This window comes from Coloeus monedula (assembly GCF_965178545.1).
Source record: "Coloeus monedula genome assembly, chromosome: 1".
Classification (NCBI taxonomy): domain Eukaryota; kingdom Metazoa; phylum Chordata; class Aves; order Passeriformes; family Corvidae; genus Coloeus; species Coloeus monedula.
In genome coordinates this window covers 125,735,886-126,011,905 of record NC_138781.1, presented here as the reverse complement: position 1 = coordinate 126,011,905, position 276,020 = coordinate 125,735,886, and the positions used below count along the sequence as shown (strand labels likewise).

At 39.7% G+C, this 276,020-nt stretch overlaps 2 protein-coding genes across 5 annotated transcripts; both read left to right on the top strand.

Moving 5' to 3' along the window:
* The first annotated feature begins 42,429 nt into the window (after positions 1-42,429).
* NCOA2 (nuclear receptor coactivator 2) lies at positions 42,430-232,568 on the top strand. Of its 4 annotated transcripts, none has more exons than XM_082292713.1 (25): positions 42,430-42,560; positions 52,136-52,215; positions 111,468-111,712; positions 140,572-140,665; positions 155,861-155,962; positions 156,860-157,032; positions 179,717-179,820; positions 184,623-184,800; positions 186,188-186,373; positions 187,226-187,327; positions 187,424-187,564; positions 190,886-191,033; positions 193,173-194,442; positions 202,958-203,168; positions 206,285-206,494; positions 208,260-208,475; positions 209,107-209,236; positions 212,195-212,360; positions 214,227-214,505; positions 215,271-215,348; positions 215,863-216,097; positions 216,943-217,120; positions 219,378-219,576; positions 225,374-225,466; positions 228,459-232,568. In XM_082292713.1, exons 5-25 carry the CDS (start codon positions 155,880-155,882, stop codon positions 228,468-228,470), a joined length of 4,392 nt encoding a protein of 1,463 aa, XP_082148839.1. In that variant the 5' UTR covers positions 42,430-42,560; positions 52,136-52,215; positions 111,468-111,712; positions 140,572-140,665; positions 155,861-155,879; the 3' UTR covers positions 228,471-232,568. The 4 variants fall into 4 exon arrangements, with proteins under 4 accessions (XP_082148839.1, XP_082148836.1, XP_082148837.1 ...); XM_082292710.1 differs by having other exon boundaries at positions 140,568-140,665; XM_082292712.1 differs by having other exon boundaries at positions 42,442-42,519; positions 140,568-140,665.
* Positions 232,569-239,539: 6,971 nt separating this feature from the next.
* On the top strand, positions 239,540-246,509 carry PRDM14 (PR/SET domain 14; the record flags this gene model as incomplete). Its single annotated transcript, XM_082285799.1, has 6 exons — positions 239,540-240,080; positions 240,385-240,668; positions 240,842-241,112; positions 242,674-242,876; positions 244,122-244,223; positions 246,282-246,509. The coding sequence occupies 6 exons, from the start codon at positions 239,540-239,542 to the stop codon at positions 246,507-246,509; spliced, it is 1,629 nt and encodes a 542-aa protein (XP_082141925.1).
* Positions 246,510-276,020: the final 29,511 nt, after the last annotated feature.

Here is a 276,020-nt window from a genome sequence, read left to right as displayed (position 1 = left end):
GTACCTTAAGCCAAAGGGGGTAAATTTTAAGTGTCTAGCCTGGTACTTGGACTCTAAATCAGTTTGCTTGTGATATCTGGTTGTACTGGGGCTGTCAGAATCATATAGAGTGGAGGAACAAATTATGAAGGGAGCATTTAAGGTACTTCTTGAGATCTTCAAGACTGATAGGAGTCTGAGGGCTGTAATACTTGTTTCCCTAAGGCAAACTATTTCTTGTAAACCTCATTCTTTAGCAAAGTCGTCTTGCAATGTAAACTTCAGGTTAATTTCCAAAAACTTCAAAAGAATATATTCTTGACTGTTAATACTGACATTGCATTTTGTCTCCTTTTGGCCTTATGGATGGACATTCTCAGCCTTCGGACATTTACAAAAGCACTTTTGTTTCCACAATGGCTTAATATTCATCATTGCCTTATAGGAGTTGTTGGGATCTGCCAAATAATAGAAAGTAACAACAGTTGTTCTAGAATTTGGAAAGAGTATTGGAAGCCAGTATTTTCTGTCTCATGTGTCACAACTAAAAATACATACTTATCATGTTTGATGAGGCAAAAGCAGTAATTCTAAATTCTCTACCTTGGGATGGAAACATTCATAAACTTAGAAGATACTGAGACTTCTATTTTTAGTTTGGTATTATTTATTTTAGCATAAGAGTATCGTTTGGCTGGGTAACTTCTTTTGAATTGCTTAAAATTGATTTTCAAATGTTATTGCATTTTTGGCTCTTTGCTTGTAATCTGGGATTCAGTAAGATGGAAGAAGATTAGTTGTCTAATCATGTTTTCTTAATTATGGAATCAAGAAAATTAGAAATGGAAATGACTGAGGAGTTCATTATTATATCCTACACCAAATAAAATAGGTAGTAGTTAATTTATCCTCATCAATTACCAGGTCCCACAAAGAGAAAGCTTTGTCCATTCAGATGGATTTGAATTGAGTAATTACACAGAGAGTAGATAGGGTTTGTTGGGTTTGGTTTTTTTCTTAAACTTCCTTCTCTTTGCCCCGTCTTGTCAAAACTTTTCAAGATTTAACAACAGATGATTTCAAGCCTTTTTTGGCCACAAAATGTGTGTTTATGTGCCAGAATATTCTCTCAAAACCAGTATTTTACTTTTAAAGTGATTAATTTCAAATTACAAACAAGGAATGCAGAGCAGCTGAAATTAATTTTCAGAGTTTTAGTTTTTATCTGGACACTTTCTCCTTGACTGGTTGCAAAAACTGATTTCTCCTGTGTGAATCATTCATGAATGTGGAAATACTCTTTGGAAATACTGCTTTTCTGGTGATCCCATGCCCAAATTCAGGAATGATGAAGGAATTTGCTAAGCAGAGAAAGTGCATAGGCTATTTCTGCTAACTTCAGGTTATGCTGAAGGTAAATGATATATGTTGGGATAATGCATTTAGAAAATCAGTTACTTGTAAGCATTTGGTATTTTTTCTAAATACTCTTTTTCTTTGAAAATTTTAGTTGTGTTGATGGAGTTATATTACCCAGAATTGTAATAAGCAGTGTGGTCCTCTGATTTAAGTAATTGGGCTTCTGTAAAAAGAGTAAATACACCTCTACAGTCCTTTGTTCTTTCAAGATTTCTGACTGACTGCACTTGAGTTGATTTTGTTGGGCGACAAAACTTGATAAGAAAGGGAAGGGAGGATTTCCATAGCCATGCTAGCCTGAAAGTAATGTAGGTTGCTGCCAAAATTGAGGTTCTGTCCCTTGCTTTAGCTAGCAGAAGACTTTCTGGTTGCATGGTGAGCTGGACCAGAGAGCTGGTGCACCTGAAAACAAGCATGTTTGGGTTTTTGCCATTGGGTTAGTTGCCTGATAGTAACCCCAGAGTTTCACAAGTAATTATGTATAAGCAAGAAGAAAAGTTGCATGGTGAACTGATGGATCAGGTTCTAAGGCAGCTGCCCCTTTCAACAGCATGTTGCTTAAAAATTATGCTAGATTACAGTAGGGGAGATCTTTAAGGCTTCCAGTCATCGGTACCAGAAGGGACCTAGTCTCTCTGGTAGCTCCTACATGCCAAATCCATTAAGTGTTAATGGATTTTTTCAAATCTGATGGGGAAGGGGAAATACTCATTGTGGTTTACTGTATTGAGATACCTTTTATCTGTCATCAGGCTTTCCAAGCAGTGCAAGAGGATACTGGCAGTGTAGAAGTAGGGATTTTGAAAATGTAGATCGTCCTAGACCAAACAAACAATATTACTCCCTTCACAGCCAGGAAACTATGGGGTTTTTTTGCTTTTTTGGTGTGAGATTTTTTTTTTTTTTCTCCACCTAAACCCTTTATATATTGAAGTAGGTCTTCCAGAGAGCTTTGCAAGAACTGCACTGTATGCATGTCTTGGTACATGGAGGGGAGGATTGTTTGTTTTCTCTTACTTTGTTTTCCTGTTTTCAGGAAGTTCACCAGCTGATTCCTAGGTCATACTTGGGTTTGGTTCCATTTCTGACTCAGCCCTTTGGGCTTGTGTTATAAATGTTGGAGACTGGCACTTTCAATAGGCTCCCTATGCAGTGGTGGTCATTGCTGTCCTAATTGTTCTCTCTGGAAAATGTCAGTATTGAAGGGACTGGAACACAAAGTAGAGACAGTGGTGATGTTTGTAACATTTACAGGCTGGTGAGAGCCTGCATACAGAGATGGCATCCGGAGAGGGGGCTGTGGTTTAATGCCTGCATCTTGTTATGCAAATATTTCGGTTATTTCTGGTGCAGGGTATAAGAATGTCCTACAAAATGAAGGCTTGGGGAATATTTAGAAGATCCTTTAAAAAGAAAAATACTTCAAAGGACTGACGTCAGTTATCATCTGTTCATCATATTTGAATCTCTTACATTGTGAGCTGTGGATTAGAGCACTGGATTAGCCCAGTGGTTTGTTGGTGGGGTTGTTTTATGTACTGTGGGTTGTCGTGGATGTCTGGTGAGTATCCCCTCTTCACACTGCTCCCCAAACTACTCAGTTTTGGATCTGATAACCCTAAATCTATACACATTAAGGAATTTTGTGTGCTCTTCAGAACTAAAATAGGATCAGTGCTGGAGTGTTTCTGGATCAGACGTGCATGAAATAAGCACATCAATAAATTGAGTGTCATCAGAACCACCTTAATGGGAACTGAAACTCTTAAGGATGGATAAATTGCAATACAGCTTGGATATAGCTCCCATCCACATTGTGGGTGAAATGGGACTGCTGTTGGCATCTGCCACTGTCCATTCCCTTTGGTGAGTGATGGGTGAGGAGTGCTGGGCTGCAGAAGCATAGGCTGGCTGCTTTCTGCCTTTTGGAGAAGTTCTTTTGATGTTGCCAATTCAAAAGGCAACAACTCTTATTTCTGGTTTAAAAAAAAATCATACGGCCTAGTTTTGAATCCAATACACTTGATCTCTTCCTATGTGTCCTGTCACTTTTATTTTAGGTTTCTGCAAATACTTTAGTTTTATCCAGCTCAAGGATGGCAAGTCTGTGATGTGAGTGCCAGAAATGACAACTCCTTTTCCTTCTTTTTGTATTTGAAACTTTTTTCAGAATCAGAGTAGCTAAAGTGTAGCTTTATAATTGAATAGTGTTTCAGTATTCATTCTTTGTCTGTATTTATCATGGTTAACATTAAGGGTCAGGCATTGTCGTTCAGCACAACACAGTTGTTACTTCTTCATGCCACACACAAGAGTGTTAGGCAATTTGATATACTGACTTGAAAAAAAAAAACGGTTAGTTAGTCTGGTTCAGCAGAAATTTATATTCCTGGGTGGTTTTGCTTTGCATGTTGCAGTTCACTTTCACTGCCTTTCTCATTTAGGAAACTGGGCACCCAAGATCTCTGAATCTCTAGACTGTAGTTTTGCTGTATACCACTTGAAAAATTATGGTCTAGAGCTTTGTGTCTCCTTATATTGGTTTTATATGTTGAAGACTATATCTTGCATTGTAATCAACAGATAAAAATTCAGCCCATGGTAATAAGAATATTGTAACAGGGTAAGAATTTCAACTCTTGAACTCCAGACTAGAAAGCAAGCCAAAACTTAACTCATGTTCTCACGCAGGTGATTCCTCCTCTTTGTTTCTTGATTAATCATTATCTTTGTTTTGTTTATGTAGACTGTAAGTTCTTGTGGCAAGGGTTGTCTTTCGTGCGTGTGTGTGCGTGCGCGTGTGTGTACCCAGGACAATAAGGTCTGGAGCCCCAGTCTGTGGAAGCTGTAATAAGCAATCACCTTGTTATTGTTTTCCTGGATATCATAATAAAGAGTATCGAATTAAAACTGTGCTTGAATAGTCTGTTACAAAAATGGAGGCATTTAAATTGCTTCTGGCCTTGCTTACAGTCCAGCAGCATCAGGGAGATACTGCTCAGAGGCAAATACAGTGTTTTGTTTGGGGATATTCACGTGAACCAGGGAACACAGAGACAGGAAATCTGCTTAGGCTGAAGAGCAGTGGCTTGTAACTCGGGCTGGAGCTGGAACTTGCATGAAATTATCAGGAGCTCAGGACTGAGTTTCTCACCTTCTGTCAGCTTGAGAAACTGCATTGGCCCTCCCTCTTGGGAAGGTGGGGCTTGTTTACTGTAATGTTTGTGCAGCATTTCGTATCCTTTGAGTAGCACTTTCCAGTTTGAGAGAGTAACCACGAACTTTGAGAACACCAAGAGCTGTGCTGAGCAGTACCTGATGTGGCCTGGGAACTTGCTGTTCCAGTGTCTCCTCTCTCTTCAGCTGAACAACTTTTAAAGCCTTTGTAGACTTCAGCTTCCCTGATACAGAAGAGCAAAATTTCATCCAATCTGAATCAAAGCCTGCACACTGCTCTGTTGGTGATCTAGGAAATGTTGTGGGATCCAAGAACTGTACCCGACTTAGAGAAAGCTAGACTGCGTTTAGGAAACTTTTACTGTGAATGTTACTTCCCATTAGGTTTCATTTGATGCATTGTAGGGGGCATGTCTACAGATCCCATGAGCTCTGTATTCAGTTCAAGATACATCAGATTGCTGCTTTTGAAGAACTGTTGAACTACTTAAATAATTCTTAAAAACTTGCACTTGTAGCTTTTAAATCCTCAAACTAATTGAAAGACAATGTTAAGTGAAGATTAGTCTTTCATGAAGACACATCTTGTTCTTGACTTCATTGTTAGACATCATAGCTTAAACTGTGGTTTAAAAAGAAATTGTGTTAGAAAATCTATGGAAAACACGTAATTTCAAGAACCAGAGCTACTTTGCCACTGTCTGTACCTGTCAGGTGACAGGAAATCTACTGTAGGTGGTGAGGACGGGTAGATATTGATGGGTACATGTCATCTAAGATGATTGTAACAACTCCTACCTTCTCTTTCCCCCACTGCACCTCTCAATATCATCATCTCACTCTGGAGCCAGTTTTAGAGTGATCCAGCAAGGACGGATGGGAAGTGGAGCAGATGCAGTCTTAGGAGTCAAATCATGTGATGAGTTTGGGATGTGGACAAAACAGCCACTAGAGGCCACCAAAGTCTGTGACAGCTGCTTTTGACTCTGGGTGACTGGTAGCCAGCAAGAACATCTCCAAAGGTCCACTTTTTTGCTACATTTTCAGCAACAATTACTTTTTGTCTTTTAAGAAGCATTTCTGCTGTAACTCAGAGCATCGAATTAAATTAGACCAATCTCCTTGTAGTTTTTACATAGTAGTAAAACCCATGTTTTATTCTGCAGGGCTTGGAAGGTCTCCTTATTTGGCAAGAATCTACTTCCTCACTTCTGGTTGAGAGAACAGCATGTAGATGTCCAGTATTAAAGCTTTTCTCTTAGCCCAAAAGTGCAACACCTTCGATCAAAAGCAGCGTTGAGAGTGCAAAGCAAGCCTCAGACTGCATCTGCTGTCTGAGATCAGTTTTGTAGGCAAGTACACTGTGCTGTGGCAGATGCTGCTTGCTTTGCTTAAGCCTTGGGGAGGGAAAAAATACAGAAAACCTGCTCTCTCTATTTCCACCAATTTTTCGTGCTCTCAGAATGAAGTTATTTGTTAGAAAGGCCTATGAAATTGTTTCCTGCACTGAAATTTCAGCTTTTATCTGCCAGTAGGAGAACCTTGTTTGGTGGGAGCATTGCTTTAGGATATCTCCCTTTAGATGCTACAGGAGTTGTATGAAAACTCAGCCTACAGTAGTTAAAACAACTTCTCAGAAAATACAAGTTATAAGTTGCAGCCTACAGATTTTTTTTTTTTTTTTACAATAATAAGGAATTGTTTTCTTCTATTAGCACATTCCCCCTTTTATATAGAAAAAAGGTGTTTTGGTGTGACATTGAAAAACAGTGTAGTCCACTAATTTTTGTAGTTTTGTAGTTTAGGGTAATTTTACCCTAGTCTGCCCAGAAAATAAAAACCATCCTGCATTGGCTCTAGCTGCTCTGGGTCCTGGTAGGATTGCTTTTGCTGCCAGAAAGCAATGCAGGGAAATCTATCTCTGGAAAAAAAATAATAAGGAATATGGCTGTCCTTCAGGAATGTCCTGGGACTTTGGTGGAGTCTGGACAAAATATTTCTGAACATGTGGATTTGGGTAGTCCTGGTAAGAGACGGCAAACTATCTGAATCATGTTATGAACTGTGAATGTGCTTTGTTTTGTAATTCATTAAACTGCTGGTGATGGGTTGAGTGCCTGACTGGCCTAATCACTGGCTTGGCATTGCCACGCTGCCCTCTGAGATGGACAGTGTGTGATGCATCAATTCGTGTGGCCCTACATCTATGGAAATGCAGTTGAAAACAGGCCCAAAGATCTGCAATGCTTACACCAAGAAGGTAAAACATCAAGCACTCTCCTCCTGCTCTGGCTCTGGCTATGGAGATGAATGGCTGCACTAAGACCTGCAGGAATGCAGCAGGAGCCAGGAGCTGAGATTGCGCTGGAAGCAGTTGATTCCCTCAGGACTTGAATACATACCCCCAGTTCCCCACCACCAAGCCTGTCCTGCTTCAAGAGCTTCAGAGATTTGAATGGAAACCTTTTAATTTATAGTGATAAACACAGCTCAGCAGCATGGGGGACATTAGGAACCTTTGAGTAGAGAATAGAGTATGCCCCACCCTGGAGAGAACGATGTAAATCATACTAATTCTTGGCACTGGTATTTAGATTTTGTTCATAGCATACCATAAAAAAAACGTTCAGATGTTGTAAACTGTCTGTGTTGTCAAGAAAACTCTCGGAAGCTTTCTGTTAGAAAAGTATTTAGAAGGTGGAGGAAATGGTGTATTTTCTAGAGGCAACAGGAATAGTGCCATAGTTCTCTTGACACTGCTTCTGCTCTCTCACTCTCCCCTCTTCCCCTTCTCTGCCCCACAAGTCAATGAAGTCATGAGAATGAGCTGCAGTGAAGGCCAGAGAAATTATGATTAACCCTGGAGGTTCCTCTTACAGGGAAGCCCAGCAGACTTCTCGTCTCCACAGTTGTAAGGCTTCTCTGCAAAGAGCTGCTTCCCTGGACAAACCCGGAAGACCACGTGCTGCAGTGTCTGGCACTCATGGCCCTTTAGGGAAGGGATGCAAAACTGTGAGAAGTGTCCTCCTGTTTCATCTCCCCAGTTCTGACAGTTATTACTTTACAGGCTTCTGAAGCATCTGGTGCATCAAAACTGTAGGGGTTGTTTTCTTTAAATTTTTTATAGCCAGCAATAGAAGTATTCTACATGCATTTGTATAATCCCTCTTGAACCCATTTAAATACTTGGCATCCACAACACTCAATAAGTTACACAATTTAACTATGCCTTGTTTGGAAAAAATATTTCCTGTGGCTTGTGCTTTAAACCTGATGATTTCCTTGTGTGAGTCTCAAGTAGTGAATAATCATTCCCTCTTCATCTCTCTCATTTTATGCTTGATTTTATAGACCTCTCTTTTTCAAGCCAGAGGGTTCCATGTCTATTTAGTATTTTCTTGGGCAGAAATTGTTCTGTACATGTGATTATCTGTGCTATCTTTTATGTACCTTTTCTAGTTCACCTAAATGCTTAATTTTTTACCTTATATGTTATGTTTATTGAGTAGTAGATCCTAACACTTCATTCACTTCTAGATTTGAATTTTTTCTAACTTGAACCACTCTTTTCCAACACAATTTCACATCATGGAATGGTTTGGGCTGGAAGAGACCTTAAAGATCCAACCCCCATGCCATGGGCAGGGACACTCTCTACTAGACCAGGCTGCTCAGAGCCCCATCTAGCCTGCTCTTGAACACCTCCAGAGATGGGGCATCCACAGCTTCTCTGGGCAGCCTGTTCCAGTGCCTCACCACTCTCACAGTAAAGAATTCCTTTCTAATCTAAACCTACTCTCTTTCAGTTTGAATCCATCCCCCCTTGTCCTGTCACTACATGCTCTTGTTAAAGGTCCCTCTCCAGCTTTCTTACAGGCTTCCTTCAGGTACTGGAAGGCCCCAGTTATGTCACCCCTAAGCTATCTGTTTTCCAGGCTGAACAAGCCCAGTTGTCTCACCCTTTCTTCATCAGAGGTTCCCTGTAATCACCTTGGTGGCCTCCTCTGGACTAACTACAACAGATTTATGTCCTGTCTGTGCTGAGGACCTCAGAGCTGGATGTGGCACTGCAGCTGGGGTCTTGCCAGAGCAGAGCAGAGGAGCAGAATCCCCTCCCTTTCCCTGCTGGCCACACTGCTTTGGATGCAGCCCAGGACATTTTTGTTTTTCTGGGCTGCAAGTGCACATTGCTGGGTCACGTTCAGCCTCTCATCCATGAGTGCCTCCAAGCCCTTGTCAGCAGGAGTCCTCTTGATGTGTATTGAGACCATCTGTTGCCCCGACCCAGGTGCAGCACTTTGCACTGGGTCTTGTTAAACCTCATGAGACTCCCATGGGCTCACTTCTCCAGCTTGTCCAGGTCCCTCTGGATGGCATCCAATCTTAGCTTCAGGTGTTTACATGTCAGTTGAGTTCCATAACTATATTCCTAGAATGCTGGGATATTAATTGATTGGTGATACAATAGTTCCTCACAAGGAAAATAAGCAGTAACTCACCAACACAGAACTGAAAGACCTTATTTTGAATGCCACCTGGTCTTCCTCAGCCATGCTTACTCTCTAGTGGTCTGTTGGTTTTGTTTGTAGTGTAGTTCCTGTGCAGTGGTTGTTCTGTGTTATTGCTCTTGCTGTTGCTATCAAAACATTTTTCAGATGATTTGGGAAAATACTCTTTGACGGTACCATTTATATGCAAGCAAAACTGGCTGTAATACCTAAGTTCTACAATACTTCAATAGCAAGCACTAGATGTTTCAAAGGTCTGGGAACATGAGGTCTTGAAAGAAGGCAGCATAACCAATTAACCCCTTTTGGCAGGAGCACTGCTGGCACACCTTCATTGCTGGGAGTAGCTTTGGATATCAGCTAGTTCTTAAAGGGTCATAACTAATCTACAATACATAATTTTTAGAAACAAAAATCTTCAAGGCAGAGCTACCTTATTATGCTGGGTTGTTTTGTCCTTTTCCCATTTTGCTACTCGCTCATCTTTGTCCATGGCAATTTCATCAAATCCAAAGTTGTTTTCTTCTAGTGAGGAACTATTTTGGGGGGCCCAAGCTGTATGGTTTGATCACCGAAATGTCAGCTGGCTAATACTTCCAAGAGCAGATTTAGATCTGAGAGCAACGATCTCAGTCTTTTCATGAGCCTTGGAATAGTGATTTTAAACTTACTACCTGCTTCTCCTTAAATAGTGGATCATATTTAGCTCACATAGATACTAGGAGACTGACTTAAGGATCTGTGACCTACAAATGTACTTTATCTGCTGTGCCTTGCAGTGGCTGCTCGATAGGCAAATGGCCTTTGGTTCTGTATGGCCAGATTCATGGGGAAGGTTGTCAAAAAATCACCAATAATTTCAAAAGCAGATTTTCCTACTCAAGACATACTGTGATGAAAACAAGATGTTGTGCTGTAATGCTTTAGATTTTCCATATTTTCAAGTGGGAGTCCTTTGACCTGGATATCTGAATGACACTGTGAGTTAAAATAGCACATCTGCTCTAGAATAGCTAGTGGCCCCAGGACTTGCATCTAAATGTGATAAAAGATGATCTGCGTATCAGACAGGGCAAACTGGAGAATAAGTATGTTCTAATCTTACAGCAGGAGAACCAGAGCTGATGGTCCAAAGGCTCTTGTGACTCCATGGAGTGTGAATTACAGTTCAACCACTGGATGTGTGCATTGGAAATGTTGCCTTAATGTGTTGTTAAAATTCATCTGAGCCTAGAAGATATGTTGGGGTTTTTTGGTTCTGTTTTTTTTTAAAAGATGAACTAAAAAGAAGAACTGAAGAAGGCTGAAATTTGAGAGGCATTCTAGTAACCAAGACCTAGAGACTATGTGGTGCCAGTGTTCAGATGAAATTGCAAGTGCCTACAACAAAAAGAACTGTATTCTGGAAGTCACATGCCTTCGAGGGAGCTGCTAACTCCAACACTCAGGCTCTGAGGTACAGTATAGCCATTTATTCTACTCCAAAAATGTCCCCAGAGGACTAAAAACTTTTTCAAGGCTTTTTCCCCCTGTTCTGGCACATGGTCCCTTTTCTGTGCCTGCAGCTATGAGCAGCACTTGTATCTGGGCCTGTAATTTGGTGCAGTTTGGGACTTCCAAATTCTCCAGTGCCCCTACAGTTCTTGGCAGCAGCAGAGTTGCTAAGCAGCCAGAACTTTTGATCTCCATTCAGCCTGCAAATGAACATTTCATCCAACACCTCGATACCTGTGTTCCCCAGAACAATCAGCCTCTTGATTGCCTCCTCCCTCCTCCCTCCCTCCCAAACCAGAGCACAGTGGAGTAGCTCCACAATGGATGACTGTACTTCCAGCAGTGTCTGGAGGACTATAAATAGCCTTAAATAAATGCGCGTAAGGATCCAGCGTATTGTCTGAATGATCTAAAATTAGATTGCTCTAATGTTTGTGCATCAGTCTTCCTATGCTGCAGGAAAATGAATTTCTTTCCAAAGTATTTAAGCTTGAATTATGGTTCCTTAAGGATGGGGGAGGGTGGGGAGGCTGCTTGAGGGGAAACTCCACTAGAGATCGGTCTAATTTTCCTGTAAGAGACTGGCCACAGTCACTACAGAGAGGAAAAATAGCAGCTGCAATTCCTGGAAAGCACAGACATATGTAGATGCAGTTTGTTCCCAAAATATCACCTTTATGCTCCCTTTATTTTTTGCTTTCAAGGACATTCACACCTTGAATGCAGCAAACATTTTGAAAGAGAAGTGGAGTGGAAAAGTCCCAGAGAGCATATTTCTTTTTTTTGCCTGGGATTAAATGACATTGTGTGTCCTATGTTCAAGGTATTTTAATTCTTGATCTCCAGCCATTTTTTGCAACACATAACAGTAGCTATGTATTTTAGATAAATTTGAACGTTTCCTGATATCAGCTGGAAATACCTGAGTTAGCTGTTACTCCTTTGAATAAGCATATTTGCTCATACTGTATAATGGAATAATGTTTTCTTATTCAAATATCTTCCTATTGAGTTAAGAGAACACAAATTTCAACAATTTCAGTCTTCTATTCCCATCTTCGCTCTCCAATGGTTTTGGATAGGAATTTATTGCACAATGATATTTCATATACACCTTATATTATACTTGGCTTTTTAAATTAATTGTGATTTGCTAGCAATGAAAGCATAGAAAATAACTCATTGTTCTCTTGATTAAATTGCAGCTTGACTGGAAGTAGTCCTGGGGTTTTTTGGTTTTTTTTTTTTTTCTGTAGGGACCTGTTTTTGCAAGGTTATTGTGCTAAGCTGCATAAGAAGGGTCCACTGCATTGAGACTAAATGAGAGGCATACTCTGTTGTGCTATCAAGCTAGAAACCAGGGCAAGGGAGGGGGCTCCGAGGCATTAGGGTGCCTTGGTACAGCTCTGTTGAGCAGCATTAACAACACATCTCTTGTCTACTTACATGCAGTAAGGGACTCTGTCATTACACTGTAGGTTGGACTCAAATGCCATTCAGGTGTGAATTAACAAGTAAATTTATGAGGTCTGTGGACTCTCTGAATGCTATATAGGATTCTGCACAGCCTGAGAAGATATTTAAGGGTGTGTATTAGTCCTGTGAAAGGATCCAGTAGTTTCACATCTTCAATTTTCAAGCTACTCTGTGGGTTTAACTATTCGTTATCTAGATGGCAACAATTCAGTCAGTGTTTGCATATGAAAAACTCGATTCCTTACAGCCTCTTTTGTAAGGAGCTGTAGATTTCTCCGTATCAGATCCCGGCTTTCTTTGCTGTTTTTATCAGCTTTTTGAGGGAGATGATTTTATTTTTAGCCTTTTAACACAGATACAAGGTGAAATTGTCTGTTCAGAGTGAACTCTGGGCAAGGTGTATTATTGTACTCATACTTTTGCATGCGTGAACGCGTATGTGACTGTGCATTGAGATGCAAATCCAGGCAAATAATCCTTTCTTCCCTGAATTTTCATGCAAAGATCTGCAGTGCCGCTAAATTAGCAATAGTAAGTTTTAACCACACGAGGGAGTGATGCTTATCTGCACTGGGAACGCTGCAGTCCCCAGCAAGGCTTAGCACCTATTTACAAGATTAAAAGTCTGTATTTTCCGTTCTTAGCACTGTTCTTTTGGTTTTTCTATGTCTCTTGGTGAAGTGTGTGATAAAACGATTGTAAGGATAAAGGAAAGGATAAAGCAGAACCCATTTGATTATGAACCTCCAGCTACTTTCACCTGAAAATGGCAGAGTGGTTTTGAGCAGAGTGAATCCACCGAACCGTGGGTACATAATGCCGAGCCTACAGCCTGCCTGAGACTGCGCTTCTGCCAGAGGATTTTTCTAGCAGAACTGAAAACTGCAGCCACATCTCCTGATTCTCCAGAGCTATGCTTTCCTCTCTGATTCCATTCTGCTCCCTTGGAGGCAGCAATTGGGAATATAATTTTATTTCATTTTAGTTCGTAATTTACCCAACAGCAAATGAGTTCAGAAAGCAAATTACTGTCTTGCTCCTGCAGGCTGCTGGTGCATTTTTTCCTTCATTTTTTTGGGGGGGTTCCCCCTTCCCTGCCCCCACCAAAATATTTCAGGTAATTTATTTAAGAGTTTATCCTGGACACCAGCCACTTTATTAGGTGATTCCTGAGCTGGATTACAAGCACTTGCAGAGGGGAAGCCAACAGGGCTAGGAAGGAGGTCTGGCTACCTCCACCAGCTACAGGCTAACGAACCTGATTGCACCTGATTGTGCAAGAGCAGCCATAAAACAAGGCAAAATGAGAGCAGCAGATTGGAAGTGGCTGGTTGTTCTGGGAGCCTGTTGGAGACAAACAGCTTGAAAGCGAAAAAGTGAGAGCAGTGTGGAAAGGAGAGGTGAGGAGCAAGGAGGATTGACAGCTGGTCAGGGAGGTGCTATGGATGAGATGTCTTCTGCTGTTCAGCTTGAGGTGCCGGGGTGAGAACGTGGTAGGGAGGGCTGATGTCCTGTTCTCCTGCAGGCGAGGGAGTGGCTCTCTGGAGGAGAAGAGTTCTAAGGTTTAAGGGTGTAAGTCAGCCTGAGACTGGGAAGCAGCCTCAAGTCACTGCTACAAATTCTCAGATTTGTAGGTATTTGCTGGCTGCTGTGTGCATGCACACTGTGGATACAGATCTGGGTTAGAAGACTGTCTGCCGCCTCCTTACCTAGCCACTTAGTTAAAAAAATCTCAGTGATCTGTCATTAGTTAGTGACATGGCTTAACAGAAGACTCTTACCATCAATATACACTCATCCCAGCTCCACCTGGAGTCCATGAGAGCTTTCTTGATTTACCAAAAATTATAAGGCTAAAATAAAGTTTAAAGGTGGGTTATAAATGAAAGGCACTGCCATTCTTCTGTTTTACTTTTCTTTATATGCCATTTTGCATTTTGTTTCCATGCAATAGACCTCGCTTGGTGGGTTTTTTTATGTATATTCCTTTTCATGGAAGACTGGAGAGCTGGTCTGTAATGCAGAGACATCACACTCCTAATGGCAGCCTTGTCACTGTTCATGGGTTCTCTTCTCTGGCAAAAATGAGAAATGACATGCATTTTGCGGTAGCATAGCTGCAGCAGCCCCTGCTAGCCTGGTGCAGCCTCTGGACACCCAGAAGTGCCCTTTTCTTCTGGAGAATTTTATGGCTTTTTTTGGAGGGGGCAAAGGGAAGGGCCACAGTCAACTTGGTCTGGGGGAGTTATTTTCTAGGTTCTTAAAAGTGCATGTAGTAGTGCTCCACACTCTTTCCAAGCTTTCACAGGGGTTGTCAAACAAAACCATGAGGGTCTGTTAGTTTAAAACCCATTTTTCAGACAATATCAACATATCCAAATTTGTTTTTTCTGAGCTTGTTGCGTTAAGGCAGTTTTTTCCTGCTATGAGATGAACACAACTGAACTTTACATTGTGTCCATGCCTAGAATATGAAATGATGAGGAACAAATGCACCTCTGGCAATGTTCTCAGGGTAAATGAGGCTGTAGATGGTCGATTAGGCTGGGGGATTCAGTAGAAGTTTAAGTATTTGCATATGATGGAATTGGCGGTTGTTAAAGGGTTTTATTACAGGGTTTGATCTAAGCTATTATAAGAGTCTGAGCCTGGAAACAGAAAATCATCCTTCCCACCAACAAAGCTCCATGCATTTTTGACAGCCAACATGACCAAAAATGCTGGAACTTCCCTATGGGTGTATCCCAAAGAAGAAATTTTTGTAATACAACCAGAAATGTGCTTTAGATCAGAAAGACTGGGTAGTTTTGATCTGCTTTTCTTTACATAGAAAAACTTGGCCTTAGTCAGGAAACCCTTTGTATAAAAGCTAGTTTTTTATCTATTTCTAGCTGTTTGGATGATTAATTGTTTTTCTCTGTCTCATTTTTCAAGGATGCTTGGATACTTAAGAGATAGATGGCTAATTCAATAACAGATACATAGAAACATTTAGGTTGAGAAAAACTTTTAAGATTGAGTCCAACATTAACCCAACACGGCCAAGGCCACCACTAAAGCATGTCTCTAACTGCCTCATCTATACCCCCAGGGATGGTGCCTCAACCACTTCCCTGGCAGCCTGTTCCACTGCTTGACAAACCTCCAGGCAAAGAAATTTTTCGTGATATCCAATCTAAACCTCCCTTGGCACAACTTTGAGGCATGCTTAGTTCATTGCCATTCTCCCGTCTACAACTTATTTGTAGCAAACTAAATTACCATGGTAGTTTGTGTGCCTCAAAGATCTTTCTGAAAACACAGATTCCTTCCAGCACCACTTGACCTCGGGCACTTTGATATTGTTGCAGGTGCGATAGTGTGGCTTTCATTCTTGTAGCAAAGGCAGTGGTGAGGAGAAAAAGAGAATAGGGGCACATCTGCTGTTACAGTCGTCTTGGCTGTATGAATATGCTAGTTCTAAGAAAGTTAGAGGCAAGCTAGATCTTTCCTGGTTTTTTTTTCCTCTATAAAATACCAGTTTTGATTCACAAACACACTGCTAGAACGCTCTTGACAGCATCACTTGGAGAACATGGAAAGGAGTAATGCTTAGAAATGTTTTAGCAAATCAAGAAATGTTATGTAGGGGAAATACTTTCTAGTGGAATAATCAGGAAGACAGCCAGAAGAAATCAGTGCTGAGATACAAGTGCTGGTGAATTTGGTGTGGAAAACAAAACATTTTAGGTTCAAAGTTTTGATCTTCCTGGAAAGCAAACACAAAAGAAAAAAATCACACAAACAAAAACCCAGCCAAACAAAAATATACCAACAAAACCAAACCAACCAAAATTTTAAAAAATAAAACAAAACAAAAACCACACCCCAAAACAAAAAAACAGTGGCTGATGGGCAAGAGAGAGTTAGTTTGAGTGCTCAAATGACATCCTGGTTCACTTCTGGGGATGCTGAAGAAATGTTAGCATGATGAGAACAGTGCTTCCATGGGGGAAGGAGGGACCTTTCAAGTTTGGCTTTGCCACTCTCATGAATTTAAGTGCTTCTGTTGTGCTTGGACATCCTGTTTCCTCTTGCTTTACAGAGATGACACGATGAAGGAATAAAGCCATTTTTCAAAATATTTCTCATGCTCCTAAAACGTAGCTGTGAAGTGCACAACCTTATTCCTGTTTGCAGTGCAAGATTTCCGGTATCACGTGGTCAGTCATTACTAATGAAAGATCACAAAAGTGAAGACAGTAACAAACCAATATTCACCAAAAAGCTTAGCAAAACAAAGTCGTTGCATTTATAATTACGCTTTTCATTCCGGAGCTGCTCTGGGAGTTTTAGTATCAGGAGGGTTATTTCACTGATGACTGAATCACAGCATTTCTGCTTGAGAGAGCAGTATCAGTTTGACAACTCAGAGCTTTATTGCTCAACAGCTTTGAGCAGGAAGAGGAGCCGATAGTCATCTCGGAGGAGTCTGAGGACAGCTTCCAAAGCTGGAGCCTGGCCAGGAGTCTGGGCTAGGCTGTCTTGCTGAGGAGGCTGTGCCAAAGTCTTTCCCTTCACCCACAGTCATCCAGCACTTCACATTTTGGTCTTGTTCTGTAAATTCTGTCTGTTTTTTAAAAAACACTCTTCTTGAAAACCTTATTTTAAAATACCAGTGATCTAAAAATAGGACTTGTAATGCAAAAGCGGAGAATTTTTTTCCTCAGCCACTAGGTACTTCTGGATAGGCTCATTTTAGACATGTTGTTCAAGTGTCAGCTGGATGCTTTAATGCTGTGACTATCCTATCTCATCTCCAGTTGCTGTTCAAAAACAGGATGAACAGAGTTGCTCTCTGTTGCTCTCTAGTCCCAGGCAAGCAAAAGCTTATAGAAATTGTATGAATGCTAGACAGTTTTGTTTGTTTTCTTCTTGTTCCAATCTTCCATGTTCCCACTTTGTACATTTACACCAATGGAAGAGCCATCATTAAACTTCATAATGCCCCCATTGGCTTGGAGATTACACCTCTACCGTCCTTGAGGAACCTATAGTACCTCAAAATACAGCTAGCCCAGAGCAGATCTGGGAATTTAACGAAGACCTATGTTTTATCACTGCATCAAACTTACTTCTTTCCCTTGGTTTTCTTTTTACTTTTCTTCATTTCCCTACTGGGTCCCTGTTTGGAAGATCTTAGATTTGATGGGTTGTATTACCTAGGATTCCAAGTGAATCAGCACAGCTCTACTGCTTCAGATGATTTGGGTTTGTGTTTTGTTGCTTGGGGTTTTTTTTCTGTTTCCCAGTTTTCTGAGGTTTCCCAGGTGTTTAGTGCTTTAAATGCTGAAGAGTTTATTCTCTACAGGGTAGAAAAGCTACAAAAATGTAGCAGCTAAGAAAAAGGTCTTCAAATTCCTATACCTGTCCTTATGTTGCTGTATTCTTTCTGAGAACCAAATCTGGCTTTTTAAATTTCCACCTCTTTGCTGCATCCTTCATCTCTGAAGAGACACCCTACTTAAGTAACTTTCCACTTATAGCAAAACAGCCCAGTTTCCTGTGCAGTGCATCAGCCTCACTGAAGAGGTGATGTTAATATAACAGTGTTACAATGGTAAAGCATTATTCTCCATCTCTCTCTCTTTTCAGAATCGTTTTAGTTTGTGTTTATATTGTGCTTATGTTCCAGATTATGTTAAGAACATTCATAAAAGTAGACTTATATGACCTTTCAAACTCTAGTAAACTGAAAAAAACCCCATTCACTTTTATTGCATCAAGGAAAATCCGTGTTAAGGGGGGTTTTCGATTTTGGTAGTGAGAAAGATGAGTGCTTTGCATCTGTTGAGTATCTAAGTGTCAGCAAGGTAATGGAAAGGCAGCTCTCCACTGCACTGTAACTGACTCAAAGAATGACCCAGGGATAAAATTATTTAACTCCAGGTTTTCACACCTGGCAAAGCAGTGGTTGGTATCAATGATGCGTATTGCTCCCAGCTGCAGACGGATGCTCTCTGATGCAGAACAATGATATGTTATGTCTTAAAGATACAGGAAACAGGACTCACAGGCCACAGATTTCTGAAACTCACAGAGGACTTTTGAATGCCTTGATTTTTGTCACTCTTCTTGATGCCAGCTGCTTTTGAGATGCCTGTTTGTTGCACTCACCATCAGGCCATCTTCTTAAATGTTCCTTTTAGGATTTCAGCTTGGCTTCACAGAAAAATACACTCAAAAACATTAATGATTTTTTGAAATGTCTGAATCTTTGAAAAGCATTTGGAGCTTATTAGCTGAAAAGCATTACAAGCAACTCTGAAAATATTAGGAAGCAGTACTGTGCAACACACAGGGCAATTGGCTAGGACAGGCTCTGGATGTGCCATTCACTTGGTATATGCTGTCAATCACTTTTCTTTGTGAAGAATATTTTTCCACCTTCAAAGTATATGAATTGTATTTGAGACCAGTATCAGAACCACCTAAAGGAATTTAGAGACTTTGGACTTGCAAATTCTTGTCCACAGTCCAGGCACATGCATTATGAGCGGATCAGGTTGTCTTTATTGTGCTGAAGATGAAGGTGTCAGATTTGTTGCACACAGATAGATCCATTTAGTGATATGATTCTCTTACCTGAATGCAGTTCTATCCCCAGAAAATCAACTTGCCCTAACAGAAAAGCTCTGTCCCTTGTGCTTTTTCTGTGCCATGGTGAGGTTTTTTTGGTCACATACTATGAAGTCACATAGTAGTTACTGTGTCTGACAGCTGTATTGCAAATAATGGGGGCTCTCCAAATCAGTACTCAGGCTCTGTAATTCAAGCCCTTGCCTTAAGATGACACCACTTAGCTGAAGAGGCCCCATGGCCACGTGAGGGCTGATTTTCACAACAGGAATCCTTACCTTAGGTTACTGAGAAGAGCCCTAGTTCTTTACAGTCTTTTGCCATGCTCCCTTTGCAAAATGGAAATTTTTGAGTTATATCTTATATATATATATATAAAATTTCAAATTTTATGTATTTATAAATATATAAATGTAAAAACCAGTCAAATAGCAAAGAAAAAGCAAAATGAAACATCAAAATATAGGACAAAAGCCTGTGAAAGGATCTGCATGCAGCACAAATATGTGTGTATAAATGTATATACACATGCACACACAGCTTTCTGGTTACATCCCAGTCACAGCTACGATGTATCCAGGGTGTTTAGGCTATTGGTTTCTCTATGGTGCTTTTTGCATCATATACAAATAATACTATTTGAAATAGATAGCTTTTTTAAATCAGGAAAGAACTTGTTCAGAATGGCACAGAGAATTTATTGGAAATCTGCCTCACTTAATTGTTTGTGAAGCAGGTTTTTTTTGTTTCTTTCTGAAAACCACCTGTCAGCATAAGAGCAGCATTTTTATGTCTGTGATTGTTTTATGTCAGTGTTTGTGTACTATAGACTTACTGTCTTCTAGTAGAAGTTTTCTCATAAACAACAATTACATATATCTATATTTATATAAAATGCATTTCAATTTTATTTTCCTTTTAACAAAATATTCTGTATTTCATGAGGTTAGGGATTGTTTTTGCCAAGAGACTGGTTTTTGCCACTTGTAAAAGTCATTACCCTACTGGCTTCAGTCAAGATGGCCAAGTGCAACACACAGAATTGCTGTTCTGTGGAAATGTGTTTATTTTTCCAAGAGGTGATTGTGGCTCCCAAAATAGCTTCTGTATGACTGTGTAGTAAATTTTAGATTTGCCAGTCTTGGCACTGTCCTTTCAAACAATTTATTTCCTCCTCCATATTCTTTCAATGGTATCTTTAATGAGTATATGTCTCAAGCAGTCACAAGGGCAATTTGTGACCATCTCATTTCCTGGTAAACATGCAGCCTTCAGTGAAATAAGCTCTTCTGCATTTTAAGTTGCGTGCAAACTTTCACTTGCATTTATTAACACTTCCTCAGATCAGCCAGTGGATATTATAGCAGAAAGTAAAAAAGAAGAGTTTTATTCAATTCTTGGGTGAGAAGAGTAAGAGGAAATAAAACCATAATGTTTATTTTTACTTCTCTTTTAGTATTAATGTTGCTAAAGTGGGTAGTGCAAATCAATCTTGATTGCTTTTATTCTAATAAGACCCTTGAATATTTGTCATGGTTTAACCCCAGCTGGCAACTAAGTCCCACACAGACGTTCACTCCCTCCCCTCGGTGGGACCAGGGAAAGAACCAGAAGGGTAAAAGTGAGAAAACTCAGGGGTTGAGACAAAGAAATTTAGTGCGTAAAGCAAAAGCAACACACACAAGCAAAGTAAAACAAAGACTTGATTCACCATTTCCCACAGGCAGGCAGGTGTTCAGGCATCCCTAGGAAAGCAGGGCTCCATCACCCATAATGGTGACTTGGGAAGACAAACACCATTACTCTGAATGTCCCCACCTTACTCCTTCTTCCTCCCACTTTGTATACTGAACATGATGCCATATGGTCTGGAATATCCCTTTGGTCAGTTGTGGTCAGCTGTGCCAGCTCTGTCTCCTCCCAACTCCTTGGCACCCCCAGCTGCTCGCTGGTGGGGTGGGGTAAGGAGCAGAAAAGGCCTTGACTCTGTACAGCCCTGATAAGCAACAGCTAAAACATCTCTGTGTTATCAACAATTTCCAGCACAAATCCGAAACACAGCCCTATACCAGCTACTATGAGGAAAATGGATTCTATCGCAGCCAAAACCAGCACGATCTTTTCAGCCAAAAAGACACTGACAGGTATAGAAAATTGGTAGAAGTTTTATCTGAAAACCAGGGAGAAATTTCAAAGCATCCATCAGTGATTGGGAGAAAAAACATATTACAGGGATGTTACAACATGAAGAAAGAATCAGAAATTCAAAAAAGGCAGAAGAAAGGAAAAGAAACACAGGAAGGTCTATCTGAGGAGACCAGCAATTAGAGGGCTGCTCCTCCTTGCAATTTGATTAGCAAATCTTGTCAACGACAATGATTAAGGCTGTGACTCCTGACAAACTTATTAAAAATGCATTGTATGGTATTTTCACTTCCTGCAGAACAGTCTCATTAAGCATTTCTCTCCATGGGACCCTTGTGTGGGCTCTGTTGCTAAACTTCCACAAGTTACAACATCCTTCATGCTTCATGGGACAGCAGCCAAGGTGCCTTCTGAAGAGGATGTATCCCTTTTCCTGCCAAGGGATGGAAAGGGACAATGAAAAATAGATTAAAAGAAGCAGTGACTGTCTTTGGGAAGGGTGGCCGGTGGTCTGGGACCACATTGCTGAGAGGAATGGGAGGTCACAGCTGTTTGGAGAGGGGATGGTCCTCAGCAGAGTCCCCTCCACAGCTCTATTTATCAAGGCTTTACCAAGGACAAATGTTTGGGGCTGGAGAGCAAAGGGCTGTGGGGCAGGGGGAACTTTCTGCTCGTGAGCTCTCAGCACTTTTCAGCTCTGTAGGGAAGATCTGAACTGCTTGGATATAACTGCTTGGGATGGGGCAAGTGTGGTGCTGTCTTCTGCAAGGTCTGATTTTAGAAACAAGCTTTATCTCACACTCATCTTTGTCAGAAATAGACTAACAGGCCTGTTCTTATTCTCAAAAAATTACTTCTGGTCCCAAATGATTATTTTCTTCATTTTGGGAAAGAGATTTACAACTGAAATACCACAAAAATTGAGTTGTTGCTTTACTGATAAGGTGATGTTTACATTTACTTCTGGACTGCCTCTGTAACACCAGCTAAAGACAGATAGCAAATCTTACAGTCTACCTAAACCCAAATACTTTCCACCTTTCTTTCTTTTCGGCTTTAATGCTGTGTTGTCCTATATACTGAGTTACGATAATCAGGAATAGAAAAATCCTTTAAAAAAATACTGAAGGCCTGACTTATTTTTATATCAATAAAGCTTCTGTAATTTCTCAGCTGTCTTGTAGCTTCAGAGAAAACTCAGAGTATCAGCAGAGTAAATGTAGTGTGGGAGGGGTTCAGCTGAAGCATAAATTAACTGTATTTCATTTCTCCTTAATAAAGAATTTCAGTTTTTCCACAGCTAACTGTATAATCAATTTGATCCCCTGCTGGCTTGCTAACTTGCTGTTGGCTTTGCTTCAATAATATCAAGCCTGTAATGAGGGAAATGGGAGGCTCTAATCACACAGAGGAGAAATAAGCAGCTGCAATTGAACGTGTAGTTTTACTGTGCAGAATTTTGTTGAGGCTTTTATCGCTGAAGAGCTCCAATACATTTCCCCCCATGTCTGCCTTGCTGTGGAGACTAAAAAGCAGTGTACTCCTCCAGACTCATTAATCATATTTCACTGATTGGGTGACACTAAATACTTAAATCCTATTCAGTTTTCGGCAGCCTTGAGCTTACTCCTTCATCTCTGTAAAGTTTTAGCTGAAAGCTGTACTTGTGTAGCCAGGGTGCATTGCAGCTCTGCTTTGCTGTATTAGTAATGTCACATAATTCGTTCCATTCTGCTGTGAAATTGTTAGTCAAAGTATGCTTTAATTGTAACATTATTGTGCCACAAGTCTGGGAGTGCTTATAAAGAAAAAAAAAAGGATAAATACGGTATAATAACTGTGGAGTTTGTTTTTCCTGCCTTCACCATGCCTAGAAATTATACCCTGTGTTATGGGTTTGTTCAGTTACTCACTTGCAATTCCACATTTTTTTTCCAACACTTTGGGTATACAAGGCACAAGTTAAACATACAAGATAAACAAAGATTATCTTTAGTCACAGTATCGCCAGACAAAAGACTCTTCTGAGCTAGCAGTCTCCACGCCTACATTTCTATTTCTGCTCTTCATTCTAAATGCTCTACTTCTCGTTGCAGATAATCTGCCTGGCAGAACTCTGCAAAAAGGAAAGTCTTTGTGTCAAATTAAACATTTTTGCTGTTTGTCTGGGGGGTTATTTGTCTTTTTTTGGTTTTTTTTTTTTCTTTTTTGTTTGGATTGGTTTTTGTTTGTGGGGGAATGACTTCTGCTTCATATTTGAATTTTTTTTTTCCTGTCAGTGCATGGGGGGAATAACTAGTGAGAAGAAGTGGGGGTTAAAGTTCAATTTTAGTTTTCTGCGTCATTTGATCTCATTTTGACTTGTGGCCATGTGATCAGGCAGAATTCAGTGCAAGGAGAGGCAGAGTGGGGGAGGCTGAGCCAGTGTCAGAAAAGCTTAGAACAGAAGTAAAGATTGTTAACTAGTATTTGGTTTTGCTTACTTTTTGCCTTCCTCCCCCCCCCCATCATTAATATAAAATTCAACTTCATAAACAATTTCTTGTTACTTCATGTCCTGTTTTGGAACCCCCTATATGCAGAGCCCTGATGAAAAAAGCCTTTTTTGATTGGACAAGCATCACAAGTCAATATTGCTGCAAAGTTATCTGCCTGTTTTCTGTGTCATTAGAAAGTCCTTGATGTCGTTCCAGAATATGTGCACCGTTTATGATGAAAATTTAAAAACCAAAGTGATGTAAATGTAATTAGGAAAACAATCTTGGTTTGATTTATAAACAGGATGATGCTTACCATTGATTCTGCCAACACAGGGCATATAACAGTTCATGAAATGGCCCTCTTTCTGAGAGAAAAGAGATCAGAAGCCATCTGTCACCTTTTTTCCAGCTTTGAATGGCTGTCACACTGTGTGTACATGCAGGCAGGTATGTGAACACGTGGGTGCCTGCTCAGGTATCAGGAAGCTGACAGGAGCTGCGATGGCTCGTTGCCTTTGCACTCTTTCAGTCTCAGAGGAGCACGCTGTTGCCCACAGTTCCAGAGCTCTGTTTTTTCTACTCCTGTGCTTGGGCTGAACTCATTATATACAGCCCAAAACCAGAGCACAGAAGAAATCCTGTGGGTCACAGCCTGGCAGGGTGGAGTCCTGAAGATGCTGTTTGGGGCCGAGCAGCAGCTGGAGGTGCCATGCAGGAGGCAGTCTGGCTGCAAATCAGGGATGAGCCACGTTCATGTGCTTATTTCAAACATCATGGAAGACCACCAGAGGAAGAGGCTTTGAGGAGTGAGGGATCCTAGATAGGTGATGTGAGCATTCTCTGATACTGTTTTGTATGCTGGCTGGACTGAGCAGTTCCCCTTTTATGTTGTTTTCTAGTAGGATCCCAAGATTTATGCAGCAGAGGAGGCTTTCCATCTTGGCTCAAAAGACAGCGTTACATTGCCTTTTAATTCTGGTGAGTCACCATTTTCAAATCTGAGTGCATAAAATTAAGGATGAGAAGCATGTTGTTTTGGTTTTAGCCCTTCAGAAAGGAAAAAAAAATATTAATGAAGTTTTACGGTTCTCCCTCTGCATAAGGAAGAGTGGTTGTTATTACAACATGACCACTCCAAAGTTTCAGAGAATAAAAGCAGCACTAAGGAAGAAGTGCACACAAACCCTACTGGGGCTGTAGTAGCTGCTGTTGTATTTATTAGAAACTAGGCCAGAAATTGCCCATCCTCAAAACATTTGCCAGTAGCAGCCATTACCTGAATCACTGACGGAGAGAGAGCAGCTGAAAAGTCTTGAAACAGAGTCAGGGACAACACAGGATGAGGGAGTACCAAAGTCTAATGGTGGTGGTGCTCTTTGCTAAACAGCAAAGTTTACTTTACACTTTGAATGATTTAATGATTGGAGTGTCAGTTTTCAGAATGACACGTTATTAAAGTGTTGGTCAGAATTCTTGTGAAAAATGCAGATAATGAGCCCCTGGTCCTCATGATGAATATTGTTCATGAAATAATTTAAGAATTATTGAGAGCACATACATCTGAAAAGAAGCTGCTTGTCTTCTCCTTTCAGATCTTGACTCTTTTGTTGTGACTGATGGAGATGTAATTTGGCAGAAGGCCTTTGCAAAATGAAGCCTTTCTCCGTGGGACTAGCAGAGAGAATGACAACCCATTTCTAATTTGCCACCATTCTTCTGCAAGAGACTTTGAATGGTTTCTGGCTGGAATGAATTGACTCAATCAAAAAATATACCCATTGCCAACCCCCTCCTTCATTTCCCTCCATCATGTTTTATCCAATGTTTCCAAACTTCACCTCTTGCAACATTTGTGAAGGGGAAATTTCAAAACCTCTTAAGAGTTTAATGTTCTCCTTGCAACCTTAAAGACCTTTTCTCTCTTTCTACCCTTCATTTCAGTTCGTTTCAATCTATGCCAGCGTGCTGCATGTCTTCTGGGAGCGGAAACTGAGCCAGATTTAGCTAGCAGGAGTGTCTTTCTCTGCTCTATTAGATGAGAAATGCCACAGTAGCAGCCTGAATTTTGCATCCTCTTTGTGCTACTGCATCACGTTGTGGAACTGCCTCCAAATCGCCGTCTAGTGTCACCTGCAGGGCTGCCTGGGCACACCCGCTTCCGCCGCTCCGCCTTCCCTTCATTGGCTTTGCCTGTGCTCTCCCTATAATAATTTTCAAAGCTTGTTATTGTATTTTCTTGCACTGTTTTCATTGCTCTGGTTTTTGTTTTGTTTTGGTTTTTTATACTATCTCCATTCTCATTAATGCCATCAGACCCTCTCATTTCAGCATTATGTGATGTGATTAGCATGTTGTTTACAGCATGCTCTGCCATTGTATTAATGAAGCTGCTAAATGAGATGAAACCAATTTATAAACCTCTTTAAGCTCATAGAAAGCTAAATAAACTCACATTCTCACTGCTTACCTTTCTGGTTTTTAAAGATGTCTTTAAATGGCTTTCAAGCCACATAAGTCAGCTTGAAGTCACTCTTTATGGAAGATTAACAAGACACATCACCAACCGTCACACAAACCCGTGAAACAGGCCCTGCTGTTATTTCATGAGGACAACCAGGTTGGGGATTACAGGTGTTACTTCCATTTTCAAAGTATTTTAAATAAAATTGTATCGTCAATATTTTTAAGCAATTGATATTTCTTTCAGGCGTATTCAGATCCTTGCTGCACCTTGCTTGGAACAATCATTTTCTCTTCTGATCTGCTGCCTTGCAATAAAAATCAAAGCATTTGAGCATTTCCTTTATGAGGTTACTCATTACATGTCTGGAAAAGGTATGTAGAGAGATAAATGTTCTCCAGAATACTCTCTAGTAATTTCTGACTTTTAATTTAGAGAATAGGCACCCATATGGCTACAGGTCCAGACGATGGGCTGTAAAAGACACTTGATGCAAGGAAAAGGGAAAATGAAGATTTTGAGTAAACCCAAATATAGAGCCTTCTATACTTTCTTTCTGGTCTTAGCTTCCTCCAGAACATACTCAAATACCTTTGAACAGTTGTATCTTACTTTTTCCGGACAACAGTCTTGATTGTCGTGGATATCCTATACACAGGTATGTAAAAAATTTTACCTGCAGCTTTCTGGCTGAAAAATAAAGAGCATGGTAAGAGTAGTAATAAAAATACAACATGTAGCACTTTATAGTTTTATAATGCTCTACAGAAATTAAAGCACCACTGCATCCTCTGTTATTAGTATTAACTGCACCAGCTTATGGTAATATGGACAGAGAGGAATTCGTCAGCATCACAGCACTGTGGCTAGGTTGTCACACTGAAAGGTATTGCCCATTCCTGGCTTTTAGCTTGGTACTTTCCCAAAACATTCAATACATCTGATATGGGTTTGCTTGTTAGTGATGCACTGGGAGGTTGTTTCTTCATCTCATAAATAAGCTGGAATTTTTTTCTTCACAGTTTTCTCAGATAGCATGCTGCATTTTAGTTTTTCTTTTGAGGAGGTGTGACTTACATGTTCATATTCATTGCTGGACATTCCACTGTATTATGCCTCTGTCCAATATTTTCACAGGAGTCAGTCAAAATATTCATCAAACTTTGTGCAGTTATCTATTTCCTGTAGGTTTTTTCAGGCCACAGCTTTAACAAATTGCTAGTTATTCTGTGTGCCCCAGTTTCTGAGAAAACATCAGAGGGGACCTGATTTTCAGAAAGCATTGAGGACAGGAGAATGGACCACATTAAAGTTTCAATGACCCTGAAATTACCAACTGTTAACTCTTGACCATCATTGCATTCATTTCCCCAGATTGTACCCTATATTTTGCATATCATCTAGTAGTAGAACTAACAAGTGTTTCCTCCTGCTGTATATTTGCTGAAAAAATGTATCTAATTGAAGAAATTTCAATGAATGTATCATTTCTGTGCTATGCTGGATTTATAATAATTATTTTGATTGTGTTAAAGCTATGTAAATACCAAAGTTAAATCCCTCTCTCAATTGATTTTATCTTGTCTATTTATGGTATAATTTAGTATTTTTCACTTTCTTTTTATAGGTTGCTTGGAGCTGGAGTTATGATGGTCCCACTATGTTTCCCCTTACTTTTACTTATTCATACCACTTTTCAATATTTTTTTCTCAGGATATCAAACTACTTTCAGGAATTTCATAAAAATACCTTTCTCTCCTATACTATATTCTCCTTGCTGCAGAGTGACAGAGGTTTTTTTCCTTTTGAAATTTAATGCAGCTATAATTCTTTCTTTGACTTTCATCCTCATCTTCTAATGAAATTAAACATTCATGTAACACAACTTGTGCTCAGTAAAAATCAAAGATCTGTTTTGTGTCTCAAGTTATAGTATTTCAGTGAAAGGCTTGGAGAACTGTTCTTCATTTCTTAATGGAACTCTAAGCGAAACCATGTTAAACAAGGATTTTCTTTTTTTACTCACCATTATTTTGTTCATTTTGAAAGATGATATCTCAGTTTTTCCATGTGAAGTTTCTAAGTTCATTCTCCAGCTAACCTAAGAAAAATATGTTGTTTACTTTAAAGGATTTTAAAGTCTGGACAAGCTAAGATAGGGAGACTCAAATCCATTTGCATGACAATATTATACTATGGGTTGTATATTCTTTTCTTCTACAGAAATGGGATTATGGCACGAACATACAGGATTTCTTATCCATATAATTTGATGGCAGGAAATATTAAAATAAACTATAAACTCAATTTGCAGCTTGTCTTAGGGAGGAAATTGGGATATTACTTGGTAAAATACAGATTGCAGACTAGCAACTAAAAAACATGGATTTGCAGAAATAGAACGATTACATAATGTTCTCTGTCGTTTTCTTTCAGTAACATTGAATATAATTACCTTACCATTTATCTCAGTAAATGTTAGGTTCCCAAACAAAGCTACATAAACAGAAATTTGTGTATCCCTTAAAAAAAAACCCTGAAGAGACTTCAACTAACTATATTGATGAAGTTTCTACATCCTAATTGATGCAAGCAAATTAACTAAGGAATTAAGTCCAAAGAAAATGGTTATTACCTTGTGGGAAATTCACTTCTACAAACAGAATTAGTATACTTTATTTAATTTTTTACAACAATGAGGGCCTAAGTTTTAAAGGTGTCGAAAATCTAATTAGTTCGTAAGTGAATTAATTGCGTACGGAAGGTGTTCTGTGGAGATACAAGGAAATTGCAAGGTAAGCTTTGCTGCTGCGAGCTCCATCTCTGTGCATCAGGCCCGTTGGCATCAGACATGTTTTCCTTATGCTCATTTTAGGCCTGTTCATGTATGAGAAACCAAAATGGGTGCCTGTTGATACTGACTCCTGAGGCTGCTCATCTCTGGCGTGCTGCTCTCTGGTACCCAATGCCGTGTGGCTTCTGATGAAATGCATTGCCTACAGCAGGCAAGCGGGGTTGTCCTTTGTTACCATTGGATAGGGACTTTTTTTTTTCCCCAACCTCCCCTCAGCCATCAAACTGGTGTCCAGGTTTCAAGAAAAGAAGTTTAACAAAAAAAAAGAAGAGCAACATTTTCTTTTTTTTAAAAAAGCAAGAAAAAAGTAAGCCTCAGAATGTTTATTATTTTTGTGTTGTTTCTTCACATAACTATTGCTTTGAATTGACAGGAGTGCAATTTTTTTCTTCCTGGTGCCTGTGAGGAACTGCTGAGGTTGAGCACTGGCATTGGAGAGCTGGGGAATCACATTACACTTGCCAGCACCTACTGAGGCAGGTGCCCCAAGCTCCAGCCACCCCTGGGATCATGTCCTTCTCCCCTCGTGGCCTCCCCTATGGCTATGCTTGGTCAGGATGGAAAAGAAAGCAGGTTCTCTGTTGAAAAGGGATGTGCAGATTTTTTTAACAGTCTTAGTGAAAGGGGAAATAAAGACCAAGAGAAGATATGATAGAGGTAAGGATCTATTTAAAGGAGTGCAGCTGGGACAAGAGTACCCCACTAGAAACTGTCCAGGTGACAATCCAAGAGGTGTATATTCATGCCTCAGTCCTGGCTTGGACTAAAAAGGGCCCCTTGGCCCAAATGTTAAATAATATCTCATTATTTTGGCTAAGAAGTGCAAAGTAGTTGTTTCGTTTTCCAAAAGTTGAATGCTTGTTGCTTTTTTCACAAATAAAACCATGCTGGGATTGCTAGTTTTTGTCAGCTTTGAGAGTTTGGCTTCCATAGTAGTTTGTTCAGAAGTTTCACAAGGACCTGAAGTAATTACAAGTACCTTCAGTGCCTAAAGTCTTGCCTGACGTACAATACCTGAACACCTATTGCATCTGGAACCCCAAACACACAGGGGTTTGGATGTGACAGTAGGGCTTGGTTACTGGTGTATAAAACACAGCAACTGACTGTTAAATAATACAGCTGATCCGTGCTTTTTAATAGAGTGAAAAATCTAGTATATTTAGGGAATTTTAAGCCTTCAGTTTGGAGCTGATACACTGCAAGCTGTTTGGCTTCCACTGCCTCGCTCGTTGGAGCATTCCCTCCTTAAAACAGGCAGCATGGAGCAGTATCAATCGGAAGGGCTTGCAATACAGTGAGATGACTGCTGCTGGCTGGAAAAAAGCACAGGGTATAGCCAAAGGGAGGCGGTCTGTGGTCTGCTTCTAGCGCTGTACGACTCAGTTTGCTCTGTGTAAGCGACGTCAGCGCTGCAGATCCGCCCCATTTCACGGGGCAGGGAAAGGGTAACTCACGGCATTCGTAGGAAAAAGAGCTGACGCAGGGGTTTGATGCAGATTTCTACCTACCTGTGTGTGAACCAGTTATACAAGAACTACAAAGTGTTCTTGTCCTCTTTTTATTTTTTTCCAGTAAGTGGCAGTTGCAGACACTATGATTTGAGTTAGGGTGAGGTTCCTTTCTGCTTGCATTTAGAATAATACTTGCATTTACAAAACACAGTATAGGGTTGAACCTTCCCATTGTGCCTTTTGGCAGCTTTTTTTCAAGAAAATCAAGCTATGTTTCAGTGTAGATTCTATCTTTATTGCAATCTGTACAGGATTTTCTCATGTGTTTCTATCTGGATTATAGGTTGGTAGGTAAGTCTTAGAGAAACATAAGAAGTTTGAGATTGCTGCAGGTAGAAAGAGGCATTTCCATACCTTGACTATTTAGGTACTTTTTTTTTTTTTTTAAATAAACGTTTCTACTTGCTCTGAAGTAGCAATTTATTCATGATTTGGTTATAGATTATGGGATATCTAAAATGCATGCACATTTCCTTGTTTAAGAAACAACTTGATTTTCTGTTTCACTTTAATTTGCATTTCATTTCCAGAATTTCTTACTCCCTTCATCAAACTGGCATGGTGCACAAAAATAAGAGAAATTGTCTCTTGAAAGTGGTCTTGTTTATTAGAATTTTATCCTCTCAGAAATTCATGTTTTTATATTCTTTTATTACTTAATCTTTTTGCTTTGACTTCAGCATGTTTACTTACAATAGCTATGAATAATTACAGCTGGTGATTTTATAGATGTCATTTTACGTATATAATGTGTATATAGGTAAATTTCTAAATATAATGCATTATATTAGAAGTGATACATAGAGGTTTTAAAAGGAACATATTTGAATGGTGGTGTTCAGATGAAATTCCAGATGTTTAAGTACTCTGCTTCTACAAAATAAACAGCATTAATTAGAAATTACTCTTCTTCATTCCATTGTTTGGGGTTTGCCAGCTCACTTGATTTTCTTGTTTTGAGTTGTGTGAATTAGGAAGGCTTACTAAACATAGGCAAGCCTACTACTCCCTGCTTATGCTCTCCCTTATCTCCATGATTATAATTTATGTTTTCTAATTTTTGATGTAAGAGTGAGAAAATATTAGGAAAATAAGCTCACGCAATGAGTAAATTGCAATTTATTCCTACATAGCTGGAGAGGCCATCTGATGTTTAAACAGAAATATAATACCTGGCTTCTCTAACCAACGTATTTTCTTACTCCTCTTAAATTTGCAAGTATTCACAAACAATGTGTCAGTGGAGGGGATGCTAAGTAAGACACTGTGGAACTGAACACATTTTAAAGTAATCAGTCAAATAGAATTCCTGAATAATATCACAAGCAATTCATCCATAGAAAGGACACATAATCAATTTAATAGGAAGGTGTAGTATTTTACTCAGTTTTTATGGGTAGATTACAAACTAAAAATTGTGTGTAAGAAAGCCAGTATGGAAAACCAAACCATGTGTATGAAAAGATTTTATATTTAGGAATATCAACACATTCAAAATTATACACAAGTTATATACAATTATACATTGTTTTGCTTGAATAGAGCTTGTTGTACATGTCACAGTCCAGGGTTCCTCCTCTATGATTGTTGTTCAAAGAAAATGAAAGATTTCATCAAAGTAGTAGGGGATGAGATTTAAGTAATTTCAAAAAAAAGCCTTTTTTTTGCTTGCAGACATGCTTTGCCTCAAAATTATAATTATTTAATGAATAGTAAATTCTTGGATTTTTTCAAATTTGTATAATTTTAACAGAAAAAAAAGAAATACATGGATCTACAATAATGAGTATGAAAAACAGTATTAAAAAAATATGTCAGTAGCAAATAAATTCAACTAAATGCATGCTTGGAAGGCATATTGTATTGTGCATGATTTTGTCTTGCAAGAACCAGCTAAAACTAGGCCCACCAGCTTCAAACAAACACATTTCAGTTTCTGACTCCAAATAGCTTAAATAGCCTCCTGATTAGCAAGGTGCTCAGGCACGTAAGTAGTCTCTGTGAGTATCCCCAGCAAAGCTAAATATATTTGCCAAATCACTTACCTAAGGGTGTCTCCTGAATTTTTTGAATCGTTGAATTGTTTACCCTGCTCTAGTTTCTACCAAGTGACTCAACAACAGTTTAGCAGCTGCTGGAGTAAGACACCTCTCTATCATACCAAACCCTGTACTTGGCCAGTTTTTCATTGTTCCCTTTAACTCCAGTCTCTAGGTGGAGGGTGAGGATGGGACTTGTAGGTTGGGTTTTTCTTTTTTTGTTGGTTTTTGGGGTTTTTTTCCCCAGTCCACCCATTCCTTATCTGGTATTTAGCTTGCAATGTTTGGCCAGGGAAAATCTTTTTTCAATAAACTTGTGCAGTCCTTAGCAAAATGGGATCGTGTCCAAGAGGTAATCGCTGCTATAGCAGAAGTGTAGTGCCCTGTGTTTAAACCTATAGTTATGTGACCCGTTTAGAAAAGAACATAGCTATGAACAGAATACCTAAGCAAATGTGACCATCTCAGTTTCATAGACATAAGCAGCATCTTTCTCCATCCTGAAAGGGTTTTTTTCTATGTATCAGAATGTTTGTCTTAAGACTATAATGAGGTGTTACTGAGCCTTTTCTGTAGTTCTCTGATGGTTCTCTTAAATTCCAAATCCTGATTTGTAGAAATACAGACAGCACTGAAAATAATGCATATGCCATTGTGTTTGAAAAATTCAGGCAGATCTGCTCACAAGCACTAGCAGTGCTGTTTGTTTATTATGCTTTGATTTAGAGTCTTGATTTTGCCAAAACGTACGAATATTTGTGCTCTAAATAGCTATGTTAGATTTCTTTCTTTGATTTTTGTTTAAGTAATGGCTGGACAAGGTCTTCATCTGAAGTGGTGTGTGTCTTTACATCAATGCAATGTATATAACAATGTATTAAACTGCATTTTAAAATTTGGGGAATCCTAAAGTTAGGATGGTAGATCTGATCTCTGAACAATAGTGAGCAATGCCATATTGTTGGAGGGGTGGGGGAGGTGTAAAATAATTATTGGGATGTTGGAAGTGACGTACAGCTTTCATGGCAAGTCATAGCAATGGCAAAGTCATGCTTCCAACATCAGTAAGGTCTCAAACCAAGCAGTATGCTCAGTATCAAAAATGCATTCCTTTGTCTGTACCAACAGGAGAAAGCCCACAGCGGCTTGAGTGAGCAGGGACCGGCAAAATGAGCCCTGGAAGGAGAGCGGGAAGGAACTGGATTCGCTCAGGATAGCAACAGACTGAAAAGAAACATTGCTACAGCTCTGCTTATAGGTGAGAATAGCAAAAAGAGAGGAGAACAGAATATCTCCATATCCATGGTAGATTTGAGGAGAAGACAAAGGGCTAAACTGAAGCAAAAGAAACCATGTTTAAGCACTAGAAAAATTTACGGTAAGAAGTTTAAAGCAATGCAGTTGCCTGGGAGGCTGAGATGTCTTCATTACAAGTCATTAAGAACAGGTTAGACCGATCCATTAGGAGTGAGACAGGTGTTGATCATGCTGTCTTAAAGGAGGGGGATGGACACAGATGGCCTCTTGACCTCTTTCAGCCTCATGATCTTGTTGTTACATTTTTTTTTTTCTGGATTCAGGGTACATATTTAACCAATCCAGCTGTATTTAAAGTAAGAGGGAATGTGATAGTTTTCTATAAAGAAATTAAATTCCTCTTAATACTTTGGTACTCTCTGATGGACACCTTTCTCTCAGCTCGGTCTGCCCTTCATAGGACTTTTTTTTCTGTTTGGTAAGCATATGGCTGCGACTCAGCAGAGGAGAACACAAAGGACAATTTGTTTTGGAAGCCTGCATCTCTCAGCAAGCACAGTATTTAAAAGATTCTCATGTGTGTGTACTTGAATTTTCTAACGCAGGATCTTTCTTAAGTGTAAGCATCAAAACGAGAAGGGGAAAGCTTAGCCTGTAACTTGCCTTCTGAGAGGGACAGTGCAGAAAGGACTGCAAGGGTGGGGGAGGAGGAATAGCTTTACATCGCTTCTCTTCGAAACCTTAGGGCTACAGTGCCTCTTGCAAAACCACTTGTTGATTTAAAGAGTGCAAGCAGAGCTATTGACAGAGCCCATTACCTTCTCTGTCAGGCTGGACTCACCAGACAATGGTAAGGCTGAGTTGGTTAAGTTGTCTGTAAGTACACACATGATTACAAATTGTACTTTTCCAAACCATTCGGTACATTTGCATCATCTTTCAAGCACCTAGTCAAGCGTGTTTTGTCTTACTGCAAATATGAGCGCTAAGTTAGTGTATCCATTTCTGAGTCCCTTTCCTCTTCAATTTTTTTTATGAAATAGCTTTACTGTCTTAAATTTTTACACATTGCCATAATTATTACAAATGTATTTGAGAACTTTAAAGTGGAATGGCTTGCAGTGGGACAGCACAAGAAAAACATAAAAATTTAATACAATTGTAGCCTCTGTCCTCTCAAAAGCCTTGGCTTTTGCTAACTTTACTACTTCCTGATGAACCATATTTAATGGATAACAGGCATGTGTAGTAAACCCAAAACTTCTGTCTACAAGAAATGAGATGTGAGAATGTACTAATGTATGACTATAACTTCAGAAATGTAAACTACCTTTTGCTGATACAGAGCTGTCTCCTTTAGTATGCAAGGAGGCTGGAGCAGAGACTCATTCCAGTGAGGTGACAGTTTTGATGACCAGTGATCATTTAAAGTTCAGCGCTGTTTTTACCTTTTCTTCCTGATACAAGAAAGGAGAAAGAAACCCACAGAATTTCTTTTGTATTGTGAGCAATGTGTCATCTCGGCCTACATATGGAGGTTTGCGTGGCAAGAGTATCTCCTCCTAAAGCAGGGAAGGCATTTTAAGGAGACCACCAGAGTCTGCAAATCCAAGGAGCTGTTTGGGGAAAGAGGACAGATGTCCAAAACTGATTAGGGAAATCTTCAACTGCTCTGGTCATTCTTCACTCTCTGGTTCAGTCTTCAAGAATGACTGTTCCCCATTCCTGATGCCTCTGGTGAGTCAGAGGAAACTGATGTCAAGGAGCTCTCAGAGGCCATGCCATTTAGGGTGTAATGGAGGTAGTCTCAGTGAATGGAAAACCTCTGCCCTACTACACAGTATAAAAAGCGCAGGGATTAGATTTTTTTTTTCCTAATACTTGTTAGATTAAAATAATTCCATACAAAAATTTGTTATTTTAGGGTTTAGGGTTGGAAGTCAAACAAAAAACATGAGCTTGGGAAGCTCTAATAAAAATGCAATTGTTTTAATGATAAAAATTAATTTAAAAAAATAATAAGAAAATAGAGCAAAAAGCTGATTGCCTGAATTTACAGAAGTATAATTTAAAACTCTTAACTCTATCTTAAAATGAAGCCAGACTCCTTAAATTTACTTGATACTTTCTGGACTTTATTTACTTCAGTTAAAAGTTTCTAAGATCAAGGTTCTGTGCTATCTGTAAATCAAAAAGCTACCTGTGGCCTCCAGTTTGGAAAGTCATTTAACTGGTTCTGTGACTAAATCACTGTCATCCTTCCATCTTTATTTCATTTCTTTCATAATGGCATTAGGAACTGCAACAGAGGGAGGCAGATTTTAACTCTGCTGCATGAAATGTGTTGCTTGTACAGACATGCTTAGATTTTGCCATTTAAAAACATGCTTCACTACCACTCTTGATTTTTTTTTTTTCCTATCTTCTGGACTCTAATTACATGAGCTGGTAAATTTACATGTGTACATAACTCTAGATTTACATAGTAAGTGGCCAATGGTGAGCAGAAGTTGGTCAGACTCAGGGTGTAATCGGCTTAATAGTAAATTTAGAAAGTACTTTCAACATAGAAGATGTAGAGTCACTTAGGGTTGCACGCTCATGATTTAGGAGGAAAGTTTTCCAATGTATATGGTCAACAATGAGAAGTAATTGTTAAATATGAATTAGTAAGTCTGTCTTAGACTCAATTTTCAGAGCACATCCCAAAGAGAGCAGCACAAAGGGGACTTGATAATGTGTACATCTCCACTTGATAATGGTGGGATGGCTTTTAATAATGCCCTTCCTCAGCAATGCTCTTCAATATGAAAATCTTGTGAAGGTACAAAAATTCATGTATTCAAGTGCAGGAAATCAAGGGAAGAAGACAGTGTTGCACAATTCTAAACAAAAGGTAAGTTAACATATTCAACAGTGTAATTACAAGGGGAAGGCAACACTGCTCTTTAAACAGCAAAACCATATGAAGCTCTTCCAGCTCTATTTCTTGTAAGTAGCTCAATTCTGCCCCTTAATGTGTATGCTTGAGGGTTGTTTACCTCTTTGGTTAAAGGCAGAGTACAGGAGTGAGCTGGACTTTTTTAATCCTCATAGGAGGGATGGCAATGTCTTTTTTAATAGACTGCATGAATATGCTGAATATGTCACAGCATAACTATTGTTGAACACAGGCTGCAGGATGAGAATATGGGAGAGACTGGGAATAAAAGACTAGCAAAAACAAAGATAAAAGAGAAAATAAGGGCATAAGGGGAAAAAAAAAGGTGGTTAAGGGGAAAACAATTGGAGAAGTTGGGAGAGCAGTGAGAAATAAAGTAGAATAGCATTAAGAATTTTTTTCCACAAAATATCACAGAGCTACAGGATTCCTGAGACTGGAAAGGAGATCACCCAGTCCTGCTCAAGCAGGCTCATTTCCAGCAGGCTGTCCAGGAGTACCCAGCAGGCACTTCCCCTTCTCTCAGGGTTGGAATTTGGTGTCCCCTGCTCAGCAGTCCCTTCACAGTGTTCAAGAAGAGCTTTAGAGGCAGGTTTTGCTTGTCTGATCCAGCACTTCATGTGGTCACAGTTATTATACTTAGCTGAAGGAAAGTGACAGAAGCGAGTGGGCTGGGTAAACCGAGGTGCACGTCCAGCAAGGTAAAAATGCAAGGGTTTGGTATGACATTACAGTATGAGACAAATAAATACACTTCTGGTACCATCATAGCAATTGTCCTTTAGCTCTACAGGTGTATTTCCCTCAGCTGAACATTATTTTGTCTTAGCATGAACTGTTCACCAAAGTAGCATGAGTAAAATGAGTCTTTTATTCTAGTATAAAAATATTTGAACAAATACTGATTAAAATTCTAATTCTTATACATTTAGAACATTCTTCAAAACAAGTAAAATTTATCTTGACTGGTTTTTTTTTGTATTAGAAATGGATTGACCTTTTCAAGATTATTCAATTAAAAAAATATAGCAGATTATTGAATTAATAACCCATACGCATACAACAAGGTGTTTGATTAACCACTTTTTTTAGTTAGGATTTTGTTACTTGAGGTGCAAAAAAGACCATATTAATGTCTGAAGCTTTTATTGGAAAAAAATCTTATTTTCTAACCACATAAGCACTATATGCCTGGGATATGCTCTCCACTGCAAACTCTTGATGAGGCTGCTGCAGCACTCTATCAAATCATGATAAAGCCAAAGTGTCCTCGAAGAACCTGAGCCAGATCCTAGATGCTTTAAAGGAAGCCATGTAAGTCAATGTGTTATTTTGAAAGGGCAGATGGTGGTAAAGGGCTAATGGAAGGGGGATAATCTGCAATAGTTTGGAGATGTGAAGGGAGGGCAGAGGGTCACCGTTGTTGGAGGAATTGTAGAGTCTATGTGTCATGGCGGGGGGGGGGGGAGGGGGAGGTTCTGGTGGTGTAGTGAGCAAAGGTGGTGGTGACTGGGGAAAGGTGGAAAAAGGCAATTGTCATGTCCATCTTCAAGGAGGGAGATCCAAGGAACTACAGGCCAGCCAGCCTGACCTCAGTCTGTGGGAAGATTAAGTAGTAAATCCTCCTGAACACCATCTCCAGGTGTTTGAAAGACAAGAAGGTGCCTGGGGGCAGGTAGCAAGGGTTTACAGAGGGCAAATTCTGCCTGACCAATGTGACTGGTTTTTATAATGAGATAAGTGCATCTGTGGAGAAGTGGAGAGCAGCTGATGTTGTTTTCCTTGACTTTAACAAAGCTTTAGACACAATCAACCACAGATCTCCTTTAACCACACTGGAGAGGTATGAACTAGGTTAAGGAGAAGATAAGGTGGAACATTGACTAGACCATTGGGCTCAAGGACTGTGATCAGCAGCAGCAGGTCCAGCTTGTGGCCAGTGCACTTCAAGGGTGGATGCTGCCACTGTTACTGTGTAACACGGTCAGTCAGTGACTTCAGTGATGAGATGAAACACAGATCACAGCTACATGGGAAATAGCAGTCAGTGCCCTGGATGACCTCAGCACACTGGAGAAATGGGCTGGCAGGAACCTCATGAGTGGTGGCACAGCATCCTGCATCTGGTACAGAATAACCATTGCTTTATGAGCTGGAGGCTAAAAGGATAGGAAAGGATTTTCAAAAAGAAATTTGGGAGCAACAAGTAAGTCAGCAGTGACCTTGCAACAAAGAAAGCCAACAGCATCCTGGGCTAAAGTAGCAAAAGAATAGCCAGCAGGTTGAGAAAAGTGGTTATTCCCATCCATGGAGTACTTGTGTGATCCCATCTGGAAAACTGAGTGCAGTTCTGAGCTACCCAGTGTGTGAAAGACACAGATATAAAAAAGAAAATCCAGAGGAGGGCCACCACAATCGTGAAGGTGCTGGAGCACAGTGTATGAGACCGAGAAGGTCAGGCCATTAGTCTGAAGAAGAGAATGCTGGTGTAAATTTTAATGTTCTCTTCAGCTTCTTAATGGACAGATACAGAGAAATGGAGCCTTCTAGCAAGTCCACGGTAAAATTTTCATTGTGAGAGGCAACAGGCATTAGCTGGAACAGACCAATTAGACATCATGGGAAAAGAAAAACTCACAAATGTGTTCAAACTGTGGAATGGGTTGTTCAAAGAGGCTGTGGAGACAGTAAAAATAATCTAATAATGACCTCGGAAAACCTGGCATAACTTTAAAATTGGCCCTAATTGGAGCTGAGACTTCAACCAGAAGACATCAACAGGTCACCTGAATCCTGAAGAAGGTTAAGATAGTGCAGTAGTTTTACATGGTTTTAAATTTCATTTTGGTGTTTTTGTGGGTTTGAGTTAGGTATATACTGTGTCAACAAAAATCTTACTGGTTTCATAAAGACAATATTTAAATCCAGTTGGGAAGGTTAATGAATAGGCAGGGATTCAATTCCCCATAAAGGTGGGCAAAGTGATTCTACAGAGTAAATGCAGCTGCTCATGAAAAAGGCTTTGTGGACCAACAGCTGCATTACATGTAGCCCTGATGTCAGCAGGTGCACATAAACCTTTTGCATATAAGCTGCAGGTAGAGCTTTATGAGACAGCAGCCATTCCTGAATGGCCTACCAAGTAAATAATCTACCAACAATTTGTTCATAACCTTTCACCTTTTGGAAAAATAACTTCATTTATTTGAAAACCAGTTAGAAACACACCTGCAAATGCTAGTTTTACTCACCCTGTGTACCAATTTTTTAAGAAATATGTTACATAGAAAAAGTAAGTAAGAAAAGAATATTGACAATATATGACTGTACTGACAAGGAAAATATGGCTGCATTCAGATTTTGAATTTTTTCCTGTTAATTTAGGGAAGAAAAAAAAGTTATGAGAGGAAATTCAACCAAACTTCACTGAAAACTCAAAATAATAAAATAGTTCTCTTGATGCTAAATTTCTCATCAGGAAATGTTTGTAGATCAGAGTGAATAATCAAATGAATGCATAAAGTGATGTTATGAACGAAATAGCAAGCAGAAGAATGAAGGGGAGGAAGGTTAATACAGGAGGATGACAGGAAGCTTGTATTACTCTTGTTTAGAATGGATGAAGCTTTTGCTGAAAAACTAAGCCCAGCTCTAGTCAGCACAATGCAGCAATGGTGACACTGGAGAAGGTTCAGAGGTGAGCTGTAATGCTGAACAAAATCTTCACTAAAGTGTGTTTATCAAATCTATTTCCCATCTGGAAGATGGTCCCTTCCCTTTAAAGAATAGCAGTTAGGAATAACGTAATTACTGGTCTTTGCATACAACGATACTTGTAGCCAGGGCTTTGGGTTTTGGCCTTAGATGACAAAATGTATTTGCTTATGAGTTAGAAGCTTGTAACAGATTTCAATGGATCTGAGCATATGTGTGTAGTTAAATCTCCTCTCCCACACAGTTTGACTAGGAAACTTGGCCACATAGGAGCCAGGGCTTTTTGTCAATGTTGAGACCATAAACTCTGTGTTATATGGGCTGTCTCTTATACTCTTACTGCAGCAAGTTAAAAGATCTTCCTTGCTTTTCCCAGTGGATTAAGGTATTAGTTTAACAAAGATCTTTGGTTATGTTAAAGAAGGTGTGACATTAGAAAACAAAAAATCAAGCTTTCATAAATAAGAAATGCTGGAATTAAAATTATCTGTCCAATTCTAAATTGGACTGTCTATGGTCATAAAATTAAAGACATACTTTCACCCCCCCCCCCCCCCCCGCCCAGTGAACACCCATTTCACTTTGCATGGGAGAACGATTGAATCACAACCATGAGGTAAATGAGATTATTGCCTATCTGTTAGTTTATTTGCCACAGAGATTTGCACAGATATGACAAATGAGGTCAGAGGAAAAGCTCTATCTCTCCAGGACTCTTTACCCTATTTTTTTTTTTTTTTTTTGCTGGGTGGTTTCTTTTTCATTTTTTTCCCCTCCAAATACAAGCTACTCTTACTTGTTATGTTATTTCAAGGTAATAATCTGTTCTGTCTGTTCTACAGACAGAATTAACCCTCAATCATTTTTTTGCCTGCCTGTGTATGGGCAGGGTGGAAGAACTTCCTGAAGACTAAGTAATTTCTCTGCCAAATACAACTGATGGGGAGGGACATTCAGAAAGGTTGTCCTCTCCAGCTTCTGCAACCCAGTGCTGGAGCCTTGTCTTCTGAAGATGATGTCAAAAGTACTCCAGCTAAAACAGTGGCATTTAATGTGTATTGGATCTCTGGTTACTTTCACATCAAAGCTCTAACTGAGCATATAAAAATGACAATCCCTCTATCCCCATCTCTAATGGGACTAAATTCAAATAGATTTCTGATGGCCATCCCTCCCATTTCTGAGTTCTCTCACAAGCAGAAGAAAATGTTGCAAGTCTTCAGCTACTTGATTGCAAAGACTCTTTCTTTACCATGGGGGAGCAGAGTGGGAAAGATATTTCCTTTAATTTGTTTGGAGAAACAATTGAACTATTTTTGCTCAATGCAAGAAAACAGCTTAAAAAAAATTAATCCAGACAAGTACGGGAAATTGTATGCAGCACAGTGGGGCAAAATGTAACCATCTGAAAAACAAGGATTATGATCAAAAAAATATTGGGCGAGCCTAATTGCAAGCAGAGTTAGCTATACCACCAGGAACGATATATAATCTGCAGATAGCTATAGAAAAACTTGAGGCTGCACATCCAGGTTAGAAAATGTCAAAAATAACGACTGTTGCAGTGTGGAAAGTATAATTCACCATTATCAATATGTGTGAAAATGTAAATCTTTTCTTGTAAGATAGGATTTCTGCGTCATGGATTGCTTCTTGAACTAAAGGGCAATGTTTAACAATCGCCCTTCAGTTCTTAACAAATTTTAACTCATGTATCCACTCCTCCAATCTAGAGAAAGCCTGCATCTCAATCCTCTTGCTCCCATGAGTGAGATACAGCTGACACGATTTTCAGCATGTGTGTCTTTTCTTTTTCTATTTTTTTTTCCGGAGGCAAAGAAAGGAAATAAGACTGTATCCCCCCGCCTCGCTTCCCTGTTTTCGTGAATATGGGCCACTGAAAGCCGTAAAAGGGCTGACTGCTCCGGTCCCGCCTGGGAGCGGGGTTCCTCCGAGGACGGATAGCAAAGGGCCACAGCCAAAGTCTCTCCCTCCGAGGGCGAAGGACTTTGTTTTACCCTTCCCCTTTCTCCCCGGTTCGGGTGCCGAGAAGGAGGCTCCCGGGAGCGCTGCGCAGGGCTGCGAGCGGGGCGGCTGCCATTGTCCCTGCGGGCGGGGCGCGGAGCAGCCCCGCGCTCCGCCGAGCGGCAGCGGCGAGGGGCGGTGGCGGCCCCCGGACCGCGCCGCGCTGCCGCCCGCCCGGCCCGGCCTCCCCCCGCCCGCGGCCCGGCCGCTGCCGCCGTGCCCGGGGGCAGGGGGGAGTGACTTGTGCCTCCCCCTGCCTCCTCCCCGTCCAGCCCTCCTCTGGGTAGAAGGGGAGGAGGAGGAGGAGGAGGAGGGCGAGCGGTGGGAGGGTCTCCATTGAAATAAACAAGCAGGCAGTTATTAAAAAGGAACATGGCGGCCGCAGCCCCAGCTTCAGCTTCATCTTACAAAGCGAAGGTCAGCGCCGGCGGCGGCGGCGGGAGACGGCACTGACCCCGGTAACGGCTCCCGCACGGCCCCGGCGCGGCGAGGGGTGTGCCCGAGCCCCCGCGCCAGCCCGGCCGCTCCGTGTAGCGCCGGGGGGACGCCCGGGGCCGCGCCGGTGCGCGGAGGGGCGGCGTTGGCGGGCGGCACCGCGGCCGCGGCCAGGCGGCTTCCCCCGCGCCGGCGGCGGGGGGAGCGAGGCGGGGGCTGCGGCCCCTCCGTGGGGAGCCGAGGGACCGCGGGGCCGCCCCTTGCCGGGGCATCGTGCTCGCACCCCCGCGCCCGGCGGTGGGGGGTGGGCGCGCGGGGTTACTTCTCCGGGACGTCCCCCTGTTTCGGCGAGGGAGGGGGGGGATAGGGCACCCCACCCTGCCGGGCCGAGGGGGGGCCGGTTTCCTGCTCCCAGGCCAGGCGGAGGTCGGGTGCCGCCTCTCCGCGCCCCTGGCTGGGGGGAAAGTGCGAGGAACCGGGAAGGCGAGGGCTGATCTGGGGGTCAGGGACTGCCCTGGCCGGGCCGGGGAGGATGGGGCAGCAGGGTGTGATTTTGGAGGGATTGTTCAGGACGTTCCCCCTCACCCCTACCACGCAGCAATAGCGAAACTTGAGGGAGGGTCTCTCCCCGATGACAAAAGGGGTGATTTGGGGAGCAGAGCGGCGCACGCCGCCACCTCTTCCCCGGCTGACAACGGCTCGGTGCGCAGCGGCGCGGGCCGCTCCGCGCTCCGTCCGCGGGGCCGAGCCGGCCGCCCCCCTTTCTGCGCCGGGCAGGGACCGCGGCGCCCGGCGCCCTCTCCCCTTCCCCCTGCGCAGGGCGCCTCGCCGCCGCTCCGCGCCCTCAGGGGACGCGAGGGGAAGGAGGGGGCGAAGCGGGCAACTTCTCTAACTTTCTGCGCGGGGGCTGTGCCTGCCCGTGCGCGCCGCGCAGCGCCGGGCCGGGCCGAGCCGAGCCGCGGGGGCGGGCGGCGGGGCGTCGCAGCTGCGTGCGAGCGCAGCCCGGGGCGCCCGGCCGCCGCCTCCCCGCGGCCCGGGGAGGGGTGGGGGCCCGGCCGCCGCAGTGCCGTGTGTCTGCGTGTGTGCGCGGGGCGGGGAGCGGCGGCAGGAGGAGGGGAGAGAGGAGAGCAGCCGGCCGGGCGCGGGGGCCGGGGTCCCTGGGCGGGTGCCGCTCCGCTCCCTCCCGCTTCCCCGCAGCGGGCGGCGGCTGCAGGCGGGGCGCTTCGCGGCGAGCGGAGCCCCACGCGTGAGGCGCGGGGGAGGGGTGCGGAGGTGCCCGCCGCCTCCGCGGAGGGCGGGTGCGCGGCCCCTCCCCGCCTCCGCGGGGGGCGGTGTGTGCGCCGCCGCGGGCACCGCGCGGCTCGGAGGCTGCGGGGTGAGGTGTAACCGGAGCCGTGTCCCTCGCCTCCCTCTCTGCCCCTCGCTCCTTTGCAGCCGCTTGGGCCTGAGCGTTTCCCCCAGCTCGGGGACCGCACGCTGCTCTTGCCGGAGAGGGGCATTCAGGCCGTATAGTTTGCGGGAGACCTGCCCGAGAGCCTGGCAGAAAAAGGTGGGGGGGGAGGGAAATTAAAAAAAAAGGCAAGGAGGTTGCCGGTAGTCACCGGGAAGTCGTGATATCTCTATATCATGATTTATAATTAGTTTGAGTAAACCTGTATACTTCAGTCTGAAGTGTGTGTATGTGGGACACTATATAAATACACTAGTAATTTAGTAGGGAGAGTCTCCTTGTGAAAGGAGAACAGCCTGCTTGTTCAATAATAATCAATTGTGTTTATATTTCTTTCTTTTTCTCAAGAGTAGTAAGAAGCAGGAGAATAGGCTTTAGAACTCAACCCATGATGTTTAAGTATAATTTGAGCTAAGCATATAGTGCCTGGCTATGGCAGTTACAGTAGAGCTCTATTGCCACTGTAAATAAGTAAGCATTTAAGACTGCCAGTCTTTGTACTTAAAGCATTTTTTCCGTTGTTGTTCTGCCATTGTGGCTGAAGGCAGTCATTTGGATTTTATCCCTTTGGGTTTTTTATGTACTGAACTATAAAAACAGCTCTAGTCAGTTAATTTCCTGGCTTCTTATAACCCAGTGGCAGTGTTGGGCCACCTGGTGGGCTCATCTCATGGGGGAATCCTCTGGCAGTGCCCAGAGGGAGGGAGCTGCTGGTCCCCTGTGTTGGATGCTCTCTGAGAAATTACCATGTTGTACATAATTTTTAATGTCATACTGAAACTGTTACTCCCCAAAGCAGGGATCTTGTTTGCTTGCACACGGCTTAGTGTGAATGGAAACTGGTTGTTTTATTGCACTTGGTGTAGGTACTGTGCCTCTGACGTTTTTCCAGAACATTTGTTTGTTTACATTAGCAGTGGTGTCACAAATAGGATATAGCAGGCTTGCACATATTTGCGTGTACAGATACGTATGCAAGCGCTTATGGACACTCATGCATTTGTATCCCTTATTTTGGCATTTGTGGTAACAGCTCTTTGGGGACCGGACATAGAAATTGGCTCTGTTGTGCCATGCAAGATAAGGAAAGTTGTAAATTGCCCCCAAATGGTTAATCCCTAAGTTTGAGAAGTGCTGTGAGAAGCTTGATGTTCATAGGAAGTCTTCGTTATCTACAGACTTGAAGAAAATACTTTGTCATGGACTCAACCTTCAAAAATATTGATAACAACTTTAAGAAGAAAGGTTAATCTTTCTAATATCATGCAATATTTTGAAGAATCACATTATTTTTAATATGCTTTTATCTCAGTGGGTGTTATGCAATAAATGCATGTGAAACGTGCTGCAACCACCTCATCTTTTTAGCCACTGTACTCTTTTATTTCACATAAAACCTGAAGATTTCTCAACTTTGTATTTTCTCAGGCTTGTGGTCTTTACTAGGGGGAGGATCTGTGTATGATGTGGTTCTTCAGTGTCTCTACAATGTCTGAAGGCACTTCTTTACTAAGTGTGTAAATTCCTCTTTGTGTGTCCTGGTGGTGTCAGTGCTAAATTTGAAACTCAAGACATTTGGGGAAGGAATACATTATTGCCATCAAGAATGGTACTTTTGGAATCAGTTTACATTCTTAAACTGGAATTGTGTTATTTGAGAGAGAAAATAAAGGTTATTTCTGGTGGAAACATTAGAAAATACAAGGGTTTTATTCACATAAAGTGTAGTGTATTGCATTTAACTGAGACTGAAGTAAAAAGTAATTACTTAAGAATAATGTTTATGTTTTTATAATCATTTAGGGTGTAGCTTGCTCATTAGAAGGCTGAAAGGCTCTGTTGAAAGAGCCATGTAAACCGTCTGTGTTGGCATTCTCAACTTTTCCCTCCGTCCTCCAAAAAACCAGTAAGAGCTAGCCCATCTGCAGGGAGCCCAGATTTGCAGCAGGAAGAACAAAGTCAGTGAGCGAGCCAGCTGCTGCTACAATGCCCACTGTCTTCTGCTCCTTGCCTTTGTTGCTGATGTCACTGTCTCATTGGCAAAATCTGGGCTTCTGCGCTCAGCTGGAGTTTCTCTAGCACCTGACACCAGAATTGCAGAGGCTTAAGAGGTCTAAGCCTTGAGGATGCTGTCAGTTCATTTGGAAGAAAAAGACGAACCAGAGACTGCTACCAAATTTAAATAGAAACGTAACTGTCTTTGTCTGCCGAGCACTAATAGATTGTGCATTGGAGAAAGGGAACACTGAATTAAAACTGTTCTTGCCATGTTCAGTTCTTTGTACATTTGCTGTGGCTGGCCTCCCTAAATAATGCAGTTTGCATGCAAGTAGGTATATGTAACAAATTCCACACATTTCTTCGGTATTCTTATAGGCATTAAAATGCTCAATATTCATTTATATCCGTGTTTGGCTTTAGAGGTCAGAGGTTAAATGTGTTGTTACAGTATATACCCTGCTGTGTGACACAGCATTTTAAACTAAGAACAGAGTAACATTGATAATTACTTTGTAGAAGGCATATAACAGCATCCATTCATCCACCCATTTGCTGCTGTTAGTTAACTTAGTTACAGACGGCTACTCTGGCAGGATCCCCTATTTTTATTTTTAAATGAGGTGAAGTTCACTGCACTACTTTATTTTTGTTAGTTGTTAAAACATTCTTATACTTCTGGCAGCAGATAATGACAAATTCTTCAGTGTAGTGCTGGGAGCAAGGGAGGCGGAGAGGGAGAAACAGGGAGGGAGAGGAGGGGAAAAAACCCTCCTGAGCATATGGAGACATCCAGAAAAAGATGTGCATCGTCAGCTGTGATTCCATTGTGTGCTTGCAGACAGGATCTGAGCTCTTCTTCTCTTGGGAATTTAAACCTTACAGAAGTATTCTTTGGCTTTTACCCGCCAGGATAATGGAGCTTAGATAACATACATTTCATGTATTTATTATAGATAATATTTTGATAATATTTTATGATTTCAGGGAATAAAATACAGCTGCCAGGAGTCCTGCTCTGTGTTGGAATAGCATTTTAAACAGTAATATGTATTGGTGAAGTGGTAACTTTGAGTAGTAAGAATAATTTGTACTATTACATCAGTGGTTATGTATTACGAAGGCATCTTACCAGTTCTACAGTTAGTAGTTTGTCAGCAGTATTTACATTATGCAAACGCTCCCTATTTTAATGATTCAGTAGCTTAGCCTTTTCAAAACATACCAAGTAGAAATCTGACATGAAAAATGACAGGTTGTATGGTTTAATCAATTTAGGATACAGAATTAGAAAAAAAAAAAAAGACAAAAAATGCAGGGAATTTTTAAACAGTTTTAAGACAAAGCCATTTTGTCAGTGTTATGAGTCTTCAGAAACAGCATTTATATGATGGAAAAATGAGTGGAAGAAATTAATTTTCTTTCATTCAGTCCTGCATTTACCTATTACCTAGAACAGCCTTTCCTCTCCTGAGCATCTGGAATACTTTTGCTGATTTTATACAATTATTTTGAGTTGATGAATAGTTTGAAAAATAGATCTTGAATGTGGTAGATTTGCTGCACTGCATTTTGTAACTGTTTATGATTTTTCAATCTTTTTCTGTGGAAATTGCACGTTATTCAAATTAAGGACTAATGGAAATTTTCTTTAAGAGTTTTATGGATATATAATGGAAACAATTCCTATGGAAAATGTATCGTCATTGGAGTGCTTGACATCTTGAAGTTTGAAATTAGTTCATTAATTTAAATGTCTGAAGCTATACCGCAACATATTAACAATATGCACTTTTTTTTTCCCTCTGCAGCTGCATCATTATGCTATTCCAAGTCTTGCATTTCCTTAAATGGCTTCCATAACAATCTTCCATTAATACAGTTACTGACAGATATTATTTTTCGTTTGCTCTCATTTTAGCCATTACAACTGATAGTAAATCTCACTTTTTCTGTGAGTGTGTGTTCCCATTACTTAGATATTCAGAAGCTTCTTTGGAATGTGCATTTGCTTTTTGCAGCTAAGATGCAATGCCCTCAGTAAATCCTATTTACATTTTTCTCTTTGTTTTTAAACTTCAAGAAGTTATTTGCTGTTTGAAAAGGAAAACTTGTATTTTGCTGGAATAGTCCACTACTAATGGATTAATGAAAAGGCAGAGAGTATAGGAGACAAATTAATTAAAATATCTACTGAATGTGTTGATTTATGCATAAATCTTAGACAGTATGGGTCACGTGAGCTTCTATGAGGGGACATAGTGAGAACATATATCTGCTGCAGTGTTGACTGAGAGTTGCTATTTTGATGCTTTTTTAGTGAGCTATGTAAGACATATTGTTGCTCCTGGGTGGGATTTATAGTGGGCATATCACAATTGGCTGCTTTATTGGCTGCCTCAGTGGAGAAGCCTGGGATTGAAGAATGGGCATGGAAAGTGAAAGAACATTTTGCTTGTTAGGTCAGAATTATTATGGAATTTTACTCTTACTCTGCCTATGCTGTAATTCATCTGTGTGTGAACAGATTTAGTTTTTCATTGCTGTCGGTATTGATCTCTAATGAGCCTGGCTCATGGATTTTGAAGAAAATCACTCCAATTAAAAGCAATGCAGTTTGTCACCTATTTGTACCCCATGGATTATGTAGGAGATACTAAACTGCATTTAAAAAGAAAACTTCTTGAGAATAGAGGAAAGTCTGCCCATGAATAAATTTGATAGTATATACTGACACTTCTATTACACATATTTTTATGTACTTAAAAATTCATCATATGCCTGTGTGATGGAATTAGAAATTAATAAACAAAAACCCCAAAAACCCAAAGCAACCTGAACCCCAAGAAAACCCAAGGTCATAGGTTTTATTACTTGTTTCTCTGAGAGTTCAGGTATCTATCGTCTGAGCTACAATGGAGATTGCTGTTCCTCATTCTGCTTACACCATGCTTTGAGTTCACAAAGTAGCTTTTCAGTCCTTACTCTTTACTCTTCCAAAATTATTGTCAGGACTTGCTGACCAACTACTTACATATTCTGAGAAATACGTGTGATTACTGTTAACTAATTCCACTTGCTGTCCTCACTAAGATTTATACCTTGGTCTCCAGATACATGAGCAATGTCCTTGTCCTGTTTGATCCATTTTATGAAGTAGATTTTGTGGAGGAAGATCGAGTGTATACAAATAAATAAATTATTTATTTTAACAGTTTTCAATTATATTCTCTAGGAGAAAAGCTTTGTATTTTTCCAAAATTAAAATTTACAGCTAAAAATGCATTATTTTCTTTAAATGTGTCCAGAAGAGTTGTTGCCGTTATCTTGGGTGCAAAAAAAAATCAACTTGTTGATACTTTACAGGCTATAAAATGTAGCTCTAACAGCATAAAGGTTTTTTATTTTAATTGCTTGCCAATTTTTGTTGGCATTTGCAGTGCAAACATACTTCTGCTTGTTTTGCTGGATTTTTTAAAGCGTTACTTTGAAACAAAGATACTGAATTTTTCATGAGGCCTCAAAATATTTTCTTGCTACAGTTTTGTGTGAAGCTAGTGATAACTGCACAATGGTGAGATCATTGGTGGCTCCTTTTCTTCTTAGTTTAAGAATGATGGAACCTGAAGACTGGATGTAGATGAGAAAAGCCTCACTAAGCTCACCAAGTTCATGCTCACTAAGCTCGCATGCTGTGGATGATCTCTTCCAAGTATGTCTGAAAGTGGCAGTTTTCACTCCCTTTTAGCTTAACTGTAGTTTGTAGTGTTGATGTTGTGTGTTTTGTTCACAACAAAGTTTTTATGGACCAAGGAGGTAAACACATCTTAGGTACCTGGAATAGAGACCAGAAAAGGAAGAAGTGACTGTGTACGAATGGAAAATAAAGATGTAAAGTGCTCTATAGTCAGAGGACAGACAGTGTATTATTCTGTTCCATGTCAATTGCTTTTAGTTGGGTTTTTTTGACCTTTAAAACAGTTTTCTTTTACTCTTTGTGGCATGGAGGATTGGATGGTGGTGTTGGAAAATGGCAGGTGTGGCTGTGGTGTATTCCATTTTTATATCATAGCTAATGTTGATAATTTGCGTATTGTTCGAGGCAGAGACCTGCTCTTCATGTGGGCCTTTGCGCACCACTGTTAACAGAGTTAGGCCACTGTGAGACCTGGCTTCATGCAGGATTAGTTTCCCTTGAGTTCTGAGGGTCATCCCAGGAAGCTCCTGAGTCTTGTGGGATTGGGTGTAAATTTGCATAGGCATGGATAGTAGTTGGCTTGCTTTTACTTCAGCCTCCAGAATGGGCTTGAGAAGGGAAGGCAGAGGACTAACAGATAATTTCGTTGTCCATAACTTCGTGTTAATCACTTTTTTTCTCCACTGACAGCCTAGTTTAGTTAGAGAAATACATCTGAAATATACTAGATAATACTTATCTATTCAGGTACATGAGCCTGTCACTAGCTGCTGTATAATTGAAGAGTTTTATTTTGGAAGAAAGATCTTGTTAGTCATGTTTTTGTGTTGAAGGTAGTGCTTCTACTGTGAAGCTATAATGCATTGTCTTTATTTTCAGACAGTGTTATTGTTAAACATTTTATGAATAGAACAAATGAAAATCAGCAAAGCTTGTCCTTTCTGGTGGGGCCCTGTGGACGGTACTGTAATGGTCAGGAGCCACATTACTTGTGTAGAGACTCCTTGAGCTGCCGTATTGGAGTCCACAGAGACCAGGAGGTGGGATGCAAAAGTAGGGAAAAACAGCAGGAAAATAAAAGTAAGCAGCCACATTAGTTGTCAAGAAACAAAATGGTAGTAGAGTACTCATTCACCGGTGCACAGCAGGTAAAAGACAGGAGCTGAGTGGGAAATGCTTCTGTTTGCACAGGCAGTGTCATGTTTACTGCTCCTCAGTGGAAAAGGTCTTCCCACTGTGGGCTGGGGCTGCAGCCCCCATCTGCTGGTGAGACAGTGACTTCTCTTTGGTGTCTCCCTGAACTGCCAAAAGATCTAGTAGCTTACTTAAAATTTTATTCCAAGACAAGATAATTTTTTCTGTCATCGAGGATCCACTCAAAGCCCTGAGTCTGTGATCCACAGATCTTGTGTGCTGTTTGGACATTCCTGAGGAAATAATGTAGTCTTATCTTCTGTGTATATATTTTATATAAGAATACTTCTTTGTTACTAGTGCCCTTGAATAGTCTATTACTGCAGTGGTATCCTGTCTGTGACTGAAAGAACTTAGGCAGAGTTTGTTTGAAGAAGGTTTCTGTAGGATGGCAGAAATGACAAGGAATGAAGTTGATTCTAAATTCCGTTTCTCTTGACGCATAATTAGTGTGTGCTTTTTTTTTTTTTTGCTGATGACTATTGTAGTGTATCTTCCGTTTTATTTGTGTTCTCGTTTGCTTTATGTTCTGACTTTTTGTTTGTCAGAATAAGAAAGCAGAAAACTCTTCTTTGGTAATTTGCTTGGATACATTTGACATAAAGTGCTATTTGACCTTCAAACAGAAATGCAGGTATAATATTTATGTGGGCAGTGGCATGCTCCTCCTGCCTTGAAGAAATTATTTTGCTGTACAATGTATGGCCTCTGTTCTATGGGACCCTTCACTGCTTTATGGGACTTAATACTAGTGAAAGGCTTTCTGTTCACTGATGCTTGTCACTTGGGTCAGGAGTATTGTAAATGGGGGCTGAGAGAAGAAACATGCTTCTGTACATGCAACTTATAATAATGGTAGAAAGAACACCAGTTTCTCCTTTTTAGAGATTTGAAACTAGTGTGCTATCAAATCAAGCAGTCAACCAAAAAAGGAACCGACCGCTTTCAGAGTTCTCGCAGATTCTTTAGTGAAAATAGAGGCTGCATACTGTGTAACTTAATGTAAACATTTTAGTTGCTATCACTGTGAATTTGCAGTAGGCAGCAGGTAGAAAGGAAGTTGTGTGCCTGGAGTGATTGTGCAACTGGAAGGGGGTTGTAGTTATGTCTGGAAAAGCAGATAATGCTCTGCAAAGTTTCTGTTTCCCTCCTTGTGTTATGCTTAAAACAGCAATGTGCTAAATGTCATATTTTTGTTTTTCTATGCCCATCTCCAAAAAAAAAAAAGACTAATATTTTTCTCTCAAATTTGTTCCTAGCATGCTTGAGATGTATCTGAGTAGTGAGGCCCCCTGCACACACAGCCCCTAGAAATCATTGTCTGCATCGCTGAGTCTTGGTGAGTTGTCTATATCCTATTGCATTTAATTGGATTGTGTTACAGTTTTATCTTCACTGGGGATTTTGATGTGAGATGTCTTAAATTGATTGTGTGGATACAGCAGAACAAGCCTTGGTTTTAAGTGCTGAGTGGAAATACTAACATTTTAGAAACTTTGAAAAGTAATGCCGAGACTGCTTATGGAAGCAGAGGGTCCTTGCTTTGGTGCCAGGACCAAGAATGGGACTTAGTGCTGAGAAAGAATGTCACATGTTGATCCCTTCAGCCTTTCTCATTAGGTTTGTTTGATATTTTATACTGTAACTAAGGAATTGACATTTTTCAGATGTGCTGATTATGGTCTGTCTTATGGTGAAGGTTGAATATGAAATAATACAAGCTTTTCCATCCAACTCTGTGCACTAATAAATTACTTAAATAGAGGGTTGAAATTGGTATAATGACACTGATGACTTAAACTGCTTGTTGCTCAAGAATTAGTGTCTGATGACTCCATCAGGCAGTGCTGTGCCTGTTTAACTCTGCTCTCAAGAAGGGATAATACCACTGAGAATTAGAGAAAGAGACCCCTGCGGATTGTTTAAATGCAGACTAATAATAGTTTGGTAGTGCAGTGAAAGAAATAAATGCTGTAGAATACAAATGCTGTGGTTTTATTTTAGGTATGCTTGATATATCAGTATATTCACTTGGTATAAATCTTTTACAACAAATACGCATTTGAGATTTTATGTGAGAACCTTTTCAGTGTACTCACGAATAAATGTTGTCTTTTAACATTTAGAGTGACTTATTAAGGTCAGAAATATGTATTTTTGAGGCTTGTACGCTAAATATAGAGGTGGGAAATGAGCCTGCTGAAAGGGTTTTTAGTTGTTCGAGGGATGACTGTTTATAAAATGCCAACCAAATATGGGTAAAATTATGTATGTCCACATCAAGTATCATTTCCTCTTTTGATAATTATGTTCAGTAGTTTTTGCAAACTAACATTTTTCTTTAAACTTTCCTAATTTTCTAGTATCAGGGAATGAAAGCAGGTTAAGCAGTTTTCCAGTGCTTTTCTGTCTTTTCCCTTTTCAGCTCAGATAAAACACTTTGTAGTTCATTCTAGTCAATGAAGTTTATAATACTGGTTAATCATTTGTTTTGTTTTATATTAACTTGAAAATGCTTAGCTACGGAGATGTTATTACTATTTTACACTTATTACTTACACCATATTAATTATTATTTATTTACACTACTTATCTGGACTGCATAATCATAATGTGCTTGTGCAGGTCTTCTCAATAATGATCTGCTCTTGTAATCATTTAAGCAAATTGTTAAAAAAAAATGCAAAGACTCTAAAATATTGTTTTCGTAGTGAATAGCACTCAGAATGAGTTAGGTGTGTGTAATAAAGAGAAAAATGTCACTGCTGGGATTCTCTATAGAGAACATGAAATTTTATTGTCAAGTTGATCATATGTTTGTTTTCAGTTGTCTCAGTTCTAATTTTTGATTAAAAAACTAACATATTAGAGAAATATTAAAATAAAATAAATTTGCATATAATTTCTTGTGTTTTTTTCCTAATTAATTTATGTGGAGAAAAAAACCCCAACATGTCTTTTCCTTAGTGTTGCTACATTCTGCACCAAAACTATAGATTTGGTTGATACGGTGATAGAAAATAATCTGGTAACTTTACAGATGCTGACCAAAACACAGTTGCTGTCTTTAGGAAGTTCAAAACCTTTAATAAGAGCAAGTATGATATGAATATTTGTATATGAAGTCTATGGTGATGAGAGTGAGGAATAAACCACTGTAAAAAATGGGTGTCATGAAAGAATTTATAGGGCAGGGATGAAGTAGAGAAGTAGTTTTCACTCAAAATATCCTTTTGCTTTAAAGTGTGTGGTTATCTCTGTGTTCCTGTTATAGACAGTTCAGCAAAAGTAGGTTCCATAAGCAAAGGAATAGTTTAAAGTTTTGGTTTCATTGAATTCCTATTGATTTTTGAATGTCCAGGGTTTCGGTCCTATGGTTTGACATACTTGCATGTTCACCTTCTCTGTTGCAAGATGAAAGAGCTGTAGCTGTTTCTTTTAACCAGTATACCCATCTGAAATTATACTAGTGTTGGAAGGATGTATCAGTTGGAGATTCATTTAAGAAGTACTGGCCTTGGCTTCTGACTAGTGTTGCTTGTGGAATTACAGATGTTGGGTTTGACCGTATGTTGTGAGACTGTATCACCACTGTGACTGAAATTGTGCACATTCAGCTTGTCTACCACTGTATCAAGTCTTTTGGAAAGTGAAACTACTGCTTAAAACTTATCTGGTCTATTTTTCATACTAGTTGAGGTAGTGGGAAGCAGCTGCTGTGTGCTAACAAAAAAAGGGATGCAGTTAAAATGGTGATAAGTTTAGACTTACAAAAACTCAAACAACTAAAATATCTACTTTAATTCCTAGTCTAAAGTTACCAGTCAGAAAAAAATTTTTTTAAAAATCTCCCTCTTCTTTTTTCTTGAAGTGATCTGCTTCGTAAGGCATATTTCTCAGCAAAAAGAACATAGAGAAATCTCAGTTTTCTGTCACTCTTGATCTGGAGAGTCTGTTTCCATCTAACTGTAGTGATTTCACTGGCGTTTGTGTTGTAGTTAGTGTCAAGTGCGATAGAAAATATCTGTGTGTCTATTCATTCTGACTTATAGTGCTCGTTGTTTACAGCTGTAGTAGGTATCGAAAATTTTGACAAATGTCTCATTTTTGACTGTGTTCTCCTAATAAATGTGCGTGTAAAGGGAATGCTGTCAGAAAATAAAGTGCAATACTGAAAATAAAACTGCCTTATATCGAAACAAGTTTTAAGAGCCTTGGGTATTAATTTAAGGATGCAAACGAGGAACTTACAGTAGATTCCAAGTATCAGAAATGAATAAGGCAGAGCTCACTTCTATGAGCTTGCAAAGCAGGGCTGGAATGGTGCTTACCTAGAACACTGGCGTCAGTTCAGAGCACCCTCATTCCCACAGAAGCTGTGTTTCTGAAATAGGTGAAATAAAATACAGGTATGTGTAATCCTTAATGAATCTGGTCTTCTCTGTGAGGGATACTGAATCTGCATTGAATTGGTTTGTGATAAATAAAGGGAGTGTGTTTCCATTGCTGGACCTCAAAATTGGAGAGTTGTGTTTTGCATGAAGTGTGGTAAGATTATTCTGTGTTCAGTCACTGCTGTTCAGCAGCGACATAAGTTAACATGAATTGCCTATGAAGATGCTTGTAAAAGTGGATGCTTGATTATAGTGAATTTAATGTAATCAGCGTTAAAATGATACTCCTAATCTGAGAGTGAAGTTCTGTGTGGGTGGTACAATGAGAACTGAAGTATTAGGAAATGAGCATCTATTGAGATTTATACAATTGCACCCTAAAGGCTTTTTTCTCCTAAAATTGGAACTGGGAGCTTATGAAAAACATTATTTTGTGGAAAAGTTGAAATTTACACAAATGTAATATATTGCATTTCTTTCCTTTAAAATTTATGAAAATTTAGAGTACTGTAGAGAAATCTTATGCTTGCAACTAGGAGAACTAGATTTGTTAGTAATGAAAGTACTTTTAAAGTACTTTTGTAGTTTTGAGGCCACAGCGTTCAAATTCATTGTAAAGCTGGATTAAACTATTCACATATATGTAAAACTCATTAACTACTGTAAATGGATTTAAATGGAGTGCTCTGTCAGTGAACTTTTTACTGCATTGATGGAACCAAACTTAATATATATCCAGGACTGTTGAAAATGCTCATTCAATTGATTGAAGCTTGCCTTTTGTATGTAGTTATATCCTGGAAGATTATTTTGAACAGTGCAGTTTCAGTGAGATAAATAAAAAATATTTAGGAAATGGGATCGCTAATTTGATTTTATTCACTTCTTAAATATTGGTTTTGACTTTGTAATGGACTTTGCTAAGATTTTTCATTTCTTACCTTGATAGGAACGTTTTTATATGGACAAAGTTATACTGTATTAGCATTAGCAGAAGAAATAGCTGTCATTATCATCTGTGGAAAATCAATGTATATTTTATATATAGATTGATGACATTGTATCACCAGTATTGGAGCCTAGGAATTCTAGAGAGGTCAAGAACAGGACAACTGAGCACTTGCATCATCAGAGAAGATGAGATACATTTACTTGGGCAGATTTTCCTCTGGGCCTGCCTTTAGTCTCTGAATTGGGAAGAGTGAAATATTTACACGGCTTGGCTCTTGACAGTAAATAGCATTAATTAAATACAGGGCTTGAAAATGACACTGGTATTTCAGATGAAGGCCAGTAGATTTTGCCTTGGCTTCCTGGAAATTGAATTCCAGTTGTCTGTTTATTTGACAGCATTATAGTACAATACTTTGAGGTTCATGGATAGTTCTGTACATTAAAGTGGGTGAATTTTTCTAATACCACCATGTGGGGATGTTAGGCTCAGAAGACTTATGTGCTATCATGGTAAGCAAATTTGTAGATGATTATAATATAAAGTGTTGTACAATGTGTTTCTCTCTGATTAATTTGCTTTAATATTAACTGAACTGGCAAGAAATTACAGGTTTTCTTTTTAAAACAAACTTTGGATGTTGAAGAGCTCAGATGCAAGGTCCTAGATAAGTCACAGAAGTTCAGTATTATGAAAATGATTTAGAAATATTGGTGAGTATTACAGTATCATTGTGCAGGGTTCTAACTATTCAAGTATGTTACAGAAACCTCCTTTAGTCATCTCACCACAGCCAGAAAAGGGTACTGACACTCCTATGTACACAATATTTGCCAGTGTGTAAATGCATTGCTAAAACTCTGTTTGCAACTGTGGCCATGATACATGAAGAATATACTCTGTTCTCCTATTCCAACATCTGTTTTTATGGTCCACATTCTTCCCTTTTTTTTCATTTTCAGTACTTTCCTTCCTTCAGTAATCCCAAATCAATAAACTACAGTGTTCTCTATACACCAAACTCTGTATCTTTCAAAATGACAGCAATAGGCAAACTAGGAATATTTAAAATTAGAACTGAGAAAAGAATTAGTTTTATAGTAGATATTGCAATTTGGCTCTTCCTTGAGGGAAGCTGTAGTAGTGTCAGGAGGAATTAAAACATTTCCATTCACGTTTTTTTAGCATGTTTTTCTTCACTTATATTTGAATGTTCTCACTTAAACTTTAAAACATTATCCTTGCAAGTAACACATAGAATTGAAGATCCCTTTTTGCCTTGGATTCCTTTGTCCTTCAATCTCTAGGTACCTATTTTACTGCTTTAAGAGATGAGATATCCCTTACATTTCTTTCTTCAGGTTATGAGCTTGAAACTAGTGTGTGGTGACACAGTTTAATAGTATTTTAAAATGGGATAAAACCATCAACATTTCTCTAGAAGTAGGTGGCCAACACATATGAAATTTCACTTGGGTTAATTTTTATGGCCTTTTAGTTTTCAGTTGTGGTTTTTTGCTTGGCTTCTCTTCACAGATCCTGGTTAACTGTGTTTTTATTGCTTAGTCCTGCTGAACAGACTTATGTAAAACTTTTTCTGTCTGGAGCTACACTACGTAACTTCCAGAAGATATCCTGTGGTGGAATTGGGTTTATGTGCTGATGGTACATGAAGCTTGATGCATGACTACTAGTATTTGAAATTTTCTTTGTCCCTGACTGTGATTTTAGTCTTTCCTTCCTCGTGAGCTTACTCTTTTGTCAATATCCAAGTTCTAGGCTCTTGATCAGCTGTATTGGGTTTGCCTGGCCAAGCTTTGGTAGCGGGTGGATTCTTTGAGAAGCTGTCAGAAGCTTCCTCCTTGTCCAGCAGAGCCAACCCCGGCATCTCCACAGATGTGCCACTGGTCAAGGCTGGGCCAATTAGAAACAGTGGTAACAGCTCTGAGACAACATATTGAAGAAGAAGAAAAAAGTTCCTGCACAGCTGTAACTGCAGCCAGAGAAGAGTGGGGCGGGAATATGTGAGAGGAATGAGTGTGCAGACACCAAGGTCAGTGCAGAAGGAGGGGGAGGAGGTGCTCCAGGCACCAGAGCTGACATTCCTCTGCAGCCTGTGGTGCAGACCATGGTGAGGCAGCTGTGTCCCTGCAGCCCATGGAGAGCCATGGGGATGCAGAGATCCACCTGCAGCCTGTGGAGGAGCCCCACACCAGAGCAGGTGGGTGCCTGAGAGGAGGCTGTGACCCCGTGGGAGGCCCATGCTGGAGCAGGGTCCTGGTAGGACTTGTGACCCTGTGGAGGACCCACAGCGGAAGAGGCTGTCTTTGAAGGACTGTACCCCATGGAAGAGTGACCCACACTGCAGCAGTTTTGGGAGAGCTGTTGCCCATGGGATGGACTCAGACTACAGCAGTTTGTACAGAACTATTGCTCCTGAGATGGACTCACTTTGGACAAGTCCGTGGAGAACTGTTTCCCATGTGAGGGACCCCATGCTGGAGCAGGGAAAGGACTCCTCTCCCCCAGTAGTGCAGAGACATCTAGTGATGAACTGACCATAACCCCCATTCTCTCTCTTCCTGCACTGATGGGGGAGAAGGTAGAGCTGGGAAAGAAAGAAGGGCGGGGGGAAGGTGTTTTTGAGGTTTTCTTTTACTTCTCATTATCCTTCTCTGATTTTGTTAGCAATAAATTCAGTTAATATCTCTGATTCTAACCTGTTTTGCCCATGATGGTGTTTGGTGAGTCAACCTTCCCAGTCCTTACCTCAACTCATGAACATGTTGTTACACATTCTTTCCCCTGTCCATCTGCAGAGAGGAGTAAGAGAGAGGTCTTTGGTGGGTGTCTGGCATCCAACCACGGTCAACCCTCTACATCAACATTGAAATATTTGAGGAACAAATACTGGCGAGTCAAACTGTATAACACTATTGTTGCCACACTTAAAACATACTCAGTATAAATCTACAGAAGGCAAAAAAACCCCAAACCCAAACTACCCCAAACTAAGCCATCTTATATGAGATATCACCTACTATTCCACCACTGTCACACCCCAACCACACCACTATCACTACTGTACACCACAGGCTATATGCCACAACCTAAATGGTTAAATAGATTTGTTATATTAATTTTCAACTTTAGGAGCTTAGTGCCAAATGTGCTGTGTATATAGCACATATGTTTCACAATAGTATGTATTTATTTTTGAATATAGGCATGGAACCATGCATATGGTGCTCTGGTCCTGTTTTAGGTACTGTGGGCACTTAAAGGGGAAAAAAAACCCCTAACAGCCTGCTGCTGCTGAACTTGATTCCAGTAACAGTAGTTATCAAAGTTGCCTCCCACTTACTCGTCCTCTTATTTGCTTCATCACTCAGTTTCTGAGCTATTTCCTTCCGCCCCCAGCTTCCAGGAGAGTTGTTTTGTGGTCTTCTGATACAATCTCATAAAGCTTTGGGATAGTCCCATATTTTGGGTCAAGACAGCTTGATCCGTGGTTGTGAGACTCTTACTAGAGAGTTAGACTTACCTGTGTGTGTGTATTTTGAGGGGAAATTGCTTACTGAAAATTTATTTTTGGCTAGCTTAAAGCTGTTAATGAGTTGGCTTGAATTTCATAAGTAGCTTCATTGAGGAAGGGGGGAAAAGTCCCTGCTAATCAGAAATGCTTTAATGGCTCTCAGGAAATTCTGAAATGAAAAGTTTTGGATTTCAAGGCTAGAGTCACAGCAAGACTGAACAGTCAGTAAGCCACAGGGAGCCACCTGTGTGGCTGTCGGTATAGCTCTGAGCAGGAGCTACTGCGGGGTGCAAGGAGAGGGCTCTTGCAGGGCCATCATCTCAGTGGCACAGCCTGTGCCCCGGGTAGAGGGACAGCTGACAGGTCAGATGGCTTCCTGGCCTCTGGTCTCACTCCCTGGCTGCTGCTGGGCCCAGGGTGGCCCTGCCTCTCCCCATTGTGCCAAGCTGGGGACAGGCAGGTTGCCAGTGTTTTACAGCTGTGGCTGAGTGTGTCACCCACTTCACCCAGGATGACTGCAGGATATATGCCTGAAAATGCACCAGCAGACCTGGACATCAGGGATACACCCATCTTTGCCAAGCAGGGAGAGGCTGGAGGGTGGGATAGCTGCATGCCTCTGCCTTCTGAACACTGGGATGTGGGTGCACAAGATGGAGGAGGGAATCGCACTGCTCCTGATTCAGAGCAGGGGTTTGCTTTTGGGTCTCCTGCCTCTTAGGAGATGGCTGCTGTCTCTGGGCTGCTCAGTGTTTCTGGGCAGAGCATTGCTGCTTGTGGAATAGCTCTGCTTTTTTATTGTTGTGTAAATACTTTGTCAGAGAACTGATTTTCCTACACTGGAGGCAAGCATCCTATCTGTTTCATGTGTCCTACAGTAAAGGACAGTAGTTTCTTCTCTTGCCTACTTTTATAGATGTAATTTATTTATCTGCTACTCCTAAGATTGTCTTCTCAAACAAGGTACTGCAAAGGAAGCTAAAGTATACATTCACAGATATATTTAGCAATTATATCCCCTTGTGGATGTTCTTAATGCTTTGAATAGCTTACCCTACTTCGACATGAAGTAAGCTATCTGAAACAAGGGCATTTTTTTCCTGGTGAATTGACTATTTGTGCAACTTGTAATAGCTTTAAAATATGTGTTTTTCCTGTTCAGTGGCTGAAATGAAAAATTCATTATAGGCACAGCTCTGCTCCTCGTATCAGATGTATCATTGTCCATAATTAAATGGATCCATTTGACTACAAAGATGTAATACAAATTAAAGTTTCACATGGTTGCCACTGCTTGTGCCATCATTTTTTCCCAAGTCTATTGCTAAGGTCAGTGTGAGGTATTTTATCATGTAAAACTGATGAATTTTTTAAAACCTGAAAAGATCAAAATGAGACCTATTTAGATATCTCAGAGCAATTGAGAAGTAAAAATGTGAACTATATAGAAAGTGTCTGGCAATGGTAGAATTGAACTCTTAAAAATTTAAACCCTTTAGGGAATACTTTGTGTTATGGTGGGAAGGGCCATATGCTGTAACTTTCTTGCTGATGACATGATTTGAAGGCTGTTGTTACTGTTCTGATTTTGTAGAAATACTGCTGTTTAAGCATAGTGGTAACTTCTTCATAAATGAGTTGTACTCCATTCTGTTACACTCACGTAAATAATTTGTGCTCAAGTTGTATTGGGGAAGCTGAGAAAGGACGACTCTGAACCTGCCCTTAGAATTTCCTCGGGGGTGTAGGGACTTTTTAAGAGACAAGATTCTGAGAAGGGAAATAAGGTTTCGTGCAGAAAGTTTGAGCTAACTGGCAGTACAGGAAAGATGAAAATGTAAAATCCAATATTGGGTCAAACCTGCTTCTGCTAATATTTCACTTGCATTAGCTGAATGTAAGGACAACATTGTGTTTTATTGGTTTTCAACTGATTTTGCTTACTACTCGCAGGGAAGGAAGTCAGTAAAAGGGAATTGGTATTTTCTTACACAGACAATGTCTTGAGGAGCAGAATAGATTCATGTAACATGGTTTGCTGTGAGGGTGTGTATCTGAAACAACATGAGAATTTTTATTTCTTATTTTAATAATTAAAAATGTGTGAGTTTTTTTGTGTGTGTTTTTTGTGTTGTAATTTGTATTGGTAGTATTATCAGTTTTTAGTTCTGTCTCATTGATTTGTTTAGGATACCAAGTGACATCAACCGCACTTATGCCATGCCAGTGATGGGTTTTGTGGCTTTTGCTGTGCTAAGCTTCTGCTGTTGTGTTGAACAAGCAGTTAAAAATATTTATTTAGGCTGGCTTACGGTCAGCTACAAAAATTGAACATGCTGTTGCCCTAGACAACTTATTTTTTTGTTTTTTTTATCAACAAATAATTTACCTAAGGTGTCAGGTATGTTTTGTAGAATTTGGGGACTTGCAATTTTTGCCTTGCATGCGATTGAAATTTCCCTGTAATTGTACCCATGGGAATGAACTTACATGGGTAACAACTGGGATGGAGCTAGACCTTGTGCTAGAGAGCCAGGGGCTTATTCTTCAGTGCCAGGTTTGCCAGAAGTGTACTAAACAAGTCACTTGAGCTTAAGTTCCTCATTTTCTTAGCTGTAAAATGGGGTCAACCTGTGTTATTTTCGCCATATGCAAAATTCAGATTCATTGGCGTTTGTGGATTGTGTTGAGCAAATTAATATATTTATGTATTTAATTTCATAAAATGTAAATCAAATACCTGCTTCTCTCTACTGGTGTGAATTAATACTGAAATTGTAAAAAAATGCTAGAGAGAACTTGCCTATTAAAACATTGCAGCAGTGGCCTTTTGCTATTTTATTAAACAAGAATCAACCTAGATTGTTTTGAGTTAGCAGTATTTTTGTCTGCTTTTGTTATGAGATAAAACATCAAGTATTGACTTAACTTCACATTTCACGGGAGAAGAATTAAAAATTATCCCTGTGAAGGGTGACTATGGAGTTACTCTTTGAAATTCTAATTTAACACTTCAGTAATGGGTCAAGCCTGCTCTGAATTCGCTGTGGGATTATTTGATTTGCTGTCTGGTTAACCTCAAGGAAAATGGGATGTCTTTAAATTACTAGAGGTGCTAGCTATCACCTTATAATGGAACCAAAAGGTAAAATTTGTTGTTTTAAGTTAGGATTGTGACCTGATAACTAAGGCGTTGTATGAATGGGGCTTATTTTTAAGCTCTAACTTAGGCTGAAATTGTAGGGTGGTGATTTGGGGGATTTTTGTTGTTTGTTTTTGTTGTTTTGTGGTTTGGTTTTTTGTTTTTTGGGTTTTTTTTGTTTTTTTTTTTTTGTTTTGGTTTGGTGTTTTTTTTTTTTTTTTTTTTTTACTTGCCATCAGCTTTCTAATTGGAGATTAATATAATTGAGGGATAAGGGGGAAATGTCTTCTTTAACAGGGGGGAGTTGGGATTAGGGTTTTACTATTTGTTCTGTTTTCAGCATTATTTACACATGGCGAAGTTTTTATTTTTTGTTTCTTCTATTTGTATAAATGTTTTGTGCCCCAATAGGAAGAATCTGTATTTTTTTCATAATAAAATTGATTATGAAATTAAATTCATGTGACTGGAACTGAAGGGAGTTCTGCTTTTTATAAGTAGATAAAGAAGCAGCTTGTATGTTTTGCAAGTTTATGCATGTAAAGTTTATCCTGCCAAAACATTTAAAATTAATTTGCAGATTACTGAAATATAAGTACTCAACTGTTTTATGCTGTGTCATACATGAAGGGAGTATTTGGCAGTTATTTAGTAACTTGTACTTGGGGGAGTAAAAGAAGGGGCATTTCAGTTAAAAATGAATTCACTCTAACATTTTGTTTTTCACAATTTTATATTGGAAATTTGGTGTGTATTGCTGTTACATTTTTTTCAGCCACACTTCACCTTTAAAAGTCATATAACAAAACTACTCATATCTCAGCAGATTACTTATTTCTCTGTCTTACAAGCTAAATTGAATTTTTAAAAAACATTTATAGTTTGTGATGTCATGGGATATAAATTAAGACAATGAAAAGCTTAGCATAATGCATCATTTTTAATGATGAGGAGTATTGAATGGAGACAAGCTGTGCAGTGTACATTGCATATACTGAGAAAATTCACAAGACTTTTTGACATCAGTTTTGACATGAGTTGTGGGCTCAGCTCCAGCACTGCTCTGAGTGTTGCCTGTCCTACAGAACTTTCCATTGCCAATCTACCACACACCACGTGCCTGTATTTCACTTAAGATTTCTGATTTGAGTAACTGGGTCTATACATAGTTTGAATTGCATATTTAACAATTTACTTACTGTTGCTTCTGAGAATTTTTTGTTCCTTTTTTTATTAATTCAGCTATATTTATTATAGTGTAGTTTGATATATATCAGTTTGAAATAAATTTTAAATTGCATTTCAATGTCTTGTATCATGTTTCTGAAGTTGGTAATTGATATGGAGATTCAAGTCTTGACCAAGTCTGAGGATTTGCAATTTTGGCAGGAAACACTAGGTAGAAGAGCATGGTCATCAGTTTTGTACACGTGTAGGGGAAGGGAATTTTTTAGGATATGAAAGTTACATATGTAACTAACATAGTGCAATAAGGATTCTGAAGAGAGAGAAAGGCACACATTTATTTTACAGTATTTCGATCAAAGGTTTGTTTACAAAAGCAAAAAAAAAGAGCTGTCTACTGCATTAAAATGGATGTAATGAAGTGCTAGTTGCAGCAGAAGCAAGCAGGGCTGGGCTTGCAAGCCTCTATCTGAAGAATTGCTAGCATGCACAAGCTGGGCTGCTTTTCCGCTTCAAGCTGGATAGCTTTCTGGTGATAGGAGAGGTCCTACAGCCACCCATTTGCTGGTTACTAAAAATATCGGTGCTGGAGCAAGAAGAGTCCAGCAGCACAGCATCAGAAAACCTCTGCAACCCTCCAAACACTAAGATTTAACAAGTAAATGGTTAAAACACAACACACCATCTCTCTGAGGTAGGCAGAGTTGCAGGCCAGCTCATCTCGTGAGTCTGGCTTGGGCAGCATTCCTCAGAGGTCACTCATTTGAGCTTTTGGGGAAGAGGGTGGCTTTGAGAAGCAGAGGCAAAAAAGCTTTTGTTAGGGAGTGTTTGATTTGCTTCTCTTGTTTTTCCTAGGGGGGGGAAATATTAACCAAAGTGTCTTGGGGGAGTATTCGCAGTCAGTCAATGGCCAGACAGAAACTTCAAACACGAAGTATTGCTGTGAAACAGAAATCCATAGATTGGGGCTGCTATGAAGAGTGAAGAAGAGTGATTTTATTATTGACAGATGAAGTCCATCTTGATTTGCCTTTCCCTTAACTGTGAAGTGACCCTTCGGAAGGTGAAAGGGAGCTCAAACTCTGATTAGCTGAGATTTGGAGATTTCCTGAATATAAGGTTACATGTTTTGCCAAATGATATGGCCACAAATCATCAGGCTTTCTCTAAAATTCCAGCTTGGCTTAAAGAAGAAAAAAAGAACACCATGTAATAACATAATTTACACAGGCTGTTTCATGTGACAATGTTTTGTTTTTTCTAGCTACTGTTTTCTCTCCATTTTATTTTTTAATAGTAGATCTGTAGTTGAGGCTGTATTTCAGATGTCTCTTCTTCAGTATTTATGTACAAAACACTATTAAGAATAAAAGAAATGCAGATTTTTTTTTCAAGCTTGCGTATAGCATGCACAGAGAAATGATAAATATGTTCAAAATTCAAATGGAAAACTTTTTCAGTATTGTAGGTATCATTTGTCATGAAAGAACTAGTCACTCAGCAAACCATTTGTGTAGGTAATTCATAAGACATTTTCTCTTCGTGATCACAGCATTTTCTGCAGTGGCAACAACTGCTTTCACGTGAAAACAGTAGTAAGAACATGTATTGATATATTTTAAATTTTGTTTAATGTAATTGAACACCTGGAAGTAGACAGGACCATAATCATGTGAGCAGCCAGGTTTCCACAGAATCTCAATTTGCAAATGGCTACTACAATTATTTAGTGTCTAATCTTTGTTCATGATCCTCAACTTAGTGGCCTGTGCACATTCTTAGGGTTGGTTTGACATCTGGCCAATATTCCTAACTGCTTACTATTAAGTACTTAGCATGCTTGCTCTGTGTGAAATTAATATATGTTAAGATTCACAATGGTCTTGTGAGGTAGGGGTTGTACAGGAAAGTCAATGGCAGAAATTAGGATAAGAGACTAAACTGTGTGTTTTCTAGATATTAATGAGAAAATCAGTAGGGTGATGGCTAGCAGCAAATAAGATAGTTTAATTTGTAAGCATTGATAACAGCTCAGTCAACTGGGTTTCATTTGTAGAAGCACGCTATCACAGAGCGAGAAGTTGGTAGCTGAGTAGTATCTGTGCAAACAAGCTCCATCCTAGTGAACTTTTTGCCTTCCAGATCTGTGCTGTGTTTGTATTAGCCGGGTCTTTAAATACAGAATAAATGAACAAGAAAAATAACCCTCTGGCAAAAACTAAGATGAACACTTCATAAGGTGTTTAAGAAAAACAATCTTGATTTCCCTCTCTCCCCTCTGCCTTCTCTGGCTTCACAGTCTCTGCTTTCTGCTCATGTCCAGCTAAGATAATATAGTAAATGTCTGAGCTCTCGCAAGTAAGGCTGTCACATTGATGTTTAACTGACTTTGAAACACTGCAGCTGTAAAGGGGAAATGAATTCTGTTCTCTGTCAAAGCCTGTAAAAGAGTGTTTGTTTTAGCAGCTACTGAAGATGGAAGTGTTTATTCCAGGACTGCATTGGTTGTCAAAGCTGGACATATTTTCCTGTATTAATAATATTTGGAATTTTTCATTAGTTATCATTTCCTGTTTGTTCTTGAAAGGAGTTTTGAGATGCTGATCACCGTCCCAATCTTTTCAGCTCTTTGGAATCTTTTCAGCATTTGAATGGAAATCACGGAATTCCGTTAGGATGGGGATGTATTTGTGCACAGGCATGTGTGATTATGTATTATATAAAACTTTTAAAGCCTTTGCAAATGACTGATACTTTTTGATCCCAAAAGGCAATAGCTTTTTGTACAATAGACAGAGGGGCAACTCTTCTAGTTTGTCAGGTGATGGAAGACTGTACCTGATATGCATGAAACGCAACTTATTACTCATCTTGTTGTTTTTTCAGATGACTTCTGTCACAGGCTTTTGCTCCTGATACATAGCGTTCTCTTGATATGAAAAGACTGACCAGAATCTGGATACTTACTGAAACATGTTATGCTGTGTAATTTATTTCAAAAGTAGCTTTTCACATGCACTTACCAAATCCTAGTCATTCAACACAAACTAACTCCTTCTGAAGTGTTTCTGATGCATTGTTGCTATAGCGAGGGGGGAAGAAGATGAGGTAATGGAGTTGGAGTATTTCTGGTTTGTTTGGCTGTTTAAGATAGATCATCTAGAGCTGATACTTAATTAAGTATAAGGGTTTGAAACTGGAAACAATAACCATGTTAAGTAAGCCTGTCACGATCTTGGCATCATTAGGAGAGAGAGCAAGCAGTGAGGGAAGCTGGATTTGTGCTGGTGTTGCTTCCAATGGTATGTAACTTACTAATTACCTTTGCTGTGAAACGGTTGGTAAAAAGCCAAAATACTGCTTCCCTAGTTCCCTAGGATCCTTGTTTTGAGAGGATTATACTTCCTGGTGTTTTTACAAGAATTACATGGATGCCAGAATGTTTCCCAAGCTTCTGTTTGATGATTGGTACAATGTAACAGGGAAGGCTTACCAAAAATTACTGAGGAAGTGAGTAGGAGAGAGATAAAAAGGTGTGAGAATAAATGAATCCGATAGTTGTGTGTTTATGCATCTTCCCTACATTTGTCATTTTTAGTCTGGTTTCTGAAGGAAGTGAAACTCATGTGATCATGACTGAGATAAAACATGTTTATGTGTGTTTGTTGGATAATGTGTGTGTGTTTGCCCTTTTCTTCCACTGCCCCAAAGGAACTGTATATACTGTATATATACTTCTACAGGGTATAAGAAATTACGTCGTTGGGTATATGACTGTCATCCTGTTAGTGAAAGAAGGACCTTACCTGTTGACAGCCCTCATGTGGCATCAGAAAATCATTATGGGAGAGCAAAATTATGGATGGCTGAGGGCCACAAAGTCAGTCAAGTGCATGTTTGTCAAACTGAATTTCCATGCTCCTTACTCTCTGCTTGTCAGCTGGGGATTGAAACACCTTTTCATGCAGCAGAGGGATTATGAGGTTTAAGACTTTTTATATTAAAAATTAGAAGATAAGTTATATGAAGACACTGTCTTTTGTGCTTCAAAATCTGTTGGAAAAAACATGTGCAATATTAATATAGTCTTCTGAAATGTATATGGGTATTTAAAATTTACAACTCTCTTTCTTTTTAGAAAAGTGTGAAAAACTCCATACACGGAGAAATCCAGTTAAAATATGCAAATTATAGATACTTTCATTGTACAAAACTAAAGCTACTACTGATAGTTGTAGTCTTATTTTTCATCTATGAATTAGCCATAATGTCATGTCTCAACATACTTTTTTTTTTCTTTCTCCTTCTTAATTCTCTTGATTTTCAAGATAGAGGCAGAAAGAAAATGTACAGTGTTCTCTGGCAGTGGATCAGTACAGGCCCTCATTTGTCTTTTTTCACATCTAAAATAATGATTTTGACTGTCAGTGCTGCAAGTTGTTTGTTTCAGCCTCAGATAATCAATCTGATTAAATATCTTGGTGGTATTTGATATTATACAGAAAGCATTTGAAGTGGCAGTAATATTTCACTGAGCTGCTGCTCATGTGGAAAGCTTCATTTTCATAGTCTTGGTGATAAAAAAAACTTACTGAAAAGAGTTAGGTGTATGTATATATCTTTTGGCACAAGTGATTGTAGACTTACACTACTATGAGAACTTTTCTTACGTGCTTAATTGCTATCTGGAGGAGTGAAAGCAGTGAGATTTATTCAGTTAGTCTATACTAGGTGTTACTCAGTAAAATGATTGAGAGAAAATGTTATTTGAATGGTAACATTGTATAGGCAAGTGTCACAAACTCAAGCTGTTACTGGCCAGTTTTATATTGTCAGATTTCTGTGTGGTAGAAGATGCCCTTGGTCAGGTCTGATACCCCTGTTGAGGCCATCTGTACTTCAACCAGTTTTAGCCTAGGAGTCATTATTTCTGAATTTCAGTGGCTGGAAGACTTTGCTTCAATTTACCTTGTAAAATGACACCTAATAAAATTTTCTTACTGGCATTTTCCTTAGAAAAGCCCATCACTTGGCAGCTTCCACCGGGACTCGCCAAGTCCAGTGCCTGCTGCAGTGTCTTTGAAAGCCAAGAGTCGTAGTTTTATCCCTTAAGTCTCACCGGTCTTCCTTTCTGACTTGAAAGTAAGTTTCAGAAAGACTAAAACTTTTCTACTTCATAACATCAAGGTAGAAATTAACTTTAAAAAATAAAAAAATCCCAACAACTAAACTAAATAAACTTAGTTTCTAGTGAAAACTTTCTTCATACACCTTCCTTAGCATTTAAATAAAATGTCACCATGTGCCTGGTATGTTAATAAATGCAGACCTGATTTAGCTTCCTGACTGCAGCAGAAAAAAATTCAGGCATACTTTCGAAGGAATGGTTATTTAAAAGTAACATGTTTTTGTTGCAACATGATTATATATTTAACAGGAAGCTAGGTTGGAGTCTTTGTGACTAACTCTTATTACTACTGTCCCTTTGGTTTCCAGGAGATGATGACTATAATGCTATATAAAATCTTCAGACAGGTAGCATCATCTTGGACAACTTTCTTTTTTGTCCCGTGGTATTACTCTCAATCATTATTTTATAAAGAAACAAATTAAGATCAAAACCTATATCAATATAATATTTTCATTTTCCTTCCAACTTCTTGTTAGTCAGTATGGACTACAAGAAGATGGTAATAGGACCACATCCTGAGGTTTTAGTGCTTCATGTGCTCAAGTACAAAGTGTAACTGGAACTTGTGTTTGATGTAGAGGAAAAGCATTGGCTTTTTGAATCAGCAAGATATACCAAAATAATTAACTCTTTGGGATGAAATCAAGCAGGGAATTAGTGGGAGGAATTTTTTTTCCCTCTCGCATATGTTTTTAAAATACTTTTCTTATTGACAAAGGTAAGTATATATTGAATAGCAAGCATTCCTTGACCCCATGTCATTTGCTGCTTAGGAACAGTATTTACCTTCAATAACTATAAAGGCTTGCATGAGTAATAACTCATGCAATAATTCAGAACTCCAGATAACTCTTGCAAAAAGCCGTGTGTGGAAAAGAAATAATTTGAGAAGAGTTTCATTTGAGATTCAGAAGCATTAAGCATGAATATTTTTCTGTGGACCACCAGCCCTGTTCAATTACTTTGGTAGCAATGCAGATGCAAGTATTTTATGATTGTTCCTTGAAATACTGGGAATGCTGCTGTCAGTGTGCTTTTTACCATCGTATATTACCATGATTTGACAGCTGACAAAACAAGCATGTGAAGGCTGACATTTGTGCCAGATGTCTTTCATTATATATTTTTATAGGCTTAATTTTTCATGTGTGCACTTTATATTGGCAACTTCAATATATTTTGCAGATGAAGCTTAATTGTTTTTCTTTTGTGCACATTTATATTTTAGTAGATTAAAATTTTACCACAAAATGTCCTTGTAATTTAAATTGCTGTGCAGAAAGTAAAAGCTAACTGAAAATATGACCGAAAAAGGTTCAACCATTCTTTAGACTTTAGAAAAAAGAACAGAAAGTACCTTATTCTGGTAGAGAAGCTTTTGACCACCTGAAGAGCTTAACACTCTATTTTTCTTTTTATCGCCTTTTAGTGGCCCTTGAGAAACTCATGTGATACTGCTTTAAGGAGCAGAGTCCTGTTATCCATAATTGAGTGTGTAATTTAAATTTTTTCAGTGACTTAGCTAGATTCTGTTAATATATGTTATTTTATGGCAGTTTATGAATCCTTGACAAACAGGTAAAGTACCTTCTGACACCTCATTTCCTAATGTGTCTGGGAAGTGCCTCCTTAGAAGGAACTAAATGGAATGGAGTCCTTTGATGGTCCCATAGCTCATGCTATACACTCACAGCAGCTCTCAGCCCCTTTTCACAAGAATATCTTAGGAAATGGCAGTGGAGGGTAAGAAACATGATTTAATGCTTTAACAAGTGTTAGAAGTTAAGTAGGGTAAAGTCTGATTTTTATTTTCCTTTTCTCAAAAATGGCAAGACATCTGATAAATGCTTGTTATGTATGAGGATAAGATTATGGTGTTGGGAAGTTTTTCACAGACTATGTCGATGAAAGGGAGATTCTGAAATAAAGAATAGTCCCTACTGTGGCATTTTCCTGTGGTGACAGGAACTCAAGTTGTAAAATTGCCAACTTGCCCAAACCAGATTAGAGTTTTAAATACCTGTAGTAAGCACCAGGGCTGTTCAGTGGGCTGTCTCAAGGTGATCCTCAGTCTCACTCAAAGGTTCATCCTGAATCTCATTCTAACAGGACTCTCTTGAGAATGTTTTTGCAAAGGAAATGGTTTTGGTAAGTTAGTTCTTTGATGACCTCTGCCTGTTAGAAAATGAATGCTGCTAACCTGAAGTTGAGCCGTCTGTAGTTGCAGTATTGACCCCTTTTTCTCACTACCTTGTGGTGGCAAGATAAGTGGAAGGGAACAGAAAATGGATGCCATTGCTTTTGCCCTAATGCATTTATGATCCTCTTCCAAATGAGATTTGATTCTGGAGATAACAACATGGTGGGAAAGAGACGTGGTTACAGCAATAAGATGGTGAGGTTATCCACTAAAGTCGGCTGAAGATGATGGAACAAAATTTCATGGGTATTTTTAAAACAATACATGTAATTGTTGACTGATTTATTTATTTCCTTTTACATAATGTCCCACCCACACTTGTTTTACTCCACTGTACTTTACAAGACTGTGGTTGCATCTAATGTTGCTGTAATCCTGTCCTTGCTTCTCTCAACTTCGCCCTTAAGAGCTTTCAAATAATGGCTTGAAATGTTAACACTTCTCTTTTTGAAAAATATTCTTCCTCAGCTTTCCAAATGAGCACTGCTTTGAATTGTACTTATGATACTTTTCATTTTTCTGCATTTAAGAAACCAAAATGGAGTGCTGTCATCTTTGTTTCCCTTTGGTAACAGAAACTGTAAAAATGAATAGGACCTAATTTGTGCCAGCAAAACTGGTAATGTTATCTGCATACATTTGAACACCATTCAGAGTTCTGGTTTTATAAAAATCTCCTCTCATCTCCCTTTCCTAAATGCAGAATTTTTGTGCATTTTAATCTAACACAGTCATGGAGATAAATGCGAATTTTGAACTGCAGAAAGGCTTTAAAAACTTAAGATACTTGTTTATTCTACCCAAGTGACAAATGTTTTTGGCAAAGAGACTGTTATGGCATGTTAGTTCCATTGTAAATATATTAATTTGTATATTTGACTACAGATACTATGATGGATATTTTTATAACCATACTTTAAGGACATGTATTATTCTAAGATATTACAATCTCAAAGTACATAAATTTCTAGTGCACTGTTTATATCAGTAATAACAAGGAAATTCTAAATTAAGACTGACACTTATTTTTCATGTGCAAGTGTATTCTAAGGTTTCTGTTTCCGAATCTCCTAAACAGAGAGCTGAAGCTGTGATATCAATACTCATGAATTTCTGTGTTTGTTTTAGTATGGCATTGTTTCAACATAATTATGTGAATTAAGTGTTTATATCCTCTCCGTATATCTCAGGATTTAGTCAATAGAAGAAGTTAAAAGTCCAGCCTCTTGTGATTCCAATAATCAAGTAAATAAATAAATTGTCATAAACTCTGGCAGAAGTGGAGAGATTGGGCTATTGCATCTAGTGCTGTTCTACAAATTAAATGAGTGTTTAGTGGTCTCCCAAGTGTAATACACAAATGGATGTTACTGAAATATGCACTGTTATTATCAGACCAGAGATTTAAGAGAAAAAACCCTTAGAGTAACAATTCTACTTTTCACATAAATGCCTTTTATTTCTCTCCTCTACATGCTGTTTTCCTGTCCTTTTTCTATCTACTGGTGTTACATCACTTGCACACTTGGTTTTTAAAGGCTCTTGTGAAAGTATCACTCTATTACTTCCAGCTGAGTAAGTACTCAGTTGCACCTCATAAGCTTTCCAAGTCACGTCTTACAACAGTGACAACCCTGTTAGGAAAACAAAAAAAAAACTGAGTTTTTAAAGCCCCGTTCTTGTTCTCATGCACCATGCTAGCGATGCTCAGAGCTGATTGCGGGCCTATCGATGAATGATGGTGCAGTAATTTCAATTATTCTATCCAGCGGTGATGTAGATGTTGATCGGTTTTCAGATACTAATCCTGTTCCTTAATATAGCAGTTGGCCACATGTGCGAGCTCGTCCTGTTAAGGAATGGCCTTCGGGGAAAATGAGTCCTGAAACATTTGGGCATGGAGTTCATGCATTTCCTAGGAACTGTAAAGTTGAAGAAGAAATGGCGGACAATTTCAAAGGCTGTGACAAAGTACCACTGGCCTATGTCACTGAAAAGCAAATAAAACAGCCTTTGTAAGAAAGAGTGTAAGACTTATTTCCTCAATTGCACTTGATGAAATCAGTCTTACACTTTTAAACAAAATTCTTGGGCTATTGAAGTGCTGTCAGTAGTGGAAAAAAAAGTTGAAAGCGATATGCGAGACGGTTTTTCTTCTAGCGCAAATTTGACTGTTCAACCTTAATGTCAACAACTTTTGTCACCAGGAATGTAATATAACCAATAGCAGAGTAAAATCTCAGCCTAGCTGCTTAGGGATGATTCCTTTCCTGTTGTAAATTAGTGGGAATTCTTGTGAAGGAGGCCTTCCACATCAGGAGTGCTTTGAAGAGTATGAACGCAGGCATCAGCTGCCTTTCATTTGCCTGTCTTAACTGCACATTATGGCCATCTTTGCTCTGAAAAGTAGTGCGTAAATAATTACTTGTCATCCCACAAAAAGCCCAACAGAGTTGTGATAGGAAAGCCATCTTTGGATGGCCTATACACAAAAGGACAAGTAGTCTTTCTGTGAATTTAGTTGTATTTTAAATTACTTTTTGCTGGGCTTTTTCTTCGAGCTGTTACTCTTCAGCTCTGTAATTTCAGCAGACTGCCATACATAAAGTTCAAATCCTCATGGTAAACTACTAGTAGTCTTAAGTCCATTTTTAAACATGTTTTCTGCTGAATTATGGGTGCTTGGTTTAGTTACCTATCTTTAGCCAAACTTTTTTGTCTGATAGGGTCAATTTCATGATCTGTGGGGAAAGTATGTTTAATTTAAGATCCAAGGGTGCTTGTGAAGGACATGTATGTGTGTGTGTGTTCAAATATAGCGTTAAGAATAAATCATCTGGGTTTTTTTTCCTTTGACCTTTTAAAACTACAAAGATGTGTTTCAGTGGGTTTCCTCAACACTGTAATGTGTGGAAGCTTTGTACTTTTTTGTTCTGCCTTGTTCTTAGCTTGCTTTTCATTGCATCTTTCATTTACTTTGGATCCTATGAAATATGAGAGTCAGATTTCTAATGTACAGCATGTTGGAACAGGTTTTACTGCATCTCTGTTCTTTCCATTTTTGTGTTTGGGTACACACAGGTTTGAGAATTATCTACCTTTGCTTGCTCATTAGAACATTTAATTTCTTTGCAGGGTTGAAAAGAAGATTTACTTCTGTAGATCAATACAAATTTACCTGTCTTGAGCTTAACTTGTAGTTGTTACATGTTTTTGTACTTTTGGTAGATATGACCAGCTTATTTTAAATAATCTGTTGGTCAGAAATCAACAATACTGAGAGGGAAAGACCTCAGCCAAAACAGGTATATATTCCAGCTGTTGGGGTGGCTAACATTTTCTGCTTACTGTCAGAAGCACTTCAGAACTATATTATCTTGTTTTCACATAAAAACTGGATTCATGTCTTGCTCTTGCTTAAAATTCCTTTCCTCCCTCCCCTCCCCCCCCCCTTTTTTTTTTAATTACTATTATTTTTGTATGTGCTTGTAGAAAACCTTAATGAGACTTCTAGATTTGAGAGCCCAGGGTACTATTCAACTTGGCTGTAGAACTGTGGATTTTAAGTTTTATGTGATAATAGGAGTTTTCTTTAAATATAAATTCTTGATATGATAGTGTTTGTTTCTGATGGCATTTTGAGCACATCTGCTATCATGAGGATATGCTTGAGCTTTTTTTGAAGCATAGTTGAAAGAATGAATTGTGATGGCACCTCTGATATACATGCAAGGTCTTTCTAGGCCCAATTATAGTAATTTGTGATTTTTGCGTTCTGAGGGACTGCAAGGAGAAATGTTCTTAAAATTTGTTTGTATAGCTATTCTCTCATGATATTTGTACATGGTGTTTCATAAAATCTCTCATTAGCTATTTTAAGATAAGCCAGAAGAAAAAAAATCTGATAGTAGTCTGTATTTAAAGTTTGCTTTGTGGAGTTAGTTGTTTGGAGTACTCTTATATGTTTTATATTGTTGTTTTACAGAAGCAAACCAAAATCATGCCATCTTTTTAATAAGACTGCTAATTTTGACAGTTGGAGCAGTTGCTGAGGTTGTTGAGGTTTCTAATACCTCTATCATGCTATCTGGCTTTATGTGACCATTTAGTTATTTTGGCTTAGTCTTTTATGTATTTTTATTTTTTTTACTGCCAAGGTTCCTAAAAATTGAGGCAGTAATAGTTTGTTCCTTGGTACACTTTTGTGCTTTACTGGGACATAGAGAACTCCTCAGGGAATTTTACAAAACTTCTGTAATTGTAATTGTGCATCAATTTGTTCATTTAAGAAACCAGGAAGATACATGTTTGTTTCTGCAGCAGCGTAAACTGAAGGGTTGCAGCAGCCAGTCCCATGCTTAGTGCTCCAGGTTGTGCTGCTTGTGCAAAGGTATTGATCTTTAGTGTGTTTAGCAATCTTTGCTGGTTGCCCCTTTGTACATTTCAGGATTTGTCAGACATGGGATATGTTGCCCTGGAAGAGGGCTCATTTGACAGGAGGCTTCATGTTCTCCCATTTGGGGCTTTTCCAAATATTATGAAGGACAATTTAAGTTTTGCAGGAATGTTCAGGCAGTAATCTTAGTCTTAAGTTTTAACATCTGTTGTATTAGTTGTTTGACATGTAAGAGGAACCTGAATGTTTCAAGCTGTTTATTTGAAATCCTAGTTCACAAGGACACTTGTTTCAAGAACTGAAATTTGTTTCATTTGTGTGAAAAGGAATAAAAATTAACATGCTACCATAAATACTTGTTTACTAATACCATAAATTAATGGAAGCACAGTGTATATTTAGAATAATACTACTTGGAATAACACCTAGGGGAAAAAGAAAATCTGTATCTTTTTTTACAAAAAGTTATGAGTTCTAAAACTGAGGGAGTGCTGACACGCCTTTTCACTGTATCATAGAGTAGGGAAACCTTGTTCTGTTTTTTTATTGAATTCTGTACAAATCCTGTGATTACTTGACTTACTGGATTATCTTTTAAACCTTTCTGGCTGCATGGAAGAGATGCACTGATGTGGCACTTGCTGTGATCGTAGGAAACCTAGAGATGATGCTTTGAGTGGTCAAGTGGAACCTGCTGTGTGTTCTGTAGATAACAAAATTTGAAAGCACAGACCTTTAACTCCCCACTTATATCTGGTGTTTGTATGGTGCGTGTGTTACCTAGGGAAGTTGAGCTGGCAGAGGCAGAGTACACAGAGCAGCATTCCACAGAACTTGTGACTTTGTACCCAGAAAGTGTTTAGCAACCTGTAGAGGTTGTAACAGCAAACATTTTAACTAACTTTGAAAAAGTTGCTATTACAGGAAGAAAATAATAATTTAACCTTAAATAAACACTTTCTGAAACTTAAGGGGAAAAAAAGTTTTATTCTTTGTGGTTTTGTTTCTGGGTGGACTGTGAACATGTGCAAAGGTTTTGCCTCTTCTTTAGTGTGAGTTCATCATAATGGATGATTGGTAGGATGATTTTATACATTATAAACAGCAAAAAAAGTTAGCTTAATATGTAGCTGAGTTAGGATGAAAAATCAGATTTTGACAGTACAATATAAATCTGACTAATCAGTAAAAAATACAGTCTGAAGCACATACATATTTACTGCATGTCTAAGGTGTGTGTCTTGGCAAAGTGCATTGGCTTTTTATCATGTGGACAAACTAAAAGGTAAACACAGCAGGTATCAGGAAGACTAAAAGCTCTGTTCTGGAGCAATATATTATTGCCAGGATGTAGTAGTTATGAGGCCATAGGAACTTTAATGGCAATAATGATAGTGAAATTGTTAGCAATTTGAAATGCCTTACGTCCATCTGGAGGTGGGCGAGACTGTTGGAGCACCTTCCTTCTCTCCCCTGATGGCTCTGTGAGTATCTTTGCAATCAGGTTGTCTTTAACCACTGGTAGGTTTTGAATGTTGAACACCAGTAGAACGTGTTGTATTTTGGGTATTTTTGTTGCACTGTTTCTGAAGATGAACAGACCCTTTAACATGGGTTTATTTGTCAGCCATGCATAAAATTATGGTCCACTACATGCTTCAGAGTATACATAGAGCCATGGACATTGAAATGAGCATTGTGTCTACCTGAAAGGCTGGTAGGCCAGCTTAGCACAAAGATATGTGTTACCATACCTATTTAGGTGGGCAGAAATTGCTCCTGTGCTCAGGCTCAAGCTAAGGGCTGGCTCAAGCTAAGGAATAACTTCCTGCTTGCTTCCTGTGCTCGTGTGTCATGTGAGGGTAAGTGAAAGATAGTCCAGTTCTGACAAATCTCTAACTTGTTGGCGTGGAGTTTTAGGGCTATTTAAGGAATAAAGTAATGTTTCTGATTTGTTTGCCAAGGATAGTAAATTCTGCTGTAGAATTTCAGTGAGTTGTTTAAACTATGAATTTAAATATTGAATAGAATTGTGTTTCCTAAGCGGCTAGTTAAACAAAATGTTGTCTGAGTGATGTTCAAAAAAACTCTTTTAATTCGCTTAGAAAGCTAATTAATGAGAGGGCCTTCAGGTCTTGAAAAACTCGCGAGAGCTTATATTTGCTTTTCAGATTTAAAAGGGGTTATATAATTGATTAGTATGAGCAGCCTATGCCTTTCAGACTATAAATAAGGAACATAGGTCCAAAGACACCAATTTGCCAAAATAGCTTGGATATATTTAAAAACATTATTAAATAATAACTAGTTTTTACTTAGGTACTGTTTCTATAGAACCTCTAATAGTTACTGAATATGTATGAAAGAAAAGGTTAACTATTTGACTTCTTAAACATAATTTTTTTCTTTTTTTTTAAACTCAAACAGAGCCAGGATATTCCAGAATTTTCTAGCAGTGGAACAGCTCTCCTCCTTCAATATATTCAAGACCACCATGCATTTCTAATGAAGACTTACAGGGAAAATGCCCTAAATAGAACCATGTGCCAACCATGGCCTTTTGGACCACTGTTTAGAAACTGCTGCTTTTGAATATTTATTTCTAAGCCTATAGTATAATTCTTTTGGCCACTGCATGAACATGCATTTTAGTAGTGTTAGTACTGTAAAAATTTTAACACTGACTCTCATTATTTTCTTCTTAGATAAATCTCCTACTATTACAACATTTTTCCAACTTTTTAGTGTTTGGTCTGCTGTACTGGAAGATGTGTAAGTTTTTACACTTGAGTAACTGTACATGTGGAATCACTTAAAAATGAGAATAAATACATTTCCACATATGGACTTTTCATGAGCCTTGATTTTCAAAGCAGCAATTAAATACCTTTTTTTTTTTTTTTTTTAAAGAAAACATTTACCTAACATACAAGAGAGTAACATGTACCTTATTAAATAGGGTTATCTCCTGAGCTGGAAATTAGGTGTGCTAATTTTTTTTTTCCTCGATTCAGCGCTTATGACATGTGAGCCAGCTCAGCTTTTGTAACTGATTACTATGGATGTATCAACTTGAAGATTATCAAAGTACAATTGCAGAACTGCAGACACTAACTTGAAAAGGTTAATATGGTTAAATTTATTCTTGGGTTCAGGCTGAAAAGGTGTAGAATGAAGTCTGCGTTGCTTGTGTACTGAAAGCTTTCAGGTTTTGGTTCATAGTTTCTTACATGTGATTCACTGAGAAGATTAGAAATACTTGAAAATAGCAGCATTTTTTCAGTCAAACTGTAGTGCTATTTCTGTGACATTAGCAAACTTCTCGAATCTAGTGGCTTTTGGTTTTGATTTTTAAAGGCAATGTCTTGTTATGTAATTATTTCATTGTGTTCATGTTTGAGTTGAAACCTGGTATGCTGGGTATGTGCCCAGATTGCCCATGGTAGCTGTTCATGCAGGATACCAGATGTGCACAGCTGCCCAGGGCTGGTGCATGTGCTTTGCCCTCCAACAAAGGTACAGCAGCATCAGCTGTGCCCTTGTCACATATAACTGTACTCTCCTCCTTACCTGAAGCTTTTAATGGGAAGTTCTAGTTAAGCTCTTTGTATTTTACCATGATGTAAGTCATTAATTGTTTGCTTTGATTTTTGTTTCTTGATAACAAGGTCTGTGTAAGATAGCCGTTAGTAGGTGCTTAGCATGAGAATGTCCATATGTAAATATTGCTCTACAGACTCCCCTTTTCTAGGCACCCATCTTGTGATCTGCCTCGGCTCTATGTCTTTCCTGTGCCAAGCAAGTGCTAGGCAGCTGAAGTGCTTGAGGTTGAGTGTGTGCTGGAGGGTCCTATCTGTGACTGCACCTGAGTTTTTTATTTCATTATCAGCAAAGCAGGCAGGTCCTGTCTTGTTGGTGGCCTAGGGGCAGCCCTAAAGAAGCAGGGTAGTTAAAACCAAAGTATTTGGTCTTCGAAATGCCTCTTATATCACAGTTATTCAGAGGGCCTGTTTTCTAGCATTCCACCCCTCCTCATTTCTAAACTCTCAATGGAGACTTTGTGGGAAGTCTGTGAGGCTTTCTGAGAAGTCTGAAATACCTCTCTAAAATGATTCTTAGTGGAAAAGTTCATGAAATGCTGGTGTGACTCTGAGGTGCTGTCTCAGTACCAGAGTCCTGCTTTAAATTTGCTTCTGTCACATGTTGCGGCTGCCAGAGCCAGCTCCAGGAGACAGGTGACCTGTTGACTAAAAGAAACTTCATGCCATGAAGAACTACTCTGACCCACTTCATCCATCTGTCTAGGCTAGTGGTTATTCTTCTCTCTGAAGCAAGAAAGGCCGAAGAGGCCCAGGTGTGGCCCAGCATTATTTGCTGTCACAGAACTGGCTAGACAAGGGGATAAGAGAATTCATGAGGGTTTCTCTAAGCAGGCACACCTCCTGTGTCAAAATTACATCAGTTCTGTGAGGTTGTTAAAGATTACATACCTGGAGGATTACATACCTTGGAGTCAGGTCTTCATCCTTCATCTTTGAGTGAGTCAAAGTATGACTGTTTCTGTGATGTTAATGTTGATATGCTGGTACTTCTTGGTAAAGATGTTTTCTTCTTCTAAGAATGCTTGGTGTCTGATACAGGTCTGAAATCTTCCACCAGTGTAGTTTACCCTCCATGTCTGTGTAGTCTGTAGTATTTAAAAAGTGCTACTTTTTCCCCCTTATTGGATTTCTCCTTTACTTTGGTATCTCTTCAAGAAATTTCCTTGTTAAAGATTATTTACTCTGGGAAGTCTTTCTTTAAAAACTGTAAACATTTCTTTGAACACTTTAATCACACCACACAGAACCACTGAGCTCTAGCCTGTAGATCATGTGAATATAGAGTTGGGAAGTTTTTCTTGGAGAGTCTGGTGACTGTGTTCAGCAAAGCATGTTTCTTTTCAGGTGTCTTTGAGGCACATACAATCCCAAAGTTGGATGAATCTTTCATAGTTCAAACTGTAGCAGGGCATGAATGGCCAAATAGCGTTTGATGGGCTCATCATAAATGAAAAACTTAGACTTTGGTTGTTGCATTGTGGAGTCTTCATGCTTGGAGATACTCAAGGCCCATTTGGACCATGTCCTGTGCAGCCTGCTGTAGCTGACCCTGCTCTGAACACTGGGTTGGACTAGATGATCTCCAGAGGTCCCTTCTAAACTCAGCCATTCTGTGTTTCATTGTCACTGTGTCTCCGGTGTAATTTCTCCAATTTGGGGAGGGGGGTGGGATGGCAGGGATAACTGCAACTCCGTGCAAGTTGAAGCAACGAGAAGAACATTTCAGACAGTACTGGCCTCTCTTTGAGATTATCTCTCTGATTGTGTAACACCTGCAGCCCTGAACCTTCCTGAAATAGGATCAGTTGAAACCTGCAGCTGTGGATGAGGGCTGCGTCCGATTCCCACAGTATACCTCTCTTACTTCATTCAGTGTGAACAGCTCTGTGTCTGTCCTATGAACAGAAAAGATAGGACAGAAGTTGATAGACATGGGGAAATTAAAAGCACAACAATTGTCAACTGATTTGTTTTTTATCCCCCCAGTCCCAGAACTAGGGGCATTAAATAAAATTTGCAATGGTCCTTAAAATGTGGTGAAGCTATGTATGTGCTTCCATTTGAGGCAGAGGCATGTAGTGTGCATCCTGCTCTGGTGGTACCCTCATTTGTGAACTCTCTTGCAGCATAAACCTTTGTTCTGGGCTTCTTCTCTGTTCTGAAGCAGGAAGGGAGGGGGAGAAAAAAGGGATTCAGAGTTCAAGGTTCCCTAGACCAAAGCTTTCATACTGAAAAGAAGTACTTGGCATCTTGAGGAAGAAAAACATTTTGCCAGAAGAAATTTTCCTATGGCAATGAATTTAGAATATGTGAATGAACGTAACTTAGTCATCTGGAAGTTGGTATTCAGTGGGAGGGAGGGTCCTGCTCTACTTATATTTGGTTGCTGTACTCATTTGCCTTTCTCAGCATGTTGTTTTTCTTAACAGTAAAGAAGATAAAGTTAATGAAGGAATGATATTACATAGGTAAAAAACTTAATCATAATGCATTTGCATGACATAGTAGAATATCCAAAGCAGATGACTGATGACGGTCAAGCTACCATTTCCCATCTTTTAAAGTCTTGAGTGTGTAACCTAATTTACCTTCTCAATAATATGTGCAGGAGCGTTCTGGAGTTTAATAAGTAGGAAGCAATAAGGTTTTAAGTTTCAGTTGTAGCACTGATGTCTTAAAGTTTTCAACTGAACGACAAAATTGTCTTCAGCTGATCTACAAAATTGTCTGCCGTCAGTCTTTGGTATGCTGGATGGTTCACTTTGGGTTTTAAGTGTTTGGATGGGCAAGAAAAATCCTGGTCATGACTGATCATGCTGTGTTTTCCCTCATCCAAGACTTAGGAAAATTGCTCTCTTTGTTACCACCTTGTAGAGTATCAGCTGCTATAGCTGTGTACTAATTCTGGCTTTTTTAGAACCACTCTGTCATGGTTGGAGGTAAGGGATCTTCTGACCTGCATGGTGTCTTTTGGAGGGTAAATTGAGAGGATGCAGGAGGAAAGAGTTTTCTGCTGACCATTTAAAATTATTCTGACATTTCCATTGCTGCTTTGGTGGTGAAATGAGCCCAGCTTTATAACAGCTGGTTACGACTATAGTATGCTGCCAAAAATTTGCAGGAATGCAAGAGAGGAGAAAAATTTGGACTTTAACAGCATATACATCATCCAAAAGTGAACAGAATTTCATGGGACAAAATGAAAACAGTTATGTAGCCCATGGGGATTTCCTCTGCTGAATATCAAAGGTATACTGTAAACCACTGAGGTGTAGGTACTTCTGCTTGAAAAGCTTTCAAGATCCTTTATGATGAAAGTAGTTAGGCAGTTGAGCTGTAAGGGTTGCTAACAAGTCTCATTAGAAAGTACATAGCAGTGTTATTTGAAATGTCCCATTGACCTCAATAGGTCTTTGTTTTATTTCTTTTTTTTCATTGTTGCTGTTTGACATTGAGACTGTGTTGAAAAGACACTGTGATTTGATGTTTTTGGGTATGCCTGGCATTTTCATCTCAGTGGCCTGGCTCACACTGGGCCAAATTCAACTTCAACAAACAAATGTCCTAAACTAGAAACTGCATTCTTTTAAAAGCAAATATTGAAATTACAGTTTTTGCCTATCATGGTTTCTGAATCTTTTAGGCATAATAAACTTTCTGGTTGCTAGATGTTTTCATTTTAGTATGTGTGTATTATGTACTTAACTGTTGGACAAAGAATTATTATCATCTGTACTAGAAGATTATAGTTTTTTCCAAATCTACAGAAATCACTACCATGCAAACAGCAGTCTTGAGAATAATAGGAAACCCTTGCAGAGTGTCATCAACTTCTCTAGTAAACCTTTTAAGACAGAGGCTTTAATTCTGAATAGGGTCCTAAAGAAAGACCAAAAAACTCGCTTAAAAAAGGAAAAAGAGGGAGTTTAAGAATATCTTGAGTTACCTGCTCCTGATTTTCATTAAACTTCACAGCTATCTGGAATATTCCTCTCTCTTTTTCAATATTTATGGGCACGTCAGTCCAAAAACTGCAGCTGGCAGGCATGTTGGAATTTGAAATGTGTTGCTTCCCTAGCATGCTGAAAATCGAAAGTTTTATTCAAATTGTAAAAGGCAAATATATTTGATAACTTTCATTACAAAGTTAATTTGTTTGGTGCGTGTGGATTTAATCAGGATGCAACTGGAACTCTCAGTCTCATCTAGCAAGTCCCTTTAGACTAATTGTAGCTTGACTTTTGGAGTGGCTGTTTAGAGATCTAAGAATCAAACAGTTAATGAAAAGCAAGTTGAAGACGAGTGCTGCTGAAATCTGAGGAGCTCTACAGTTTTCATTTAGAAATATATTAAAAACTTAAAATTAATCAGGATTCCAAAAATTATACTTCAGTTGTCCTTCAGATATTTTTTCCTTTATATTTCTCTGACATTAAATAGCAGATACACAAATGATTGTAATTTATCTCAGCAACTAAAAAAGAAGCTTTTCAGAACAAAAGGCAACTGAAGGTTGCAGATTTTACTGATATAATCGTTCATGTAATGCCACTGGTACACAAAATATGGAAGGAGTTGCAGATAAAGGAAAACAGAGTTCTTTGCCAGGAATACCACCTTCATTGCTCTTTTTTAGCTGAACTGCACACAGGGCTCCCCAGTCATGCTGTAGAACAGCAAGTGGTTTTATTCCACCAGCCTGGCCAATACAATCAACATTTATGTGAACAAATTACAGATAACTGCAACAAGATTATCTCTACTACTTAACCTGTGAACTCTAGAAGCTCAGTGCACACATGTAGTCAAGAAATCAATGGCAGTGGTACAGCCAGCCTGGGTATATAAGGAGAGGTGTTAGTTGTCTGAACGAAGTTGGAAACAGAGGTTTGTTCCAGGGAAGATGATTTGTGGGGTTGCTGGAAGACATTTCTTGAATACCCCAGCTTATGTACTCTGGTCAGGTGAAGCAGGAATGATATTCTTCAGCAGCTGCGTGTGGGTTCTCACTCTGCTCCACCAACCTCCACAGTTTTTTTCAAAAATACTGGTTTTTCTGTGTTTTACATGAGAAGCCTAAGGGACTTCTTTTTGTTTGTATTGATATGTTCCCCATCTGTGCATATTGTTCTCATTATGTACTTTATGAAAAAAGCAATTATAGGGATAAGCTAAAGTAAAAATATATGCAGTAGTATTGTTTTAGTAAAACATACTAAGATAGAAAAAGATGTAACAATAAGAGGCATAGTCACAGGGTCAGTATAGCGAGGTCTTGGCTCCCATTGCAGCTGGGGCATAGCAAAATTACATACAAGAATTTAAGGAATTAAAAGTCATAAGATTACTAGGAATTATAAGACTCAACTGTGTCTGAGTATAGTAGAATATTTTAGTGCTTTATTAAAATCAACAGTTAAACACAACTTGCTGAAAAAGATAAGAACCAGAAAAGCCATAACTCCAACCTAATAGTACAGGTTTTTTTGAGCAGCAGCATGTTAGTAAAATAACTCTTGAATCTCTGCTCTTAATAAGAATCCATTGCTGGAGTTGTGTAGCAAAGAGAACCTCCTTTGAGACTTTTATTTAGCAGCTAAATCTTATGAAATTATGCATTACTTGATAGATGAATCAAATCAAAACAAAAGGAAGTAGAGAATTAGAATAAGCAGACTAAACTGAAATCATGAATTGGAATAAGCAGACTAAACCGAACATTTAATACTTGTGTTGAGTTGAGCACAGGTGCTGTATGTGTAGGACTGTGTGCTTACTAGTTCAGCTGTCTTGTTGAAGCTAAGGTTAATAGCTTAAAAGTTGATTAACTTGCCATACTAGTCTCACCATACTTTTGTTTTTCCCAAACTAGATGAAAGGTTTCTTTAAGTGTGGTTACTGTAGTACCGCATTCCTGATGGTGCTGGTAGCTAGTGACACTCTTTGTTGTAGAAGTCAGGAAATGTGGGTTGAGTCTCTGGGTTCTGTGTGGCTGGAGTATGAAAATAAGGTCTTGCTGGAACAACTTGGTATGTATCATTGCTAATACAGACTATGTGTCTGTAGGTTTTGCTTTTCAGATGAATTCACTTCTTGCTGTAATGCTAATTCACTTAATAATGCTAAAACTAAAACTGTTTTTTTGCAGTGAGACATCTCCATATTTCTTAGTGTGGTTGGTATGGGCATCTTGCTTTTTTTTTCCCCCCAAACCCAAACATAGGGTCTAGTTGTTTAAATGGGCTGACATTTAACAAAAATGAATTTCTTTGCACTAATTAAAACAACCCTTGTGTCATGCAGCCCTGTATTTCCATTTGAATTTTTAATTTAAATATAAAGAAATTATTCATAAATGTTTACATAATAGAATGTTTGCATAAAGTGCATTTAATGTACACCAAGCTCAAATGTGTGAGACTTTCTTGCCTGTTTGGCTTGTTTATCTAAGTTCTCCATGGAGTGTGGGTGGGGCAGAATTGGCACTGGAGACTCGAAAAAGATTTTATGAATTTGCAATTAATGTAACTGAAATATTAGAACCCTTGTGAGAAATTTCATTTTGACTTGTGTTTATTGAAAAGCGAGATAACTTTACTGAAGTCATGTTGACACAGCTTCCTAAATCAAATACATCTGTAGTATGCTGGATGTTAGTGAAAGGTCCTAAGGTTACTCGTTTCATGTCTGAAGGAAAAATTTGCTGTGGAAATACAGCCCCTAGTATCTCTTGAAGCTGCTGCTTGGGTTGAGAGCATCATTTAGTCTCCTTCCTAACCTCTAGTCTCTTTGCTAAGTATTGCAACCCTTGAAATCTTTATTATGTACTGACATGTTATATCTAGCTACATTAAGGACCAGCTCCTCAAATATGATCATAAGGGGTATAGTTCATTTCTGTGGAGACAAGTTTAATCTGGTGTAGAACAACATAGTTGTTTGCATGAGAGATGTTGTAGTTTAATTCCTGGCTCCCCATGTTCACTCTTAAGTAATTGTTATACACTTCAATGTTCTTAGCCATGTCCTTTGGTGCAGAAATATAAATAGAAAGATCAAACCCTATAGGTCTTCAAGATTTTGTGAAGAGATTGGTGTCATTAAGGTGTGTGTACAGACTGTTCTGTGGTGTATCTCTTGTGTGTTCCTCATTACTTCACAAGAAAGTCATCTAGTTTTAGCATGCTGAACATATTGAGAAAGCATGGTGATTTTAGTTTCCTCGAAGACTGAAATATAAAGAGAATGTGCCAAAGAGTTAAGCAGTGACATGCCTTTGTAATGTGCTTATTCCTTCTGGCTCTCCTGGATGGAGATAAGGAATTGTCCTACAAAGAAGTGAGAAGAGACCAGAAATGAGTATTTTGTTGTCCACTTTTGGGATAGGTGGCAAAACTTTGTTTTCTGCAGGTTTACTAGGCAACTGTGAAGTCTGAGGAATTACACAGTGGTTCTAAAATGACTTTTCAAATAAACTTTTAATATGAAAAAGATCTGGAATTTCTTTAGTATTGCCCATACTCCCTGCCTTCCGCACCCCCTGCCCCAATTCTGCAGAATGATGAAAAAACCCCTAGGTTTTATAGTTCTCCCTGTTACATTATCTGCAGAGGGAGTGAAACTCCCAGTACACTCACTCAAATTTTTTCTTCTATGAAATACAGAACATTTTGCATATAACAGTAGTATTTTAAAGAGTTAAGTACAGTTATGTACTGTTATTATTTGGCAAGAATGCTACAAATGTTGAAAGAGTGAATTCATCACAGATAAGAACTGAAAAAAAGAGGATGAGTTAGAATAGGAGTTGGGTTTTTGGAAGTAGATTGGAAAATTAATATTCCAATAATTGTCCTCTAAAATGGCAAGATACCTATCCTTCTAGCCTGTATTTGTTTATTGAGGTTTTAAGACTTCTAGTTATGTTTCATAGGATCATTAGAGAGTGCTCTCTAACATAACTGAGATTCAGTAGAGTAATGCTTTCTTCATTTCACTGCCTTAGAAACAATTTCTTGCCTCTATTTTTGAGTACTGTTTTGATTTCCCATCTGCTTGAAACAGTTGACTTGCAAAGGCTGCAAGCAGAGATTGGCCATAAAGATACAGCAAAATTAAAAATACAGCAGAATGCTTCCCTTGTTTTCAGTTGACTTAAAGCATTTTTTAGCTACAACCACAGTAACTGTATGTTGAAGAGCAGGAGGCTGTGAGGATGGACTATTTCATCTGCAGTCAGGGATGGAAAAGAAATACTGTTTCAGGATCTTGACTTTGTTTTTTGGAGGCTGGTGGTGGTGTATTTGTTTGTTTTTAACTTTGTAGTCCAGTATATTAAAAACCAAACCAAAATACCAGTGCCGCCTTTGTCCCAACCCCAAAACTCTGCTAGGCTTCAGATTATAACTTGGAGTTAGAAATAGGTGCCTTCTGCTAGATGAAGAGCTGCATATATAATATCTCTTAAGTTTTCTAGAATGACATTAACTTGGTGAAGGAATGCTGAATATTGTACCTTTTAAAGGTTTTATTTTACACTTTTTTGCATTACTTTTTAATTTTGTTTTATTGTTTTGCTTCATGAATAAGAATCATGATGTTACAGCCAATGTTAGGAAATTTGTCTGTTTTCTAATACTATCAAATCTGGGCATTCATCAGGTTAGAGCCAAGGTTTCATGATTTGGCAAGGCAAGAAAGATTCAGTAGTAAGAAAAACTGAGTACATTGTCTTTGGGAAAGCATTCAGGTCTCTGATAAGACTGGAATTCTGCTGTTGGTTACATCATTCATGGGAAGCCACATGCATACAATTGGTATCTGGCCTTAACTTGCATAAGAGAAGGCCAGTCTGTAGAAATAGTTTTTGTTTTGTTTTGTTACAGTACTGCTGTGTCTTTAAGGTTTATTTTTTGTGCCACGTTGAAGTAAATTTACAGGAGAATTTTTATATATAATGATTTTTCTAAAATGTAGTTAAGAACTGTCAGGACATTGCTTTCTATAGTCCGTTGAAAATTCTCCTCCTATTAATCCATAATCTATTTGGACTGCTTGTTGGATGATGAAAAAACCCAGAAAACTATAAAAGTATGCATTTGTTAAACTTTGTGTAGTGTGGTCATTGCATTTAGTTCTGGATTTAAACTCTGAAAGGCGGTAGTGTGGGTTGAGGGAGACTGAAATCTACATTATTTTGCAAGAGTTAAGGGGAAATAATTGAATAATTGTTCTGTAATTTCATTAGGATTTTAGCATGACATTTTAAATATATTATCAGTGCTTTGGATCATTTCACACTTGGAAAACTTTGCCCTTATAAAGGAGATGGATAGAAGATGAGTTTAAAATAGGAGGCTTGGCACATGCTTAACATCTTTAGAGGGCTTTGAATGTGAGGATTGTTTCCAATAAGATAGTTCTAGAAAAACCACAGCATTTTAATCTGTTCGAAGTTTCAGGCAGCAAGATTTCCCACTTGTGTGATAACCTCAAATAAAACTGCACAACTGCAAAAAGCTGGAGAAATTGTGCAGAAAATAATCTGGAATTATTCTGTTGCTGCCTGTTCAGAGCTTCCCCGCCCAAAGACACGTGCTCCTGCCCATGTGCTCCGAGCTCCTTTGTTCCAAGCGCGGGCAAAGCCGAATGTAACTCAGACTCTTCAGCAGTGTCTGATTGGCCGCTCACCCCGGGTCCGCCCCCAGTCCGCCCCTTTCCCCTTCTCCGAATAAAAGATGGTCGAGGGGAGGCTACGCCCTCTCTCTTAGCTCAGCGACTTTCCTGTGAACGTCTCTGGTTGTGTGTCTCATTTGAAAGCTTCTAACTGCAGGGAATTGAGCGAGCAGGGAGCTATATTTCTCCCTCTTTGCTTCTTCTGATGGTATTTGCTCTGCAGCTGATTCAGGTACCGATTTTAGAGCTACTAAAGTGCTAGATTGCCCTTGCTACCTCTCAAGGCTGCTCGAGGCTTTCTAAGGCATTGAAATACAAGCGCTAGCCGGTACAAAGCTGAAAAGATACTGTCCACATTATTCTACATAGCTTTTTTTTTAAAAAATAGAAATACTAAATGGGTAACTCCTCCTTGCATTCATCTCTGAAGTAGTCTGTACACTGTGGGTGCTCTTGTATCCTGTGGTTCTGGGAGTTTTGCACCTGAAGCTGTAGTAAGAGGAGAATACAGGTTTCTGCTTACGTGGCACCCACTGTGCCTCTGCCCATAGCCATTTATCCGCATGTTGCTGAAATGTCCAAGGAATAATGAGCTGCCTTTTCTTCTCAGTTAGAATTAAAGTCCTGCTTAGTCTGGAGCAAGGGAACTCATGGTGGTGCAGTGTGAGAAGGTTGTTGTTTGTCACTTAAACCTCTGTTTTCTGTGCATAATCTTACCCTTTTACATGGATTGCCTCTTGCCATTATCTGTGGTAGCTGCACAGCATAGATGATCCCTCATAAAAAATTAGGCCGTGTTATAATGTATGCAGCGTGCTGTGGGTGCAGTACCGTTCACCAGCACTGCATTTGTGCTGGCTCCACTACAGAATTGTCATCATCAGTTTAGAACCAAAGCCAGTTACATTACCTTATGCTAAAGGTTTCATCGTAGAGATGATATCATAATGTCATAGAAATAATAAAGCTAGACCTTTATAGTTTAATTGATTCTGGAAGATGGTAGCCTGTGTCCAGTTAAAGGCAAAGCTCATATTGGGTTTAACTGGCGTGTATTCACTTAGCCCAATGTGTCACCACTGGTTTTTGTTACAATAAACCTTTAATCTGTTTATATTATTGCACCTTATAGGCATTAATGCTTACAAGCCTACTGGGATATTTGCTAGGTGGTTATGCTAATAAACATGCTAATAAATTTATCCACTCAATTGATATTAGTGTTCAGTCTTGTCTAGTCCAGTCTTTAAAGGTGTGTTCCTGATGGATTTACCTAACTCAGTCTAATTAACATTGCTGGTTGATGGAGTTAAAGCCTAGGGGAAGCTTAAGCATTAACTTGTGAGGTTTAGCACTTTCTGAAGAACAGTTGCTTTGTTTTCAAGTTTTAGCAAGGGGTTAGGTCAAAACCAGTAGGAGATTAAATATCACTCTTAATTTCCAGGCAAAGTAGTGCCTTAGCTGCGTGCTTCCAGAATTTCAGGCTTTCTGTGATTCAGTGCAGCTTCTCTTCTATGTGTAGTACAACACAAGAAAGAAAAGGTGCTATTCTTTCCCTATATATCAGAGGTTGGAAAAGACCTTTGAGATCATAGAGCCCAACCCCTGACTGACCACCATCTTGTCCTTCAGTGCCACACTAATTTGTTTCTTGAGCACCTTCATGGATGGTGACCCCACCACCAATGTTTAACAACCCTTTCCATGAAGAAATTCTTCTTGATGTCCAACCTACCAAGATATCCTTCTCTTTGAAAGGATTGAGTAATTATTGAAACCTTAGAAGTTCAATGTTTAAGCTTGTTTTTGCATTAAAAGCAATTATTATGATTATGGTGTCTGCCTGTCTCAGGGTTTCATCTCTTGTTAGTTTTGATTTATTAGCCCTTTTCAGTAAATATTGACAAATATCTCAGAGGGAGGAGGAATAAATATCTTAAAGACATTTATAACAGCAGAAATTTAAGTCAAGAGGAGAGACATTAGTGGCTGAACTGAGGAAGAAAAGTTGTGAGACCCAAAGGAGTTGGCAAAGGTTAGGGTGATTTCATCCATGTCTCAGGCATGGGAAGAGCTTTACAAAGCCAACCAACCACATGGCACAAATCTGTAGGAAAGTAAGCTTTGTTAGTTATAGCACATGTTGAATGACTCTTAAGCAGTAATATTTTACCAATAGCTTTTTCTTAGGTAATCTGTGTTAAACAAGGTGGCCATGGAAGTCAGCAATTCATTGTGTGCATGTTAAATTAACTAATAATTTTAGTTTAGATTTCAAAGGTGCATTCAAGATACATTGCATTGTCATAAGTAAAATCAAAGCTTAGTCTTGAGATGATGGACTAGAGCTGATTAGGAAGAAGAGTTAATTCAGAACAAGCTTGGAAATTTGTTTATTTGCTAATGTTACTTTGTGGATTCCTAAAAGCTATTCTGTAGGATGCTTGAAACATCTCTTATTTGGGTGTAGCGCTTTATATAAGTAGTTTAAATTTTTTTGCTAATAAAACTTTTCAAGTAACTTATGTCAGATCAGAGAGGTTTTCTTTCTGGATACAGTAGTGGAAAAAATTCTTAGATGCAATTGCAGAAAAAAGATGCTTCAGCTCTCTAGGAAACCTCGGTCTGGCATCACAGTTACAGATGGTATATGAAGCTAAATCTTTTATATCTGTTGTTTTACAGAGAGACTTGATGTCATTATTTTCTTTTTTTGGGAACACATGGAAGAGGTTTCTTTGAGTCTTTATACCAATTAGGTAATTGATTATATCTTATCACGCTTTGCAGTATATGAAAATCAACTTTTATATGTGCATAAGGGTTGCATAATAGCATCAGCAGGCTTGTCACTTTTCTGATGGATGTAAAAGTGCTTAGCAAAGGGCATTTTTTAATGAGGAGATTGTTTGCTTTTTCCCATAAGACTTCTGTTTCATATTTGTAATGTTATCTATTTGTTTAGATAATTGAGAAGTGGAATTTTCTTTGCTTGCAATTGTGTTGTTTTTCCTATTAAATCAGAAACTCATTTATTGTGTGATGGGATGAAACCTTTTTTGGCAAATCTCAGAACTGTCTGGTACCTGTTTCTGACATTGTCACTACCTTGGAAAGGTTTTAATTTAAAGCATTTCTTAATGTCAGTCAGAAATGCAAACATGATAAACCAATGTTTACTGCTTTTAGTTACAATTTTTTGGTGGGGTCACAACAACCCCATGCAGCCCCACAGTCTTGGTGCAGAGTGGCTGGAAAGCTACCTGATGGAAAAGAACCTGCGGGTGCTGATTGACAGCAGCTGAACATGATCCAGGTGCACCCAGGTAGCCAAGAAGGCCAGTGGCATCCTAGCTTCTATCAGCAATAGTGTGGCCAGCAGGACCAGGACAGTGATCGTCCTACTGTACTTGGCACTGGTGAGGCCACACCTCAAATCCTGTGTTCAGTTTTGGGCCCCTCACTACAAGAAAGACACTGAGGTGCTGGAGCAAGTCCGGAGAAGGGCAATGGAGCTGGTGAAGGGTCTGGAGCACAAATGTTATGACAAGTGACTGAGGGAGCTGGAGTTGTTCAGCCTGGAGAAAAGAAGGCTCAAGGGAGCCTCCTACACTCTCTACAACTACCAGAAAGGAGAGTGTAGTGAGATGGGGGTAGGTCTTTTTTCCCAGGTAACAAGGGACAGGACAAGAGGAAATGGCCTCAAGCTGTGCCAGGGGAGGTTTAGATTGGATATTAAGAAAATTTTCTTCACTGAAAGGGTCGTCAGGCATTCCAACAGGCCACCCAGGGAAGTAAGTGGGGGAATCACCATCCCTGGAAATGTGCAAAAAACATGTGGCTGTGGTGCTTGGGGACATTGTTTAGTGGTGAATACAGCAGTGTTAGGTTAACAGCTGGACTGGATGATCTTCACGGTCTTTTCCAACTGTAATGATTCTATGATTCTGTAATTTTATGATTTTGTTAAAGTTTTAATAGCATTTTTAAATATAGAAAACATCTTAGAACTACTATAATAAAATATCTTAAAATGGGTCTTTTACTGCTTTGAGATCATAGCTTCATTTTTCGTTATTTCTTATTAACTAATGAAAGGGATCCATATGGCAGCTGTTGTTTATATATTCAGGACTCAGATTATTGCATTGTCTTGCCTTGCTGCTTCTTTCACTTTATTAGTAAGGAAAATAAAGTTGATATTTTGAGGGTTTTTTTTAATGTTATGTGGGTCAGAGACAGATTATGATACTAATTTAATAAGGCTCTTTTAATGAATGGCAGATCTTTGTGCACCTGAGAAATAATGATGGAAAAGACTTAGGTGGGTAAAATAAACTGGAGTCCGTAAGCAGAGATGCAGGGTGCCAGCCATCCTAATACAAAGCACCTTCCTTCCTAAGTGATGTCATAGCAAACTAAGCCAGCCACTTTTTAAATGGAATTGTGATCGTGTTCTGCAGTGAGTGTTGACATAATTTAGGGATTTAATGTGTCTTTGAAAACAAAATAATTTAGGAGAACTTCAGTGTTGTTGGCCTTTAATTTGGGTGAAGTGATGAGGTTGTCGTGTCATGCGTGCTGGTATGCAGATGGTAATTCTGTAGCTGTGCTAATTTGAGTACAGCTGTGATTAACTTCTGCTGCAAAACACTTGTAGTCCCCAGTTTTTTGCCACTTTCTGCTTCTCATTTGAAGTAGATTTCTTTTTCTTTGTGGTTGGAATCTTCCCATTTCCATTCAGTTCACTTTCCATTCCAATGAAATGAAGATGGTGGTGAGGGAAGTAAACCTACTTCCCCAGAAGGGAACTAGATGAAAATTAGCCAAGACAAGTTAAGGAGTCTCTTGGGAAATCATTGTGGACATTTTAGACTGCTGTTTCCAGTATATTGACATCTGATCAAGGTTATAAATATATACCAAAGAAAAAAGTATGTATACATTGATTAGGTTTTTTAGAAAAGCATTCACTTTGTTAGGAAAGTGAACAATATATATTTCCCACTTCACATGCAGATTTATGGTAGGAAAACTGAATCAGACCTAAGCCTATTGAGGTCATCTGACTTTGTTAGAAATGGTGTCATTAATTAGCTGTGATTTTTCAGACAATCCTGTGGGAAATAATTCTAAATGTTTATGACGGAGTGCAAGATGAAGATCTGCTCAAGTCACACTGTAGATGAGAGTGGTTGACCCTCCCAAGAGATGAAGAAGGGAGAACAGGAGAATACCATGGGACATTACAAGCTCAGGAATACATACTAAGTTTCCCTCTGATAGTACCATTACTTTGGGCATTCTAAATATGGAGATGGCAACGTCCTTATGGAAGATGTTGTGCACCATACTTTGAAAAAAAAGGCACTGCATCGCACTGTTTGAAATAAAAAGGATGATTGAACACACAACCAAAAAAAAATATGCTGCAAGTTTCAAGGCATGATCAAGTCTGAACTAGTTAGGGGTGGACAAAAAATACCTCCCTAAAGCTAGGTACACATAAATTTGTGTATATTGGTGTATTTTACACTACGGAAAGTGTGGAATACACAAATGATAAGCCACATGATTTGAAAAAGAATTGCTTAAAAAAACTTCTCAATAAGAAACCAACACTGCAGATAAAAACTGATTGAAAACTATGAATATTATGAAGACAACGAAGGCACTTGGGAATGATGTGAAACAAATCAAAGCAAGGCAGGGCTAGGGGAGAAGCCGGATCTAAATCAGAAGCTTGTGATAGTAGAAAGTAACAAAAGAAAAAGCAAAGCAACCCAAGGGGAAAACTGTAGCTTTGCAATTAACAACACAGAAAATGAAAAGTGTATTTCTCTTGTCTTTTTGTTTTTTTAAAAAAATTAACACTCACTATGTTTTGAACTCTTGAGCTGATGATGAAACACTTGCCTTTCCTGTTCTGGCTCAGCAGGATATGAAACAGCAAAGTAGTTGAACATACTGGGTTAGTTGGTCAGCTTCTGTCCGTAACTTCATGGGTTTATCTGCAGAGTTATCTGTACTGATAATGTAGATTTTTCTTTTTTATGGAGCAACCCCACACTCACACCTAAACTTGTCACATGTGGAAAATTTAGATATACTGAGAATAAGTTTAATATTGTTTGAGGCAGGATGTTGCTTATTCTAATCTTAACAGACTGACTCCAGCCTTAGATAAAGTCTTGTAAAGGCTGACCGAAATCTTGATTAACCGGGAATTAAAACACAGCAATATAATTAAAACTAACCAATATAGTTTATTTGACAAGATCATATCTGATTTTTGGGGGGGAGGAACAATTAGTAGTTTTCATGTTATATGCTAAGATACAATATGTTCCAGAAACAGAGCTCAGATATACTTTATGTGACAAAGTGGAGGTTGCTGTCTCGTCTCTCCTCCCCAGCAGTAGCTGTGCAAGGGCAGTACAATGTTCCCTTATGAATTTTAAAATATACTCTTTGTTTGTTATTTTGATCCAGAGCCACTAAAAAAACCCCCAGAAAACTGAAATAGAAACAGACCTGGGACCAAGGAATAGGAATCAGGACTTTATTCTCCTCAAACAAGCTCCCTAACTCTAGTTAAAAACCAAAAATTCACTATCACTTTTTGCCCATGTTTCTTCCAATCATTCTGCTCAGTGAAATACATACACAGAGAGAGCAATAGATCACAATAAATCTTCTGGTTTGCTAGTTGTTCACTGTAATGGGATCAGGTGTTTGATTGCTACACACATAAATAGTGTGAGTGTGCTTCAAAGGGAACTCAAAATGAAAAGTGTAAAATGTTATCATGTGAAACCCTGAGTTCTCCTGCATGATAAATGTTTAGCTTTTTGAATTAGTTTATTTTTTTTTAGTTCACAGACGTCTTGAATTGGGGCTGTGTAATTTAAACATTGCATTTGTATTCAAACTTGTGCTAGTAGTTCATGAATGAGCAGTTCAGTAACAAATATGATGCCAAAAAAGCAGAGTTGCATTAGCAGTATGTTTTTAATGTATTTCACATTTAGTTGAGAAATTTTTCATCAAATGACCTTTTTTCCTCCAAAATGAGTACTTCATTCTTTCACACTTATTTTGCTTAAATTATAGAATTGGCTCCCCTATCCCCCCATCCCAAAATCTGATTGATTAATATTTCAATAACATTTTGGCTGTAGTCTTTTATAGATATATAAAACATAGAAACCTATTTTTATATAAGATACATAAATATGTAAAAACATGCATATATATACAAAAAATAAAATTTAATGCATAAAAAGCTGTGGCCTGTAAAGCTGACAACCCACATAAAAAGGGCAAAAAGTTGGAGAAGGTAATATTTAATACCAAACTGTTAGTATAATATATGCTGACAGATCTCAAGATGAATATGAAATCTGATTTTCTGTTGCTTCCATCTTCACCAAGTTTTCGTGGTAGGTGTCTGCCTAAAGCTGAAGTAGGCAAGGATTGCAGTCAAAAAATAGTTTCCTGACCGAGGCAACTGTAAAGAACTGAATTCTGCGCTGGGCTCTGCCACCAGCTTCCCATGTGATGCTTGCATGTCATTCAGCTTTTTTTGGAGGTTGGCACCAAGTATTCATCTTGATTGCATGTGCTTAGCTTTGGTCTGATTTGCAAAAATGCTGAGTGCTCAGTCTTCTCAAGGAGAAACTGTACTTTGAGTCAGGAGATTACGTGGTTTGAATATTTAAATGAATGTATTTCCTAAGTACTGTGGAAAATAAAGGCCTAAGTTTCCATAATAATCACCTCCATTTAGATACTGCCTGTTGCTCATGTTGAAAGCATAATGCTGATCCTGAACACAAATGATACTGTAAGTGAAGCAGGTCAGCTTACTTGTGAACTTCATAGAAAGTCCCTTTATGAAAATAATACTCGATACTGGACATTTCTGAATACTGCACCAAGTGGTGCGTGCAGTCATGCAATGGGCAATGAAAGTAAGACAAAACATTGAATACAGTGAATACTGCGGTGAAGTGGGCAGCACAGTTGGAATTTGTGTGGTTAGATGCATTATAATTCATCCATGTGAGGAAACTGATTTCCTCAGGCAAGCTCAGTTAGGTCCTAACTCAAGAACTTGATTTTCTATTCCTGTGCTGTAGTTGTTTGGGGGTTTTTGGGGTACACTAACATGGAAAGGAAAGTGAGCGAGATCAGAGCCCTTACTGTCCTGTGAAACCTGGTTTTTAAGGGGAGAAGTGATTTTGTGAGTGTTTTTTTTGTGCTTTTTCCTCTTTCAGTTTTACAACTTAACTCTGTTGAACTCTGAAAAGGTTTACATGGATGGAAAGGCAGCAGTAGTGCCTCTTCAAGACACAAAGGTAATAGCAGAAAGAAGTAGCCCAAGGATCACTTACTTCCACTTGGTGTCTGCAGATGGTTTTATGGCTTTAGTCTCCTGCAAATACTCAGCTGCACTCATGCCAAATAAACTATTATCTTGTAACTGGTTATAAATGCCAAGGAATAAAATCTGAAGAAAGCTAATTTATGGTTGGAACTCCAGATCTTCCCTTGTAAATATTACATGTCTCATTTCATTCCCCTTTCAGTTCATTGCCTTCAGCCTTTCATCAACTCTTTGAGGTGAGGGAACCCAAAATGCATTGCCTTAGATCATAGGAGCCATTTGGGTTGGGAAAGACCTCAAAAAGGATGGAGTCCAACCATTAACCTAAACACTGGCTAGAATGAAGGGTTCTGGAATGTGATTAGGACCTGTAGGTATATTGCAAATACAAGTAAGTGCACAACTTGCTGATACTCAAATGTGTATGTAATAGAGATGTTTATTCTGTCTCTGTGGATGATTAGTGGTACATGTGGTATGAGTGCTCATGCTCTTTCTGGGGGTTTTTCTTTTTTCGTTTTTTAATATTTTTTTTTAAAGTTGTGTACTTTGAAAGAAAGCCTAGAAGCTCATAAAAGAAATTCCTGCTTTGTAATGAAATGAACATTTGAAAATGGCCACTGTAGGAAAGATTCATACAGCATCACAGACCTTTTGGTTTAAAGCCGATGTAGCTCTTCCTTCCCTCTCTAATAAACAACCACAAACTTCATTAGCTGCAGTAATTGTGCAAAACCAGAAGTAAGTTATCAGATCATCTCAAGTTTGTGGGGTGTATGTAGCAGAAAGGAAACCAGTCTGGAGCAAATAGTGCAGAATTTTTTTAGAGCTTTGCCATGTGAAGAGAAGCTTTGTTCTTCCAGAAATGCAGAGATACACATAGTAAATGAAAATGTATTGAATATCCAAATATTAAAATGAGTATAGCATAAGTATTAACCAGTATCACTTGGGGTTGGGTATTTGTGGTGTTTTTCTTCTGTTGGTGGGTTTAGGGGACAGGGAGTTGGCTGAAGGGGGGTTTTTGTGGGAGTTTATTACTTGAGAAACAGCTTAGCTGTCTGTGTTTTCCACTCTGATATGTGGGGTGAGTGTACTTTCCTTGAAATAAAAAAAATCAGTTTCTTCTAATGATATAAAAGTCCAAACTTAGAAAACTAAGGGAATATGAGAGAGTAATCAATTAAGTAACCTTGAAAGACATGCCAGGAAAAGGTCCCATTCTTTCAATGGCTATTAATTACTGTCATATATGGAGATAAGGTAATATAATTTTAATATTTAAATTGTACTGTTCCATTGTCAAATTCTGCTATTTCATTGTCATAACATTTTGTTTGACAAATAATTTTGCTGAGGACTTCAGCAATGGATAATTAACCACAGCTGTGGCAGAACTATGCAAATTTTTGCATGCATTATTGTTAGTGACAGGTAAAAGTATTCCAGGTAAACAGAAGGGGACAGTTGATTTGAGGTTGATTGATAAGTAGATACTTCTCTCTGTGTACTGAAAGCATGTTTGCAAGCAGTTGTTTACTTTGTAATTTTAGGTATTGTTACGGGATTTGATTCTAAATATATTAACGGGTCCTGCTGGAAAATACTGTTGTTACATTTCAGCAGTCAAACAGTATCAATATTTCCAAAATATGCTATTAGATGTAATTGTTTTCTCTCTGGGTCTCAGCCTTTCCCTTGATAATGCTTATTGCTTGTGACTATGAACATCCCACTACATCTTTGGAGATGATTTATATAGATCTAGGTGTGTTTATGTCCATATTTTAAAACAGAAGTAGATAAAGACTTTCAAGTGTCTTTTTGGCATTAGTGCATATGCTTCTTGGGAAAACTCTGTGTCAAACCACCTGACCTAATGTGTCAATATGGGTGTTGTTAACTGAGCTCTGTACAGCCACATTCTCCTGTTGTGCACCTACTTCTATTGCCTTTCCTACTTCAGCTCTTCTAGTTCTGAGTGATTTTAGCACATCTCTGAGTAAGAACTCAAACCCAAATTGCCACTTTTCTAAGTGAAAGATTCTGAGCAAGTTTGGGGTTTTTTTCCCCTCTTATGATATGTTTTAAAGACTGGTTTTAGAAAATCCACGCTGCTTCAACTCAGTCAGAATATAACCTTTTTTTGGTCCAGGTCCATTGCCAACTTTAAAATTAAAATGAAAGTGAACATTTCTAGTAAGCTTAAATATTTTGTGGTTTTTTTAATGTTATATTTAAATACATATGTAATGACTGTTTAGTTTTGCCTCCCCTTTTTTCCTGTTCCAAGGAAGCTCATATGGTCAGGTATTTAAAAATAACTCTCTGAAAAAAACTCCTAGAGTCATGTTTACTCACATAAAGCCCCAGCTGAGATGGGCCTGATGTTAAGCCATGGAAAGTGTTGAGTTCTGCTGCTTCTGCCTCTCCAAGGCCAGGCCTGCAGTGCTGTGTTGGTGATGCTCCATGCTCATGCCCATCCTCTGGCTCATCACAAGTTTTCCTGTGACAGACACAATTACTTGACTTTCTTATCTTGTTTGTGACGCTGTAGCTTTGAAATAACTTCTCTTTCCAGCTGGTCGATAGCTCTGCAGCGACTGCCTTCCCTGTACCATCACCCATAGCCTTTGCTGCCAGATCCCTGACTGCTCCTTTCCTGAAGAAAAGTTTTTTCTTAAGACTTCTAGCACACATGGACTATATTACTGACACATTTGATACTTAGTATACCTAAGTCAGGGCTTTAGTGATGATATCAGTGTACTTTCTCATCTTCAAGGCAGCGACTAGTACAGTTGCTGCTAATTGTTGTGAAGCTGAGGTGAGTGGAAGCCCTTGCAGGGAACTTTGTAGGGCAATATTTGGAGGTACTTAAGCAGGATTCTCTTTTGGGTTTAGTTATGTGGTGGACTTGTATTTTCATACAGATTTCCTTTGTTTTCCATGAATCTCTTCTGACTAATCCTTTGGCCTGTATTTCATTAAAAGTGTTGACTGCAGAATGATGGTTTTGGTAATAGATGAAACAAAACTTTTCCTTTTTTCCTTTGCATGTGCATGTACAAAATAAGAAGTACAGGATGACCTTTTTTATTTGGTAATTGAGAAAGTGCTTGACTTTGTTAGGAAAGCCATAGTATTAAGAATACCAGTCACTAGTCTTTTTAAAATTACTGCCAGTATGGTGTACCAGTTCTTGCTCCCATTTATCCTCTTATTCGCTCCACTTCCCATCCCCCACTACTCCCTCCCTATTTTTAGAGGCAACACAAGGCTGTTTTGCTTCAAGTTAGGAACAAAGATTAGGATAGAGTTTTAATGTTTTGCAGCAGATTTCTAAAATGTTAAATGAGCCATGTTTGAGCATCGTACTCCTAAAACAGTTCTAAATTGTTTCTATGTTGTATTCATGAATGCTGCATTTGTTTACTTCTAAAATTTTTACTCCTTACCCCAAAACCATCAGCAAATTATGGCTGAAGTTTGAATTGTGGCAAACCTGTGTGTGAGGAGCACAGATTCCCTTCTCTGTATGAGAAATGGTGCTTTGTAACATTCCCTGTGCTCTTGTGAAAATGAAACTTAAGTTCAGAGTCTCTGTGCTCCTGTGATCTGCAGACTGCATACTGAAGAGAGGAGTATTAAAGAAGGCTGTTTATGTGGTGGTGATAAAAATCACACATACTTTCCGGTGACCTAAAGACCCTGCAGATTTTATTAAACTTGGAAGAAAATCACATGCATGTGTGCATGTTTATCTGTCGTGATAAATACATGTAGCTTGCATGGAAAGGTGTTGTTAAGACTACTAATGTTCACATACGTGTCAGATGCAAGATTACAAACTGAGTATGGAATGAGGACATTAGACTTCTAGCATATGTGAAGCATATTGCAGGTTTCACAAGAATTTCTTGGTTTAATGGTAAAATGATTATTTACAGTACTTAATAATGTGGGAAACATTTGTGATAGTTTGCAGTTCTTTTTACCTTAAAGAATGCAATAGATAAAAATGCATTGCCAAAAAAATGGGACAATTCGAGCAAATGCTGTCAGTATAGACAGATACAGAGGAATCTTAGCATAGCCAAGAATATTTCTGTTGAATAAAATAATGAATTAGTTATTTTAGTTTCACAGTCTGAGATGAAAAAGTTTTACGAGTGCTTCTATTCATAAACTTCTGCTATAAAAAATGTAAGAATGTGATGTTGGGTGTGTTCACTGAAAATTGAAGTTTAATATTTTTCCCTGGATATGATACAGTGTGCACCTGAATTGATGTGAGAAGTAGTTTTTAACCGGGCAGCACATTTTATTCAGTTCATCAAAGCTATCTAGCCATTCTTGTAGTTAAAAGCAAGTCAATCATTCCACCCTCCTAGTTTTCTTCTATCTTGAAAACCCCATCCTCCTAAAAAAAAAGTTTGTTTTACTATCTCCATTTGCCATCAGACTGTTCAGCTTAAGGCCTTGCCCTGTCTGTCCCCATGACAAATTCTGGATACTCTGCAATCTCTAGTGAGGTGTTGAAACTGTCACTTAATCATAGGTGCATGCAGTGGGGCATGGAGCAATGAGCTAGTAAAATTTACATATTTATGCAGTTTGCTTATCCACCGTTGTAGGAGACCTCATTTTATATCTTTATGCAAAGCTCATCTGGAAAAAAAAAAAAAAAAAAAAAAAGAAATCTAAAAAGAATTTAATTTGGCACTGCCATTAGGGTTTTTTTTTTTTTCTTTCTGTGTTGAACTGTCAGTTCAGGTTTTTGCTTCCTTTTATAAAGGGTTGCACTAACACTTGCTGGAAGACACCAAAGTTTCATCTTTTGTGAAGCTGATACTGAGAACGGGTCATAAAGAATTATGGAATCTACACATGGCTGAATGGATCTGGGCTTTTATAAAGCAGGTTTGACACCCAGCCAGTTTTGGTCTCCACAGACCTAATAAATGAAAGAGATTTTTCCACTGCCCTGTCACAGAAAACAAAAACGCAGCTTATTGAATTGGCTGTTCACTGCCAGTTTAGGAAAAAAATTGTCATTTTCTTGCCCTGTATAATAAAAGCAGTACTAATTAGTAGAAAGCACCTAACCAATCTTACATGCTTTTCATCTAGTATTGGAAGCTTTTAAAAATTCTCTTTTTTATATGTACGATTGTGATAAGAATTTCTGAGAATTTCAAATGTTAAATTTCAGCAATCAAATTGCATATTTTCAGCCACCTCTTAAGCAGACAGGAGCTGTTACAAGAGTCTCTTTCAGAGTTGCACTGTTGGTTTGCAAACTTTTTGACATCTATAAAAGAAAACAGTCCTTTTCTTCTTTTTAAATTCAGAATAAACCTCTAATTGGTTTATAGGGCCTCGGACTCAAGCTGATGGTACTTCTGTCTGTCTGGGATGCAGAAGGAAGACATGAGGGAAAGAGGGTGCTCCTTGCATCTGGTTAGCAGGCCCAGCTCTGTAATTGCCTGGAGATGAAAGAACCATTTGATGGTGGCCGTTAACACCTTCCAGCATAATATCCCCAACTCCTTCTCTGCCCATCCTCCTAGTGGAGCTCAAAAAGTTGGCACTCTGAAAGACCTAGCTCATGAACAGGAGGAATATAGATGGGAATGAGGATTTGGGGTGTATGGGAAGTGGGGTGAAAGAGGAAGTGGAAGGAATGTGAGGCAGGAAGCCCTGGTGTTACCAAAGAATGGTTTACAAAACCTTTTGCAGTCTGTCGATAGAAATGGGAATCTGACTGTCCTGCTGTCATGCAAGAGGAGAAATAGAGTTAGGCATGCCGTCTGGGCACTTTTTAAAGGAAAAAAATAGTTTGCATCTAAAGGTGGTTGGTTTGCATGCTCAGATGGCCTGTGCATGTGCAGTGGCTCCAGCCACCAATGTGGTGCAAGAGCTGGGAGTCTGCAGGGCCGTGGACAGGCGTGTGCACCAGTGTTTCCACATGTTCCCTGCTGAAATGGCTACTCAGAAAACTGGAAAATTCAGTTGTCTCATTTGCAGTCATTAAGATAGCAGTAAAACTGGCCTGCCTGGTTACAAACCAGTCAGGTAGCAATCATAGTAATGGCCCTTAGCTTCCCAAACAGGGGCTGAAGGGAGGAGTAGTGCTCATGTGATTCAAGCAGTGGATGAGGTGGGTCAATAGTCTGTGAAACAGGGGAGGAAGGAACGTGGCATGGGGGTGTTCAGGGTGCTCTGAATAGGTGCAGTGAGCGTGACCAATCATCGTAGCAAAGCGTGAAGCTCTCTTTACCTCCTTTAATTTAAGTGTAGTCAGAATTTGTTTGCACCCTACCTTGCATGAGAACATTACTTTGACTTGGTGAAAGCTGGGGACTGCAGTTGCACTGAGCTGTAGGTATAGCAGCTTTTCCACTTGATCCTATTTGCACTTAATGAACACCTGGAACAATTAAAATATGCTCTCTCTTTTGAGAGATGCAACTTATTGCATTTGTATTCAGCAGGAACAAAAGCAGTTTCCTTATTTCAGGGGATATCTGCAAAAAAATCCTGTAACAAAAGAAGAAAATGACTCACCAAATTTCGTCGTAGCAGTGGAACTGGTTTGATTTTTAAAAGAATTGAGTAGCATTTTTGGGGCAGTATTTTTAGAAATTAGAAATGATATATATGTGTTATGTATGTTTTATATTTTTATATATAATGTGTGTATATCTACATAAATGCATATGCACAGTATAATTTTTAGTAAATTGAGTAGATTTCTCTCATTTGAAATTTGTATTTAAATGCTGTACATTTTTCTGTGACTCAGAAATTCATAGGAGTAATATATAATAACTTTCTGTTTCCATGTTGTAACTGTCACTGGAGGGAAGTATTAAAACCATTTCACATTTGGGGAGATTGCGATAGAGAAGCTGTTCCTTTCCGTGGGTTTCATAGTGAGTTAATGGTGACTTGGCTTAAAGAGGCAAAAAAACCCCATGCTTGGCAAGAAATTTAAAAAGAAGTCAAGTCAGGCAGCACAGTTTGAACCAAAATACTTAAGTTGTGTTGATTTTTCTTCCCTCTTTGCTGAAAAAGTTACAAAAACTTCTGTAACTGCTGCACTGTTCAGTCGAAGTGTGGTAAGTGTGAGGTGTCCCTGGTATCCAGCCACACTGGCTGAAGGTGAGAGAAGTGCCACTGAAACCATTGATTAGGAGTGGGGCAGATTAATGCACTGAGAGCTTTCTTCAGTTCTTGTGCAAGGACCCGGGACAGACAAACTTTACTGGAAAGTGCTTCCCTAATTTTTTGAGGATGTTTTCCCATTACTAAATGTTCTCACTGGCTACTGCTATAACTTTGTGAAATTTAGGCATTTATAATTCTGGTGTATGATACAGTTTTGCCAGATCAGCTATAGAACAGTTATTGAAGCTATCAACCATGCATTACAGGTTGGAAACTGCTGTTTGGAGTATTCAGAGATTCTTCAACCTCAGTAGGGAAGAGACAGGAGATGGCAATAGTCATCAGGTTTCAGAGGGCTGGTCTAGCTTAATCAAACTCACCTGGCAGTGAACATGCCTGATTCCTAGTGTTTGGGCTAGCAAGAGTTAATCTATGCACAGGGGAGAAGCATCAACAAGTGACTGAGAAAGTTTGGCATGGCAGGATAAACTGAGCAGCATAGGATGAATGCAAGGAAAGGGACAGGAGCAAGGAACTTTTTAATAGTTAGCTGTTAGGTTGGCTCAGTGCTCTGGTGTGACAGCACACTCTGAGCATTTCTTTTGAGAATAATGTGATGGTGGTTGGGGTGTTTTCCATGAGAGGAACGATTTGTGGGTTCAAATAAGAGATCTCAAAAAGGAGATTATTAAGTTTTACAAATGTAGCCCAGGCAGTAGAGGAGAAATCAGCATATTAAATCAGAGCTGTCAAGCACTGAGGCACCAAACTCACATTTCCTTACACAGTATCTGTTAGAAAATATTCTCTGCTCCTTCTCATCATGGATTTGAGGCTCAAAACCTACAATTTCTGTAGCTAAGCACACTGTTGGAATAGCAAGGTATTGTAAAAAAGGACATTTTATTCAAAGAATTTAATAAATTAGGTGCAAACAGTATAATAGAGTTTAACAGAGTTTAACGTTCATTATTTTGTTAAGGAGCCTATGCATAACATGGATTTTTATATGTTTAGGAGCAATAATATTTCTCAGTTCTCCTATTTTTTATTCTCTGTTCTGTGGAGAACTTCCTTCTGTCTCTGGAAAATGTATGAATTATATAATGTAGTTTTGAATTTCTGAAAATTACCTTGGTGAAAACTAAACCGTAGTTTTATAATAGTCATAAAGCCCTGTAGCAAAAATGGGGTTTTGCTCACAAAAATAAATGGTCACAGTCTATTTCTGCTCCAAGCCACAGTAATAAGAGAGAGTAACTTTAAAAGGTATGCTTTGGTACAGTACCAAATCCAAATGTGTGCCAGGAGTCATCTTCACTGAGATATATCCTAAGAGCCACCTCAGTGGCCAGAGAATACTACAGGTGTATGTGCATTTATTCTAAGGACTTTTTGTTAGCTTTCTATGCAAGATATCCTTGTATCTGTTCTGTTACTCAGTTTTGCTTTTGTAACTCTGATTTACTTTAAAAATAAGTTAAATGACACATTAGTATATAACTTCTGATATTCACAAATCTGAGACTCAGGTGTATTGTTTTGAAAACAACAGACTGTAAGTAGATTTATTTTAGTAGATAGCATATGAATTACATACTACTATATACTTCTTTATATTTGCTTTGTAGCTATTTTGGCGCTGTTGTTCATAGACTAAGGAGAACAAATTCTCTTGTAGAGTATGTGAAGTGAGGTAAGCTTAAATGTTGGTCTCAAAGAAGTGCCTATGACATAACCAAGCTTTAGTCAGTCAGAATAGTGCTTGAGGTGCTGGAAATTGCTGCAGATCCCAAGAAAAAGTCTGTGGGGGCATGAGCTGATGTCCACAAAGCTATGACACATTGACTCTCTTGGCATCTGATGTTTCCCTCAATAATGGTTAAAGAATGGAAAAGTCATTTGACCTTAAGAGTATTTGACTGAAACTGAAATACCTTGAACTCGCAGTAGTGCTAGGGCTGGGGTTAACAGTAGAGGGTTGGTGTTGTGGGTGCTTATTGTGCTTGACTTGGTTTCCAAGTGTGCCAGTTTAAAACCCAGTGGGAAAATTAAAGCTACTCAAGCTGCCCCCTTTTCCCTGCTCCATTCTGATAGTGGAGGAGACACTAGGAGAGACTGTAAGATGGAATCACAGTTTACTGAAAAATTGCAATAACCACAGCAATGTTAATAAAATAATGTAATAAAGTGAGTCTTTTACCCACAGAAGGGTATTTACCACTGGACAAACCAAAACACTTCCTGAAGACAGTGCCCAGTGTGGTTTCCCAGACAAAGGCAGGATGGCGACTGGCCCCACGCTGAGCCATGTGGTGTATGGGAAAACAAAGGCAGTGTGTCAGGGATGCTCCCGGCCTAACTTCCCCCCCCCAGCTGGAAAACAGTGGAAAAACAAGACAAAACCTGGTGGGATGTGATAGGGCCTTGAAACAGGTTAGGGGAGGCTTCCTCTTGGCCTGACTGTGGGAGTGGGACTGGAGCGCTCGGTGGTTGTGGCCACATCTGGGGCTCCAGCTGGAGCTCCAGCAGCTGCTGTGCTCACCATGACTTTGGCTTGGGGTCCACACGGCTCCAGTGGGCTCCATTTTCTTTTTTCTTGGAGCAGCGTCTTGGGCTTGCTGGCACTGTCTTTCAGCACCAAACCAGAAATGCTGTGGTTCAGAGGAAAGGGGAAGGGACAAGTGGCAGAAAGGGACAAGGTCCACCAAGCTGGCCCCGAAAGCTGCACACACCCTCCCTGGAGCCTGGCAAAAGATGGCTTCTGCTTCCAGCCTCAGCTTCCTCATACTGGAACCATGCCCCTGCCATGACATGGGTGGTGGTATGGAATTAAACAGTGTTAGAAACTCCAGCCCTTTTTTCTCTAACCATGGCACCAAGGCAAGGGCTTTGTTTCATATGACAGTTGCACACAAAACTAGGGGATGCAGTGCCACAGTAGTTGGAAGCTATAGGTGCTGATGTCAGTATCAGTAACTCACTTTTTTTTTTTTAATAATATGCCCCAAGTCAATAAAATCAATGGAATACAGGTAGAAGTTTATTATTCCGTTTTAATCTACTTTTCAGTGTGAAGGCAAGCTGTGAGCAGCTGTGTGCAATGTAACAGCGGAGCAGTAACCTTAATGTTGGGAGTCTGTTAATTTGCATAAGAACCATAATGTTTTATACTGAAGTTATTGTGTCATGTTATTTGAACAGATTGAAATGAAAGAGTAAACTACACTATACATGTTGATCAATGCATGAAGTAGTTTCTGTGTTGGTGCTAGTATATAGGATTTTATAGTTATATAGGAGTATGGAATTCTTTGAGATATTTCTTGAAATTAAAAAGGAGTCATGATTTGGGGATTTTTGATGATTGAAAGTTCTAGTATGGTAGGAAATTATGTTCCTTATGATGAATTAAAGAACAGCTTCCCTAACAGACTTAATAGCAGAATTTGTTTTATTCATATAGAGAAGAATCCCTCACCAAAAGATGCCAGTGTTGTTGATCATAGCAAACACACTGTTTGCATTGTAATGTGGCTTTTGTGATAATGGTATTATCAATAAAAAGCTGTTGAAGGTTTTCAGGGAATATTGTATTTCAAAAATGCTGGAAACTACTTAAAAAATAGAAAAAATGGAAACAATGAATTTATGGTCTTGGATGAGTCTTTGCTATTAGGGAAGGTATTTGATACACTTCAGCCAGCTGTCTTTAGTCCTTATAGGAATACACTGTTTTAGAAGCTTAGTCTTCAGATGTTTAGTTCACTGCACTGAGCCTCACCTTTTTCTTGACGTATATAACCAAGTGTTTATATATTCACAAATCTTATATAAATACATGCAATCCTAGAGCCTTTTCAAGCATATCCATTATCAGTGTTTTATGATTTGTTTTACATTAAAGCTCTCCTACTTAAAGTAGTGTTTTAGCCCGTAAGTATTGATTTTGATGACAAAATAATTAGGTTAGCTTATGTTAAACAAACACATAGCTTTTTTGGAGGTCTGCTGGATTTCAGATGAGTTTTTAGGAACACAGTATAGTGGTCCATAGGAACAAAATCCATTGCAGTTGCTTACAGTTGAGAGACAACTACCAGTGGCTGATACTTCTAATCACTTGGGCAATGCTGTATGAATTGAGATACTTTCCTTTTTCTTCACTGAAAAAAGTCCTTTGCTGACAGCAAATATGTTACACTCTGCCAAATGAAATAGTGCATGAAATTCTGCTCTCATTTTTTAAGCAAGAAGTTTTGTTTAGTTTCCATGATTGTACATTGAAGTACTGAAGTTTCATTCAACCTAATTATATTTTTCATCTGAATTGTAACTAGTGGTCAGATAATTATTCAGTCTTTAAAAAAAATACATATAGCTAATATAGATGCTTGATAGCCCGTTTCATTGCTAAACTGAATTCAAAATATAATAAAATTATTTATTAGAAATTTTGGAAAATGGAAGTGAACTTTTAATGCTCATTTTGTTTTACACACTGATGTTGAAGCTTCTCAGTTTATTTTCATAAAAATTAACATAATTGTTCTAGGAGTGTGCATGTAGGTGCCATACTTCTTTTGCCATAGTTGTTAAGAGTTAGGTGCATCAAATGTCTCTAGACTAAATATGATCTCATAGGAATGGCTAGTCATTCCTCAGAAATAATTATTTCTTATTGAAAAATAAATGTCATAATGCATTTAATCTATGTCATAATTAGCATCTGTCTGTGAGCATGTGAATGTTTTTATCTTTTCCTGGTCTCCTCTTCTGGACCTTATTTGTACAGAATATTTACAAGAGCCATCGGGAAATTGTTGCCCTGTTTGCTCTTAAGAGCTCAGTATAAAAATCTGTAAATTGGACTTTGCTCTAAAAGAATGTTATCTGTTTTGAGAGGTTTTCCTTTCTCTTTTATATATATTCTTTCCTTTGTATGTTACTTGACAGCATGCTGCATTTGTTTATCATACTGAGATAAATAACTAAGTAGCTAAATAGAGAAAAGGAAAGAAGAAGTTTCCTGGAATTTCATTTAAGAAGACTATTCCCACTCCAGGCAGTGGCATTTAGCAATAGTATTGTGTGAAGTTATCCTTCCCCTTTGTAACTGATACAGGGCTGCTCCTAATTTACTGCAAATGTAAAGTAAAATGGATTTGCTTAAATTATCTCTATTAGCTGTGTGTGACCTTCATCAGGAATGAAGCTAACCCATTTTACTTCAGGTCTTCATGGCCTAGAAGTATTTTTTGAGCAGTTTAGCTTTTCAGGCAGTCATTGGTACCTCTAGGATGAAAGCATCCAAAGAAATGCCGGCTGGACTATGTGCCGTCTGATGATGCTGTTTGTACATTGCTTGTAGGCATGCAACAGAAGTGGTCAAGGCTTTCATGGCATGGGGTTCACTCCAGCATTGTCCACCCACAGCTTCTCCTCTTCAGTTTGACCACTGAGGTGTTAAGATTTGCACAGTTCTTGTTTCAGTGAGCTGAATGAGTTAAGCTGTTAAGGGCTGAAAGTGCCAGGAGCTGCAGTAAGGAAGGCTGCCTGGTGCTTCCCAGTATAGGATGCTCCTTGGAGTTTTTTATAACTTTACAAAATGTTACCCTTTGGGGCTGAGCAGTTGCCTCCAGCTTAATTTCTTTTTGCTGCCAAAATAATTTAGCTATCTGTGAGCATGTGTGGAAAAAGCTGTTTCTCATTGTAGATTTTAAAAAAACCCCACAAACAAACCACACAAAGAAACCTAATCTTTTTTTGGAAATGCTCTGTGTCACTCCCTTTGAAACAGAGACTAGGAGTTAGAGTGTGGGAAGCACTAGTGATGGGCACTGGGGAAGAAGAGCAGATTTCGAGTCATGGCTTTGTCAGCACTGCAAAATTCTCAGATTGAAACAAACTGTAACTTTTTTAAGAAATGACAGATCTTGCATGGTGTCTTGGACATGTGAGAGCTGTGTGGCCTGGAACAGGAGGGAGAGGCTGGATTTGTAGCCCGGTGCCTGAGAGCCAGAAGCAAACCCATGGGACAATGAGATGTGTGGGACCCTAGTGTGGTCCTGGCCCCAAAATGCCCTAGACTGTGAACAGGGGAGGTAGACCCGGCAGGAGAATGAGAGTTAATATCAGGGAATGAAGGAAGAAGGGGGAGTCAAGGGGACAATGTGGCACTGCTAGCCAAGCCTGGAAGTGACTGAGCTGGGAGAGATGAAAACCCTTGGGGAGCAGAGTAAGGAGACACTTGGCAGGGGTGCTGAAGGGAGGAATGAAGAAGGACCAGGGCTTGAATCAACATGGGCCAGAGGATATGGCTTGAGGAAAACAGCCAGAGAAGTTTGTCCTGGAAGGTCCAGAGATCTTGAATATTAAGTAAACAGTCTTTGATTTCAGTAGAAGCTCCTTGAGAATGTTTTCAATCATCACCTATGGCTAATTTCCATGCAGAGAATCATTTCACATTTGCAACCAATTTACTATTACTTTCCCACAAAAGCTGCATGATACATCTAAAGATTTCAACCCAGCTGCTGTTTTTTGTAGGTGTCAGCTTGGCAATGTCTGATGTCTGAATTTCTTATTTCTAGAAGTGGTGAATGCAAACATTTTTCTTGTGTGGCAGTGTCCAAGTCAAGGATTGCCAAAACTGAGCTTATCTTTGCAAATCTCTTTTGTTAGGCCCCTTGTGAGGAAGCTCCTCAATTTAATTGTATTAAATCACATGCTGATGTGCTGGTTTTTTTCCCCACAGGACCCCTGCTCCGTTCTACGCACAGGATGGACTTGCTCTGGGAATGAATCTGGTTGATGCATTGGAGAAGACTGTTCTCTGGAGTACCCCTGCCTCACTTCCAGGAGAAGTCAGGACGTACGTGGTGGACGAGGCAGGGGATTGCAGAAGGCAGGAGCCATTCTGGTGCTCTGTGCAGCTGCATGCTGCCCTGTCGAGCGGGACTCCCTTCCTGGCTGTGCTGCAGACTTCCTAGGTGATGCTAGGTAAGTTGCTCAATCCTAGCTTTTCTCATGTCTTTGCTAACTTTGTGTCTTGCTTTCTTATGGATGACTTGAGATCTTTGGATCTTACTTGGAAAAGTAGTGACCACTGGTAACTGGGGGTGAGGCAGCGGGGACTGAGGTTTGAAAGTGCTATATAAAGCACAATGTAATGCTAAGTGCTGTGAAAAAATTAGGTCTGAGTTATGCCAAACTGGAGACAAAGTTGTCTTCAGAACTGGAGAATCATTTTGACCTTAAAGCTGTCACGGCTTTAGTTAGGAAGCTAGGAATAACACAGTTATTCTAAGTTAGGAGTAACAGAGTAAGGGTAGGACTAACCATTATGTTGATGGAGCACTCAGCTGCACCATTGAATTCACAAAGAAATCACTTGTTCTGTCTTCCAAAAAAAGTTTGAGTAGCGTGCAGTAAATCAGGTATTGGACCATGCTCCAAATGCCAAGAGTTAAACAGATTATTGTTTTGATTAGTGGTAATTTTGTAATTTTTTGAACGGTGCAGAGGTGCTGTGGAAATGGTATGACATAACTGCGACGTATACCATGCCACAAAAGCAAACAACGGCAACATTTAGGTTTTCTGAAACTTAGCTTCTGGTATTTCCTCCTTTGAGTGCTTGCATCTAGAGATTAGTTTTAGTGTAGACATTTTATCATGCAGGTGATTTGGGGTGCAAGAAGCACAGCATTTTTTGGTGATGTCAGCTCGGATAATATATGTGCATAAAATCAAAATTACATGTAAATTCATCATTCATTGCAGGCACATGACTCTTGTGCCTGGTTATTGTATCAGATACTAAGTAGACGGTGTTTGTAATGCTCACTATCAGAATGGCTTGGAGTCAGAATTTCATCTGCATTTCCTCAGGCATGGGATTTGTATTTTCCCAGTGTGATGTCCATAGCTAGCTACAATGCTGCTGTAATCAGTAGATAACAGAGAATTTTGGCCAAGGCATGGTTAAGCGAAATATTGTTTCAACTTAGCTAACCTAAATGCAAAATATCTAACATTAGATCAGATTTTATGAATTAACCAAGTCTTCAGTGCCTAGAAACATAGTGAGTGTGTTTGCCAGATAAGCTGTTACTCCCTATTGCAGGGAAGAGAGCGAGAGAGAGAGTAAAAAACTATGAAGCTTTTATAATGGCTTAATATTATATTAAATACACAGAGTAAGAATGTACATTCCCCTTCCAGCCTGCTCACAGGGGATCTACTACATACAGCTCTGTGAAAGGCTGCACTAATGCTTTAGGTGTTGAGCAATATTTTTAAGTGCTGCTTTCTAAGAAAACATGAGGTATTTTTGTTTGACTACTGCTATGCAGTGTGCAAGTCTTTCTTTAAATCTTTGAAAATAAACAAAAAAAGGTGGTGGGGGCAGCAGGGAAGCAGTCTGCATTTTATGAGCAGAAGTTAAAAATGAAATTATTTGCTTTACCTAGAGCATTGAGAATTATGTTGCAATTAGACTGATGCAATAGCACACATTATGAAAGGATCGCACCATTCGCAGAGCCCACTGGAGGAAAGCACGGGACTGGAACAGCAGGGGTGTTGTGGGCCTGCAGGGCAGGCACTGGCACAGCTACACGGGGAGATTATCAGCTAATGTGAGAGAGGAACGCCAAGGAAAATAAAAACTCTGCCGTTCCTGCGTATCCCATAAAACAGGGGCGGGAGGGGAGAGGAGGAGGCTGACTTGTTTTCATCAATGCGCCTACTTTTATTTCAGTGTCACAGCTAATCCGGTGTGGAAAATGTTATCTGTTATGTCAAAGAAAGAGGGAATGGAAATGGCAGCTAATTATGAGCTAATATACTTCGATTGCTGCTAATAAGAGTGGAATTTTACTCAGCTCACTCTATTTCTACAATAGAAAAGTAAAATTTCCCTGAGTCAGCTGAAACATCTGTTGAACAAATTGGTTCAATTTCATGAGTCTGTTGCTAATTCTGAAAAGTAGATGGTGTTTTATAAGATCAGTAGAGTCAGGGTTAGAGCCCATATTCTTTACTTTTTTTACTATTATTAAAGTAGGTCATGTTGAAATGTTTTGTTTTTATGAATACAGTAATACCGTGGTTCATGTTTCTAGTATTTCAAGATTTGCCTTTGGTTTAATGAGTTTTCTTCACTGTTTTTAATCAATATTACTAATAGTCTTTAAAGTTGTGGGTTTCCAGCTTTGTATCAAGTTCTCGGTGGTGAAGTAGTTGAGCAGTTTTTAGAAAAAATCCTCTTCCAGTGCATTTCTATTTCTATTTCTTTATTTCTGCATTTTTTTCTAGTCTGTTTTACTTATGAAGTTTAAATATTAATAGTATTTTAGTTGCTCCTATTGCTGTTTTCTCATTTGGACTAATTCTTTGTAGCTTTGCAGTTGTGGGAAAAGTATCGTAGGTGACAAAGCAGTTTATGACTTCTATATGGTAGATGCCTAAGAATGTCATAGAGTCAACAAGCTGATGTAATATGAATAATAAGAGAAGAAAAAAGGGGAAAATTAAATACAGTTTTTCCAAGATTTTGCTCCCATGAGTCAGAAATGTTTTAATTTAATCTCATACACATACATGCGTCTTAAAGCAGTTTAAATTCTCATGTACATCTCCTAACACTACCATCACTGAAAGGAAATCACATATGTAATGCAGATCATGTTAATTTCTGTGTGCTTTACTGTTAAATGTTATAAAATCAATGCAAGTTCTTCCTATGTACTACCTATAAATGGCTGTAAGACTTTGACATATTTGAAGGGGAAAGCTGGACTTTGAATTTAGACAGTGAATATATACTTTCTTTGTGGTACATGTATTACATGGAAAATACAAGACTGGCATTAACCATGTGCATTCAATGTGATTGTAAGCTATGACATTTTCAACTTCGTGGTCAGCGTGTCTATTCAGAGTAGCTTAGTGTATGAGGGATGTGAATGGAAGTTGATAATACCTTCTAATGTTACCTAAAAAGTAAAGGAAATGATCTGTTTATTACAGCTGGTTTTTAAGTTTTAATATTTGTGAAGTATGTAGTGATTTGTTTGTCTTCTTTAAAGTAGAAGATAATGGTGGTATAAATAGGAGGGACAGCAGCATGGGATGTCATTGCTTTTGAGGGATTGCTGGGCTGAGGAGGAGTGGAGATGTATAGTCAAGTTTTCTGAGTGTGCGTGTGAGGACTGGCAGCGCAAAAAGCTGCCCCACTGCTGCTAAGACGTTGCAAACTCCCCATGTGTCGGTTTTGTCCTTGGTGCAGCTCACTGAAGCTGCAGTTGATGTTCATGAAATGAAGTGAGGGGAAAGTTTTGTGGCTGAAATCCTGTGCCAAGTCTTTTTGAAGTTGTATGCAGCAGCTGTGCTGTAGCTAAAGAAAGGCTTTCTTTGCCTCCGTCGTAACATCTGCATGGTCTTTAACAGCAGAATTGTTCCATTATGATGTGTCATTTAGCTAATCTGGGTTGCCTTCATTAAGTCCTTTTTTTCTTTTCCTTATTAGAAATGCTCACATTACTTTGGGAAATAAGTTTGAAAAGATCTGGACTTGAGCACTTCTATGTAGAAACAGTAGGCTTCAGTCAAAAAAAAAGTCAGAAGATGAGTGGAGACTCTGTAGTTCAGTGAGTCTTTTTAATCTGGGCAGCTCTAGATGGATACCATGAATTGGATTTTTGTGTCCTCTCTTGTTTGGAGGTTAGGGGCTGAACGTGGGGCCAGTGTTTGTGGAGATGCCACAAATGTGGCATCATGGCAGCTAGTGTTGGTGTAAGGGCTTCCAGAAGTGTGGCTTGCACCCTCTGTGCTGAGGTGTCACCCCCTCTCCCTTGTGCCAGCGCCGCTGCAGCCACAGCTCTGGGCTGAGCTGGCTCAGGGAGCCAAACCAGAGGTCAGCTCGCTGCATTTTTGGTTGAGTCACTTGGCTGGCTCTTGACCTCTTCCAACTTCCGTTGGACAAATGTCTCTGCTGAAGATGGCCTGGAAGAGACGAATGGCAGGACCAGCCTCTTGTAGTTGTAAGTTGCTTTCAAAACCATGCCTTGAATGAGAAGGCAACCAAGGGAAGTGTTTTCAAGAAATGCCTGATCTTGACTGTGTACTGTCTTTACTTTTAAAGTTAAGTAGAGAGAAATCAATCAATCAATCAGGTGTAATTGAATTTGAAATTTTAGCTTTAGTGTTTCCTCTAGTTGAAGGTTTTTGCACTAGGACTTTTAAACTGAATTTTTATTTAATCTTCTTACAGTGTGAGTCTAAGAGGTCTGTAATTGTTCACTCTGTTAGCCCTGTGAAGCTGGTGAGTTCTTAAAGCTAAAGGGTGGGGTCTAATTGTCTGAAATAAGAGACTGTGGTCTTGGAGAGCAAAACAAAGGTGGTGGAAATGCTGCCCTTTCTCTTTGTTAAGGATTTTGGCTATCTTGGCTGTAAATATCTTGGATTTATAGGGATACCTGACTCTCAAGCAGTATGTCCTGAACTAAATCGGAAGGAATACACTGTAAATTAAGTGGGGTGTGTGTGGGTTTTTCGTAAGAATTATCACATTTTATCATCAGGAATTACTGGATATCCATTTGCTTTCCAGTTGAACAGTAGGATCAGTCTTCCTTCTGTAATCTTGTAGGAAAATGACTGTACTGGAAAAGCAAGAGTGCTGATTTATGTAATTGTACTCATTGCAGAAGTTTGGTTTGTGAGTTCCAATTAACATAAATAAGAAAAATGAGAGAAAAAGGAGAGGAGACATGCTCCTGTCTATTAGGGCTGTTAAATAATATTTTCAAAATTATCTTCTCCTCAAATTGTGATTTTCTTCAATTTATGCCAGTAAGGCCGTGGTTACTCCCCACACTCAGTGTGTCTATAAAATTAAACACATACTTGCCACAATGAAGAGTGCACACTACACTGTGTAAAATAATAATGCTGCTATTACAAATTACTTGAAATACTGCATATTGAATGGAAGAAGTTAGGTCTCCCTGCATGTGTAGTTCAGAATGCAGCCTGCCTGCCAGGGGAGTGTGACGCACCTGCCTCCTCATCTGAGAGTGACCATGACCACTCACCAGGGACTGAGCACAATGTGGTGATAGCTGGGCATTTCAGTCTCACACATGAAAAACATGTGTTTCCTAATGCCTAAAGAGTATAGCTAGGTTCTAGGAATAGATATGCTTGTCAGCAGTAGTCCAAAATATGCATTTTATCTACACATTTAAAGATAATTAGCAAAATGAGATCATAAAGTCAGTAAAGCTGAGCACATTTAATACATTCTGGTTCCAGTGACGTTACTGTGAGGTAAGGGCAAGCAGACCATGGCTTGTTTCAAAAACAGGAAGTGCCTACATTTATATAAAATTGCATAGTTTCAGCTGTCATAAATGTGGTTTCAATGCAGTTACAGGAGTAAAGCCCAAAGTAGTTATAACCAGCTTACTTCCTCTTCCAGTCAAAGTGCAAATAGCCATATAATTAACAATCTGTGGCTCATTTCTCTAGCTGGGTTAAGTATTCTGTTTCGCCTGTTCAGTCACTGTATAAACACAGAGGGAGCTTGACTTGGTTAAGAACATTTTGAAACACAAATATCCCCAGTCATAACCAGATCTGCAGATTCACAGAAGAGGGTCTTCAGTTGCCCCTTGAGCTTGGCAGCAGCAATGAGACCTGTGAGTGTGGCTGGCACCCTGCCAGGCTCCTTGGAGAAGAGTGAGTCTTGCCAAGTTGGCGTCTTGCCATGGTAAACTGCATGGGGCAGCAAAACCTGCTGCAGAGCTGGTAGACAGTTCTTCTCTTTAGGGACTTCCCTTCTTACATTCCATTACAAATTGGCTTTATTCAAAGTCTTTTATCATTAATTTTTTGAGGACTGATTGCTCAGCTTTTTTGGACAGCTTTTTTCTGAGTTAATTCACCCGTCCTGCCTTTGACTCTACTCATGCACTTAGTGTGACAGAAAAGCATGAGCACAAAAGGATAAGAAAGAGTTCCTCTTCTGTTTCTGTACACTCTTGGGTCGGTTTAAATATGCTTTAGGTTGCCTGGGGAGCCTTTGAGGAGAGCCCTAACTTTTCATCCAGACAAGGCTTGTCACACTCTGTCTCTGCTGATATCATGCACTTGAACAGAAAATACCTACTGAATATTCCCTATGTACTCTGCTTGCTGGAAAGGGCCATTGAGGAGCCTTTCCAGGGAAAGTTTGCTCACCCAGGAGGTTTTCTATAGGGAAGCACTGCAGAAAATGGAGCTGCAATACTGGCTGCATATGGTGATTGAGAGTGAACCTTCTCTTCATGTGGTAGGTGGCACTGCATTTTGCAAAGCCCTGTGAGAAAACTTTAGGCAAAGCTCAACAAAGATTTCTCTGTCCTAAACATAATATAGAACATTTCCCTTCCCTTTCCTAGTTTTCTTCTTCAACTATCAGATGAATAGTGGAATATCATAAATTCATAGTGACCACCTTTTGTCTTTTTTCCTTTAAAGGACTATTTCATCCTGTCCCAAGGTTTTCATTTCATCAGGAATAGCTGGCAAACTCATTTTGTTGTCACTGGGACAACCAGAAAAGCTACATCAATGACCAGAACCTTGACTCATGCTTGAATGGAGTTTTGAAAAGCAGTCTTAACAGCCTCTGTGTAACAAACAAGATACGTACACCAGTGATTCCAAAGGGAACAGAAATCAGGACAGAGTTCTGCTTTGAGCTCCCTAATGTTTTAGCTATGATGTAGCTGGACAGACAAGGGAAGACCAAAGAAAGTGAGAAATCCTTTGAATTTTGTAGAAAATCCATGGTTGTTACATATATTGAAGTGTTTCTTTCATTCTAAGTAAAATTTGGAACCTTTGAGGAAACAACAGGTTCATAACATTTTTAATTGTATAAAGGATTTATTTTCTATTCTTATCTTCCAATCGTGTTAAGAACATACAGCTGCCACTCTGAAGAGGATGGTTGCACAGCTTCTGCTGCTGTGTCTGCTTGCTCTGTGTCTGTAGGTAATAATTTATCATAACATCAATATAACATTACCTTCAGTCATTCAGAAAAGCCTTATCTTAGGTGCTTGCCAGAGTTACTCATGTGTTTCTTTGCTTAGCGTGACATGGCTGTATTTTCCTTCATGGCTTAGTTCCTACCCAGGCACAGGCGATGAAATTGCGCTGTGTTTTATCACTGGCTGAAGGGATTGGACCGAGCTGTGTTGTAAAAGAGGACAGTAGGGCCAGTCAGTTTGTTGCAATGAATGGATTGCTCTTATTCGTGGAGGAGTATCGTCCAAACAGTGGTCTCTGGGCCAAGACCAGCCTACAGGAAATTTCCATCTGCTCTGCTTTTTACCAAAGGAGATGGAGAGCAGCTTTGCTGCAGCAAATGCTGCCCAGCAACTGGACTGCGTTGGAGGCTTGCCACAATCCAGTTTAGAGGGCTGGCTCTGAGGGACTGGAGAAGTCTCCCTTCTCCTGTGGTTTGGCTTTCTTTCCATGATAACATCTTGATACTATTTCTAGGATGGCTACTTGTGGCATGTGCAGGCTGGCCAGGTTGGTGACTACCCCAGGGACTAGGAAGTGAAGTCTCTGAGAATTAAATGGTGGGAGGTTCTGCATCCAGCCTCTGAAACAGAATTGCCAACTCCTTGTGATAAGTGACCTCTTTTAATAGAAAACCACATCCTTTAAAACACTTCATTAAAAATGCCCTTATCAATTACAAGCTCCTATACCATATAAAAAGCACCTTATTTGCATATGAAGTAATTCAAATTCAAACTTCTAATTGCCATTTGAGAAGTCAAATACTAATTTTTGAGTGGATTTTGATATTACTGTTTTATATTGCCTTCTAGGAGAACTGCAAGATTATTTTGAGACTGTAACTATTAAACTGGAAAAGAATATGGGAAGATGGAAAGCTCTGTATATATATAAAACAATAATAATATTAATAAAATGTATAAAGTTGTATGTGTACTCTTCATTGTCATGCAGGGGTCGTCTATCAAATTTTTATTATTCTGAGATAATAAGCATATCCATTACATGAGAGCATGGAATACCTTTTTAATCTGTGCAGATCACCTAAAGCAAGTGCTTCTAACAATTTTCTCCACACTTGGTTGTGTGCTTTTATCATCATAATGGTTAAATACTAAATGAAGATTTGGATTTTTATATGATTTATAATTTTTTAAACTTTTGTATTTTTTCAGATTCATTGTTTTAAGAATTTTCACACGTAGGAAATCATTAGGCTCTTGTACTAATGAAAATGGTTCAGGTGAAAATGAAAAAGTAGAAAAATCATGTGCAAATTGGGTGGTATCTTTAAGATCTCAATTTACTATAATTCACTCAGCTGATGGTAGAAGAAACTTGTTGCTTTTGTGTATGTGTATTTATACAAATAATCTGGATCGCTTAATTCCAATACAGTCAAGCGGAAATATATGCATTGTTGTAAGGAGTTACTGCAATTGGCCTGGTCGCTAATTGTATAGCAGAATTGTTGTTCTTAAATAAAACTGAAAGAAAAAATTCTGCACCACAGATCCCTCATGATACTGCTCTGTGGACCTACATAAAATCCTGGTACTTGTAAATTCCCCTGAGACTCATCAGGTTCCTGTAAAGTTTCTGGCTCCAGCATGAAAGATCTCTTTGCTGGGAGCAGATTGTTTCTCCTTAGCAGGAATGGGGCCCACATGATTCAACTAACCTCATTACCAAGATTGGTGTTGAACTCTCCAAATTACCCCAGTAATATAAAGAGTAATATAAATTCATGCTCAGTTGCAAACTTTCTAAAATCACTTTTTGCATTGTAGGAAAATTAGAAAACATGTACAAACTTACATAAAAACACTTGAGTGGCTTTCTAGCACTTCCATGCTACTGGATCACATTGGGGTTTGAGTCAGGTTTCCCAAATTCTCAACTTCACTTCAGTCTTTTTATCTCTTGATGAGTTGTTGCTCCAGTTGTTTGAGCTCTGCTCTAGATCAGACTTTTCTGCCAAGGTGAAAAATTTCCCTGTGTTGAGACATGTTGTAGATACGTTTGGGTACCTTCAGCCTTCCCCTTTGTGTTCTTAAGAGTCAGTTCTGTTGCCTTTGTTTCTTCTTTTATACTGGGCTTTTTCCACTGTTCATTTTGCTGCTGATAGCTGAGTGGAGTAGGTTTCCTGTAACAGCATCCATCTTGCTTTCCCCTGGGCGAAAGACTATTCACTTGTTCCTGGCCTGGATCATAGGTGTTATCAGTCCTGTTAACAGATGTCTGAATGCTGTGTATATATGTGCACACAGTTTATTTATTTTTTGGTATTTATGTATCGAATATATATAATAAACATCTCGTTGTATAGAATTTTGTCTAATATCTAATAGCTAATGTCTGGCATATGCCAGTATGTTTCCAAGTTAGATAAACCTCTTTCATTCTTTTAAAATATTGATTCCTGTTTTACTTTGGTTTTTATTTATTTCTCTATGAGAAATGAAATGTTATCTGTAACTTTTTCTGTTTTCCAAACATCTCGTTGACTTAAACTGATCAGTTTATGGAAGTAATATAAGACTTCATGTATAGCATTCTAAAGAGATGTGCTTGCACATCTAAGGTATTTATCTTTGCTGTAAGAGCTGCTAAGTCCTATGGTCTTTGCTGTACCAAAGAGCTGAGATGGCAGACTGGTGTTGCCTTAAAATCTACATCTTGATTTATTTATTTGGGGTAATTTTTATTCTGTCTCTTAGTAAATGATTTGACTTCATAACTATTAGCATTTTGTATGTGAACATATTTTATTACCTGCTTGGAAGTGGCTTAATGATGTTATTTGATTGACTATTCTCTGGTTTGTATTACTTCACTGATCGCAGTGGCAAGGGCTGGTTTATGTTCTCTTGTTACATTTACAAAAGGTTTAGCAACTAAGAGTCAAATGTGAAATGGAGCAATGTAACTATTCATGCAAGTGCTGACTTGTGTTTATATTCTTGAAGACTGAACACACTTTTATAAATGCTAGATTAAAAATAATTTATAACATCACAAATCTATCACAATTCATAGATTACAGTAAAATACATATCTGTGGAAAAGTATCTATTTGTGTCTCCTATTACAAGTTAAATGGGCCTTTGTGTCTGTTTTTCTTTAAAAGCTGTCTAGCAAAATGTACAAGATGGATTTAACTATTGCGGTATTACTTTTAAGTGATCCGTTAGTATAGCCAGCTGTTTAGCTGGGTCCTTCTAAGTAAGCTTTCTGTGAAATAGTAAGAAAGTCAAATAGTCTCCTTTATTTTTAGCCTCTTTTCCTATAGAAACAAGACTTATGAGGTCACACTGTGCACATGTGTAGATGCACACACATCCCTTCAACACCCCTCATTATCTTTTGAACCTATTGCTGATTTTGATCACGTTTTTGGCACAGTGTTGATCTCGAAATTCAGATCCCACAAGTTTTGTGAAAATAAGTAGCTGAGTATAGGTGGAACCACCTAAAGGTGCCCTGACAGAGGGAAAGGTAGCAGCATGAAATAATCTTATTAGTTGTCTGGGAATCCTAGTGATGGGAAAAGAGAGGCTTTAAACAAATGTCCCAGCTGTGGGAAAAGCTTCCTTCAAAGCTTTCACCTTTCTAGACACCAAAGTCAACCAGCCAGGAGGTATAAATCTGTGGGAGATGAGGCTTAATTAATTCTGTTGTTCATGGATCTACTTGTTCCCTTGATATTTAATAATATATAATAATATCAGTAGCATAAATGTTTCCATGCAGTATATTTTTGCATATTTAATCTTTAAGGTAAATATATAGGGATATTCTTTTGACAGTCCTATTTTTCAGAAACATTTTTCAATTTCACTGTGGACATTAATTTAAATGTTTACAGAGCTCCTTCTCTCTGTATTAGTGCAAATCGAGCAGTTCTTTCCCCTTACTTTTAAAATGACAGATATTGTGAATGCTTTCCAGCTCTGTTTTGCATGTGGTTCTGGATTGCAACTAGCCAGAAATGCTGGAGAATTCATGGCTCTATGATTGTACTCCAAGGGAGTTAACTGGGAAGAACGAGGTCGGTACAGTACGCTTACTGAATATGGAAATAATAATAATTATAAAGCTAACCAACAAGAAGTGTATTCTTAATAAAATGTGTGGGTTTTTTCAGTGTAATCATATGACTCTATAATACAAAAATTGCTTTGAGAGTAGGTCAAAGATTACACATCGCAGAGACTTGTGTGATTGGTTATGAGCAAGCGAAAATAGGGTAAACTTTTGACCCAGCAGCAGCAAATGGAACTGTGTAAAGCACCTACAGATGGCAGGATTTAACGTATAGTCGGTCTCTCGCTCTTTCACAGCAATTATGATCATATTACAGCAGGCACTGAGGGGAAGGCGCTCTGCAACTCTAATACAGCGTGTCTTTGAAACTTTTGAATATGCAGTTGCGTTTTGTTTTTGTAGAGCCATCAATTAGCTTAGCAAGAAGAATTCCACTTTTGTTGCTCGTGTTTGAGTCGACGAGTTCCTGACCAGCGTGCCAAGTCCATTTGGAACAAAAAAATCATTTGAACAGTCTGAATAATTTCAATAATTCAGACTGCAGTAGATTTATTGCTAAGCTTGAAAGACTCAGTGAAAGTTTTTATGCTGTTGTGCTGCTGATGTGGGCTTGAAGGGATGAGGAGAATGTGGTTCCAGGGAGAGGTCTGGGAAACAACACTTCCAACCAGCTCCTTGGATCCTTGTGTAGATTCATGCATCTTCCTGGTTGAGTTTTAAGTTTGCAAAATTTAAACTTCAAAAAGACCAATCAATATTATTTGACAGTACTGTGGCATTTAGATAATTCAGTGGCTTTAGGTTTTGTTATGCCTATGAAATACGTGGCAAATTAGAAGTGAAAGTGTTGTGAATTAGAAACCAATGATTGCCCATTTCCTGTAAATTTTGTCAGTTACAAAATCAGAAGCCCAGTTGCACTTCTGGCACAGAGTGATAGTTCTGAAGTCATCTGAGCATATTTTGTGTAATTCACTGCCTTTCAGATGTTTGTGTGTTTTGTGTATGTACGTGTGCAGACTTCTCCCACAATTGTTTTTTTTATCACGCTTGCCGTATCGGCATTTGGGAAAAGAGCGACTTATAGAAGGCATGCTTCCTTCTAGTTACGATCCAGCCACTATCTCCCTTTCCGTCTCTCTGCGGTGCCTTCTGGCCTGTAATCTGATGCGAGTGCCAGATGTGGGGAGGTGGAGCAGAAGCAATCCAAGCTTTTTAGACCATTTCACGGAGGGGGTTATTTTATTATATTTGTGGTTCACAAAAATTTTCCTTTGGTTTTTTAGAATGACTTCTACGGAGAGGAGAAATTGCAAGCATATGGTAGTAAGCTAAATAAGATGCTGGAAAATGCTCTTTGGAGGAAGGGAGAATTTTCAAATACTGATAAAGCGTGGTTGGTTGGGTTTGCTTTTTTTCTTTTAAATCATGCTGAAGCTTGTACTGTACATAGACTGCTGGGTGTAATTCCATTTCTTTTTGGAGATGAATTGTGTTCATTTTAGCCATGCCTGTACCTGCAGCAAAGAGCTGCTGCTGCAAGCTTTAAGGCACTTAAACGGCTCGATGACTGCTACTACATGAGTTTGATCTGGTCACACAAGATTTCGAAACTTTTCTGGTTGTTAAAATACAGTGAAATGAAAACTACTCTCCTCAAATGTCAAACAGCACACACTGTCGTAGATTAATTCCTTCAACAGTTTTATAACCCCCCTCACACACAAAAAAACCCACCACAAAAACAAACTTTAAGTCAGTTAAAAATCCCACTTTTATAGATGAGCAGCTTTCAGATCACCTGGTTTGAGTTGCACTCAAAATTTGCCTGGACCTGTTATGTCCCAGCTCTTCAGAGGGGGCTCATGGCCACAGTGCTGCCCTGTGCTTCCTGTGGAGCTTGGGCTGGGGATGTTACAGTGGCCTCTGCCAGAGATAGTGGGTTGGCAGGGTTACCCCACAGACCTCATTAAAATGTAATTGAGTAACCTTAATCTAAAGGTAGTAGCATAATTTTTCATTGGAGGTGGTTGTCTGTTGTGTTCATGACTTTAATGAATTGGGGCTTCTTTGCATGACAGCTGTTCCACCTGAAAATAGGGGCAGTTATTGTCAGCTCTCTGCCTCATAAGTACCAACTTCATAGAGGTATTCTGAATTTGTTGTACTTGTGAAATGCAAAAACCAAAACCAACTCTATAGAAAAAGATTATTCTTAATATATGAAGTAGAAAGGGAAATTAATTAAAGAGGTGAGTTTCATACTTGGGAAAGAAAGTGATTTTCAGAATATTCTGAATTTTTTCTAGTTATATTCTTGCTCTTTTTGAAGTATAAAAAGGTATTGAAACATTATTACTGAAATGTTATTATTGAAACATTACTGGAATATTACGGGATTATTCCCACAGTTTCACTGATTAAAATAGAAATCTAATTGAAGGATGTGCAATTTTCACAGCTATTATGTAAATAACTAGTTTTGTATTCCAGTACCTGAAATATCCTCAACAATTATAGTTACCTGATGAATACCCTGTGTGCTGCTTTAAAATGTAAAACATACTAACACATCAACCAAACTGGGGGGTATATTAAACCTGTAACACTGTGACCTGTGCTTTATAATGCCTGCATATTCTTCTTTTAATTCTGATCATTATTTCTTGCCACAGTGTAAGACAGCTGCTCATATTTCCTAATCATTTCTGGAAATAAAATAATTACCTAATTACTCTTCTAGTATTGCTCAAAGCTGAGTACGAAGGTTTCCATTATGAGTGGCACAAAAAGTTCCTATCTACCCTTTGGTAAGTAGGTGAAATGCCTGTGTGCAATAAGGGTAAGCTTAGTTTCCTTTTAGTGTTATCTAAATAACTAATTTAGTTTTCCTTTGTATGTGCTCTGAAAGAGTAACTGACAAAAGCTGTCATTTCTTAGACCGCACCTTGCATACAGATTCGAGTAAAGTGGTGGGCTTTTTCTGCCTCCAGAAGACAACTTTCCACACCTGGTGGAATCTTTCCTTGTTGTCCTATATTGAGGTACTGCTCACCTGTGTCAGTACTTAGCTGGTTTAACCCGGGCTTGAAGTTAGTGTGGCAGGAGGGCATCATCACAGCTGTACCAGTAATATTTAGGTTTCTGCAAGTGAGCTATTGTCACAAGAGTATTTTGGATATTGAGATATATTATTTTTAAGTTGTCAATAAACCATTGTATAATCATTACAAATAAAGTAATACATAGAATATAGTTATAGTATGTAGTATAACAGCTATTTTCATGCTGCTCACCAAGCTAAGTGCTGGCTGTGTAATTGTAGGATGAAAGCAATAATTTGCCCATACTGATCTAGCTAAAAGAACATTTTTTCTTGATACATTTAAGTTGCTAGTGGAAGTGTAGACAAGGTTCAGGTTTAGATTTTTTCCCAGGAAAATTATTAAAATCAAGGTGAAATATTTTTTACAAGAAAGTGTTGAATTTGATTCTCTTCGTTTGTAAATGAGTGAGGAACTCCGCAGATCTCCATTCCCGAGGTGTGTGATCTCCTGAGAGAAATTTTCTCTTTCCTCACCTAAGCTGTGAGGATCACTGGCTTTGCACAATGTCTGTGACATAACAAATACCTTCAAAATCAAAGAAGTAACTAGACACATTCATTTTCCATAAGACATGGGAGTGAGGTCGATACATGCCTTCAGCAGAAGACACGGAGACAGGAACATGACATTTGTGCCTCTGTTGGCTCAGGGAATGACTTTGACCTCCTGACAGTCAATCCTGAGGAGCAGTGGGATCACTGGTAGGGTGCAGATTAGTGAAAGCTGATTGGCACCAAGCACCAACCCTTCCCATGTTTGTAGACGTGACCACTTACAGCTAATAAGCTTATAATAATTTCTGCTTAAGCACAGGTGGTGAAAGTAGCAGTGAAAAAAAGGTAAGGAGCTTAAATATGGAGAAGGTATGGGGCAAACTGTGATGAAACACGTGCAGTGTGTGGTAATTGTCCCTCACCTTTTGCGTGGAGGCTTGTGTTTATCCCAGTCCTCAATGCTGATACTCCTGTTTACAGTAGGGTAAGGGAATCAGAGAATCATTACTTATCTCTCCGTTACATCAAATATTTTTGCAGTTGGGCATGAACATCAAGACTTCTGAGGGTTTTTTGTAAATCTTGTGCAGGAAATTATTCATGAGGTGCACATTTTGTTGTCTGTTTGAAGGACTCCATGTGCACAGAGGAATTGAAGATTGTATTTTGTTTGGTCTTCTGAATGGTTTTGTATTTTGAAAGCTTAAAAAATTCTCTTCTCTAGACCAGATTGCTTTTCTGATTGGAAAATAGCACGTGCCTTCCTGCCTACTTTGCATTTGTTACCTAAATGGAGTAAATTCAGCTTGGAGAGGCTTGGGAAGAAGAGAAGGATTTAAAATGATTCCCCTTTAATTAATCCCAGGAAAATTCTGGCAAATCTGTCTTTTCTTAGTGCTTGCTGTATGTCTTTAAACTCCATTTCATTCTGATTGCATAGACAAATCAGGATGGGGTTTTTTGTCCCCACGATGATAGTTAGATTTGCCAGTAACTAAGTTTTGGGGTTACCTCATTTTAGTACATACAGAATAAGGAGTGTGGGTTTTTTTGTGATTTCTTTTTTCTTCTTAAAACCTAATTTTCTGTAAAGGAAACATTTCAGTGGTGGTGTTAGTTAAATCTGGCTTTGAAGTGCTGACCTTTTATGAAATAATGTTTTGCTACCAATTGTTATAAGCCAGTGGTGATAACAGTGGTGATAATTTTTTCCCCCTGTAAAATATAAATCTTTGGTTTGTTTAAACATAATGTTATTAGAACAGAGTAAGCTCCCTCTGTGGCAGGTTATAGTACCTTCTTTCTTTTGGGAAAAAGAAACAAACACAAGCAAAACAAAGAAACAACCCAAGGCTTATTTCTTTGTTATCTTTCTTGGCTAACACATAGGGACCTTGGGTCCTACTACTACTGCTACGCTTCAGAGGGCAGCTGAACAGATAATTTATGTATGTTATATGCTTCTAAGTTATGCATGTTATATGCTTCTAAGTTCTCTGCAGTCTGCGACAACATAAGGACTCCATCGTGAAAAGTAAAAAACATTCCGAGCTTACTTCAAGAAAGCATTTGCACACAATCTTTACAGTTAAGGCCATGAATGGAGCCATGTACTTAATGTTAGGTAAGGCAGTTCAGAGAATTACAAGACTTAAGTATTTAATCCAAAGCATTACTGCTGTGGTGTTAACTAACAAACTGTCTTCCCAGTGCTACATTCTCACAAATGTTCTCATGTTTATGTATCAGTTTGGAGTTGTTTTCTGTACAAAGCTTTTTGCATATTTATTTTTTATTTAAAATATTTTTCAGACGTTAAAGTTAATTATTAACATAAAGGGAAACACCATTTTTTTAGCAGATGAAAATAAAAAAAGAGTATTTCCTAGAATAGTTAATATGGTTAGTTCTGGTTTACATACCTTAAATCCTGGTAGTGTATCTCCTGGGAAAGTTGCTGGAAATAGAATCAGTGTTTTCTAAAATGTATTATTTTCTACTGTTCATGTCTCTATACAATTTTTGTAGCAGTATACTAGAACTGCTACTGCTTTCTTCAGGTTCATTCTGATATCTGATATGGTGTCCAAGACAATCTCATTGTGGAAGAAGACAACTTTTATTTCATCCCTCTTTAGCAGATCCTGACAGCTGTGGCTGTGAATCCAGTGCCCTTTCCAGACTGCTTGCATAAGATTATTCTGGAGAATTCCTGTGCTGTCCTGCTACCACATACCTAGAGTTAGTAATTTTTTCTCCTTTCTCACCCAGGAATATGTTTAGATTTTCTGTATTTTTACAGAGATAGCATCCATCATGCTTTCTCACAGGTTTAATTGAAGTTTAAGGCAGTATCTGACCGTTCTCGTAGTGTCACTGTAAATTGCAACCTGAAACAAAAAGGCAGAATGCCTGGTACTACCCACTTAAATACACCTGGCTTACTAGATGACCTTGAATAGGTAATTTTATGTCTCTGTTCATCCTGAGATCTATAAACTTCCGATAATAAAACATATATCCACCTTTGCAAAAGCTCTTTGAAATCAATGAGTAAAAGGTATCCCATAAGGTCAAAATATGAATTATTTATTGCTACATGACATGCACAGCATGCAGACTGTAAGGTTATAGATATCTTGTCTGTTCCTTTTTCCCCTGAGAATAAAAGTCATAACTTCAGAGCTCTACCAGAAAAAGAAGTATTCACTGTATGAAATCTAATTTTATGTGTATGACTGTGTGATAACATTGAAACTTTGGCTTCCCCAAGGAATTGGTTTCAGTGTTAATCTTCCTCTGAGAGGTGCAAATGTAGTTTTCAAAATAATAAACATTTTTAAAATAAGGAATGAATATGAGAAGACTAGAAAGAATAGTCAGGGGTGAGGCAAAGATTGGGCTTTGAAGTAAGCAAATTAGAGTTTCATGGCATCAAAATTGTGGTAAAGTTACTGCAGGGTAAGAGACTGCTTGACTTCCAAGCGATTGCTAGTGCTTGTAGCCATTTGTTTTCTAATTGACATCCCAGCAGTGAGCTTTAAAAGAAACTGATTTTTCTTTTAGTATGTTTCCTAGGATTTGTTTTAGGTCCTACTTGTCATCAAAAGAGTTGTCTGCTTACAGTTTACATTATTTATTTTATTAATTTAGGTATGTGTTATATGTGTGTGTATACATAGCTTATCTTGAATATATGTATAGGTAGAGATATATAAAGCCCACAGAAAGCAAGAATAGGCTTGTTGCAAGAACAGGCCTTTACACTTCAATGTGATCATTCTTAACTGTACTTGGAAATCAGTAGGCAGCTAGCACAGGTTTTGTAGAACTGCTGCGCATGTTCTTGGTGACATATGCTACTTTAATAATTTGGTTTCTCTGTAACAGTTTTGGCCTCTGAAAGAGCGTAAGGAATGGTCTTCAGAGGAGCACACTTTAATTACCTAGAAATGAGATCCGTGACACTAGCGTAAATCTCAAGTGCTTGGCCTTTAATTCAAGTCCAAATATTAGGTCAAATTTGTATCCAGCTAAATCCAAAAGAGCTTTTAACTATTTGGGATAGGCACAGACTTTCTAGTGCTGACAATAGAGGCGAGAGGGTTCTTGCACAGGTTTTAAGACTCCTCTTGGGGATAACAGACTCCTGGATACGTTGGTTCTCTACTGCACTTTTGGATGAAGGGCAGTTTTACAGCTGAAGTCATGTCCGGTTGGAAGGATTGGGCAAATGTTACTAGAAATCAGATTGTGATGGTGAAGGGAAGCAGTGCTATTTCCAAGTAGGAGCTATTTCAGAAAATTGTTCAAAGAAAAATTGCTTCTACGTATCAATACATTTCATTTAGAAGACTGTACTTTTAGACGTTAGTAAAGTGTCTGGTTAAAAGGAGCCATCTGCTTGGAAGTATTTCCCTTTATGTTGCCTTCCATATTGGTTCTCTTCCATTACACTTCAGGCATTGTTTTGCATGTTCTTTGTGTTTATCTGATACTTTCATCTAGCCCTCCTCACAGCTGTAGAATCTGAGGTCTTGGCTAGTCTGATTTTTGTTATCTACCCACCACTCGGACTCTTAAGAATGCTGAGGTACTGCAGGCTATATATTTATAAAAGTAATTTAATATATGTAAATCAAGTAATTTACATATAGCACAGCTATTTAGTGAGTGTGATGTATTAGAGGTTGCAGGGATACTGTGTCATGGAAGCTTCCTAAGAACCTAAATCCTAAATGGGTACTTTGTCACTTCTTTCTCCTTATCCTTCTCAGTAATCTCTGTTGCTAATACAAACGATAGTGTCAATGTTACGTAGGGGATACCCAGCTCAGTATTTCCTTTGCTGTTTTTCCCCCCTTGCATTACAAAACATTTAAAGTCATAAAATAATATTGAGACCACAGGATTTTTTTTAAAACCACACTTTAGTAGAGAAGAACAGCACTGCAGACAGGAGCTGTAGTCTTGTATTACCTGGTTTTTTCTAAAGCTGAGGTATTTTAATTGACCCTGTTACTTAATTTCCAACACATAATTTATTGCTTGCACTGGGGGCTCTCCATTGTTGCTCCTCTCAAAAAGTGTTCTGACATGAGCCCCTCAGTGGCAACTGTATGTGCATTTATGTGGAATTGTACAGCCAGTGTATTCAGAATTGCATTAAATCCAAAGTCTCCAAGCAGTGGGTAATTTAAGAAATTGCATCTCTCTTGGCTGATAGGAACATAAATTTGCCTTTCTTTATTGGTTTCTCAGCATTGTTTGTAAAATTTATTTTACTGTAGATATCTTTTCCTTTTGATCTGGAACGGCTTACATTTCTGGATGGTCATCATTGTATGTTGCACCCCCTCCCATGTAAAATTTAAAAAGTGGAAAATTTGGAGTTTTTTTTCCAAAAGCCTCTCAAGAAAAAAAAAATTCCTTCAGCAGCCCCCTAATACCTTAACTTTCTTTGAGAAGTAACTGTCAGCAAGCAAATGCAGTATCAAACATGCTTATCAAGAGAATCACACCAGTTTGAGAACAAAGCTCCCTTTAGTGTTCATTCATGGCCTCAGTTCACTTAAATTACATTGTATCCACTCCTGTCAGGCTCTTTTCTGGGAGTAAAGTGATTGTCCCTGAACCTTGGCTCTGCTGAGTTAAGTTAGAAGCATTTTCAAAGATATGAGTGGTTATCAGAGTGTCTGTGTAGCTATTGCAAAACAATAGCATCCAAACCCCACAACTCCCATAGCATCATGGAATCACAAAATAGTTTTGGTTGGAAGTGACCTTACAGATCATCCTGTTCCAACTCCCTTGCATGGACAGGAATACCTTGCACTAGAACAGGTTGCTCAGAGCCCCATCCAGCCTGTCCTTGGACACTTCCAGGGATGGGGCACCCACAACTTCTCTGAGCAGCTTGTTCCAGCATCTTGCCACTCTCATAGTAAAGAATTTCTTCCCAATATCTAATCTGAATTTACCCTCTTTCAGGTTAAAGCCATTCCTTCTTGTCCTGTCGCTACATGCCCTTGTAAAGAGTCCCTCCCTCAGGGGCTCTTGAGGCACTGGAAGGTTAAGGTTTCCTGGAGACGTCTCTTCTCCAGGCTGAATTCTCTTAGTCTATCTTTACAGGAGAGGTGCTCCAGCCCTCTGATGATCTTTGTGGCCTTGTTCTGGACTCAATCCATAAGGTCCGTGTCCTTCCCTGTGTTGGAGGCCACAGAGCTGGATGCAGCACTCCAGGTGGAGTGTCATGAGAGCAGAGTAGAAGGGGAAAATCACCTCCCTTGACCTGCTGGTCACATATGCCATAAAGAGAAAATCAACCTTCCCATGTCCAGGACCCTACATGGCTTTATCATTCAAAACTAGCACTGCAGTGTCATCTGCAAATGAGTTGATACAAATGCACATCACAGAACAAAGTCACAAGATGGTCTTGAAATACTATTCAGCAAGTAAAGCTGGATTGCCTTTGGACAACCGTGGTGGTCATACACTTGGAGTTTAAGGTGGCCCTGTTGGGGCATCCTACTTCTCAGGTGGAGGTGTAGTTTGGAAGCAGAGCACATCAGTTCTCTCACAGTTGCTTTGACTGTCTGTTGTATTGTGGTTGAATTTCTGACTTTTGAAGGGAAAATATGACTTTATGTCCAGATTATTTCAAATCATCTCTGTCTTTGCCATACTGCTGTTAAAACTGCCAGCAAAATGTTTTCGTTGAGCCCTTTTTGTCTTGATATGTTACATGCCCTGCCTATTTTCTCTTTAGTTTTGGGGAAGAAATTGCACAGCAGAAAGGACAGTTAATTTCAGCTTGGCTGATTTCTTCTCAAAAGGATATTTGCTTCACAAGACAAATGGCTTAAACAATATTATATATTGTTACATTATTAACTTGAAGCTTAGAAAATGTAGGTTCTTAAGAACCTGGGACAGGCAATTTGTAAAAATCTAAATTACTCATAATTCTCATATTAAAGGTTATTTGCTAATGGTTTTAAGAAATAGTCCTGTGAACTGTCAAGTACTGCTTTTTCAAGACGAGTCATGACAGCCATGCGTTTGAAAGATAAAGATGGGAATCTCTTTGCCAAAAGGAAAGCAATGAAATATCCATGTATTCTTCCAAATTTGACTTTTCTCCTCATTAACTGACGTTGTATCTTTTTGTGCTTCAGTACAACATGCTCAGATGCAGTCTTTAACAAAATTAAATGCACTGTCCATATTGTTGATATTTTCACTAAATACTTTTGACATTGCTTTTGTGGAAAATTTGAAGTGTGTAAGCAGGGTATGGATCACTAATTTTACATTGAGGGAAGACCTGTAAGGCCTGCTATTTGCAGCTGATAGCAGTTGAAATGTGTCTGCCATCTATTTTCAAAGATTGTGTTTGACTTTTTCATACTGATGTACAATATGACATAAATAAATATGTGTAGGAGTCCTCAGGATGGGACAGGATTTGCTATATATTCTAAGTATTTCTGATTAAAATGATTGGGCAGTATTCTGCTTCTCAGCTTTTCCCTTCAGTCTTACATATGAACCTACTTGCAGTTGATTTTAGGGAAAACCTAGTATAAAGTAAAGTTGTAAACAGATTTCTGTTTTGGAATTCAGTGTGTTGGACTTTTTAGGAGTTAGCAGTAGACCCAAGTTCTGACATGTTTCCTCTTATCATAGACTTAAATATTCAGCGCTAACCACACTGGGGGATAGTTGGTATTGTGTAGCATTCCTGCTCAGAATTAAGTCTCTGTAAGAATTGTCTTGTTTCTACTGCAAATATTTACCTGCAAACCTAAATTTTATTGGTTTTTTACATAAACGAAATGAGTATTGTCTTACATGCTCTAGAGGTGTAATTTGTTATTACTGACACTTACATCAAACCTGTGCTTTTGTCAGATAAGTGAGCAAGTCTGGTTTCTGTTGAACACATAACTGTCATGTTAAATAATCCTTAATACCCTCCATTCATTGCTGTTGAATTATCACATTGTGAGTTTTTTTTCTCTTTTATTCTCACAAGTGGGATTTGAAGTTTCTGATTTACACAATACTAAAGTTAAATGCCAATTTTGTCACATCTACCTCATTATAAAAAAGAGCACAGACCAATTGTCCTGAAGTTGGTATTTATTTCATAGCAGAGTATTTAATAATTTTATTGTAAGTCAAATTAATTTCAACTGCTCCTGCTTTTCCTTTCACTTTTTGTTTTATTTGATAGGCTGTAGTCTCTGGCTTTTGGTTTTCTCATCAGTGTCAGCTCTTGCAGTTCTCAGGAGTACTTGTGCTTGGGCTCAGTTAAGTTACATGGTTCTGTCTAGTACTGATAGAAACTGCCGCTTGAAAACTATTAATAGAAAACCTAACTTTCTTCAGTTTCTCTTCTGTACCTCATTTCATCCACTGATATTTTGGATGTTTAATAATACCAAAATTTGGAGCATGACCTTTCTTTACTATGTACCACATCCTGAGTGGTTAAGGCAAGAGGTCAGTCCTCAATGTTGGCTGTTCATCATCACTGTTTACCTCTCAGCATCACTAAGTTCTGCTTCAGGTGCTTGTAAGATTTGATGAGAGTGGATGATGCAACGTTAAATTAGCTTACCATGTATTCTCAAATTTGTAAAGAGCAGCTGTCCCTGTGTTCCAGTTTCTCCCACATGACATTAATTGTAACTAGCATCTCCTTTCTTCATTGAGGTCTCTTGGAAGGATGTGAAAGCCCAGAATTTCAGGATCTGCAAGATGCAGTCTCTGTGTGTTTCCTCCTTGCTTCTTTTGGGAAGTAGCTTTTCAAATGCAAGGCAATGTCTGCAAGCAACTAGCAGCTAGAAGACTGCTGAACGTTGATGAGACATGAGATTTTTGCGACTTCCTGGGAAATGTTTGTTTTCTCTTAAAAAAGAGATCAGGTGCCAAGACCTGAGTATTCATCACCAGGTATGGCAGAATAATTTGCCGTATCGTGAACTAAAAGATAGAGGTCCCACTTGCATTAAACACAGCAACTTTCTGTTTCAAGGGAAACACAGGCAATGTATCAAATCTTGCTGAGTTCACAGAGTGTTGCTGTTATGGTCAGCTGGAGTGTTACACTGATCTGCCCTGTGTGGTTATCAGAAACCTTGAAATTTCACTAAATTATTTCATCTTTAATCCTCTACCTTGATTGATTCATATGATGTCGTTTAGAAATATTTTATTTATAGGTAAGACTACATGAAAGAAAACCTACCTTGTTTTTGGATTAATTAGTATGGATTTGTTTTGCTGTTAATAATAAACATTTTCTTTTCTGACTTTTATCTAGTTTAAACTTTTGTCTAATTCAAATCTCAGGCATTGAATCTTGCCAGCAGTCAGTCTGCAGATTTTGGGAACCTTTTACTGTTAAAAGTACTTACTGTTAGAAGTACTTCTGTTTTGAGATGAGGTAAAATAAAGAGTCTGAGCTGATTTTAAAAATATATTCACTGGAAGGCACATTCTGTAGAGCATAAAGTAATTTCTTTTTAAAAAATCCCAGACTCTTCATAACTTAACTACATTCTGTTAAAAAAGCATTGGTAGATGTTATTACATTTATGTAACTTATTGTGTTAATGCAACATTTTTTTTCTATGCCGTAGTATTTCCATTCTGGTTCTGCTTTTCTCTGCTTGCTCAACTTCCTGTGCTGAGTTCCTCTCATGTAGCGTCAGCACGGATGGAGGCACCTAATGGTCTTGAACTCTTCTCTCTGTGGGTTGAGGCCCATTTCCAGCAGAGAGCAGCTCTCTGTGTGTAACCCATAGAGAGCACTGGCAAGCACCCTGCTTCAGAGGCTCTGAGCGGGGGAGAGCACCCTTTTTTAGTTTGCAGTGGGAGAAAGAACTGAGCCAGGAGTTGACCATTTCCAGATTGCACTGAAAGAACCCCTTTTTCTTCTCTTGTATCCCTTCTTAATTAAAGGCAAAGGAGTGAAGCAGTAGAGATTAAAAACAAAAAAAAATCCTCATCAACCATTACTCAAAAATTTCAATTAACCATAGTCATCAAACTTGTCTTAAAAAAAGAGAACACAATTGTCAGTGGACATGCCCATGCAGAACTTAATTGCTATATATGGCACACACCTCAGTATTGAATTCTCCAGTTAAATATTGCAGAAACTTGCACACGGAATGCTCTGAGTGGACGGCTGGGTGCATGTTTATGAAGTTATGAGAGCCTTGATGAGCTGTTTTCAAGAAGCATGGACATTTCATGCTACAAAGAGAAGTCAGCAGTAATATCTAAGAGGTTGAGAGAGCAGGGAGTGTCTTTTCATTGCCTCATATGGACAGAAATCAGAAGATTCTTAACACTGTCGGTGCATGTACTGCTAATACAGAGACTGACTGTGAGCAATCCCAGATGCAACAAATTCCAGTGGAAGTACATTTGATGCAATTCCTGTGCCCTTCAAGAGGAGATGCAAAGGTCAGGAAAACTAGATTTATCTACAGTATCCTATTTATTTTTCCTCAGCTAGTGAAAGGAAGAACCTTAGTTTTCAAGTAGTGGTGAATTAGGAGTTCTAAACTGATAAAACATCAATGTCATTGATATGTAAGTCAACAGGTTTTCAGTTTTGACTTGAAAACCCAATATTTTTTTTGTTAGTGTTCAGATGGAAGAGTTTAAAAAACACCCCTAATATTTGAAAACTGTATGTTTGCTTCTACATTTATTGAAATGTAACACATGCAAATCACTGCACTGTCTTTGTTCTTGATCTCAGCAATAATATCCTTATTCTGAATCTTAGCCGTCAGTCCTAATTGGTTTTGGTTGTTCTCTATGCTGGTGCAGTGTCCTTCCAGTCTTTCTCACAAGGAGTGAGACTTAATGCTGTGCAGTCAGCTTTCCCAAAAGTCAGTCGCCTCTAGCCTTGAATAAAGCCTAGTGAGTCAGCTTTGGAATCTTACAAACACAATTTGAAATGTCTTGCTATTTTGCAAATGAGGGCTGTGACTATAGCTGTCAATTTGGGTACCCCTTTGGCTACTCCAAACTGAGAGGATTGAAGGGATTGTGAGGATGGAATTTCATCCTCCTGGGTATGGTGTACAGAGTGAGAGAAAGGACTAAAAGTTATGGTTTGGAATGAAAAAGACTGAAATGATGTTTAGAGATGGCTTTACCAGTCCTTGCCTCAGGTGTGGGTGTGTTAGAAGGGCAAAGAACACCAGATTGTTGTGGTATGTCCTGTTTCTGCCTGATTCACTCTTTCTTAAGAAAAAATAAAGGAAGAAAAAGAAAACATAAGCTTAAGAAAACTCTGAAATGCATGCACTGAAAGCAGTGTTCTGTTTATCAGTTTTAATTACTTGATCATGCTAGAATGTAATTTGTCAACGTTTTAGTGAAAGTGCATCTTCCCCATGTCTACTGCAAAGTCACCTGTGGCTGGGCAAAGAAAATGAAGTATTTATGAGATACATTTCTTAGAGAAAACTTAGGTGAACCCCTCTGCTGTGAACCTCTTCTGCTGTGTCTTATCCTAACATGAAAAAATCTCTAATGTGAGAGTTAGTTTTGAAGGTCACCTGCTCATCCCTAAATTAAATGTATGGTTCCTGTGAAACTATTTAAAAGGTAGCAACAACTCTGTCATGTCATTGGAAGCATGTATTCACTCCCTGATAAAGCCAAAGAGCCTTTCCTTCTTTGCTGTTGCATGTTCCCTTGCTCCCATTTAGAGCAGTGTTTTTCTGTCAGGAATATTTTTTAATTCATTTCTTCTTCCCCTTTTTGTCTAAAAACAGTGTACACTGCAGTGGGATGTTCCCACTTCTCCATTAGCTTTCTCTCTATACTGTTCTTCACTAAGCAATCTTTTTAACAACATCTGTGTACTTCCACTCCTTTTTCAGCCTATTTTATTGCTACAGTGACTCTTTTCTGTTACCTCATTTTATTTACACATAACTCTTCCCTTAACACTGTGATTACTGTGTTTGTGCTCACCATATTGTTTTGACTTTTCTCATTTTATGATTCCTGTAAATATTACCAGTATAGTTCTAGCTATGGTATCTGACTGGAATGCTCCCATTTTTAATGGTTTCCTTAGATTTGTACTTCACAAGTGAAGTGTTTTTTGTGTGTGCATTCTTGTGAAAGCTCATTTTCCTTCTGGTGACTGTTAATATATTTTCTTGCATATCAGAGATGTTCTCCATAATCTTCAGGTTTTGTCCTATTTGTATCATTTTCCAATTTAACCAGTATGCTTGATGCATTTTCTTTAGCTAAGGAATTTGTATGGAAAATGCAAATAAGATAAAAGAAAGTTAAGATTGCAAAGCAGTTCCTGTTCTGTTGGGCTAAAAGTTGTACGTAGCTCCAAATAATGTTCATTTTGCTTACCCTATGCAGTGTAGTGCTTTGAGATGGAAGGATATACTGAGAAAGGACTGGGAAAAATAAGCCACCTCAATTTACTATGAATATGTTTTTCTGCTGAACATAGTCTCCTTATGGAACCAGATTATTTCTTCCTGGACTGAGGATCTTTCTCACAGATTCCTTCTATAGCATGGAAGCAGGAAGAGTAGAAAATAGGATTCATGCTGCTGCAGAAGGGGCCTCGTTCCCATTTAATTTTCAGCTCCTCTGCTGCAGAAAGGTTGGGCCTCAGCTCATAGCATTGATCACAGCGTTGGAGCAGGTTTCCCCAGAGCCTTGGGCAGGGCTGCTTTCCTGAGAAGAGCTGTCCTTAGGAAGAGGGGTAAACAGAAAGGGTGGTGGCGTAGCATTGGCAAAGATGGTAGGTACAGGATAGCCACTATTTCTTCACAATTTCCATTTTATTTTCCTGGAAGTACAACCACAGTCTCGAACACTGTTTTCTAGTTTCTGGAAAAAACGTAAGTTTATGATCGTCTTAAGGAGAATGAAGTGGCATAATGGGAAAAGATGGAAATAGAAGGAATCACAGAGTTCACTGAGTTGGAAGGATCCACAAGGATCATTGAGTCCACCTCCTGGCCCTGCACAGCACCATCCCTAAGAGTCACACCATGTGCCTGAGAGCATTGTCCAAACACTTCTTGAACTCTGTCAGGCTTGGTGCTCTGACCACTTCCCTGGGGAGCCTGTGCCCACCACCCTCAGGGTGAAGAACCTTTATTCTAATACCTACCCTAAAGTAAAAGGAGATAAGTCTTATTTCTTGATCATATAAGAAAAGAGCAGCTACAAAACTGCAAAAGTTGTTCTGTGGGCTTGACATTTATTTTGCAGTGCTTAATCCACAGCTTTCTTAAATAGTTTGCAAATCCTAACAACTGAATGTCTGGGTGAGGCTACGGTGGTCTGTGCCCAGCTTTACTGCCCAGTGCTGTCAGAGGTGGACAGAGCTTGGGAGAGTAAATTGGGTATCTTTATGCTGTGTGCCAAGGTAATAGGGAAATGGTGTGCTAATGCAGAAGAGGAAAGGCTTGTTCTTTCAGTCTGTGAACTATTTCAGTGAAGGCAGGACAGAGCACTATGGCTGTATGTGTACTTTGCCTTTTACAAGCAGGAAAACTTCCGAATGGTGAGGTGCAAACCCGCCTGAAGCTTGGCATTCAGGAGGGAACTCTGAAGCTAAAGCTTAAGAAGGTTTCTCCACTGGACAATGTATTTAAAAAATGCTTAAGATACTTGTCATGATACTGAGTTAAAGCAAGATAAATGATGTCACTTAAAAAAAATATATATAGAAGCACTGACACTGGAGTTTGTAGTGTGGGTCATTTGTTATTTGTGCTTTTTGCATTTGCAGGAGAGTTGGGTGCTGGGAGGAGTTGAACCATAGGTTGTTGCTGAGAGAAGAGTATTTATTGCAGCAGTGCTAAAATTACAGGCAAAAAATTAAAGTACTCTAGGGGAAGACGAATAATTCTAGCATGCCAGATACTCAGTATTAAGCATGCTTAATATTCAGTTTAGTCTCATATGACATGTTTATGACCAGTGTGTGTGCCCCAACAAAGGCCCTGCCTAAAAATGTATTCAGTAATTAGTTTTGGTGCAAGAAGTAGAGAGAGCCCATATATTCCTCTTCCCCATCGACAGCACATTTTCTTTTTTAACAGAGGAAGATGCAAAATGATTTCAAGTGTGCCAGGTTTGGGTTTCTTCAGGAGTCGTACACTTAGAATCAGCAGAAGGGAGGGAGGGGAGTTTCTCTGTTATCATCAAGCTCTGCTAATGTAGCCCGGGTGCCACGTGACTGCAGAAAAGGCTATTATCTCAATGAAAAGGAAACTGCTTTTTAGAGCAGCAACAGAACAGAAGCAGGAGGAATTTTCGAGTACTCCACCATGCTGGATTGTCAAAGGGGGATCTCTCTGATCAGCAGTTAGGGAAGGATTAGCGTGGCCAGTTTGTCAGCTGTCATTAGAAGCAGATGACAGAGATGATAAGCTGCTGTGTGCGCACGTCCTCACTCAGCATGTGCTTTGGTTTACATCAAGACATAACACTGCTTTGGGATAATGGAGAGCTGATATTTTTAAGGCTGTAAATTTACTGGTAATCGTCTCCCTTTTTTTTTTTTTTTGTTTTTCCTTTCCCATTTTTAATAAAAAGCCAGTGTGATGGATGGGGGATTTATCTACATCTTGATCTGAAGACGCAGAAAAACTAATGAGATCTGCCTTCATCTGTAAAGGCTGGAAGACGACAAGGTGTGTTTCTGAAGTGCTGTGACTTCATTGTTAGTGCTTTCTCTTTGCATGTATTTGTGTTCCTGTGTGCATCGCAGGTGTCTGGATGTTGGGGGTGCAGGAGGGCAAGGGGGTGTTGGTTTGGGGGAGTGGGAGGAACAGCTAATTTCTGTTTGAGTAAGAGAGTTTAAAGATAATGTTTCCAAATAACAATTGCAAAGAAATAATGTAAATTTGAGTCTGCAGTTTCTGTTGTTCCCTCCCCCCCTCCCCCGTTTTAATGGCTACAGGTGTACTTGTGGTTGCCTGTGACAGTTTTATGGGTTTATGAGGCTAAATATATCTTAGTGCACAGGAAATATTTTTGTAAGCAAGTTTTCTGGCATCCAGAATAATACACAAACCCATCTATATTTTCCCACTGTCAAAAGGAGGTGGAGCCTGAGAGTGTCTTTTTCATTGCAGTAATTACTATTCGATATTCAGTAATTTATATGCACATGAAAAAGTACGAAGTATGTCAGAGTGAGACATTTTTGCAAAAAAGCTTTCTCTTTCTGACCAAGGATTTGAGTAGACAAAACACACTGAAACATTGGTAGTTGTTATATAACTTTCTCTATTCTCTGATCTTAATAGTTTTCTTTGCATGATCGTATAAACAGAGTGACATTCAGTTAATCTTCAGACCTCGTATTTATCTCATGGTTATGCATGATGATGTCATTAAATATCTTGGCAGTATTTACCTTTCTTTTAACCTTGGGAGGACAGCATTTAATATTGCAGATTAATTAACTGATAATATCCCCCTCAAAAAGGTTACTGGTAGTTACTTGTAGTAAAGTGAAGACAGTATGCTGTCTCCCCAGCCTGGGAAGTTATTGCAGGCTTGTTGATTTTATTTTCCTCTCATACACAGCATTAAGCCCAGTGTTTCTCCTTAAATCACAGCAGTAATACTAATCCTGGACCACAAAAAAAGAAGATAAAATTAAGCGTTTGGATTTGCACAGGAGTGCTGGTTGTCATTGCTTTAGAAATCTGCCTCCAAAGTTAAGGGCTGGGTTGAGAGGATGCATATGATCAGTCATTACTGCAGTGCACTGGCAGTTTGCTAAAAGTGTGTTTTCCCAGATTCATATTGAAAAAGTGGTCGTGACTATCCTGCTTAGTAATCAGTTTAATAATTAACTAAATTCATACAGGAAATGCCTTAGTTTATTTTCTTTTGGACTTTGAAAAACTCATGCTACTTTGAGATAGGAGGGAGAAAGGAAAATATTAATTGTTTTTTAAATTAACGTAGTTTGTGTTTGAAGAGACTTTATTTCATACTGTGAGGGCAGAGCCAGAAACGTAAACAAGTTTGCACTATTTATTTGCTTGTTCTCTTTTGTCTTGGTTTGATTATTTTAATTGCAGCATAGTAACATTTTGGTACAGAGGCCTGGGGCAGGCGGTGCCGTTGAGTAGAGGCTTGAGAGCCTGTCACGTTCACGGCACCAAATGTCGAAGCCACAAGAACAATGAAACTTCCTCTCTGCGTCTTGTGTTTTCTTCCTTTATTTCATTACAGAAGATCTAACAAGATAGTGGGGGCTGAGTAGTGCTTACTGATATGTTGCCACCTATGTTTTGTAGAAAAATAAATTTTTGCTTCTTGTACAGTCATTTTTATTTCCCTGATGCCTTTTAGGATGTATTAAGGGGGGGGGGGAAATTTGAACAGAATCAACCTTTTGTGTAGACTATGTTCTTCAGGTGGCTCTGTGTTCTCACAGAACTCAAGTTGGGGTGTTTTCTTTCATGAGCAATTTCTTACAGAATTATTGTATCTAGCACATATAAAACTGTCTTTGATCAGAGTAATTTTGTTTGCCCACTTCACCAAATCATGTATGCTTCTGTAGTCAACAGGGTTACACCGGTAATGTTCAGAAAGGTGTTGCTCTCTTCCTTCCCCCCCTGCGTTTTGTTGTCTTCTCTGTAAGGGAAATTTCTTGTGCCAGGAAGGAGGGAAGGTATGACTGCAAAATATACCATACTGCAAGAAAAAACTCCTTCTTGGAAAGTGTGAACTACAGGTGTACTTTGAAATGTTTCTTTTCACTCCAGAGTTCTTAGAACGATTTTTAATAATAAACATCATTAGGAAGTCAACTCTCTGGTTAGATTTTATAGTTAGATTTTATTTATTTATTTATTTAGGCTAGTCATAGAAAAGAATGAGGGGAGGTGTGAAAACATTTTTTCTCAGAATCTACTTTATTAAGTGGAATAAGTTTGTTAGCACATTACTATATAATAGCCCCGTAACTGTAATAAGAAAGCTGAGTTAAGGACTGAGGACTGGATCTACAAGCCAAGCTGTTAGAGCTGAGTAAATGAGAAAGGTGTTTGTAAGTTGATAATCACTGTACTTGGGAGGAAATCCCGCGGAGTCATCTTACTGCCTGCATTCCTCCTTAGCTTCTCTTACTGCTTACATTCATCTGTGGCAGGCCTAGAAGGATGCCTGAAGTGGACTAAAAATTATTATTAGCAGGTAAAGCTTTGGTCTCTGGAGGTGAGGCGTAAGATGTGAAAGCCTGTGTCTTTCAGAAGTGGGCTGCTCTCAGTACCCAGGAGTCTGACGCTGATCCCTATGTAGTTTCCCTGATAGCTGAAGGTGTACAGTGGGGCCTTTTGGGAGGGCTGTCTGGGTTGTGAGTATACAGAACATAAGGAACAGTGCAGGAATTGGGTGAAAATTGTAAATGAAGATTCAAACCAGAAGTTTATGATAAATGCATTTCATTTGCAATGTGTGTTGTACCTGTATCTCCTCTTTGCTGTTTCCATTTAATTTTCTCCTATGCATGCTGTCCCTAAACAAACTTCATCAGGATGTTGTACTGCTGTGATTTTCCATTCCTGATAGCATAGGCTGTTGTGATTGAGCAACCCAAGATTCTCATGAAGAAACTTCTGTTAGAACTGCATGGAATAAAATTATTTTTGGTCCTTTTCCTGAAGTTTTTCCAGGTGTTCAGTCCAAGTAGTTATAAATGTGTGTTATTTTTTGCTTTGAGGCAGTGTATTGCAGACTTCTGGTAGCTCCTTCTATGAATGTAGTGGGTGTTCCTCTCTTTAGTAATTATATTCCATTACAATCCAAAATTAAAAATACTTGGAATAGACATTCTTTCTTAGCACTTGTGAGTCTTCTTTATCATAAACTGTTTAATTATTAACAAAAAATAATTCTAGTTTATTTTTACAGAGAGAATAAAAAGGTTCATTATTAGCATTCGGCTTTAATAGTAGAGTAATCTTGTTTTCTTTGGGCTGCAGGATACAAGCATAGATTTTCAGGCCCATGGAGTGATTTATGACCTACAAAAGAGAGAAATAACAGTTTGACATCTTCTAGTAGACTAGGAGGAAAATCGAAGCTTCAGTAAAGTCAGTGATAAAATTCTGATTTATTTCAGTTGAGTCATAGCGTCCCCATAGAACTGTTCCATTTTTTTACAGTGTCATTTCTGCTTTGGGGAGCTTATAGAGAACTGTTGTAAAGCTTGTAGGGTGTTGCCTGTAAGCATTGTGGAGGCCAAAGGTATATATGGATTTAAGACGGAATTAGGCACCACTGAAGATAGGTTCAGAGGGAGGAGGAGGCACAGCAACACAGCAGCTAAGCTTGTACCACTGATTGTCAGAGACAGAAAGCAGATAGGGGGGAAGGAACATTCTACAGCTGCCCTGTACCTTCTTCCAAGATATCTGCTATTAGCTTCCATGACAGATTAGTCACTAACTAACTGTTTCTTTTGTTTGATTCATATAGCCATTTCTATGAATGTTTTATTTGGTCACAGCCTGTATTCATATATATGTGCGTGTGTATATACACATAGACACAAATGACTACAAAGCTGGTGTTCATCAGATTTTATTTCTTGGCAGTTGACTAAGTAAAGCAACAACATTTTTATGAGTTTAATGCTTTTAAGTGCTTTAAAATGGCAATCAAACTTTCATCTTCTTCTGTTATTGCTGGTTCAAGTATTTTACTTAAGCAAATAAAATGAAGACCAACATGAAATTTGAAGTTATTAGTAACTGTTATTCATGTTCACAGATAAGTTTTTGAACTCATGGATGTATTAAGAGCATCAAGTTAATCATACTTTGTAAGCCACTCGTGTGTGGCTCTGGCATAATTTGGTAGCTTTAACTTTTGTGCTTAGTAACAATGTGCTTAGTTAGCACTCGCAATGGTTTTGCCAAGAGTTTAGCGTCCATCTAACAGATACCTGTTTTAAGTAAAAACTGTAATTCTGCGTGTTGGGAGGAGATACAAGCATAATCTTTCATGCATGTAGCTGTATTCTCTCAAAAAGCGTGTATTAAATTGGTTGCTCTTCCAGCTTTATTAAGAAAAAAGCTTTTTCTACTTCCCAACTCTTACGCTGCTGCTCCAGTATAAATGGATGATACTGGCATGCATACCACTATCAGCAGGAAGCACCTGCTGAGGGAATCTACCTGTTCCTACAAATACGGGATAGGAATAGAGGCCAAACTCCATCTGGTCTCTCCCATAACATCCGGAACCACATCCTTGCCACTAGGCAGGCACCCTCTGGGACCAGGGTCCAGCAAGCCATCATAGGCTGAGGACACTGAGTTTTCCAGGACAGACACTCCAAATGCATTTCAGAGACAAAGAGGATGGGAAAGCTGTACTGGGCACTGTAGTGAAAGGATAATTTGGGTATACAATTTAAACAAGTGGTGCAGCACTCGAAACTTCTTGGGGGCACAGAGGACATCAAAGTGAAGTCCACCTCATAGCCACCTGTTAAAGTTACTGTGACTGTGGCCTTTTGTGGAGCTGAGTACTACCCTTTGTTTAACTTGAATATAGGTATGTTTGACTTCAGACTACTGTTAACTTGCAACTTTTAGGAACAAAGCAGCTTGAATTCTTGATTCTTAATTTGAAAGTTTATTATTATACACTGTTAAATGAAATTCATGCTTATGAGAGCATCTCAGTATTACAGAAGGAAGTGTGGAGCATTGTACATATGTGTGCAGTGGGTTATTCTTCCACCATGACAGCAGTATCAAAATGTGTAGAAATATTATAGATAATGTTTAGGTCCACTTCCTGCAACTTAAGAGTTTTAATTCAGTGCTTGGCATTCAAAAGAATGGCCTGAAGTTTCAGTATGCTTCCTAGTAATGGGGGGTTGGGTAGAAAAGAAAAGTAAACCCTCTTGGTGCTGCAGGTATGTGGAAATTGAAAACATGAGTTTAATTTTTGATGAGGCGCCAGAGAAGACACATAAGAGTTGGACTTACTCTTACTGAAAGCAATAATCTTACTGAACCTTTTGTTGCACTTCAGTATCTACTCTGGTACTGAAGGAACATTATTTTGATGGCCAGGTTAGAGATGTGAAAGGTGGCATGCAACATAAGCATCTCTTGCTGAAGCTCCAGTCAAGCCTGGGTTGCACATCACATTGCACCTGAGTGTGCAGACATGCTAAGCTGGTCCTAGTGACCAGGAGGAGCAACACCTCTCTAGCTGTGTGAAGTCATTGAAACTCAGATTGATAAATGACGGAACTCAAATTCAAATATGATAGGTTTAATATCTGTGTGTGTAGGTCCTGTAACTCTACATGTTACTTACTGTATACACCTTATCTGGAAACACGCTGTGTTTCTGTTTGGCTTGCCCTCTACTTTTTACTTTTTACCTCTACAGAACCATGTTTCCTGAGCTTTTTATCAACAGAATATGTTTTATCTAATGTAAACAGACTGGTGTTGGACAGGCAGTTGAGTGAAATCCTAGTGTAGGCCACATTACAGAGATGTGTAAATGCCCCTGTTCACGTGATTGGTCGTATTTTTCTCATCGCTAAGATAGGTGTCTTGAAAATCACACCAAACTGTATAAGCGTTATGGTGTTGTAAGTAATGTATACATATGTGTCAGTTATATTTATGAGATTAGAAAACATTCCTGGATTTGAGTTTTTCCACAGTGCCTTATGCTTATGAGAGTTATTCCATTCTTTCCCTCTCTCTAGTCTGATTTTCTCCTTGCTCTTTGGTGGTTTTTGGGGAGGAAAGTTGGTGTGGGAATGTAAGTGGACAAAACAGTTTTGAAACTGAGATTGGCAGAGAAGATTCAGTAGGAGTTAAAATATGCTTAACTCACTGTTCCAGAAGTATCATCAACTGGAAATGAAAGCTGTTTAAATACAAAGTTTCCTACAATATTATCCTTTTCTGTGTTGTTAGATTTGCTTCATTTATCAGCTATGCTATTCACAGAGTTCTATTTTAAATCACAGTAGATATGAAATACTAGGCTTCAAAATCAGTCACATAAGTTCTTAATAATTGTGAACTATAAGAGAAAAATCTAGATTAAATAAACAACTTATGTGGGAATTTGGACTCCTTTTCCAGTGAAAATGCTTGCAGGCTTAATATTTTTTGCAGCCATAGTGTAATACTTATTAAATTCATCATAGAAGGCTAAATGGATTTAAAATAACTTCTGTTTTGTTTTGTTTTTTTTAACTTAGCTACCTACCTAATACAAACGAAAGGATGTAAGAGTGACTGGCATATATACATGTATATGTACATTCTGGCATTGTATTTTGGTTTTTTAATTTGGTGTTTAAAGGGAAGCTTTAGTGATATTAACCTACATTTTTTTTGTCCTTGAGTATTAAGAAGCACAAACAGTTCTTAATAACTAGAGAAACAGAATCCCAGACCTGAAATTGCAACACAGAGTCTTGAAGGTTTTTTTCAGTAGTACCACCTGCCTCCTCTTTGATGATGTTTTGATGAAAACGGATCTTTTCCTCTTTAAAAGTAGAGATTAAGCAATCCTGTTGTGTATTAAGAAAAAAAAAAAAGGTACTTCCTTCTTCTGATATTTTTTTGCTGTTGTTTTATTAGAGCCTGGTTTTTCTATTCCTGGGCATATTAGAGGTGCTGACGTAGCCTAATCCATAAGCAGCTGAGTGAGTGGCTCAGTTAAGAGCCTTAGCCTATGGGAATACAGAAGGCAGGAGCCATCCTACAGTGCTGGGGTCAGTCTGGAGAGGTTTTGGCAAAGTCTCAAGCAGAACTGGGGGTTTCTTAAACCTGTGGGTTTGAGTAGCTGAGAAAAACCTCTTTCTCCTTCAGGATGTAGGTGGATTTTACAGAAAGTCATATTAAATCCCAGTCTGTAACACTCAACATTAATGTTAGCCATTTATTTGATTGTTACAGCATGTGTTAAAGAGCTGCTGCTGCCCATTTGCAGCCTAATGTGTTTATTAGACGATCTTCCCAGTGGCATCTTGAAGTGTCTGTCAGGTAAAAAATTCATGAGCATTATTGGCTTTCAGGCTGCAAATGGAATATGTTGTCTTCTTACTGTCTAATACACCACACTAAAGCCATTACACAGGAGTAAGGGGAAAGACTGAGGAAGGAGCCTTCAGCTTAAAAATGTGAGTAGTAGGTGTTGGAGCCAGTTTTCAGTTCTTTTATACATGGGCTCAATGGCATTTCCAAGTAAATTATGTTTCTTTCCCTAGTTATAGTTCATGGAGTTGAAGAATAAAGTAGAGTTTAGTAAATACTGCCATAAATCTTGTTTTAATGTTACCTGTAATAGATTGTCTTTAAAACATAAAAACTAGAAAAGATAGAAAGGGCTACAGGTGCATGTCAGATTTTAGTACACATCCTTTAAAGGTGATTAGAGTCTTTCAGCTTGCTGCTATCACCTTCCTTGTAGAAACTCTGTTTCCTAATTTTGCTTCGTACTGTGTGGCTGTTGTAGGGTGCAGAAGTTTTAGAGAGTTTCATCTATAGTAAAAGTGGTAGTGCTGTTTTGAGAAAAAAGCATACCCTTACATAAATTAGTTTATGTTTTTGATGCGAGGTTACTATTGCCAACCAAGGTATTGGGCATCTTGTTTATTTTGACAGATTGGCATTGTTTTGTTTGGGGTTCCAGGTAGGACAGGTATACGTCAGGTATACCGTAAGTTGGTTGTTGAACATGTGGCTTGCTTACACCAGGGATTCAGGACGAGTGTTTAATATATCTCTAACTTTCTTCTCTGTCACACTTCTTAGTAGTGGATCTTTTGCTTCTATCTAATTTTACCAGACAATGCAATCTTTTTTTCCTTGTTCCTTTATTTCCCTTGATTTTCACCTCTTGTTTTTTTATTCATTTTCAAACCCTTATTCCTGTCTCACTGGATCTGTCGAAATACCTACGCCAAGCAAGTTTGTGTGCGAAAAGGCTGAGCCTCTCCAAATGCAGTGCAGCGTGTGGGGCGGGCAGGCTCAGCTCACTGCCTGGGACTCTGACAGGTGCTACAACAATGGATGTGCTGGGAGTCAAAGCAACCCTTCCTCCTGAACTGCTGTGGCTGACCAGGGAAAGGTCGGCCTTAGGCTCCAGTAACCCACCCCCCCCTCTGATCTGGTATCTTATCCTGCCTCTGACAGCGATTTCCTTTGGAGGCCTGGGAAAGTGGCTAGCAAGCATTGCCTTCTTCGAAAGGGTTGAAGATTGCAGTATGTATCAATATTAAATATTTTCCAATTCTGAAATGAAGCCAGTGCAAAAAGAGTTCATAAGCAGGAAAAAATGTGAAGAATCAGAACTGGCATGTGACTTCCAGCTTTCCTCTGGTTTCTACCAGAATTATTGTTACACAGAGTACATTTGTAATTTTGAAACTGAGATAGAAAGCTTTCTAGTCATGGCAACTTCACAGGAAAAAAGGATGAATTATAATGGCTGTATGTTTGAGTAAACAATTAACCACAGAATTATAAGCTGTTTTTTTCTCAAATTAGCTGTTAGAAAAAAATTTTTTCAAATTAGCTGTTAGAGAAAAAAAATTCACTGACTTGCAGTATTTTTGGTCAGTAAACAGTATTTTTTCTGTTTGTTACTCAATAAAACACTGACTTCAGTAAATCTCTTCGATCTGTATCAGTTATATGTACAGTAGCTTCATGTGTTGGTGGGCTGGAAGGGTGGTAGTATAGTATTGCTACCTGATTGTCCACGATATGGTACTTTACCTTTTGTTTGCTACTTTTCAGGTTGAAATAGCAGCTTTGAAGGTGTAATCCTCATTTATTCTTTAACTGCATTTGTTAGGCTTATAATAAATCTGACAGTTTAACAGGCCTTGTTTGGAAGATGGCCTGCTCTGATAAGAGATAAAATGCACATTATCTTCTTCTACATTGACTCTGGATTAACTGAATTCACTGATGCTGAGGATCAGTGTTGGAAGGCTTACTCTGCATGCCATTTTCCTTCGTGGCATTTGAGGAGTTGAAGAGATGTAAAAATTCACACAAGTGATTTGTGCTAGATATTTTCCTGTCTCCTGCTTCATGGTGCCTCTGTTTTTCTTTCCCATTTGGAAGATGGATGTTTACTATTGCTTTATAATTAGGTGAAGTCTCTCTGTGTACTCCAACTTTAGCAGTTGCTGATAGAGGATGTAAAGGAGGATGTGCCGTTACGACAAGAGCAGAGACTATTGTTTTATTACTGATAACAACAAAAACAAAAAAAAAAAGAAAAGAGAATTTAGGCATATTTCAGGTTCTTTTGTTTCAGTCACCCAACATCTGGTAGAAACTGGTTAGGTGTCAATGAATTTAATTACTAATATGTACTATCCTAAAGTTTTTTAATTTAATTTTTCAGTGTTTGTGATTTACAAGTAACAATTGGAATAATTAGCCAGGTTTTTTTTACAAGTATTTTGGATGATTTGGCCTGTGGTAATGAAATGGAAACAGAAGGAAAATGTACTTCGGATCTTAAATATAAATAGGAAAAATGTGTTAAGTTACCTGGGATGCCTTGTTGGTATGGGTCATCAGTAGGAGAGTAAAATTAGGTATTTTTAGTAATAATAATTCTGATTCTCTAATTATCTCCTTCCTTGTAGGAAAATGTTACACTGAGTGTATTTATCTTTCCATTGCTCTATTGCTCATTTACACCCAGTGGAACTGAAGCTTGAGTAGCATCTTAGCCAGCATTAGAAGTTCAGCTCTTAGTTATTGTTGTAGTTTTGGTGTTTTGTTGGGGTCGGACACATGGAAAAAACATAACATGTATTGAGTAGAAAAATCTGGTACCACCACTGAAGGCAAAATACCAGTTCTACAGCGGGATGTTTGTTTTTTGGAGTGCAGTACAGCTCTCAAACAACTTACACAATGAAAAAGGGAGTGCCTGGTCTTGCATGACAAGTCATTCTGCAAGACATGCATTCAAGTTTAACTTTGTAAGACAATTTCTTTTAAAATAAAATTGATTTAGTTCAGTATCTGATATATCATGATGCTGGTTTTTTCTTTATCAAGCATGTATCTTTCTCTCCTCAAAGCAGTGATTACTGCTGGTTTTGTTTTTGCTGATTCACAATTTGGTTAATCCTTTATCTATACCTTGCTAAATAACCCTTAACTTTTTCTTGATTTTTGTATTTTTGTGTGGTAGGGCTGATAGTACATTTCCACTACTTGTAACACATTGAATGGATCAAATGCTTTAATTTCTTTATCTTTCTTCTTTCTGAAAATTCCTGAAGAGATGTAGAAAAAAGATCAGGAGCAGGATGAATGCTGCTTTCTAATCTAAGGTAGTTCCCTCAAGGGGAAGTTTACTGGAGTAAAACTTCAAGTCTCTGACTTGTCATTCTACTCATAGTGTCTTTAGTTTTGAATTGTCATGTTTCCTGGAAAAATTCAGACTTCAAATGTGGGATTTCTGTTTTCTGATCTGAGAAGTTATATGAATGGTTCAGGAACCTGGGAATATCTAGAAGTGCTTTAAAAATTCTTAAATTATCTTGTCAAAATATTGAATTATATGAATTATCATTCAATATGTTATATGTGTTATGAATATTTGTGTAGTATAAAACTGTTGGTAATAATTAATAACCAAGACATTTTGATACAGATAAATTAATATGTATGAAGTTAAGGCAGAAGCCAAAAAGCATTATATGCAATTTAGCTGCTTCAACCCACAGATGTTTATTTCTGTGTCTAAAATTTATCCAGCAATTCAATCAAAATTCATGACATTTTCTATTTCTTGCTTGGAAATTTCCTAGGGTCCTGCTCCTTGGTACTATGTGTGCTCAGAGGTACTTTCTTCAGAAAAATGGGGTTTTAGTTTCTTGCTTGAGCCACATTAATTTTGTGGAGGTACCTAAACCCTCTAGAGTTCTTCATCTAGTGCTATGCATTGGTCTTGGTTGTGAATTAGCTCATGGAAAAATACGCAAAACAGCTGCTTTCTTTTTAAAAGACATGAGGAAGCTGGGAGAGTGCTCACCTCTTTGACTCGTTGGAGTCATTGCTGAGAAATGGGAGATGGAGCTTTGCTACCCTCCTCAGCCTGAGGGAGTTAAACCTCAATCTCTGTGTCTTCAGACAGTGTTTGAACTACTTACTCGTGAGTTTAGTGGTATAGACCACACATCTAAAGACTCCTTCTGCGCTGCATGAGTTAATCAGCCTTGCCCTCTTTGCTTCATAAACATTCAGTTTTGGCAGGCAGATGGCCTAGCACCCAGGAGGCTGCCCTGCCTGGTGGGAAATACAGGCCTGGGAGCCCTCTCTGAAGAGGAAACTGGATCTCCACCGCTCAGTTTCTAGCTGTTTTAGTTGATAGCTTACAGAAGAGTCTATTCACACCTTCTAAAAGCTGATTCCTCCTCATTTCTCCTAACTAGGGAATGGATTTTGGTTTCTGAATTCCAAAAGAATACCAGAACTTTTAACTAATCCAGTTAGTCCCTAAATCCCTAGGGAGACAGGGTTTGGAAGCATATCCTTCTGATTTTAGTACTGTGTGCTAGATACAGATGAGTGACTTTCATTTTAGCCTTTGGGATTTTTTAGATTGCTTCAATATCATCTGTCCAGCTCTCCACTTTCTGAGACACCTAACTCTGGATTTTACATCCTGCTCTGGAGCACAGTCACATACAACACAAAGAAATGGCCTATAAAAATCTTTGAGGTATAGAACATGCTTTTTAATTAAGACAGAAGGGAGAACAGAAAGCAAACATGGTAGTAGGTGGTAGATTTCCAGAAATAAATTATGATGAGTGAAAAAGAAATGGGTAACTTATTCTAAGAATAAACTGATAATGCTGCTGAGAAAAAGATGTAATAGCCTGTAAGTGCAAACAAAATAAAATGTGTACATACATTATTTGTTTCGAACTGTTTGCTGTGTTTAATAAGGAGCAAGACAGTGCTAGTTTTGTAATTACGATACTGCTTTTGTTCCCCTTAATACAGAAGGATAAAGTTTAGAGTTTATTGTTGGAGATGATGTGTCCTTCAAAGGCTGATACTGTGGACCTAGTGGGATTTCCACGGATTAGCATCACTGTGAATGCAAGAATTGATTTATGCATTGGTGGAGCTACAGATGAAACTCTGGCTTCCACAAAAATAAAACTTCCCTTTGAAGTAGGTCTGAGAGAGTAGATGGGAAAGCTGTCAGTAACAGCTTCTGTATGCTTTCTTGAGGAGGATGGGGTTTTGGAGGGTGGTGCCCACCCTAAATGCTTACCTTCTTACTTCTTGGGAGGCAAGGGGAGTGACAAGATGACAGTTGAAAGTTTGACAGGTATTTGTGAATTGTTATGCTTTTCTCAAGAAAAATAGTTAGCTGACTTATATTTCTCAGGTTTTACTTAGGAAGCATAGGAAATGAAGGGATTCCCCAGCCTAATTGTTCTTCTGAACTTTAGGTCACCATCTGAGTCTGGATCAGAGATCAGATCTTGGGAATGCACAGCTTTCATCATGCTGATGATTTTTTTCTCACCTTCGTCAGTGGAAAGTTTAGTCACTGAAACAGAGCTGCAAGGCCAGTTCCAGCTCTCCACTGACAAAGACATGTTCTCTTTAAATATTGTCAGTTTCCTTAATAGTATCTTACACCTTCCTTGGAGCTCTTATTTGTGATACTTGTGAAATTGTATATTTTCAAGGAAGTGCTTAGCTCCTAATCTATGAGTGTATATGCTACTCCTTGTACTCGGATAAATTAGGATGTGTATGTCTGCTGGGACTGGAGAAGACAGACAGTTGTTAAGGAGCAGCCGGTGTCACAGACCACACTGGAGACTGCCGTAGGTGTCTCATGCTCTGCAACGAGGTTGGCACTGGTGTGGCTCTGCCATTGCCCTGATGAGGTCACTGGGAGCTCTGCAGCAAGTGCAGCATGGTGGAGGCTGTGATGGTACATCTTCTCCTTGTGTCTGCTCTGCCATAGAACCACAGCCTTCTTGCTGTGCTTACAGTGGGTTCTTCTCAAAATAATAGCAGCATGGATATATATGTAGATATGCATATGCATGTATAGACTCAGTAGAGAAAAAGGTATTTTTCAAACACAATCTGATACCATTCATGTCAAAGACCAGATGGAAGCGATATGTACAGGCATGATACAGTCTTTCTCATGGAACTTTACTCATATCTAGAAAAAAGAGAAGGACTCCACTCTCTGTGCAGACTGGTTAAAAAAATACTGAGATCAGCTCAGCTGGTCAGAGCATGGAGTTATTCACACCAAGGTTGTGGGTTTGATCCTGGTATGGGCCATTCACTTAAGAGTTGGACTCAGTGATCCGTGTGGGTCCTTTCCACCTCAGAATGTTCTGTGAAAAAAATATTTTTGGTAAAATGAAATTATTTTTATTTTTTATTTTGGGAAATACTAGGTGGCGGTCACTTATGAATCTGAGATGGCTCCAACTCATCATTTGCTTGCTCAGGTTTCAGTGAGTAGCCTTTCTCAGCATTAACTGCTTGGACCTTAGTCTTTGGGCTGTTTCTGCCAATATCTGCAATAGCTTCACTCAGTTGGCTCATTGGGAAAACTTTGATTTCCCGTGTGAACATCTGATTACCAACCCATAGGCTGGCTTCTAGATCTTAAAAAATACCAAAAAGAAAAAGGAAAGGGGACTTTAACCCCCAGCAGTTCCCTTACTAGGTTCAGTGCATGGCTGACCAGGCCAGCAGAGGGAAGGGAACTGGTGGAACAGAAATGAAGGGCTTGAAGGAGGTGGTGAACTCCCTTGTTTCCACTTTATGCCAAAGTGAAGTAGTCATACAATTACAGACTCCAGACCTTATTTTAGTAGGGTATGAATCACCTCCTGGATACACTCACCTCCTTCATGGCCCTCATTTCTGCTAATCCCAAACAATACAGGAGCTCTCTGAAATGTCTAGCAATACCTCTCTGCTATCATCCTCACAAAACTGGCAGCAAGTAGGCAGATGGTGAGCTGGGACTGCCCCATCTTGCATGAATTTTTGATAATTTACATTATCTCCTTATGTCCTTTGGTGATTTCTGCCTCCAGAATATTGGTACTTGTTGAGGAATATGTAATCTGGGGCAGGCAGTTTTTGTGTTCAGGCTTCTACAGGGTGCAGGGAAACCAACAGCCAGGAGAAGGGCAGGATTTCCATAGGCTGTCTATTGCACAAATTATAAGCTTGTGTTGTTTTACTACGTTAGCTTGACAAGTTATTCTCCTTATGAGGTATATTATATGTACAAAATATTTATCAGTTCCTCAGCGATTTCTAGTGCTGACAAATGTTCTGTTTCTGCAATTTTGTACATGTACTTTTGCAGGCATTATTTTCTGATTTTTAACTAAAGCTGCATGTGATACCTTTTCACGTAGCTGGGACACGTTTTATTTTATGTATTTCAGTTCTGTTGTATTTTCCTTGTTGTGTGGCACTACGGCTTTTCCTTTGTCTTTCCTCATTTGATCTTGCAAATTTGCCATGAAAATTCAGCAATCCAGGCACAAAATGTACTTATCTGTTCTTACATAACTGGTAACAATCAAAGAGATGATAACGCTTTACTTGCACACCACAAATCTTCTTCCGAAGGAGTTTTGTGTAGCATTTTGTGGGGTCATAAACACGGTGTTTGTATTGCTGCCTTTCAAACAAACTCTATTTCAAATGATAGATTTGCCAAGTAAAATCTGAGTTGAGCATGGAATGAGAAATTTGGGAAATGAACAGAGAACTCAAACTTTTCCATCATAACCCTTTCTTGCACTTTCTTCCTTTTAGTTGCTGATATGTGTTCAAGATGAGTGGAATGGGAGAAAATACCTCTGACCCATCCAGAGCAGAGTCAAGAAAGCGCAAGGATCCCGATCAGGTTGGACCCAGGTTAGACCATTTACTTCTGGAAATACTAAGAGAGAATGAGTTAAAAAAATGTTACATGTGCATCTGTTTTTCAGTTAGAAGATGACAAATAACATTCTTGCAAAGAGAAGTCAGTGCCAAACTACTTTATTACAGTAATTCTGTGTTGTTGAGGGTTTGGGATGGGGATGAGAACTATTCTCTTTTATTATTATTTGTTTGTTTATTTTGAATCCAGTGTTGTACCAAAATGCAGAATTTTGGTGACAATTTAGGAGAAATGTAAAAATCTTTTTTGGCTATTCACTGCAAAAAGTCTTCAGTCACTCATTTTGGCAATCTGACATTTTTTTTTACCACCTCTGTTGTACATTATAATCTAGGTCTTGAAAAATAATTTCCAGCTTTACAGCAGTTATGTTACCAACACAAATACATTTTAAAGCATAACCACTCATTCATCATCTTTTCTTAAGACTGTCATAAATTCAAAAGGAGGCAGGGAGTATGGATTGCTCAGTTTAACTATTTAAGCTGTTTTATTTTCTCATACACAATCACTGTATAATACTCTTTGGATTCTCAATGCCATGTGGGAGGGATAGTTGTAAATATTCAAATCCCACCCCACCCCACCAAAATAATCTTGTGTTTTCAATTTCTAATCCCAAGCCTCTTCTGAAACAAAAACATGACTGCTGGGAAAAAAAAAATGTAATATCTTTTATAATGCTCCTTTCCTTGTTCCAGAGGAAACCTTTCTGCTTGAAAAACTTGTAAGTTATATTTTGGTAGTGAGAGAGGGCAGTTCTCTGTTTTCGTTAAACTGCTGTCAAACCTTTTGAAATAATCTTTGAGCTGGCCAGAAGGCAAGTAAACTGACATTAAAGACAGCACTTTTATTAATTCCTCTTTCAGCCCTAAAAGAAGCACTGAGAAACGCAATCGTGAGCAAGAGAATAAATACATAGAAGAACTTGCAGAGCTGATTTTTGCTAATTTTAATGATATTGACAACTTTAACTTTAAACCTGACAAATGTGCAATCTTGAAAGAAACTGTGAAGCAAATTCGTCAGATAAAAGAACAAGGTAAGAAGACTAATGAATTGATTTGGAATATTTTGTGTTGATTGTTATTTTATTTTTGGCTAACCTGATAGTCTCTTCAACTTTTCTTTCACAAAATTCTCATGTTTTTCATTAATCAGTAATGAAAAATGCTGTAAAGTCATGTGACTAGAGTGTGGTAGGTATCATACTCAGTATTTTTAAAATAAGCTTCACTGAAAATTGCTTAGAGAGAGAGAAAATCGATCAGTGTGATGTGTGTATCTAATGGAACTGAAATTACTTGCGCTTTCAGAAAAGTTAAACTAGCAGATGGCTTTGGGAAAAAAACCACATACTCTTACATGGATGATGAATCCATGCAAAAGAGAAATAATCCAGGAGAGTGGGGTATGTAAGTGTTCTGCATACCCGTTTTGCTTTCTTTTGTTGGTATGAATAGATATTGTGGACTAAATTATCTGCGTCCTTTAAATGATGACATCATATCCTCAACTACAATAGATTTGAAACTATTCTAATCTCTAGATAGGGTCCTGTTATAAATGTAAACCACAGAACGTGACAGTTTTCTTCCTGTTCTTTGTCTAGAAGATTAGTTTTGTATTTCTTTTCTTTTGATATATTTCCTATTCAAAGAGAAAACACAAATCTTTCAGAAACTTTAAATTTTTGGATGTGGGATTGTGGCACAGGTCTGTCTAGGCAGGCACACTGCAGGTGTTTGGGGCAGATTCAAATTCTTAAAGTAGGTGCATATAATTTTTCTTTCAACATAGAAGATTTATATGTCTTTGTAAGCTGTGTTTACAGTGATTCCTTTGATTTTCAAATACTTTAAACATCTTTCACTGTTTCACTATTCTGTGATATCTGTGGGAAAATAATTCTTCCTTTTCCATACTGTGTGTGTAAAATTATGAAAGTGGAGATTGCATGTTTCATAATTCAGATACGTATTTATTTCTAAAACAAGTGTATAAGTAAATCTACAGTTTTAGACATTGGTCTATTCAAAGCTAAATGGAAAGTGGAAAGAGTCAGATTGTGTCAGCTGCCTCCAAAGTGGCTTTAACTGATTAATCTTAGGGAGCATTTCTATTTCTCAGCTTGTTCTCTTCTTGTTAGGTTGCTATGATTTTTAAAGTGGATATTCTAGTGATGGTGCCATGGCCCATATTAGAAGTATACTTGTTAACCTGACACAGTGTCCATCATTGTTTTGCACCTTGCTGGCTTTTGAGATACTCTTTTTCCCTTATTGTCTTCATCCTTTTCTCAAAATGGTTTTTAGGTTTGTTTCTGTTGTTGTTTTTTCTTTGCTGTCACCAAGCAACACATACTCCTTATCTTCATCTGAGAAAAGGACAAAAAACTTGTGTTTTCCTGGGAAGCGGGTGCACAAAGTAAAATCTGCTAGTCCACTTTGGTAATTCTGTCAGCAGTTCTAGAAAATCTAGTCTGAAAATCTGGCTCTAACTCATGGTAACTTTGTCAAATCCAGGTTTTTATTGTTCAGGACCATTATCACAAAAATATTTTTCATATTGTTGTAAAATAATCACCCTCACCAGACCAAGTTATGTGTCATCATGGGCCAGAATTGTGCCAAAGATGAATGTGTAGTTAGTTTTTTAAAGTCATAAAGTCTTATTGCAAAAACAACTGAATATACACTTCTAAAGACAGACTAAACTGCTGTGAGCACTGTTTATTTCAACAAGTAGAAGTAGTTTGCAACCCTTGAGCAATAAAGACACTAAATTGCTCTTTTTGATGTTGATTTGTTGCACAAGGTTCTTCAGTTGAGGACAATTAGATGTTCTGGTAACTGGGTGTTCGCATAAAATTCACAGCTGGTACAGACTGACTTTAAGCCTCTGTAAGGGACACTGCAGAACACTGAGACCTTCAAGGTGGTCATTAACAGCATCTCAGGGTCTAGACATACGATCAGAATATTTGCAATTATTTCTTTGAACTGATTAAAGGTTTGATACCTATTTCTACATAGAAGATACTTCTGTTTGTTGTGATAGCAAATTTAAAAGGCTTTTCCTTTTAAGAAAAATTCAAATGACTGCATACTCTGAAATGCAATATTGTTTTGGAACAGGCATTTCCATTAACAAAAATATCTCCCATATAGTAAATGTCCAAATTGCACAAACAGTACAGTATACCTGTACTTCTGTTGAGTGCCACAAAAACCCTGACATAAACAATGCAAACAGGTTGAAGACCTAATGAAGCTATTACTATTGCTCTCTCATGTTTTATATGTAGTTTATCACCTCACATTGGGAATCCTGCACTTAAACATGCTCTTTATTTAAATGCATTAACTTTTAGGTCGTTCCAGATCTTTCTGATTGCTTTTCCAATGTCAAGACCTGTTAGAACACCTTGACAACAGTCAAAAACTTGCATTATCTATTGCTAAAACAACAGTCATTAAAATAACGCTATACTTGCATGAAGTGCCATGAGATTCAGGTTAAAAATAAGATTTTATTACAGTTGTTCTGTTTATTTTTAGTATTATGCAGAATACTTGTAGGAGAAAACTTAATGAACATCCTGAAACTCTTCAATGATTCTACACTGACATGGTCAAATTAAGATGGCTCAGTGGTCACACAGTGGGTTGGCTCGGCATTTCTTCGAAGGCTGATGAGATTAAATCAGTGAGAACTTAATTTACAGTTTTATTATTCAGAAGTTTTAGTAAAGAGATTTTTTCTTTGAAATAAATACTAAAATTTTGAATTGCATATGAAGGTCTACTTACTTACAAAAGCACAGTCAATTATAACGATCTTGTAAAGCCACTGAAAGCAACAAATGTTATAGCTGCTACTGAGATTTGTCAAGGAAACTTTTTTGTAGGTTCTAGGAATGAGAACAAGGAAGGCTGAAATGCAGACTGGCATTTGTTTCCCATGTCAAGCTAGCTGGGCTGGTAGCTGAAAAAAGTAGTAGATCTGTTGCTTTAATAATACTATATAATTTAGTATAATGTTATCCTGATCTATTTTATATGCAAATATATACTTGGAATATATATGAATAACAGTGTTTATCTGTTATCTTTATATCGTTTCTCACAGTATATACTTCAAAGATTCCTAAGTTGTGGTATGTTAGAGATTCAGTTTATTACAATTTGAAGGGAAGTTATAAATGTATGTGTAAAACTGAATTCATTAAAAGAATTAGACATTTGGAAGATGTAACCATTGCATGCAGTTTTAATCTGGGTTTTGAAATGGTTTTAGTACTTGGGAAAGTGATGACAAGTTACTTTACAAAAGCTTAATTTTCTACTGAGGATTTTTATCATATTATCTTACAATGATTGAGTAGAGATTTTGTGAATGTCCAGAAGAGATGAAAAATTGTGATTTTAGCATGAAGTTGTATTCATGTAAATCTTAAGTGGATGTTCCTACTGAGGATTCGGGACTTGTGTTTCAAGCATTTTGAAAACATTCATTCAGTTTTTTATTTATAACATAAAAGTAATTTGGAATGGTGGTGTTACCTGGTCATTGAAGTGTAAGCTCTCCTGCTGTTGGCAGTCCATGTTAAGTTTCTTGGAAAGAGTAATGGTCGTATATGTGGCAGATGTGTTCATAATGTACACAGATGTGTACAAGCAAGTCAGTTCTGAGTTGCATGTGCTTAATTTAAAAGGCTTGTGTTAGGCAAGTGTAAAGACCATTGGGAATAAATGTTCCTTTATATGCCAGACAGCCAAGGAGCTATAAAGCCATTTGATGGTACTTAAGAAATATGCTCAATAAAACAGTGTCTGATTGATTTTAGGATCCTATCTTATTTTAAGAAGCAACTTCAGCACTTAAGACATTAATTTCTGTTGTGTAAGTACTGCTGAAAATGTTTTCTCATATCTGAAGACAACAAAATTCTGGCAGCAGATAAAGAAATCTGAATTTTCTTCTTCCTTAGTTGAAAATCAATTGAACTGTTTCACATCAATCCCATTTGATTTTATTCCAACAGTAGTCCTTTTCCTTCACTCTTGTCACCAGTCTGACTCCCCTCATTATGGTAGTGGGTTTTTTCTCCTTATTTTTTTGATTGCTTTGTCTCTCTTTTGCTGGGTTTTAATTCAGGGTTTTGTGGGGGGGTTTTGTTTTTTTGGTTTTTTTTCTTCTTCTTTAGAGTATAAAGCAGGTTATAAAAATTAAACCCTTGCCCTTAGTTTGCAGCTCCTTTTATCTATCATGTTGGCCCCAGTCTCAGCAGATAAATAACTTGCCTTTTAAAGCAGAGAGTATTTGTCACATTTCACTGTTTGAACAACTCCTCCTTCAGACTTTGAAACTTCCTTTTCTTCATTATCTAGTTGTGCTTTTAGCCTCCTGTCTGAATATCAGCAATGCAGTAGGTACAGAGGATACTGAAGATCACCTTAAGCTTCTTCAGCAGTTTGTCCAGCTAAGTCTCTTCTGACCTCTTTGGTTGGAGTGCTGAGGAATGTGTCCTGACATAAGTACAAGACATGGATTTGTTTTTTTTTTCAAGTCTCCTGAGTTCCTTTTATTAAACTCCAGGTCTCCATCTCTTATTTCTCTCCTTCTATTCTCCAAGGCTTTCTGTTTTCTGTAGCCTTTTTTTAAGATGGCGTCCACCTGTCCTACTTAGGTTCACATGCAGTTGGATATAATCTACTGTGGTAAAGTATCCTCCAAGTAAAAAAATATTATTTTATATCACTTCCATTTTCCTGCAGAGTCCAGTTTTCATGTGTTACCAGTTCGTGAAGAGGTTTTGTGTTCTGTAAATCAGCTTTTCAGTGGTTCAGGAGGGGATATTGGGGTGGCAATTGTCAGTCTAGCTGTTAATGTACACTTCTGAGTTCACAGATCTTGTTTTTGGAATAGCCTTAAAAGACAGACCTTGGACAGAATAAATCACCATGTAGTGTTGGGAGAGGGAGAAGTGCTTGATGAAGAGAGACATGCATGGAAACCTGTATGAACTTTAAAAGAAGGCTTGTTGTTAATCATATTTATCTTCTTTTTCTGGTTTCACATTCGATAGCAAAACCAGTTTTTGCTTCCCTGTAGCAGTACTATGTAATCACAGGGGCACTCCAGCAGATAGTCTATTGTTGCCTCCAGCACCAGTATGCAAGTAAAATCACTTGCTAAAAGAAAACAGCATGGTCTTAACACTGTAATGAGGTGTTGCTTTGGCTGCTGCTACTTTGAATTTATCAGATCTGAATTTAGATTCATATTTCACAAGGTATTTAAGCAACTGCCTAACTTTAAGCAGATGAGTAATCCCTGTTAAGTCAGTGGAACTACTTAAAGGTTTAATGTTATGTGCATAAATATCTTGCAAAATCAGGATATTAAGGCAAGAGAGCATATGCAGACTTGTTTTTTGTTTGTTGGTTTTTGTTTTGTAAATATTTTACTGGGTCAATTTTGCTGTAATTATATTTTAATATTAATAATATTTGAGATGGAATATTCAAATTTTATGCCAAATTTTGATTTTTTTTCTTTCTGAAGGAATTATACATGGGTATCACTGTTTGTATATACTGTATTTTCAGTCTGATAGGATTTTAAGACTGAATTGTCACAGGAATTTGTGCTTGAAGTCAAGGAATTTATGCAGAGCATTTACAAAAAAAAAAAAAAATCTATTACTGAATTTGCTTTGCTGTCTCCCCTACCTACAGCTGAGAGTGATGTACTGAAAGTGTCTTTGATCTTCCTCTGAACATTGTAAAGTTTTCTGGCTAAATACCCAGTTTATGTTGACTTTACTACTTGCATGACTCCAGAGAACTACTGAGTCACTGAAGAATTTAAACTGATTTTAGGTAATAATGCAGACCAGCAGTTTCTTTTCTGGGTCTGATGTAAAGTAGTCATTGGCCAGCAGACCCATTCAAGTGGGAAATTTTCTGGGGGTGTCTTATTTTACTGGAGTTGTGTGTCATGCAGAATACTTGATTTAGACCTTATCTACACATTAGTTAAGGCATTTTAACTATACTAATATTTTCCTGTGGACACAGTGTTATAATGTAGTTATTATTACTTAGTAAATAAGTAGCTGAGGACACTTTGTGATATATAACTTGTCCACACTGGCATTGAACTATTAAGAGAGTGGGATTGTTCAGCATGGAGTAGAGAAGGCTCTGAAGAGACCTTATTGCAGCCTTTCAATACAGAAAGGGGACTTAAAGGAAAGAAGAGAGAGACTTCTTACTGAAGCCTGTAGTGCCAGAACAAGAGGCAGTGGTTTAAGCTGAAAGAGGACAGATTTAGATTGGATATAAGGAAGAAGTTTTTTATTGTGAAGGCAATGAAGTACAGGAGCAGGTTGCCCAGAGAAGCTGTGGATACACCACCCCTAGAAGTGTTTAAAGCTGGATGGGATGGGGCTTTGAGCAACCTGGTCTAGTGAAAGATGTCCTGGAGGGGTTTTCAGCCACTGGGAGCTGGCAGAAGGGGGGTTATACCCCTCGCATGCTGACACAAAGAAGCCCGGAGGTCAACGCTGAAACTCGTCTGGAAGGTGGCACTCAGTGCCCAACACACAATGAAAAAGGGGCAGAGCTCCTCACCCAAAAGGGGCTGTATCTTTCTATTGGTGTTTTGCAGGCATGCAGGCGAAGGCAAAGAAGTAAAGAGAGAGGGGACTCTCCGTACGTGTTCCACACAGGTTTATTCCGCTGACATGACAGAGATGAAGAGGCCAATTGGTGGGAGGGTCCAGGGATCTTATACTGGGTACAGAATAGGTGGGGAAAGGGATCTCAGCCAATGGGATAGAGACAAGCAGGTGGGATTGACAGGAAGGGAACCAATGGGAACAACACATAGGAGGGACTCAGGGAAGGATCCAATGGGGCATCAAGGAACAAGGAACTTTCTAGAACTAATAGATAAAGAAGGAAAATTAATATACATAACTTCATACGTAAAACAAGGCGACAAAATATTAACCAACCTGGGGAAAATATGCAAAAGACAAAACAAGGGAATCATGGGTTCACACCACGACTGCAAGTTACATACTAAACTCGGGTTGCTGACCACCACAGCTGTTTGTCTGAGGTCTCTTCAGGACAAAGAGTAGCTGCAGTGTCTTGCACTGCTACAATGTCCCTGCCTATGGCAGGAGGGGTGGACTAAGTGGTCTTTAAAGCTCTCTTCCAACCCAAGCTAGTCAGTGATTCTGCGATTCCCTTGCTTCAAGAAAACAGATAGTAATAATCATCAAGTGTGCAGGCTGCAAACTAACCTGTGAAAAATAAGTCAGCTGTTGAAAAGCCCTGGTTTCACCATCCCTGCCCTCCTCCTGATCATGAGTTTCCATGGCCTCCCTTACTGTGACAGTAGCATTTGTGCAGCTGTGTGATGAGCCTGAGCAGTGCTTTTGAGTTGGCCTGTTGGAGAGAGGATCTGTCTCTCCATGGGTCCTTGGTGGGGCTCCACTCCCGCTCAGGTCCAAGTGTGCTGGCAAAGACAGATCCTCTCCCACAAGACAGCTGTCTTGGCATTGTTGGGCGTTACAGGGTGTCACATGAGGGCTTAACAAGACGTTCCTCTTAACCATGGGATTCAACTTAATCAGTGATGGATACTTCCATGCCAGAGATAAGTTGCTTGAAGTTTTAGACAGAAAACCTAAGCTTTGACTTCAAGTTATGGGTCAAAGTTAAAGAGAAATTAAATGTTACTCTTAGCTGTTGAGGTACTTACTGGTCTTTTTCAGGTAGAAATAGTCATTACTGGCAGATGCTACAGGAAAACTTTCTTGTTTGTTTTGCATCCTACTTATATTTGCTTTTCTTTGATCTTTGTTTTCTTTCCTAACTTCTAAATTACCAAGAGAAAAAAAAAATTCAAACTAGCAGAGTGTGGCTGTTTATATTGTATAGCTGCAAAGATGATTGCAATGTCAGAGGTTGTGATCAGTAACATCAGTGCTGGGGAATGCTATAAAGGACTGAGCTGCTTCTCCTATATTTAACCTTCTTTGGGGGGTATGTGTCAAGTGTTCCTTCTTTGTTCTTTACAGGAATATCTTCATTAAAGTTTTTGTTTAGTTACTTTAATATGTAATGGTCTATGTACTTCTGGGATGGTAGTAAAAATGTCTTGCATAATAGACATGGAGACATCTCTTCCTGAAATTTTGGGTTTTAGAGGCTGCCTCTTTGGTAAGGGTATTGTTCTCAGACTGCATTTAAATTGTCACTGGGTGCTTTAAACTTCAAAACTTCACAGGTTTGTTCAGGGTTTCTTTTGCAGTTTATCATGTAATCTCTTATGAACTGTAAATATCATAAATTCATTTAGCATTTTATTTGAGGGGAAAATAAAATACAGAAATATAGACTGACATCCATCCCTTCACAGTATGAACTAAGCTTTTGAGTCTAGTGTTTCTCACTGGCTGTTCTGTTTTTAGAGGTGTCTGGTCAGAAACAAAGGCTGAGTTTAGGCGCTAAAAAAAAATGCTGAGCTTAGGTGTTAAAGAACAAATTGGGGCCTTCTGACTTGAGTCTTAATGATAGTGTTTGTAGTCCCTTGTTGCTGGATGGTTGCAGTGTAAAAGGTGCTGACTGTAGAACACCAGATCTTTCTGTGTGCTTTAGATTAGTAAATGCAACGTCTTAATCTCAGCAGCACATAAAGCAAGTAAATTAAGGAGACTTCATGTTACCTTGGCTCTCTGTCTGCAGCTTAATTTATGGAATAGCAAATGAATTCACTGTGAATAGTGATGATACTTCAGTCAGAAAAAGATAATCTATTTTAAGGAACCTGGCTTTTGTTACTCAGCTTTTATCTTTTATTTTTAAAGACTGCAGCTTGAAAAGCAATAATATAATATTTACTCACAATAGGGTGCAATGCCTTTCATACCACGTTTGAATCCTGAAAACCTGTGAATTCACAGCACACTGAAGAAGCATTGATCAAAGGCTGCTCTGTGTTCAAACTAGAACCACAATAATTGCATCTGTTCTAAGTCATGCATTTTGTTATTGCTGTAAAAGATTCTGTGTATGGACACTTAGTTAGAAATAGGGGTCCTTGAATGTGGAATCACCAAGGATATGAAAAACAATAAGTCAGCTTTCAGTTTCTTTTATGAAAACCCACAGTGGGCAACTGGGGGAAAATCACAGACTGAAGACTGAAGGATGACATGGCAAGTGATCAGTTGCTTGCTCTGTCATGAGCACTGTTGAGCTAATAGTGAATGCCCTCAGACAAACAACTAGAGAGTCAATACATACATGCCTTCTGTTTCCTTTCATCATTACAGGGTGTTGGCACATCTCTGTGTATTTCACAAGACAAGGGGTACTCTTAATACATTTGCTACACACTTAAACACACTCATACTCTCTTTCCCTTCTTTAACTAGCAAAAGATCAGAGCAAACGTCAAAAAGAGGAGACAGAGAAGTCCATAAATTTAAGTTCTGCTAAAGTGGATAACTCCATAAACCATAAATCCTTAAAGTAGGTACTCCATAACTGGAGATGCTTCAGATATCCCCATGTTACCTGAATAAGTATCCTCATGCCCCTTCGGATGAAGCAGCCATGTTGTATCTCCCTTCACTGAGGCCCAAGTCACCTCAGAGCAGAAATGTGTGTCCCTGCACCTTGCTTTGCTTGCTGGCACAAAGCAAAATGGAGCTCCATGGTGTACCTGCCACAGAGGACTACAGCACACAAAGGCAGGATACAGCCTAACAGCTGGAATTTGTGACCAACTCATATGGAAGGTGCAGATTGTTAATGGAAAGTTGACTGAAATCTGGAGCAGCTTAATGAAGAAATTGGTAGGTTCTGTCAGCCCTCCCAAAGAAGTCTGAATGTTCTTCAGAATATTCAGCAGAAGTTCTTGTCATTATGCAGGAGTTGGTGAAACATTTGGGGATGTGTAACAGAGAGCTGGCTAGACAGAGCGGTTCCTTGTCATCTTGAGATGTGTGATCATGAAGAGCACTAGCCTTATACTGGTACTTTTTCTCCTGAGGCACAATTTCCTAGAAAGACTTGGAGCAACCTGCAATTCCCATGATTCTTCTGATGGAGATGTCATCCAGAGACAAATTAGGTGTGCGCCTATATTCAACACTGAAGAGGAAGTGTGTTTAAATGTAACATTTAATCTACTTAGAAATGAAAAAAAAAAAAGAAGAAGAGGAAGAGATATCAAGGTTGTAATGTCTAAATATAGGCTGGAAAATTTAGAGGGACCCTCATTTAGGTTTTTCTTAGTTTGTTTGTCTTGATGTTCGGTGGAAAAATATCAAGGTATTTTGTGCCAATAACATAAAATTCTTCCTGTCTTGCTTCTTTTGTATATGACCTTTCACCATCTTGAGCTGAAGGAAATATTTGAATGGTTGGGGGAGGGGGGGGTTTCTATCTTTAGTTGTTTCTTTATGTCCTCATTGACTTTTCTGAATGCAATGCTCCCTGTTACTAATTGTCAAAAGTGGAGTTTTATGTGGAATGGTTTTTCTTTGTATTTTCAAATTTTCCCGCATTTTTTGTAGGGTTTTCTTTTTAAGCCTGTACTGTTTTCTCTTCTTTTCAGTAATTGTCCTGGGTTTTATTTTTCTCATCTTCCCACTCATGCTGTCTCTTGCCTTTGGTGTGGCTTTAGCCATAATTTTAGGACCAACAACACCATACCTGTGACAGTTTTATTCCATTCACTATCATCCCTCTGATATGGTTTTTACTCTTTGTTGCTGCAGTAAGAAATCATCACATAGTTTAGGGAATGTGACAAAAGTTGCTAATGAACCGTTGAGTGTTACACTGATGAAAATCAAGGATTACTGTGATTACTGTTGAGCTTGAAAGTTGAGCCACCATCTGTCTATCTGCAAGAGGTGCTGATTTTATGTGAACATTGTGGTATGGATTGTCAGGCCATTGTAGTTAATGTTCAAAATATAATTATGTGTTTGTGGTTGGCAGATAAATATATAAAAATATAAATATGCCCAGTAAGCTTTTTTCCCTTTACTTTTTAATCAATGATACAGGCAGAGAAGCCAGTCTGTAAAACCTTTTCTAAATATAACTGAGGGAGGATATTGGCTTTCTCAGGGTCATTGTGAATTATGGTGCAAGAATATTCTTCCTTTCCCTGAGCTATGTGATGGTCATGGGCATTGCCATTCTTTCTTTCTTTGAAGCTCAGACAAGGAGCATATATCCTCTATCTCAAGGGCTTGTGTGCTTTCCAGAGGAAGGGGTATGGTTTCTTCTGTTGTTTTTTGTGGGGATTTTTGTTGGGTTAGTTGGTTGGTTTATTTAATAAGGACTTTGGCCCAGGTCTGCAAATAGCTTAGAATTTTGAAACCTTGCTCGAAGCCCAGTATCCTTAAGTGTTTAGGCTGATGAGAGCGTGCAATACTGTGGAAATAACAGCTGTTATGTAGAAGGTCTCACCTGTTGATGCTCTAATGGGTAAAATGTAAAATGAGGAGCAGGCACCCATGTTCCTTTTTGCAAGCAAATAAGTAAATTGCAGACTGGAGGGAAACGTTCTGCATTATCGCTTCTGATGTAATGCACAGGCTTGGCTGCAGACCTGCGTTACCGGCCTTCGTGCCAAGGAGGGACACGGCTGGAGGCAGACCATAATCTTCAACGTTTCCTGGTCAAAGCCACATTTGTTCATCATATTCAGGGTGACGATTGCCCAACGGGGGCCACTCACTCCCACCCTGTGCCGTGTCAGGAGTTTGGGGCTGGGAAGAGCAGCAAGACTACAGAGCTGGCTGGGCAGCACCCACTGGCACAACATGGAGCATCCTTTCCACTGAGCTCTTAGCTGCCCGTGGTTAGGGGAACTGTTAAAACAGCTCAAAGCTTCTTCTCAGAAGAGAACTGATAAAACTCACTGAGAAAATAGAGAAAATAATACCATTAGTGTTTAATAATTTTTCTGTTTATGGATTATACTGATATGTTTCAGACTGGGTGCTGATCCTCGCTTCATGAATCTGAATTAGAGAAGCAGAGATGGTAGCGCCTAATTAATTAAGTTTTAAGTATGGTTCAGTCTATTGAAGGGAGCCCATTTGTACCTATCAGTGCTATTAGCAGACATTTTAAAATGTCTGCTAATTAGTATGTGACAGAACAAATTAATGCAATTGAGGTTAAAAGTGACTTTGTCTGGATGTAAATCTTAGCAACGAGATAAGCCAAGATTTTCTAGGGTATTGAAAAAAGATCTCTTAATTTTAGAGAATATTTTACACAATGCATGTTAATAATCATTACCTTTCTTCTCACAGCCATGCTGTATTCATAATGTACTTGAAGTAACATAGCCACTGTTGAAATATATGAAATTAATCTTAAACACAATTTCATAAAGGACTTGGATTAAAAAATCCCTTTAAATAACTAACGTGCAGAAATAAACAGTTTCTTTTAAGATGGTTTTGTTTTTCCATCTGCTTTCTTTGCAGTAATAGGAAAGTTTCTCTTTCTAAATTGCCTTGAAAATTTGGCTGAGGTCTGTGATGGTGGGTTAGACAATTAAGAAGAGGGGCCCAAGCTTCTATTTCTGAACACTGGGCTGTTATAGAAGAAAACTTTACTTGTCCTTAATGATTTAGAGCTTTTTTGCAAAAGATTTATCTACCATAATCTGGACTTTTAGAAGCAGTAGGAGCCCTGTAATCCATGTTGACATGGACACGTTTAATTAAACCTGTTTCTGTTCTTCCTTAGCTGTCTTCAATTATTTGTGCTCCATTTTTGCCTACGCTTTATTATGGAAACTGCTTTTCACGGGCTTATAGGGAGCCCGTGATCCATCATATTTCTTTTTTGTGGACCACATTTAGGTCTCTTGAAAACTTATGCAGTTGTCAATGGCAGTTTATAAAAGCAAAAAGATCTTTGCCTGTTGTTGTGGATGATCTGGTGTGTCAGAAAGATTTATTATCAGCATCCTAAAATAAGACAGATATTTTGTAATCATGGCGATGTGGCATTCGAAGAAAGGGAGTCAGTCATCTGTTTCCTTTTAACAGCTGATTGAGTACAGAAAAGTAAGGCTTCAAGAAACAGAGTCTGGCTAGATTAATATTCCTTTCTAGTATGTTATTTTGGCCTAAGTTTTGGAAACCTATAAGCTTAATTAGCTTGGCAACTGCATTACAGATTCTAGTCTAAAGAGTGCTAACCCTTATATCTTTATTTTCAAAATCTTGCCTGTGTTTTTACATGTCAAAGAACCAATTGGAGGGCTGTTAACATTTATAAAAGCAATATATTATTTCTGAGACCATGGTGGAGCCCTGTTTTGAATGAAATTATCAGATTCTGCCATGTTTCTTGTCTTTGAAAACATTAGCTCAGCCAAAATATTAAAGAACATTGGGCTCCCACCATTTAGATATTCACATTAATACTGTTTTGAGAGATGAATTATCAAAATAAGATGAGGTTACTCATTAGGTAAATATCTAACACTTATAAAATTGCAAATGCCAAAAAATACAGTAAAATTTTCTGTCCTAATTCAGTACATACCAAAAAAAATAATTACTTTGTTAAACTGAGTGATGCCAAATATTTGTATCTAATATTTCAGTGCAGAGGTCAGTTAGCTTGGCTCTTTCTTTTGAAATGCAGCCATATTAATGTAACAGATTTTAAGTCAATGGTGATGGATATGTGGTGTTTGTTATCATGCACAGTTGAGTAGTTTACGTGAGTGTTTTGAAATCATCTAAATAGCAACAGATGCAAAATCGTTTCCTGGATGTGTTTGTGTATACAGCCACAGATACATATATTTGAATCTGCTTATCTGATTCTAACACAGAATAATAAGTGACTGATTAAATTGAGGGTATTTTGGGGTAAGGCACTGATAGCCAATGTACTTAATCTAACACATGTACTCCTTTATTGTTTGAGTACTGTATTTTAGGCCTGTATTAAATACTGTAAATTACACTATAATCAATCAGATATTTGTTATTATACTGGTTATTAGACATTCTTAGGAAATGTAAATGCAAAACCAGAGCTCCAAACCCCTGTATTTAAAAACGCATTTTAAAACCAGTGAAAATTATAAATTCTCAGCATCATCCTGGATTTAGGCCTTTTGATAAGGAAATTCCCTGGACAGGGCACCTTTGATGATTTATTTACTTATTTAGATATTTCTCTAATTGGTCAGTATAGACTGGAAAGATAATGTTGGTGGTCTTTTTGGGGAAAAGAGAATAACTTTAAAACATAGGAATCTATAAATGTACATTTAATTTTTCTGTTTGCGAGTTAAGCGCAACCTTTCATTTCATATAAAAGCATGTGTTGAACATACTCAAATATTTCAGTAATCTAAGACCTGTCTAAAAATTTCACCAGAGTGAAACTATACCTAGTTATATTCTTTTCCACCTTTTTGAAAATATAGTGGAAAGGGTTAATGTTGCAGCATGTCCAGGGATTCCATAGGTGATGGTCATGAAGGAAGCTTAATTCCATGTTCCAGAGATGAAAAACAACTTTCCACTCACAATGTGGTAGTTTCACACATCACCGCAAGTTGTAAATGAGGCATGGGGTGAGAAGTAGTTTCTGGATTCAGGGTTCCTTTTAGTCTTAGTTTAGATTTCACTTAAAGGGTAGTATAGCAGTTGTCCTTCTGTGTCTTTACTGATAAATAAAAGTACTAGAAATAATATCACCAAAGAAATTATTTTGATTGCTGTGTTGTGTCATATTTTTATGGTGTGCTGGGGTTGGATCAAGCCATTGAAGATCTGGGGTCCTGGATTTGAGTCTTCACTTGAGTCTTCACTTGAGCAGCAGCAGCAAGAAGGTTGTAATTCTGGGTTTTACTTCAGTCCCCAGTTCTTAACTTACCAGAGACTAGTGACCTTCTGAGGTGATATCAAGTAAGAATAATCTCTTGCCCACTGCATTAAGTAAAAAAATCCGCGGATGGTAGGTACAAAGTTTTGTAAATAATGCTGTTTCTGTAAATAACATCACTTTTATAGCAGCTGTCACTGTTATATCCAAGAGTTAGCAATCTTCAGAGAAGTTATTTAAGTGTGTTTATGGATGGGATTCTGGCTCAGTGCTCTGAGTGGTGCCACATGCCAGGAATGCAGCACTGCGATACCCCAGCTTATGGGGCTTGGAGACAACTGGATCCTGGGGCCAGAGCAGGAAGGAGTGGGCACTGCAACTGCTGCCCCTGTCTTCTTCCTCACTTTCAGGAAGCAGACCATTGAGTATTGTAGTAATGAGAAGGAAAAGAAGTCATAGGTGTTGATGACAGCAAAGACGGCAAAATGAGAGGGAGAAAGAAACCAAGGAAAAGGTAGTAAAATGCTTATTGAAATATCTAGCAAAAAATGCATACAGAGATAATAGGCACCTTTCTCTCCAGCAGTTAAATATTATTCTTGGTAAGTTGAATTTCATTATTTTTGTCCTTGTTCCAGTTTAACTGAGCTGGGGGCAATTATTTCTCAGGCAGTACTTCTTACACAAGGTGTATTGAGTGACAAAAATGCTGACTTGTACAAGAAAAGAAGGATGGCAAAATGTCAAAATTATTAAGAGACAAAACTAGTATTAATTTTAGGTATTATTACTTCCATTTGTTGCTATTCCTAAATCCATCCTGGGTTTTCAGTGCTCGTTTTCCTTTCACTGTCCATGAAAATTTTATGTGCTGGCTACTGTTACTGACTTTTCTAAGAGCAGGACTTCACTCAAAGCTTGAAAAGCTCCACGAATGTTTACCTCTATTTGAAGGTTTTGTGAGAATGTGAAGCTTTCCATAGAGTTAGTGCCTTAGTGATGCTTTTTTACCATGGGAAGGTGGGGCAGATATGTATAGGATAGGAAAGCAGCTGCACCAGTTAGAGCAGCTTGCACTGGAAAAAAGACATCGCAGTGTTGTAAGTGCTGTGACTCCTGAGCGAGTAATTTCGCTTACAGATTTCCAAGGGCTTTTAGCTTAAGCCCTAGGGTCATTTTCATGTAAGTGTGCTTCCACCAGCAGTAGTAAATATGAAGCTAAACCATGTGGGTGTGATGAGCGGAGCAGAACATGGGGAGATGAGTTGGGCAGGCGAGCATGCAGTGGGAGTGCAGCCCTTTTCGAGCAAAGGGGAGCAGGGCTGACAGGAGGGCTGTGTCAGGGAGGTGGGCAAAGCTGTGCTCGCAGTGAATAAACGTGCTGAGAAAAAGTGCAGCTGTGCTTTTTTAATATGCACTGCAGGAGATTTCAGCAGCCTGATGATATATCATGCATTAATGTTGAAAAGATAAACACATTTGGAGAGCACAGGAAGGCCTTGTGTTTTTATGCTAGCAGAATGCTTCCTAATGAATAAGAACGTGCTGCTGGCTTCACAGAGCCATATGGCAGCTTTTCTAATTTTAGTTCGGTGCAGATGCATAATTCTCCCTTGTTTTACCTCCTAAAACCTTCCTGAGATGTTGCATAGTTTTTCCTGTAAGACTTGATCTATAGTTTCTGGGGGAAAATATGGATTCAAGAATCTAAGAGCTGCTTTGCTCTGGACAGATGTGTGCTGTGTGATGAAAGAGCAACCTCACTATATAATCACTTCCCTAAAATAGTAGCTAACTTTATTCACAAGGATGGGATAAGCTGGTCTTAAAATTGATTGCTGAAATAGTTGCTGTTTCTTAGGCACTGGTGTTTTGAAAAATTGCTTGCTTTCAGGGAATAAAAACAACTTGTATTGAGGCAATGGGAACTGGGTGAGAACGTGCAGGGGGATATCAAGTTTCATGTGAGCCATGGATCGTAGTGCTTTGAATTACACAGCTACAAGGCAGAGCTGCTTTCCCTGTGGTTAACCAAGCATCAAAATAACTTGCACGTTCTTCACTGCTTTACTTCATCAGGTGTAGTGATCCAAAACTACTCACATTACCGAATGCAATTTTTTGGTTTTTTCTCTTCTGTGTTTTATTCAAGTTGATAAATTTGAAGGCAGTTTCTGTATGGCCCTATTCATGTTAAAAACCTCCTGTCCCATTACCACAGTCAATGTAATTACTTAGCAGTAGTTACGCACAGATGTTATTCCATCCAATATTTGAAATGTTATTTAATCTAATACTCAAAACTGTAAGGTTAGCTAAAATATAGCCTTTGCTAAGTATACTTTCTGCTCTATGTTAGCATTAGTTTTTAATAGTGTATCTACCCTTATCTTTGGACAGTTAGATACTTCTGCTGTTTTCTTGGTTGTTTAGATGTTATTTTTGCACAGCAATTCAGAAGGATCATGCAGGGCAAACAGAAATATGAATGAGGCAAGACAAAAGTAGTTGGCTAATACATACAAAAAATGGAGAAGATAAGTTGTTTTCAAGGCAGTTCCAGTGTAAAATTAAATTGCATGTTTAAACTTTGTATAGCATTTACATTCACTTTCAAGTGATGTTGCTGCTACTGTTACAAGGATCTTGATTTGTATGGGGTTTTTTAAGGTGCAGAGTTGAGCTTTCTAGTGTCATTTATTACAAATATCTTTGTTTATATTTTTTAATCTATTGTACAAATAAGGGTATGTGATTTGAGGTAAGTGTGGCATTTCAATAGCAATTCCAGAAAATTACAAAGAGCGGGGAGTATATATCTGGGAAACTGTTTTAAACAGTATTGAATAATTAACTTGAATTTACCTGTTACAGGGGATTATTTTGCTTGACTTTTTCTTTGGTGGTTTTTAGAGCATGGGTTCTTCCCTGTCCAGGGAATCCAGATCCTTCACCAGCATCTATTTTTTGCTCTTTTTGTTCTGTGAAGACCCTTAAATGTTGCTCCATTGAAAAATGAGCTAAATCTGCGTTGATGCCAATTTTCTCTTTTGAATTATGCTGCTTCTTTTTAAAATTCCTGCAGAGGCTAATTTTTACCCTTTTAATTCAAAAATGCATTTTGGTTTTGCAGAGAGCACGAAGGGGAAAATATTTCTGTAGCAGATTTCCTTAAGGAAGTTGGAGCAGAACACAGACAAAGAGAGCTTTTTTAGTGGTTCAGCTGGTCCTGCCTGCCCACCTGTAGGAAAGTAATGTTTGAAACACAACCAAGAGAAGGTGATGCCCATCACCTTCAGGTGAAACAGGGGAGCAGAGAGGAAACCAGCTGCTTTCAGGAACTGGATGTGAGGTTTGAGAGATCCTTAGTCTGACCTGGTATTGCAGTTTCTGTGTTGATTACTATTATAGTAATTAAAAATGTCTTCTTTTTCCTTTGTACACTTCAGAGTCTGCTGTCAGAAATGCAGGGAGGACTGACATAGCTTGAATTGGGAGACTGGAAAACCAAGAAGGCTTGCTAAGTTAAAATGTAGCAGGAGACTTCCAGCTATTGCTTTTGGCTTCTCTTTCTCTGACTTACGAATTTCTGTTAAACTAATGTCATTTCACAACGGTTTGCTTTCAGAATCTGGAATAAGCTTTGAATAAAGCTTGAGGCTTCCCACTCATAAGTTTGTCAGAAAATATTTTTGAGGGTTTTTTTTTCCTTCTTTATTCTGTATGTTACATGTAGAAAAGTAAATACAGTTTATGATCACTAGGAAGATGTCCAATTGAAAATATTAATATGTATTTTAGTATAATACTGCTTATGCAATTGTAAACATACCCCCAGTTTAAAGTCTAAATTACACACATCACTAAAATACTACATAATTGGATATATATATTCTTTGTAGTATCTCTCTCAGGGGTACTTGTATTTTATTTAAATTTTTTTCTCTCTCTAGGCTAAACTCTTAATTGAGCGGAGCTAATAATTATTTCATGTGCATGAAGTTTATACCACTGTAATTCAGATAAAATATGCTGGATCTCGGGTAGCCATATTCATAAGGATGGGACCAGTTTCTAATTTAATACTCCTTCTCCAGTGCAGAATTCCCTGTATGGAGATGAAGGCATGGGAAGTCCCTTTCCATCCTGCTCACTTCCTCTGGCAGCAAAGGGCTGTATTTCTCTTTCCACGCTCTTTCTCTGCTGCCCTTTGGCCACTATGCCTGTAGGACACCTGGTAACACTTGCTGACATTTAACAGGGGCGTCGCTGTTCTAGGAGGGGGCATTACTGGGACGTGCGAGGTCAGGGAACCAGCTCCCACTCCCCATGTGGCTGCAGTGGAAAAATCTAGTGGCTGTGGTTAGTCACAGGGTAATACCAACGATTCTCATGGAGCTGGAAAAACAGGGTTCTGAGAGGCTTTGCAAGGTTGGGCCTTTACAGCTATTTTCCTAAGCCCTGACATTCAAAAATGATTGATCTAGTGTAGAAATTATAAACTCTCTGTGCTTTAAATTTCTTTGTAGGGCCCCCAGTGAACTTGAAAAAGATTGGAGTAAAAGTAAAAAAGGGAAAGTAAACTTTACAGTTTTGCATCACTACTTAACACCAGAAGCTGAAACTGTTAAGAAAAATCAAGAACACTGACTTGTGATAATGCGTAAGTGTTGTCAGAATTAGAAATCCGTGTATCAATGATTGGTTTTTTTCCAGCCTTCCTGCAACAAATTTTTGTTGTCAATTGGCCCAACGTGCAGTATCGCTGAGGGAAAGATTTGCATTTCAAGACATTCCCCATGACTGACTGTCAAGACGGCACTGCTGACAGGATTTGCACTTACTGTTCTTTGTATGTGCTGATAGAGTCTACACAAGGGGCTTTCTAGTTCAGTCAAAAATGGATAATTTATTGCATAGCTGAACATTATTAGTAGCTGCAGTTTATAACAATGACGTAAATTACAGCTGGTCCTACTCAGAACCTGAGGCCTTGGTTTCCTATACAATGCCAATTGAATTGAAGTGTGGCATGTGGCCTGGATGCGTAACCTCTTCTTAGCTCTCCAGCTACTTGAATTCTTACACAATTAAGTTACAGATCCAATTATGAAGTCCATAATTTTGGAGCACTTGTTATTTATAATGCTTTTCAGAGTGCCTCGCCAAATGTCGTGAGTAGTGTAGTGTACATTGTCACCATCTTTGGGAAAAGCAGGTAGGTAACGTTTGAGTATAAATAGCGTTTTCATATTTTCTCCATTCATTGCGCTTTTTCCATGAGAAAGCACTGAGTTTATTGATCCCACAGATGTTGGGCCCTCTGAGGAAACGCGTGTCAAAGGGAAAAGAAAATGAAGAAGTCAAATGATTGTGAGGGACAGCTGGTGATGAAACAGAAGCAGTCAGGGATCAAACAGTCAAAATGGAGAAATAGGGGAGCAGAGAGGAAACCAGCTGCTTTCAGGAACTGGATGTGAGGTTTGAGAGATCCTTAGTCTGACCTGGTACTGCAGTTTCTGTGTTGATTACTATTATAGTAATTAAAAATGTCTTCTTTTTCCTTTGTATAAAACCTCATCAGTGTGCATAAAAGAAAACAGTTGTTTTTATAGATGTCATGGGTGGTTTGTATAAACTCCATGGTTATAAGAGTGAAAAAAATCATCAGCAAATACTTCGTATTATGTGAAAAATAACCAGGAAAAGTAGTCTGTAAACTGGTGACATGAGGAAACACTAATTAATGTGCTTGCACACCACTGTTGGATCATATCTGCAGCCCCTCCATTTCTGGCTCATAGAGAATAATCCCATGTTCTCCCATAATCAAGACAGTATCAATGGCTGAAGCAGTCGTGGAATGAGAGCAGGAAGCTGGTATCCCTGTCCATTATAATATTTTGCAGTGTGAAAACAGAGATCACTTTATGCTACCAGGAACAGATGGGAAACAGATATCATCACTGGCTTTATTAAAAGCTCAACTCTATTTTTAGAATTCTTCTAGAATTTTTAGAACATGTTTTCAGTTTTGTATCATCATATGGTGCCAACTCTGCTGTGTTGTAACATGGGAAGGATTGTTCAATTGTTTTTCTGTTATACCTAATTTCTGCTTTTTGCCAAAACAAGAAGGGTAAGGAAAAAAATAAAATCCCACCCCTAGTCTAAACCAGAAATACTAATTTAACATCCTGGTGAGTTTAAGTGGCAGAGGAAACATTAGTAGTTATTTCTAGTGAATTTATTTCTATCAGATTATGCTAATCAGAATGATTTAAAATTACTCCATTAGTTGCAACAATCCATCTTCAGAGCGATTTTGTGTTAAGTCATTATTCACAATGTTGTTATATAGTGTATAACACCTAAGAAGACAGCTAAAATTTTTGTGGCTCTTTTCATGAAAGCAAGAAACCATATAAATCTAGGATGAGACAGGCCGAGTGAGCAAAGCCTTATTGCCAGCGGGTGATCGCTGATAGGAGAACACCCAGGGCTTCACAAACGCAGTTCCTTTACTCTATGTCTAAGCAGCACGTATTCACACTGACCTTAAAACCTATGCCAAGGAAAGTTCAGAAGAACTTCACCTGCACTATTGCAGATCTACAGATAGTGGAAAATACTGCACATTTGGATACATTTCAATTTGTATGAACGATGCTTTAATTTTCACTAAAGGTGATTTTCCAAAGGCCCTTTGCTCCATCCGCACATGGTACTTTCAGTAATTCCTACAATGGATGTTCTTCTGCTTTATTGTTGTAGAAGGCATAAATTCTTGTTATTATTTCAGTGTGCTTTCATGTTTATTAAAACAATCTATTGCATCATACTAAAAATAAGAAATTTCTAATTATTTTTAATATTCTAGGTTGCAGGATGGCCCTAGCTTTTACAAAACTGCTGCGTGAAAAATAATGTTTTGAGTATAGAACTAACAACACAAAGTAACTTGTTTCGTTAATTTGCAATGTACAATATGCATTAGAATGTGTATTTTACATAGTATTTTTATTACTTTTATTAATTCATCTTTAAACAAGAATATCATTCTTGGAATAGAAAAACGAATGCAGTTCATTACTTGATAGGAATTATAAACCCACTAGGTTTGAAAGTTCTGTGAATATGCCTTACATTTGGAGTTGGGTATAATCTGTGATGCTGTATACAACATATTATAACATATTGTAACATATGGCATTATGTTCCAGAAACCTGAAATCATTATTTTCTTGTCTGTAATTTTCAAATACAGCACTTGAACTTTTATGTAGTTCTAATAACACACTGGTAAATAAGGTGGTATGAAAATTACGTGATAGTAAGAACGTGGGTGGAGGCATGGGAACAGAACTGAGACCGCTGTTTCTCGGTACTGAAACTGTAGATTGTGGACTTATGTTTTTCCTTCTAAATATAGCAGTCCTGGAAAAGCTCTGCAGCTGTAAGCTTTGCATGCTCTTTTAGATCAGTCTTCTACTACACCTTGATCCTGGTTTTTGCTCACTGCGCCTTTATAACAAGCCCTTGTCTTTACCCACTGTTAGGCTCTATAGTTTAGTAAAACGTCTAGCAGAGAAACATCAGAAATTATTTTATTTGTGTCATAAGACGTGAAAACTGAGAAGCAAATGGGCTAGCTATGCATCCGTTGAATCATTATGGGAGACTGTCTAATCTCACTTTCAGAACTGTTGCACTGTAAGCGTTTCACAGTTCTTCTCAGTGCTCTGTGGCCTCTTGGTGTATCAGCGAAAGATCAGTCCGCTGTCGCTTAACACATCGTTTTCTCTCTTGCAGAAAAAGCAGCAGCAGCTAATGAAGATGAAGTGCAAAAAGCAGATGTATCGTCCACAGGTCAGAGTGTCATCGACAAGGATGCACTTGGACCAATGATGCTTGAGGTAAAGAGCACAAAATCCCTTTATTTAGGGCTGTTCTGCTCCTTCTAGGGCAAATGAAATGAACAGGTGTAGGCAGAGGTTGCCGTAAAGGAATGTTCAAGAGAGACAAGCCCTCCTGGCTACTTGGAATTATGTCATTAAAGAGCAGGCAGCATATTTATTTCTCTTGCATTCAGTGATGAAACTCTCATTAACTTGAAGTAGGGAGAGGCAGAGAGAATTACGCTTCTTTTAACACAGACAACTTGAGGAGCTTCAGCTGGTAGCAAGTCTTGGGTGTCTGCTTGTTTTTTGTTGTTATGTCTGTTGTTATTTGTTCTGAACCACAACAGCTGTGGAAGACCTGTTGCACCTAAACATTGACTTATATATACTGTAATATACAAGTGAATAATATTCCTCTAAAATTGCATGTCATTGCTATACTGCTTTAATATTTTATCATTTCAGCGCTTGAAGCAGGACTCTTCCCTCTAGAATATGAAAGTAATCTAAGAGAGATTTTCAAGATGTGCATTTCAGTTTGTTCAGTTAAGATTTCTGTCTGATTTTACCTGTTATTTTGATACCCCAAAAGGCAGTATGATTCAAGCCTAGCTTCCAAATGTGTTAGCAGTAGTGTTGGGTAGGTGTATTATCAGGGATCTTTATGTCATGTGCTGCTGTCCTTTGGCACTACTGCTTTATCTGCTTAAGCTTACTTGCAAACTGTTTATTCCTGTTCTGGCTGTGGACTTTATCCATAAGGAAGAATAAATGTTACTTTAGATAACATAGAACACAAACTCTGAATCAATCTAAAGGAACCAGCTTTGGCAGAAGCATAATTATTCTGTTATTTCTGAATGCATGTTTAACAGTTTTAAGTATTTGCATTATTTTTCATAATTGGTCGAATGAGGGCATAGTTTTCTATACTGTGTATGAAATAAAGGCTCCAAATTCACACTGCAAAACATAAAATTAGACAGGTTGGAGACATTGTTCTCTGAAAAGTGGGGGTAACAAATTAATTGATTAAATTTAGTATTTATTATACGTACTCACTGAATTGAACGTTGTTGTTTTTGCTATCAAACAAGGTTATGCATTCATCTCTTACACTGGTATGTTAAAATTTATCTTTAATTTCCTATTAATTGTAAGGACCTGTTTTAATCACAGGGAAAATAAGAACGAGATGATATTTTTCCTAGCTTATCCTGTTTGATTGGCTATTGCAGCAAACATGACATGTAAAATCACCCATCTATTCTGGTGTTGCATTTAATTTAGTTTAGTTTTCCTTTGCATTTTAACAATGAAACATTGTGGAACTTAATTAATGAACCGTGGTCCTTTTGCACCAGGAAACTTAAAAAGGACTGAAAGTGGTTATGTATTTGCTGTGGAAAGACTACAGGTACTTCCTTTGTGTCTTTATCACCTTAAGGAAATGCAATTAAGTTATTTCATCTTTACAGAACCCCTTTATACAACCTCTTAAAAAAACCTACCCTTTTTCATTGCCAAATAAGAATAAAAACGGCAATGCTGATGAACAGTTTATTAGTTGATTTGGTTTAGAGATGTAATTGTATGTTTTTATTAAAGAATAAAACTAAAGAATCCTCAAAATAATGAGTGTTTCCTGCTGAAGAAAGTGAGTAAAATTCATCAGGCAGCTGCCTCTGAGGAATATTTTAACATATTTCTTGCTTAAAGCGTAAAGTAGATAGGCAGAAAGTGTGGAAAAATAGTCAAGAGGGAGATGACAACATGTCAAAGAACAAATGTATTTTCCGTTCCAATATATAATCTAAAATATCTGTTTTCTTGATTTCTCGTCCATCATATTGTCCCTTATTTGTTCATCCATTTTCCCAATAGCTCTGAAGAAAAGTTTTTGATTGTGGTGGCTTACATCTGGGGACAGAATTAAGAAATTATTGCAAAAGCGGAAGCTTCTAAAATATTCAAGTGTCTTGGTGCACTAACTTCCTCAAAAGCCTGCTGCTGCTCACCTGCAGGATTATTTTCTTAATAGAATAGAAAGAAATGGGAGACTGAATACAGGGCCTTTATTACTCTAAGTCCAGATGGGCACATCTGTGATCAACTCAAGGAACAGCTGTGAGGGAACAGCACAGAGAGCACTTCTTTGCCAAAGAAGTTGCCACTCTAGGAAACAGTAGGGAAAACTGAAGATTATTGTGGGATGTCAGTAACTCTCATAATCTCTTGCTTGCCATCTCCACCTTTGAAAATTTTCTCCTTAGGACTCCAATAAACATCTGTGATGGCTTTGGTTTTGCAACCCTTATGAATTGATGTATGGACAGCTGCCAAGCAGGATGGTTCAGCCAAACCCACATCCTTCTGCCAGCTCTAAATACCATGGCTTCTATGGTTGGCCAGCTGGGGAGTGATGTGGCTAGCATTGCTTTTTTCTTTACTTAGTTTTCAGACAGCTTCAGCTTTCTGGTCCAGCTGTTCATAGCCTCACACAGTACAGGTTGCTGTTGTGATGTAGGAAGTACTAAATTAAACAGGCCATGCTTACACTGGCTTCAAGTAGTGGTGAAATGCAGCGTAAGACACTAATCCATAGCAGAGATGCTGATAGAAAATTATACTAGAGCCTCGGTTTATTAATTAATTTGTAAATCTTTTTAGTTAAAATAAATACTACTCAGCAGGAAAATGTAATGAAAGTTAAGAAAGTACATAAAAAAGTAGGGGATCTCACAAAGAAAGTAAATCAACAGGGGGAACCAAGAATTATCAGAAACAACAAGAAGGCAAAAAACAACACCAGAGATTAGAATTTGTGACAACAGGAGAAAAAAGACCTAGTTTATCTTAATTCAGAGGCAGTCAGGAAAAGTATACACTTATACATTTATTTGTGTATTTTATTATGTTGTAATTTAAAATTGGAACAAAGAAAGCGTTTGTCATCCATTGGCTCAGCTGCTCTGCTTGCATTGTGCTTTCACTGACCTTCCCCTGGAGCAAAATCATTATCTAACTTACCAAATTTAGTTTGGGAAGAGCTTCTGGAGCTTATGTGTTCCTACCTCCCACTGCAAGGTGGTCTGAGTAGAGCAGGTGGCCCAGATCTGAGTCCAGCCAAGGTTTGAATATCTCTGGAGAAGGGGGGGTTTGCAGCTCTTCCTATATCTGACCACCTTCATGGTGGAATTTTTTTTCCTTGAATCTGCTTGAAGTTTCCTGACTTGCAACCTGTGTCTGTTGCATCTCATCCTTCCCTTGTAAACCTTTAACTTAGAGCCCGGCTCTGTCTTCTCTTTAGCCTCCTGCTGGGTGGCTGAAGGCAGAAGTAAAATCCATCGTTAGCCTTTTCTTTTATTGTCTGGATTTGCTAACTGCTCAGTACTGTGCAATATTTTAAACATCTCTTTGTAACCAGTGGACTTGAGAACTGCCTTCTAAGACCAACACATGAGTTATACAGTATACAAGTTGGGTCATATCAAAAATGCCTTGTGCTTGCTGTGGCAGCTCCTCGTTGTTAGACTGTTTTGCGGTGAGCTGTGTTCAGATTTAGTATGGATCCACTTGGTTCTGACACACAATGAATTGTGGGTGGCCTGGTTTTCTGATTTATTTCTGTCCCTGGAGATACAATAACAACTCTTCTAGTGATTTCCTGCCAGTCCTTAGAGAGGTGTATAAATCAGGCAAAGCTGCAGAAGTCTGTGTAGGTTGTTAATTGAATGCTTAGACCAAAAGCTTTTGTTCTTTTAAGTTAAACTGTATCCCCCCCCTTTATCTGCTCATATGACATAAAGTTAGAGGGATGAATTCTGATACATTTCTACTATCTGCAGTCATGCTTGCATCTTAAGAAAAATAAAGTTTGCATGAGAATTGCTTACCAATACTCACAATTTTACTTCATCATCATTAGGTAGAAGTGATATTTGGCTTAGGCTTCAGATAACACAGGGCAGATATCTTGGAAAGAATGTGGCAGCTAGGTTGTCACTGTCACAAGAGATAAGAAAGGAAACCAATCAGCAGAAAATACTAATGTAGACACTTCCTCACAGAAACTTTAAGTCCTTTGGAAAACCATGAAGCTGAGTTGAAGAGGTGAAGATCTGATTCTTGTTCCCTGGATGATGGGTAGATTGAATTAAACTGGTGTCAAATTATAAAAAAATGAAAGCAGTCCTAGGAGCAGAGGCTAAAGCTCCCTCATCTCACTGCTCACTGCCTGCTCTCAGCTCCCTTTGCCCTTCTCTGCTTTAAATGACTCATGTTCCCAGCTACATGGGACCTCACCTCTATGAAGATGCACTGCTGGGGATGGGGAGAGAGTCATTCCTTCTGCCAGTGTTTTCCTTGCCTTGTGCCAGCATGTCCTGTGGTGTTTTCCTGGGATCAGTCTTCCTGTACTGCATAGAGGAGTGAACAGGCTGTGAGTTTAGCAGAACCATCTTGTGGTCCAAGTTTCTTACTTCATACACAGGCAGACAGGGAACAACCTCTTCCATTATTTCTGTTTGTTTGTGTGGAGTGGGGGGTTTGGTTTGTTTCCATGTGTGAGTTTCATTGTTTTGCAAGGTGTGCACCTTTCTTTGCTTTTACACTAGTTTCATATAACGAAGATTAGATGCTCAATCTGAAATGTGTCCTTTGCTATTACAGACAATTATATAAGGACTGGGGTGGATGCAGAAAGATTCCGATTCTTCTGAACTGAGTATTTATTTTCTCTGTATTTTGTTAATCTGATTGTTTGGTATTGTGTCTCTCTCTCTTTCTCTCTCTGGTTTTCTGTTTTTCCCCCTTAGGCCCTAGATGGGTTCTTCTTTGTAGTGAACCCAGAAGGTAATGTTGTGTTTGTTTCTGAGAATGTGACGCAGTACCTGAGGTACAACCAAGAAGAGCTGATGAACACAAGCATATATAGCATCCTGCATGTAGGGGACCACAATGAATTTGTCAAAATCCTGCTGCCAAAATCCTTAGGTATATAACTTTTCCTTGCATCATACCATTACTTATTTAACTTGGTTTTATAAGTCAGCATTTCAGTAACTTAAGTTAATGTCCTGACACTACTTACAGTTTCATCATATACATTATTTATTTTTAATGTATATGTAGACTATGAATGATTAATATTATACTCAAAAGCATCCTCCACTCTTTTCAACTTCTTCTTTGTTAAAATTGCTCTTAGTAACTCATGTTAGCTGATATTTTTTAATGGATCTTCGGAGTGAAACGCTAAAAGACAGCATTAGCAATGTGAACTCTCTGTTAGTTCTCTGTCTAGGCTGCTCGTTCCAAGAATGGCCGGGGAAAGGAGGAATATAAAAGAATAATCAGAAACCTCCTTACACTAGAATTTTTATTTTAATGTTTTTATGCTCAGCAGTATTTACTCTTGACTTTCAAAACCTGTTTTTGTTAGTTGCAGCCATTTTTGGATTCATATTAATATTAGTTTTAATGTCATTGAGTTTTGGAGGAGATGAAAAGAAAGTCAATACTGGGTGCCTCATTTACTCACAGCGTTTAAAAAGTATTCAATTCACTTTAGCATTTTATTACTGTACTTATATACTCTGAAGAAGCAAAAATGTAAATGGCTAAAGTCAATATATTACTTGCATTTATTGCGTTTTATGACTGAAGAGGGCAAGTGAAGAGTATTTTAAATATGACCCTGCCATTTCCTAAGGTGGTATAACGTTAATTTGCTCTGACTGATGTCTAGTACCTGTATTTGTGCATCTCAGGATTTTGTTTCTTTTTTTACTTGTCTTAAGCGCTGTGTTAGGCTTTAGTTTTATCCATCACTCCACGCAGGTAATTTCAACCCTTCAGTCTTTCCCATTGTAGCTGAGAACTGTGTGTTTCAATATTCTCTATTGTATTGCTTCCTGTTTTTATAAATGCATATTAGTTTCGTTTCTTTCCCTTTCTAATCTGGACAGATATTTTTATACAATGCAGCCATGTCTTTTAGTAGTACCTTTTACTGGAAAGATCCTACATGCTGCCTTAATTTTTCCAGTCTCATAAATCAACTTGATCTACCCAGTGAGCTTTTGCTGTACTGTATAACTTTGACATGCACCAATATTTAGCCTTTTATTCTGCTTTTCTACTATGTCATTTTAAGTCACTTGAAAAAACAAATTAGCAGCACTCTTAAAATCTGTTAAGTTTATAAATAACCTTGTTACGTGCTGCTTTGGGCTTTAATATTAAAATTAGATTGTTGTTGTTGTTAAATGAGCTTGTTTCCCAACCAGTTTGTAAAGCATCTTGATTAATTTCCTGTGGATAAGCAGCAGAAATGCCTGGTACCAGATTTATCTCACTGTCTGATTTTGCTTTTGCTCAGTGAATGGGGGATCTTGGTCTGGTGACACTCCTAGGCGTAATAGCCATACCTTTAATTGTCGGATGCTGGTAAAACCTCTTGCTGATTCTGAAGAAGGCCATGATAACCAGGAAGCACATCAGAAATATGAAACTATGCAGTGCTTTGCTGTTTCTCAACCAAATTCCTTCAAGGAGGACGGTGAAGGTAATTATCATTTCCAGTTTTTGTTAGTACACTTTCAGTGCAGTCAATAAAGTGACCTCTAATTCCTGAAAACTGGAAAAATTCTTAGGTTTTTTTTCCTTTTTTGATTTAACTGTAGAAATGTACTTTTTGTCTTGGCTATGAGTGTATACACTTGCATGCACCTATTTGTTAAACCAGCTGAGAGAACTAAGAGAAATTCTGTTTACCTCAAAGAGAGATACCCTAGTTTTATATTGCTGCAATTGTAAGAAAAATGTAGCTGACTGGGAAGAAAGTTTCAAAGGGCAGTTTTTTGAATTCTTAGAATTTGAAGACAATCGTGGTTCACCATTTCCTTTACCATTTACTACTTCAGCAGGTAAATTTCCTCAGATTGTTTTGTAAGTATTCAGGTAAGTAAAAATGGTTATCGTGAAGGTGCATTCTCAGGAACAGCAAGCGTTTGGGGCAAGTTTAAGAAATTTGGCTTAGAAGGTATGGAATGGTGAGTGTTGAAGAAATGTGCTCTTTGTGCATGCAGTACATCCTTTTTTATTACTTAACCTCATAAGTGGTTGAGCTACTACAGGTATATTCATAAACATGTGCCAGTACTTACGGGTTGTGGTAAACTCCTTGTTAATTTTTCTTCTGAAAGAAAACAAACCCACCTTTCCTGTTTTATTTAATGTTTTAGGAAGTAATGAAGATACAAACCCACTGAGCTTTGTCTATGCATTTATTGGTACAAAATTTATTTTTGGGTCCAAATAAATTTAAAGAACTCTTAAAAAATCTTTCTGAAGTCTTTGTGGAAACAAAAGTCTTCCCCTTCTATAAAAATTAAATGAAGCAACATTTTTCTCTAAGATTTGCAGTCTTGCTTGATTTGTGTTGCAAGAAGAGCTCCAATGAAGGAAAGACCACTTCTTCCTTCGTCAGAGAGCTTTACTACACGCCAGGATCTTCAAGGTATTGTAAAATAGGGGTAGAAGTTTTTAATTTTATTTCCTTTTCCTCAATGGGGGAATTGCTATAACAAATGTTTTCTAATGTATCAAATATCAGGCAAAATAACTTCACTGGACACAAGTACCATGCGAGCAGCTATGAAACCCGGCTGGGAGGATTTGGTCAGAAGATGCATTCAGAGGTTCCATTCACAGCACGAGGGAGAAATATCTTTTGCCAAGAGGCATCACCAGGAAGGTTAGGTTTCGTACTTTTAGCACTTTCTATGTTTAACCTGTTTGCCATTTGTATCTCTTGCTTGTGTTCTCTTTGTTATGCTTTCATGGAACAGTCAACAGCTACTGACAGTCCCTTTCTCAAGCTGTTTTATCTAACACACTGATGGCTCTCTAGGCAGGTCTTCAGCTTTCTCACTGTTTGTTTTAGCCTTCTTGTTACAACTGTGCCATCCTGGAGTATGTTTTAAATCTTCAAAATGTCAAAATTATTTTGGAAAGAAAGACCCTTGCATGTTGTCCACCAAAATGTTCACTGGCCATTATTCTTCAGAATCTCAACTCACACATTCCAGTTCATTGCCTGTATTCCCTTTCTCTACAAAAATGGACTTTTACCATCACATTTCCTGTGAGAAACACTGAGTGTAAATTCCCAAAGCTGCACCACTCATACTGTTTGGAAATCTACATTGTTGCACTGTATCTAGCCGATAAGTGTTATAGGATATATCACAAGCACGTCTACTCAGTCAAGATTATGGTAGGTAAGAAGCAGGAAAGTACTGCACTTTGGAATGGTCCCCATGAGGTTCCTGTGGTAGTGGCTGTGTGGGGATTTTTCATAAAACCCTTACACTTCTAGTAACACAGACCCAAATTAATAAAGCGAATAACCCTATCTAGTCCATGGGAAAGTAATTTTAAAACCAATTGGGAATAGCTGGAACATTTCCAGTACAGAAGCATCATTCTTTGGGTTCATGTTTAAAGAACAGGGTTTACAGCTGGCTTGTAACAAATAGTTACCATGGTCATTAAGCAACAGGCATGTCATCTTGGATACTAAATTGTAACTGGAATATCAAATTATTCCACCAAATGCACAAAAAAAAGAGCTTTAGTCATGAGGCATTAGTTAAATACTCTTTAATACGTTCTGCTTTCGTGAAATCTTCAGGTGGTGTTTTAGAAATGTGGGATCACAGAAATGCTGTGTTATTTTAGTTAGCAGTTTTTGGGGTATATCCAGTAGAAGTGCGAAAAGTTTCACAGCCTTGTGCTGTGATTTCAGACAGAACTGAAGAAGGCAGTATGCAATTGAAGTTACACTGGAGGTTTAGAGAGCAGTTGCAGCTAAGGACCCATCTGTGCCAGAGGTGTTTTAGGGGTATCTCTTATGGCATCCCAGCACTTGTTATTTCAGTCTTCTTCAAGTTATTCCTGACCAAATTAGCAGCTACTACACTGAGTGCCAAGGTTTGAATGAGTCCTCCCTTAAGCTATCTTTGAAGTGGTGAAAATATATTTGTATCATTTTTCAGTTGTGGCTTAGGATCGTTGTGTTAATTGTAGAATTAGTCTAAATGAGAGAGCTCTTCTTGTCAAAGTGAAAAGAGTGAGTTACAAGAGGAGGAAAAACCTCTGGAATGGTTTTCCTACAAATGAGGCAGCAATGAAGAAGAATAATGGCTGAAATGTTTCCCTCCCCTGCCCTGCAGGATGGAGAAGAAAAACAAGTCATATCTTGGGCTGTAGCATCTTTGTGCTTGACTGAGGAACCCTTTGCAGTTTTCAAGTCATTGTGGTTTGAGAATAGAAGCAAAGAAAGTAATGATCTCCTATGTGTAATCCAGCATTACACTGTGAAAAAATGCAGCATCAGCTTGATAAACAATAAAAAGCAAGCTTTAAAATTATCTGTCGGTATAAAATGCAGAATATATGGTAAGTTTTTATTGGCCGCAGTCAGAAAAATAGCATTTCCTCAAGAGGAGTACGGAAACATTCTTGTTTGCTTAAAGAATTAGTTTGGAAAATGATTTAAGTAGAGATTTCACTTGTATCCTGTTGGCATTGAGTACTGGAATTTCCTGATGTGGTATATGCTGAAGTTAAGAGCTTTGGACCTTCTGGTGCCCAAAGGTTAAACTGAAACAATGACATACCTAACAGTGAAATTCTGTTTTGTATTGTTTCACTGTTGTAGGTTTTTGTTTCTCGTTACATTTTTACTCTGAAAAACCCCTTCTGGTTGTTTAAATTGTGCTTCCTGTTTTCTCACTGCCTAGATAATACTTTGAAACCTTGCAGAACAATATATAACAGTGGGGGACAGGGAAGGAAAGCAATTGTAACCAGTCTTGCAAGGCTGAAAATGTGGTAGCTCTGTAGACCAGACAAATAAAGGCCACACTTGGAAAACCATGTCATTTCATTACAACAGGAAATATTAAAAGACAAGCAATGAAATGAAGATCACATGATACTATTAACTTCAAAAAAAAAAAAAAAAAAGAAAGAGAGAGAAAGAACCCTACAGAAAATATATATGTAGGAAAAAATAGGAAATTAAATGTATTTGTAGTAGTGCTTCATTACTATTTTTTCCCTAAATGATTATATGAAAATTTTTGAAGTATTTTACTTCTCTCAAATCTGCAATTCTTGTGTGATTGCTTTTGCACTAGAAATTGTAAGTGACCACACTCGTTTCATTGATGGCAGAGAGTGAACAATAGAATAAATGTTTGGGTGATTTGCTTTTCCATAACATGTTTTAATTTTTTGTTAAAGAAGTTTCAGAGGGGTCTGTGGAAGTTAGAGAACTGAATTTGTTGAAGTTCACATTTACATTAAAAACTTAAAGGGCTGCCGAATATGTACAGTGAAGTAAACCCCAAACCTGAAATGCCGTCAACACTGGGAAAAGGTAGCACAGCCCCAATTTTGGTTTCCGTAATTTTATTTGTAATTTTTTTGAGCTATATGTATTTTATATTTGTTCTTTTAAAAAGAATAATTTCTCTTTCCAGTTTTTATTTCTAATTGTTCTTATGTTAAAGTTTTATGCATTTTTTAACTTAAAGAATTAGTGTTGCAAGACAATTTAAACAGGCAATAAGGAGGAAAAGATACAGTCTAATGGAAACAGATGATCTAAGAACAAAGGACATTTTTATTAATACATCATGATGTAGATGGTACAATGAAAAAATATTTGAGGAACAAAAGGAATTAGATACATATTTGATGAAAAGTGAAATGGACTTCAAGAACTTCCTGTCTGCTCCTGAAATACGTTCTGTTTCATAGTATCTTCCTGTTATTGCTGTCACTCCTTACAAATTTTCATTTGATCGCCCTACAGTTTGCAGGATCCTTTATTTTATATGCATCATGTCTATTTATTTTCAAAATGTTCTTTTTGTTTGTTTTGTTTAATTAGCACCATATCTGTGGTACCGATGCTGATGGATTTAGAACATCAGATGCTGAGCAGCTGAGCTACCTGTACTGCAGTTTCTCCTTAGTTTAACTGTGTTGTTCTGCTTGCCTGCAGTGCTGAGGCAGGGACTGGCCTTCAGTCCTGTTTATCGCTTTTCCCTGTCGGATGGCACCATCGTTTCTGCCCAAACGAAGAGCAAGCTCATCCGTTCTCAGACGACCAGTGAACCTCAGCTTGTAATCTCCTTGCATATGCTTCACAGGTAATCCTGGCCACATTCTTTCATCCACACACTGCTAAGAGATGTGGAAAGTACAAGGTTGCCAAAGCAAATAGATTGTTTAAGGCTGATAGGTTTCAGTTGACCCAGAACTGATATCATGGAAACAAAATAAGATTTTGAAATCAATGCTTGCAGCAGGAAAAGACTGTAAGATTATTTCAGGATTTAAAAATGGCATGCTGTATTTTCCAAGTCATGTTCAGTATTTTAATTTCCCTTATTTTGCATAGTAGATACAAGAAACTTTCCAGCTGTAATTAAATCTAGAAAATTTAGAGGGATTAAATTCTTGTAGTTCACATTCTGTTATTGGTCCTGGCTCTTCTTAAAAGAACATGTTAAGATTACTAGGACTGCACTTTAGACAACTGGTATTTAATTCTTTGATTCCCTTTGTGCCTTGTCTTTTTGGTGCTTGGCTTAGTGGCTTTCTCATGGCCAATCCTGAGAAGTGCTATTACTTAACTAAGTGCCCTTAGTTAAGAGTTTTTTTTAAAAAAGCACGGCCAATAATATGCTAAAGTCAAGTTTAAGTAATCACTGACATCAGAACTTCAGCATACAATTTTTATTAAGTCATTGCATGTCCTGGTGTATTTGTATCAGATTTTGCTTCAGGTTTTATGGGCTGACTGTAATGACAACACTATTTTCCTTTCATCCTCTCTATCATTTTTCTTGAGAAGAAGAAAACAGTGCTAAACATAATTATAACTGAAACCCTTTTATAGAAATTGTAGATTTGCAAATTGATCTGACCAAAAGTTGTCTCAAATTTTTCTTTGCATTGCTGAAGATACCTAATATTTCATTAAGTGCCAAATTTTAAAAAGCAAGCACTATTAATTTTAAAATGGTACTTGTATATTTTGTTGCACTTCTTTCAGCAGAGTGCTGGTTCTACTATATTTGTAATAAGGTTTTAAAAATACCCCTTTTTTATAGTTAATGTTTTTCACCTTTGCCTTCATGCCTACGATAACAAACACAGAATAAAGATTCGCTACTCTATATTCTTGAATTATTTCACTTCTCATGCTTTAGCAACGTGAAGGTTTAACTGCACTTATTTATACTGTGCAAATAGGACTGGTTTTTGTCTCATGGAAAATGCATATTAGGAATGTTCCATTTGTATTTGGCTTTGGAAGTCCAGAGTTGATTTGATTTTTGTCAGAATCTTTTTTTTTTTTGCTTCCTAACCTACTTGACTCTGTCTCTTCTGTAGCTTTTAGCATTTGGGAATATGTCTGATTTTCCTAATTTAAGTTTTAGCACAGAGTAAAAAGAGTATTACATCTTCCCATAAACTAATTTAAATCTACTGGGGAAAAGAGAAGTGACCTTCAGGTGCTCTCACAAGAGCTTTTTCTGTGTGTCGCTCTCTCTTCTGTTTCTTCTATCTTGCAGCCTACGTCTCTAAAATACGGGTTTCAGCTCCTGTGTGTGTGGTTTGTTGTTTTTCTTCTCCCCTTTTCCTGAAGGCCTATGCAGGACTGGATTGCTAACAGACTGTTCTCACTCTGAAGCAGTATCCAGTAGTTCCCTTGGCTCACATGCTATTTTGGAGCAGTATTGAAATACTCTGGCAGTGTAAAAATGTGACTTTTTCTACTTTCTTTTCACTAGGAACTTGGTGGGCAAGTAGCCCACTCCAGCCTTGTGGTGGGGCTAACTCACAGAAATTCAAAACTCCAGCAAACAGCTGTCCACAGCTGTCTTGTAAAACATGTATTTGTTGGGTCGTATGTTTCAGATGAGATTTCTGTCAGTTCTAGAAGTTAGCTTGCCAAATTGTGGAGGAGAGATACATTAAAGGGAGTCTGAAATTGTAACCTATCAGCATTTCTAATGACTGTCATTTAAGTGAGGTTTTAATTTTGTTTTTCCTCTCTTCCACTGTTTTGTAATGATGTGCTGAAAAACCATACTGTTAATGTTCAGCCATGTTGAGAGTCACATATCACTTTCGTCAAATTGTTGATTTGTTTTTGATTGTAGGGGTTTTGTGTTATTTTAAAGTGAGGTTTGAGGTTTTGCTTCTTTTTCCGTAATGTAATTGCAAGTTGGCCAGTGTCATTTAGCTAACAGACTGTTTTTCTTCCCCTTGCTACATAGAGAGCAGAATGTCTGTGGAATGAATCAGGATTTGACTGGACAAGGAATGGGGAAGATATTGAACCCAATTAGTTCCAGCAGCCCTGCCCATCAGGCCATGTGCAGTGGGAACCCAGGTCAGGATATGACCATCAGTAGCAATATAAATTTTGCCATAAATGGCCCAAAGGAACAAGTGGGCATGCCAGCAGGCAGGTTTGGTGGTTCAGGGGGAATGAACCATGTGTCAAGCATACAAGCATCCACTCCTCAGGGTAGTAACTATGCACTAAAAATGAATAGCCCCTCACAAAGCAGCCCTGGCATGAACCCAGGGCAGCCAAACTCTATGCTTTCCCCAAGGCATCGCGTGAGCCCTGGAGTGGCAGGAAGTCCTCGCATCCCACCCAGTCAGTTCTCCCCTGCAGGAAGCTTACATTCACCTGTGGGAGTCTGCAGCAGCACAGGAAATAGCCATAACTACACCAACAGTTCCCTGAATGCACTTCAGGCCCTCAGCGAGGGCCACGGCGTTTCTCTAGGATCGTCGTTGGCTTCACCTGACCTAAAAATGGGAAATTTACAAAATTCCCCTGTGAATATGAATCCTCCCCAGCTAAGCAAGATGGGAAGCCTGGACTCTAAAGACTGCTTTGGAATATATGGGGAGCAATCAGAAGGTACAACTGGACAAGCAGAGAGCAGCTGCCATTCAGGAGAACAGAAAGACAACAGCGATAGCAACATGCCACCAGTTGTCAGTGGCGAGAGACCTGATGGACAAAATAAACTGCACGACGGAAAAAGCCAGACAAAGCTCTTACAATTGCTGACCACCAAATCAGATCAGATGGAGCCTTCACCTTTGTCCAGTACCATGGGAGACATTAGCAAGGACTCCACGGGAGGGTTGCCTGGGTCTGGTTCAGCACATGGAACCTCGCTCAAGGAGAAGCATAAAATTTTGCACAGACTATTGCAGGACAGTAGTTCTCCTGTAGATTTGGCCAAGCTCACAGCAGAGGCCACAGGCAAAGAACTGAACCAGGAGTCCAGTAGCACAGCTCCTGGTTCAGAGGTGACTGTTAAACAGGAGCCAGCGAGTCCTAAGAAGAATAACAATGCACTACTTCGCTACTTGCTAGATAAAGATGATACTAAAGATATTGGTTTACCAGACATACCCCCAAAACTGGAGCGGTTGGACAGTAAGACAGACCCTTCCGGTAGCACAAAGTTAATAGCTATGAGGACGGAAAAAGAAGAGATAAGCTTTGAGCCTAATGAACAGGTAAGCTGATTTTTGCATTATGTGTGAATGAGTTGTTCCAGGCCTGCATTCCTGCCATCTGACTTCCTCTAAGAGTGGTATCTTGGCAGTTCAGGACAGTGTTACCTGTATTTTGAAATCCAGTCTTCGCTCAGTTTTCCGGTTGGTGTTACTAAGTTGTGATCATCACTGTGTGAAAGCACAGACTCTGCCGGGAAAGAGATGGATAATGCAGGGTACCTTTCCCAGATGGTAGCCAGGCGAAGAGAAAATACTCGTGACTCTTGGTTAGTGTTGCCTAATTGACAGCTTTTCCCACAGGCTGATGTTGAACTGCTGTTATGCTTACTAAATGAGTCCTTGACTTAGCCCAGCATAGCAGCTACCCTCCTTCCGTGGAAAACAGGTTCATGCCCAAGAACAGGAGTTGTTTGAAAGGACTGATAACAACTTTGCATTACTGGTCTTTGTGCTATGCTTGACCTGCAAATTGAAATCAAAGCAAATATACTTCTGTGCCAGTTTGGAGGATTTATTGGGATTTTTTTGTCATCTTAAAAATTCTTTATATTCAGCTGCAAGTTTCTGCGGATGATTAATGGTTCAGTGCAGGGATCATGTCTCCTTGTGCAAGGTTATCTACATTGAATTTTACATGCAGGATTTCTTTGCTTTCTGTGCAAGATTGCTTGTTGCTCTGCTGCCCAACACATTAATAAATTGTGTATTGTTGGGACTTATGCTAAAAAGTGTTATGTCACTGGCTTTCATGCAGAATTCACTTTCCAAAAGCACCAGGTCCACATCACCCAGAGCTCCAGTTTTCAGAGCTTTGCAAGAAAAAGGGACACAGCAAAAGCAATCTGATACTTCAGTATTACTGTTCATATTATTTATAAAATGGGTAATTACAGTATCAATTTTAGTATTTTCTGGGAAGGTTATAACTAGCTGGAGTTAATCATCCTTGGGTTTGTCTTACACCATCAGATCTCCCAGCTGGTCATTAACTCCTAGGCAGCCCTGTGTGTATGAAGCCTTAGTTTGTAAATCATGATCAGATCATATACCATGCAAATGTTCACGTCTCACAGCCATATCCTTAATTTTAAAAATTTTGTATATTTTTTAATGTGCAGACTAGGCTTTAGCTTGTTTATTTTTTTTTATCCATTCTATTTTTTTATTGTGTGTGTATAAAGACATTCTTTTTTATATTTTCTGTATTGTGAGGCTGAGCAGGGATAGCCAACATTTTCTTAGCCCTAAGTCACAACATTGGATTTTTTTTTTTATTTGCCCTTTTGGCAATTTATAACTAGTAGACAGTTCTTTCAACAGTGGTTATAACCACAAAACATAGAGGCCAAACATGCCATTCCAGAGTAGATGCAGCACTGTTAAAATCTCAGTAATCCAGGCAACTCCTAAGGTTACTTTGCTGCTTTTGTTTCAACAGAATTTGACAACTATTGCCATTATGTAAGAGCAATTGTGGTTTTTCAATCCTTCCCATGCTTTAGGAGAAACCTAGCCAGATTGTACTAATTTCTCCTCACTGAAATTTGCACTGATTTATCCTCAAGCTTGGATGTTGGTTTAGTTTTCAATAGAAGCCTCTATTTTGTAGTGTCTGTAAAGGTAGGATTTAGATTCTGTGTGAGATCTTATGGTTCATTAGGCTAGAAAAACACAGATATCAAGAAATTCACAGCTAAACTGGCAAGAATGGACTACTTTTAAAATGTCTGATAGATTTCAATTCCTAGTTCAGATCCTACACATTGAAGTCAGTACTAGATGGAAAGCAGAGATCTTAAATCCTCCAGTATTAGGTACTCGACAAGAATGTAAAATTTGGTAATAACCAAAAAATTTATGCCCTTCATCCGTAGATCAAAATCAGGGCCTTCAGATGGTTTATTCCCCAAGAATTAAATTTCTAAAAGAATTAAAATTTCCTCTTTCATGATCTCTATGGAGTACACAAGAAACAGCTTAGCTTATGAACCAATTCTCAGAGAGCAGGTTTTGTCCTCTCTAGAAGTTTGTTGTCTAATCCAAGGTAGTTGTACAAACTCCTTTTATTGCTGACGGAAACACAGGAAAATACTCCAGGATTTTTTTTTTATCTTATACTAATGTGTGTCTAAAACAGATTAGGTAAGCCTCTCTTTACTGATATTCCCACTGACAAGTGGTAGCACAGGTGAACAGTTTGAACTAGCTGCTTTGCTTTCTCATGACTAAAGATAGGCAAGTTATGTCTCACCCTAAATGTAAACATGAGACTAACTGTAAAACCAGCTTTCAAGAAAGAGACTTTAGTGTCTACAAGCATTCCCAACCTCAAGCAGTTGAAAATCAGGTCTCCTGAATTATGAACTTCGTAAAGTGAATAGTCTATTCACTTTTTATTTTTGGGTTTTATGTTTCTGAGGTTGGGGAGGGATTTGAGGGGGTTGAAGTGTGGGCTACGAATGTATTGCCTTTTCTTAACATTTGAAGACAGAGTTTGTCTCCGAGGAGAGAGGGAAATGGAGGTACAGAAAGGTCCAGGAGCTGGGTTTGTTCAGAAAACCACAAAGCAGTGCAGGAGTCAGGATAAAGTGGTAAGGGCTTCCTCAGCACCAAGGTATGGAGAAGCCAGTCCTGTCACTGTGGTGGAAGACTGCTGGATAATGACAGAAGGGCTTTTGTTGCTCCTGTTGGTTGTAAATAGAGCTTTAAAACCCACTTAAAATGCAGTGAAACCTGGAGCTGAATAAACAGAAGTCCAGCATGGAACAGGAGAGGAAATGGTGGGGAATATAGAATAATGTAAGTGTTTAACTATCTGAAGGCCAGGCCTTTAAACAAATAACCACTTTACCCCAATTATAAAATCACTAAAAATATTTAGCATCAAAACTCTTCAGCTTTGGAAGATGGTCTCCCACAGGAAGTGCTCATTGCCTAAATTTAGATCAAAGCTGGAACTATTTAGTACAAGACTAGAACAGAGATTCTTGAGCTAAATTCTTCCATCCTCCTGCATCCTTCCCCCTCCTTCTTCCTCCCATATGTAAAAATTAGCCATGTGCTCGTGTTACCTATTTTGCAGGTTTATTTAAAACTTCTCCTCCCTGAGGAATGTTGTATTTTTAAGTAATTAGTCACTGGAGTGTGCAGTTTCTCTGGAAACTGCAGCAGAGCAGCAGTGGGATGGCCTCTACAAGGGAGATCAGTGTGTTGGGAGGCAACAGAGCCATTGCATTTTCTCCTTTTACTTTTGGTGTGACTTTCTGAGCAGGAAATGCTTTGAAGTGCACCACTGTACTAAAAATAGCAGTCTTCTAGGTAGTGTGTTTAAACATACTCTTCTGCAGAGAGCAGCAACTGACAGGAAGCCTTTCTCAAATGGCAGAGAATATTTCCAGCATGGCCGTACCTTTTTCCTTTCTTTGGTGGGATGATGGTTATCAAGCTTTATTAGGCTGATTGCTATTCCAGTTGTAGCAGCTGTAGGGGAGAGGATGAAAGACAGACTTGCTGGGGACACTAAGCGGGGCTTTTCCTACAGCACCAACCGTAGTCGGGCTGTTGCTGTCAAACACCACAAGTTCTCATATGGTTCACCACTGTTAGAAAGGGAAGAGATTATCCCTCAGCAGTAAGCTGGCCTTCTCCCATTCTCCCTGACAGTCCACTGCCAGGAGCAGCCCCTGTAGTGATCAGGAGATGGTCAGATTTGGCAAGAACGGGCTGACAGCTTGGAGGGGAAGGAGAGTGAAAGTACGGGGGAACATGAGAGAAACATAATGAACAATGTTAGATAATTGCCTTGCTAAAGTAGCTTGTTCTCTGAGAAATCACTTGGGGGAGTGTGGAATAAAATCCTGATCTCCACAAGTGTACACTCCTCTTTTTTGTTCAGTAGACCATAAAGACAGCCTGTTTGACAGGGACTTTGCAATGTAACAGTCTGCACAAGTGCTGTTCCAGAAATCATCTTAAGCATGTACATTTTTGTCCTAAAACTCAGAAACTGCTCTGGTGTTCCTCACGTACTTCATCAACGCTGCTGTGCTCATGCTTTGTGTGGAAACCAGTATCTTCCCTATACCAGCATATTTTCTCTACACATGCCACTCATCTTTAAAAAAACTATTTCTGGTTTAATAGTCCAGAATCCATTAAGTTCATGAGGAACATTGATTTCTTCTTGAAATTCTATCAAAATCTTAGAATGGGGATTCCATTTTCTGAATGTCTTTCAATTAGAGTTCTGTTTTCAAATGTTAGTCATAGAGTAGCTTGATAATTTAATAGGATTTCTAGCCAATTTTATGTTTATTGCAGTTACCAGGGAGAAAAATACCATATTGGTTCCACTTCTAATTTCCTTTTCCCTTCTTTTCATAAACCTTTAATTTACTGCCAGTTTGGAGCAAGGATTTGGTTTTGTTTACCTCTTACGGTCAAATTCTTTGCCCTTACTTCTGAGGTGGAAGATGAGCTAACTTCAAATTTATGTAAGTCAGGTGTAGTTTCAAGTTGTGCCCCCACCAAAAGACATCCTGTTGTAAGTCCATAGAATACAGGGTCACAGTGCAAGCCATGGGCAGGAAAGAGATTTCCGGAGACCTGAGTATCTTATCCAGTCCTTTACAATCCATGGAAGCCAGACTTTGACACAGCAACTTTTGTAAATCAAACTTCATGTTGAGGTGCAGCTGCCTTTCAGTACAGCTGCAAAAATTCTGCAAGCACTTAACTTTAATCTGTACTTCTCTATATGACAGTATAAAATAAGTACTTTTTCAAATGCAAAAATATTAATGAGAATTGTCTTATACTTTCTGGCACTTAGTGTCCAAGTTCTACAGAGATTGTCATAATTGCATTACTTAGACATAGTGAAAATACCCACACAAGAACTTTCTTGTGATGCTTAGCACTTTATCAGGTGCTTTTTTTTTTAATTCATGACAAATAATTTTTTTACAGGGAGATTAGGGTGTGCCTTCTATTTACATAAAATTCAACTTAGACCATTAACAAAATCAATATAGAAGATAACTAATAGAAAAATACCATGAACCTAACCAAACAAATACTTTAATGCTAGTTTCTCTACATATGGTGCCATTTGAGGGTTAGTCTGGAAAGACTTATGCTAACGCCATGGGTTGGTGTTAATTCCAAATCTCTTGGAGCTTTTGTAGCAGTTGAGAACCCTTATAAAATATTTTATATTGATTATTAAGCAAAAAAACCGAAGAAAGTTATGTATTTGTGTTGTTGTAATACATCTGTTGGATTTGCCCTTTCTTTACTGCTTCCTGAGATGAATTAAGAGCATCTTAGGGAGTGCAGTTTTCTGTCACATTTGGATCAATATGTTCTTCATTAGTGTTTTTTTAGGTCTGGTTTTGAGTTTTATTTTTTGGTTTTTTTTTTTTTTTACATCTACTGTTTGAACAAAGAATTGCAGTAGCCAGAATGCTAAAAGAAAAGATGACACAAAATCCCGCATAAAACCAACCAAAAAAACCCCCCTGCAAAATATAAAACTTCCTTTGCTGTTGTCTCAGATACGTGTAATGAAGGCCATATGTCTTAATTCCCCCAAAGAGTCCTGAATCATCCTTCTATAATTTATGATGCTCTATATCAGCCTCTTCTCCTGGCTCTTGCGGTCTTGTACCAGATCTCCCATCGCTCAAACTGCAGCTCCTATAAACATCACTCATGGCTGTCTCTTAGAGCGCCTTTTTGAATCTGCTTATCACCTGTCCATGTAATGATTTAGGCTTCATATAATCACATTTGATTCCTCCTGGCTCAGCCTTTTCTGCTGATGTGCTGGGTCCACACAGCTGCTTGTAGTTGCCTGGAAGGCAGTGAGTCATCAGTGGGATTTCTCAAGAACAGGTAATCTTGGACCAGCCAGCCTATTTTCCTTCAGCAAGAGGGTAGCGGGGTTGCTGGCGTAAGAGAAACAGTGTGTCCCTGTGTTTAGATTTGAGCAAGGCTCTGTGGCCCTTATGGCAAGTTAGAGGTGCATGGTCAAGATGAAACTGCTGTAAGTGGTTAGGAAGGTGTTTGGAAATCCCTCCACACACAGCAGTTATTGAAGGATTCACTGTCAAAATGGAGATGCTGCAGGACTCGTGCAGCATCTAGAGCTGCTGTTTTAGTTAACCTAAATGACCTGATGTGACAATAGGGCTTGGTAAAGCTGTGTGTGACACTTGAATGTCTGCAAACATACTGGAGGACAGAATTCAAATTCAGTTGCAGTGAAGAGATACAGAGACAAAATGTTAGAACATTCAAGGTGAATAAAGTTATTATCATTAGTCAAGAAAAATGTCTCAGATTTTTTTTTTTTTAAAGGAGGGGACAACTGACTAGATAGGACTTTTTCAGAGCTCTTCTAGAGATCATAGTGACTATAAGATGAGTGAGAGTCAGTGCTGTCATGGAATTAAGAGACTGACACACTTTTCTGGAATAGGCCATCAGAGTGTACTATGTGTAGAGTAAATTGTCTGCTTTAGTCAGCAGCTGTAAGGCATTATTTTAAGTCCTGTCTTGGACAGGGCTTCAGCAAAAGTGTGGATCAACTGAAAGCAATCCACAGGAACAACAAAAGTAATAAGAGGCCTAGAAAACAGGTTATTTGCTGAAGAAAATTCAGAAGTTGAGATTGTTTATTAATTGCAGCTTAAAACACGAAAGGGCGCATGTTTTCAAATACAGAAAAAGTTAGAGAAAGAAAGGAGAAGACAGTGTGTTCTCCAGATTCAAAATATGATTGGAAGGAAGGGTCTAAATCCTAGTGTGAGAGATTTTGCATTGAGACTAAGAAAATAAAACAAAAGTAGTGAGGATGGCAGAGTGCTGAAACCAATTCTCCAGGGAAGCTATGGATTTTCTGTCTCTGGATGTCTTTAACAAACAACTGTATGAACTTCCATAGGGAATGGCATATACTGATTTTGCCTTGAGGCTTTAAATTTCTTCCAGTCCTCTGATTCTCTGCTTTCCTACCATTTTGCCAATAACACCAGCCTCTAGATCACCCACATGCTACCTTTTAATGGAGTAAACTCCCTCCTCTTTTGCACCATATACTACAATTTGTAAGACTAGGAGATGATGTAGAAGGAATAAAAAATAATACCATGTTTATTTGCAGTCAGTCACCCAAAAAAGGCATATAGCAGTGTAACCTCGGGGCATTTTAGCTACCTTTGAATAAAATAACTGGACTTCCCAGGAGCAGCTTAGATGTGGCGGGAGGAATTCTGTACAGACTAATGTGCAGTGCTTCCCAGCTAGCCTGTGAGAGCCCCAGTAGGTAGTTTAAAGCCATCTCAGGTATTTCTACAGTATTCTGTGATCTGTGGTGTAAGCTTGCTCTCAGTAAGAAAGTTCATGACGTGGGAAAGGACAAAAAAAAAAAACCAGGAAGAATTGTATTTCAGTTCTGCACGTTTGTGGTGTTATTTCTCAGTTCCCCATCCTTCATGAGCGGCTGCTTACTCTCCTCCTCCTCTCTCATTGCACATTTCCTAATGAAGACACTGATTTTTGAGTAGATACTTGTTATAAATACTGTTATGATATAATTACTGTTCAAGGTGGTAGTAACTGAAACTGGATGCCCTGTTCTTAGTTATTACCCAAGTTTTACCCTAATCAAAAGTTTAGAATTGGACATTAGTTGCAATGATTTCCACATTTGAGTCAGAAAATTATTTTAATTCTGAGAGTTTTTAGACAGAGAAGCTGACAAAAGAGAATGCCAGTGAGAATCAATGTATTTAAGAAAAACAAGGAGGTCAGTAATTATGTTAGTATAAGATGAACTTAATTTTTCTCCCATCTTTGTTTCATTATAATTTTCTACTGAATTTGAATGTAAATTCATATGTAGATTTCTGTTTTCATACTCCAGAGAAGTTATTTTCAATTATTTGGGAAGTTGGAAGCAAAATAAATTCCCAATCCTATGTATATATCTTGCCAGTTAACTTACATAGAGTTATTCAGTGTTCAGGTTTTGAATATAACGAAGAAAAGACATATGGGGAATTGTTTTAGCCATAAAGTAACTTTCCGATTGTATGCTTTTAATCAAGTCATAAAGAGACTAGAAACATAACTGTGCTGAAAGAAATATTTGCTATACCTACATAAGCCCCCATCTTCAGCACTCCTGGATTTCCTATTACCCCTGCTGTCAGCACCCGTCACAGAGTGCACAGGGAAGCATCTCCCTGTTGCCCAAGGTATGGAATCATATGTCCTGATGCGGGGCTTTTGAAGGGGTGCCAGTGCCCAAAAGCATGGCAGGCTAGCCCTGAGAAGCCTGCACAGTCCCCTTCCAACAGGTTTGTGAGCTTCCTCCACGGCAGGCATGCTGCCAGACACATCCAAGGCCGGTGCGGGGTGACGGTGGGGGCTGCCTGGCTTGGCACGAGCAGGACGCCAACAGCGGGCGAGCAGCGACGTGTACTGTGGGTTTGCGTGTTCTTTGTTGCAGCCAGGCAGTGAACTGGATAACTTGGAAGAGATTCTGGATGACCTGCAGAACAGCCAGTTACCACAGCTTTTCCCAGATAGCCGCCCAGGCGTGCCAGCGGGCTCGGTTGACAAGCAAGCCATCATCAATGACCTCATGCAGCTCACCAGTGACAGCAGCCCCGGCGCGGCGGTGGCCACCCAGAAACCAGCAATGAGGATTTCACAGAGCAGTGAGTGCACCCCGCGTTCCACACGCGCCTACCGAGCTTGGGAGCCCCCCAGAGCAGGGATCGGCCAGGGAGGAGCTGGGCAGCTCCCAGTCCTGGCCTGGGGTTGTGTGGTGACAGAGCGCCATCTGCGGTCGTCCCAGTTCCAAACACACGAGGAGTTGTGTCCTAACTCGCACACCCTGGAAGTCTGTGTCCTCTGAGACGTTTTAAGGGGTACCCTCAAACCAAACATCCCCTTCTGTGGTTATATGTGATGCTTCTGTAGTGAGGGTTTTGGCATGGAGAGCACGTGCATTTTTTTGTCATGCAGATCATTCCTTTCTGGCAGCTCTTGCAGTGGAAGGTGCAAGAGAGGCTTTTCTAAGCATGAAGGAGAGTCTTCTTCTAAAACCACAAGATTAATAGAAGGACAGAAGATTAAGAATGCCCAAGTTTAATTTGAGATTGTGGCTTTTTGTTGAGTCACTTCCAGCTGACAGCTTTCCTTAACCTTATTAAACAGCTTACAAATCAGCACTGAAATGTTGGTTTACCATCATAGCATAATGGAAAGCAAGCAAGACAAGAGTCTTTATCAAGTGCTAATGTTGAATAAAATGGCATAAAAAAAACGCAGCTTCATTTTTGTGCCTGTTGGCTAGGATGGCCGCATTTATTTGCTTCCTTAGATGTACTCTAGGTTTTTTTCTTGTAGGGTTTAGTTAATATTTTTAGCCATTCTGATAATATTAAACTAACACTGAGCCACTTTCAAATTCACTCAAATAACTTAGAAATATTTAGATAAACATTAGTATTCTATCAATAAATATTAGTGTTTAAATTCATATTAAAGCCACTTCAGATTCCTAAATTATCACTTGTTATCCATGTTGCTCAGAGAAAGATGCTTGTGTTTAATGTACTCACTTTTGTGAGTACAGAGGTACTAACAGCAGCAGCACAAAAGTCAGAAGGAAATCTCTGTGCGTGTGAAGTCTTTAGCATATTTTTCCTGAATCAAGGTCTGTTTGTTCCTTCCAGTGTAGCGTTTTAGCTTTCTAGGGTTAGCCTAGCTTTAAATCTGCTTTCAAAGCTACTGGCAGTACAGTAACAGTATGATTGTAAATGAGAGTGGCTTGGTGGTTAGCAGCAGTTCTGTAAAAGCAGCATCCTGTTTCCCATCTAAATTAAAACCCTGAAACTTTTTCCCCCATCTCAGTCTTGTGTCTGTGCCTGATTCCCCTAGGAACTTCTGCCTTGTTTTCCATAGAAGAGCATTCAGAAAACAGGTTCACAGAAATAGTGAAGGGCCTCTCGTATGCTCACAGAAAAGCAATGTAGAATGAATGCCAAATCATATGCAATTCCAAAAGAGATTTGAGAGTTTTTACTGGTTTTTTTCTGAAGAAATAACCATCTTTACTGTTACAGGTTTTACATGAAGATACTTAAAATATTTTTTTCTGTTGAAATATAAAAACGCTGCTAGATCTGCCAGGTTGCTAGAGTCTGTTACCTGAAGGATAGGGAGCCTCCTTCAGTCCCATCCTGACGAACAGTAGAATATATGATCTAAGCACCAGTAGAATATATGAGCTAAGTGTTGTTGTTTTGTGCTGCATTTGCAGAATTCCTTTTTGTAATATTAGTGGGTGCTGGCAAAGCTGCATATACAGTAACTCACTTATCTATGTGATTTTTCAAACTTCTGGAGCAAACTGTTCAACTGTCACTGAAGTTCAATTTTGCTTCAATCCTTAGACTTTGTGATGCCCCTAATCTTGAGAAAGTAATTCTTGCTTCGTAAGTAAGTTTTGTTTGCTTAGTTGAACAGTCAGACAAGACAAAATTTTGATCTCATGATTAGGAATTAGGTGGATGTGATGTATTTTCTGTACACACATATGAGCAAATTCACCTGGCAGAGAACTTAAAAAAAAAAAATTCAATAAGTTCCTTTAATCTGGTTTTATAAAATAAAAATAAGAGACCTCTGTTATGAGATACTTCTGTACATTTTAACAAACTTACTAAACCTCAGCTAAGATTTCAGATTCAAAAGTAGCACTATTTCAGTCTAAAATAAGAAAGTAGTTACTTAACTTCTCAGTAATGTGGTGAACACAAAAATGCAGAAGTCACTTTAAGGATGCTGCTGTATCACAGCTGCTCCTAGGGGAAGCTATCAGAAAGTATTGCAAATAATACTTTCACAAAAATGTTTAATTTACTTGCATTTATTTTATGGGTATGATTGGAAATTGAATCAAAGCTACAAGGTCAGTGTTTGATTCGTGTTTGAGAACCAGTTGAGCACACAGAGGATGCTTTCACGCATTTTGGAACATTGCCCAAAGACCAGCTGAGCCAGATGCTTGCCAGTCACAGTCTGAAACTCACTTTTCTGAGGCAGTCTGCAGTTTTATTTGCAGGGGCTGATTTTAAAAAGCACAACCCAGAAGAAAGTAGTTACATAAAGGTGGCAGTAACCATCAAGGATGGTTCTATTTTACCAGAATATTATGGTTGCACAGCGCTGTTTCTGGACTGGTTTTTTGTTGTTGCTCAATCATGGAAGTATTTATTTTTATTAATGACAAAAAATGTAAAAAAAAACCCCAAAATATTAAGTGGATCATGTTGAAATGGGGCTGTGGGATCCAATATAGAGTCAGTCTGTCCTTATTTTGAAAACTTCTTCAGGGGCACAGATTATGCTGGAAAACTCTCAAAACTGAGATCATTCTAACAATGTGCCTCAGGATGACATCTGCATGCACCTAGTCCTACTAGGTGTAAGATTCATTGGCAGTAGTGTGTACATCACATCATGGTGTATTTTGCTGCAGTGGCTCTTCTGTCAGTTAAATTGCGTCATTTAAAGTTTTTTTAAGTATGCATCGTACCTGGTTTGTGTTTAGTGTCAGAATGTTCCATTTTGAAATTTACATTTAAATGTCAAGAAGGGATGTTTCTCAGACAGATATGGAGTGGGTAAATTATGCAGCATTAAACAGCTGAGCCCAAGATCGTCAATTGTGTCTGGGTTCTTTTTTTTTTTTTTTTTTTTTTTTTAACCTAGTGAAGTTTCCATTCTTGTAACTTTGTTTTTTTTCTTTGCTCCTCCTGTCTAGCTTTTAATAACCCACGAGCAGGGCAACTTGGAAGGTTATTACCAAACCAGAATTTACCACTTGACATAACACTGCAGAACCCAACAGGTGCAGGAACTTTCCCACCCATAAGAACGAGTAGCCCCTACTCAGTGATACCTCAGCCGGGACTGATGGGCAGGAATGAAGGGATGATAGGAAGTCAAGGAACTTTAGGCAACAGTAGCACAGGTAAGATGATTTTCCTTTTTATTAAAAATATACTTGTGTAACAGGCTATAGCATGTTCAGCTTAACACTGGGGTTAATACCAGTGCAGATTATTGCTTTCTATAAAGTCTGGAAGAAATCATGTTTTGTGGGAAGTTATGTATTGGCATATTTATTTTGAATTTCTGTGTGTTTTTAGTCCTGCCTTGTGTGCACTGCTTTTTACCTACCTGTAGAGATGGGTCTTTCAAAACAAAATCATGGGCAGTACTGATGCCCTTATGATGCTGGCTTTGCCCTCAATTATCCTTTATTTATTACCCTTAGTTCCTTTTTGGGAACCATCAGATGTTGCAATTAACAACATGTTAACCTAATAATGAACAAACATATAGCGTGTTTGACAAGAAAAGTCTGATGGACGTATTTCAACTAGTGCATAGCCTGAGATTGTGCAAGTATGTGACAACCACTGTAAGAGCTCTGAGTCAGGCATAAAACCAGGCATTTTAAGTCCTCTCAGCTGGCTATTTGGTGTCAAGTTTTTAGCTTTAGTTTGCATCACTGTTAAAAAAGACATGCAGCCAGACACTGAAATACTTTATTTAAGCAGTTTAGAGATCAACTTGTGTTCTTTCAAGTGTCCTATTACTTTCATGTTCTGTATAAGTATTAGAGGATTTTATTAATCTTAAGTGTACAAGTTAGAGAGTATTATTGTGTCCCTGCCTTGTTCTAGCAGAGCACATCTGTCAGCTGATAGAATATGTACATAAATGGACCAAACCTGAGGATGTAACACTAAAGCAAATTTTGTACAGCAGCTGAAACAAAGACCCTTTTCAGAGGGTTTTTCTCTGGTTATATGTTACCAAATAATTGAACTGATAAGTAATAATTGTTTGTGTGGCTTTTAGTATTCATTTAGGGATGTTGCAAAATGCAACTGAAAAGACTAATCTGAGCCAGTAGTCCTACCTGAAAGCAGTGTTTTATCTACTCTCTTGACTGAGTAAAATTGAAATGTATAAATACTATGAATGCCATCTTTGGGGGTTGGAGTTTTTTGTGTTGGGTTTTGGTTGAGGTTTTCTGGCTACTGTCAGAGTGTAGTATTCTATATATTCCAAGTGTAAATAAAGTGTATCAGTTGTTTACAGTAGATGTGGGAGGACTTCCCCTAAAATAACGGTAATGAACTTCAGCATCTATCGGAAAGTTCCTGTGAGTAATTTCCCTGCACTGTACATTGGTCTGAGATTATCTGGGTGAGCCTTGAAGCTAGGCTTCAAGGTTCCAAATGAAAGAAGTCACCAAAAGACATTTGCAGAACATAAATTGATATTCAGTCCTTCTAATTCGTAAGCGTGTTTAATGTTAACATATTGTTACTCAAGTCCCCATTCTCACTTAGCATTGGAAGGTAAAGCACTGACACACACATCAGCAAACGTGATTCATTTCCTGAGGAAGGAAGTTAAGGCTATCCACACACCCTCAGCACCTGTTGCAGACTACATGTGGGAACACTTACTCTGAGCACCATTTCGGAAATGATAAAAGGATCTTCCTCTTGTAAGATGTATCACAGTCTCCAGTCCCTTGACTAAGCAGCGTAAGGCATCGCTCTGTAGCTTTGCACATCTGGATGGGCAGTTGTGGTACAGTGTGCTTTGAGTGAAACTACTGCATTTTCATTGCTGAAAATGCAGCTCCTCAGGCAGCAGTAGTGCTAAGGCTGTTCTGATCATGTGCTGGTACCTAAGTGTGTTTGGCTTTTGTGCAGGAATGATGGGTGGCAATGCCCCTCGACCTGCCATGGCGTCTGGGGACTGGGGCAGCCAGGCTCCCGCTGTGAGGGTGACCTGTGCGCCCACGGCTGGTGCCATGAACAGGCCAGTGCAGGCAGGCATGATCCGCAACCCCACGGCCAGCATCCCCTTGAGACCCAGCAACCAGCCTGGCCCAAGGCAGATGCTTCCATCTCAGGTCATGAATATGGGTAAGTCACATCTGGAGCTGTTCCTTTTGGCACACGCTGGATTGTTAAAGATGAAGCAGGAGGAAAAAAAAAAGAAAAAATTCCTACTTCAATTATAGATTTGATGAGAACCATATTTCACAGTGAAATTTTCCTGCAGGTGTGGGAAAGAAGGTGTCTAAAATACTAAATTTTAACACATGTATTAAGATGGACAGTTCCTGTTACCCTCTAGCTCCATGGTTGTGTGGCCAAAGAGGATATGAAGTTGCCTTGATTCACTAAAGACTGTGGAGTTTTTTTAGTGGACATGCTGTGGACAGGATAATTGTTCCTGGTCACTTTTAAAGCAAGTACATTATAATACTGACTCTATGTACTGTCTTTTTCTGATGCTTGTCTTTTTAGTTTTTGCATCTATGATGTTGTATCTGCTATTTTGTAATTTTGAACCACTTTCAGAGTACTCATGTTTTCTCAAATTTTAAAAGCAAATTTTAACAAAAGAGTAATGATGCTTTTAAGTGTAATGTTGCTGAGGTCTTAATGCTTTTGTTTGCTTTCACCATAACATAGATAACTCAATTGAAAGAATTAACTTGACAGTAGCTTCTCTTCAGGAAAGTTATATGGTTATTTTTTTCTTGATTAGGGCCATCTGAATTGGAGATGAACATAGGAGGACCTCAGTATAGCCAACAACAGGCACCTCCAAATCAGACTGCACCATGGCCAGACAGCATCTTGCCTATAGAGCAGGCAACTTTTGGTAGTCAGAGCAGGTGAGTCTTGGTGTCACATCAGAACACAAAGAGATTTTGCAGGCCTATATTTTACACACCTTGTGGGAACAAAGTTCTACATAAAACATTCACCAATTGTACATCAATTTAATTTTTGTATTATTTTGTGCTCTGAAATGTATGTGTGTTCCAATAATATTTATAAATGCTGTCTTTGCCATGTAATGTGTTGAATGAATTGAAAGTTCTGTATCACAGTGAATGCTGCCAGCACTTCGGGTATAGTTGCACCATTTTTCACCTCTGGAGCATTAACGTGGGCATGATTCTGTCTGATTTCACTGTTGTTACTGTTAACAACTACACTTAACACTAAATGTGGAAAAGTGCCAGTAGTACTAGCCATGACTATGTAGTCATAATATCTGTCCCCTCCTGCAGTGGGGTAGCATTTTAAGTGATGTAGGACATGGTTAATTATGTTTTGTTTGGGGTTTTTTAATTCACCTAAATTCTGTAAAAGATGAGGAAGGAAAGATGAAGTGAAAGGAAGGCTGCCTCTTCCCTGAAGCTAGCTCCTCCTCAGGTAATCAGAACTGCAGTTTGGTCACAATTCATTAACTCACATGTAATGTATTAATAACTTCATTCATCATTAAGACTTTTAAATGATGGCAATGTAATAAGAAGTTTACACTTCTTAAAAAAGAGCCATGTCTTCTCCAAAAGGTTTGCAGCTTACTTTAGAGAAACTGTGTATATATGGAATGTCTAAGGAATGCAAAATGGACAAGCAAGTGCAAAATGTTGAAATATTTCTAATTATGTAAGTAGTAAATCAGGGGATCACTGAAAAGAAAATGAAGTAGATACATTTGGGAAAAAAGTATGTTTAAAAAAATGTTAATCTTCTGACTACATTCTCTTAGTGTTCATTAGGATGTCCAAAAATAGTATCCATAAATATATGTGACATTTTCTTTGTTATATTCCATGCTTTTCAAGATGTTTCCTGGTGTTTCCCTCAGTTAGCTTATCCATATGCAAAATGCACTGTATGTATAACTGAATTATTCACTTTAAAAATTACACCTTAAAAAAAAAATAGTGTCATTCTGGTCAGCAAGCCAGGCAGTTGATTCTTCCTTTTTTTTCACCTTTGCATTTCTCATGATTTCCTTATAGCTGAAGATTGTGGAAAAAATTCCCATTGCATCTGAAAGTAACAATATTTTGATCATTTACACCCCAACCAGAAACAATTGAATGGTTAATGCTGCCATTTCTTGCTTTATTAATCTCCAAGATTGGTGGTTTTATAACCTGATTGTTGCCATGTATTAAATGAGTAAAAATAATTCTTAAATTAAAGATTAAAATTGTCCTTGGGGTATATAAAAGAAATGGAGAAATCGTAAGTAATTGTTGTTGCTTAATATATAGAATTTGACAAGCATTTTGGGATTTTTTATCATGTGTGTTCATGCTCATTTGCAATTTCAGGGAGGGTTTTTTTGCTAGCCTCATCAATTGTTTTTCCTTATAATAGATCCCTTCTTATAAGTTATCCTTAGAGTTTGTAAGCCATTTGAATCAAAGGGGTTTTTTTTTGTCTTCCCTTTTGATGATTCATAATTCCACCTATGAGAGTTAAAGAAATCTCTCTATGAGTTTGATTAATACTTTGCAATGTTTTAAAGGTATGTCATATATCCTTTTTTTTTGTTTACTATCTGGGATCCAGTTAAAAAGAATACATTTTTATTAGTTTTCCTGCCTGCCATCCTTTGAGTTTTTTCAGTGTATAGCCTGATGATGCAGCTCTCCTGCTTAGCTTTGACACAGAGATTAGACTTCCATGGCAACCATATATCTCATTATGGAAACTAAATACACAAACATGTTTCTTTGTTTTTTCTAAACAGACATGTAAAAAGGGTTCCCATATAGTGTTTTTCCTCCCTCCATGGGTGACAGCTTTTATTGTCTCTGAGTAATTATCTGGGATGAGAGTCTTCCATGATGTGTGTACTGTAGCTGCTCTGCCTGCAGAATGCTTTGCTCTTTATATTTTCTGTTGCAGTTTTGTGGTAGCGTGCGTGAAGCAGGGCAGGTGTGTGAACTGCAAAACAAAAACGTGTCATTTGGCTGCAGATAAGGTGTTATTTCAGATTTAGTTTGTTTCTCAGGAAGTTTTGTCCTTTGGGTTTATAATAAACCTTTATTCTGCCTTTGTAACTGCGAGTGTGCTTCGCATACAAATTCAGGGGTGAGGTAAGCAGGATTTATAGAGCCATCACATGCAGCCTGACAGTAGCCAAATTCTTGCTGATGTCCTTCCAAGGCACATAACCAAGTGTATAAACTGATACCCAAATGTACATTTGGGGTGAACCGATGCAGTGTTTTGCTGCAAACAAAAAGGGGAATGTCCTTTTCTCCCTGGTCCCTCATGCTTCTGCCCAGCTCTTCCAGATGTTCAGTTTGTGCAAGCTCAGACAATCCATGGACCCCCTCTGTGACTTCTTCAGCTTGTTTAGCCTGATAGAAAACCAACTAAGGGGAGAGTCGATGGAAATAAATACTTGTGAAATGAATACTACTTGTGGTAGTATACTTAATCTGACATCAGAAATTCCAAGTTCGTTTTTAAAAAGCAATTATTTAGCCTTCTGTCTTCAGTGACGATATTCTATACTGACTTCTCTGTTCCTCTGTGTACCCTGTAATACGCAATCAGCGCTCAGGCTACCTCTGGTGGGCTTTCTTGCTTGTCAGATATACCACGCTTGTAGGGTCTTGGCAGGCATTAATCACGCTATTTAGTTACTTCTTTGGGTAGCATAACTTTCATCCAGAATAACTTTCTAAGCAGAATTGGCAGCGATTAAAATAATTTCTGTCTCCACTTGTTAGTTCAATTTGAGTACTAATCCTCTGATATTATTTCACATTTTCTGGCAGCTGTTTACCAATGCTGTGTTCATGTTTTCACAGGCAACCGTTTGGCAGCTCACCAGATGATCTCTTGTGTAATCATCCTTCATCAGAGTCACCAAGTGATGAGGGTGCTCTCCTGGATCAGCTTTACATGGCATTAAGGAATTTTGATGGTTTAGAAGAAATTGACAGGGCTCTAGGAATACCAGAACTAGTGAGCCAGGTATACTGGACATGGTATTTTGCATGTATTAGATATTACTTTTATAAGATATGTTGTCAAGGTGGGGTTGAAAAAGGGGGTTATAAAACACCTCTTGCAAGCTAGGATGGTGGAAGTCCCTTTAATGGCTCAGCGTCACCTGAAAACCTTCTCTCAGCCCCTGGTTTAGTCTTCCTTCCTCTCCCCTGCCACCCTCACCTAGATCTCCTTCTTCTGACCTGCTGTTTGCAACTAAACTGACCAAAACAAAACAGTGGTGGTCAGAGGAACAACTGTAGGGGGAGAAAGGTAAGATCATGGCCAGCAACAGTGTACAGGAAAGAGGAAAATAAAAACATAAAGACCTAGGAGCAGAGGAGCAGGATCAAGAGTTTAGTGTGATGGGGGTAATAAGCTTTTGTATTAGCAAACCTGAGATGTGTAAATTCACCCATGGTTTTTTCCTTAGTTGATTAATGTGTGTTAAGGGATGAGTTTTATCTGAGGCAGCTGATGTCATTCCAAGCACTTACACTGTAATTTTTTTTTTCTAAATTATGAGCATGCTTCCTAAACTTTGTTCTATGCTTTTTCATCCCCACAGTAATTTTTGTTGACTTCCATGTGATTCTTGCCCATTTCAGTCTTATGTGGTACAAATAAAATGTGGTAAAAATAGAAATATTTTGCATGAAAGTTAGTTCCTGACATTTCTGACATCAGAATTTTATTTCCAAAATCGGTGTATGTCTGTATAATGACTTAATATTCTCAGAGGAGCCTGCAGTACCCAGTTCATTCCCCAGCACTCATCAGCACCCTGAGCATAACTTCTGAACTAGCTCTGCATTTTAGATATGAAATAGGACCAATGAAATTCTGCTTTGAACATGAGAAAGCTATCTCCAAGCCTATTTGGTACAACACAGAACTCAGTGAGGTGTAGAGCTGGAGATACAATTTATTGCTGAACTTCAATTTTGCAGTATGAAATTGTCATGCAGTATTATACAGGTTTTGGAATGCCACCACCAAAAATTATGAATAATGGTTTATTTCAAACTAAGCAGTAAATATGTTTCTATTTAATTAATAATTCAGTGGAAACAGTTAAAGGATCTTGCAGATAAGAGAACTGCTTCATTTTAAAACATGTTTTTTAAAATAGCCTTTGAACATTTTACAGCAGCTTAAAGACTTTCATGAGGGCACTGAAATTTAGATTAACTTCATTTTCAAGGTCAGTGTGGAATAAGCTATAAAATTATTCTGGCTAGAGCAAATATTAGGGGAGTATCTAGAATGGAATTTAGAATTGTGTTAGCTTATTTATGCTAATGGATAATCAGTTAGTGCAAAAGTGCCCTGAAAGAATTAGGCACTCTGTTCACATTAGCTTCTGTAATAGTTTCAGGCATCTTTATTTGAAGTCATTCTTTTGTTTAAAGATACTGATAAAAATCTACTTATTCATTTGTAATACCTTTGAATTTATCTCAGATTCAAGGGCAAAAATACGCTGGCATCACTTCATTTACAGATTTTGATCTAGCATTTGTTGTTTCAGGTTTTTATTAATTAGAAGAGTAATACAATGTCTGTGTAAAGAACACAAGCAAGATTGTGGGGTTTTGTTTTAAAAAAAAAAAACAACAAAAGAAAAGGGAGAGGAGGAATTTGTCTCCATGAATATATTTTGATACTTAAATATACAATTCTGCTTATTTTTAAGTTTTATATTGAGGTAAAGAAAGCTTATGTAATTTTCTGTTTCAAAACATTCACATCCTAGAAGGTTGTTTTCGCAGGCTGTCCCTACTAGTCCCGTATAATCCTCTGGAAAGCCGTGTCCCACCAACTGTTCCTATTGTTGGTGTATTTCTGCAGAGCCAAGCTGTCGACCCCGAGACCTTCCCCAGCCAGGAGTCCAGCATGCTGATGGAGCAGAAGGCTCCGGTGTTCTCGCAGCAGTACGCGGCGCAGGCGCAGATGGCGCAGGGCAGCTACGCGCCCATGCAGGACCCCGGCTTCCACGGCATGGGGCAGCGCCCGGGGTACACCGCCCTGCGCATGCAGCCGCGGCCCGGCCTGCGGCCCGCCGGCATCGTGCAGAACCAGCCCAACCAGCTGCGGCTCCAGCTGCAGCACCGGCTCCAGGCGCAGCAGGTACGGCCCCCTCCGTGCCCGGCTCCGTGCTGGCACAGGCGCCTCTCCTGGGCGGCACCTGCGGTCAGCGTGCGCCAAATACACCGGGTCTTGCTTCAGTGCACTCCTAAGCTAAAAACAGGAGCCACAATAACTTGACAAGATAGAGCCTTGCACATTCTCTTTTTTGATCTTCTGTTTTGGCATCTCTACATTATTCTTTGTGCTTTTTGCTGTATCTTTTTCTATTTGTTGTGTCTTGACTTTTCCACCAATCTAACTGCTTTTATTGCTGCCTGTTACCTACATCCTTTTTTTTCCCCTTGGCCTTGGTCTACTTTTGAGAATTGTTTTAAGTTGTTTCATTTTTAAATATATGGGTTCATAGTACTATCAGTGAGATATCAATGCTTTTTCTGTTTAAGGAGGAAAGATAATTTCTGCCTTAAAACATCAGGGTGAGGTCTACTTTGGAGTAAACCTCAACAGTCCAGTCCTAAACTGAAAAAGAACAGGAGCTATGAAGGGAGCATGTTTGTTATAAACAGCGTAGTACCTGTGTTGTTATTTGCATGGTGTATTATCCCTTTAAGAAACAGCATTCTGTGAATGGTAGTAGGAATTGAGGAGGAAAATTAGTCACTGCTTGAATATGTAGAACTAGGTCTACAGTCCAGCTGACCAGGGAAGTAGATCTATATAACTCTGTATATAACACTTTTTTTCTCTTTCCCTCTAAAAACTTTTGGGTTTTGGTGTTGGGGTGGTTTGTTTTTTTCTCTTTAGAATCGGCAGCCACTGATAAATCAGATCAGCAGCGTCTCCAATATGAATCTGTCTTTGAGAACTGGAGTGCCAACACAGGTGAGAGAAGTAGTACCTTAAAAAAAAAAAAAGTCACTTTCTTTTTTGCTTGCTTCCCTCAATATAATGCAGTAGTAATGCTATGTGGCAAGCACAGTTTCGATACAAATAACGCAATCTGCATGATAGGGAGTATTTTGCTATTTTGTATCTGAGAGTCATTCCCATTTTTACATGAGATGGATGGTTGTTTAATAAAGATTTTATATAACTGCATTTTTAACCATGCTTCTAGTTTCCTAAAGATGTGTGTTTTTAATGAGCTGCTCTATTTGCAGTTACAAATCACTGCAACCTTAAACACTGGTATTATTTCAGTTAGTGACTCTCGCACTGTTGAAAGTCTTTCCCAGCAGAAGTATTAGCAAGATTATTTTCTCCTTCTTTATATTTCTGTTAGTTGTGTGATGAGGGGGAAAAAAGCTGGAATCTCCCAGATTGCTCTAGTGGAGATGCCTCCAAGGCTGGGTTGCCTTGAAGGGTTATTGATGGGTGGCGGTGGTTTTTCCCACAGGGCCCCATCAACGCGCAGATGCTGGCGCAGAGGCAGCGGGAGATCCTGAGCCAGCACCTGCGGCAGCGGCAGATGCAGCAGCAGCAGCAGGTGCAGCAGCGGACGCTGATGATGCGAGGGCAAGGCTTGAGCATGACCCCCAGCATGGTGGCCACCGGTGGCATCCCAGCAACCATGAGCAACCCGCGCATCCCGCAGGCAAATGCACAGCAGTTTCCATTTCCTCCAAACTACGGTACTGGTTCCACCCCCCCTCAGTGCATTTTGTCAGTCCTGACTCCCCCGTGTTCCCCCCTGTGCTGGGTCCAAGCCCATGGTCCACAGGCTCTTGCCTGGCTCCCTGGGAAGAGTGGAAACCATGGTGGTTTGGACCCCTTGGAGGTTCCACTTTCCTAGCTCTAGTACCAGTTATTCTCCAAGCATCGCTCGCTCTTTGAGCAGTAGCAGAAGTGCAGTGTGTTTGTTGATATATAGATATATGCAGATAAATGTGTGTATGCACACGCAAACACATATATGTGTATGTATTTGCTTGATGGACTCTGAATTTTGAGTGAACTAAACAAAAAACTCTTTTAATTTAAATAATATGTATCAGTTTTAGACAAGGCATTCGATTCCCTACCCCTAACCCAAAGTGTAATATGATAATTAATACCATTTCCTTTCTTTGTTTTACAAAGCCACAAACCACGTTGTTCTGGGCAGTTACCTCCATACAGTTATTGTTATACAGTTTCTTTATTTATACCTACTGTATAAGTTATATTATAATTATATTAAATAATATGTTATGTGAAAGTTCTGCTGATATAATAAATTATGTCCATCCATTTCTAAATTTGGTATCTACTCTTACTGATCTATTATCCTTTACACCAGTTTCTAATAGTAATAATGTTTCATAATAGTGCTTTCCCTCCATGTATTTGTAACTGGTTTATGAAAATGAAGAGACACAAAGTTAAAGGTTCCAGATAATATAAGTAGGACTGTGTAAGGACATGTCAGCAGGTATGAGCTCTTGGTTTGTTTTAACTCTGAATGTACAGTGGGTAAATTTCTTGTTCTCTTCTTCAGGTATTAGTCAGCAGCCCGATCCAGGCTTCACAGGGGCCACCACGCCTCAGAGTCCACTGATGTCACCAAGGCTGGCTCACACTCAAAGCCCCATGATTCAGCAGTCTCAGGCTAATCCTGCCTATCAGTCCTCTACGGAGATGAATGGGTGGGCACAAGGGAATATGGGTGGTAACAGGTAAATCCAGAAGAAAACCAAAATGAACACATAGAATAATGGGGTCATTTATGGTCTACACTTTCTTATGGGCTTGTTTTATGTAATTGTTCGCGTGTTTAGTTGTTGTTTACTGTCTATCCTTAAGGAGATTTCTTTTCAATTTGGCTTGACGAATTGGTTTAAATTCTGTCTTCATACAAGGCGAAGTGAGTGCATAGCTAAAAGACCTGCATCCATACAATGCATTGCTTTGTCTGTGGTAACTGATCAAACACTGTGTGCCCTTAAGAAGCACCTGTGCTGCGCAGTGAACTCCAGCCCCTAATGTTTGTGTGGATGCATTTCTTCTGCATATGATTTTCATGTTATGCTCCCACACTGCTTTCCACATGGCTGGATCAGCTGAGCCAGAGCCTATGCATTCCCTACTGCTCTGGAATTGCAATGACTGGATTATCACCTCCCACTTTAAATGCTGGAGTGTAACGAGGTTCAGCCCATTAGTGCTTGCACATGCTGGGGGTCAGCATATAGCTGTCATTCCCTGACAGCATTGTAGCAATACCTCACGCATGCAGTCACCTTTTCAGCTGAGGCCCCTGCCCCTGTGGGTGTAGTTCTAATAATCAGTCTGTCCAAATCAAATGGGTTGGATGTTGAACACTATCAGTAGGCAGCAGTGAGCTTCCAGATGAAGTGATCTGAGCTTTTCCTTGGAAGATGGGAGGAGCTATCAGGTACAGCCTGTATCACTTGGCACGGGTGTGCACACAGCTGTCTCTAGCACAGTGCTTTTGTCATCCTGAAGTTCTCAGGCTGAGTGTCCTAGCACAGCAACAAATCTTTTTCCTGCTAGTTGACAAAGATTTAATAAACCCGGAACACCAGTATTTTATTGATGAGGCTCATCCAAGTAAAGTGCCCCTAAAGCAGCTGATTTATCTCTTATCCTCATCCTTGTCCATGCCTCATCCTCACTGTCTTCCTGAAGCATCTGCAGGGGGCATAGCTGTTGCTGTCATGGCTTCTGCCAAAAATGGCATCAGGGGCAGCTCCATAAGTCCAATGGTTGGCTTTGCTGAACTGCAGCTCTACAGCAGAGACATGTCAAATGTGCTTACACAAGCCACTGAGTATTCACAATGATCTGTAGTGTACTGTTTCAGCCATCCAGATAACAACTTCAAAATGGGGTGAGGTGGCCTGAAAAGACATGGAATTGGAAGGAAGAGAATGGTGGGATTTTCTGGGTTTGGTCCTGTGCCCAGAATGCCGTTGCACTCCACCAAGTCTCAGAGTGCACAGCAAGAGCCTAACAGGGTACCCAAGTGCAAGGTTGAGCGTTAACCCTGAAAGATTTCCTCAGCTGTGGGAGCAGTGTTTCACAGGGAAGGGAAAGTCAGCCACAGACACAGCAGCTTTTCCAGTATTTCAGTCTAATGCAGATCCTCTGAACAGACACGTTCTCAGTAATAATTCCTTCAGTGGCTGTTGAATTATGCTCCAAGACTACAAAAGACTGATGTGTAAACAGTGAAGTGCATTTTAGGAAATGTAAAGAAGTCTCTCATACGGCTTTCAACATATTGGGAAGGAAGATACTGTCCAGAAAGCACTTGGACTAAATAAAATCTGGGATGAGGTTTTCCACCTGAGTTACTCCTCTTTAAGTTGATCAGAAGTGCCCTTATAGGAACATGTAGGGTAATTGTCTTAGACTTTATGTTGTTTCTTACAGTGCCACATTTTCAAAACCTGATGCTAAGACCTAGTAAATAAATTTCTGCACAATTGCATGTCTATATTTGTGAGCCCGCTTGCCATAATTGTATGTGCAAATCTGGTATTCATATATGCAAATAGCCTATTTTGCAAAAAAGAAAGGTTATTAAGCCATCTACAATTTCAGCTCAGCAGTCCTGTGTTGTGCTAGCACTGGAGGTTAAAGGTGTTTTCCTCTCCCTCCAGGCATTACTTTAAAATACATACAAAGCTCCTTTAGACAGCTAATTGGCTGTTCTTGCACATGCATAACAGATTTGTACTCTGCCATAGTTTCACATGCAAAGGCATGCATTTTTGTGCACAGACATGGGACCTTAAATTTTGAAAATCTACTCCTTAGACATTAATGTAGCTGAAAACTGGTTTTTCCTTTGAAGTTGGAATAAATGACAGTAAATACTAATTCTAGCTTAAGATATATTAAAAAAAGTTTCTTAGTGGCTTCAGCATTCTAAGTCTGACACATTGCTTTTTCCATTCCTTGCTGTAGCATGTTTTCACAACAGTCCCCACCACATTTTGGGCAGCAAGCAAGCACCAGCATGTACAACAATAACATGAACATCAATGTATCCATGGCAACCAACACAAGTGGTATGAACAACATGAACCAGATGACAGGGCAGATCAGCATGACCTCAGCGACCTCTGTGCCTACATCAGGGTTGTCCTCCATGGGTCCTGAGCAGGTGAGAATCTAAGGATGTGAGATGACAGCTAGAGGGTTTGCTTTTACTTCCAGTAGTTTTTCAGGTCCACTGCATTATGTTTCTCTTACTAGTTTTCTTGAGAAATGATGATGTTAAAAGGGCTTTGGTTTTAGCTCTGCACTCGAATAGCCAAGGTGACCAGTGAGGTAGAGAGCACTGTGGCTGTCTCCTGGACTTCCATGCGAAGCACGTGCTGATGGTAGCTCCTGTTCTGAGTAGTTAAGTCTCCGTAGCGCAGTTGCAGTTGCTGATTTTCCCAGCAGTGGAGGCTAGAACTGGATGGCAGGCAGCTGCTTCCTAGAGAGAAGAGCGAAAGCTGCCAGCGTGGGCAGGGTTTGGAAGATGCTTCAACTGCCACAGGGTTTGTAGTCACAGACAATAAATATTCAATCAGCTTTCAGAACTATCCATGTGGCAACTTTACAAGCACAAAATGCACATTTTTTGTAATGTGGTGCATATAAAATAGGTTGCTGAATCAATAGGTAAGTAACCTGTTCTTTTCTGCTGAGAGGATGTTTGCACACTCTTTCTTACTTGATACTGCTACTTAGGATATCTGAAATAAGGAAAAATAACATTTCTGTTTGTCGACCTGCAATTAAACTATCACAGTACATGAATAAGTGACAAAAAAATCCTCTTCATTAACAGGCTCATGTATTTGTTTCAAAGCTGACTTTCAGGTTGTTTAAAATACAGCTAGTTCAAAAACACAGGCTTGAAATTATGGACTTTTTCTAGAAATATTGGCTGGAAAGTACCTCTTGTGTCTTCAGGTAACATCTCCTTCTATGGACATCTCTTGCTAAAACTTTTTCCTGATACCATAATGTTCCAGTTTAAAGCTGGTTATGTTAATGGCTTGTTAATGTATGACCTTTTTGCAGCCTAAATTTGATAACAAGAGAATTTGCTTTTCCAATATTGTCCTTTACCTTAAATAGCTCTTTTCTTTTCCTATATTTTAAAAAGATTCTATCAACATGAAATTTTTTTTGTTAGTTTGAGATTGTTAGATTTTTTAGTTTTGGGTTTTGTGGTGTTTTTCTTGTAAGCCAAACAAGCCATGGTTTTTCAGTCTCTTAGGCTTTAAATTCCCCTTCCTTTCCTGCAGCTGTTCTAGTTTGAATCAGTATTTCCTAAGCACCAGAGCCATGTGCATAACATTACTTCTTCCCCATTTCTCTCGGAATACTCTGACAGATATAGCTGCAGATCACATTTGTCTTTTACAGCTGCTACATACTGGTGAACCAAAGTAATTTTGATACTCCCAAATCTGTCACCTTCCCTGATATTCCCAGTTGCTAAGCCCAATTATGGAAGACTTTTTTTATTATTAGTTCCCAAGTGAATAGAGTTGCACAAATTTAATGTAGTAAAACAATAGTAAAGCCAAAAAATAAAAGAGAGGGGATTTAAAGGTGATGACCCAATCTGATTTCTCAGCATATCCATGCTACATATTTTTTTCTCAGGAACCTGAATTTACAAACTGCGTTGTAGAAAGAGATCTGGTTTTATTTCAAAGATTTCCATGCAGGCTACTGTTTCCCCTGGCACAGCTGTCACACTGCTTTTCCTTCCTGTTAGACTACAAGATCTTGTTTCAAGATAGCATTTATCTAACTTCCAGTAAGCTGAATAGGCTGAAGTTCTTTATCTATCTCAACATTTGGGTTTCAGCCCAGTAGATTTTTGGATCTACTTTAAACTCCGTTGTAACCTCCTCCTGGCAATATGAACAGAGTAATCAGAGACAGTGATTTAACAGTCATTCAGGCCATGGGTTGTCTTGGTTCTTTTGGTGACAATGTCACACTGAAAGCCTTGTGATGACCCCCCAAATTCTCCTCAACACATTCTACATTGATGAAACCTGCATTCTTTGTTCCCAAAAGTGTTGCCTCCCTCCTGTCTCCATCAAATTGCATTTCTTAGATTGAGTGTGTTTAAGCAAAGTCAGTGGCTCATTCTGTAACAGTAACCTGTTTTCCTCCGGATCTACCACCCCGGCCCTGTGTCATCTGCAAGCAAATGTTTTATGCTTGGTCTAGGTCAGAGGTGGCCAGCTGACAGCTGAGGGGCCATTTCTGGGCCACAAGACAGCAATTTTTAGTCCTCAGGAATGTGCTGTACTACTTTACATTTTCTTTCTTGAGAAACATGAATAGCTAAAAATGCATACTTGAATACTAAAATTGACACTTCTTTTTCCTATTTTCAGGGCATAGTGTTTTACTGTTTGACATTTTTATTTAGCCAGTGACCTAGACTCTGCTGAACTTTTTCTTGTAACTGGTGGTTTTCAAAATGACTGTATTTTCTGTAATTCTGCTGACTGTTGCCATTTCATTCATTCTTTGGGGTTTTCTTACACTGTCACCTACACTTCTGTTTACTTATTCAGTGTCACTTTTTGTTCCATAATACATAATTTGAACTTCACGTGCTTGTCTCTTTCTAACCGCAGTGAGAGTAACAGTGATTACACTGCAAATGTGTTCTAGCTTTTGAAAAAAACCTCAACATTATTATTGGGTGGTTTTGGAAGTAAGGTGCCTGGACTTATTTACCTGGTGAGAAGCAGGTATATTACCCCTGGTACCAAACAGGTATTGTTGGCTCTCTCCTCTCTCGTTGTGGCACTATGCTGTATCATACGGATATATCCAGAGCTCAGAAATACTGAGTTTGGTATTTATCTGATCATACTTCTGTTGTCTCCAACTTCTCTTTTTTACCACCTGGGCTCCAAGCATCACCAAGCAAAAAGATTATTTCCAAAATGGGCTTAGTAATTATTATATACTTAGAGGCTCTTTTATATATTTGAGGAATGAGATCTTGTCTCATTGTCATCTTCTCATAATTACATTAAATCTCTTCAGGCTGCTCTTACTAGTGTTTCTTCTAGGAGGCAGCTACCAGGAATGCTGAAATGCTAGCTGCCAGGTCTGCAGGTTCCTCCTGTCCGAAACAGCTTCCCCAGGCATTGAGAAAGTAAACCTTGCTGGTGTTGCACCATTCAGAGATCCTACTGTGCCCTTGTCCTCATCTTCTTGTTTGCACAGTGAGCGATTGCCATGGTTTTTGCCTGTTATTTATTTTGCATTGTGGATCCATGCTATTTACTGAGCTATCAAAGAAGCAATTTGAAACCTATGCAAGAAAAGAGGTTTTCACGATATGAAATAACCCCCTATTTAGAAGTCCACTCAGAGGAGTTGCTCATTAATCTGCACAGGGCAGTACTCCCCAGGCCAAAATTATCATGGCATCTAAGAAGAGTTACCTTGAAATGGTATTTTGATTTCATTCAGCATACCAGATTAAAGGAGCTCTGGAGTGGTAGGAAACTTTTCTTGTTAGACACCTTGTATATAACTTTGCTTTACTAGCAGAAGACTATTGATTATGCTTAATTGCAAAGGAATTGTAAAACATATTTGTTCCTTTTTAGTCAGACTTAATATCTGATAATACCACTTTACCTTTCTTCAGAAAATTATAAAAACGTGTCTATTTCTTTGTCCTTCTCCATACTTTTCTAACTGAATTTTTTTTGCAGTCAGAAAAGTTAATGTGGGGTGTTTTAAGGTCTTCTGAAGCAAATGTATTCATATGACAAAATAGTAGGGGTTTTTTAATGGGTGTTTTTTGAGTTTGGGTTGGGATTTTTTTGTATCTGATACCATGTCAGGATTCTTGCATCATCACTGGCAAAGAGATTCTGTAATAGAAACTTCATTGATGCCTTTGCTATCCTTTTCTGGTGGCCTGGAGCCACCTTCCTTTTCTGTACCTGTCCTAAGTGCCATGAGGCAAATCATGCGGTCATCTTTTCGTTCCAAAACTGCTGTTGATTCAGGATACAATTTTTTTTATTTCTGCTTTTCATTTTTGCCTCCTTTTGTCTACTGAACAATCAGAAAAGGTATTTGTGTTTGCACATTCTGATGAATGTTGATTTATAGCAGAAAGCACTTTTTAAACATGGAATCACCAAATGCACGTAGATAGAGCTGCAAAGCTGTTTTCTTTCTTTCTGAATAAAATAACATGGTTCTCTTTCCTTCTGATTTAAATTTTCACATTCAGGTTTAAAAATCTGTCCACTTTAAGAAGAAGAGAGCATCACTAGGAGGCTTGCAGCACTTAATCAACTTCTTTGGAGTTAAAATTCCTATGGCACAAATATTTTAAGTTTTTTATCTTTCCCATTGAATTGTAGTCTTGTCTCTGGCAGCATCTGAAAACAGTCTTTAGGTGGTTGTATATGATTGCATTTTTCAAAATCAGTGAGTGGCAACAGATATAACAGGCAGGAGGACCTGAAATGAGAAGGCTAGGTGTGGTAAATTCAAGATGGTCTTCCTGGACAAGAGAAGGCTGAGACAGGATCTTTCCAATATATATAAAAGTATCTAGAGGGAGGATGTAAAAAGGATGGAGTTGGGCTCTTCTTGCAGGCTCTACTCAGTGGTTCCAAGCATTAGGACAAGAGGCAATGGGCAGAAACTGATGCACAGGAAGTTCCACCTGCATACAAGGAAGAACTTCTTTACTGTGCGGGTGACTGCAGTGGGACAGGTTGCCCAGGGAGGTTGTGGAGTCTCCCTCCCTGGAGATAACTCAGGAAGCCCCTAGACACAACCCCTAGAGCAGTGTGCTCTGGGATGACTCTGCTTGAGCATGGAGGTTGGAGCAGCTGACCCACTGTGGTCACTTCCACCCCTTATCCATTCTGTGATTTTGTGATTCCCCCCATGCTGCAGCAGGTTGCTGTAGCTGAAGTGGGTTACTCCACAGGGAGAATTTATTCTCTTTGGAAACACATGTCTCCTAAAGGACTGGTAACACAGAAAACATCTTTTTCCTTCCTGAGAGATCTGGAGGGCTATATCTTCACTATTATCACATCCATCTACTCTGAGGGAAGTAACAGAGAGAATCAAATCAACAAAGACTCCCTAGAAAGAGGTTTCTTTCCCTGTAAAACTTCTAGGGAAAGCTGTTTCTTATAATATTTCAGAACCTTGCTGAAGGGCTCTGTTTTGTATTTTATGCCAGTTCCTACATGGTGAGATTAATCCTTTGACTGAGAAAGCAATGCTGTAAATTTGGCTAGCTACTCTTTTCACATAACTAAGCTTGACAGACCTTTTGGTTGTGCAGAAATGCTCAGCTTCAATACTTTCCTGTGACTGTGTTCAGAAAATTGTGGAGACCATCCCTTTGGGAAAGCATGCCACTGCATGTTTTCCCATTTTAATGCTACCTTTCTCCCATAGCTTACAAAAAGAAAAGTATTGTTAAAATTAAGTCAGTAGTTGGTATAATTTAGTCTTCATGTTATCTCATCAGGCTTTGAAAAAATTTTGTGGTGCTTTGCAAGCAGCAAAGCCATGTGTTACTGAGGTTAGGAAAGTAGTTACTTGTTTCTGCTTTCAGAACTTTGATAGCAGAGATGTCCTCTTCAGATAACATTGACCTAATTTATGGAGCCTGCTTTGTAAAACATGCATAAGGGTCCTAGTATCAGGAATTAAATCTTTGTTGTTACTTGTGAAGCAGAATAATATGAGTCAAACACATGCTGTGCAAGAGGAGTGCCTGGCTCTACAGTCACTTCCCTGACTTTAGCATCGTCTCAGGAGTGGGTGTTGGTGCATGCAAGTAGTGTAATGGTCTGTAACACTTCTTTTTAATTCCCAGCCCTCCTCCCAAAGTGTTTTTTGATTCATTCTCCTTAATATCTTGTTACCAATAGGTTAATGATCCTGCTATGAGGGGAGGAGGCAATCTCTTTCCAAACCAGCTGCCTGGAATGGATATGATAAAGCAGGACGGAGATGCAGCACGGGTAAGAAATGGGGTACGGGTGCAGCAGGACTATGAATATGCTGTGGCTGGAGCGGATACGGTATCTTTTTACTTACAAAGTTACAAGTGCCCTGAATAATAGTAATTAACGAGAGGGAGGCGCGCTCTGTGGACACAGAGAAGGAAGGAGGGAGGGACAGACGGACGGACAGACTGACCGAGGGCGGCCGAGCGGCGCGGGGGAGGCGCCATCTAGCGGCGGCCGCCGCCTCTGCCCCCGCGGCCTCCTGGGCCGGTGAAGTTCCCTGCTGTCAAAGAAGAGGAGTTTGAGTAACAGGGGAAATTAGGAACATCTGTCTGAAAAGTTAGTAACATGAATGAAAACGAAGAATGGGAAAGTACTGAGGTAGAAGTAGCCATGCATGTATTTTATTGTATCCTTGTCTTTTTTGTATTCATATGTATTTAAAAACCTCCCGGATGCCAATTCTTCTCACGCCTTCATTGTTCATATAAATATACAAAGGTCTGTTTCCAAGAGTGAGGGATCTGTCCATAAAGAGTCTCTTCTGCAACAATTTCATGGTCACTTTGATTAATGAAAGGATGCAGTGTGTTCTGCTCTAGCAGAAGTTATTATATACTAAGGTGTTCTTACAGAATCATAATAGTTTGGGTTGGAAGGGACCTTAAAGATATCTAGTTCTAACCCCCTGCCATGGATGGGGACAGCCCCTACCATTAGACCAGGTTGCTCAAAGCCCTATCCAACACTGAACATTTCCAGGGATGAGGCATCCACAGCTTGTTTGGGCAACCTGTTCCAGTGCCTCATCACATTCACAGTAATGAATTTCTTCTTATACCTAATCTTAACCTACTCTCTTTCAGTGTAAAGCCATTGCCCCCTATCCTGTCACTATGTGCCATTGTAAAAAGTCCCTCTCCAGCTCTCTTGTGGGCCTTTTTAGGTACTGGCAGGCTGCTAGGAGGTCTCCTACTTAGTGCATTCTCTAACCAGTTAAATTTCATGTGCTAAGAGAAGCCTGACTGTCAGAGAAGAAAATACCAAGTACTGCTGAGGAAAGAAAGGGAAAAAGGATGTTGAGACAGAAGCAGAATAAAGGAAGAGGTAGATTTTAAAAATTAGTTGAAGAGAGAAGGAAAAGAGAGTGAATGTGACAGAAAGGGTACAAGAGATGGTGGAGATAAGTCAGGGTGCAGGTGAAAAGAAATAAGTGGCATGACTTTGGGCAGGGAATCTCTGGGGTGTAAAATTAAAATCATGGAGTCAGTGCCGTGACAATGGGAGGGACAGTAGCAATGCATGAGAGAAGCTTTGTCTCACCTGAAGAAAAGCAACTTCTTAAAACCTCTCAAATTATTTGGAAAGGTACTTCCAAATTATTTTGGACTAAAATTTTGTAATTTTACGTTTATTTTACCAATATACCTGTGACTGCCAATGCAAATGCAGTTTATATACACTATAAATACCTTTCACTGAACTTTGAACTGTAATAGAGGTTAAACAACTGCTTTTGTCATGCAACTGAGCCATAAACTACTGCTACATAACTTTTTTTTTAAGAAAGTTTAAGCTGTGTAATTAATGTGCAACTGTTGCAGTACATAATTTTTTTCAAGTTGCTGGTGTAGTGGGAGTGTTTATTTAGTATCTCTCTGGAGATACTGTTTGCTAAATGTCCACCCTGAAAATAAGGACATCTTTGGATTTTCACTTTCGTTTCCACTTTATCTTCAAAAACTACTAACGGGGTCCCTGAACTGCCTCTCAACATGTTAGAAAGAGGAGTCAAAGTTTGGTTTGTCCGTATTAGTCAGGGCATGAGGGATATGAGTGTGGTGTCTCTGTGCTGTGATGAAGGAAGGAGGAGCCACGATCAGGGCTCAGTGCTGCCCATGGCTGGTCACCCCCTGAGGGCTCCAGCTGCACCAGCTAAACTGGGAATAGAGGATGTACAAAACATAGGGCCTTGCTTTCCTGACACTGACTTTATTTGTCAATAAACATACATTTCTGTGCCTTGTGTGAAGGCAGAGGAGGGTGTGGTAAGGTCCAAAGCACGGTGTAGACAGCTTCCAGAAGGCAGCCTAGCAGCTTGCATGTGGACTGGAGAGAAGACTGCCTGCCTTCCCACCCACCAGCCCTGTCCCTGGGCAAACAGGACCTTCCTTATGCGTGGCAGGAAGCTGTGAGCAAAGAGCTGCTCCACGGCCAGAGCCACAGGATATGAGTGAAAAGAAACCCCAGGGGAGTAGGAAAATGGGTTTGGCTGGATTGACTCTCTGACCTGACTGACCACAGCACCCCATGGGAGCAGGCATTTACAAGGAGAGAAGACAGGCACAGATTGCAGCCACTGGAAGGAGTAGTCTTAAAACAACTGTGAAAACCACATCCTGATGGTTTTTTAAATAAGAAAGAAGATAATCAACTCAGTTGAAACCAGTTTGTACTATATTTGTGTAAAGACATTGCAAGGGTATTAAGTATGAGGTAAAAAACATCTCTAGGGATCGATAGCTGAAGTTGGTTTTACTTCTTTATTCCCTTTTTCATTATGAGTCTTGGAAGGGAAAGTGAGCCAGGGCAGTTTTTTCCTTTGATGGTGATGCAGCAGTAAGAGAGGTTTTTGCACATATTGTGAGAATGAGACTTCTCTTAAACCCTATTGCCATGCCTTCAGCTGGAGTTTACAAAAGGTGGATGGTCCTGAGTTGCTATAATATCCAGGATAATTGGAATGAATTAAGGACCTAAGAATGCAGTGAAATTAAACCCCCACTGATACCAAAGGAACTAAATTGCTGGTCAGTTGTATCAGTGTACACAAAGAATAGTTCAGCTTTATAAATTCCAATGAAATTTCAGGTGTAAAGCATTACAGTAATGCACAGTTGACAACAGATGTTGCACTCCAGCATCCCAGATCTCATTGACCTATCCATCTTCACTATCCCAGCAGGAAGAATTCATTGGTTTTTTCCCCATTTCTCTTCTTTTGCAGAAATACTGCTGACCCTGAGGGTGGTTCGGTTGCTCCTTTCTTCAGCTGACTGGGCTTAGGGCCCCAAATCCTTACCAGTTTGAAGAGCTGCGTCTGTTTGTCGTGTCCCAGCGGAGCTGCCAGCCCCGGCGGCTGCCTGCTGCCGACAGGACTCAGCCCTGCCTTCCTGAGGGGAGCCGGGTGGTCGTTGCCGAAGAGCAGCCTCTTCTTTGACAGTCTGAAGCTAGCGTACAGACATTGCTCAGTCTGTTCACTGCATTCACCTTAGTGCAACTTAGATCTCTCCTGCAAAGTAAATGTTGACAGGCAATTTTCATAAACCATGTCAGATTGAATGTATTTAAATGTATGTATTTAAGGAAAAACAACCATGCTCTTGTTCTGTTTCTGTTTAGTTCTAGACCTTGGGGTTTTTTTGCTTTGTTTTCCCTGGCTTACTCAGTCTGGTGCAAAGGATTCAGTTCTGTCTGAAAACTGGTGTTTTAGACTAAGGCCTGCATTTTGGGGCGGAGAGGAGGCATGGAGGAGGGCGTAGAAGCAACGTCTGGTACATATAGAGACCTCCAACAAGCACGTTCCACTGACAGCAAGTCAGAGAAGATCAACTGATGCAGAAAACTATACAGACCAATTTTGAATGGGGTTAAAGTTGTAAAACAGATGAAAATTACCCTGCGAGAGGGCTGTTTATAAGGGGTGATTTGGTTGGGTTTTGTGGTAGTGTTTATGATGCAAGTCATGAATCCAAACATACAAGTTGGTTACATTCTCATTTAATTAAATTCCTAACAATCAGCAAATCTGTTTTTTTTTAACTTGGCTCTCCTGACCTCTGTCATCTTCTTCTTTCTGATAGAATTAAAAACCAGGTTACTCCGTTATTTCCTTAGGTGTGTTTCCAGCAATCTGCACAGCCAGTTACTGGATGCCAAACAGCAAAGTTCGATGGTAATGCATGTACTGATTATGGTAGTGGCAGAATTGGTGCATAATATCAAAGATACCTGCTGTAAAGCATGATAATTTCTGGTTCCCATCCCCTTAGCTGGGAAGATAACAATTCCTGTAATACCTATAGCAGATATCACTACAGACTTCACCACTATCGTGTTTCTCATTATTTTAAAGCAGTGTGGACTACGAGGACGTTTTGTAAGGTACATAAAATCCAGTTTATATGTAAACAAGCAATAATTTAAGTTGAAAACTTAAGTGTTTTACTTGTATAATTTTTGTGAGATATACATGTTGTGAAGTTGATTCCAAATGAGGTACTTCAGTATTAAATTAGATATCTTCTTAGCCGTGTGTGTCTCCTGGAAAAGTGTTTTGTAAAGGATCACAATGCCTTGATTAGACCTAATTTGTAGGCTTGAGACTTCTCATTTTCTAAGCCTTGTGATTCTGCTCATAATATCATTTAACTAACCTATATTATATGCAGCCACTGTAGGAACCAGTTCTTGATTTTTGTATGTTTATATCCTTTCGTAACAAATCTTAGAAAAACTGTTACTAAGCAGGCCACTGTTAAGGCATGTTGGTTTTTTTCCTTGCCCACTGTGGTTTGAATAATCTTTTACTATACTGACATCAGTTTCTGAGGACTTGGAATATTAAGAAATTGATGAGTTTGACCTTTGTTTTCTTTCTGCTGACTCCTAATTGTTTAGGAATGGTACTCCCTAATTTAGTGCTCCCAGTGAGACTCTCCAAACTGCGCTCCCCCTCCATCTTTCCCTGTGGAGTGTTGGAGAGGGGAATTGGAGGCACAAAAGGTAAAGATCATGGGTTGAGATAAGAAGAATTTAATGGAAACAGCAATGAGATAAAAAACAGTGACAGCTACAGTACTAGTGACAGAGGGTACAAGAAAGAGACAAACGATTCTCACGGAAACCCACGACATGCCCGACGCTCCCTCCGCAACTGCGCTGATCCAGAAGAGAGCCCTTCTCCTGGGAAGAGACTTCCTTCCCCCGCCCCTGCAAAGATGTGAGGTGGTATAGAATAACCTCCGGGTCCTAGCCATGCCCTCTCCTGGCTACTGCAAAAGTTAACCCTATCCTGGCCGGAACCAGGACACTAATCCACAAACTTTCTAACCTGAACGCAATTTTTTTGGTGTAATGTAAAATGCAATGCATTTTATAATATCTAATCAGCCCTGCCTTTTGGGATTGAAAGGTTTGTCGTGTTGTCATTTAATTTGTTTTGGTATTCAGGTGGGAGTTTGAATGAAATAGCAGCCATTCTATGTTAAGGTTGAGGAAAATATGGTAAAGGCTGTTTCTGTGTTCATCCCTAAAGAGGACAGTGCCACCATTCTAGAGAAGCAACAATTTTTCAGCTGTCACCATTCTGTTGCCAAACTCAAACAGAATATTTAGTCAGCTGAGTCATTCTTTCACCTGCTGATGGGAAAAAATAACCATCAGCCCTGACCTCCACAGCCTCATTACTACATTAGTGTTGAACTTGCATTATATATCTGACAAAAAATTGCTTATATAAGAAATGTATAAATTTGAAGGAATTAATTTCATGCACCACAAAGTGTAAATGAGTTTTAAAATAATTTTGTTGCTATTCCATTCTTTTTTGGTTCTTAACTGTAACCTCTGCAGATAGATTATTCTTTTTCACAGTGGAAAAAAATAGTTTAAATTTGTCCCATTTCACAACAGACCTGCAAACCCATATCTGTAGTGATTATGAGACTTCATCATCCGTTGACATTTTGAAAGAAAGGAGATTGTACCTATCACTTTGGCTCCGTTTGGGTTCATTGTGACTTTTGTCGTCTTCTAAGTAATGAAAGAGAAAAGTGAGTGAAGGAATCTTCTGATCATATTGATCACTATAGAAACAAAAAAGCCAAATCAATTCCCTTCATTATCAGTATTTTTCATCCTGTATACAGTAAATTTGTTGGAGAAAGTACTTGGATTTTGTTTAAGAGAACAATTAATCAGTGTTCTATTTACATTCTTAAATGTGAAAGGCGCATAATGTGAAAAATAAGCATATATACACGGTCGCACGACCTGTTTAAGTGTTCATGTAATGTGGTGAGTTTAAAAAGTGAAGTGAGCTGTTTTGCTACAAGGAGTTAATTTGTACTCAATCCTTAAAATATTGTCCCACACCAGTATCCCTTTGGGCCTGTATTAATTAAAAGCAATGTTTTTGCAGTTTATACAATACATTTTTTAATCTTTGTTTAAAAGCGGAATTCATATGGGCTTAACAGAAGAAATGGGTGGCACAGCTCCACTTGCAGAACCCAAAGATACACAATCAGTTTTGAAATGCAACTTAAGCCATTAATTGTTGGTGTGAATTTAAAAGTTTTCTAGTATTTGTATGGTAGTATGCTGCCTAAGAGCAAAAGCATTCTCTGCACAAAAGAAAATTTACTGTAGTGGCTTTGATTTTAATTAGAATTTTCTCCCTGGTGTTTCTTTGTAGACTAAAACAAAATCTTTTAAGTTTCTTACTACAGGTAAAAGCTATGTGCAAGAACCTCAAAATGCTAAAATCTAGCATAATGCCTTAGATCTGTTTTTAAGTCTTGTATATTCCTACATAGCTGTCTGATGTATTATATTTGTATAGTGAATTGTGTACAATTTTGGAATAAGTGCATCATCACTTAATCTTTATGTTGTTCAATAGAGATGATGGACACATTTCTTCAAACATTTTACTGTCATTTAATTTTTTTCCCTTTATGTCATTTGTGGGTTTTATTTGTACAGTTCATCATGAAGTTGCATCTGAGATGTGTGTATATGAAAAGATTATACAAGGGTAAAATTAAGCAATATATAAACTATGGTTCTTCAGGAGAAAGCTTACAGTGTTTCAGGTTGTGATTTATTTTCAAAACGGAGTTGACTCTGAACATCACTTTGTTCACCTGCATTGATGTTTGTATTTCTAGTGTTAGCAGTTTATGCAAAGGTAGATATATTCAGAGAAATTTTAAATACATTTATGCAAGTTAATATTGCTTTGCTGATGCTATTTGCTTATTTGATGTTAAATAATGCTATTGTAAATAAAGAATTCTGTTGTTATTGCATCATTTAATAAATTTTAATGCCTTCGGGTTTTACATGGCTTTAGAGATTTCAACATGTTTCTGTTGTGTCTTCATTTGTTCATAGAAGGGTGTAAGATGTAGCACTAAAGCACTCCAGGGTAGATAGATTGCTGGGTTTTAAAAAGGCAGCAGGCTTTGGTGATGAATTTATATTCCATCTAGTTGTTACTTGCAAGGCCTTTCATCTTTTTAGTGCTATATTAACTGAAAATGTTTATCTCATGGCTTAATATGAGAACAGTTCATTATGAGTACTCTTTTGTATCAGTCAGGATGAAATGGGTGTCTTTCATGGCAGTGTCAGCAGAAGCAGACCTCAAATGTGGAGATGAGTAGAGTTATGGCTTGTTCTCCTTGCTATGCCAAATGGTGGATTTAAGACAGTTGAAAAGGTTTGATTGGTCATTTGGAAAAAAAAAATAAAAAAGAGCTACAAGAATGCTTGTAGCATTCAAGAATGTACAATGTACAAGAATTATGTTGTCTCCGGGAAATGGATGAGGCAGAAAAACTATTTATATTAAAAGTTTTCAGAAATGAAAGTTATTTTATTTAAAGTTATTTTTCAAATACGAGTAACATTTTGCCATTCCCACCAAAACAAGGCTTCTCCTGCAGTTCTCTTGTTTTCAGCAAAATGTTGGCGATACGAAGAAACTAATGCCACATTAAGGAAACCAAGGAAGGAAGTTTCTTCCCAATGTGGAGTCAGAAGCAAGTAGAGAAAACATCCATGTAGTAAAAGGCAAAATGTTTCCAATGGGAACCTTGCCTTTATACACTCTTATAGTTAATTAATATTGGAAAGAAGATACAACAGTTTTAGCTAAGACTCCTGGCATCAAAATATGATGAGCTAATGATGACGTCTGATGTAACTGGCTTTATGAAAGAGAAGTGCTGCCTTTTACTGTCTAGATCAGGCTTTGTTGACAGAGACCAGTGCATGTGACATGTGGACACGTTCTTCTAACCTGATGTCATGACTAAAGAAAAACTTACTGCCTTTTGAAGGTCCTTCTCATGGTAACTGGTACGTTGAGTCTTGAAGACCAGACTATTCACAGGGGTGCCTGGAGCTCATTAATTATTCCCCAGCTTGTTGCTCACCACTTATGGTTCTCCATGTGTTGTTTCAGCATAACAGGAGGGCTCTGTGTCCTGTATGCTTGGGCTCAGGCTATGGCAAGGGCAGAGCAGCCAGTGGTGTCTGCCCTCTGCCTTGGTTCTTGGACTATGAAGTGTGGAGATAGAGATGCCAAGTGCAGCCCGAGTGGGCCTCTTGACTGAACTCACACCCTGTCTCCTGGAACAGTCATCACAGTGAAACCTTCCTGATGGATTAGTTCTTACCCTGAAGAAAGCAGAACTCAGAGCTGCCTTGAGTGATTCTGTTGGCCTTGTGCACGTAGTGGATATAAATGGCTTGTGTCATCTCACCTTCAGGAAATCCCTGCTGGCACTTCAGCTGAATTCTAGCTTTTAATACAGGTCAGTCCAGAATCACACTAAGAGTTCCTACTCTTTAGTCAGCTAAAAGAGGGAAGAATGATCACAAATTGATGAGGTCCTTAGGAGATGTAGGCCAGGAAATGTCCAAGTTGGAATTACAGTGTGAGTGAACCTGTATGAACAGTGGTCCTTCAGAGCTGGGCATTGATCTCTTTGCCACTTCAAGACAGGTTCTTGGGACATCTCTCAGCTGAAGAAGAGTTAAAGAGTCAGGTTATGTGATGGACCCCATTAACCCTTCTCTGTCTTAGGTTCCAGTCTGAGCCTCCTTCGTTACTGCTGCTAATGACTCCAGCCTCAGGCAGCATGGTGGGCTTAAGCCAGATATTGTGACCAGGAGGGAACCCTTGTATATCTAGTTTCTTCTGTTCAGTCTCTCTTTCTGGATACTTACTTTGGGGATGAAAAAACACACTTGACTGCATTACAGGGTTTAAGTTTAAGGAGCATCTTGGAGTCCCAAGGCTGTAATTCCCCAGTTTCACTGAGTTGTATTTTCCAGTTGGTATAAGAGGCCACGAAAAAAAAAAAACAGAATCCCAAACCAGAAGTTTGAGAGACCCTCAGGAGAAAAAAACAAAAAAAGATCAAGTAGAGGATCTTAAATGACAGAGAAACATTTTATGGTGGCTGAAACAGAACATTCTGCCTAAAAGGGTGAAATTTGACAATAGTACACTTGAGTATGACCAGAACGTGAAATGCCCAAGGGACAATTGTGTGCGTGCTCATATTTGGTGCATCCAGCTGCACCAGCTAGCAAGTAAAGGACCTGAAAGCTGGTGTGAGGGCTGGGACTGTGGGCAGGGCTACTGGGCAGGCAGAAGGGCTGTGCCCATAGCAAGGCCACCCATGAACCAGTGTGTGCTTGTGAACCTACAGAGGGGGGGCAGGATGTACTTTCATCAGAACATAGAACTCTACCAGTTAGAGAAGAGGAGGAAACTTAGCTGTGTTTATCTCACATGGGTACCACGAGTGGGTGCTGTTGAGGGCAACGCCTTGTTCATGGCAGTCTGTGTGACTGAACATATCAGTCCTCTCTCTGTGTGTGCATCCTGTGTCTGCGTGTCTGGCATTTGTGCTCAGCTTCGCTACTGGGTGAGCCTGCAAACCATGGCTGCTGTCATTAGACAAATGCTACTATCTTGTGCACAAGGGAGGGTGAGCAGGAAAACCCAGTCAGCCAGTGTGATTGTCAGGAGCACAAGAGGCCAGTGTGCCCAAGGATGCTCAGATAACCCCCTGCTCCAGTGGGATGAATGCTTTGTTACTTCTCCACCCCTGAGGAGCTGGAATCCTGTGGATCATTAAAAGATTCTGGCTTTAAGAACAGCAGCAGTTTGGGCACAGGGGACAGGCCAAGTGACAGTTTGAATGCCATCCAATTGGTATTTCCCCCACCTCCCTTAAGTAAGGCACTAAAGGCAGAAACACTCCATGAGGAAAGGGGGATTCTGTGCAAGGAAAGGAGCTGAGAGAGCATTCAGACTCTCCTTCCACCACACAGCCAGAGGTAAAGCTCACTCACACAGCAGAAGGAACTTTGCTTTGACTATTTCAGTTCATACTGTGTATGCTTTAAACTACTCAACTGCCACTCATTTAAGAATAAAGAAGGTAGCAAAGATTGGGGAAACCGAGACACTCGTCCAGTCCCATACAGCTGCTGGGGAGGCGAAGCTGCTCCAACTACTGTGATGTGCCCAGGAATTTCTCTCTAGGAGATGTTCCTGAGAAAGACAGAGGAGAAAATGTGGGGAAACTCTCCTGTTGCTTGAAAAATGTCTCTCCCATCCAAATTTCAGACTATACTTTATCACTTCATTCTACTACTAAGGATGCTGGAAGGTCCCACAGTCATCCTGACTGGAGTAATTTATTCAGCTCCCTACAAACTGTTGGCGAAGTGTCTTTGAGAGACAAGAACAACAGATATTCCTGCCCTTGCTTGTGTCCACTCAGTGGCCCACCCCAAAGGGAAGAGAATTGCATCTCTATGGCAGGATTGGTTTGATCCAAATTTTGGTTTCCCCACCTTTTTCTTATACATGTATTTTTCATTAATTGTCTATTCTCAGTGTATTTAGAACAAGTTGAGAGCAATTAATTACTTTTGCGAAGTCACAGAGCTAATGGTATCATCATTAAAATGCTGCTGCATCTAAAGATAACTAGTACAAGAAAAGGAAAGTTGAATCACCTTGTTTCCCCCTTTTTTAATAGTTGACCAGCAGAATCCGTTGCTCTTCTGCTACCTATCCTCCTCTATAGCCATAGCAATAAACTGTTTCTGTTCTGACCTCATCTAAATTCTGTGATTCTGTGAAATTGCAGTTCAGGTTATTTTCATGACAGCATCTGGTGCCATTGCTGGGATTCCCATGTCCGTGCTGCAGCTGGGTATCAGTGTAGGTGCTGGAGCACAGGGAGCTCACAGTGGGAAGATGAGCATCAGGGAGTGCTGTGGCACTATGGTCTTTGGGGGATCACAAGAATGCTCATAGGTGCAACTTGTGTTTTCAGGAATGTGTAGGAGGCAGACTGCTTTAAACCTGGAGTAAGGGAGATGCAGAATGGGCATAAGATTGATGAAGAACTCATGATCAAACTGAGAGGTGACTGAATGCTATGCAAGCAGCCTGCAGGGATGTCCCTTGGTGCTTGTCTTTAATATGCATCCCCACATCACTGCAAAGAAGGAATACACCCTAAAATCCTGCAGTGGGGAAGGGAGCCTAATAGACTTCTCTGATTACTTTGTAATAAGATATAAAATCAGGGAAGGGGGGCCCTCTAAGCTGGGGCTGTCCACAGGGCTGATTGGACTGCAGGGGATGCATCTGCACGGCTGCAATTCTGCTTCCCCCACGTCTCTCCCCGAGGTCATGACTTTATTAATGCACTAAATGCCTTTAACCTTTTAGAAGATGTTAAAGCATCTAAAGATTTAGCTGCAGTATAGTGGCAAGGGTACCTCAAGCCTTTCTCCTCTCCTGGATTCTGTGTCATCAGGCTTCTAGAAAAAGGAAACTTTTTGTTCCTGATCGTGTCTACAATTTAATTAATGATGAGAATTTTAAAATTTCATGTTGTACTTACTTGACTTCATTTCTCCTGAACCTCTAATGTGAGCATCTCTCCTCCCCTAGTCCCTCTCCCTGTCCTTTGCTGTGATACCTGGACACAGCATAGTCAAAAGATTCCAGATTATCTGGCAACACTTTAATTCTAACTGTAGCTCAAACTTTTCTGTACAATCAGAGTTCAAAGTCTTGTTCCTGTAAATCAGATTAGTGCTAGTACTACTTTTATGCTACTGATGCATCAATAAAGTCATGTTGAAATGCCTTTTCCAAAAGCATTGCAGCATCAATTCTGTTTTACCAGTAACAGAGGTTTGGCACAAAGAAGAGAAAATTAAAAAAAAAAAAAAAAAACCAAGACAACTGAAAAATCAGGCCATTTAAGCTAAGGGACTATCTCAAGCAAGTTGTAGAAGGCTGGATTCCTACCTTCTCCTTAAGATCTGTGCATATTAGCTTCCGTGGTGTATCCAGTACTTTTGTCTGACAGAGGCTGGGATGGAGAATGAGGTTGTAGGTAGACGAACTAGCCCAATACATGTAATGCAAACTACAGAAATGTTTCTGCTCAGCTTTGGGGACAGAGATGTGTTGGACTGGCTGTGGGAGGGATTTTGGCAGGTATGGGAGCCTGGATCAGCTCTGTGTCTCTCTCCAGCTGGGTTGTGTGCTTGTGTTTGCTGTCTTAGTGTTTATATCCTAAGTGAAAAAATAAAGGGAGGTTGCAAATCAAAGCTTGTGGTAAGCAGGAGTTGCAGTGCCTGAGGGAGTGTGGGCTGAACGTCCTCATTCCCCCAGGCAGCCGGTGATTCCTTCTCGAACTCTCTGTTTCAGAGCACTTCACTCAGGCCAGATAAGAAACCAGGATTGAACAGATGGCTTCACCTCTGGTCAAGTGCAGGCAGTGACTGTGTCTGGAGCCAAGGGTTCTCTCTCTGGGGCTGCTTCAAGTGCTTCCTAATGCATCCCTTCTTTGGGATGAAAACAATATTTTAGAGAGGATCACATGGAGCTATGTTAATTAATTTTTATAGCATACCAAATATAATCACTGAAATGGCATCTAAAACTCCAGGAGCTAAGCCTGGCTGTGTTCCCCACTCCAGCTGTGTCTGTGTGCAGTTTTGCTTGTGCTATGCTGTGCCCCAGGAAGCCTTTGCTGCCTTTCTCTGTGAGAGAGCCATGGGTGCAAGTCCCCAGGCTCTGTACAGTGCAGCAGAGCCCATCCTGTCCCCTCCCTCCATGCCTGCAGGTGCAGTGTCACCCAGGCTGGAGTGAGCTACTCAGGAGGGAGCTCTGCAGTAACACACCCTATATGGGGTTATTTCTGGGCTGAGGATTTCTCCATCTCCCTGCACCAGCAGGGATGACACTCTGCAAAGTGAACACCTGGGCCCCTAGGATCCTGCAGTCCCTTCCAAGTCCCCTTTTCATTGCAATTGTGTCAGGTAGCCACCTGGAAGGAAGGCAGGAGAAACCCTATAAAAACCCGGGATGAAACCACAGACACGGGAATCACCTAGCACCTCTGCAAGAGGCAAGGGCCAGGTGTCTTCCTCTGGTCCCATCCTGGGCAGGTGCTGGCATAGGCCTGATCATGGAGCCATGAAAACCCCAGCAGGAGCCCAGTGTTCTGCTAAGCACCTAACAGGAAGCCCCAGGCTAGAGTAAAAAGCACTTCAGCAGTGTCCGTGGAACCTGCAGGGACTGAGAGTGCGCTGCTCCTGTGTGCTCAGGCCAGTGGAGTTTCAGAGGTGTTTTCTGCCTTTCCATATTCAAACCACACACCTGCAACCCCCGAAAACACTGTGTGGGAGCCCTGTGTCCTGCTCCGCAGAACCCTCACCTCCGGCAGCAGGCGGTCATCCGTGGGGAGCAGCGCTCCCGCACCCCGGCCTCCTGCTCTGGGGAGAGGCAGAGCCCACCAGCCTGCGGCCGGGGCCCTGGGCCGGGGCTTGGAGAGGCGGCGGGCAGAGCCGGCGGTAGGGAAGGTGGGTCCGGGAGGCTGGACCACCCCCCTCCCCTCCCCTGCACCGACGTGAGGAGGGGCGGCCCGGCCGCTCCGTGAGTACCCGTGGCTCCGCCCCGGGGTAGGGGTGCTGCCCTGACCAGCGCCCCAGTCCGCCCCCGGGGCTGTGTGACCCCCAGGGCGGGGGCCGCCGCCCGTGCCCACCCTCCCCGCCCCGCTCCTCGGGCCATATAGCCGCGGGGGTAGGCTGGGGCTGGCCCGCTCGCCCCGACGGCGGAGGGCAGAGAGCGGCGGCTCCCGCGCCCCCGCCCCGCAGCGGGACCCTGCGGCGGCAGCACCCAGGTGTCTGCCCCCCCCCGCTTCCCGGCAGGTCCCCCTTTTCATTCCCCGCCCGACTCCTCCCGACATGGCTCTGTCCCTGGCCGGCGAGTCGGTCCCCGGAGACGGCGGAGACTCGCTCGGGATGAGCCCCGCCGGCCTCGCCTCCTACTTCCCCTCTTTCCTCCCTCCCTCCCAGTACTTCGAGACAGCACCCGACTTCTTCCAGCCCCTAAAATCCCTGGGCGGGCTGGTTTCCTCCTCCCCGCCTCTGCCTCCCTTCACCTTCAGCAGGGTCCCCGCTTTCCTGAGCCAGGCACCCCCCCTGCCCCCCGAGCCCTTCCCCAGCCTCCCCTTGCCTGTCTACACCAGGCTGCCGGCCCCCTTTCCTCCCAGTGAGGGCTCGGCTCTCGGGACGGGGACCCCGGGGTTGCTCTCGCCGCCCTACCCGAGCCCCCCGCGCAGGGCTGCCCGCAGTCCGGGCGCAGACGGGGCGGCGGGGCAGAGCTACAGGTACCACTTCACCGAAGAGGAGCTCAACGCTGTGCTGTACGGGGCACTCCGGAGCAGTCAGCCGACCGGGAACCTCCACGCCATCTCGGGGCTCCGGGTGTCCCCCGCCAGCTCGGGTAAGGGGGTATTCGACGGCGGCGAGAGGGGCGCACAGGGTGACATCGGGCGGCAGGTCGCTTCTGCGCTCCCACACAATCAGGTGTGCGGGAGGGTTCGGGGACAGTCCCAAGGGATGCAGGCAGCCAGGCTCAAGGGCCATCGCAGGGGGCACGTCGGACTTTATTTCCCTGTGATTTTCTTGCGTTACGAGCCCACACCTGGGAAAAGCCAGGGGTGATTCAGTCTGCGGCCTCTGTCGGGGAGGTAGGACCTGCTCCTGGGGGCCGGTGCCATGCTGAAAAAGGGATTCCTCTTCTGCAGGGGCTGCGGACTCCTCCGCCCCGCCGCTCGACCGGGACTCGCTGCAGCTACCCGAAGGTAAGGCCCGGGACCGTCCGCGCTGCGCCCGCCCGCGCCGCGCCGCGCTCAGCCCCCTGTCACCCGCAGGGCTCGCGGTGCTGCGGGTGGCCTACGGGGACGTGTCTCAGCTCGGAGTCTTCTGTACGGACCCCATCCCGAAAGGAGTCCGCTTCGGCCCTTTCCAAGGCAAAGTGGTCAACACGAGCGAGATCAAGACTTACGACGACAACTCGCTGATGTGGGAGGTAGCCGAGGCACCGTCGGGCTCACCCCGCAGCCCCAACGCGGGGCCGGGGCGAGGCTTTCAGCCTCCCTTCTACCGTAGCCTGCAAGAGGGGCCCGGCCCAGTGTGGGTGGTGGGAGCGGGACGTGTGCGGAAGGGTCGGTCAAACCTGATCCTGTTTTCTCTGCTCTCCAGATCTTTGAATACGGTGGCCTGAGCCACTTCATAGACGGGAAGGGAGCCGCTGGCAACTGGATGTCCCTGGTGAACTGCGCCAGGTTCCCCGAGGAGCAGAATTTGACGGCTATCCAGTGCCAGGGACAAATCTTCTACGAAAGCTGCAAGGAAATCTTCCCGAAGCAGGAGCTGCTGGTGTGGTACGGCGATTGCTACGTGCAATTCCTGGGCATCCCCATCAGCTTGAAGGGCATGGTGGAGGGGAAGAAACCCCCGCAGCATTCCGAAGGTGAGCCTGCCAGCAACCCCTTGGGTGACACTACCCCTTATTCCGACGGACGTATGCCTGGCCGGGATTAGATTCACACGAGGTAAAGAAACACAGGCATCACTTTTTTTCCAGTTGTTTTATTTTAAAGGCTTCCCAGACCCTGCGATGAAGCGGTGGTGGGTGACCGGTTCTGCCGCGGGGGCGGCGGCCCGGCAGCCCCGGTCCCTCGGGTCTGTCTGCCCTCCCGGGGAGCCGATCCCCGGCCGCCCCTTCCTGCAGCATCCAGCACCCCGAAGCAGCAGCTTCCCCTCGGCGCCGGGGAGTCCGGGGGGTGCACCGAGGGCTGCCGGCAGCGCGGAGCAAGAGGCTCCCCTTTCTTCCGCCGGCAGTCCGCTCCCAGTCCGCGGTTCCTCGGGGAGTTTAAAGTGTTGTTTGTTCTGACGATTGCAAAACATCTGGTGGTCCTGGGCTGAGCTTGCCTCGGCCCCGCAGCGCCGTTGTTCAGGGTCCCGTTTTGGGACGAGATGGGCTTTTCGGGGTTATTCCAGTTTTGGTCCTGTTCCATCTTACGATTGCACACCTGACTTTCGTGTAATTAACGCTCTCAGTAAATGAGGCAGGCTGAAGTCGTTCCGATCCCGTAATGCCAATATTGCTTGCAAAAGAAAGCCAAATGCACTTACGCCAGGGTGAGGGGAGGGGAAGGGTAGTTCTACTTGTAATGTACAGGAAGTATGATGTTCTTATAAGCAAAACATGTGTGGAGAAAACAGAATTGTGCCAATACGGGAAGAGCTGGAGCAGAGAAGGGATGGGTCGGCTGGGTGCAGCAGAAAGGGAGAGAAGCAAACTGGCATGAAAATTTGGCATGGAAAATTTTGTACCTGTTGTATCGAAGTGTCTAATTCGGACAGATGCTAAATGGTTCATTTCATCTTAAGGTTTGAGCTAAAGCTACTTTTATTAAAGACAGAAAAAGATGTGTAAACGTCTGAAAAATTTCCAGTGTTTTTCCTAAATTCAGCAGTTAAAAATGAATTGAAATACACACACCAAAAAAAAAAAAAAAAGCCAAATAAACTTGTTATTTTGTTCGATAGTTATTTGAAAACGATAGAAAAGGTGTGCAATTTTTTTTTTTTTTTTTTTGGGGGGGGGGAAGGTAGGTAAAATTTACGGACAGTTCTTGACAAGAAATATCTTGCAATGGTTCCATATGGGCAGAAGTTTTTATGTGGGACTCTGAGTTGTTTTTTCATATGTTTTCTTGCTATTTATGGAGATACAAGGATGAAATCCTGTTTTTGCTGAGGTTAGTAGCTAAAATTAATAATTTTAGCAGACTGTAGGCTCTAGTTTGTTCCCCTCCGTTAAAAGGGCAAGGGGAGCACTGCGAACGTTCAGGAGTCACGGCACGTATTTTGTTAATGATATTGCCAGCATCCGTTTACAGTTGTTGCCCTCTTGGAGACTTAAAATTCCCCGTAGGGGTCCCAGCTCTGACAAGGATGCAGATTTGAAGTGAATCCCTTCTGCCGTGGTGTAACAGAGAGGTGGCACTTTCCCTTCTGCTGTACAGAAGCCGGGGAGAGCTTCAAGTGTGAGCGCTGCGGCAAAGTTTTTGCCTACAAGTACTACCGGGACAAACACCTCAAGTACACCCGCTGCGTGGACCAGGGGGACCGCAAATTTCCTTGTCACCTTTGTGACCGATCCTTTGAAAAAAGAGACAGGCTGAGGATCCACATTCTCCACGTTCACGAAAAGCACAGACCTCACAAGGTGAGCCTGCTCCCGGGTCTCTCCTCAGTCACTGGCTCTTCTGGGGGGACTTAATAAGTCTTTTTTTTGGTCCAGATAAGATGCTGACAATGTTCCTCCTCCTCCAGTTTCCCCAGCAGTTTCCTGGTGGGACTGCTCTGCCTTTACGGGAAGAGCTTGTCATGTTCAACAAAGCTTGGTTGAAGAAATTTAATGGATTTAGCTTAGGAAAATAAACCCCACAGTCTCAGTGAGAGTTTAAAAAGAAACAAAATTTATCCTGGGCTTTTTGGGTGTTTGCATGTGAATGTTGCTCCTTTTCTTACACAGTGTGGGGGGTTAACTTGTGTTTAGAGGTGCTTGGCTCGGCAGGATGAGGAGAGAGACGTCTCACGTCTGTTTCTCACACCCCACCCCTCGGTCTGAGAACTGACCACAGCTGTGTCTGTGACTGTTGGACCAAACAGGGCTTAAAAGTTTTACATTCAATGTGAAGCAGACTTTCAACTGATGAAAGCAAATCTTTGAGATACTTTACTCATCTCCACCAAACACCTTGCTTCTAGCAGCACTGGGAATGGAAAATCAGGCTGTTTCTAAAAGCTTGGGAAGGGCAAGTCCTACTGCTTGAACTTGCACAGTTGAATCTGTCCTCAAAATTCTCCAAATACCTGTTTTATAGATCATCCTACAATGTGATTTTTTTCAGGAAAGTCTTTTATAACTAAAATGGCATTATTGCACTGTCAGAATATCTGCATGGAATTAGTAACAGATAAAAATATTCCATTAAATATGGGGTATTAAATACCATGTAATCCCTTTCTTTTTCATTTTCCCTTGCCTTGGTCGATTTAAGGTTATTTTATTCTTTAGGAAGTTTGTCTTTTAGGAATGAAAAATAACTGGAGTTTGATTTATATTTTTTTATGAAATGATTTTGCAAAAATTTTCATATTTTTATTGCTGAAGATCAATATTTTCCTGAAGAAAATAATTTTTATTGAAACAATTTTAACACAAATTATTTGAGATTTTGCATGATTTTCATGTGTGTATGTATGCATATGCACCTAAATTTGTTCTTAATAGAAGACTAAACTTCCAGGTATTTCAAATTATTGCAGCTTAAAATTACTATTGTTTTTACACATGAATACATAGATATATGCAAGAAATATGCACATCATCCACATACTTAATTTTTTTTTTAACTATTCCATTACATGCTTCCTTTTAACTTTATTCCTTTTTTTCCCCCCCCAGTGCTCTGTGTGTGGGAAGAGCTTTTCTCAGTCCTCCAGCCTGAACAAACACATGAGGGTACACTCTGGGGAGCGCCCCTACAAATGTGTCTACTGCAACAAGGTAAGGCAAAGCCTCCCCCCGTCCTCTGCTGCTCTTTCTTTTTTCCTTCAAGAAAATGCTTTGTATTTGAGTGGTAACCAGATAAGTGGGTGTCTATTCTGGGCAGTTGTGAGGTAAAGTGACAGGGCTGGATGAGACTGAAGAAACAGGATCTGGTCTCCATCTGACATGGAATTTGTGGCTCGTCCCAGCTCAGTGATCTGCTGCAGAAATAAGGTCTAGAAAAGCTTGAGAGCATTTCAAATACCATCCAAGGCATGCAGCTAGATCCACTATTCTATTTTTTCATCAGATAGGTAATTTTTGGTGTTAGTGACACTGTTTCTGGATGGCAATAAACAGATCTGGTCTATAAACTGAACCTGCACAATATAAATTTGTGCAGGCTTACCTTGTAATATCAGAGCTGTTGATGGGCAGCTGGGCATGGAGGTTTCACTTAAAAAGAACACAAACAGAACCATGCCGCCCTGATCAAAGATGTCCTCTGCTGTTACTGCCCATCACAGCAGGGACAATTCAGGTGAGCCCTCCCTGTGGAAGTGCTGATGGCTCTCCCAGCAGACAGCATGTGGATGCACAGGCTGCTGCTGGGTGAGTATTGGTAGGGCTCCAGGTGCCATGGATTGTCCATGCAATGCAGAAGTCCCACAAGCAGTGGTAACCTGCTCCTGATTTTGTAGAGCTAGAAGTTTGTTTGTGACTGGCTGGACTAACACAAAGCTGAAGTGTCCTGCTGTGAAGAATCCTAGAGGAAGCTCCTTTTGGCTATTATATTTTTTTGTCTCCCCATGATCCTGAACACACTTGTAGGCAGAGTTTAGGATGAAATATCATCCTTAATCTTCTGATCACAAAAGGAGGTGGCAGAGCTTTATAGGTTGCTCTGTAAAGAGATCTCTAGGGACAGTTGACCAGCCCCCAGCCATTTCTGGTTGGACTGCTGTGGATTGGATCACATTAAACTATTAGTCCTCAGGCTGCTGGATGCAGCTATCCTGGGACATAGCCATCATTTCTGAGGCTGGAAAACCAGGGTCTGTTTTAATGAATCCTCACCTGCTCCTCCTGTGCAATTATGATACTTCTTTTCCTCTTCTACGTCTTAACAGTGGCTTTGCTTTTCCAGCTCCTTTGCTGGAAAGCAGTGGTCACTTATTTCGGCAACATTGTGAGATTAAAGGAACAGTGTTGGGTCAACATCACTATTCTCTCCCTAAAACATATTTTGGCCCTTGATATACATTTCCAAGGGCTTATGTATAGGACTCTGTGATCTTTTTGTGCTCTAAGGTTGCAAGTGAAAAGGCATCTGAGATGTAGTGCTGTTTGCTGTGAAAACTTACTACAGAGTATTTATTTTTTGTGGTCTGCAAATAGCAAAGGGCCTGAAATTGTCTCTCTTTGGATAAGAAAAAATGGGGGAAGCATGGGCAACTTCACAACATTCCTGTTGAAATTTTGATGTGAGAGTTTTATCCCCAAATGTAGGAGAAGTCTTTGACTTTGCTACTCAAGTGTGCGTGTTAGTGGTGGGGGAACAGGCTGGAAAGTCTGCCTGCAGAAAGAGCAGAGTATGATGGAGCAGGGAAAATGAGCCTGTAAAAGGTGTATGTGGACTGAATGGATGAATTTTAGCAGCTGAATCCCAAGACAGTCAAAGGGTTTATCTTTGAAAATAAGAACTGAAAGGAAAGCCTGCATTTTGTTTCCCAAACATAAAGGAGCTGCAAAGCTAATTAGGGCAGTATTGACTTCTTACCTCTGACATACAGAAGATATTTACTGGTGTCTTTGGTCAGAAATCTTTCTCTGAGCTTCATCTGTCTCCATGGAGTCAGCCACATCCGTATAGCAATAGCTGTTGCCTTCTGATTCCTCGTTGCTGGGAGTTTTCATTCTTTTTTCCAGTCACCTGAGGATGTGAGCTATTTCAGGACTTAATTTTGAAGGCAATGTGCTTCGATGGGGTCTGGGTTAGCTGAAGGCGGGGATGACACATGTGAAAGCAAATTACTTGCAACTGCATGTCCTTTCCGATGATCCCTGCCCTTCCAGGCGTTCACAGCGTCCAGCATCCTGCGCACTCACATCCGCCAGCACTCGGGGGAGAAGCCCTTCAAGTGCAAGCACTGCGGCAAAGCCTTCGCCTCGCACGCGGCCCATGACAGCCACGTGCGGCGCACACACAGCAAGGACAAGGGCTGCACGTGCTCCGTGTGTGGCCAGCACTTCCCTGAGCAGGAGGATTACAACTTCCACATGAAGATTCATGCTGCTCATTAGCCAGGAGCCCTGTGGATGTGTCCTGGAGCAGCTCGTGTGTGTGTTGGTCTGTGTGTGCACAGCGCGGGAGGTGACGCCTGCACTGGCTCCTGGGGTAGGTCTGGTCTCTGGACCCAGGGCATATGACTGAGCATAGGGAACACTAATGCCACTCTCCCTCTCCTCCCATACTCTAATCTCTAAAGGCAGGAGGGAATTCTACCTCCCAAAACCACTTTGTGCACAGGTATCACTGTGAGGAGCGTTTCTGCGTCTCTAATGCACCATGTCTGTGGACCGCCTTGTGCAGTCTGTATCAAAGCTTGTGCGAGGGAAGTTTTTATCAGGTGCATTTCTCAAAGCTGTTTTAACCTGTTTGTGTTGTTTGGACGCATGACCACAGGTATGTGGTCTACTCACCCTTACCCTGTCTTTTAATGATGTTCTATTTAAATGTGAACTTCCTCAGAGAAACTGACTACTGGACCAACAGAGAGGTATTTGAAATCCTTCATTCAGCTGCTGGGACACTGGGAGCTCCAGGACTGTGAGACCAATTCTTCCAGAGGGTGCTGGATGCTGGTTAGCCCAGAGGGAGAGAAGTGGGGTGTGGTAAGAGAGATGCAGGCCTGATGTTCCAGCTAGCAGAGATGTTGGCTCTGTCTTCTCAAGAGTTTGGAGGACCAAACATAGTGATATTCCTAAGCATTAGCGCTGTTGGGTGGATAATGAGCAGTCAAGTGGCCTCACAGAAGTGTTTCATTGTGGACTCAGAACAGGCCAGGAGCAGGCACAATCCTAGCATGAGGCTCCTCTTTCTGAATTTCACTGAACCTGCCTGGTCCTGGCCAGGTGAGTCTTTGCAGTGAGCCCTGATATGAAGGGTGGTGGGCTCCTCTACTTCCTCCTGGCTTTATGTTGGATGACTGTTATAATGGCACTCCCTTCCCTTGTTCAAAATATAAGATTTAAAGTATCAAAATGGGGATATCAGGACTTCTCAGCGCCTACAACTCTCCACATGACATTCCTTCCCCAGACTGCAGGAAAGGCTTTGCTTCCATGGGAGGACTGGAAGGTGTAATCCTCCATGTCTTACTGGCCATACAAGGAAGTCTGGAATGATTTGTGCAGCTTTATGTACTTTCAAAATAGTTAAGAATTCTTAAGAAAGTGGCTTTCCTTATCAGTGTGAAATCTTAACTAGGAGGCTTATCAGAAAGCCTGTGCTGGAGAACTGCTGAGTATAGGGAGTGCTGTAATTGGTATAGAAGTTTTAATCAGTGCTGAGTAACCACCACGGCCGGCAGGAGGCTGTGCATGTGAGAAGGCTCACTGTGTCAGTGGGACTGTGTGTTGCACCCAGGAGGAGTAATGGAAGTCTTTTCTGGAGCTAGTTGATGAACATAGGTAATTTGATATTACTGGGATGATAAAATTCTCTTTCAAGTATCCTAAATCAGCTAGGATTAACAAGAATTTTGCACAGAAAATATAAGAAAGTAAAGTTTTTATTCTGTGCCAACTTTAACAGTCTCTTTAAATACGTCATAGAAATAGAAAAAAAAGTTACTTGTACATTTAATTATATTGTGCAGATACTGTATCCTTAAATATATTGATTTGCACTAATTTTTATAAGGTTCTTTGTACATTAAGTTGCTCTGTTCTCATTGTTTTAATGGTAAAAATATTTTTAAAATATTTATTAAACCACTTACTGGTAAGCAAAATATTGAGGCCCACACTAGGCAGTATCTCAAACAAGCAAGTCCATTTGGATTGTATATTTATACATGTAGGTTTTAGGGTAGAATGAAAATCATGTTCTGATTATTGTCTTTTGCTTATTTTAATACCAAATATTACTATAATACAGCAGGCTAAATTTTGTACATATTGAGGGCTGAATCCCTGACCCCATAATAGGTAAAATTCACTCCTGAGCAGAAAATTATCACAGTACTTATGTGTACAAACCGTGCTGAAGAACAGGTAGGGGAACTGAACGTTTCTTCCAGCTGCCTGCTGTTAGGAGATCCTTTTCCTCAAGCATACAAAATCCTGGCAAACAGAAACAAGAATTATGTATGTGAAGGCTTTGTTAGTTCAGTCCCTAAAAATCAGGATTTGGTGAAATAAACTACCTACTAATGACGAAAAACGTTATGACTAGGGATGCCTTTGAAGTACTGTGAAATGCCTGGTTAGCTTCCCTTTTTTGTTCTGAATGAACGTTTTTTATTTAAATGGTGCCTCTGTAGTGTTCTTGTGTGCATTTTCTTCTTGAAGAAACCTCAAATGTCTTGTGCTAAAATATTTGCACCTTTCTACAGTATTTGATGTCTTGCCTGTAAAAGAGTATGTGAAGGGTTGTACTTGTACTTGTGATTGAAGGTACCGGCTGTCTTGCACATTAAAATGTATATGTAAATTTTGATGCTGATTATTGTGCGGAAAACCACGCTAGGAAAAGCCAGTGTCCATAAAGGAGACAGAGGGGGTTCTGCAACTTTATTCGAAGAAAGGGAGGAGGGAGAGTCCACTGGGGTTTCAGAGGACGCAGCCTCCTTTTATCTTAAACTCCCAGCCACATGTTGCCCTCTTCCTTTCCCCATTGGCTGAGGTACAGCTTTCCTGAACCACCTTGAACATGTCATTTTCCCCTCAAAGTTCAGAGGTTCTGCAACAGACTTTGCACGGACTCATTCTCCTACTACCATGAAGTTCAGGAGTTCAAGCTGTAGTCAAACTGGGTTCTGTAACAAACTTGCAGCTTGAGGTTGGTAAGACCCATCTCAAAGATGTAAACACCAATTTGTCCTGAAGACCCTCACCCATCAAATTGTTTGTAAAGACATTAGCACCCATCTTTCCTATTATTAATAATTTTAATTAATAATAATAATTAATATTATTTAAATTACATTCATGCAAAGAATGAAAATAAATTCTTGGAGCCTACAGTGTACACTAATGGGCTATGGCTTGTTTTTCTGCCAGGTGCACAGAGTTGTGTATTTGCAGTACTAGCAATGGATGAAGGGTGTTTTCTGCATCATTTGTAAGCCATTACAGAGTCAAACTGCCGCTTATTGGGAATTCTAGTCCTTGTCCTGCTGGGCAGCAGCTGACTGCGCTGGAAGTCAAAGACACCCAGTGTCTTGATGGATTGGGTCTTAAGTGCCCCAACAGTTCATGAAAGCTGAGGCCATTCAGTTCTGGATTGAGTTCACTCCCACTTGCAAGCAAGATGATGGATCTGGATTGAGCACTAAAAAAAGGAATTAAAGTACCTTGTAGCATTTAACTACCCCATAGAGTCATCCTCTCCCCTTTGAATAGCTAGCCCCAGCTGTGCTGAGGCTGGGGACACTGAGGATGGCACTTGGCTCTGTGCACTTCACAGCAGGGTGGGGAGAAATGGACCAGGAGGGAGGTCAAGCTGAGCCGCCTGCCAGACCACAGCAGATTTTAGTTTCCTCAAAGTAAAATGCAGTGATTGTCAGAGAAAATGGATTGCTGTTCTTGACAGATAGGGGTTATGGGAGGTTAGGGTATGCTCCTGTAGTGTACCTGTAACCTGTGTGTGTCCAGTGAGCTGAGGTTTTCCTCCCCGAGGATTTGCACATTTACTTGTGCCTTTTGTGGCTGTGCTCTCAGCAGCCGAGAGAATGTGCAGCTCCAGGCACCTCAGCCAGCAGCCGAGGGGTTTTGGATATTTATACACACAGCTAAGAAGGAGGGAGAGGGAGGGAGTATGTGTGTATGCTGCACTTTTTTATCTGGCAGGTTCCCAGAATACCTGCACGGCACAGAAGGACATGTGCATGAAGGAGGCTGCACTGCAAGTTCAGCAGAAAGAATATTTGTGACCAAGTGTAAAGGCTCAGTCCTTGTGCTGGGCAGGCTCGGGTGACAGGTCCACCCTGAGCAGGAACCATGGTGCTCCATGCTCCTGCAGCCATTTCTGAGCTGAGGCAGCAGAAAACAGGACATCCCTGCAGTTCTCAGGGGACTGGGCTGTGGCTTTGCATGTTGTACTAAATCCAATTCTTCCATTTCTTGGCATCTTCAAATATAGGATGAAAGTGTTATTTTCCATGACTGTAACCACAGTAATACACTATGTGTGATAGGTACCCGTGTTTCTCACTCAGTTTGGCTTAAACTGGCTGTGGGGTGATGTCCATGTCTGGGGTCACATTGTCGCTGCATTCATTAAGGCAAAGGATGTGTGTGCACCCTGGCTCTTCTTTCCCTTAACCAGGATTAAAAATGGTCCTGCCAAGGGGAGCAGCAAGACAAGTCCCTGGGACTAGTCAGTCCTGTAAGACACTAGATGATTTTAAGTGTTCTGCATTGACTCTTGTCAGAGCTTTTTAAATGTTAATAGAAAGTGATCTAAATAGAAACCAGAGTACAAGGGCAATCAAGTGTTTTGTTGGAGCAGAGGGGTGCAGAGAGAGACTGTGAGGCTAACTCCTGAAATGCTCCTCCTGGGTGAATGACAATGGGAGGACAAAAAAATGGGTGGTCCCAGAGCTCAGGCTTGCAAGTGTGAGAGAACAAAAGGCCTGCCCACCGGACATCTGCTGCTTCTAACATCTCCTGCATATCCCTGTTTTTCAAACACCTGGTCCCCAAGCCCTGCTGTCTCAGCCCCTCTCCTGCTGCTCACCCTGGAGAACAGGGAGGTGATTGACCACTGAAGGAAGGTGAAAAGCAGAAAGGAGCTTCGTGAATTGAAGGTAATGCCACAAACAATTGGTGGTTAGTGCCAAACCATCCATTAAACAAGAGAGATCATTCACCAGAGGAGCTCTGACTGGCTGACCCCTTCTTAAGAAAGCCATTCCTTGGGTCTCCACTTTCCTACAGGCCTTCACAACAAGTGCTGGTGCTTGTTTCACCCCTACAGTCACCATCACCCTCATTTCCCTTTCTCTCCTGACACACGTGCCCTTGCACTTTCTCCCTTCTGTCTCTCCTTAACGCACTTAGTGCAGGGCCTTGGACACATGAAGGGTGTGAGGCTCTTTGTTCTCTTCTTTCATTCTTTTTTAACCTTAGGTGAAACACATCCAGACTTTCAGTCTGTGTTTTTATGGTATTTGACTCAAGCTTTAAAGAGACTTCATCTCCACCAGTGAACGCTTTTTCTGAAAAGCCAATCCCTTCGAAGGTTCCTGGGTTTGGGTGTTGAAAACTGAGGCTATGCAGCAGCACCAGAGGAGAGCAACAGCACCTCTGTCTCTCCTACAAGGGGGACTTTGGCGACTCTATTCCGTCTCTGTCCCCAGCCAGCCACTCTGCAGCAGCTCTTGCTGTAGGGGCTGTCCTAAAACCCCAGCTTATCTCCACTGCAGCAGCGGCAAACCAGACAAACTCACAGGACTAATCTTTGTCACAGGACTAACCTCTAGCTGGCCCAGCACTTCAGTAGTGTAGGGAGCACGTTTGAATGCCTTAGTGTGAGAATGCCACACAGTCCTGCAAACTGTAGTGGTATCAATCTGCAAAGGAGCAGTGAGAAAATGCAATCCTCCCACTTTGGCTGCAGGGACTTGAGCAGAGCCAGTAGGAGATACCTTAGCCACGAATAGAAATGCAGGGGCAGAGAAAACATCCACTGGGAATGAAGGAAGGGGAAAAAGATGATTACTTAGATTACACTGGCCAAAGAGTGCAATTCACAGATAATCCGTGAAGTGCAATCAAGCTGTGAGGTCCATGCTTCCTAGAGAGTAAGGGTGAGAAGGGTACGTCCATCCTCTAATCTAGGTGGGGTCAGTGGCATTCCCTCTGGAGCTGCAGAGAGTGCAGCGATGGTGGGGGTGTTGTGGAAAGTCTCTTCCCAGAGAAGTTTTGCTTTCCCACAAGTGACCCCACTGCAGTGGCCAGGGCAGGTCCACAGCAGCAGTGCTGACGGCCAGCTGAGGGATTACCTGTACTGATTCTTGCTGGAACCCAAAGTGCAGGGAGTGTTTCTCTGCCTGTTCTGAAAGACCCATCCCCCCTGGAAAACACTGTTTTTAACTTTCCTCCATGGAGAAAGCTGTCAAGGCTTTGGGATGAATTAGAATCTACAAGGGTGTGAGTTAGGTAGTAGTATAATATATAGTTTGTTACAGAGTGAAAAATTTAGAGTTTTACGTTTATTAGTATAGTAAGTAGATGAAGGCAAGATGGAGGACCCCTGTGGTTTTTCAGGTCTCTTCCTTCTTCTTCACCTACTCCATTTTCTGCACTGTTGGTAGCACAGAATTGTTGCAGTGGGGATACTGCAACATACATATATCAAACCAGGAGTCCCGTGGAAAGGAAATATATATGGACAGACAGATTCTTGATAGATGTTTCAGAGAGATGTTTATTTCTCCAGCCGCATGGCTGGAGCTCTGCCGAGGAACTGTTCCAGTCACGGGACCGAGGGTCCTTCTGCCCGCGCAGGGAACACAAACCAACCCATGGGAACGAGGCTGAGCAGGGGCAGGGAAACCCCGTGTCTGTGCCCTCAGGGCCCCTCTGCCAGGGCTACACGGCGGGGGAGGAGACCCCAACACCTCATCCGTTTTATTTTAATAAAAGGAGAATGAAAACAACTGGATAAACATAACAAGAACAGTTTCAAAACAAAACAAGCCACCCTCCTGAGTCTTTAAATGTCCAAACAGATTCTGTGGAACATCTTAGGGCTGACAGAAGGGAGACAGAACTCTCTGAGCATGCTTTGTGGGGAAACTGAGGCAGGAGAGGGTTTAACTTCTTCCCTCCCCCTCTTCATCCCCCACTCAGCATTGGAAAGGGATTTTTGGGGAAACAGTTGGCAAAGGTATGGTTTTGTGAGGGAAACCATGGATGAAAAAACGGATTGGGAATACACTGGGGGTAATAGGACATAGGGTAAAAGGGAAAGGTGGGATTAGGAAAGGGAGACTGTAGGGGGGGCTTACAATGGAGATATTGTCTAACATGACTATGATTTTTTGCATATGTACTGCCTTTTACAGGAACACCATCAGGCCCAGTGACCTGTGATGCTTGTAACCCTTTTCTACCTTGTATAATTTTGAATTCCACCACCTCTCCATCTCCCAAGCTTGGGATGCATTTTTCAGGGTTATTCTTTTTAATAGCAGTTCTATGCACGAATATGTCTTGCTGGCTGTCACACCTTGTTATAAAACCATAATTTTGCTTAACATTATACCATTTTACTATCCTTAAGATCTTAGGTACTATGATCTTTTTCTGAGTGGCTGCTGTTTTCTGTCTCGCTGCGTCTTTGCTCTCTCCTTCGGTCACTCCCGTGTTGGAATTGTCGGAGCTGCTGGTGCCTGCGCGCTCTTCCCGGGGTTGCGTTCGGGGCTGCGTAGGCCGGGCCGGGCTGCGCCGCTCAGTTCTCCGTGCGTCGCCTCCTCTGGTCGCAGCTTCGCTGCCGCTGCCAGGCGCTGCATCCACATCTCGGCCGGGCCCCCGAGCGACGACTCCCCCGTGCCCTGCTCCAGCGCGTTCCGGCTGGGTGCGGCTCCGCTCCACCACTGCCACCGCCGCCAGCCGCTGCCCGCACGCCGCCCCTCTCGGTCGGGCGTTCCCGGGGCTCGCTCCACCATGCGCTGTGCTGGGCCGGGCGGGCACCGCCGGGTCCCGCCGCGCCTCGCTCCGCTGCCGACACTGCGGCTCGTGTGGCTCCGCCCGCACGCGGGAACTGCCTCGCTGCTGCTCGCAGAGCACTCGGTGCACGTGGCCTGGGCCGCACGGTCCCTGCGCCAGGCTTCCCTTCGCCAGGACACAGCTGACATTGCTCAACAGTCTCGGTAATTAAATAATATTCATGAAAATATTCTTCCATTGGCATATATTTTGACTCAAATATTAACTGTGTCCAAACGGCTTTCCAAAAGCCCTTGGTAAGAATTAAATCCCAAGAAACATAGAAAAAGTTCTTAAACAACCATGCCAGGAAGTGTTTCAGTTCTTTTTGAGCTTGAATCAAGCTAAAATTTACAAATCATTGTTCAAGAATCATTTTAAGATAAATGTCCATATGCGGCTCTGAGAGCCAAGAGTCTTCCCACGGTTCCTCCATAGTTTACATATGGAATAGCAAAACAAAACCAAGAAGAGGAATCCAAAGTTTCCAGGGTTTACTCACACAAATCAGTCGCTTAGGGATCGGGGATCATTCTGCCCACATTTACCGCCATTATGTTGCAGTGGGGATACTGCAACATGCATATATCAAACCAGGAGTCCCATGGAAAGGAAATATATATGGACAGACAGATTCTTGATAGATGTTTCAGAGATGTTTATTTCTCCAGCCGCATGGCCGGAGCTCTGCTGAGGAACTGTTCCAGTCACCTGACCAAGGGTCCTTCTGCCTGTGCAGGGAACACAAACCAACCCATGGGAACGAGGCTGAGCAGGGGCAGGAAAACACCGTGTGTCCCCTCAGGGCCCCTCTGCCAGGGCTACACGGCGGGGGAGGAGACCCCAACACAGAACGATTGGTTAGAAAATGCCACAGTGTAGGCCTCGAGAATGGATAGTTCATTAGGCACTGGTAGAAAAGTAAAAATACATACACATTTAACAGCCATTGGATGATTTACCTTTGAAAGGCCTTGAGTTTTCCTGCATTTGCCTTTTGTATCTGCTCTGCTTCATGCTATGTTGCCAGCATGTAAGTTACTGATAAGATATAATAAACAACCTGAAGACTGAGAAGATCCAAAAGTCCCGTTCGTCTCTTATTCCTGGCAAGGACTTTCTCCTCCATCCAGGGAGGACATGTGGGGGTCAAAAATCCTCACAATTCTCTAATAGCTGTCAAGGTGGAGGGAAAGACTACTCTGCCACAAGCTTGGAGCTCTTAGCTGAGCGGGAGCATAAACACCCCATTAAAGGTTTCATTCAATAGCAATCTTTACTAAAGTAAATGGACAACAGCAGCCCCCCTGCCCCCAGTCCCTAATGCAAGAGCTATTATGGAGCAGGAAGGCAGCACACAGGAATGTGTATTTCTGTCGTATCAGTTTCACCAATAGACTGTTTTAATGAAAAGTGGATTTGGTTTTCAATTTTATTTTTTTTGTCAGGGATGTGAAAACCCCAATAAAACAACCAAAGGGGAATCTGCTCTTTTTCTTGAGCCTCCCTCCAGCCTGATGTATGGCTGTTTCCCACTGATGTACCCATCAATAAGCAGAGAGTGGGAACATGGGCTGGCAGCATCCTGCTCCTGCTGCTACTAGGGATGGGCAAGCCAGAAGCGCTGGAGGATGCTGGAGAGCTTGGGTGCTTTCCCTTCCGTAAGCCATGTTCAGTGCTGGGAGAGAGACAGTCCCGCCCCTGGAGGACAGGATTTTACTTTTCTGTTGTGCCTGGAGCTGCCTTCTTGAAAGCTTCCTTCCTTCTGCTGTTAGCCAAGGAAGGCGTCACACTGCAGCTCTGAAGGCAGCGGGGCCCAGACAGGCCCCTGCTGGGGGTCTTTGCTCCACACACCGTAACAAGGCTGAGTCAGAAGTTTACTAGTCAGAATGAGTTTTTCTCTCTCTCAACTTTGGTGGACCTCCAGTCAAGAGTGATATGAAACCTTGTATGGATATCATTATATTTATCACAGTAGGCTTCTATTTAACCCACACCTCTTCTTCTAAGGCTTCTTTCTCTCAGTTTCAGAGCTAAAGGAATCACACACAGAGTCAATGTAATACACACAAAACAAAATTCAGCATGAAAAAACATGGCATCAAAATGGAAAATTCCTGGATAAGAGACATTTGGTTATTTGTTCAAGCACCTAGGTTCTTTGCTCATCCCCCCCAGGCCCCTTCCTAAGGGTGTCCTCAGCCTTATGTTTTGGAGATTTGAGAAACAAGGGATGGAGAGGCAGCCTTTCAGGCAGAGTGGTTTTTTGAGTTTCTTTCCATCAGAGAGTTCAGATGCCACATCGGCAGACAGGGAGGCAACCTCAGAGAAAACCAGTCTGATCTTACCTCCTCATGGGGAAAGTCTCTGAATTTAGGGCTTTTAAGTTCCTTTTCTGTTTCCATGCTGATGTGACACCGTTATCAGAGTGCTAATAAAGTTTGTTTCTCTTTGTTGGATTTTTTCAACTGGTTAGAGTGACTGGCCAGACCTATTCAGATGGTCTGTCTATCCCAGTTTAGTTGCTGATAGTTTTGTAAGTGTAAGACATGAGCAGTAGGACCTGGCATGACAAAAACATTCTTCTTTTATGGCTTTCATTGATTTTTTCTCCTGGGAGCTGTTTTGCCCAGGATGTTGCTATGACAAAAAAGTTCTATGAGGGGGCTAAAGGAGAACAGTTGTTCCTCTGAATAAGAGAAAACAACTTAATTTTGCAGAAATTAAGAAGAGAAGGAAAACCAAAGGGACTCTCAGCATTTAAAACCTCCCCCAAAATCTGTGCAGCTTTTTGGTCTGTGATGCTTTTTTTAACTATATCTTTCTGGTAGATGGATCAATTATTTTTCTAGTAGTCATGAGGAAATAAAAACTATTATAAAATCTTAAAAATTTTATCGTTGCATTTTCTTCAATCTACCTCTTTGGGAATCATCCTCCCAGCAGCAAAATTTCATTAGGTTAGAACAATGGCAAGTTCCCTATAATGTACAGTGATGGTCAAAGATGATGCATATTCTGTGCCTTTAATCACTGTCATAGAAGAACCCCCACCTGTTTCTGTAATACTTATGACACGAAGTATTAAACTTGTATGATAATAATAAGTCACACTAGATGAATTAAAATCAAAATGAAGTATTCTGGATTATGAGGTTCTGTTTTATAAAACTGTATGGTTGTACTGATAACCCCCTGCTCTACACGGTGTAGATATTTTCCAAGTGAATTTAGCATTCTTAACAGAATATTACTGACTTTTTGATTTTATTTGTGTGCACATATACACACATATGTATGTGCATTTGTGTACATATAGGTATGCTCATGGATGTGTATAATGTCTGTTAAAACTTGAAAAGTCAAGCAATACTGAATATTCAAGTAAAATGAATATAGATTTAATGTCCACTCTCAGTTTCATCACTGATTTGGATGGCATTCATGTTGCAAAAGATAATGAATTTGCTGATGAGATGCTTTTCACGAAATGCTGTGACATTCAGACTAGGTACTTGACACTATCAATTTTTTTCCTCAGCCCTGAACTGAGGATGAGCAGAAAACTTTACAGCAATGGCAGATGGCAGTCACTCTTGTCCTACTGCTGCTGACAGCTGCAGTTCCCTTGGGCCCAGTGGGATAAATGGTTCATACCCTTCCCAGTCTTTATGTCGCGTTAATATTTGGCATCCCTTGCACATTCGTTTTTTGCATTCCCTAAACCCTTCTGTAATAGGAAAGAGCTGATGGTGCCCAGCTGAAGTGACAAGTCCTTTGAAGCAGTTTTGCTGGTAATACCTTTTAGCATCTGCTTTTGTGGGAGCTGCTCTACTATGTTACTATATTGGTATTGATCTGTGCTGTGTAGGTCAGTATTTGTCAAGCTTTCAAAGACGTATTATCAAAGATTTCTACATGAGAGAGTAATTAAAGGTCAACCTCATAAATAGTTATAGCACCCAAGGCCAAAGGGGAGTTTTTACAGTCATTTGAAACTCACCAGAAGTTTAACCAGCCATAGTTTAACCGGAGGTGCCTTGGCTTCAGCTTGGTTATGTGGGGGCCTCGTGAGAGCCCGGGCACTGTGGTGGGCTCAGCAGGCCATTGATGGAAACAGGACAACAGCTCTGCCTCTGCTCAACCCTTCTGCATGTACAGTCCCACAAGACCATTTGCCCATCTCTTCTTGCTTTTGGGCAGATCCCTGCCCCAGCCAGTGGCTCAGTGGACAGAGCGGCATTATGTGCTGCTGTACATATCGCAGTGCCCGGGGGGCTGTGAGAAAGAGCTTGTAACCCACTCTTATAACTATTCCCGTGGGAGGGAGGCACGCAGCAGCCCCCTGCCCATCACCCCACCTGCCAGCAGACATTTAAAACTTACTTTCCTTCAGCATCAGACTCTCTTTTCACTGCTCATGTCGCTTGCAGGGTGTGGAGTAGAAGAAAATTAAGCAATTACACCGTTCAGTGGGTTAGTGCATAGCCCCAGAAGGAGGACAAATATTTTACAAATTCAACCCATCTTTCCTTTGATAAACATGACATTTAAAGGTGTCAATGCTTGAAGCAGTCAGCTTCAGAGTGGTAAGGAGGTCTTTTAGTTCTATTCATCACCTTAAAGACTCTGCTCTTCACACTCAGTTTCATGAGTTTGGATATTTTATATAAATCTACAACAAAGTAACAGGTTCCTTTTTTCTTCCTAAACAGCTATAAGACTATTGCAGGCTTTCACCTGTTTCCATTCACTTAGATAGAAACATATCAAGAAGTTTATTGGGTTTTTTATACGCTTCTCTTTAAAGATTCTATCACAGTCAAATACTTAATTTCCCAAAAGAAATAGCCTGTATGTGCTAATTCATTTTGTATTTTATGCAGTTGCTGGTAAAATACTCAATTAACTTATAATTGCAAATGAGAACCAGTCAGATACTGCGTTTTGTGACCAGCCATCTAAATCAGGACAAAGTATTTTGGAATCAGTTTGAAGAATTAGAATCTCAGTGGGACTTGACTTGCTGAAGTGTGGGATGAAAACTCACGATTTTTCTAACACTTTCGTGTGTATCAGGAAAACACACAGGCTTTGCTGGCCACCTTTTTCAAATCTCTAATGTGCATTTTCAATGGAAGCATCTCCAGGTAAATGACTTTTCTAATATGTAAACATCATGTTCTTTGGAAGCGTCACTTGGGGAGGGAGTGGCATTCTTTCACAATCGATTAATATGTTTAATAGGAAAATGCTGACTTTCTGAACTGCAGCTTGAGAGCAGGAAGGCAGACATCAGACAGTCAGGACACATTGATGGTGGTGGGCACTTGGTTTTCACATAGAAACAGAGGCTTGATGCTCAGCTTCCCCCAGGGCCACTAGACCATGTGTCTGTGAGACAAATTATTGTGCATGACAATAAAAAAAAAAAAACCTGTTAGGAGACTTGTCCTGCTGATTGATGGGAGAGGATGGTAAAATCAGATTTACCAATGAATGTCACTTCAGAATTAACAAAGCTGATAGGAATGTAGCCATCAGGAACGTTAATTTCTCTAGGAATGAGTTTGCTCCCCTCCTCCTGGGGGCTTATTGCCTGCACTAATAGGGCCTTGGGTCTTTTCCTGATAGATGCCTGAATGTCAGGCAGCAGATTTTAGGATAATCATGACAATGATTCTGATAATGGCCGGCTCTGTAGCCTAAAGCTGGCAATGGGAAGTGTGAAAGCATCTTGGCCCAGGCAGGCGCAGCACTTTCCTCCCTTCCTGCTGTGAGATTATCTCCACCCTCAGGAGTTTAACCTCCTATGAGGAACAACCTTCTTTGTCTTGCTCTGTTCTGACACTGGAATTGTCATGTAGGGGTATTTTAAAACGTCCTGATTGATTTCACTACAATGGCTCCTTTGCAATACAATGACCCCAGTCCTGGCGTTTCTGGCCTGGCTGAGCTGGCCTAGGCTGCACCACTGTCTCCCGCTGTGTAGAGCAGGCTCTGGTCCACGTTGGTCTCTTACAAGCGTCTTTCTTGCTGACTTCTGAGTGCCACCTTCTCCAAGGCACTCTTACAGCAGTCAGGACAAGGTGGAAGCCTGCAACAGAGGGAAGTATTGGAGCTATTTTGGTGACCTTCTGTTACTCAGTGATTTCTCTACTGAAAGAGGGCTTTCTCAAGACACTTAAAGTGGGACCAGGGCTGATTGTCCCTGACAGAAAGTTGGGAAAACTAGAGTAGTTGTATTTTAATGTCCCAGTGTGATGCCAATTCACATTTTTTGTCCTTAGTTCTTCATAGGCTTGTGTAAAGACAGATGAGGGTAGCAGTTCTTATTTTCCAAATCGGGGAGGGGAGAAAAAGGAGCCACAGATGAGTTAAATTATTTTCTTCGCACTGCAGAGTTAATGGTCTCTTAACTGTCCATGTTAATGGACCTCCAAAATAATTTCTATGCAGAAGTGAGATACAAACATACACTTCCCACTGCCAGCTTTGCTTCCTTCTCCCATCCTGACATGTTCTCCAAGGGAAACAGCCTCAGGGCATGGCCTCAGAGGGAGCTGCAGCAGCACGTGTCATCTCCACAGTCTGCTGGGGACCAGCCTCTGCTCTGTGTGTTCTTCAGCACGTTGCTCCTCGCAGTGTATGGAGGGTGTGTGGGGAAAGAGCAATAGCGGAACAATGTCACCAGTGCAAGTGAGCTATTCTAAATCTCAGTGTTTTAATCAGCAGATTAACACAGTTGTAACCACTATTCACTATTTCTTCATTGACTCAGTCCGAAGCAATAAAAGCTTTCCTCTTACACCTTTTGGTGTTTTAGTGTTTCACAGGTCCTCGTCTTTGTCCTGCTGCTTATACCTTCTTAATCCCGTTCGTTCCATTCCTTTTGGCTTTCCATGGGCAGAGCTGGCATTTACATGCCTGCTGATGCCCTTTGCTGGAACACTGTGTATGTTTCTCTGTAACCATGTTCAGAAACCTATCTAATAATCTACCTAACTAATATATCTCCCTCAAATGGGATTCATCAGTGTAGGACATCTAACCCACTGCAGCTGGTGCTCTAGTAGCTGTTCTGAATATCCCAGTCAGGTTGCTTTCAGTTGTGTGTCTGCCTCTCTTTAATGAACTTATTTTTAATAGGATTTTAAGTATACTTGGAATTTCCTTTTCCTGCATTGCTGAATTTTCTTTTGCACAGACTTTCCTCTTGGAGATGAAGCCCTTTTGTTATTTTAAATAGTCAACAAATTCACACAACTTTGTAGCTACTTAAACTTTCAAGATTACAATTAGCACATATATGGGAAAGGATCCAAGACAGACACAATTTTTAGAAGAAAGTCAGATGTATAGATTGCTTGATTAAAACCCTACTGTCTGCTGTGTCACTTATGATGCTTAGAATTTGCTCCTTTATTAGCACGTTCTTTAAAAAAGAAAAAACCCCAAAACAACACCAAGCCCTAATCTTTATGTCAAAATTCTTATTGTCTGTTGTACTTCTTATTTTCCCAATAATTTTCAGGAGTTGCTCTGAAACTCTCAAGGCCCTGATGGAGAGATAGTTGAACTTCCGGTGCAAAACCACTTTTTTGAGTAAAAAGTGTTCTCTCCACCTCAGCCACAGAAAGCAGGATGTACCATATTGCAGAATTTAGCTCTGTGTAAACATACGTGTGTGTGTGTGTATTTAGAAAGGCATGTTGAAGCTAAGACAGTCAAAATGTATAAGCCATAATGAGAATGTTACATATTTCCAGGTTTACAGTTCACCAGAGCTGCACAAAATACACAAGATTTCGCAGTACTTTAGCTAATAGTCTAAACTTGCAATAACAGAGCAATAAATGACGTGCCTGGAGTCTGAAGTGAAACCTGAAGTGAAATGAGCCATCACACTTTCCTTCATGTTTTGCTGTACACAGGATTTACTTTGTTAAATAGGTACATTGATAGCTTTTAATAAATAGTTTGATATATGTGAATTGACAGCACTAAAGGTGATGGGAACACATTAATTTTCAGTCATTTTATATTTCTAATGAAGTATAAATTAAAGTCTTATAAAACTGTGATACCAGTGCCTTTTAAGCTGTTGTAGCCAGACTTCAGACTGCCATTCTGACTTTTATTAATTTTCATCAGTTTAACTGACCATTTCAGTCCCTGATTTTTTTTCTATCAGCAAGTCAAGGAAACTGTCTTTCTAGGTCCAACATTTGTCAGACAGTGGAGATTTCTTTTGGATAAAAAAACAGCTTTTAGGGTTAAACCTTAGAACTGGTCCTTCACGACAACTTCCCAATGTCTGTGAAATTTGCCTTGGAATTTTCATGGATCAGCACGGAACTGAGAAAGCATCATCTCCACATCTGAAAAATACTTCTTTTGAAGAAGTATAGCACTCCAGGTATGGCACTTCAGCAATTTTGCTTCTTCTGGTCACGGTATCTTTTATCTAAGGAATAGGATGAATACTTCCAGGCTCCAGAGGATCAGCTGGTTTCTCACTGATATAGGAAATCCCAACAGAAAAAAATATAAGCAGCTTTTCGAGTAATTCCCATGGGGGAATCCCAGGAGGAGAGAACTGGAGCTTTTTGTGGTCTTTTTAAAATTCACTTCATGGTTTTGAGGCTGAGGGTTTTGTTTTGCATTGGTAGTGAGTTTTCTAGACCACAGATGTCCTTGGCCACTGCTCATCAATAAAGTGTTACAAAGCCCCTGCTGTACTTTGCCACAATGTCCGTAAGCCAGGAAAAAAAAAAAGAAAAGAAAAAAGGAACCCAAAGACATAGAAAAAACATTTCCTCATATGAAGGCTTCTTACCAGAAATTGATTTCTTGATTTTTTTAAATGCCTTTTAACATAAATATACTCCCATTACACCTCAGGTTTCAAAAAGTAAGAACGTATATGAGTGACATCTGTAAGTATATGGACATGGAACACATGTGCCCTTTTCAGTGATTCTATTGAACATATCTCATCCTAAGAAGTATGACCTTGAGATGTTTTTGTTTCAGTAAACTCAGCCTGGTTAGAAATCTTCCATTAATGTCCCAGAATGAAAGCTATATCTCAGGCTCCTGGGATAAATTTCACTGTCCTTTCTACACTGCAGTCTATTTGTTAAAATATATGCTGAGTGAGACATATCCAACCTGAAAGATATGATTTTTTTGGGGGGTGATACCATGCTCATCAGATCTTTCCTTCCTGCTGCAATTTTTTTTAAAAATCTCATTCCTTTTATGTATTTTAGAATAACATTTCCACATACCGGAGAGAAAGAATATAAGGAAAAATAATAAAATACCTTTTTTCCTTTCATTTATATATAATCAGGTATTTTCCTAGTTTTCTTCATTTTGTTTTGTTTGTGTTTTTTCCCTCCTAGGCACACCTGAAGAGTGCAAAACATTTTACCAAAACATGGAGCTCCCACATTTGATGAGCAGATTTACTCCCTTTAAGCTATGAATGCTTTGGCAGGTAACTAACTACCTGATATGAAAATGCAAAATTTGAGGAGGAACTTTATGTTATAAATTATAATTATAATATATAATTATATTTTAATTATATAATTATTTAATAATGTAATTAAATTATAACATTATATTTATAGTTATTATAGGTCCAAGCAGATTTTGACTAGCCTGTTGTTGCAGCCCCAAGGAACATAAGGAAAGAACATTTTTCAGCAGTTACTATTGAAACAAGGTGACATGGATTGGAATGGGATAAATAGTTTGTGATAAGAGTATTGTGAAAACAAATGTAATTTTACTGAATATCTTCTAAGTAATTACTGCTGGTATTACTTAGATTGTTGGGCAGTCTAGGGGTGCTAGCAGAGTCAGCTCTGGGCTGTGGTTTGTACCACGCACACAATGGGTTGCCCTTGGAGCCTTCTCCTGGGCTATTCCTTCCCCAGTACACTGGATGGACATACTCCACATGACCTAAGGAAGGCTTTTCTACCAAATCTGGCAGGTCTGGTTGCATTGCAGGGAAATGCATACCAGATCAGATAACGCCATTCGTGGTGTCAAGAGCATTTGCCCAGACAATGTTTAGGAAGACCCTCACCCTATAGGCCTTGGGGACATGGATCCCTGAGGGCATGGATCCCGTAAGACACAACATGTCCCGATGTCAGAAGTGGAGGTCACCATGTTGGTGGCAGTTATCTGGACAAAACCAGCATCCCTGCAAATTGGTTTCTGCACAGAAGAGAGAAACAGCCTCTCACTGAGTGACTCTGAGGAAGGAATGCCAGTCTCTCTTTTTATGCCTCACCAAACCCGTGTTTCCTCTTGCTGTAGCCAGTTGTGCTCAGCCTCACAGCACTGGGTGATGTATGTAAGGGCTTGGCGGCAGGAGCTGATTGTTCTCTCAATGCTGTCTGCCACCAGGATTGCTGTCTGTGTCCTGTGATGGTTATCTGGATCGCATGTTTATGAGCGGGGTGAGGGGCAACTGAAACAACGGGAGAACAGGTAATGCAAAACAAGGACAAGCAAAAGGTGCCAGTTGCTACCTGAGTATTTGTGAACACGCGGCTGGGTTTTTTAGGGATCTTATCAGAGCAAGGTAAATGTCAAGGAGGTAATGGAGGGTAGGAAACAGGAGGAAGAAGGGGAGAGGAGAGGAGAGGAGAGGAGAGGAGAGGAGAGGAGAGGAGAGGAGAGGAGAGGAGAGGAGAGGAGAGGAGAGGAGAGGAGAGGAGAGGAGAGGAGAGGAGAGGAGAGGAGAGGAGAGGAGAGGAGAGGAGAGGAGAGGAGAGGAGAGGAGAGGAGAGGAGAGGAGAGGAGAGGAGAGGAGAGGAGAGGAGAGGAGAGGAGAGGAGAGGAGAGAATGTTTCAGGGAACAGAAAGGAATTGGGTTGGTGGGAATAATCGGGTGAGGTGGATTGGAATCTCGATAGGTGTTGAGCCATAGCTGCCTGAATTTCTCAACTGGCCCTGAGAAACCTAAGCCAAAAGTGTCTGGAGACCTGTGCACTTCTCTATAAGCTGTGAGTGCCAAGACCCCTGCAGTCACATCGCTTCTCAACACCCCTTGGTGAGCGGGAGCAATGGATGTTCATTAAACCTGAGTGACCTGTTCCAGCATGGATGCACTGACTGCTGCAGCCAGCCTCGTGCCTCTGTCCCAGGCAGGCAGTCTCTGGTGCCAAGAGCCTGTGCTGACTTTGTGTGATCAGTTTACGTGCACTTTCCTTTCTTCACATGTTTGACTTCATTTTGAAGACCAAGCAAATCTGCTTAGCATGGTTTAATGAATGAAAGGATTACCAGAAGCTGCTTAAATGCTTATCTTGACCAGTGAAATATGCCTGCCCCTGTCCTGTGCCAGCCCTGGGAGAGCAGCTGGGTTGGGTAGTGCATCCAGCCTGGCAGACCCTCGGGATCTTCTGCTGGCAGTGGCTGGGCATGAGATTCCCTTGCAAAGCTCAGTTGCCAGTAACAAAACTGGCTTAAAATCTTCCTGCTTGGACTCGCGTGTTCGTGAAACTTACCAGCTTGGAGGAAGTGTTCTTAGTTTGGGCTAATGTGGAATTCTACTTACACCTTAATTCTGCCACAGTGTAAGTACCTCACACCTTCTCTAGCTGTACAGAACCCCCTGCTAGTGAAGCCAGATTATGTTGCTCACCTCCTCCTCAGAGTTCCTAAACTCTGTTAGGATCTATCAGCACGCTGCTCTCTTCTGGCTTGCAGATGGGAAGCTGAGGCATAGTGAGGCCGTACAGCCTCTTCCATGCAGTTGCATCTTCCTGACTCCTGGTGTTTAGCCATTAAGGCTAGCCATTTTAAACTCCTCATAAGTTTCTTCTAGGGCAATGTGACTCCAGATTCTAACAAATGAGCAGTCCCATATCTCATATATCACCTGCTGACCTCAGCTACAGCTTGATTGCTCCTAATACCCCAAGAGAAGCTAGGAATCAAGGATTTGTAGGATGGCTTTGGAGGGCTGTTAATGCAAGGAGAAACACCAATTCTGCTTCTTCAGTAAAGGCCATCATCAGTAAAGATGAAATCTTCATGACTTACCTGGCACTCCCAGCATGATGCTGGACTCAAAACCCACAAGCACACATGCAGAAGGATTTTACATGGGTGTGACAGGAGGAGTTGTTCAAAACCAGATCTACCTGCAGTGTACATACGGTTTTCATGGGACAAAAACTTCATATACAGCTTTGCTTCACTATAACCCTTGCATAATTACTACCCTGGCCTAATTGAGCACAGACACATGAAAAATGTAATTTCATACCTTTAGGAAACTACAGGTTTGAAGCCATTGTACCCAAATACTAGTGGCTCATGTAAACCTAGGAAATGCAGACATGAAGGATTTCTAAAAATTTTTCTTAAATTCTGCTTTAGGAAATTTACCCTTATAGTGAGGAGCCATGTATTTATATTTGAAAGTTCAGAGAAATAGTAACAGTCTAGGAATGAAAGTGCTTTTGTAGAGTTTTCTGCTGAGTAGCAGGAAAAGTGTCTAATTCCTTATCAGTCACGTGGCCAAATGTGATAAAAGCCCACTTCTACCCATGTTTTGTTTTCCAAACGCTCCACAACTGGATTTGCCTGGAAGCAGCCTCTCTAATGGAAAGGATCCCTAAGAAAGAAATGTCACTCCCCATCAGTGATAGTGTACACAAAGGCAGGCACTGAAAGGCTCAGGAGACACTCCTGAGCTATGGAGCTGAACAATTGATCCTCAACATAGCACTATTAAGAGTCCTTGATACCCACTACCTCAAGAAAATGTATTGTACAGAGAATTGTGGTTTGTTGTCAGTGGCCTGTGGAAAGCATAATGGAGGTACTTGTTACTATGGATTGTTTAGAAAGGCAGACATTAATGAGAACAAAGGAGCTGCTTATGTGATCAGAAAATGAAAACCCAGTGAAAACAAGAATAACAATGGCATTTAATGAGAAGCCCTTGGGTCCTCCCACACATCCTACCTGTGCAGCTCCCCTCTTGCAGACATTCCTAGCACAATACAGTGCTTTAAAGGTTTGTTATTCAGATGTGTTTGGTCTGGAAGTTGTGTGTTTCTATTTGGAGAATAAATGGTGGATAGTAAGCATTCAGCATCTATCTCAGGTACTGATTCTTATCCTGAATGAAAACCAGTTGTGCCCTGCTGGGAATGTGCTGAGCTGTACCCTTTACTGTGTTTGCTATTGCCAGGACTATCTACTACAGGTGAAAGAATATTAGAGATGTCTTTTTGTCATACTTTTTTCCTACTTTTTCTTGTACTTCTTTGCTCTCAAAACCAATGTGTGTTTTTGGATAGTCCTGTGTACAGACAGGAATTGGACTCAGTGATCATTGTGGGTCCCTTCCAACTCAGGATATCCTATGATTCTGTAATTTCATCCCCCTGCCCCCTGCCCCCCAATAGCTGAAGAAAGCTAGACCAACCCAAATAACATAGACAAGAGCAGTACTTTTCATAATAATGGGTACTGTAATGTGAAATCTCTGCTGAACAGACTTTTGGAGACCTTTGAATCCCATTTTCACTGTCAATGCTGTTGCAAGAAAAAAAAAAAAGACACAACAGCTATGGACTGTGCAGTGAGGTCTAACATACACTTGTAATGAAAATATGTGAAATGGTGCCAATGGTCAATCACTGAGTGGGAAAGTGGCAACCTGAGAAACAGAGCTGCATGACAGTTCCTGGCTGTCCCAGTCATGCTGAATTCTCTGCTAGCACATTCAGATCATCCTGGGGAAGAAAAAAAAAGCCTGACTTCCTTTTGCCAAGCCTTTGTAAATGTTTAGATCTCCAGCACCAGTACAGTGACCGAGTTTGGGACAGAGGAACTGAGAGACACAGAAGTGCCATCACCTCCCAGCTCTGTTTCAGCCACCCATAGTTACACTTGCACTGGCTTATCTATGTGCTGTTTTGACAGTGCTGGCAGTTCTGAGATAATCCTTCAGCATTGAAATATATCCACAAGCATCCTTAACATACAGTGAAAGGCACTGCTGGCTCTCCCTGCTTCTGGACAGGTTGAGGGAGGGCTGTACAGGAGAGAGCATGGGTCTGCTGTGTCCTCCCAGTGCCATTAGCATTTTGTGCAGGAAATTGTAACTCCAAGACAGGGGGTACCATTTTCCACAAGAAACAGCTAAATATTTGGTAGAAGGCAGCTCAGCACAGAGGTGCCACCAATAGCCCTCCATCAGTTTAAGTTTCACTGCTGATGTGGTTCAGGTAAGACAGGTGGTGACAAAACACATTGCTGAGCAAACATGTTCTTGGCGGGTAGTTTTAACTTTGCAGCTATGAAGAAGTAAAGAATAAACTGTACATGGCTCTGTGTCTTCAGTTAAAATTGCTATCCTTAGTTTGCCCTTCCACAGTTCAGCATCAGTGCATTATTGATTGGAATTAAGAAGTTAATAAGGTTTGGGCTAATTAATCAGATGGGTAGGGACTGGAACTGCACTGCAAGGCTTAATCAAGTCATCAAAGCTCTCAAGCCGTGAAGAAGGTAATTAAAGGAAAAGAATGCCTGTTATATAGTAACAGGAATCTAGGGGAGAATGAGAGCAAGATAGAGAAGCTCCATTTTCTTTTGCACACTTTTCTGATATAAATCAGACCAAATGACCCAGGTACAGAGCTCAGCTTCCTATCAGCAAATTAAGTTGGATGAATTTATAAATCATGTCAGAGAGGAATTTAGTCCAGCTAGTCTAATTGCCAAGAAATCTATGTTTGCTTGCAGAAGCTGGGGCTTTTTACAATATCAAGGCCTAACTCACAATATCTTACTGCCTGGAACTGTTACCCCAAGGCTGCTGGATGTGAAATGAAGCAACATGACTTATAAACCTATTTTTACCAAAAAAAAAAAAGGCTGTTAAGGCAAAATTGATTATTATAAAAGTGTTATTTTGTGGCCTATTGAGTGTTTACTACAGAAGGCCAAATCTCAAACTTTCTTTATGGAATTACTTTGCTGAAAGGAATCTAAGCACCACAGAAAACCTTGGTGGTTTCATTAAAAAACAGATTTTAGAGCCTTTCTGGTTGTATTTTGCAGCCCATGTCACATTAACAATAATTCAGACAAGGGTTTGGTTTTTACTTAAATGGCCATAAAGGAAATAACTACTAATGGCCTAAAAATAGCACATTTATACTCACTGATGGGTCTAATGTTTTGTGACAACTCACCACAGCGAGATGAAGTAGCAGGTCGCTAACATCCAGTGACAATTTATGTGTTATTTTACTGGAAATTTCAGAAAAAAATTTCAGTAACTTATGGTTAGTTTCATTCTCTTTTCAAAACTAAAATACTCACATTTAAAAGCTTTTATTATAAAAAGAAATAAAATAATATTTTGAAGGAAAATTCAGACAAGTATTTAAAGAAACTGGCACTAAAGAAATGAGTGTACTAAAGGAATAGATGAATTTTCAGGAGCTGACATTCTCATCCTATGTACTTACTTGAAGGGACTTTTGATTTACAAGTGCCTAGCAAAAAAAAAAAAAGACCAACACAACAAAAAAAAACAAGACAAAATCCCCACAAACATTGCAGTAAAACATTTATAACACAGAAAAATAATGAAGATTAGTGATCTAGAAAGTATGTATAGGCTAACTATGCTTCAATAATAAAGTAATGACCTTTAAATATGTATTTTGGAATAGAACAGTTTAAGAAATTAAGTTCTGTTTGCGTAGCTCTCTACATATACATGTTTAATAATTAGGGCCTGACATGTGGGATTCAGATGTTAGTTTTTTTGTCTATTTTATTTTCAGCTTTGGAGAGAGATTAAATCAGACTGAACCTGCTTCTGCAGTAGGGGATTAAATCCATATGTTTAAATGATACTGATTTATAAGTTCAGCCTGCAGCGAGTATTCTGTGCATTAAGGAAAAGTGTTCAGGAGAATTTGCCTATGTTTTTAGATGGAACTGAAAGGGAAAAATGCTAGAGCTGCAGTGCATGTGTCAAGTTTTGGATTTAAGTTCTGTGTTTTGATGAGCAGTTGACACTCATGAGCACAGGCTTGACCATTAAAAAGAAAGGAAGCTCTCTGCTCATGCCAAAACCTGTCATGTGTCCCATAGCCAAGTTTGGTGGTGTCTTGTGCAATCATTCATTAATGAACCATGACTTCAAGATATCATCAAACAGTGCACAGTGTCTCACATCCAGATTTTTAACCTCGACTAAACAGTATTTGCTTTGATGGGCTTTATCAGGATGATATTGAAACATGTCTTTCTAATACTTGTTGCCTTTAAAATAAAACGAGCCTGTTAATGCAAATCACTGATATTAGGAGGAAAACCCAGTTATCTTTAATGTCTGTCTGTAGAGAGGATACTCCCTTTAAAGACCTCCTGCTCTATACACGGACACTTACATGCATTTTTAATCCTATTTGACTCGGAAAACCACAGTAAGAACCACAGAGTAACAGTGATTTTAAAAAGATACATACTGGAAAATATGACTAAATATGAAGACATATTTACCCACATTGCTGACTAATACTTTGGAGAAAGTCTGCAGAACATGGCATCAGCTCTGCTGTTCAATGTTTTGTAAAAAGGCTGTAAGAAAAGTATAAAGTCTACTGGCTAACATTTTGGTGGAAGTATAGGAAATATATTAATGTCTTTTTCATATGAAATGCTACATGTTTCATGAAGCATCCTTGATACACTTCAAAGGCATGAAAAAAAAAGGGAAGAAAAGCCTATATTTTATAAATTCAAACAAATATGATGTCCAGAAATAATTAAGGTTTCCTTCACATATAAGCAAAACTAGGACATAAGATAATTTTCATCTTTCTTGGGAACTAATAAATTAAGTACTGGTTCAGATCTACGGTAAAAGAAATTGTATCTCTGAATGATCATTTCTCCATGTTCAGTGAAAATACGAAAACAGACACAGAAAACTACTACTTCTGATACTTCTTCAAGTTTCCTGCCATCTGCATTTCAAGGATTTCATAAGGTGAGTTTGCATTCAGCTTTTTTGTTAACACAGTCCTTGAAGGAGTATTTCTAGTGTGAGTTTATCAACTTGTTTTTGGAGCAACTTTTACTACTGCCCCAAAAAACTCCACCACAGCAATAAACGTAATTATACTCTGTGGGAAAGGTTCTTCTTTTTACTGCTTTTAAAACTTGCTCCTTAACAATTTCATTTTAAAATAAGCAGAATAATATACTTGAGACCACACGTGCTACAAGGAGATAATCCCAAGGTTTATGTGATTGACTTTAAATTTAACCAAATTTCACTTCATCAAATTTTACATCACCAAGGGACCGAGTGTGCCCATATCTATGTCTCCACAGCAACAAAGTAGCTGTTTTATCAGCTGTAAATGAGGGGTTAATTGACAGCCCAGGTTTCCACCAGTGCTGGGAAATAAAACATGGCAATTGCTAGCAGGGCAATTCATTTGCCAGGGCCTTCCTGGCTTATGAAGCCATAACTTTGGCAGTTCACATTCAGGATTCATTCATCAGGACTCTGATGGGTTTGGTAGCATAACCACTCACCTTTCCTGCTTGGATGTCAGGTTCCCAAGGACTTGACATCTACTGCTGGCTCATCTTTCATGGATCACTGGGCAGCTGTCACCTGGTGCCACCATGAGTTATATTCTAGACAGCAGTAATACAGAACTGAAGACCTCAACAAGCATTAGCAGTCCTTGAACAATTCAGTTATTTCACCAGTTGGTGAGTAACCCTAATGTACATTATCTTCACCCAAACAACCTCTCAGGTAGGGCCAAACCCTCCTTGCATGCACTTTCATGTGCTCATTTGAGGGAAAACTGCAACTGATTTAATGAGAATTTCAGAAGTATAAAGACTGGAGGCAGAGCGAAGGTGTTTTGAATTTCAACCTGCACACAAAACCAGTAATGCCCATATGTTCATTCTGCCTGATATGAAGGATATACGGCCTAATGCAAAACCATTGCTCAGGGACTTGGAGAAAAGAAAACCAGCATACAAGGAAATATTAAGCTCTGAGAACACCAGCAAGATTTGCATTAGCCAGGTTTATAGTAAAGATGACCAATAGGTGTTTGCAATTTGAATTGATCTAAAGGGATAAAAAGCAAATGCATCAATCATGAACATAATTGCTATTGCTGGAAGTGTGCAGGGTCTATAGGCAGCTGATACATGAACGCAAGCACTGACACCATTGTACATCATTAATGCTGAGTTTATCACAGTAACACCAATAATTGCTGCAGTCTTCTCAGGCAGACAGGGCTCAGTGGTGTGAGCTAGGAGAATGGGAAACTTGGAACAGTGAGAAGCAGAGATATTTGACATCAAGCAGATTTTTAATAGAATCACAAAATCACAGAACAATAGAATCATGTGATTTGTGAAAGACCATACCCAGTTTTAATAGTGCAGTTGCAAGTAAGGTAATAATTTATTGTCTTGGGAAGACTTTTTATTTAAATATGTAAGAAAACAGGTCTATTATCTTCAGTATTAATTTCTTTTTTAGAATCACTGGGCTTCTAACAGAGTGGAAACTGAAATCTTTCACTGAGTCACTGAGAGCTGGGTAAATATCCCTCTTATTTGTGAAATGAGGATATAATCTGTTTAATCCTTCATCTGAGATAGGTTGGTTACCTGAGCTGATACCACCTGATATTTCCCTGGAGGTGCTAGTAGCACAACAGCTTTGTGCTGGGTCCTTGACAAGCCTGTTTTCACTTCAAGAAGTTCATTAGCTCCTCCACTGTCTCTTCCATTGCTTCAAGCAACAGAAACAATGACTGCAGTTAGAGTGGTTGCTTGAATGACCTACAGGAAAGTAGCTATTTTTAATTTTAGTATAAGTATTAACATTACTGTCAGTACTATATTCCAAGGCTGGTATGGACTTTGCACTTCCATTAAGAAATTTCATTTTCTTTAATAAGTAAAGCGTTCATCTCGTAACATTCTTGAGAGTTGGAGAATATAATTTTGTTAAAGCAGCTGATCACATTTACATAATACTCCTCACACTACTTTTCCTTAAGGCAACAATGATGTAGTCGCTCACTCAGCCTCTTTATTCTAAATGCTTTAGGCAAAGACACCTTAGTGACTAGAGAGCAACTCTCCTCCTGGCTATATTATAGGTAAAAGAAGACCTATTTTACTTAAGCAGTGCTATTGTCCATCAGTAAAACAAGGTACTTGTGCTCCTAGGTGCCCACGTAAATGTTGCAATGTTGTACCTTATGGGCCCTTCTTCCCAGCTCCAATGCTTCATGTTAAAAAATTGGGTTCATACCCTCTAGACTCAGAGCATAGGTTTGAAGGATCACTCCACTGACTTACGGTAAACCAGGGTTGTGGTGGGGCCATGGAACCAACTTTTTTGGAATCAGCATAATGAAAACCTGCACTTGGCTCACGTGCTCCAAGTTAGAAGTTAAACTTCCACTGCTATAGGCTGAACAAGGGATAAAGCCAGTCCTGATTAATTAAGGGATTTACATCTTCATTGTTATTATCATGTAACAAAGTTCTGTTTCATTATTTTTTGTATGTTGATATCATAATATCTTTGCACATTGTCATTATCTCATCTCTAAGAATCGTGTTTTTTAACAAAGGTTAACAGTAAATCACTTAGAGCTGAGAAACTTAAAACAGTTCAAAATGCTGTGATTTGTCACAGCACTCAATTTTGTAAAAGATGGGCTAAAGGAACAGATAAGCCAATATGCTCAGCAGGAGCCAGACTTATCAGAGGGATGTTTTGCTGTTCAGTGTAGTTCGATCAAATAAACAGTAAGAATAGAATAAAGGGAAACAAGCCAACAAATAAACAAACAAGATTTAATTTAACTCACCATTTTTGCTTTGGAAATGTTATTTTCTACAGGTAACTTCAACTGCATTAAGAAGACATAGCAGTCTGGCTGGAACATTTAGTGTTTAGTATAATTCTTATAGTTAGCAAATTTTAGAGGGGGTCCCCTTAGGGTTGAGAATGGTGTGCCAATAGTATGCAGGGCAAAGCTATCTATGCCTGAAAGATCCCTTCTTGGAGGTTAGTATTGTGTGACAGAGGACAGACAAATACTCAGATATCTTCTTCCCCTGTGGGAATGACTGTAAGGCTGTTGCTGAGGCAGTGCAAGGGAAAAAAGAAGGGAGAAAAAGTATTTAGACTTTTCCTGTGTATAACCTTTTTCCTGGTTTGTATTCAACTGTAATACTAAGTGAGTTTATCCATTAAGATGTAGTAGGACATTTAGTATGTGGTGGTAACTTCTAAAGATAAATCCTTTATCTTTCAGAATTGATGCTCATTAATGTTGGCCTAATTGTGATCTTAAGCTGTCACTCATTTATTATTTACCTTCAGACCCCTTAACCTGCTTCTCTATCCATTTTAACAAACAAGGCCACTCTGGAGAATTTGCCTGGTCTAAAACACATGCAGCTTTCCAAGTTGCAGTTGGCTTTGAGTGTTAATAAGCAGCAATATCTCCTATTTGTAAGAGAGGTTGGCTTGTTGTATTAAGTGGGAGTTTTGCTGAGCCTCTTGAGAATAGGCAAGCACAAGGTTTATTACACTGACTGCATTACACCCCTTTGTCTTTCCTTCTACAGTATTCCTGCTGTTGACATAAGTCACAGTGCTGGCTTATGGGTGCTTTTTTATTAGTTTTTAAAGCAATTTTTAATTTGCCTAACACTTAAAAAATCAGGTCAGATGTCTAGTGTCATGCAGGCAATGTGCCTGTGAGCAACCACATTAGACCAGCTAAGGGAGCAGTGTAACACTGAGTAGGAACTGGAATGAGTGGAGAAGAGGGGGATATCTTATATGGTCACATCTCTTGTCTTTCAGTGGAGCTGTGAACACTTGTGCCAGTTGTTACTGGGTCCCAATTTACCATTGCTGTTGGGGATTTACTTTATCAGACATATGAAGCAAACAAGCTGGATTTCAAAGCTGCACAGAATACATTCCATTCACGCTGCCAACGTTAAGCTATAATTGTTTGTGGAAATGGCAAAAATGACATTTGGAAATGAGTTCCTAAAAGGTTGCATTTAGGATACCTTGGGAACTTTCTAAATGTGTTGTTTGGTTCTTAGTATCATGGGAAGATGTACCACTGAAAAGTATCTTTCTTGAAAATCACAGGTTGCAGGAAATGAGACTTTAATTTTGTAGAAACATAGTGCAAAGGGCTGTATTTTCCAGTGTTTCTCATTTTTAACATATTCTGAAGGATTTTGTGCATCATTTATATATATATATACACATATATTATATATGTATTCTTATATTTGTACATTTCACTGCTTATTTTTAGTATCATGGTGTATTTTGCTTCTCAAATTTCCTTTGAATGTGATATAAAATCCACTTTAGGGAATGGACAATTTAAGGGGTAGGAAATACCACATTTCTGTTTAATTTCAGAAGAATGAGACAGACCTTCCTTGAACCTACATGCTTTGGCTGCAGAGCTGGCTGGCTCACCAGAGTTGAGCCAGAGGGTAAGTCAACATGTAAATAACAAAGATGGTCAGACCCAGTGTGGGGAATGAGGCAAATTCCTGAAAATTCACCCACATTGGACAGAAATGTACAGTGGAATCAATTGATTTTACCTGCTTCTTCTAAATTTGTGGTGGTTTTGGACTTTGCAGGGTTACTTACTCTTTACACATTAGAAAATATCTTTGGCACCAAACCAGTGTGATCTTCATGGGGATTTGTCATTTTGCTTTCCAGCTCAGGGATAACTGTTACAAAGGCTGGATAAA

What these genes read in the sequence shown, in the direction of transcription:
- NCOA2 (XM_082292711.1), top strand. Translation starts at nt 155,880, where the DNA reads ATGAGTGGAATGGGAGAAAATACCTCTGACCCATCCAGAGCAGAGTCA. An exon ending in TCCTTGCATATGCTTCACAG is followed by an intron (nt 191,034 to 193,172) that starts GTAATCCTGGCC and finishes CTTGCTACATAG; the next exon opens with AGAGCAGAATGTCTGTGGAA. An exon ending in AATGAGGATTTCACAGAGCA is followed by an intron (nt 203,169 to 206,284) that starts GTGAGTGCACCC and finishes CCTCCTGTCTAG; the next exon opens with CTTTTAATAACCCACGAGCA.